Raw genomic sequence first — 241,150 nt, 5'->3', positions numbered from 1 at the left:
AATATTTGATGCGTCTATTTATGTTTCCGTATGTTAATGTACGCGGCGACAACAAAAATAAAAAAGCGTAGCAAAGCAAACCTCAATCAAAACAAAGGTTGCGCCGCACAGCTGATTTTCATTGCTCCGCAAATGCGTCTGCGTTTTTTTTTCTATTTTCGTGGTGTTCATTATTTTTCCTTCTGTGGTGGTGGCGCGAAATCGTCAAGAAATTCACCTAAAAACCACAATCAAAACAAAACACAGCAGTAGCAGCACCTGACCCGCCGCCACACGCTGTGCAAAATCCAAACACTTTTTATTGGGTTGACAGCAATCAGCTAATGTTTTTGCTGTTTTTTTTATTTGCTGCTTCTTATTTGTTACGCTTTTGTTTACTTGCTCGCGCTTTTGACCGATTGGCGCCAATTTCGGTGTCTGAAAAGTGGGGGATAATTTACCGGCACATCAAAAGATGTGTGTTGTATGTACAAGCGCATGTATAGCGCTGTGACAGGCGGGTAAAAACTTGTTTAAAAATGTTACCTTAGGTGGCGCGAATTTCGCTTTGTTGCACATTGTGGGCAGTTGTTCGTTATCACTTTGTTATTTTTCGTCTCTTTTAGCATTTCCAATCTTATTTCGCTTGCCTCAATCTACATTGACGGCTTTTTTGAATACGAAATCCTGGTGTGCGTGTGAATTTCCTGTATTGGCATGCCGTGGACAGTTGGAAACGGAAATGCATGCAATGCGCTTTTGATAGGCGTTGAATTTGAAATTGTTGGTACAGGCAAACTATATGGGCATGTAAGTATGTATGTACATATGTATGTATAAATGCATTTATATATGCATGCATGTTCATACATATGTACGCACCTATTTACATACCAAAGAGATTAAATTTGACTCGGCTTTAGGAAAGTTCAAGCTCCAGTTCATAGCAAAATGTCAAGGAAAAATCAAATAAGCGAAAAAAATTATTCAACAATACTTTGCATACATGCATGTATGTATGTACTTACATATATATTTTATTCTTTGAATACTTTTTTCCTTAATAGGATTTATTAAGTTTGAAAAGAAGTTTGTAACACCCAGAAGGGAATCCGGAGACCCTAGAAAATATATTGTACGTATTTAAAAGACCAGCATGACAAGCTACGTTGTCCGTATGTCCGTCTGTCTGTATATAAGCGAACTAGCCCCTCCGTTGTTGAGATATCGATATCGAAAGTTTTCCCATACAACCCTGAGCGATCGGAATCAAATTCTTGTATGGAAAACTTTTATTTAGTACTTAACTTAAACTTTTATTTGTTAACGGTATTGTGGCGAAGTTCGATTTTGGTCAAGTATGGACAGTTTGTTCGATAACTTGTCTCTCTCGTAGAAGTCCTCGTCTTTATTGGTAAAAAAACTGGATTTCAGAACTTCTCTTCAGGTGAATTTTGCACCAGATATTAATCACTTGATCCGGACCTGGCATTAAACAAGTGATAACTATCTGGTGAAAAATTCATCCGAAGAGAAGTTTTTTTACCAATGAGGCGAATGCACAAGAACATCCCTACTTAGCTCCCGGAGCTTCTGGTTAGTCGCTAGCGATGTGTGTAGCGTGGCCCTGATGCAGTGGCGTAGCTACAACTTCGGGGCCAAGGATGTTCTGCCGCCCCCCTTTATTTACCTACCTACAAGTTTCATGAAGTGGTTCGAACAAAAGTGAATTTTTACAAAATATCTTCGATATTAAGTATATAAAATTTAGGAAGTTTGAGGAAATTGATAGTAAATTTACAAGACATCTTAGAAAATACCAATTTTCACCCTATATCTTGTACACTTTTGACACAATTTGCAAAAAAAAATTTCGTAAAAAAATTTGTTGAAGTATTTTTCGTCCACAAGCAAAATTTATTTTGATAATATATGCAAAACTAACGGAACTAAACTGTCCTAATCTCTAAATTTATCAGTTTTGATAGTAATATAAGCCATTTCCATACTTTGTTCATAGCGTACGCAGCTATCGAAAACTCAATTTATAGTTCCCAAGTATGTACATACATACATACATATATACACGTATACATATTTCTTAATGAAGAGACAAGAATATCGATTGCAATTATTGAATACATACATATAACAATACACAAATGTGTAGGTACATAGTTACATACATGTACATATGTACATCTTATTAACATCTTTGTCCTTAATTATACCATTTTATTTTATAACTCAATTCTTCACAGACGACAGACCGCAATTGAATCAATGACGTAAGCATCTACAATTTATAAGCGCAACATCTCTACACCCCAGTCAGGCCCATCACATGTGGTCCACTATTTTACTCAGCGCTAACTTTCTACAAATTTGTTTGAGTATGCGCACAACCCCAACTAATGCTAAAATCGATAACACGATGGATATGGGTATTCACTTGAGAATAGCGCACATTTGCTCAATATATACAGCCTTACATCAAATTGTATGCAATTAAACACAATGTCATGCTTAATGTCGTTTACCCAACACTTGAAAAGCAACGACAGCGCAGTTGGAAAATGTTAATGGGTACATACATACAAATGTATTGCTTTAGAAAGACATGCGTATAAATATGGTATATGTATACATATAAAAGTATATCTGTAGACGATGTGGCTTATATGTTTCTCATACAGTGGTTTTTGTACACGCTTAAAGTCGCCCGGGAGGTTCGTATGCACGATAGAAATGCAGAGCGTAACTACATATATAATCGAAACATATGCATATATGAGCGGGTATTTTACAATATTTATTTAAGTGCCAAACCATTTGGCAAGTCATATGATGACTAATACGCATTTCAAATGACTAACGACGGCGAAAACAAGCGGAAACAAGAATAATTGTTCATTAGTTTTCATAGAAATTCGTTTGCTTACCTCGATATGTATTTAAGCAAGCAAGCAATGCGATAGCGGTGTCGCTGAGACGAATGCGCACGAATTCAAACGAAACGAACCCAGCCCGAAGCGAGCGCATGAACATGAACTAATACCAACACATATGTATATACATACATATTTATATATGAAAAGTGTATAATAACTATATACCGCAAGTAAAAGCAATGTGAGTGAGAAAAATTGATATATAGCAAACATAGAAGTCGCTCACTATATAAATATGCACAAACATATAAACGTGAATACCTGAGAAGAGCGCATATTGTGTTTTCTATGCCACACAATACACACAGTAGACGATAAAAATCACCCGACAGGCAAGTAAAGTGAGTATGTAAGCCATACAATGTCTTATTTTGTAGTATCTACTAACCGATAGTTATCGCAAACAGGGTGTGTACGTGTAGACAAAGTTGAATTTCCATACCTATACATGTGTGCAACATATGCTTGCATGCAAAGCGCCTGAAGTCGGGAAACACGACACGATACAAGCGACGAGTGGGAATATGAATAGCATGAGAAACCCTACAACCAGTTTGCAAAGCATGAATGCATTATGATTGTGTTTGTGTGTTTTTATGATTGTATCTAAAGTAGTTTTGCACAGTGGTACAGTTTGAGGAATATTTCAAATTGGTAGGTAGCAGAAGTGATTGTGTGACTTTTGTTTATTAGACCGAGGATGAAGCCTTTGAAAATGAGAAAAAGTGAAAAACAAAAATAATATTAAGATGCAACTCATTGGAATTGGAAAATAGTTTAATAAAAATTAAAGAAAAAGTATTTTACGAGCGTTTTAAGGTGAAAAAAGGTTTAACTCGATTTCAAGTAAAATTTGAGGTGTTATCGCAAAAAGTTAAATGGCCAAGTTATAGATAATAAAAAAATATACATATTTGTCTTAACATTTTTTCACATAAGCTCAAAATAGATGCAAAAAAGTAAAAAAAAAATATATTTTTTTTTTTATTTCATAAAATTTGGATAAACTTACTAATTTGTGTCCGTCTTATTTAAAATATTTCTTTTATCTTATTTTTATCTTTTACATTTTTTTTTATAAAACGAAGCGTAAATGTCGCAAACACAATATAATTTTTTCACCTTACAAATATTGAAAATGCAAACATTTGCAATCGAAAATTCTGCTTGCTAAAAAGATAGGTAGGCGTTTTCTTCGTTTAAATTTCTACTTTCTAATAATATAATATAAAAAAGATTTCTCAGAACTAAAATTGATTAAAATTTTCTTAAAAATTCAAAAAACATCCTACTTATAGTTATTTGTCTTTTATCTACCTATTATTTCGCCGTTTTGTACCGAAATACAAGGCTAACGATCGTACGTGCACGAAAGTTGCAGTTAGTTTTATCAATTTGGCCTTTTAAACTCAACAGTAATTTCTGGTAGGGTTATTGGATAGTTAATCAGTAATTTACCGATAGTTGGTTGGTAGGGGACTTAAGCAAAGTGTTATCGATTGCTAAACCAGTTTGACACACATAATTATCACGATAAAAATACATAAATACATACTTGTATATTTATGCGCATACAAACACAAGTATAATTCCTCAGAGCTGCTTATAAATCCATCATTTCCATTTCGGCCAAAAACCAGATACCGGATAAGTGGTTCGGTACACAGAAAAAACCTCTCAACTTACACATACATATGTACATACAAGTATACATGCAGTGCAGTGAATGTAGGTAGTCAGCAGCAGATTACCGTTCAAGCATACAATTGAAATTGTGTGTCGGAATTAGATACAAAGTAATGAAGAAACGAAGGAACATAATGCGAATGTGAGCAAAGAGGACAAGTAACAACAAATATATATGTATGTATGTATAGGTGCTAATTGTACGGTATTAAACGCATGTTTGTATATTAGTGTGTTTTAAATTTTTGTTTTTAGATTTAATTTTAATTTGATTTTAGATTTTTTAAGTTATTTTTCTTATAAAATTTTTGAATTATTTCACCACTTTAAATACTTATAAAATATAATTTTTCTTCATACATATGCACGTACATAAATTCCATATTTCCGTATTTTTACATGCAATTTTTGGTTGAAGTTCGTTTTTAGGTCATCACTTGGCAACACTATTAAACGCCAAACAATTTGTCATCGATAAATTCGCGGTGCGCATGCTTCCTTTCAACAGCGAAGCGCCACCTAACGACAAGTCCCTACAGCAAGCGCTCAAATACATCAAAATAAAGGATTTAGTGGAGATTTTCGCAGCAGGTAACAGTTTCCTGCTGGTTCTACCGCCCCCAACCCAAAATATGTAAATGCTATGGAAAAGTGACAAACGAGCGTAGGAATTGCCAAAACAGTGAAATACAACTGTGTTTGCGTACGCCTGCCACTTTATTGATTTATAAACAGTCAACTTGTCAGCGAAAGTGGTTGCAGGAGTAGCAGCATTAACAACAGCAAAATCAACGTTAACTTATTCAACCGCCAATTTGTGATAAGTAATATTTAAAAGAGCATGTGTTAAATACGAAACTAAAGCAAACCCAATAAAACCGTAGTCTTCGGCGAAAAATTTGAAAAAGTATTAGGGAAACTTAGTTAGTAAATACAACAAAAACAAAACACGAAATAAGAGGAGTATTAAGGAAACGAAGTAAGCTAGTCATTGAAACCGCGCCAAGAAATTCAGATATAGCTTTACTTGTTAAGTGTAAGCAAGGTAAGTGTGAGTTTATAGCGCGTTAACATTAATGGATAAAAAAAAATTAACTGGTCTTTAGAAAAGTGTACTTATTAAAAAAATAGTAAAAGTGTACTACATATGAAAATTATTATAAATAGTGCGAAAACTTCGTGTGCTAGTGTACAAGATATGCACAGTTTGACAGCTGCTGAAGTATGAAATAACTATTGTTAGTGTATTTCTGGTATGTTTCTGGTATATTTATTATATTTTCTGTTTTATTTGTTGCAAATTGTGTTTGCATATTGTTGCAATTGCTGCATAATTCTTTGCTGTATGTAGAGTGGCAAATAATGCATTAAAAGTATTGAATGAATATTTAAATATTTTTTTTATATTGTAATACCGAAAATTGTAAATTGCAGAAAGGATTAAAAATTTAAAGCTAATTTTAAACAAAATTATTTTGTACGATGTCCGACTCACTAACTGAAATTAATTTAAAAGTCATTTTAATTTTTTATAATAACTTAGCAGTTGACAAATGCTTACAAACATCATTTTGAATAGGCAATTTTTGACAGTTCATTCAAAAATATCAAGAGTAGCACTTAAAATAGCTAGAATTGCAATAAATATACACTCATATTTTACTATATAACTACGCTTTACTAAACAATTTCATGCTGAATTTCTCGATTTGTATAAATTTTTAAATAAAATAAATATATACACCGGCACTTCCGTACATCTGCAATATTTCCAAGTCAATTGTGATAGAATGACTTTTCAGCATTCTATTGTGAATGGTGTTGGGAAATTTTTTAACACTGTTTTGTTAAAAAAAAAATACCCAACACACGAAGTTGATAGAAGCCGCCTGCTAGAAGCTGCCTCGTCATCTTCCTCCCGCTCTGCACATGCTCTCTCGTCGCATTAACATAGAAGAGAGCGTATTTTCGGCTGCTTTTTAGCATTCGCCGTATAGCAAAATAGCAGAGTACCGCGAAAAGCCGTGCAAACAACACATACGTCAAGCGTGAGTGGAATTTATTTGGTGGAAATTGTATAGTCAAATATATTTTGAAAAGTACCTATACAAAGGAATTTTGATTTGAACTGTTTTATTTTATACATTCGTTTATCTGAAGTATTGAAATTTTCACAAAGTTCGTTCAAATGTTTTAAGAAAACATAGTTTTCATTGAGAAATTCATCGAGTGTGTGAAAGAAGATAAGCAAAATTTTAGAGGAAAAAATCTAAACTAGAAGGAATAAGTGCCGAAAACTCAAGTAAAAAAGCTGAAAAATCAGATTTGTTTGCTGAAAACTAGCACAAGTAGCAGAAATTGTACAGGTAAGTTAAAGTTTAGCGCTGTAAATCTACAAAAAATGTGAAAATTGAATGAAATGTCTTCTGAAGAAAAAAAGAACTACTAAATTGCCGTAAATGTTTTTCGTTAAAATCTGACGAATGACGGTTGGTGCGGCAAACAGATACTTCTTATGTTGTTGCTGTGGAGTATTTGTTGTTTTTGGTATATCTTTGGCACAGGATGGGCTGAGCAGACGATGGTCGACCCTCAGGTGATATTGTTGTTGCAAGTGTAGCCTTTTCGATTAAAGGGGGTGGTGGTGACATTAAATCATGCACCCAACCAGCAGGCGGTACGCTAATGATTTTGCAAAATCGGATTTCATAATTAGCAACAGAATGAAAGTTCGAGAAGCTAAACAACGTGATTTTTTTTTTAGCGGCAACTTAACATGCTAATCACTACTTTTCTTTTTATTTAATAAGAAGGTTACCTTCACTTAGAAATATGCAGTCTCATGTGTAGATGCTACACGTTACATCTATTGAAGTAAAGTGTAAATCATGGGTAGGAATAGAAGAAGCTTTACGTCGTATGGCATACCAGTTTCATTTTGTGCTATACTCGTGTGCTTAGCGGAAGCAAAGCACCAAATTTACATACTGGTATAAAAACAACAAAAACTTATTTTTTTGTCTAAATCCAGTATTTTCTTGCAAGCTCAGAAACTTTGGCATGGCTTAAAATGGTCATCGGCTAAATATTCGTTGGTGTGTTTATATGGAATATGCTAAACCAGTGTAGATTGTTGGTTTGCCGACATTTTTCAATACTGACGTAATATTTGATTAAAATAGAGGCTTATTGACACAATTGGTAACATTTGAAAATACATATATGAAGTTCAAATACAAAGTTAGTATAGTGTTATTGGCCATTCCACATACTTATGCCTGATGGTTGCTGGTGTTGCTGTTATTGCAACTGTAGGTAACACTGATTTTGTTTGACTTCTTTAAATTATATGCAAAATATTTCAAAATAGTATAATGAATTCAAAATTTCTAATATAATTTGTTTTAATTTATTAAAAAACTTTTCACCACTATAGGAAGCATTTTCAAATTTAACAAGCGAAAAATTTGAAATATTAAAATGGCTAGTAACAACGCTAATGCTTTGGTATAAATCATATAAGTATTATGGTTTCCACAACAAAACAATTTGCAAACATCATTTATATTGCACACACAAAAGCATAATAGTAAAACGAAGTGTGTGCAATATCACCTGAGCTTCAAATTGCGCCGACTGCCGACAGCAATAAATATATGGATGTATGTATGTATGTATATGTGCCTACATACCAACAATTGCATGCAGGGCATGATTGTACAAACAAACATCACTCGTATGCTTATATGTACATATATTTGGCGCAAAAAGAAAATTGCTTTGGTAAAAATGTAGAAAAACAATTTTGAGAAATTTCGCACTATAATTAACTGACATTTCACAGCTGAATGCAAGTGAATGCTACAAGGTAATAGTGTGAGTTGTTTGCGAGGGAAAAAGTTTACGAAAAAATAAAACAATAGTAAAAAGCTGTCAGTAAAATGAGGGCGTTAAAAACTGTCTACAGCGTTGCGCTTTATATATTTTTGTTGTTGTTAGGCATCATAGTTTTTTAAACAATTTTTTTTTATTGATGCGTTAGTTTCATTTGAATATTTTTCAACACTGCCGTTTAAGCCAAAAATGCAATAAAAACTTTCAAACCCTTAAAAAATATTTTTTCTACAAAACACCTGGAGAACATTCCACCTGGTAAGCACGTGGAGAAAAAATATTTCACTGAACACGTTACACTGCAAGCATACGTCATTGTTAATTTTTTTTGTCTACACAGGTTAGTAATCCACACTCAACCTTTAAAAGAAATCATCTTTTTACATATTTACTTACATACAGAATTAAATTTCTTCATGCGATACCGCCCACACAGGTTATATTGAATTGGAAATGCCCGACGACACGTCATTTCAGCATTTTCTTTTTGTTTGTCAAATATTTGAAGTGTGCGTGTAATTTGTTTTTGATAATATTTCTATTTCATAATTTAAAGCACATAAAACTAATTTGTTGATAATAAAACTAGATGATGCTTTCACTGCTGGCGCTAACATTTTCATATGTATTTCAGTTGCTTTCAAAACTTTGCAATTCACTTTTTTATGAACCAATTTAAACATTTTGTTTCTTAATATCACTTTATATTCATTCAAATGCATTGCACACTTTTACTTTCCATTTGTTTACGTTTGTTCACATTTCTTTTTTTGTTACCGTCTTAACCTACACCAATGTCAGCTGTCATATCATCATGTGTCTGCCCGTTTTGATAAAGCACAATTTATAATTTCAACGACAAATTGCCATACAGCCGTCCAAACGTTTTGTTACATCGTGTCGTTATATGCATTTATTAAACAGTCTGGGTATTGAGCGCTGGTTGTCAGTCCGTGCAATGTGCGTGAATGTGTGATTGAGTATGCTTGACAGCACTGATTGTGTAGGTTTTGCAGTTTTATTGCCGTTGATCAACAACAGACACATACTTACATGTACGAACATGTATTTTTCGCCGGCAGTTCGCTTGACATTTCGTTTTGATCTTTGCCGTTGAATTGTGTTTTGCTGTTGGTGCATTGCTATGTGTTACCTAATTGCAGAGTTGTCGTTCATTCACTCGATAATTCAATTGCGGGCATTTAATAAGCAAATTGTAATATTTAATTTTAAAGAAAGGATTTCAAGTGTTTGTATTCTCTTACTGGCACTTGTCATGGTTATACTCTCAGTTTGTTATGATTAATTGGAACAATATGCGCACCGCGGCGTATACGTAATTTTTTGATTAATGAAATGTCAAATTTGAGCAATCGTGACTGCATAATTTTTTTATTTCTTAATTTGAGAAATTGACTATTATAATTTTTTGCAAATAAACATTTCTAATGCTTAGTATGATATGTTGTTAAAGTTTTAGGTCATTCGGAGAAAAACTAACGAAGTTACAACAGGTTGAATAACGGTGCCTCTAACTTAGGTTTGCGCGCCTTCCAGCTACCTGCGCTGAGCGGCGAGAACTTTGAATCGATTTTCCCAAATACATATGGCATTTTTAAAGTCGGTGACAAGCCTACAGAAAAAACTACTGCATCGATCTTTCTGAAATTTTGTACAAATACAACATATATATAACACTCGAATGACGTCGAGTTTTCCCATAATTTTAATTACTAACAATTTTACAATAACAAATACGTCGGTTTTTTCCTCTAAAATCGTCATTTTGGCTTGAAAATGGTACTAAAAATTGAAAAATTAAAAAAAAACTCGACGTCTATTGAAAGATAAACTAATAAACTAAAGAAAGCATTTTGATTTTTTGGTTTCAGATGATCCAGTGATGCTGTAGGCTGGTCACCGCACAAAAACTTCTTTTCGAGGTGCCTGCAGAGATCGACGATAAATCCGTTATTCCTCGCTATTTTTCGATAAAACTTTTTTTAAGTATCCTTCAAATGTTGTACTTTCATATAATAATAAGTAAAATAAACCTACAGCAATAATTTTTTCTAAAAAAATTCATGAAAAAAGGTCTTTTTTCGACGAAACAAACCTTACCCTCCCTTTAAAGGGTTTTCTATTGGTACAAGTTTTGTATGTATGTATATCAACTTGCTTGCAATTTTCACATTATTGCTGATTTCTTCGTATTGTTTGTACATTTAACGGTGATTTGTCGCGCTTCATGTCTGCTTGCAAGCGCCTATAATGCAATTAACCTGCCATTCATTTGCAATGACAACAACAAAAAGTCAATGTTGCAACAACCACAGCATGCAATGTTGTTGTGGCCTCACATTCTGTCTTTACCTTGCGACATTTCTTTACATTTCCTTATTTAACCCCGCCGCCACTTTCATTATCAATTGTGCTCACTAATTGCCCTCATCTAATCGAATTGCTGACTGCCTTTCTGCTCGTTAGTCGTTTACTTTACTTTTATTTTATTTTACCTACACTGTTTGCCCATGAATGGGGTCGCTGCTGGCCATATGCTGTCTATTGCTGACACGCGCATTTATGGTTAATTCATTATCATTTTGTGGCATTTCATGGTTCACATTTTGCCTTTGTTTTGTTTTTATACAATTTTTTGCACTATGGAATTATTGAAATGCCTCTGGCGAGTTAGATGGTCTATTGTATGTCCTTTGGCAGCAGCAAAATTTTCTAAAGTTCTCGTCGAAGTAAAAGAATGCGGAATTTCTATTTCATATTGATTGAATGCCTTCTTTGAAAGGAGTGCCAAGGGTTGATTTCAACCACAAATTCTCACTTATATATGCATGTTTGTATGCTTGAAAGCTTAAACATTAAAAAACCGCTTCAATAGCACATTTTAGTTGTTTTCCGTTTAGAGCCGCTTTTACTGACCTATTTACAGCAGTGAAGTCTGCAATATAGTCTGGTCACATGTATGTGTGTAGGTATGCGCATACATCCTTTCTGTCTGGTGTGTGTAGCACATGCTATTACACAGTTCATATCCGCTTGCGCTTGTGTTAATTCAATTGTTTTACGTGCCTACCATACTGTTTTCGCAGAATTTATCGCCTCAGTTTTCCTCTCTCTTTTTTGCCCGTTATATGGAGTGCATTACCGTTAAAGTAGTATTAATTCGTGGAATTGTCGTGATTTCAGCGAAATTTTATATATTGATTTTTAAGCTGCGCCTAATAGTATGCTTTGGTTAGAAGATTTAGATTTTTAAATTTGTGAAACTCATTTCTATTTTATATAAATTTTTTTTAAACGATATGAATATCAATACTGTTGAAGACAAATTTGTGTAAATTTGTATTTTTTCAACGCTAGTAAGTATGCTACGCTATTTTTGAAACTGCTAATCAATCAATTATTGAAAATCAAAAAACTGAAACGTTGTTAGATAGAGGGTTTTATATGTAGATTTTTTAATATATCGCTAAATTTTGTAAACAGAATTAATGGCAATTAATAAACCGCTAATTATAAATATATTTGAGCACCAACGCCTTGAAGTATGCAACGGCTTTTATTATTACTGTTTAAAAATATGTAAAAACGAGTGCCACAGCCTTGAAGTATGCAATGACTTTCTATTATTTATGAAGTGTATTTTTCGCCTTGAAATATACAACAAACTTTTGTTATTGACGTCACTCCTATCAATTTCGGCAGTAAATTCCAAATTTTTTGTTTACAAAACTTCACTAATATTTTAATACGCCTGCAGTAATATTGAATTTCCCAAGCGTAACTAAAATTAGCACAGCAGCACACTCAAGCGTAGGGTCTGAGAAATATAAAATCGTATATTGTGCTTCCTATTGTTTATCCTACGTACATGTGTAGTGGTTAGTCAATAATAACAAAAATAATAAGGTAATGGCTTCAGCGCCGCAAGGTATGCTTTATCGGAAGCGGCTTAGCACAAATTCGCGTGAGTCGCTGCCATTTCTATATGCCATTTTCTTTTGATTGTTCAAAAGTCCATGAGATGCAAATATACGAAAGTGAATGATATGGAAATTTGTATTTGTATGTTTGTAAATATACGCGCGACCGTCACTGTCTAGCTTTATATGCATACGCATAAATGGTATATGAGGCCACTAATGGCATGAGATTGTTCGTAAAAACTTCGATTGCGCAAATTGTAAAATTTTCTATAAAGATGTACATACGTATATTGTCTGCGTACAACTGCAGTTTGCAAGATTATATCACTGTTTGTTGGTATACTATATAGTATATTTTTTATACTGTGCAATTTATATTAAGTATCTTTATAACACTGTTAAATTCAGCTAATTTTCGAAACTAAATTAAATTTTCATTTCAGTTTATTTGCAGATTTATTGCTAATTTTTATTAGAAGAAACTTAAGAAAATCACAAACAAAATGTCAGATCGCAAAGCAGTTATTAAAAACGCCGACATGAGCGAAGAAATGCAGCAGGATGCTGTTGATTGTGCGACACAAGCCCTCGAAAAGTACAACATTGAAAAGGTAAGTTGCTATTTCTTATTTTAAAATAGTTTTTCAAATTTTATACACAAATGCCTTTAAAAGGTTTAGAAGCAGACTTCAAATCAATTATTTACATTTATTTTATTTTTATAGTAAATACATTTCAACTGCACAACAACTTGCGGTCATGCCGCACACTATTGCTTAGCGGCTAGTTTTATCGTGCCACGTACAGGCGCGCATTGCGGCGCAGTTAAACAAGCTAGTTTGCCAACATTTCTTTTTTGTCGTGCAGACTGATTGTTTTTCTAACTCTTATCTGTAAAGCAGATAAAAAGTTAACTGCTGCTCTGCTTTAACTTGTGCTTCTTATTGCTTACGAAAGCGTTAAGTGCGCAGGAAAGCACGAAATTTTTGTTGTCAAACGTCGCTAAGCTGGTTATAAAAGAAGTTAACAAAGTAAAAGTGTATAAATAAAGCGAAAACGAATGAAAAGTCAAGAAGTGTGCTTGAAGCGGCTCTAAAATCCGATCAAATGCAAGCAAAGATTTTCGAAAATTCTCGAAATAAATTCAACTTGATCCTGCTGTGCCTTTTTATCACCGCTTTTTAAGTTTTTCATGCTGCATTTGATTCGCGTGTAAGCCCTGGCGCTATATTCTTGTCAATTTTACTTTTTTTTTAAAGTGTTGTTGTTTTATACTTGGCGACCCTCTTTGCTTAACAGCAAGGATTACATGAATTTTTGCTTTGCATGCTTTTATATGTATGTACTATGTTGTTGTTGGTTGTGTGGTATTTGTGCTTTATATTTGAGGTGAATACACACATTACTTTTTTGCTCTTTTCTTTAAATAAGGTTAGTTCAACTTTAACCCGTGTCGAATGCACTTTTAACATTGGAAGTGTGCTTTTGTAAGAGCTGCTGTTGTATTGTACATGAAGATGTACATACATATGTATGTATGTAAAGTTTTTACATACATTTCTTTTATTTAATTTTAATGCTTTTAAAATATTAGAAATTTTGGTATAAAAAAATTCGTTAAAATATATTTATTTAAGTTTTTTACTTTTAGTTTTAATTTTTTAAATTTATCTTTAGAACTTTAAAATGAATAAATTTAAAAATAAACCAAAATAATTTGAAAAAGGAATAATATTTTGGTTTATTTTTTAACTTAATTATATATTTTTTAATTTAATTATATATTTTTTAATTTAATTATATATTTTTTAATTTAGTTGTTTCTTTAATTTTATTATTTTTTGAATTTAAATTTTTTTATTATTTTTAACTTTTTCTATTTTCTTTTATTTAAATTTAATTTTTTTTTTTAATATAAATTTTTTTGTCTTTTGGTTTTTTATTTTTTATGTGCATGTTTTTTTTTGTTTACTTTTATCTTTAGACGTTTTTATAATAAAATTTGTATACTTGTGTGTTTAAACTGATTGACGTCTTACTTGTTTGCTGTGCTCTTTGTCTAGTTTTCTTATCTCAATTCTTAGTGCTCAAAATCTCATTTAATGTTTACCTTGTTAACTTAAAATTTATGAAAATATCAACATTATTGAGTCTGTTTACACAACTGAGATAAATTTTATCGTTTTTGTTGTAAAATAAAATTAAAAATGATTTCTTTAAACTACATACATACATACATACATACATAAATACAGTAAAATAATATATAAAATTTAAAGAAAATCAGTAAAAAATTATTTATAAATTAATAACAATTTTATAAAAATTAAAAAAAGAATTAAAAAAATAGTTAATGAAAAAAAATAAAATTAATTTAAATAATATTAATAATATATCAAATTTATAAGCAAAAAAATAATTATTTACTTAATTAAAAAATAAAAACAATAATAGAAAGTAGTTAAAGTTAAAAAAAAATTCTGAAAACACCCATTTAAATATTAAAAATGGTTGAAACAAATTAGTTTTAAAAAACTAAAGCAAATGAACTGTAAACAGTTGGAAAAAAATTGAAGAAGAAAATATGAAAATAATTTAAAAAAATAAAAAAAAATACAAAAAATAAAAAAAAATAATAAAAAAAAAATAAAATACTAAAAAAAATAAAATAAAATAAAAAAAAAAATAAAATAAAAAAATTAAAAAAAAATAAAAAAAAAAATAAAATAAAAAAATTAAAAAAAAATAAAATAAAAAAATTAAAAAAAAAAATAAATAAAAAAAATTAAAAAAAAAAATAAATAAAAAAAATTAAATAAATATAAAATAAATTTTAATCTCATATGAATTTTCGAACCCACTGTAAACGTTTGTAATGTCTTCATTTGATGATTCGCACCGTTATTTAGTATCCTACAATATTTCGATTACCAATTTGCAATCAAAATTAAATTTTCAGCGCCTATTATTAAACTCAATCAGATCGTAACACACATACACACTTTAAACCCCGCCGGCAACGCTGGTGCTTAATCACACATAGGCGCATACATTCATACATATTGGCATGTGTACATATTTACTTTCTCCCGTTTCTGCTCTAGTAATGCTGCAAGGCCGTCAGTGATTGCGTGCCGCCTACCCCATTTAGGTTGCCAACGATTCGTACGCCTGCCTGCTGAAATCAAAAGAGAATCTCCACCCGTCCACCGCCTACATTTTGCTGATTTTTGTTTTTGTTGTTTTCCCTACTTACGTTCAACACATTTATCATTATCTATTTAACGCTTAACTCCCTAAAAGCGCATCATGTAAAATCCCCCAAAACACACACGCACACACACACACGAAAAAGCGCACACGCAGTAATGTAAAAAGCCACAGTAACAAAACACCAAGAAATTATATAAACATTGACACAGGCGACAACAAAAGCAGCCAGAATAACAACAACACTTTATTGTCCTTCACTACATCACTCTCTTCCTCTCACTTGCTCATTCTCACGATCTCTCTCTCTCTCTCTCTGTTGGCCAATATGTTTTTAAATTTACATTTTTAACCAGGGCTCGGTTACAATAAAAACAACAACAATATAGTAACAACATAACGGCATAAGTGCCAATGTTGTAATGTCAACAATTGTGGCCGACTACAGTGAAAGTGTGCGCACATCTCCCGTTACATTTACTTTGTGTGCGTGTGTGCCACCCATTGGGAATCCTGCTGCCACTCAAATCGTGCACAGCGGCAGGCGGTGGTGGCTGGTAGTGGGTTCCGAATAACACAAGGCAAGGCAAGAAGCGCCGCTCGGCTCCACATGGCATTAGAAACATGGCGCGCACGGGTATTAGACTAAATTGTTGCTGCCAACGGTTGCGTCGGCATTAATTTGCCACATGCTGTGTTCTGCTGTGCGGGGTGCCAGTGTGGGCGGTGCAAAGGGGCAGTGTGTACATATAGTACATACATACACATGTTTAGTATTATAGAACATTACTTACCGCTATTTGGTATATTTGAGTAGCTGTGCTTGTTGTTGCTTTTTTATTGTTGCATTACCAGTTACAGTTATTATTATTGCTTTTCGCCGCTGTGGGTGTTGCCGTTGAAATTTTTTCACCATTTACCCAATACTTGTACATGTGCGCTCATATGCGACGCATTTTGTCTTGTGTTTGCATACTTCTAGGCGCATTGTAGAAAATCGCTCTTCGCAGTGTGCTATGACGCTGTTTTTTCATTGTTTTGGCTGGAAAAAAAAAACGAAATACTGTAAATGTTTGTGCATCAATCATTTGTATTATTTTATTTTATGGCAATAGCATTTAATTTAAAATTTCATTGTTTGCATTTTAATGAATGGTTGAATAAAAATTTGGGACATAAAAATTTTATTAAAAATATTAATGAAAACAAAATTATTAGTATTTATTTTACAAATAAAATATTAATTATATCTAATATATTAAAAAAAAATAATAATAAATAAATTAAAATAATTAATAATATAATATTTATCAATTTAAAAAAATATTTGAAAAATAAAATAATTTTAGAAAAAGCAAAAGCAAATTTAATAATACTAATATTTATAATAAAAGTAAATGTGCCAAAAACAAAAACAAAAGGTTATCAAAATTTAAAAAGTTAAACTAAGCGTAAAATAATAAAAAAAATTAAATTATTCAATCAAATATAGCCAAATAATTTAAAGTATAAATAATTTAGCACATAAAATAACGAAAAATATGTTAAAATATCTTCAGAAAACTATATTATGTAAAAACAAAATCTTATTTATATTTTTATTTACTATATTATATTTATTTTTTCCATTATTGAGAAGTAAAGTTTACAAACTTTATCAAATTCTTTATTCTAGTCGTAAAAGAAACAGCGTACATGCGCTGAACGGGGTGTATTAACTTTGCATTCATTTATTTATTTTTTGCTACGAAAAATTACTTTATACTTTTTGTCGTTTTAAATTTTAATAATTTGTTTAATTATTATAATTATTTTCTATTATTATTATTTTTTTAATTATTTATTTTTTTTTTAATTATTTTTTTGTTTTTTTTTATTTTATTATATTTTTTTACTATAATTTTATTTAATTTTTTTATTATTACTTTTATTTATTTTTATTTTTTCTATATTTTATTAGAAAAAATTAAATTATTCTCTTCTGTCTTATTAGTTTTTAATTCATCGATTTTTCTATATTTTTATTTATATTTTTATTTAATATATTTTTTATTTAATTTATACTTTATAAATATGTACATAATTTATTTAATTTTTCAGTATTTTTAATTTTTTATATTTTTTTAATATATTTTTTTATATAATTTGTATTTCTAGTATAATCTCTTTTTGTTCAATTGTTTCATATCTTGCTTAATTGATCGTATTAAATTTTAATCATTTTTTAATTATTTTATTATTTTTATTTTTATTATTATTATTTTTTTATTATTATTGTATTTTATTGTATTTTATTTTATTTTATTATTTTGTTTTTTTTTATTATTTTTTTTTATTATTATTATTTTTATTAATTTTTTCTATATTTTATTAGAAAAAACTAAATTATTCTTTTCCGTCTTATTAGTTTTTAATTCATCGATTTTTCTATATTTTTTTTTATTATATTTTTTATTTAATTTATACTTTATAAATACATAATTTATTTAATTTTTCAGTATTTTTAATTTTTATTTTATTTTTTTAATATATATATTTTTTAAATTTGTACTTTCTAGTATAACCTCCTTTTGTTCAATTGTTTCATATTTTGCTTAATTGAAGTCGCACGTCTAACATTCTTGTCTTTTTTTACTTTTCTCTACTTTCCATGTGCGCGCTCCGTCTTCACTTCCGTTCCTACGCCACTGCTGCGAGTCCTTGGTCCGCTCATAACCACATTATTCATTGCTTTCTTTCTTCCATTTCATTGTGTTCGCACCGCAAGCCCACGAAGACTGTCGCCTTGCCTGCAGCTTTTCGGTTCATTCATTCAGCATGCATTTCAACCGTTATTGTGGCCATTATAGTTATGTCTTTGCTACCTCTGGCGATTTAATTTGGCTTAAAATTTATTTTTGCATTGGTTTTTTCATTTGCCACGTTTGTATTCTCCTCACACTCAGTTTTTTGTTTTATTCTTTGTCTGGACACCACGTTTTTTGCATTTTTAATATATTGGCGGCCAATAGTTGCTAGCTGAATTGTTGTTGTTACGTTTTGAGCCACAACGCCAATTCGTGCATTTTTGTTGTGCCGTTGGCCGTCCATATTTGGCTTCAAGCTGTTCTTGGTTTTAGTCATTTCGCTTTGAAACAAGTGGATTGCGCGCAGACAGACATAACTAGTGTAGCGTGCTTAAGAGATACTCACACATACACAAGTAAAAAATAAACGGTTTTGGCGAAGGCTATGACTATGACTTTGGCTTTGGCTTTGGCCTTAGTATTGGCTTCTGCATTTATATTTGGCCTTAGTCAAGGCTCATTCGGTCAACCAGTTATCTCCGTGCTTGCGTGTGCCGCTATTCACATATTTTTTTGTTTTATTTTTAGTCATCCTAAATTAGATATTTGTTGCTGTATGACAATATTTGGTTATTCACTTGAACTTTATTTGATTCACTTGCCATTTTTGGTGGCCTAAATGCTTTATTTTCGTTTCGCCCACTTATTTTTCCCATAATGATTTTCTTTCTAATTATTCTCACCAAGAATGTGCCGCTTTTTTGGCTATTTATCTTTCTTGGGTGTTTCTAAAGACTTTTCTTTCCCTGGCTTTTTTTTGCCATAGGCTGCTTCGTCCTCAAAGTTTGCTGTGCATTTTCTTACGGATTTCATTCAACATGTGTGTGAATATATTGCATACATATGTGTAGGTCCTTAGTCCAATCCTTCCGCATATGTTTCGTTTTGGCAATTTATTGTCCAAAAAATGTCTTTTTATAGTGTATCACTTTTCCCAGATTTGCATGTGTTTGTAAACCTTTTTTTTTATTGTGATTTATCTGCTATATGCCTCTATAGCTGTAGCTTTAGTTTGTGGATTCCTCTATTACTATTCTCCCACCTCTTTTAAGTTAAGTATACTTTGCTTTTTTGCGTGGCTTTACGAAATCACACAATTTTTTTCGCAGGAGAGCGTCCAAACCATATTTGCTGTACTCAAATATTTACTTTTTTGGGCCACTTTTCTGTAAATAACTACGAAAAAGTCCGCATAGAGTGGGAGGTTTGTATGTATGTCTGGTCTGACGTTCATTCAAAAAGCGGCACCTTTTGTAGGCTTATACGCAGCCCGTCTCACTTCCATCGGTGTTCATTTCTTTACATTGTTTTGCTGCATGCGTTTTTGTGTGTTTTTGGGGAAAATTTTCAAATTGTTGCTCTGACTTTTTCTGTCCCATATATAATCGTAGTAGTAGTAACAAAAACCAACTTGAGCCGACGGAAATCTGTATTGAATTGTTAAGCAAATACAGTAAATAGTTGATTGTAGCTCGATTTTTTTATTGCAGTTTACTTAGATTTGCTGGTATCCTAGAAGTGCGTGTGGAAGCACTATGGCAGGCAGGCAATTGCTTGTTGAGACGCAAAATTGATGCTTTGGCGTGTGAATATGTCCACAAATAAGTGTTAAACTTAATGGTGCGCTTTTAGGCGCCGGACAATAGATATATTGATGCTAATGTAGGCTTTATTTAAGAGCTTAAAAAGGCAAAGAGTGAAAAAATAGCAATAATTTGAATACAGGATATATTTGTCCCTATGTATATGAGATACACAGGAACCGTCGATATCGGATCACTATAGAATACTTGATCTAAGACCGGAAGTCGTGAGCTGTTTGAGCCATATGTATAAGAATCGTTTCTAGCCACTCCCAAGTGAATCTAGTTTTCGAGGGAAAAGTCCTGCGGAAGATTTATGGACCTTTGCGCATTAGCAACGGCGAATACCACAGTCGATGAAACGATGAGCTGTACGAGATACACGACGACATTGACAAAGTTCAGCGAATTAAGACACAGCGGCTACGCTGGCGAGGTCATGTCGTCCGAATGGCTGAAAACTTTCCATTTTTGAGAGTATTTGACGTAGTACCTGCCGGGGGAAGCAGAGAAAGACCTCCACTTTGTTGAAAAGATCTGGGGGCCTATTCTGTAACACGATTCCAAAAAAAAATTACTCGAATTTGGATTTTTTATATTCTGTAAGTCGATTTTCGGATTTTCAAGCCAATTTTCGGATAAAATATTCGATAGCTTTTGAGTTGTAGAAAGCAAAAACGAAAATTGTACGTATTTATTCTGGCACAGGGTGGTACAACTTTCGCATAATTATAAATTAGCCAATATAAAAGAGGATATGTAAAGAAATATTCATTCATTTGATGAAAATGGTTTCAAAAGTAATGAAAATATTTAATACGCCGTTTATACGCAAGATTTATCGAAAACGTTTCTATAAAATTCCCTACAAAAACTTGCAGTTTTATTAACTATACGTCCATCCGTTTGAAATTAGTTCTAAAATTATGTTTAAATTTGCCGTTTCATTGTTTGGAACGCGTTAAAAATTTATATGAAATTCACCTACACAGCTCTACTTCTTTCTATAACAATGCTGCGCCTTACATCAGACTACAATTTCCATCGCTACCAATTATTCACTCACCGCCGGAATGTATGCAAACAACTTTATATTAATAAATTTGCTTACACTACCTTTCACTTGCAAAACATACCACACTAATTACCGCCTCCCCACTTAAGCTTTCAATCTAATGTTCTAGTAGTTGCTCTTCACCTTCAATTTAATTATTTTACACTTCCTACTTGGCGGCGATGCTTGCCACCGAACGCCAGCACACAGGATGCAACAGTCAAATAAATTTATTCGCATCCGCTTTACACGCAGGAGTTGTTGTTGCTATTGTTTATTATATATAAATGTAAATATGTACATTGGCTGTGCGCGGCAGCAGCGGCAAAGGAGGCGTGATTAAAAATTAGATTTTCACTGTTGCCTTTATTAAAGCGGAATATAGTAGTGTGCATGTGTGTGCGTTAAAAGCATGTTTAGAAGGCATGTTTTGGCACTGGGAATGCAACGCCACGCGCAAAGTTTATACACCGCAATTGTTAGTTGTTGGTTTTGTTTTTGTTTCGCATGCAATGCATGCAGCGCGGTTCAATGTATAAATTTAGAACCTGTCCTTATGCTGGCATATATGCAATTTTCTCCATGGCGCTACGTCTTCCTGTCTCTCAGCACGAAAATGCACCGTTACATATACATATGTACATGCGTCTAACACATAACGGTATGTTGGTAAACTTACACCATCAAGCGCCGCGTTGAACTGCACTATTTTTAGGCTGTCAGCTGTGGTTTCAGTTGAGTGCCGCGGCAATGCTCTTGCCTACTTCACGGCGTTTATAATGTGTATATATGTATGTATGTATGTATATAATTGCATTGGTAAATAGCGCTGTGTGCGCACTGTTTTGCATACATTTGCATCGTTAACGGATATAAAAGCTTTATGCATTGCATGACACGTGGCATTGTTGAGGAAAGTGTTTTATTTTGCTGCACGCATTCGAGATTAGATGTGTACTTAGATGCGATGTGCATATGTATTATGTATTTAGTATATAATACAGCGGTATTACATACCGTATGTTTACAGCAATTTGTATGCATTAATTGTACAAAATGTTTTATGAAGTTGTCGTAAACTTGTGGATAATGTAATTTTGTTTTTGGGTGTAACCGGGTCTGCCTGACTTTGTCAATATTAAATGTGTTTTATTTATTTACTATTTTTTCTAAATTCTGCTTTTCATAATTTAGATAAGTGTTCATGAAATTTTGTTTTATTTTTTTATTTTATTTAAAATTTTTTAATTGTTTTTTTTTTATTTAATTTTTTTTTATATTATTTTAATTTTTTTATATTATTTTAATTTTTGTTTTATTTTTTTATTTTATTTAAAATTTTTTTAATTGTTTTTTTGTTTTTATTTTATTTTTTATTTTTATTTTAATTTTTGTTTTATTTTTTTTGAATTTTTATTTGTTGTATTATATTTTTTGTTCTTATTTTTATTTAGTATATTTTAATTTATTTGTTTCAGCTATTTATTTATGAATTAATATACATACATACATACATACATATGTATGTATTATGATTATTACTATTAATTATTATTTTATATTATTTATTTTCATTTTATATTTATTTATTATTATTTTTAATTATTATTATATTTATTGATTTACATGTTTTGCCTCATCATGTTTAGAATATTTTATATACACATATTTTTTTTTACTTTCTCTCTTGCTATATTTTCATTTAATATTAATTACCACATTTAAATTTTTTGTTCAAAATAAATTAAAAAATAAATTCACATAGCAATTTTAAAATATATTAGTAAACCGATTTGTGACAGTTAGTGTATGATTGACAACATTTTTTTGCAACGTATTTCAAGGCCACCCCTTCCTTCACGCATTTGCTGAATCATTGCATTTTTTTTATATCATTGCCATTCGAACTAGAAAAGCTAACAGCTCATGTAATTTGAGTCAAAAGGAAAGACTAAGACCGGTAAATACAAGTGTATGTACACTAAAACAGTGTTTGTGTAGCACGCGATCCTGCTTTTTATGCACGAACGAACTCGCATGCCGCCACCCAACTTAGCAGACTACCGCCGGGTCGCTGAGTACGTGCCAACGGCCTGCCCGCGCGCATTTCCGGTTTTATTTGTCGAGCCTCTATAGGTACGTGAGCCTACATAGTAACACAGTAAACATGGTGCTCATCTATTCGATACGTGTATGCACCCAGCATTGAATACATGTGTGTGTATGGTTGTTACAAAAATCGCACTGTGAAATCTGCTAACTTTTTTCAAAACAATTTACTCGCTTTTTTGGCTTATGCATAAACACGCGTGACACTCGTTGATAGTTACAAAGCCACTGTTGTCGGTTGTTATTTTCCTTACGAAAACCATGTGAGTTTTCTTACTGTTGTCAGGTTGCTGGTATTTGCTGTTTTTAACTTCGTTGTTTTGCACAGCGCTACAATGTTTAATCAATATCGAAGAAAGCGACGGGGGTTGCATATGGTTGAATCGTAGAAACGGTATTTGCAAAGTATATAACACTTTTATGGCTGAAGCAATCAAGTCTCCTGCTTGTTTGTATTATACAATGAATATATCGAAACTTATTTCTTGAATAACTGATCCGCTACCATTGTAAATTTTTCCTGCAGCAAGTTTTTATTAAAAAAGGAAATTTCAGTTGACACAGTTTTTTTCTTTTAACCTGTAGGCAGTTTTGTTATTGATACATTCCCGCTTACGGATATCATACACTTTGTTATTGTTGTCATTCGACCTATTTTTTTCTTACCTCCCCCTTTCTTACAATGTCGCTTATTATTTGCTCGCACTAGTTAAAGTTAATATTTGTTTATGTAGTTTTAGTTTGCTTTTGCCACCCCTTAAGGCTTAGACTTGTCTGCTACAATGCATTGTTAATCGATAATTGTTGTGTTTAATCACTTTATTTATTTATCTGCATTGCCAAACCTGCCAACTTGGCCTGAATTTATGTGCGTCATAAAAAGGTTGTATTATTACAATAGAACATGACATGAATTCTTATACAAAGTTCCGACAAAAATGCAGACATTGCCTTCATAAATGTTAATTTTTTGTATTTCGTCGAGTTTTTGTTTTATTATTTTAGCTTTTTATTTTTTCGTATCTATTGTTAATTTTTCTTATTTTTAATTTTATTTATATTTACCGCCGATATCGGACCCACTATACATGTATGTATGTATGTAGCTCCCAAAAACTGAACGAGCGGAATCAAGTGCTTATTGGGAATCTTTTTCATTTTACGAGATATCTACAAGAAATTTTGCATGCCTTATTGTGTCTAAGTCAATTATGCAATTTCTGAAAAAATTGTTAAGATCGGACCACTATAACATATAGCTCTCATACCAACTGACCGGTCAAAATCAAGATAAACATATTTTTATACTCATTTCTGCTGTAAAAAATGCACCCGGGAAGGGTATTATAGCTTCGGTGCAGTCGAAGTTAACGTTTTTTTCGTATTTATTTTGCCAACTACTTGGTTACACACATAGTTACTATTTGTTTAATAATATCTAGATCAGCGGCTGAAGTTACCGACTATTGTTTTACTTTGTATGCTTACATACACATGTACATACATTTAAGTAAATATTTTCGCTTTTAACTAACTCACTATTGGAATGGTTTCTAGAACATTTGGCACGCAATTTTCTCACTTCATGATTAATTGCAGTGATTACATATAAAAAATGGGGTAGACACTCACATTTATATGCAAATTAAATCACTATTGCACGATAAAACATACTCTATTATTGAAATTTATATGTGAAAGGCTTTTACGAAACGTATTTTCACCTGTATTTTGCAAAAACGTGATTGGTTTTAACAAATGTTTTATCATGCAAGAATAAACAAGAATGTTTTTAACTGTAAACATGTAAGCAAACGTCTACAAACGTCATAAGCAAACTTAAGGTGTTCATACACACTGCGTTTGAATTAGTATTTTTATGAAGTTGTGTATCTTAAAGTATTAGAAGGTTTGGAATCTAAAATGTGTACACAAAGTTATTTTTAATTGGTATGCATCACTTTAATTGCTCTACCATATATTTAGAAACGACGATTAATATACACATTATACATTACCAATTACCTACCAACCCTCCAAATCAAGTCAATAAATCTAATTTTAGCTCATACCACTATCGATTTCGAAATTTTTCGAAAATTTCCAATGAAAATAAACCAAGCGAAGTTACACTATTTGCTTACATCATTTTAAATTATAAACCCGTCTATAAATAATGTTTGTAGCGTAGCAAAAAAAGCTAAACGCCGCTTGTAGGCTTTGTAACGTGAGCGTAATCTATTTTTAAATGCATTAAATAATAAGTTTAAGCGCCTACCTACTACAAGCCATTGCTATTTGTGTCTCGCGTCACTCATGCTAAGCAATTACTATACAAGCCGGCCGTTGCATCATACACTTGTACGTACACTTATAATATGTTTACGGCACAAAACCGTACTGACAATGACCTCTGTGTATGTGCGTGTGTGTATGAGTAAACTTTTAGCATTGCAAATTCAGTGCCGCTTTTTTTATTTTATTTACGCTAGTATTCTAAGAAATTTCCAGTTCCTGAGCACATGTTTGCACTTTCCATATAATATTTTCCATTGCATTTTTTTCGATGGACACTTATTTTTATAGACTTGTTGTAGTATCGGTCATTTGTACGCCGCTAGGTCAGTGGGCTCGATTTTCTCCCCTCGATGTGCTTTTGTTTTAATGGTTGTTGCCCGCCACGAGCTGCATGCTTTTCTTGCGTTGTTTTTTTTTATTACTTTTTTCAATTTTACTTTTTCGCATGCACATTGAAATTGCGGGAAAAATGCAATTTTCTGCTTAAATGGCGTAGAAATGACGCTATAACTGTGATTTAAGTGCCGTGAAGGGCAATGCTTTGTTGTGTATGAACTGCCATACGGCGTTCAGACATCAGAACATTTTTATTGCTTGTGGTTTAGTATTAAAAATGAATAGCCGATATTAAAAATATGTGAAATAAAATGAAATGGAGTGGCAGTAAGAATTAATGAAAATTTCGTATTTTTTTTTATAATATTAAAGATTAAAAAATTTATTAAAATACATACATGTACATACATATTTTTGTTTTATAAATATACCACCCAACTAATGTTTCAAAAAAAAATTGTTTTCTCTCATTGCAGGACATCGCCGCCTACATCAAGAAAGAATTCGACAAAAAATACAATCCCACATGGCATTGTATTGTGGGCCGAAATTTCGGATCGTATGTGACACATGAGACACGTCACTTTATCTACTTTTACTTAGGCCAGGTGGCAATTTTATTATTTAAGAGCGGTTAAAAAAATTAACAACAACTACAACCACAAAACCAATCACAGCAACAACAAAATACCACAACAACACACATATACACATACTTGGAAAAGCAAAAACAAAACAGAAGAATTTGTAGTGTAAATCCTAAATTTCAAGAAAAAAGGCGTAAAGTAAAAATAACAATAACAACAACTGGAAAAATTTGCAGTCACAACATTTCAACGTAATAGTATGATGAATCGGCAACTGAGTAATGCGGCAGGCGGAAATGAATTTGAAGAGAAGCACAGTGCTGGCGAAATGATACTGTCAAGATACGATCCACATTGCTTTGCAGTGCATAACTGTAGTAATTAGCTGTGATTTCTTAATTTGGGTAGCGGAAACTATACGCCTGGCAAATATAAAATGTGCAACCAAATTTGTTGGTTGATAACCAGACAGTTGTGCATAAAGAGTTAGCCAGTATAAACGCTTTAGACTGCACCCAGAATAAGCTACATGTATGATACTTAAAATGCACACTCTTGTAATGTGGAACCTAATTCAAATCAGTTCAATTGGCAAAATGCGTAAATAAATGTGGAACTAAATTCAAAATAGCGCAATTTATAAAATAATATGCAAATCATAGATGTGGAAACTAATTTAAAACACTTCGATTGCGAAAAATTTGTAAATTATTGTTATGGAACTTAAGTGGAATGCATTCTCAGTGCCCAATTTCTCACAGAACTGCGTATATTTACGATTGCCGCGCACCATAAACGCCCACTCTATGCTAATCAACGCATTTAGAATATTTTTGAATTGCCCTAATGCCATATATGCACTCACTCCTCACCCCTGTCATTGCCGCATGCACCGCCGGCGACGATCTACTACAAAATTTTACACTGCAGAAATGTAATGTTTCATGGACTTGACAAAAGCAGCAACATCATTAACAGCAACAACAACAAATTCACTTTACTACTATTATGGGCACAATACACCAACAACACAACCCACACCCGAACAGACAATTGTGGTAAGGGAAAAACTTCGCAGATTCAGTAAAATGCAGAAAATAGTAGAAAATAGCAGAACTTGAAGAAACTAAAAATAAAAGCAAATCTCAAATGGAATCATGGAAAATTTAACATTTTATGCGTATTTGTATTAGTAATATCAGCAAGCAACAACAGCAAATTATATATATATATACACATATATATTTGTTAGTCTAAGTAACAAGAAAAATGAAAATCGATGAATAAAAAAATAAATATTTCAAATTGCGTACACAACAACAACAAGCATACATATACACACACACAAAAGCAAAACACTTAACTGATGATATACGGGAGTGCAAGTCAAAAGCAATGCTAAAAACGATGCAAAACATTCGAATTAGAGCAAATCTTAATGAAAATTGAAACATTGTATGCGACCAGCAAAGTTAGCGAATTATAAAAGACATAACTGAATATTTCCATCCACAATTAGCAATGGGGAAAATTGAAGCGAAACTTGAACAAGAAGGAGGAGGAGTGACAGCTTAAGGAGTAGTTGTTGTGGCGGTGTGTAAAGCAACAGTAAAAAAAAACACACACACAAATAGCAAACGAAAAGCAAACAAACTTGCAACACCTTTATGTGAACGCATATAATAGCAATAATAACAAATATATAAAACTAAAAGTTGAATGCAAACAAATGCAAATGAGAAGGAGTGTAGTGTTGCGCTGTTGGCAGCAGCCAGGAGCGGTATATATGTATGTATGCAGCAAAAACAAGAGTAGCAGCAGCAACAACAACAGCGCATATACCATACTAGGCTAATATATTCGAATTAATGATATTTTCTTCTGTGAAACTTCTATATTTTCTTTTGTGTTAAATAAATTGTAAACGTTTTTCTTTTTGATGAAATGAACAAAAAATCGTTTTATAAGAGAGAGAAAAAAAAATTATCTATTTTAACACACTTCTTACATTACATTAGTAATTTAGTAGACGCCATTTTACAATTTATTGAACAAGTGGATGTGTGAGGGTATTTTTTTGAAATTTTTCCTAAATTGGAAATTGATGAAAGATATGTGTTCAAATAATAAATATAAATTTTATTTAAAAAAAGTTAATTTCTTTGTGTTGCATTTATTTATTTATGAAGTAGCGGAAGTCGAGAAGTTATTGGCAAATTGAGTTTGTATTGCAATTTATTTTTTTGTGTATTATTTTTATTAAACAATTTTAAATTATTTTTTTGTGTATTATTTTTATTAAAAATTTTTTGATTATTTTTTTGAAGTTTTTTATTGGTCATTAAATAATTTTTTGCACCAACTCATAACAGCACTTAATTGTGATGACTAAGAAGCGAAAAATAAATTTGGAAGTTTTGTAATTATTTTATAATATGGTTTAATAATAGCAAAATTGCTGATATATAAATTTATTATCAGTGTACCAAAAAATTTTGCTAATTTTACAGACTCCAAAAACTAAAAAAAAACAATATAATTTAATTATAAATTTTAAAATAACTCGGTTCTCCGACAATAAAGCAGTTAATTCTTATTATCAATTCATTCAGTATTTTTTTTATTTCCGATGTTTTTATGATGTTTAATGTTTATTTCTAAAATTTTGTTTAAATTTGTTTTTTATTATTTTTACATTTTTTTTTTAATTCTATAAAATATGTTTTCATTTTGTTTTAACATTTTTATTTTGACTAATTTTGTTTTATTTGAAAAATTTATTTTTATTTTTAAAATTTAATTTTATTATTTTTTTATTTTTAAAATTTAATTTAATTTTTTTTTAATTTTAAAAATTTATTTAATTTTTTAATTTTAAAATTTATTTTTTATTTGTTTTTATTATTTTTTTATTTTTTTTTATTATTTTTTTATTGTTTTTATTATTTTTTTATTTTTTAATTTATTTTTATTGTATTTTTTATTTTATTTTTTTAATTTTTTAGCGTGTTTTTATTTATTTTATTTTTATTAAATATATTATTTGAAAAAATATAGCAAATTTCCACTAAGAGAAAAGTAAAACAATACACTCATGCAATATTAAATGAAAACAAAACAGAAACGCGTGTCATTTTTCTAACATTGTTGCTGTATGCTAAAATAAGAAAGTACATATACATATTTATTTTCATTAAAATGTATGCATATGTAATAAAATTGTATAATTGTGTACTGCTGAAGCACAAAATTTTCAAATTCGCTACGTCGTGTTGGTATTATGTTCCGTATGTATACAGGTACATATGTATGTAGTTGTGTTCTACAACTCTTTTCTGTTAAAAATATGTAACTTTTCCTTTACATTTCATGTATATTAATAAATTTTAACAATTACAACAAATGCTGTGCATATGTATGTATGTTAAGTGGTTAAAAAAAAAGAAATTTCTTCAAAAATTTGCTACAAGAAATGTTTTAATTGCATTGCTGCATAGCAACTCTAAAATTTTCTGCGAATTCAATTAAGAATTCAATATTTTCTTCAAATTATAATCCATGTATGTAAATGTATGGTTAGTAGTAAAATAAAATCTAACGCCCCCCATTAAATACTAGAACTTTTTGCACGTATGTACTTCCACACGATCCGCCTTTTCACATAAATATATTATTATTTTTTTTGATTGTATACTTCCCTATTTACCGTACTTAAATTGTAGTATAAAATTTATAAATTATTATAAATAAAATTAAATGATGAATTCACATACACATACAGACACATTTAGCTTTCTACCTAAGATTCTTTTCGCGTATTATTAATACAAGAGAAGAAGTAAAAAACAAAAAAACAAATATATTAAATAATGAAAAACTTCGTAGTATAATTAAATATACATTTTATGTAAATGTTTATAAATTATAAATGAGAAATAATAAAATGAAAATGCGATAAAACAAAATCTAGAAAAAAATAAAACTTTTCTTTGCTCTCTGCTCTCTTTTTGCACTGTGTAAAGTTTCTTTATAATAATTTCACTATTTGCTGCTCTGCTGTGATTTTTAAAAGACTAAAATATTCATTAACTTTTTATAAAACAAAAAATTTTAGTACTCTACGCCTCTACTTTTTATCAACGTATAACGTCTACTAAGGTCTCTCTGTCTCTTCTTAAGATTGCTTGCAAGCTTTTCTATTGAAACCGCCTACACTCTTCTATTTACGCTATTTACTCAAGTTCCTCTAATTTAATAGTTTTGTTCAAGCAAATAAGTTTCCCAATTTCATATTTTTATATATTTATGCATTCTATTTCTTTATAAAATGCTAATTTTCAAAACAAGATATTCACATTTTTACCTATTAGCATAATTTACCAGCATTCCTATATTTTTATTAACATTTTTGCGTATACAAAATAAAAGGAATCAATTTAAAAAAGATATTGCTAATTCATCCAACAAAAATAAAAAATAACAATACTTATGCATTAATTTGAGGGAAAACTTATTATAAAGTAATTTTATGCAAGTGTAAACAGCCCACTTAATAAAAATGTAATACATAGATGATAAATATAATGGAAATTTTATTCTTACTTACGGAATGTCAGTTGTGTCAACAAAATAGCTGCTGAGGTGATAGATTTTGTGGCGGTGCAACTATTTAAGAGCCGATTGCCAGCTGTAAAATCTCCATTCTTTGTCACACAACCACTTAATACCACTTTTTATTTAAATCATTGCAACTTCACTTAATATATGTTATATATTCATAAATTAATTTTCCCATTACATTATTGAAACGTCACTTCATTTATTACAAGCACATTGCAGCGATTATCGTAACTGCACCAAAAATACCGCTAGTACTTTCATACATAGTGAGAACCATTGCCCGAAATTATTCGGCATTTTCGCGTCGGTAGTGTCACCACGTAGCACTTTACACTGTTTTGAAGTTATTGATACGAAGCTAAACTTTTATTTCATTATTTAATATTTTTATCACTATTAATTTAACTACTATTCTTAAGTTTAAAAATTTAAACTACGCTTTACGATCAGCAAACGAAATATCAAAAAGGCGGAAATGCTACAGCAGCATATTGCCAACATACGCTAAAATTTAAAAAAAGCTTTTAAGGTTGCCATATTTGGTAACTACAATTTTTATGGTGATAGCTTTAACGATATATCATGTTTAATATAAACTCATACCGCATTTAATTAAGTTCTTTTCATTTAATTATTCTATTTTGACCGTCACCATATTAGCTATTTATTTTATAAATTATTTGTGTATTATGTATTTTTATGCTTCGGCTGTGTTTAGCAATCTTAGCACTTTGCATTTCGTGCGACCCTGCACTGGTCCAATCAGCTGTTTGCAAACGTCAATGGAAATAAACAAAAATATTTGTGGCAACGAATTACAAAATTTATATTTTTCCTTAATTTGTGTATATTTTTAAATAAAATTAGTGAAATTTTGGTGGTGGTTTTAGTAAAATGGGTTTTCCACGTATATTAAGTAAAAATAATAAGATATATACAAAATTGGGGGAGTTTTGCTTGTCGGGTGATGCGAGCTTCTGGATTGTTTGTCAAGTGTGCCAAGAGGAGCTACAAACACAAGATCAATTCTGGAAACATATACAAGATGAGCACAACTTCATGCATGGCTTGGGATTTAAACAGGTGAGTTGTATACAAATTAATGCACGTGTAAACATGCTTAGACTTAATTGTTTTGTGTAAAATTTATAACAGGAGCAAGCGCGAAATTATATGGAGCCTGAGGCGACCACAACACACATTATGCCTTTGCCATTATATCGTAAAGTGAATGAAGAAGAACTACGTGCCAGTAGTGCACTTGAGCATGGTGGCGATAATTCACAAGAAAAACAAGAGCCAAAGGACTATACAGAAATGCGCGCCATCGAACCGAATGCCGTAGAAATCGACATAAAAGTCGAACCGCCTAGTATAAGGCATGCATTAGCATTGGCACCACCGCCGCCCGTACCGCAGAACGTACACACCGTTGGTAACGTTGCTGCTGGTGCCGGAACTGGTGTCGCACATCAAAATGTTGAGGTAAGCACAGCTACGCCAGCCTTATATCAACTGCCACAGGTGACACCAGCAGCAAGTTCATATGGCACCACAATTATACACAGTGCACCGACCCTAACACACACAATGGGTATGTCAAACGCAGCGGCGGCTGCGGCCTTGATGTCCCAAGAAATGCCAAAAGAATCGAATAGCACTACGGCAAGCGCCAGTAGTGCGATGTCGTCAGAAGACGGTGAACGTTGGTATGTATGCGATTATGAAACCTGCGGCCTAAAGTTCAAATATCAGTCACGTTTAGAGTTGCACCGAGCTGTGCACAGTAAAGAGCGACGTTTTGCGTGTGAGCTTTGTGGCGCCTCGTTCAAACAATCGTGCAATCTGTCGACGCATCGTAAGAAAAAACATTTTCTAAAAGGTTCAAAGGGACTAGTGCCGCAGCGTTTTTAAAATGCTATGCAACAAAACAAATTATAAATTGATTTTTTGTTTTTAATTTGTACACTGTTTTTATTATTTCTATACTTTTTTGCGTCATTTGCAAATGTAGTTGCAATATTATTTTTTAGTACCAATAACAAAAACTAGTGTAGTTTATAAGGAAAAATAGCCTTTTAAAAATACAAAATATTTCACTTTTAAAAGAAAGAAAGAAGTGAAGTTGAGAAATATATTATATTTTTCCCAGAAATTCGTGCAAGTTCAAGTTTAGTCTTAAGAAAAAATGTTTTTTTTTCTCTTTAGTGTTAAGACATTTCTTTTGAAATACATATTTACAAATATATATATACTTTTTCTATACTGTATATGTAAATAACATTTTACATTATTATGTGCATATGCATGAAGTATTGTAAAATGTGAATGTTTGATTGTTAACAGATCAAACGCGATGGTACAATTAATATGTTTTTAAGATTTTAGTGGATAATAAATTCTTTTTGCCCCGATTAAGTACAAAAATAAAATTTCTTGTTTTTATTTCTAAATTATGGAATAGAGTCGGATACCGAGCACACTAATTATTATTTGGGCTAATTAAGTTTTGTTACAACCATTTTTTACATCACTCTTCAATAAAACTGTTTATTTAGCAATTTCTCTTTTCTAAAAATATATGTATGTATAGTTTTGTCTTATAAATAACTTTAATTATTATTGGAAAGAGCTTAAATTTCATTAATTGTCTTTACCCGGAATGTATGTAATTAATATTATTATATAGCGCAATAGTATTATATGCCGCCATTACACATTACTTTCTACGCTAAATATCGGCGAGCGAACTACTTTACATATGTGTTCATAAATTTTTAAATTTGTTTTAAGACATTATTAAAAAAATAATACCTTCAAGCTCATCTTGCAGTTTACACATAACCTTTAAGTTCGGAATGATTTATTGCGACGGATTTAGATTTTTCGCCAGGAATAATATTGTTAAACACTAAAATATATACGCAGCTTACTGTATATTTCAACATGAAATATTAAGTTTCACCCACCAAAAACTTCTTCAAATACTGAATCGACACTATTGCTATTTTCTTGATCGTTACGCGCCCGTTTATAATCGCCATTTTGCCCATTTGACGTTTCCTTTATGCAGAGAAAATCACTGTCATTATTTTCGACGTCCGTTTTATTTAACTGTTTTCGCTTCAAACGCTCATGTGCTTTATTGAAATATGTCATAGTACGATCTTTGAAGATATTAAGCGTTTGTTCAGGAAACTTTTCGCGAAACACTCCTGCAAACACAATGTTACAAAGAATTGTAAAAAATCAAATTTTTCTGTACCTTGAAAGACGTCTAGCATAGTCATATCCTTAATTGGATATTTAACAATTTTTTCAGCGTTTACTACACCCCGCCAACAGAACTGATTGGATACTTCGTCTGTCATAATGAAACGCCAAAGTACACGACAAAACACATCAGCATTCTCGGTAGCTATAGCAAGTGTTTCTTCGTGCTAAAAGTTTATATACAAAATTATGTAAATTATACTATATAGTATGTTTACATTACTACTTACAAGTGCGTCCCGCATCTCTTTGCTATGGTGTAGCTCATCATCTAAAATTAGCACTTCGTCGCGGCTGTTGAAAGGCTGATCTGGTATTATTTTCATATATCGCTTTAGCATACGATTACCAGGTTCTTTCTTCAATTCAGTCTCAATTAGTTGCACTGCTTGCGTTAGCTTATTGAGCTTGTATTTGAATTCATTGTTAGCGCGTTGCATTTGCTGAAATACATTTTTCAATAGTGTGCCGTTCCCTAGCAATTGCTTGGGTGTAAGCTTATCGACATCTATGTTGGTTTCAAGCTTACCATTTGTGTGTTGGGACTGAAGCTTCTTCTCCGACTGGTTGGTGTCCACTGAAATATAAAACTTGCTTAAGTTTAAAATTTACTATTAAAGTGCTGCCTCAACTTACTTTGCTGCATGTTCACTTTATGTTGTACACTACTTTCTGCAACGGGTTGCGTTTCGGTCGGCTTATCTTTGAAGTCTAAAAATGTATTTGTAATATCTGTTAGCTCCATAAGCGCGTTTGGATCATTTAGTGCCACATTTTCTAGGTACTCAGCTTCGACATACATTGGTGCGTCATTAGTTACCACTTGAGCCGCATTTGTTTTACATTTTTTTGCATGAGCCGTACCATCCGGACTAATTGGCGTAGTGCAAAGACTCTCACTATGCGCACCGTTTGTTGGTTGCGGATTTTCATGCATCATACAAAGTTGTGCTGGTGCATAGTCATGCATCTCTTGTATGTGCGTCCAGAAAACGTTTTCATTGTGATGTTCTTGCTGACAGAAGCAGCAAATGATACAGCACTGATTTGGTTCCGCCTCTGTAATACAATAATCGCCAAATTTTTGATAAATTTTATTATTTTGTCCAAGAATACGCGTGATGTTCATATTTTCCGGATAACTTAAGCCGGTGGTGAGGCTGTAGGCTGCAACTACTGTACGTACAGCGACAATTTTTCAACTTTCAAATTATTATTGAAATCGTTTTATTAATAGTAAAAGTTTAGTGTAAAATTGGCAAAAAGCCGCTATTGGCACAAAAAACTTGTGTGCGATAAACAAAAGTTGCATATAAATATGCACTGAATTGCATTCACAGGGTTGTATTTGTGATAAGAGCTCCCAAAATAACATGTTAACAGTTTTAAAGCTTTTGAAGTAAAATATTTGAGAGCTTATGTAAATTTTATAAACAAATTTTATTCAGTGGCTTAATTTAAATATTTGCTAACCCGGATTTAAAATTTCGGCATTTCATTTTACCGTTAATTTCAGTTCCTTTTTTCACTTGAATCATTAAAATTATTTAAAAATTATTACAAATACTTTAAATTCGAGTGCAAATTAATGTACATATGTGTTATTACTAAAATATATTTTTATAGTAAATAACTACGGATAAGCTAGTTTTCCCAACTCTATGAATTTTACTCCAAAATATTTTTTGCATAGTCTGATATATGCAAAACACCATAACGTTCAGAAGCCACGTGTAAATTTCTACCATTCACCAATTTTGAATTTATATGCGGATTGTGTAGCTCAGCGATCAGTGTGCTGCAAGCAGCGGCGGGGTCGCCTGAACCGCTTAGTGAGCCCTAAAGGAAATAATTTAATTAGAAACCAAATTTAATAACAAATGTGATCTCATACGCACCAACCAAAATTCATTGCCTGGCAAAGCGTTGCCATCCCACGCATACGACTCCACAATTAAAGCATTTTCGTATTCCGCTGGCTGCAATACAATTTTGAATAAATAATATACTACAATGACAATAATGTCCAATTTAGCAATATTTTACCAATTTCTCCGCGGGATTGCGATTATTTATCTCTATTTTAATGCCGCCCTTAGGATGTGTCTCCGCCGTCAGTACGGTGCCGTCGTAAAGCACACCACAAGCGTTTTCTTTGAAATGCGAAAAGTGCACTACGTCGATGTGCGTTAAGCGCGGCGCTAACGTCAACAGGCGTTCGCCAAAAGTTGCCAAAAATATCTTATATTGATGCTGTACTACACGCCAAACACCCAAGCCAAAGCCGACAACATGCAGATACACCTGCTTCTCAGCCAGCGCTCCGCGCACATTTGCCTCCAATAGCAGCGTGTCAAAAGAGATGGCGTAACGCCGCTTCATCAGCATATTGTCGAATATGAATTTGGTATTTGGCACTTTATAATAGCGTGGTGTGTCTAATGCGCACACCTGCTCAAAAAGTTGATCGCGCGCCTCATAGAAACTGGTCCAAAGCTGACGATAGCCAACAATACGTTTATCTGTTTGCTCCAACTCACTTGTATTTTGGCCATAACCGTGTGCTTTTGTATTTTGCATTGGTGTTATGACAATATCCTGCCACTCCATGACATCTGGCACCTCAAAGCGTCCACCAATCATGCCAACAACCACACCAGAGGGCTCAATTTTCGATTTATCCTCTTCAATGACGCCACAATTGAAACGATTGCCATCGTTGAGAAACTCTGTGTGCGAGCTTACGGAGAGGAAAGCGGAAAGCTGCGGTGTGAAAAAAAAAAATATTTAATCCTAATTTATGCATATATTTGAGCTGGCTTACGCACTTTTATCTCATCATAGCTGAGCACATGTTTTAGCCGCAGTTTACCACTCTCAGCGCTTGTGCCAACATCATGGAAGCCGCCGAAACCTTCTTGTCCATTTAAGAGCAAATAACTATCCGCTGCGCCCATAAAGACCACGCACCGCTTTTCCAGTAAACGTTGTACCAAAGCGGTGAGTGTCATGCCATTGTAGAAGGTGCGTTCGATGTCATTACCTAAAACGATAACGGTATAAATTTAGAAGTAGCAATAAATGTGTGTGCAGCTAAAGTAGTTGTTGTTGTTGTGACAATATAAAATATATAACCATGTGTACATGGCCAATTATAATAAGAACACGTTATGGCTACATTCCGTCCTGGTTGAAATCGAATATAAAATAGTGCCAGACGAGCATTCAAAGTTTAGTAGGCCAGGTATAACGGTCTGTATATACGCGAACGAGTCCCATACAGTATGAGATATTGATCTGTAGTTTTGTACACATCATTTTCTCTCCAAGAAGCTGCTCATTTGTTGGAACCGCTGTTATCGGGCCATAATAGCAAGCAAACGCAAGTTCTTGTAAGGAAAACTTGAAAATCTAAAGTGTTTTATAGCTTCAGTGCAGCCAAGGCTAACGTTTTTTCTTATTATTTCGATGATCTAAATCTTTTTGGATCGATAAGTTATATTATAAGGCTCGATCTCTCAAGTTCTTAAATAAAAATTCATTATGCTTTGCTACGGCAGTTAAAAAAACCATTTATTTAATTGCAAATAACTCAAAAATAGTTCCAATGTGAATAAATAATACTTTTTTACAAAATATTGCACAATAAGGTTTTACTAAAAACTGTCAGAAAATTATATAGCAACAATGAGTGCGTCGTTAAACTTTCCACCGACACACGCACTCATTCTAATATGTTTTTAATATAATCTGCTATATGTAAAACACCATATTTCTCAGAGGCAATATGTAAATTAGCGCCATTCACCAGCTCCGTATTGATATGCGGATTATGCAGCTCGGTTACGAGCGTGCTGCAAGCTGTTGAAGAATCGCCGGTAGACTTCAGCATTTTCTAAAAGAAAAATGAAATTAGCACATATGTACAAATAATAAAATACACACTATTCACCATCCAAAACTCATTGCCTGGCAAAGCATTGCCGTCCCAGGCGTATGAGACGATAAGCAGCATATTCTCCAGCTCAGGGGATTTCTATAAAAAAGATAGTGTAAATATACAAATATTCAAATATAATAGTAACCAACTGAAGCATTTCTAATAAAAAAGTAGTGAGGTTAGAAAGTAGTGCTATATGTCAAAGTGTGTTAGCAATCATCCATGCATGAGTAAAATTAAGGGTTAGAAGGAATTACTATTACTTACAGTCCAAATGCTCCCATGCATATGCCTACCACCTCAGTCCCAAACAAAAGTTAAACAAAAAAGTTGTATTACCATATTTATGCTCACCAGCTTATCTGCTGGATTGCGTTTTGATAAAAATGTACGTATACCGCCATCAGGATGTGTGGGCGACTTATAAATGCCACCGTGCTTCAGATCGCCCCATTCGCTCAGTTTGAACCAAGAGAAGTGCACCACACCGATATGCGACAATTTGGGCAACAACAGCTTCAAACGTTGCGCAAAGGTTTCCAAAAATACTTTCTCTTGTTGCTCGGCCGCGCGCCATACACCCAAACCAATGCCAACCACATGTATAAAAGCTTGCTTGCCCGCAGCTGCAGCGCGTGCCTCGCTCTCCAGCAGCAACGTATCAAAGGAGATCGTATAACGTTTCTTCATTAGCACATTATCGAATATGTCCTTTTGTGCACGCGCGTTGCCAAAACGTTTGCCATCAAGCGTCACCTGTTCATACAGATAATCACGCTCCTCATAGAATTGCTTCCATACGCGCCTGTAATCAGCCGGACGTGAATTTGTCTCCGCATCGATGGGTAAACCGTAACCATTTTCTTTGGTATTTTGTTTGCTGGTAATTATGATATCCTGGTATTCCATAACATCGCGTCGCACAAGTCGTGCGCCAATTAGACCAATTATGACACCGTCCGTTTCAATGCGCGATTTATTGCGTTCGATGACGCCACAATTCTGTCGATTGCCGTCATTGAGGAACTCCGTGTGTGAAGATACGGAAAGAAATGCGGAGAGCTGTTTGAGAGTGTGATAATTACGTTAGAAGTATGCTTAGTACGAAAATGCAGCACTTACCTTGATCTCATCGTAGCAGAGCACGTCTTCTAGCAGCAACGGTGGTTTCTCGCCATCCGTGCCAATATCCAAGAAGCCACTGCAGCCACGATGGCGTGATAATAAAAGATATTTATCGTTTTTACCAAAGAAGCTAACGCAGCGCTTCGCCAGCAGGCGTTGCACAAAATCGGTGAGTGTCAAATTTTGGTATAGCTCAAGTTCGCGTTTATTTCCTGCAATTTCAGGTATTTCTTATGTATTCACACAAATAATTATAGCACTTTAATTTAATAAACAATTTGGAATGCCAAATTCTGTAAAAAAAAAAATTATACGAATATACACAATTGTTGGTGTTTTCCTGTTTCTGCGCAACTGATTATTTTGCTTTCCTTGTTCTCTTGTGCATATGCATTATTCATATGTACATATACATATATATATTTTTTTTTCCTAAGAAAGATTATTATAAAGTTAATTTTTTTATTTTTAATCAAAGTTCTGTTATCAGTAAGCACCCAAACTGCAGCGTTTGATCGCTACATAATTGTACTTATATATTTTACATGCTATTGCGAAATGCTAAACAGGTTTTATGTGTAAGTATGTTGCAGAAAAGTACCGGCATATTTGTAAATGTATGCATTAAAAATAAATAAAAAACTTATCGATGTTTTTTTTTATCTAAAAGCACTTAAACTACGTTTAAACTGCAGCGTTTGATCATTTCGCTAATGTGTTTATATTTTTACATTGAATTGCGAAATGTTAAACGGCTGTAAAATCTGTCATTATTTACATACCATATTTGCATTTGTGTTCCAAGAATGCTAGATACAAGGCCAAAACTCGTTCATGTATTATTGGATAGGCAGAAGCGATTTGCTTTTCGATTTCCGGATAACGCTCTTTCGGTTGGCTTATTACACGACAGGTATTGGTGCCGAACTGTGGGTAAAATAATTTTAAATATTTATGGCTACTTTTATGTTGCAAATCCATAGGCACCTCTACGGGAAAGTTAGATGACTTCTTGATGAAGCTTTTAATGTCTATACGGCTCACATCCGGCTTTTCGACCTTCAAACACTTTTGTAATAATTTTGTACCAAACTCGGTTAATTTTATAACTGCACCCGGTTTTGGCCAAACCTCCTCAAATTCTGCACCGAAAGTTGACATATTCGCTTTAATTCCAAATGTTCTGCTGTTGTCGTGAAAATTTATATATGTATTGTATGTATATTATAAATTTATGTTGACTTGTTGTGTTGCTTAAATGACGTTGAATGCTTGGTTGTGTATTAAATTATTTAACAACAATATAACTTTATGCGTCAATGTGTGGCTTGTTTATGCTATAAATCTCTTACAACTTACTAAGCAAACGATAGGAAGCCAACTGAGCGGTGTCCACTCATGCATCGGCATTTATTACACGCCGTAGCAATGAACTTCAGAGAATTTATGATTTCACAATGACCCATACGTTTTCACTTTCATTTTTGTTTTTCTTTCACACTGCAGATTACATTTACTAATTTGTTTTGTTCTTTGCTACGCTTGCGGAGGGAAACGGAAAGTGGGTCAGAAACGCAGTTTCCACCTGTTTTATTGCAAATTGTAAACGCAAACTCGGAGTGACTGATGAAATCCAATTGGGGAAAAGCAACTAACAGCTGATCTGCTGCGTTGCCAACTATTGCTGCTCGCATTAGAATATTTTATAATTTCCGGCTACTAGCTAATTTAAACGGACAACATTTCTGTCAAATTAATAGTTACTAAAACAACAACAACACAATTATTAACGCTTTTGGTGAACTAGAAAAAACTATACATTTTATAAGACAACAACAAAGCTCTTGATACTTTTAGTGAATAAGAAAACTATATTTTTTATGTGACATTATGGAATTACAAAACTTACATTCTCACTTATATTTAAAATGTATTTTAACAAGTATTGTATTATTGTAAAACTTTCTTTGCATAATCTGCAATATGTAGAACGCCATAACGCGGAGATACAACATGCAAATTGTTGCCGTTTACCATATCTGTGTTTATGTGTGGATTATGCAGTTCAGAAATGAGCGTACTGCAAGCAGCAGCAGGATCCCCAGACGAAGCTAAGGCTCCCTAAAATAAATAATGTGCAGAAACAATGTAATTATAAATAAACTGCTTAAGTATTAAAGCATTTTAACTAACCAGCCAAAAATCGTTTCCTGGTAAAGCATTGCCCGCCCAAGCGTATGACTCCAACACCAACACATTTTTATACTCCGGTGGCTATTTCACAACAATATAGCAATATATGTACATACATACATATGTATAAACTCAATGAATATATGAATTTACAACTTACCAGCTTTTCTGAGGGTTTCCGATTGTTCATAAATATTTTAATACCACCTTCTGGGTGCGTTTCCGACAACATGAAACCGCCATCCTGCAGATTTGCCCAGGCGGATAAAACGAAATAGGAGAAGTGCACCACAGAAATGTGTGACAATTGCGGCAATAGTTGCTGAAAACGTTCGCCAAAAGTCTCTAAGAATATTTTCTCTTGCTGCGGCACCGCACGCCACGCACCCAAACCTATGCCCACCACATGTATATATATTTGTTTGTTAAGGTAAGCGCCGCGTGATTCTGCTTCTAATAATAGCGTATCGAAGGCGATGGCATAGCGCTTCTTCATCATTAAATTATCAAATATAAAATTAACATTGGGCCTTTTGAAAAAACGTTTCGAGTGCTGTGCGTTAACTTTCTCGTATACTAAATCTGCTTCTTCATAAAAATCTGTCCAAATTCGACGATAATCAACATTGCGTTTATTAGCCAGAGCTGCCTCCTGTGTTGTGAACCCATAGCCATTCTCCTTTGTATTCTGTGTGGCAGTTATCATTATATCCTGCCACTCCATGGCCTCTTTAACTTGAAAGCGTCCACCAATCATGCCGATTACTATGCCCTCGGTCTCAATTTTCGAATTGTCCACCTCAACTGCGCCCTCATTATAACGGTTGCCATCATTTATGAACTCGGTTTGTGAAGAGATTGAGAGGAAAGCGGAGAGCTGTCGAAAATGTAACGGCAATAATACATACATATTACTACTACAATTAGTTAGTGTTTTGTTCTACCTTAATTTCATCATAACTCAAGACATTTTTCAATTGCAGCGGTGCTTTTTCTTCGTCAGTGCCAACTTCACAAAAACCACCATCACCTTTTTCACCTGTGATAAGCAGGTATTTATCTATACAACCATAAAATGCAGCACAACGCTTAACCAAAAGTCTTTCTACAAGAGCAGTGAGCGTCATGTCCGCATAAATCGCGCGTTCTATTTCGTTACCTGCCAATAATAAAAAATTACATTTGTTTTTTAATTATAAATATTAAACTATTTACCATATTTGTTTTTATGCTCCAAAAATGCCAAATACAAGTAGAGTACTCTTTCATGTATCAAAGGATACGCAGATGCTATTTGCTCTCTGATTGCTGAATGACGTTGAGCCGGCTGACTCATTACACGACAAGTATCGGTGCCAAACTTTATTTAAAAGAAAATATAGCAAATATTAACATGAAAACTGTTATAAATAACACATATGTATGTACATACTTGCAAAGGAAAGTTGTTCGATTGTACCATGAAGCTTTCAATACTTATTTTACCTCCATCTGGTTTATTTACAATTGCGCACTTTTGCAGTAATTGCCTACCAAACGTTGTTATTTTTATCGCTGAATTGTTTGGTGGCCATATCACATTATAATCTTTACTCAGCACTGGCGCTGTGCTATCGTTGGTAGCCCTTATTTGAGAAAATAGTCTTTGAATAGTTGTCCACATTATATGACTTGTCATACAACTAGCGCATTCACACGTTGAGGTATGAATGTTAAAAGTTTACCCCTGGTATTGCTTTATATTAGTAACTAAAGCGAATGCATTATTAGTTAGCATGAAAAACCTGAAAGAGCTGTCAGCTTCTTTCAGTAAACCGCAATCGCACACACACCCATCAAACGCACATACATATGTGTCGTGTATGGCCCCTCTTAAATACACGTATTTGTAAATTATGTACATACTTATATAAGTGTGTGTAAGAACGCAAAGTACATGTATGTATGTATGTAAGTACGTTTGTTTACGGTCTGAAAACCTTAATAATATTAGTTTTTAAACATTACTTTAAAATAAAAATGATAGAATTAACAAAATCCTCTATTACCTTTCTCGCATTTAAGCCCATGTTTATGTAATATAACTGTATATTTAATATAACTGTGAATAACTGTAATTCTAATTGGCTTATCCACCAGTTGGAATGTAGAACAAAAGAAAATGAAATGAAAATAAAACAGCTGTATTGGCATGCGTTGCCAACTACTAGCCGGAAATAATTTTTTAGAACAACTTTGTACATTTTTTCCGGTTCCTCACAAAAACAAAATTTTTTAGTAATATTTCAATAACTAGAATCAATAAGTTAGCGCTTAATAAACAATAACTAATGGTTTTTAGTATATAATAGTATATTTATGCAATAAGTTCCCCAAACGCATCTCTGTGTGCCCAACTTATAAAGAAAAAGGAATAAGGAATACGATTACCGCCATATGCAAATCGAAACCGCCATTAGTAATTTTCAATTCTAGTTGGACGCGTCGGTTGTGAAAAGTGTTAAACATTTAATTTATGGTTCAAAGTGAAGTAAAGTGTTGCAAAAATGTAATTTCAGTGTATAAATATAAAGCGTATGCCGCTTATGTTATTTAATAATTTAAGGTAATGAAAAATAAAGTAATACATTTCTTATTAGTGTGTGCTTTAATCTAACCTAAAATTTGTTTGGCGTATTCAGATATGTGTAAGACACCGTAGCGTTCCGTGGCCACATGCAAATTTTCGCCATTCACCATTTTTCTATTAATATGAGGATTATGTAGTTCAGCAATTAGCGTGCTGCAAGCAGCAGCAGGATCACCGGAGCTCGTGAGAGCGCCCTGAAAATAACGAAAATTTTGCATAGCATATTCGTACATGTATGGGTACATTTTATGTATATATGTGTGTATGAGTGCAGCAGCATTCTACTCACCTTCCAAAATTCATTTCCTGGCAATGCATTGGCATCCCAGGCATACGATTCAACAATTAACAGTTTTTCATATTCTGACGGCTGGAAAGTAAAGTAAAGCATTTGTACATTGTTGCTATACATTTTCTATATTATTACTTACTAATTTCTGTGCTGGATAACGATCTTGCACCAATGTTTCTATACCGCCGTTAGGGTGATCTTTCGAGACAATCTTATCACCATCCGTTATAAAGTCTTTTGCAGCGGATGGTCGGAAATTTGAGAAGTGTACTACCGAAATATGTGTTAGACATAATAGAAGCGTTTGAATGCGTTCCTTAAACGTTTTCAAAAATATTTTGTCTTGATGTTGTACGGCACGCCAGGCGCCCAACCCAATACCAACCACATGTAGGTACACTTGTTTGTCAGTAGCTTTACCACGCGCATCAGCCTCTAGCAGTAGTGTATCAAATGTTATGGCATAACGTTTTTTCATCAACAGATTGTCAAAAATATAGCGTGTTTTTTCATCTTTAAAAAATCGTGGTGAATTTATAAATTCTACCTTATCATACAGCAAATCTTGTTCTTCATAAAAACGTATCCATAATTGTCGGTAGTCGACCTTTGGATTCTTTGTCTTCTTTGCTGGTTTCGCTTTGTGACCATAGCCACGTTCTTTCGTATTTTGCATTGGTGTTATCATTATATCCTGCCACTCCATTACATCTTCTGCCTCGAAACGGCCGCCGATTATACCTATTATAACACCTTCAATTTCTATTTTTGATTTGTCTTCTTCAATGATGCCACAATTGAAACGTCTACCATTATTTAAAAATTCGGTGTGTGAAGATACTGAAAGAAAAGCGGAAAGCTTGCGAAATAGATTGGCAAAATTTATTAATGTTATAGTCAAAATTCCACACGCTCACCTTTATCTCATCATAACTTAAAACGTCTTTTAATAACAATGGTGGTTTTTCATCAATGGCGCCCACATCGAAAAAATTTGCCAACGTTTTTCTACCCTTCAATAGCAGATAGTCATCGAGTGGACCTACGAAGGCCACACAACGTTTTTCAAGTAAACGTTGTACTAGGCCTGTAATAGTCATATCTGCATAAATTGCGTGTTCCAGTCCATTACCTAAAAATTGATAGTTAGAAAAAGTAGAAATTTCGTTTGGATAAAATTTGCATTGGTCGTTGGTTATGCGTAGGTGAAGTGTCATAATTTTTTTAAGTTAAATTTGCGTGTGTGTTAATTAATCAGTGTGAAAAAATATCAAAGTGTTTTTAATAAATGTGAAAATTTGCGAAAAAATGTCAAAGTGCTATTAATTAATGTGAAAATTTGCGAAAAAATGTGAAAATGCTATTAATTAATATGAAAATTTGTGAAAAATGGGTGCCTTCGAAATTATTTCAACTCGGAAATGTGAACAGTACTACCGGTATTACAGCAGGTAATATTTTTGGTATTGTATTTATAACTATGCTTATATACATATATACACATATATCTTATATTCTCCACATTTTATATATATTTTAGCTATAGCAATACAAAATTCAAAGTTTTGTATATTATTCATGTGTGCATACATACATATGCATACATACATATGTATATACATACATGTAATGGTATGTGAAACTTTGCTTTGAACCAACTCACCATATTTGCATTTATGCTCCAAGAATGCCAAATATAAACCAACAACACGTTCGTGTATTATCGGATAAGCAGAAGCAATTTGTTTTGCAATTTCATGATAACGTTCCTTTGGTTGACTCATTACTCGACATGTATCGCGGCCAAACTATATATTTTGTATCAAAAAATAAATAACTTAAACCATCTCTTTTTTATTAACGCAACTACTTGCCTTGATTGGAAATCGCAAAGATTGCTCTATGAAACCCTCTACATCAATATCACTTATATCAGGTTTTTGCACATATGCCGATTTTTGCAGTAATCGCTTGCTGGCTTCGGTGAGCATAATTTCTGAACCATACGGCGGCCAAATCTGTTCAAGTTCTTTATCATCAAATTTAGTTCTTTTAGATTTAAACCACTTTTTACAGCCACAGGCGAACATTTTTATATTTTTTTTTATAAAAAGTAAAAAACTCTAATAGTACATATGTATCTAAAAAAATTGCGTTGTAGCACATACCACCGAGTGTGTATGTTTTAAAAGTGAAAATTTCCGTTGAATATGATGTTTATTTTATATCTCCATATGTACATATGTATCTATGAGAGTTAGTAAGTATCTATGACTATGTAGTTCTTTCTAGCCCGCAGCAAATTGATTTGAATTCCTACGCCCAATTGAAAAATGTATACATATAATTTTTATATATTTTTAGTAGCGTATACACATAATGTAATTTTATTCCTGATGTAATTGTGCTTCCAGTGTTTATTCTTATTTCCAAATAAAAGCAAATTTTATTTGCAAGCCCAAATGTAAACAAATAATCAGCTGGACGAGCGCCCGCGTTGCCAACTAAAACTTGTTTTTTTCTTTCAATGAATACTTACATTTTTTTGTTATTTTAATTAACATTTTTATTAGTGATAATACAAAAATTCGTAGAAAAAAGTGTACAATTTTTTCTTCAAAACGACTTTATTTTTATTAGTATACATAATCAATATACATACATAATTCAATACATGACATGAGAACACCAGTTTTAAATTTTTGCTTCGCAGTAAGCATATATTTTTTAATAAAACACACTTTAATTGTATTTAACATTATTTATATTAATCAAACAGTATATATTTAAACGTATATATATACATATATTAGAAAAATACATTTTATTTTAATCACACACATAAAAGCAATACATCAACAATTGCATATTGTCATAAAATTTTCACTAATTAATAAATAACTTAGAGGAGCACTTTTTTGGCAAAGTCTGCAATATGTAAAACACCATAACGATCTGATGCTACATGCAAATTTTCACCATTCACCATTTTTGTGTTGATATGTGGATTGTGTAGTTCAGTGATGAGTGTGCTGCAGGCGGCTGCTGGATCGCCGGAAGTTATTAGAGAACCCTGTGTAAAAACATTTAAAAATTTATCGCCTTATAGGTAAAATATATATTCTTTCGATAAAGTAAACGTACATGCCAAAATTCGTTTCCAGGCAACGCATTTCCATCCCAAGCATAAGATTCCACCACAAGCATATTTTCAAATTCAGTTTCCTGAAATTGGTATACATACACATACATATATATAAATAATATAATGGCATAGTACAACAAACTTTAACAATTTACCAATTTTTGCGCTGGGTTCCTATTGCTAAGGAATATCTTTATGCCACCAGCTGGGTGCGACTCCGAAGCTAATACACCACCATTTTTAAGATTCGCCCATGCCGTCATGTTAAAATAAGAAAAATGTACCACACTAATATGTCCCAAACAGGGTAATAGTTCTTGCAAACGTTCGCCAAAGGTTTCAAGAAAAATTGTATCCTGATGCATGACCGCGCGCCAGGCGCCTAATCCAATGCCAACCACATGTAAATACACTTGTATGCCAGCAGTAGCGCCACGCGCATTAGCCTCCAACAAGAGTGTATCAAAAGATACAGTGTAGCGTTTTTTCATCATCAAATTATCGAAAATATACATAGTGTTTGGTATTTTGTAGAAACGTGTCCTATTTTTACCACTTATATTTTCATATAGCAAATCTTGCTGCTCGTAGAAACTTGTCCACAATTTGCGATAATTAACAGCAGGATTCGTGGTACTTATAGCTTCTTGAGCTGTATAACCGTAACCGTGTTTTTTGATATTTTGCTCTTTGCTCACCATTACGTCCTGCCAGTCCATAGCTTCGCGTGCTTGAAAGCGTGCACCAATAATGCCAACTATAACACCAACCCGTTCTATTTTGGATTTATCCACTTCGATTACGCCAGCGTTTCTGCGATTGCCATCGTTGAGGAATTCCGTGTATGACGAAACAGATAGGAAAGCTGAAAGCTAAAGGTGTATATAAAATAATTGATATATATTATTCTATATGCCTAACTTAGGACGTTTAAATAAAAGAAATATTTGTGCTACTTATTAAGGTTTATAGATCTTACTTTCATTTCATCATAGCTTAGCACATCTTTCAGGAGAAATGGCGCTTCCTCTTTCGACGTGCCTACATTATAAAAATTACCCAAACCTGTCTCACCGCTTATCAAAAAATAATGATCCAGCGGTCCCACAAAGGAGACACAACGCTTCTCCAGCAATCGCTGCACCAAAGCTGTTAGCGTCATGCCATTGTACAATTCGCGTTCTATATCTGTACCTATAAATATAATATGCTTCAGTACCGCTAACTCATATAAAAAAATTTAAATTTTGTTTGTAACAGACCGTATTTAGTTTTGTGCTCCAAAAAAGCTAAATACAAATGCAGCACACGCTCATGTATTACGGGATAGGCAGATGCAATTTGCTTAGTGATTTCCGCATAACGTTCCGCCGGCTGACTCATTACACGACACGTATCCGTACCGAACTATTTAATATACATATGTATATACTTCTGTTTAATAATATAATAATAGCATTCAAACATGTTGATGAGTAGTATATGAATATATACCTTTATTGGAAATTTTGTCGATGTTTCCATAAAACTTTCGATACTTATTTGCTTTGCATCGGGTTTGAGCACATCAGCACATTTCAGCAGCAATTCCTTACCGAAGTTGGCATATATCAATACAGAATCTCGTTTTGGCCATACTTGCTTCAATTCTGCTTCTGCATCTTCTTCAGTTGCACCAGCGTCAGTTTTAAATAAGTTTTTAAACGTACGAAGCATTATTTTTTAGCTTTTAATGCCGCTAAAACTAAATTACTGCGCTGTATACTGGAACACACTTGTGCAGCCACTAACTCTGTATATACGTATATATACTGAGCCACTAATTCCCTTCATGGTATTTCATCACAATTTATGTTTAAAAGCCATAACTTTGTATTTTTTTATCTGCTTAAATTGTGGGAAACTTGTTATTGTTTTGTTTTGTTGTTATTGTCGCCTGTTGCGTTCATCAGCTGTTGTCTGCGAATAGGCTCGCTCGTTTACCTGTATACGAGCAATTTTCTCACATAGGTGAAAAAATCCAATTTCACTTGTTATATATTATAAACTTTTTATTAATGTAATAAAAACTATCAAATAAAACTTTAGGAAGAAGTTTCAGCTGTAAATATTGCAATTTTTTTGTAATATCCGTTATTAAAATGTGCTATGAAAACAATGCGCAAGTGAAGGAACACGGCTTAGCACCGGTTTCCAATTGCAGTCGATGCAGCTGTTGCTCGGCGTTGCCAACTACTGCAGAAACTTAGGTAGAATTCAGTTCGATTTGAATATATTTATGAACACTGAAGTTGCATTTCCGATTGCCTTGCAATATTCATTTAAGAAAAATATTTAGTTTCAAAGAAATAGTGATTTTTCTAAGTTCGTAAGGATATTTAAAATCGTTGTTTATATGAATTCATCGAAGACAAGTCTAAATATCGACCAATATTAAATGGGAAGCCTATTTTTGCTGTCATATTAGACTCGCGATTATCAGAAGTCTAATTATGAGTGCATTTCTTGTCTAAACTCGTTTTAATCGATTTTTTTTTTTTCAATTTGAGAATGAAATACCTACTATCTGTATATGTTTACTAGTTGATTAGTTTTTGAGCTATCGAACTAAAATCCACACGTCCTTTTTTCCTCAAGAAGCTACTCATTTTTCCAAAGCGCCTTTATCGGTTAGCATATAGCCGTCATACAAATGGAGTAATGGAATCAAGGCCTTCTATGAAAACTTTTTTATTTCACAAGATATCTTCTTGAAATTTGTTATAGCTTATTATCCAGAGCAACGTTATAATCTCCCAACTAATTGTTCGGTTCGACTTACTATAGCATATGTCAGTCATACAAATTGCTCTTTCAATATCAAGGTCTTGCTTGATAACTTTTTTTCCAGTGTATTAAAGCTTCGGTGCAGCCGTAGTTAACGGTTTTTCTTGTTTAACCCTTTCAGCCCCGAAGTTGCTTAAAAGCAAGTTCTATCTATGTTTGACATCGTTTAAAAAGTCCTTTGGGGCTGAAAGGGTTAATAAGTGCTTATAATAAATAAAACTGCATTTTTTAAGTTAGTAATTCTTTTTGCTTTGGTACTCGTACTTTTCAGTTTATTTCATAATCATATTACTTTTAACTTTTTTTCTTACATTAGTATACATTTGCATTGCACTAAAATGTTTTGCCTCATAAATCATAATTAGTTTAAAATATATATATATTTTCTTTAGTTTTTACATTGATAGGGACGTTAATAAATGTTGGCAACGCGAAATCTCTTCAACATTTTCTCTTCACTTTTCATACACGTTTCGTTAGCTTTACTGTTCAAATTCTGCTTCGTTATTATTTTTTTAAATTTTTTTTACAAATAATCGTATATTTAGTGCACGCCTTAAAGGCGCAGAGCATAGTTTTTTACTCAGTAATTTTAAACTTACAAGTTTTTCTACTCAAACAACGGGAGTTTTTTTAACAAATGCGCACAGAAAAGTAGAAATAAAGTTGCGTACATTTTGAAATCACGATTTAGTCAATTTTTACACGTTAAAACTTTTCACGAATATGCATTATGATTTCATTATTACATATGCATATTTTAATACTCCTTTTGCTTTCAGTTAGTTGCTTTGGTTTCAGTTGCTATGCTACTTAAAAACTAACAGTTTGCGACTTTTTAACTTTTTTTTTTCTATAATTTTCTTTAAAATATTTAATACATATTTTTAAGTATTACTTTGTATTTGCTTGCTTTACACTTCTTCCTCTGCTCCTACTAATTTTCTTCATACACATTTGTTTATAATACTACTTTCCACATAAGTTCCCAGCATTTCTCCTTTCACTCCATGCACATAATTGTTAAACTTTAAGAAATAAATCCTTTTCAATTCATAATTGCATTTCGTCAGGGAGTTTTGGTTTTACAAACTAAAACTATTGTTTAACTAAAGTATGCATGTAGTAGCTTCTAGTCGGCTTCTATTTATTCATTTTCTTTAAGCTAACGAATTTACTGTTACTTAGTGTTATTTTTTTGTTATCTTATTATTTCACCTGAAAATCCATAGAATGCATATATGCTTCCATTTAAGTGAAATTAAATATAATAAAAATTACCATTCATAAGTTCATACGCAGCGCAAGTTTCGAGAGTTTAAAAATACGTAGTACTTAAGTTCACTAAACATTTACTACCATAATATAGAGTCTATATATTTATATAATAAATTCAGCTAGAGTTTTGAAAATTAACGTACTTAGTATAAGCATTTGCAAGTGTAACGGTAAAGGAATGTGGTAACTGTGTGGTTGCGCACGCGTTACCAACTACAGACAATTAGGCGTGTGGTAAAGAGGATGTGAGTGCTTGCAGTAAAAGCTGGTACACTGAGCAAAATTTAATAAACTAACGAAATGACGGTTTGATTATTAATATTTTTGTGTGGTGAATTTTACGCGAGAGCTTTATTTGCATGCTTAATGAAATAAAAAAAAAAACATATAATTTAATTTTAACAAATTTAAATTTTGTGAAATTTTACTTAAGTTTTTTCAGTATACATAATATTTTCTATTTAATAAAAATTAACAATAATTTTAATGCAATAATAATTTAATTTCAATTAATCAAAATTTAAAACTTAACAAAAAATATTTTTTAAGTAAAATTTTTTAAATAATTATTATATAATTAATTAATTATTTGCATGCTTAATAAAATAATTAAAAAAAACATACAATAAAATTTAAACAAATTTTAATTTTCTGAAAATTAAATTTTTTTAGTATACATAATATTTTCTAAATAAGTAATTTATTTAATAAAAATTAACAATAATTTTAATGCAATAATAATTTAATTCTAGTTAATTAAAATTTAAAACTTAATAAATAATATATTTTAAGTAAAAAAATTTAAATAATTATTATATAATTAATTAATTATTTGCATGCTTAATAAAATAATTAAAAAAAAACATATAATTTAATTTCAGTTAATAAAAATTTAAAACCTAAAAATAAAATTCTTAAGTAAAAATTTTTAAATAACTAAAGAACTATTATTTAGTAAAATTAATGATGATTTTATTTAAGCAATTTTTTTAAAATTATTGGAAAAATGATCTTTTCTAGGAAATTAATTTTGTATTTAAAATTTTAAAGTAATAATAATTTCAATGAATAATTTATTTAGTTTATAATAAATTTTGATATAAATTTGAATTTATATTTTTTTTCAAAAAATTTAATTTCAATAAAAAAAATAACAATTCTTAAATAATATAATTAATATTATTATTTTTATAAATTTAAATATATATAAATATTAACTTGTTCAATAAAATCTTTTATTTAATTAAATTTCGTTAAAAAAATTAAAATTAATCATAATTTTATTAAAGTCAAAAATTAAATCAAAATTAATCATAATTTTATTAAAGTTTATTAAGTCAAAATTTGTTAAAATTCAATTATTATTTTATTAAATTATTATTTTTTCTCAATTTAGTTCTTTCTTGACGCGCAAACAGCAACTTTCCCCTTTTCAATAAGTACTAATTTAATTTTTATAAATTATTATAATTAATTTATTTCAAATAAATTATGTTTTCAAAGTAAAATTTTTTTCAAATAACAAAAATTAAAAAAAAATATTTAATTAATAATAATTAATAATTATTTTATTAAATTATTATTTTTTTTCTCAATTTAGTTCTTTCTTGACACGAAAATAGCAACTTTCAACTTTTCAATAAGTACTAATTTAATTTTTGTAAATTATTATAATTAATTTATTTCAAATAAATTATGTTCTTAAAGTAAAACTTTTTTCAAATAACAAAAATTAAAAAAAAAAATAATTAATAATAATTAATTTTTAATTAATTTTAATTAATTTTAATTAAATAATAATTTATTAGTTTATTCTCAATAAATTTTGTTAATGAAAGAAAAAAAATTTCGATAATAAAAATTACAAAAAATAAATAAATTAAAAATAATTTTAGTTAAAAAATAATTTAATTATAATAGATTTTAAATGTATTTAATTTTTATTAATAAAAAATTTTTAAATAAATGAAAAAATTAATAAAAAAATAATTACTAAAAATTAATTAATAATAATGTAACAAAATTAAACTTCTTAAAATTTAATTATTATTATTACACGTTAATTATTATTATTAAATTTTAAGAGCTTTAATTTTGTTACATTATTAGTAATTAATTTTTAGTAATTATTTTTTTATTAATTTTTTAATTTAATTAAAATTTTTTTGTTAGTAAAAATTAAATATTTTTATAATTAACAATTTTATTGAAGTCAAAATTTGTTAAAACAAAATTTTTATTTCAAAAATACTTTTACTTTCTCGCAGTGTAGTTCTTCTAAAACGCAAAAATAACGATTATTCGCTGTTCTGTTGAAATGATTGAGATCAATTAGATCATTACGAATACAAATCTATAAAATTTTTAGTTTTCAGCACTTTTTTATGGAAAACTTGAGAATTTTTCGGTCCATCAGCAACATAACTTGAAAATTATGAATAACTAGTCGAAATTATTAGCTTTGGGAACGCAAGTGTGACAAGAAAAATTCTGTCATATTTTCACCGCGTTGACAAACAGCTGTTGCAACTTCACCTCAACTCACCTCTAATATGTTACTCACCGAAAAATTTTTTGCAGTTTTCGTTTACATTTTTGTTGCAAATTTTTCACTTTTTCCTTTTGTTTTGCATTTTGGCATACGGTATTTTTGTTTTGGTGTTACAGTTATATATTTTTATATACTAAAATCTCAAAATGTTTATATGTAGGTTATGTACGTACTAACGGTATACTAAGTAAATAGGTGGAGAGGCGGAAACTCAAGTTACTGGGTATAGTTTGTATGTAACTAGTACACTTAACGGTTATTTTTTACTCGGTAATAGTTGAGAATACTGTCTATATTTTTTTAAAATTTTTTTTTAGTTTGGTTTATACTTTTGTTTATTTTTTTGTATTTTTTTATTTTTTGTGGTTTTTCTGAATTTTTTTTTGGTACTTACAATATTTCTCTGTGTTTTTCATTGGTAAAGTTATTAATGTCTTTACAACTTGCTTTTTGCTTACGGTTTTACTATTGTTCAATATGTTTTTTAGAATTAAATTTTGTTTCAAGTTAGAAATCTGCTGTTCTCAGCCTGCAACAACTGTTGTAAACTGATTTTTTTATTTTATTGTTTATTGATTTTTACCGTTTTTGTTAATGAACTTTTGAACTGTATGCTGTGTCTTAATTTTTTTTCCTAATGTTGCCACATTATTTTAATTTTTATATATATAATATATGTATATATGTTTATATGTTTTATTTTTGTTTTTATTTTTATTTCATTTTTATTTTTATTTAATTTTTGTTTTTATTTTTAATTCATTTTTGTTTTCATTTTTATCACTAGCAAATAATTTGTTAATGGGAAACGTTGAATGTTACGTAATTATCTATTGTTTACACATTTTTTTGCTTTTTTTTTGAGGTTAAGTTAATTTTTTTAAGTTTTTATTGATTTTTTTAAGGTTATGTCGATTTGTTTTAAGTTTATGTTACCTTTTTTTAAGTTTTTTTTAATTTTTTAAGCTTATGTTTCCTTTTTTAAGGCTACTGTGACATTTTTGAAGGTTAGATTTTCAATGTTATGCTGATTTTTAGAGTTAATGTTTTCTTTTTAAGGTTATGTTGATTTGTTTGAAGTTTATGTTACCTTTATTAAGGTTGTCTTGATTTTTGTGTTGACTTTTTAAAGTTTTTTCTTAATTTTTTATCTTTATTTTTCTCTTTTAAGGTTATCTTGACTTGTTTTAAAGTTATGTTGATAGTTTTCGGTTTTATGTTTCATGTTTTATGTTTTATGTTTATTTTTTATTTTATTTTTTTTTTTCATTTTTTTTTTAATTTTTTTTTTTTATATTGACTTTTCTAAGGTTATATTGTTTTTTTTTAGTTTATATTACCTTTATAAGGCTGTATTGAATTTTATGTTGACTTGTTATAGTGATGTTGTTGTTCATACTATTTTTTTTTAATTTATGTTTATTTTTTTTTAACGTTATCTTGAATTTTTTAATGTTACATTGAATGTTTTTTAAGGTTATCCTGATTTTTTTCGGTTTATATTGACTTTTTTAGGTTATGTTACATGTTTTAAGGTTATCTTGACTGCTTTTTAAATTTTCTAGTTTGACTTAGACAAAAATTCGGTGTTAAACTCTAAACTCGTTTTATCAGAATTTTTTTTTGACATTACGAATTCATTCCATTTGCACTTATTTTCACTAGTTTACAAATAATTCCTATTTTTCTCTCAATTAACGCTAAAATTAGTTAATATATTTTATATATAATATGTATCTTCATTCTTTGCATAAATATATAGAAATTTCACGTTACTTTACTATAAATAATTTTTCTTCAATATTCGCTTTGAAAGGTTTTTCATAGAATTGCGTTCTAATCTTTAGATTTTTTGTTTTGTTTTGATTTTTAATTTATACTCTTTAGTTGCTATAAATAATTAAATAAATATTAAATACTTATTATTTCGATTGCATTTTAAACTTTCGCATAAGTGCTGCCAACTGTCGTTTCGTTTCCATGACAGGCCTACACTGTAAGCGTTTAATTGTTTTCCACCACTTCACCATGTCACGTGCACACCAATATTATAAAAGTGGCTGCTCTGCGGTTATAGTTGGGTCCTAGGCATAGAATTCAGATTTGCCTTGTATTTTGTAGGCCTCCTCCTCCATTTTGTACATATCGAGTAACTGTTGTTTTGGCGGGAAAAGTAAGAGAATATAAGGCGTGTCGTTAGTTTTTGACAGTTATGTGACAACAAATGCGTGACAGACAGTAAAATACAAAAAGTGACGTTCACTTGACTGCAATCACTTTATTCAGAATATTCTACAGCAGCTCTTTTACAAAAGTAGGCATACAGTTACTCAACTTAATCAATTACTTTGCTAATTACAAATAAAAAACGCGCAAAGAAATGTAACCGTTACTCGCTAAATACAAATATATTTTTTGCGATTTGGCTAGTGAACACAAAACTTACAAAACTACAAAACTGAAAATTTAACATTGATGCAAATAAATAATTTTAAGTGTAATACTCGTACTTAGTATAAAATGTGGTGAAGTGAGAGAAGTGTGAAATATCTATTTACATGCGCGCGAGTAACCGTTAAATCGTATTATGGTTACTCGTTTGAAAATGAAAACGCTATTTGCGCTACATAAACATACATACATATGTATGTACATATAAATAACAATAAAAATAAAGTTTTATTTAATGAAATTAATAATAATCATGATTAATTTTAATGAAATTAAATTAAATTAATAATAATTATAATTAATTTCAATTAAATTAAAATTAATTTTTTAATTATATTATTAATAATAGCAACACATTTTTTAAATTAGCCTTTTTAATATTTAATAAAGGTTACTTTCAATTTTTTTTTAACAAATATAACACTTTTTCTTACAAATTCTCAAAAAAGTACTTAAATTAAAAATTTTTCATATTATATAAAGCTATGTAGGTTTTAGTGTGGTGCTTTAGCTGAATAAATTTTAACAAAAGCATTCTTTAAAGAAAAAAATTGCAGAAAACTAAAATTTCTAAAAACTAAATCATTGATTGAAAACAAAAAATTTATAAAAAAAAATACTTAGCAAAATTAAAAATTTTTTTTTTAGAAAAATTGACTAAAAAAAATCTATAAAAAATTACTTAGCAATATTACTAAAAATTTTAATAGTAAATTAAAAAAAAATCAAATTTTAATAAATTAAAAAAATAAATAATTACGTTTTCCAAAAAAAAATATTTCTAAGAAGAAATCCAACCCAACCTAGAAGTTTTAATAAAAAATTAAATTTTTTTTTATAAAAATTGACTAAAAAAATCTATGAAAAATTACTTAGCAAAATTACTAAAAACCTTAAGAGTAGAATTTGAAAAAAATCAAATTTTAATTACGTTTTCCATAAAAAAAAAATATTTCTAAGAAATCCAACCCAACCTAGAAGTTTTAATAAAAAAAAAAATTTTACATATTTTTTCTCAGCAAAATGGCAAATATTTTATAGCAATCATTTACATTTTTATTACTAAAAAAAAATTCTCAAAAATTAAATATTTTATATTAGCAAAATTTAAAAAACTTTACAAAAAATGTTAATGAAAAAATATGTTAAGCAAATTTAAACATTTTTTAGCCAGCAAAGTACTATATGCTTTAGAAAGCAATCTTTTAAATTTTAGTAAAAAACATAATTTCTTAAAAATTAAAATTTTTTTTTTTTTATATTTTGTATTTTGTATTTTTTCTCAAAAATTAATTTTTTTTTATCTGAAAAATTTAAAAACTTTAGTAAAACTTAAAAAAAAAAATAGGTTAAAATAGGTTAAATTTTTTTTTTAATTTTTAGTAAAAAAATAAATTCTCAAAAAATAATTTTTTTTAACAGAAAAATTTAAAAACTTTAGTAAAAATTAAAAAAAATTGGTTAAAATTTTTTTGGTCGAGAAAATAAATACACATAAAAAAATCATTTAAATTTTTAGTAAAAAAATAAATTCTCAAAAATTATTTTTTTTATTATTAGTAAAATTTATCAACTAAATAATAAATATTTTAGAAAGCAAAATTGTTTTAAATTTTTTTTTTTATCGTATTAAATTTTTTGCAAAGTTTTTTATTTGTTTAAAAAAATTTGAAAAATTTTATTTAAAAAGTTTTAATTTAAGTTTTAAAAATATGTTAACATTTGTTTCACAAAATTATATTTTTTTGTGGGGTTTTAATTAAAATTTTCTAAATTTTCTAAGACTTGATTTGAAAAAGTTTGAAATATCATTGAATTTTGAAAATCAAGAATTTAAATAATTTATTTAATTTAGAAATTAAGAATTTACTACCTTTAATTAATTTTAAAATTAAAACAAATTTTAATAAAGCAAAGATTTAAAAAATATGCTAAATATTTTCCAGAAAAAAATATAATTTTTTTAGAAAAAAAAATTTGAAAAATATATAATTTTTTGCCAGTAACAAACTCAAACTTTTAAAAGCTTTATTTAAATTAGATCGAAAATAAAAAATTATTTTTAGTTAAAAAAATTTTAATTGAAAGCAAATAAAATTCAATTTAATAAATTTAAATTTTTAGCCAGTAAAATTGACTATTTTTAATAAAAAATTTAAAATTATTTAAAATCAAAATAAAAAAAAAATAGTTTTCTCTAAAAGAAATTAAAGAAAAAATAACAAAATGTTTTTTGCTGAGTAATTTTTCTTTTTGATGCAAGTGCTGAAAAACGAAATGAATTATTTAATAAAAATTAAAAAAAAAAAAAATGCATTCTCAGGTTTTGTGTTCCACCAATTTTTCTACTTTAAAGCAAGCAAAAACTTTAATATCTTATTTAATTTTTTTTATAAGAATACCTTCACAAAAATACTAATTTCGGTGCTATAAATATTTGCATAAGTGTAGATATGTATTTAAGTATAGATTAGAGTTAATTTTCGAGGACTAGCTTTTTTTTATTTTTTAAATTTAAATACGAACTTATATTAGCACTTCAAATAATAATTATACTATTTATTTATTTATTAAGTACTATTTCGGAAACTTTAATGAAGCAGAATTTAGTACTAAATTTATTTACCGAATTGTTTCTAAAATTTATAATAATATATAATTTAATAATAATAAATTAATAAAAATTGTTTAGATAAAATGTATCCTTAATTCATTTAAAAAAAGTTAGTACTAAAATATTTTAGTACTCATGTTTTAGTACTAAATTTTTAGTACTAAAATTAGTACTAAATTTTTTTTCATAGTTTTTTAGTTACTGATTTTTATTATTAAATTTAAACTCAAATTAGTACTAAATTTTTTAGTACTTATGTTTTAGTACTAAATTCTTAGTACTAAAATTTTTTTGTCCTAGTTTTTTAGTTACTGATTTTTTATTATTGATTAATTTTTAAATTTAAATTAAAAAAAAACACTATAAAATAATTGTTATAAAGCAACAAACTCTTTCAGGCTACAATACTTTTATATAGTATTTTAGCTTCAGCACCCCGTTGAAAGAAGTTATTAAATTATCTTACTATTACTACGCCATTTTCTTCACATACATACATATGTTTGCATATTTAAATATTTTTAGCACCAAAATTAGTTACTGAAAGTTGGGTTAGCATAGCTGTTGTAAATATGTTTATTTAGCCGTTTGTGATCACTGAATTCACACTAAAATTTTCTACTACTATTTGCTAAAAAGTAATGACACAAAACAAAAAAATGATGTTGTTGTTTTAAAAGTGTGTGTATATAAACTTAAAGACATATTTTTAAACAAAATATATTTTTTTTAAGTATTTACTACTATTACTACCACTACAACTACTACTATAATTACTTTGTTATGTAATATAGCACACTGTTTTGTGGCTTCTTCATTCAACAAGCACATAACTATTTGGTCGCTAAGTTTTCAATACTACATAGTTTATTTATTATTTATTTTTAACTGCACTAAAGTACAGTCTCAATACTGGTTATAGTGTCGGTTTGCCGGAGCGTTTCGTTTAGTACCTTTTGCACGTCAGTACTAAATTCCTCGACTTGTTTGCCGTGTGCCACTTTGAGTTTTTCCATAGCACGTCCCTGTTTAACACCGATTTGCTGGCGGAAAAGAATAAGTGAAAGTATTATTATTAAGATAAAGTTTTTTAGTTATAAAAAAATATATTTTTGCAACAAAAGTTTTAAAAAGGAGACTTTTTGTTGGAGCGCCTATTGCACAGATGACAGATTAAGCGGTTAGACCAGTTTAGGATTTTTCATAAATCGATTTTTTGATTTTAAAATACGTATTAGTGTTCTAAAAACTTTATTCAATGGGAGAACTGAAAGTAGAGATCCTCCTCACTAAGATAATTCTGAGTATAGGTAGCCGTTTTGTTTCGAAACTTCCGAAGATACCTACTTAGCTTAGTTCATTGACTTAATGAGTGTATTAAAAGTCGAATTTTCCTCGAGCGGCTTCTACCCACCCACATGTGGGCTGAAGAAATACCGCTTTACGATCCAAAGACCCAGTATGAAGTCAAATTTTGTGAGGAATTCCAAATGTTCAGACCATGTTTAAGTTCCTTAAGTTTAAAATCTAACGCGCTCCAAGCTCAAAGAACTTGTCAACCACACATTTGGTTTATTACTATAAGTAGTACAATAATATTAATATTGTGCCTCACCTTTTTCTCTTCCATAAAGCGTTTGATATTATTTTGTCGTTTCTCACGCAGTCGTCGATCCTTCTCATTCTTCGTCTTCAATGTTTTATCATTTTGCACCTCTTTGGCGGTATCAGCGGAGGTTTTGGCTTGTTTAGCATTCAAGTCTTTAATATCACTGCAAAAGATTAGACACCAGAAAAGGTTAGTTATTGAATTGAACCCCAAATATGCTTCGGCCTTACCGCGCGTGCCGTTCCTCCAACTGCTTCACCTGTTGCGCCTGTACGGTCAACATTAAAGCCTTCATTGCTTCTTGCGAGTCCTGCACATGCTGCCGCAACATGTCCCATTCCTCTTTCTTGTGTTTGGCAATCATCTCGGTCCACTGTTGCGTCTGCTCGGTAATTGCATTCTTGATTGTGGTGTCGTTGCGGATTTCATCTTTGCTGTGGAGATAAGAGGTACACATTTATTTTCATATAAGTTAACATTACAACCATTTCGAATCAGTGTCGAACCTTTTGCCCTTGATTAGCCGATCAATAGCCGCATTCTGATTCTTCTGCATGGTCATGCGTTCCTTGGTGTGTTTCTTCTTAAGCGTATCTAGCTCTTTGTTTTGCTTTTTGGCCACCTTTTGGAAGCCCTTCTCACCGCGCAGTGATTCTAACGTAACTGGCTCGAATACCAGTGGTGGCTCCTTCTTCTCCTCTTCTTTGGCTTTGCCGGCATCACGTGCCGCACCACCGCTCTGTTCTTCAATGCCCAGCGCCTTCATTTGTTCATTTTGTTTTGCTGCAGCGCCCGCAAATCCTTTCGGATCCGACAGCATGGCCATGAAATCTTCAAAGCCATCAGGTACATAAATCTTTAATTCGATGTTGACGAAAAGCATAGGCAACGACATTGGGAAGTTCGCTTCGGTACGTAGTGAGACGTGACGATAGCCGGCCTGTAAACCATCCAACGGTAATATACGCTGTCCAATCATTTTGCCGCTCTCTTCATAGACGCCGAAACGTAACACAGCCAAATCAGGCAGCACCACTTTACGAAAGACAAACGGATCCTCATTGTAAACGGGATTCAAACCGTTGTTAGGCACCAAACGTGTACGAAACTCTTTCTTTACTGTGTCGGAGGGTAGACCGAACATGTCGACTTCGACGTAGGTGCCGACTTTTTTATCTGACAAGAATTGACCGGCTATTATTTTCACGGAGCACTGCGCGGCAATGACACCGTCCACGGGCGCATCGGCAAACGGATCGAAATCCTTGTCTGAGCGGCGCATAAAATCCGGTTTGAGCAAGTAGCCACAGCCACCGTTATATTCAAATTTACCCTGATTCAATTGCATAGGCAGATCGGAGGTTTGGAAATTGAGCGAGACCATCTGACAGCCAGCGTTCCAGAACACTTGTGGCATATAGTTGGAAGAGTCGGCGCGTGTGCCTTTCGGGTAAATGCGCGACATTTGACGTTTGTTATAATTGACAAAGTCGATGGAGCTCTGTTTAAGATAGTTCATGCCAGCCGCTTCGGCGAACGACGACATGTTGTGAGCGATATTCTTCTCTGTAAAAAAAGAAAATATTCGCATAAAGTTTTAGTTATTTGAAAGTGGGTTGCCACAAGGAAATATTTACCAATAGCCTTATCGAAGCCTTGGAATTTAATGGGCTGCGCATAATTGACCATCGATGACAGCCAGGGGTGTACATTCGTCGTGGAGCCGCTGTAATTGACCGCTGCTGCTTCCGCCTCAGGCGCAGCACCATCTGCGCCGGGCTCGCCCGCTGGTGGTGCCGCGGCAGCCTCTGGTGGTGGCGCCGCTTCAGGTGGTTTGGCGCTCGCATCTTCCTCCGGATCATCATCGGTCTTCAGTTCACCCTTTAACCAGAGCTCCAATTCGACCTTTTCGACTTCCGGCTTCATGCGTTTATTCTTTATTAGTATTTTCCGTTTCAATTTATTAGGCGGTGGGAGCGGTAAACCAGGATCGAGCTGTATTAAAGTAGCAATTAGCGCAATGCATGCGAAGCGCTTTTATTTAATGACTTACCGGATGTTCGGGCAACGGTTCTTTTAGTAATAGTTCACCGAAGAAGTCATCACAGTATTTAGCTAATTTATATTGCTGCGCGCGATTGCAGTGATTCTCAAAGGATAATATAACAGGATAGTCGGAGGAGACAAATGCACAATCGGCGATGGCTTGAATGCAATCCTAGACGAAAAAATGAAGTGATGACGCTAAAAATAAGTCGTAAAAGTTGTGTTACTCACTTTAAATAGAATTTCAGTACAGTAGGCATGACCGTGAGTTACGATGGGCTCCTCGTCTTCACCTTTACCATTCCAACAGTCCAGCTCGACGCATCTACGTCAAAAAAATTAGAAACAAAGTTGGTGTAGCACACGCATATCAACTAAAATTGTTATGTTTAGCCGTCCTAATGACTTGAACTCACCTACAACCCGCCAGTAGCGTCTGCCGATACATTTCCACCGAACTCTTACCACCGATTTGACGACCCGACAGATAGGTGTTATGCGAGCTATTGATATAGTAATGCGCCAATGGATGATCCATTTCCATATACATTTCCAAGCGATCCAAGAATACGGGCGCATTCTCATCGGACATGAGATAGCGCTTAAAACCATCCATCGACAATTGACCTGTGTGTTTAGAAATATTAACATAACTGTAAACTTGGCAAATTCCGTGCAGTAGTGTGGTACACACCCGCCTTCTTCTTCTCCTCATCCAATTCATAATCGTTGATAATTTCCGTGCAACGCTTCTCATCATAGAGCGGATATAAAATTTCATTCATACGTGGATCACGTTGCTTATCATTCATGAACTGTACGAACTGTGCCATCGAAATGACTTCCGATTTACCCTTAGTGCTGTTGAGAGTGAGGGAGTAAGTGTAAAGACAAATAAGATGTAGAAAAACAAATATAAATGTTGTTTATGTATATATAAGTTAAAAAGTAAATAAATAAACACTAGGCGACGTTCGGTAAATCATGTGTGGGAAGGCGCTTAGTTGGTATATAAGTGAAGTTATTGCTCATATAAGAGGGTGATCCCATTATTGTGCCTAAAACTTTCACGGAAATCATTATTTTTTTAAATTCATTAATTTTCTGTATGGCTCGATATGGAAGACTCGTCTAATTTTATTTTTGCTTCAGTGTCTTTTTTTATGAGAATAACGGCCTGAGGGAGGTCGATACGGGGAAGATCCACTGCTATCCGATTACTTCTCTTATCATCAAGTTAGTTCCTATGTTTTCTAGCGGGCTTGGTCGACATTTAGATGTAACGATTCCTTCATTGTTTCTGGTAGGAACAGACATGCTTCTCAATTAACCGTTAACCACGAACTCTAGCTCTTGTTTGGTGTCAAATCGCTATTAAATGGTACCTTGTAAGGAAACCGCTGTGGAACAAAATATTAACTTTAGCTTCAACTCATCGTTTCTCGATAAACTCACATCGTTAAATTGTTTGCCAAAAATGTGCAAACGTTCACCTTTAGGGCCACCATTGTAATTTCAACTACACTGCATACAAATATGCACATAACCACTTAAATTCACACATATCTACTCATTCATGACCCCATTCTCAACTTACATGGAAGTGAACAGCTCTTCGATGTCATTGCGTGGGCACACCTTGTGGTACAGCGCATAAAACTTATCGAATGTGAACTCTTCCTTCGTCATGGTGGCACTCTTATCGTCCGGTAGTCCGACTTCCTTAAAGCATTGATACACTAGCTTTTCCGTTTTGCCGGACGCAAAAGTTTTCGCTACCACTTTAATGGGTATCTTGCCACCTTTTTCCACCGAAAAACTTAAGCGCATCCAACTGTGTGGGATTGAAGAGATATAAAGTTAAAGCGTGTATCGAAATATATATGAAAAAGTATACAATTTATTTAGTAAAAGAACTTTACATATGTGTATGTGTAATATTTGACAGTTACAGCATGCAATGATTTGACATTTCTGACACATTTCTGAGAGTAAATTTTTGAAATAAGTACGTACCTTTGAGTCCGTCTGAACCACTTACCTTTGTTGTTTGAAGGTTAAGAATTTAAGATGTTCCGCAGAGAAATTTATTTAGTTGAGTAATTGAATATTTGCAGTTTCGACGCAAAAATAAAGTAGCGGGTGTCACTATAGAAATATAGAAAGAAAGCTCTGCATAATTAGAGATTCTCTAAACCAAAATCAGAGCTTTCTGGGGGCTTTCGAAAGTGAAAGTATGACTGTTAGATTTTCGAAGAACCCTTTCCTTACTAGGAATGACTTCGAATGGCGTATCCATTACAATTTTTTTCTCTAAGTTCAAATTTGAAATTGTTTGTACTCAACAAATTTGTCTGTGGGTCTAAATATAAAGTATCCTTCGACAGCTCGGACGACGACTAAGGCATTTTTTTTTTTTTTTAAGGCCGGTAAGGAGGGTTTAAAATGCCTTCGCACCATATAGAGATCGCCATCCTATCCTACGTGAGTGGCGTACCCACTAAAACACTGCCCCCTTCTATCATGGCATTTTTTCCCCTACCCCGGGACCGCTTTCGCATTACTTCAGGGCAAGGTTTCCAAGATGGACCCATTACAGGTCAATTTCTACTCTCCCTGCGTCCAGGGATGCCTACGATTTTGTAGCCAGCATCAAGCTATTTGGCTCGTCTTCTATTGGGAGTCCGCGTCCATGTCTCTTTTTTTAGTGCGTAGAACATGTTCCACGTACGAGGCAATTATTTTCCAGTTTTCGCTGCTAGATATCATTTTTTCTAAGAGATTTTCCGCACTTAGTTCTCCGAGTTTGTTTTGTACAGTCCTTCGTGCTTCTTTCCACCGGTGGCACTTGAAAATGGTATGGTTTGCATCGTCTAGTGGTTCGTCTCCATAAATACATGCTGGGCTTTCTGCTTTTCCCATGTTGTATAGGTATTTTCGGAAATACCCGTGACCGGACAGCATCTGTGTTATGTAGTAATTTACCTCGCCGTGTTTTCTACTGTGCCACTTCTCTATTTCTTTAATCAGTTTGGCGGTCCATCTTCCTTTGCTCTCCCTTGTCCACCGATCTTGCCAGAGTTCAACAGTTTGCTTCCTCGCCTGTTGTCTTGTGGTCATGTGTATATCTATTCCGTCTTTCTTCCATAGCCAGAGTTGTCTTCTCTTCTTTGCGAGCAGGTCTATTGGGATGACTAAGGCATAGTAACATCTAATGAACTCATTGTGTGGATTCATTTCTGACATGATTCTCTTTTTAACGCTAGCAAGATTTATAAATGAGTTTTTGATCACTTCTTTGAAGCAACTTGCTGATTCTGCTTCGCTGTTGAGCAATTTTTAGATTATTTTGTACGATTTTTGAGCCAATTTCCAATGTCTTGCCGTTCATGAATTGATTACACAAGGCTCTAGATATCTTCGTCGAATTGATATGTATGTGTTTTGAACTGTTAATAGTCTACTTATATTCTCTTTATAAATGTAGGAACCTAAAATCTGTTCTCTTGCCAGTTTTTTTATAAGGTCTCTCATATGAGGCTTTATAAAAAATATCAAAAGCATGTTTACTCATTAGCAAATACTTTCTTTGCTTCCTCTGAACTAAAACCCAACCACTCTGGCCCCCTATCGCATGCTTTCCCTCTAGTAATTGCAAATAATTAGTTTATAATTTATTAACTGCTCAAACAAATTGCGGGCAACACACACGAATACATATGTACGAACAGAGATGGCAGTGGTTGGGTTGTATTGGTCAATTTCCTGTAGCATAACAAAAAGTGACTACAAAGCATGGCAAAGGACAATGCAAAGTGTAGGAGCTCATAGCTATACGACCATTTTACAATTCTGTGAGCATTAGTTTTCTGTTTTTGTTTTGCTGTATATTTATGTGTATGTCCTTCATTTCCTGTTACACAGTTACCATTTTCCATATGAATAAGCAAACATAAACACATACATAGATATGTAGGTGACCCACAGTGGCAGCATTTATTTACTCATAGTCGGCTAAAGTGGTCGGACAAATAGCAAACGGAAATTAGGTTAAATGAGTGCAATTTGAATTAGTCAAAGTAACGGTGCATAGCAAATGGCGAAAGTAGTGAATTTTCAGCATGAATATAACTCTGCAAATTTTTTTCGTTTTGTTTATTATTGAACTTGTTGCTTTTGTTGTTGTGAGGGTAAATAATTTTGTTTTTAAAGAAGTGAAAGTGAAAAATGAAATGAATTATTTTGAGTTCTCGAAATATTATCGCGACTATTTTGTAGAGAGGAGTGTGGAAAGTTGTACTCAAAAAACGGTCCACTCTTATTGCTTGCACTTCTAATGCTGTTAATCGTTTTTTCAGCTGTCGGTATCTCTGAAAACCAATTCTGCTATTCTGCTGAGATTGTTGCTGAATGAGATGCCAATAAAAACTACAAACTCCATGTAAAGCATGACCTAGGCTTAGGTTTTCTCATCACTGGTACAATTTTGACTGAGAATATAGTCGATTTTTCAAGTGGATCATTCTGTACTTATCGATTTTTGTCTTTTGAGTATTTTTCCAATGATTCTTCTTCAAAAAAAAAAATGAGAACAAATCGACTTTGCAAGGCAATTTACTTTTAGAAGCTGGTAGTACTGATTCTTAAATAGCTTTCTGAAATTTTTAATATACTTTCCTTATTTTTGTCCACAGCTCCAGAGTATTTTGGTATTTTATTCTGTAAATGGTATGCCTTAGTGAAGCAGGGGAATGAGAGGCCCGAGAAGGGATACACTGAAATTCTTCACTGCTTTGATTGTATTCCTTCTTATCTAGATCACAGCTCCGCAGAACATTTATCTGACGGTTACTTTCGAGATCCCACATCTGATTGGGATATGTAAACGAGACGAATGGGTGCAAGCTAAAGGAGAGGGTATATAATGCAGTCTTCTGTAGGGATCGCTCCATCGACTCCAGTTTCAAATTACCAGACCACTGTTACGTCGGTACTGGCTCTATCAGGTAGCAGTAGATGCACTGCTGCGGAGTGGAGCTTCCTTCTGAGAGGTTTAAATACACTCCGACAACCGAAGGATGTACAAGCTTTGAATTTTATAGCTTCAAACTTCTTGCATATTAGACTTATAACATTGTCTCGCCACAGGGGAATTGCAGGAAACTGCAAAGTCAATGACTTGGCTATAGAGGACACCTTTTCCTCAATTCCATCCGATTCGAGTCGCTTCTTTGATGTTTGCTTGCCTTCTGGCATTGAACATTTGGACCTCCAGTGACCTGAGCATGTGCTGGTCAATAACCAGAACTGGTCCAGAGTGAACCGTAAGAGGTCATCCGAATTACTGGCTCTTAGCAAAGTCAGTCTCTCCACAATTATAGGTGTTCTGACTGAATACTGTACAATAGGCCGTCTTAAAAAAAATTGTGGTAAACACAAAACGATTTGTCGATCCATGAGGACCTGGTGATCAACTCGAATTTCAGTGAGATTCATCAATTTTGGATCAACCACCATGCCTATCTCTTTTCTGATTTTAAAACTTAATTACTCAAATACTTAGAGCGAGTACTCAATTGAATGTAATAGAGTCTTGGAGATCGATTTCCTGATAGTTGAAGTTTAAAACAGTTTTGGACCGAGTGGCAACCGTTCGAAGTAATATCCAAAGACCCCCGAATTCGGATCAAATATTTCTAATGGATTCGCGAGTATCTTCTCAATGTCAAGATCTTGCGTTCATGAACAGCGGTTGACACAAAAAAGAGGGACTGATTTTTTTTGGCGTAGTCCATTTTCATTGTATGAAGCTTCTGCCGAGACACGATTTTTGTGGCCTGGTGTTGTCCTTGTCCTCATCATCTCCTGTATTTTTCACTGGAGCATAGGTCCTCAACAAAGCGTTTCCATCTGGTTGTGTGTTTCCCTAACATCTTTATTTCGTTCAACTTCTTGGCATTCATAGTCTTCTTTTGTAAGAATCCCCTCCACGTGGCCTTAGAACAGCTGTTTCCTTTTGACGTTGTTGAATTAAGAGATCGGCCGTAGGTCAGCTACTCATAGTAGATGATTCTCTGCCAATGTCACCAAATACATTGGAAAGCTTTCAATCACATCTTGGACACCACTTGCGCTCTTTATATAAAACATAAAGCAACACATACAACTCGAAATAGAGTAAAACTCAGTAATGAAATTCAGAGACTTATATTTCATACTCCTAATATAATTAGCAAAGATTCGCCAAAGTCTATGAAAATCTACCCTCGTCCATACTATTCCAAATTGATATTAAAACTTCGCTGGAAGGCTATCTCACTCCTTTGACAATCAATTAACTCGACCCACTCACCATAACCTCTAACTTTTGACAGCTGCCGCGCATAAACAGCTGATAAACAGGTTCAAAACAATTCAACACATGTTTTTGCCCCACACCACACACTCAACTGCTATACGCTAGCACTCACACCCACTGACCAACTTCACGCCTACACAACACCCTCATTATGTGAGCACTTGCCGCCGTACGCAGTGCGCGCGTTTTATGTGTTCTACTGCAATCATAAATTTTCACCGAAATCCGGCATTACCACTAAAAGACATTTATTTGTTGTATGCGTAACTCTTTTGCAGACAGCGAGCAAGCACTCGAAGCTTGCTTACTGCCAGCGCGTACAATATGGCCTGAAGGACAATAATGCCACTCAGCGTCTCATAAGGCAACAAAATGCCAATAACAAGGAACTACTCAAGGGCTCAAGCGCCGATGCTGCTGGTAATGCGGTGAGTGGGTAAATGCTATCTGTAGGCGGGACGCAGAGATGCGTGCGGAGGGGGTAGAGTAAAATGTGCGTAGCGCAAGCAAAGCAAAGCAAAATGATAAGATAAATAAAATGAAGACAAATACTAAGAGAAATTAAAAAATGAAATCCTTGCCGCGTTTGTTGCCTTAGCATCGCAGCATCGCGGCCGCGGTAGCGCTGCCTCATTTGCGTGGCGACGGCAAAATATTTATTTATGCAAAAATATCGTGTTGTTTGCATAGTCACGGGCACTGTTTGCTTTTCCCCGTTCGGTGGCTATTTGCATGTTGTTCTTCCAGCGTTTCCACTAAACAATTATGCTGCATACATTTGCATTGGACGTCTGGTGGCAACAAACAAGCGCCCAGGCAGCTGCTACACGCAAGGTTATAAATGTGTATTTGCTGGTGCTTTCTTCTCTATATTTCACCTGCCGCCGGCTTTTTGCGCAACTACTGGCGTAAGCGCATCTTCTCCTGCCTGTTTTCTGTTGTTGTCTGCTACCATCTACAGCCTATAAAACCTGTTGGCACAAGCGGTTGTGAAACTAAAGTAGATCTAGCGACTTTCTGTTAGGCTTCTTCTACCGCTCGACAATGTGTGTCAGTGGTCCTTGTTGCTGGCTTTACTTTAGGGATTTGCGAAATAGCAAAAATGTTCGCTTCTATTGCTGCCTATTTATCGTAGAAGTGTTTGATGTGCTTTGTCGTCTTCAATTGTTTATTGTCATTGATATTTTAAGTGTCGCTTGAAGCATGGCAATGGATTTTAATACTGGATTAGGGCTATGCGCATTTATACGCAGATATTATGGCGAATACGCGTATCTCGTTCGTAAAAAGTGTTTGTAGTATGTATTTAAAGGGAGCGCAGTGTGCATATTTTACGTCTAGTCAATGATTTTTATGGTATGGCAACGCCGTTTGCGTTTGTAAGTTACTAGCTTTAGTACTTAGTTCTGCTTTCTCAAGACTTGATGAGAAAAAGAAGCGAATAGGTCTGGTAGTGAACGAGTGCAAGACGAAATATCACCTGTCAACAAACAAACAGTCGTCGCACTCGCAACTTGTCTTCTACGTCACTGTTGGCAGTCTTCGCAAATTCGAAGTCGTAGATCTGGCTATGCTTGGAATATCCAAGGAACTGCTATGTAGTCCAGACTTAGGTGCTCTTGAGTTTCCGAAACAATGTCGCAAAACCGGCAATTTGCCAACAGGTTACGTTTGTGTGTTTGTTGACACTGTATTGACCACTGTGAAATGCTACAAGTAGCCTGATTTGCGGACCAACCGTAATGGATGGTTTTCGCTATACCATTGGGGAAGTCGCTGTAAAGCTGGTAAGCTCGTGAGATCGCCCAGATCGCCCAAAATCTCTCTTACCGAATTTATTGAGAATTATCAATAACAGCCAGCGTCCGAATCAAAATAACGGTACGGTGATATTAGGTTGTCAAAAAAGTCTTGCGGTATTTTCGCTAGTTGGCGCTGAAAGCGCGTAGTTCTAGTTTTATTCGTCGCATGGGGTTATGCTATACCTTTTCGGAAAGCTCATTTCACGCGCTAACACGTGTTTGATTGATTGTCGTTTCTTTTAAGTCGTTCGTGAGTTATAGCGTCGCAAACATGGAGCAAAATAAAGAGAAAATACGGCATATTTTACAGTACTACTACGATAAAGGCAAAACTGCATCTCAAGCCGCCAATAAAATTTGTGCAGTTTATGGACCCGATACAGTTTCCATTTCCACCGCACAACGATGGTTTCAACGTTTTCGTTCTGGTGTAGAGGTGGCCGAAGATGCGCCACGCTCCGGAAGGCCTGTCGTCGAAAATTGCGATAGTAGCAACCGTAGCATCGGTCTGGGCATGAATCATCAAAAATTCATTTCAATTTCAATAAAAAAATATTTCAAAAAAAATACCGCAAGGTTTTTTTGACAACCTAATATATTAAGTATAATATGTAGCTATGTATGTATGTACTTACCTCATTTAATATATCTTATTGAAGTAATTAACCAAATATTATTCACTAAAATTAATTTTTTTAATTTTTGTACTTACTGCTTCATTAAATTTGTTCTCGGGCACACATTGGTTGCCTTATTATTATGTGTTATATAGCGTAAGCCCTCTTGCCAGCGCTGTTTATTTACATTTTAATTTTTTTTATATATTTTTAACGTTTAATATTTATATTGTGCAAATAAGATGTGCAGACATGCAAAGTAAAGAATTTTTTTAAAATAAATTAATATAAATGAAAGACTAAAATAAGCAGATAGAAATAGTTAAACAAGTAGAAACGTATTTTAAAATTTAAAGACAATCACAAGACATAACTGAGATGATTTAAGATGACCGGAAAAAATACCTTGTAGATAGAAATATTTATGAACTATTTGCTTAAAGGTGATCAGATATTTTCTTTTTATTTTTTTGAAGTCACTAAGTTATATATTACAGTTTGAGAATAGTTTTAATAGAATTATTTTTTAAAGGTAACCATAAAAAATATATCAAAAACAAATACAGTGCAGAAACTATTATTTTAGGAAAGTCAAATAAAATGTGAGAGGAAAAAGTTAAATATTTTTTTTTACAAAATACAGAGATTTAGCAGAGTTAGAGAAGAGTCTTGGTGGAACTATTTAAAAAAAAGGATGATCAGCAAAAAAGTAAATCCAAAAGAAAAATCTATCAGTTAGAAATATTCATCAAAATTTTAATTAAGATGACCAGAAAAAAATGTTGGCAAAAGAAAAATCTTGCAAGTGGCATTATTCAACAAAATTTTTAATAAAAGTGACCAGAAAAATATATTACAAGTGGCATTATTCAACGAAATTTTAATGTAAAGTGACCAGAAAAAATTATATACATTTATATAGCGAGCCACTTGTTTAAAGACCGACGCCGGTCTCGCAGCCACACCTGGTGAGCAGACAATTAGCAATTAGACTTCTACGAACCCTTAAACCGAACATGTCGGAATGGTTTTACTGAAACTTCCTCAGCACACGTCGACGGAAGCAGAGGAAGTGAAAAACCTTCACTCCGTTGAAGAGATCAGGTGGAGCAAGACCTGGTTATATTTGGTATCTCGCATTAGCGCCAAATAACGAAAAGAAGAATAGACTGACGCTGTTGTTAATGCGGCTCTACGCCAGTAAAGAAAAAACTTTATATTTTTCAAACAGAATACATTTTTTTTACAGAAAAGCTTTAGTGAAAATGATTTTTTTAATGGTGGTGGGCAGAAAAAAATATGTTTAAACACTAAACAAGGTCGTATAATTATTAATAAAAAATATATAATTACTAATAAAAAATTAATAATTTTAATCATTTAATTAATTTAATTTAAGTGATCACAAAAGAAATTCACAAATGCAGAGTTTAAGCAGGTTTAGAGAAGAGTCTTGGTGTAACTATTTTAAATAATGGTGACCAGAAAAAACACTTTTTACAAAAGAGAGTGCAAAAGTAAAGTTAGAAAAGAGTGTTTGTAGAACATAAATCGATTATCAACAGTTCTTAACCGTAGTAAAGTGCAGATTAAAGTATTTATAAGAGACCACAAATAGTTAACACACTAAAACGGACAAATATACACAAAAGCATTTAAAAAATGGTAGTTAGTACAAAAAAAATCATGCAAACAAGTTTTTTTTTAGAAAATTTCAAACAGATTTTTGTTTTCAATATTTCCAAAGATAATTTTCCATGCTTTACATTGAAATACATTTTTTCAAAATTAATATTTATTTATTGAAGTTTTTTTATTCAAAGTTTTTTTTTTATTTTTTTTTTAAGGTAATTGCATGCTTTACTTTGAAATAAGTTTTTGTAAAATTTATATTTTTTTTATTTTTTTTTATTAAAAGTTTTTTCTTTTTATTTATATTTTTTTTTTTTTAATTTTGTTTTATATTATTTTTTATTTTTTTTTTATTTTTTTTTATATATTTTTTTTAATTTTTTAATTTTTTTTTTAAGTTTTTAAATTTTTTTTTTAAATAATTTTTTATCAAATTTTGACTTACTGTTTTTTTAAACACATCATCGGACATATATTATTCGCTTTTACATTATGTGTGATTTTTCGTATGCCATCTAACCAGATCTAAAATGGAAGATAAATGAGATGAGGAGAACGATTTTTTGATTTTAATTGTTTTTTGTAATATTCAGATTTATTTTTCGTCCCTCAATCATATTTCGATAAGGAAACACTATAAAAATATTTGATTTTATAAAAAAAAATATGTTTAATAAAAACAAAAAATAATGATAAATAATAGTAATAACAATGATAATAATAATAATAATAATAATAATGATAATAATAATAATAAAAGTATAATAAAAAACTAAAAAGGTAGATTGTATTAAAACAAAAAAAGAATAAAAATATTATTTTTATACTAATAATTGTTAAATAAAAACTTAAACATATTATTAAATTATTAAAAAATAAAATAATTAATTAATAAAAAAATAATATTATTAACAACAATTAAATAAAAACAAAAAATACTAATTTGTTTTAATAAAAAAGTATTTTTTTTTTTAAGTTTCAAAAAACAAAAAAATTAAAAATTCAATTAATAATTTAATAATTACTAAAAAGATTTTAAGTTAATTTTTTCTTTAATCAGATACTAAGTAAAAAATTATCAAAAGCTTGTATTAAAAATAAAATAATTAATAAAAAATATAAAATACTATAAAAATAGTTTTTTGTTAAGTTTTTATAAAACAAAATTTTAAAAATCCAATTAATAATTTAATAATTTTTAAAAAGATTTTAAGTTAATTTTTTCTATAATCAGATACTAAGAAAAAAGTGATCAAAAACAATGAAAGTTGTAAAAGAAAATTAAGTTATGACTTTTATTAAATAAATATTTAAATATTTTGGTAAAAAATTATTAAAAAAAAAATTTAACAACTGATAAATAATTTTTTCTTTAATTAGATACTAAGTAAAAAATTATCAAAAACTTGTATTAAAAGTAAAATAATTAACAAAAAAATAAAAAATACTAAAAGAAGATTTTTTGTTAAATTTTCAAAAAAAAAATTTAAAAATTTAATAATTTTTAAAAAGATTTTAAGTTAATTTTTTCTATAATCAGATACTAAGAAAAAAGTGATCAAAAACAATGAAAGTTGTAAAAGAAAATTAAGTTATGACTTTATTAAATAAATATTTAAATATTTTAGTGAAAATTTAACAACTGATAATACAATAAAAAATTATGATTTTTTTATAAAATTATGAAATTTTTTTTTATAAAATTATGTTTAAAAAAAGTTTCTGTGATTTTAATTAATTCTATATATGTATTTTTCCCACTATTAAAATTTTCTTTATTTTATTTTTCATCTTTTCTATTGCATTTGGCGTATTCTTCTTCCAAATCATACACAATTTTCCTTTTCATGTTGTGTTCTTGTTGTTTTTTTCTTACTGCAGCAAACATTCAATTATTTTGCTTGCTTTTCACCAGCAACTGTTGCATTTAATGTGATTTTTTGACAAGCTACAATTTTAATTAAAAATTCTGAAAGGTCATTGTTGTCAAAAAAATAATAGTAAGCAACATGTTTTGTATGTATGTATATAACGGTAATAAAACACTGTTGATATGTATGTGTGTGCATGACAGGGTTTTCGGTTGCACTATATCATGTCTGCTAAAGCCTTTTTGCTTCCACTTCTTCTTCTCGTACTCACAGACAATACACACTGGCATTGTTTGCGAGCCACACAAAAGCCATGAACGCTCAGCATATGCTATGTATATGGTCTTAGCAGCTGGGTATGCATTTCTGTGGTTGTGTGTCATACACACATATACACACGTGCACACGTGTGCCAGGAATTGCATTTATTGCCGCAATTTTCATTAGCAACGCTGATCCTATGGTCAGAAATTGACAAAAATTTTGATTGGAATGTAAGTCATTGGTTAACTGTATACGCATTGTGCTTGTGTATGCGTCTGTGTGTGTGAGTAAATAAGGAGTGATGGTGCCAGGTTGTGAGTGATCACAGGTATGCAAATGCGCGTGTATGCATGTGAATACTGGCAGCTATTGTAATCATCATTAAGCTTGCTGGTGGCACTCACGCAGAGTTGTATTTTTGCTAAAATACTGTGTTTTTTATGCTAAATTTTCTATTAAATCAATTTCAGGTTTATGAAAAATTTAAAAAAAAAAATTAAAAAAAAATTAAAAAAAAAAAAAAATTATAAATTTTTTTAAAAATAAAAAATTATGAATTAATTATAAATTTTTTTAAAAATTATAATTTTTTTTTTTTAATTTTTAAAACAAAAAATAAGTTCATTTTTGAAGCGCTTTCAGTGTGAGCTTTTGACAAATTAAAACTTTTGGTAATAAGACGGAAGTATTAAACTATAATTGATTTTTCAATGTCCAAAATTTATTTCAAATCAGTAAAGCTCTGTAGTTACAGAAAAAGTTCAATCAGGGTTGCATTTTTGCAAGCACAGAGTTGTATTTTTAACATTTTTTATTCTTATTCTTGATAATTTTTCAAAATTTGAGAACACCAAATGTAAAATTTCAGAAATGCTGTTACTGAAACGGTAAACTTAAAGAAATTGAATTTTTTTTTTTATTTTTTATTGTATTTTTGCAAATTTTTTTCTAAAAACTCTATTCAAAACTACTGCAATAAGTCTTTAAAATGGTTTTCTTGCATCAAAATGAAACTAATTTTTTTCAGTTATTACGCAGAGTTGCATTTTATATCAGAAAATTTCAGTTCGAGTATAAATTGTGTACCACGAACTTCGCAGCTTTCCATTATTTTTTTCATATTTCATTTTTTTCATGTTCAAATAAAAATTATTTATATCACAATTTCAAAGTTGCATTTCCACCGGCAACTTTTACTTTACGAAATATAATATCGCACATGAACCGAACACCTTTTTACCGTTACAAACTTTGCTTTTACTTTTCGCTCTCTCCCCTTTCCCACTCTCCTCCTTTTCCCGACATCCATTCGCTTTCTGCAAAAGTGTGATAACTTTTTGAACATTTCTCGGTATAAATATACTATACATCTAAAATCCCGTTAGCAAACATTAAAGTTTTAGCCAAACGTCAAAGTGTACCCAGTTGCCTATTTTCATAGCACTTGAGCGGTGTTAGGGGAGAGAGAAAGAGCATGGCTGACGGCACATAGTTTGAGAATTTAACTGGTGCATTTGGCTTAAATAATCTTTTCAACTGCACAATATTGCCAGAAAGCTTCAAGTGTTAGATATATGTACATACATACATATGTACGTATTAAAATATTTAAGAAACGGCTAAAGTTGAAAAGTTTAGTTTAACAGTTAGGTAAAGTTACTTACTTAGCTTGCCGAAATTATGTTAGAAAAATTTTCCAAGTTAATATGGGTGATTTTGTAGAAGGAGACGGTGCGAGATTCTAATAAATTATTTAAGCTACACTGAAGCTTTCAAGTGGATCATTTAGAATCAATAAAAGTGCTTTTTCCAATCGTCGGCAACAAAAAGTTATGACGATTATTTCCCGTTTTTGGTTTTCTATATCTTCATTTAGGCTTCAGTTAAAACGAAAAATAAGTTGCGAAGAGCATGAAATTAACAGTAAAATAGACTTAAAATGTTGCGAAAATTTTGTTTCCTTTAAGCTTTTAGCATTTTTATTGAATGAAATGAGATTTTAATCGAAAGCTGCGGCGTACATAGCTTGGTATCATAAAAATTATTATTTTAAATTTCATCTCCTATTTATGTAAAAAACGTCTCGAAAGCTTTTATGAAAGCTTTTGGTTAGAAAATTCTTTATTATTCAAATTTAATAAGAATTTTTTTTGTTATGTATTAATAAACTGAAGCTTTCATTAATTTTAGTCACACCTTTTACTATTTCTTTTGTGAGCTTTCATAGGAAAGCTGAAATTTTTAACATATGAAGTTTGAGTTATTGCAAAATTTATTTATTTGTTTGAAATATCCACAACTTATTCCTTATCGTGTGTATTTCAAAGATTACTATGGAGAGCTTTTGCAATTTTAAAGTGCAGCTTTCCTAATAAAGTCCGAAAGTTTTGCACAGTTATTAAGAAAATTGCATATATTTTAGATATTTTGAATAATTTTACTAAATTTCGAAGGTATGTCTATCCAAAGCCCTCCTTTTGCTTAAGTGTAGTTTTCTTGGAAAAAATGATTTTTGACCGAAAGTCTCTTTAGTATTTCTTGTAGATTAAGCTTCTGTAAGTTAGGGCAATGCGACTTAGTCAACTTCAAAGCTTTTACCGTAGTTTAAACAGATGCTCTCACTAGTATTTTTTGCAGATAAGGCTTCTTTAAGTTAGGACTATGCGACCTAGTAAACTTCAAAGCTTTCAGCATATTTTAAAACTTATTACGGAAAACTTTTGACTGAAGCTACTAAGGAAACTTGAATATATTTTATTTTAGTTATTTTACATTTTTACTAAATTATATATGGTAAAGCTTTCGCTTTCCTTAAACTTATACTAAGGGCAATTAAATCTTTTGTGTATACATTCTTGAATAAGCTTTCGTCAGAATGCTAAGCAATATTTTTGGAGTAAAACTTTTACTGTTTTTAAGTAGAGCTTTCATAAAAGCTCGTTTCAAAGCTTTTAAGGGTATTTGTATTAATTTTAACTTCTACGATTTTTGTAATAAAGCTTTTACTTTTTTTTAGTAGAGCTTTTATAAGCAGCTTTTTGCCTCGAAGCTTTTTTCTGTAAAGCTGTGTTGGTGCTCGTAAAAGCTTCCGTGAAAGCTACTTTTCAGCACTCTATTTTGTTGAAAAATTAAATAATTTCAGTTTACTGTTTTTACAACTCACCTTTGCCGTTGCTGCATCCGGACAAATAACATGATGATATGTTATATTTATATAATCTGTATTCGAACATATTGTCAGTGAACGTTTATCCAAGGCCACCATATCGGTGCCATTCTTTTTTGTCACTTTATCGAGAATTTTCGGATCCTGTGTGGAAGATAGAAAGTAATTATACAAGTATGAGTTTAATGGATATAATATAGATAAATATTTTTTTTTAGAAAAAAATGGAAAACTGCTTTTTCGAATGAGAATATATACTTTCGAAAAACTTTTCAAAATTTAAAGAAAATAGAAAGTAATTATGAGAATAAGTATGAGATTTATGGATATTATGTGGATACATATTTTTCTTAGAAAAAATTTGAAAACCGAATTCGAAAATATATTTGTGAAAAGCATATAGAAAATTTAAAATTTAATTTTTTTTGTTTGGAAAATATAATATTGAAAAATTTGTTTTTGAATTTTTAAAAACATGTTTTTAAATTTTTAAAAACTTGTTTTTCAATTAATTTATTTATATATTTGTATTTTTAAGAAATTGAAATTTTTTTTTAATTTCGAAAATAAATTTTTGTGCTAAATTTTTTGAAAATTAAATAATTAAAATTTTTTTTTTTGAAAACAATAGTTTTTCAATATATTTTATGAAAACAATTTTTTTTCCAACATACACTTTTAAAAACTTGTTTTTCAATTAATTAATTTATATATTTGTATTTTTAAGAAATTAATGAAATATTGAAATATTATTTTTGGTTTCGAAAATAAATTTTTGTGCTAAATTTTTTGAAAATTAAAAAGCTAAATAATTAAAAAAAAAAATTTTTTTTTGAAAACAATAGTTTTTCAATATATGTATTTTATGAAAGTAATTTTTTCCAATATACATTTTTACGATAGCCTTTTTATATCAGGTATAAAAATGTGAAAAATTTTAAGCATTCATTTATATATGTATTCTCAGATCACACCTCTGTGGCACATCATGAGTAAATTATGTGCTTACAAACCACCTTTCCTCCCACTCTCACACAAGTTTGTCGCAACTTCTTTGTTTTTTCTTCCTGGTTTGTGCTCACAAATATTTGTTTTATGGTCTGAATACATATTTTACTTTTGCGTCCAAGTTTTGGAAAGCGCCCAGCAGTAGGGGGGAAATCAAATGTGTTCATATTTCCACTTGTTCTACTTAAATTTGTTAGAATGAATATGATATAAACACACGCTCACTCGATATATCCATCATTACTTTAGACACAGCAACGTTCCAACTACAAGCATAGATGTACGAGTATAGCTGCTCACTACTTTCAAATGCATCACTACATTCCTACTCTCGTTAACTGTATATCTTTACTCGCATATATGTACATTTGGAGCATGCGAAAGTGGCGTGGCAACGAGTCAATGAGTTGATGAAAGTTTCTCACTCAATTCTGAGTTGTTGAAAGTAATCGAAAATATTGGCGTAATATAAGTGCTGCCGGTGTGCTGGTGGAAACTAAAAGCCATTGAATGATGAATTTTGTCAAAATGGTTTTAAATTAAGGAGAAATATCTCAGATGCAAGTTTTGGAATTTGGCTTAAGGATAGAGCGGAAAGTAAATGGTATTTCGATAGCAAATTGTAGCTCTAAACGAAAAAAAAAATTAGTTAACTAACTATTCAGACTGAGGTCTTTTGAACATTATTCCGGACGATATTTAGTTAGCGGAAATGATTTTGGTCATAATTACTTTTTTTTAAGAAATGGGCATTCTTATGTTTTCTAGAAATTTGTGGAATATGACATCTAAGCTTCCATATTATTGACGTTCTTACTCTCGAGTTTCTTCACACTCTTCTTCTCCAGCGCATACTCACTTTAATTTACTTAAATTACCTTTCTTGCTTTACTGACAGCTTGGCAGGTATCTCAACTTAGGCCGTCTGTCAGCCGCAAAAAGTAGCATATACTTGCAGCGGTCTAAGAGGCGCCAAAAATAGCCGTCGTGTGCTGCCATTTGAAACCGGTATAGCAATACACCACTCAAAGTTCGGAAATTAAATTTTAAAATTGCAATTTCCTTTTCAACATTGACACAATTCTTGAGCAACACACCTACAATCGCAAGCCTATGTGGTATTCAGTGACGGACATTACCGTTAACAACGGTAGCAAATGACAAGTTTAAGCGTGTTGTATGGAGGCAATATTAACTAATGCATTTATTTGCGGAAAGGTGGGGGTACAAAGTGTGTTAGTTGAGTACGAGGAATGTTGTGGGGGAGATAGTGTAATTGTAGCGAGAACAGGCGTTACCGATTTCGTGCAAAAATGCAAAAGTACGAGTGTGGTTAGATAAGTTCGTGAAGACATTGTTTCCATCATCCCATTACGATAGAAATCGTTGTTCTCCAAAAAACTGCTCATTTGTCGGTAATATCGAAAGCGGGAAACTATAGCTGCTTTACAAACTGTTCGATCAAACTCAAGTGCTTGTATGGAAAACTTTTTTATTTGAGTAGGTATCTTCACAAATTTTGGCATAGAATATTACCATAGAATTAAAACTATATTTATGAACAAATTGTTCTTTTATTTGAAAAGATAACTTTGCGAATTTTGGCATATAGAATTATACAAATCTACGCTATAATATGCCAGCAAATTGTTCAGATCGGCTGACTATAACATGTGGCTGCCATACAAACTCACCCTCCAAACTCAAGTGCTTGTATGGAAAACTTTTTTATTTGACAAGTTATTGTAACGAATTTTGGCATGGAGTATAAACTAAATTAGCGCTACAATCTCCAAAGAAATTGTTCAGATCGAGCAACTATAGCATATAGTTGTCATACAAACTCACCCTCCAAATTCAAGTACTTGTATGGAAAACTTTTTTATTTGAAAAGATAAACTCGCGAATTTTGGCACATAGAATTATACAAGTTTACGCTATAATAGGCCAACAAATTGTTCAGATCGGCTGACTATAACATGTGGCTGCCATACAAACTGTTCAATCAAACTCAAGTGCTTGTATGGAAAACTTTTTTATTTGACAAGATACTGTAACGAATTTTGGCATGGATTATAACCTGAATTAGCGCTACAATCTCCGAACAAATTGTTCAGATCGAGCAACTATAGCATATAGTTGCCATACAAACTCAGCCTCAAAACTCAAGTGCTTGTATGGAAAACTTTTTTAATTGAAAAGATAACTTCATGAATTTCGGTATATATAATTAGATAAAACATCGCTATAATATTCCAACAAATTGTTCAGATCGGTTGACTATAACATGTGGCTGTCATACAAACTGTTCAATCAAACTCAAGTGCTTGTATGGAAAACTTGTTTATTTGACAAGCTATTGTAACGAATTTTGGCACGGATTATAACCTGAATTAGCGCTACAATCTCCGAACAAATTGTTCAGATCGAGCAACTATAGCATATAGTTGCCATACAAAGCGTATGATTAAAATCAGTATAAATATCTTTTTCATGCTTTATGTTATTAGAAATGCAGCTGTGAGAGTTATTATAGCATAGTGGACTGCTGACTTAACCGACCACCCTCGTATATTACCGCACAAATTAATTTTTGACAGTTTTCCACATAAAACTGCATGAGCACGCTGCTTTAGCAACGCAATGCTGACCCAGTGGACCAAACATTTTGACTGCCGTTATACAACAGCATAATTGAGTTGTCAGCGTTAATGGAAATTGCTAATTGTAAAATTTATGAGAAACGCACACACACACACACACATACGAACTACTGCATACTTGATATTTCCACAAAAATAGCATTTATCGAGTATTCTGCAAGCTTTTTACTGCTTGCACACAAAGTTCACAAGTAATTACGCATAAAGTACCGTTAGTTTGAAAATTGTAATTGAAAATTTTTACTGCATTTTGGCAAAATTTAATTAATTGGCTAAAAGTGACTTAGTGTATACACTTGGCTACGATTTTCTATAGAAATCATTGCGTTCATTACAGTTTGGCAAGCAATGGCTTTCTGCGCACACTTTTCCAAATAAATTCGATATAAAATTTCGCACAGCTCATTACACACACACATACACATACATAACACTTTCCGTTACGCTCCTACTCACTGGCTGGCTTATCGCAATTGCTTTGGCGAAGGTCAAAGTTGACATTGACATGTTTGATAGTTTTAATTGGTTGTGTATGAAAGGTCAATTGGGAATATGCAACTATTTAATTTGTTGAATGACTGCAATGCTCCGTACGTTGGCTGCTCGGACAGGTGGACGCATGCAGCTCGTAATTAATTGGAAAACAAAAATTCAATTGAGAGAAATGACAAAAAAAATGGAAAAGCGTATAACAAAAGAGTGAATTGGGAATTAATTTGTTGGAGTGGGGCTGGTAGAGAGGAAGAGAGACAGAGTGTGAATACCGAAAATTGTAACAAAGAAATAAGTACGGAAGGACAAATTTTGAGCACAATTGACAATTAGCTGCTTTGCGAGATAGTATTAATTTCAGATCTGTGGAATATTTAGTAGTATTTCAAATAAAAAAACTTAAAGAAAAAAAATTTCGTTTGTATATGCGCGATTTAGTGCTTTAGTTTTTGAGTTATCGCGCTGAAACTTTACACACGTGTTTTTCTCACCAACTAATTACACATTTGAGAGGAATCGCCGATATTGGTTTAATGTAGCGTGTAGCGCCCATATAAATTGGAAAATTCTTTTATTTGACAAGATATCTACACGAAAAGAGGTAGAGACTATTATCAGAGCCGACTTAGTAATTTTCGAAGAAATTGTTCGGATTGAACCACTATAGCATATAGCTGCCATACAAACTGAACCTTCAAATTCAAGTTTTTGTATGGAAAATATTTTTATTTGACAAGGTATCTTCACGAAATTCGGCATAGATTATTGCCCAAAGTAACGCTATAATCTGCGAATGTATTGTTCAGTTTGGACAACTATAGCATATAGCTGCCATATAAACTGTTCGCTAAAATTCAAGTTCTTATAGGGAAAACTTTTTTATTTGACAAGGTATCTTCACGAAATTCGGTTTAGATTATTGTCTCAAGTAGCGCTACAATCTGCGAATGTATTGTTCAGTTTGGACAACTATAGCATATAGCTGCCATATAAACTGTTCGCTAAATTTAAAGTTCTTATAGGAAAACTTTTTTATTTGCAAAGGTTTCTCCACGAAATTCACCACACTTTATTGTTCCAAAAAACTCTACAATCTCCAAACATATTGTTCAGATCGAACCACTATAGCATATAGCTGCCATACAAACTGAACCTTCAAATTCAAGTTCTTGTAGAGAAAACTTTTTTATTTGACAAGATATCTGCACGAAAATCAGTACAGACTATTATCAGAGCCAACTCAACAGTTTTCGAAGAAATTGTTCAGTTTGAACAACTATAGCATATAGCTGCCATATAATCTGTTCGCTTAAATACAAGTTCTTATAAGGAAAACTTTTTTATTTGGCAAGGTATCTTCACGAAATTCACCACACTTTATTGTTCAAAAAAACTCTACAATTTCCAAACATATTGTTCAGATCGAATCACTATAGCATATAGCTGCCATACAAACTGAACGATCAAAAAATAAAGTGCCTTTCATATACTTTACTATAAAAATGCACTTATGTAGCTTATGCAGGGTATTATAGCTTTGCTGCGTTCTAAGTTAACATTTCTTCTAGTTTTTTTTTGGGTATTTTAGACAGATAGCTTTAATCAATGGATTAAATATTTTGCTCATTAAGTGAAAACTATAATCGTTTAAATCGTAACATGCAATTCAAAGCTCCATATTGCTTCACTAGTTCTCCAAAAAAGTTAATCCTTCATTCCCCATATGCAATATACCGTTATATGTATGCGTATATTAATGATTGTAATACCTTTTCAAGCATTTTTTAACACAACATTCATTGCCAGCAATCAAAGTGAGCTGCAACACTTCTGACACAAGCAATTTAATTAATTGAAGTAGCTAAGCGTGCTTTTCCAGGAAAATTTTAGTCAAGAAATGTGCAAAGCATTCGCCAACGCGCCCCTTTTTTGCTTGACTAAAACTTTTGTTACAACAAATTCGCAATTTACAGCTCATCAGTAGCAGCAGCTGACGCCAAACGCAACAAAAAGTGGCTGAGCAAAAAAGCGATAATGAATGAAAGTCAGCGTAATTGTGTGACGATTTGTGCATACACGTATGCACGCAGAAGTGCCGAAGTTTTGCCACATACAAATAAAAATGTGTACAAGTTTATTACGCGCTCTAGGAGGTGACTACTTACAAAAGCACTTAGATGCATATATGCACCAATACACACATAAGTATACACAAATACATGTATGCACACACACATATATGTATTTGTGATACATATATGTATCCACAAATACATACATATGCACAACACCAAACATGCAGCGAACATTTAGTGCGAACATTTGTCGCCATATGTCACTCATACGCCACCTCCGCCCGCCAGCATCGGCGCTAGGTTACGTATACGCCCGGTAGCGCTACGTGCTTCAGCACTGTCAACTGATTGCTTACAAACAAATTGCACGCTAATATCGACTACTTTTTGTTGTTGTTGTTGCCGTTGATTTATTATTATATGGTGCCTGTTGTTCTTGTTGTAGTCCATTGTTTGTTTGTTGTTAGCAAACATTTTAATTTAAAGCTTTCTTTTTGTGGCGCAGCTTCGCGCTTACTTTGCGCGCTTTCGTGTGTGCCGTTACTTTCGCCGGTAGTTCACTGTTTCGCTGCTTTATTTCCACTTCTTTCACAACCTTTTTACTGCCACTTTATTATAGTTTTTCTCAGCTTGTTTTCTAATTTTTTTTCTGTTTTTTGTGCTTTAGTGCTGGGTAAAACTTGTTTATTCGCTGTCACATAGCTTGGCTTTTGCCGAATGTGACAGTTTGAGATGCACGTAAATTGAAAACAAAATGGCGTATGCGTTTGCATTAATTGTCACACGTGACAAGAGCAGTGCGCGCTGTGACAGCCATGTGACAGATGGCTAAAAGGTAGCTAATGAAAAAGTGAAAACAAATGCAAATGTAAGCGGAAATTTGTAGGAAAAATAAAAATACATTTTGTTGGTAATATGGCAAAAAAATTGTTGGGGGGAAGAGGTGTATCGTCAACAATATTTTATTGTTTTTTTTAAGTTATAGTTGGGCTGAGGTTTGTAGTTCTAAAACTGGAGGCCATTTTGTAGAACTTTGTCAACGAAAATTTCAGAATATGTGTTTTCAAGATTCTAAAATATTTTTATATTTAAGATTTTCAAAATGTTAAAATTTCAACTTATGCTATTTTATGTTGTCATTTTTCACTGAAAGCAGTACTTATTGCTTTAATACCAAAACATATGGTAATTTTTCATGATTTTGGCAAAGAAATCATAACGAAAAATTGAAAAATTTTTTTTTTCAGATTTTCAAAATATCAAAATTTAAACTTATGTAATTTTATGTTGCCTTTTTTGAGTGAAAAAGGTGGGTATTGCTCTAATTTTAGGACAAAGGGGCTTTTTCACGATTTTGGCAAACAAACAATAACGAAAAATTTGAAAATATATTTTTGAAGATTTTTAAAATGTCGAAAATACAACTTATGCGCTTTTATGTTGCTATTTTTGAATGAAAGTGTTGCTTATTGCTGAAATTTCAACACAAACGGGTCAACTTTCACGATTTTGTCAAACAAATAGTAACGAAAAATTATAAAATATTTTTTTTAAGGTTTACAAAATTTATAACTTTCAACTTATGTATTTTAATGTTACTATTTTTGTATGAAAGTGGTGTTTGTTGATGTAGTTCCAAGACTAAAGGTTTTGACAACGATTTTGACAAACAAATAGCAACAAAAAATTTGAAAATATTTTTTTTTTTTAATTTTCGAAACATGAAAATTTCGATTTATGCGGTTTTATGTTGCATTTCTGAGTAAAGCGGTGCTTATTGATGTAATTCCAAAACTGACGGGGTCATTTGACACGATTTTGGCAACAAATAAAACGAAAAACTGGAAAATATATTTTTTAGGACTTCCAAAATTTGAAACTTTGAGCTTATGCGCTTTTATATTGCTATTTTTGAATGAAAGTGGTGCTTGTGGATAGAATTCCAGAAACGACGGAACATTTTGCACGAGTTCGGCAAGAAATAATAACGAAAATGTGGAAAATTTCTTTTTTAAGATTATCAAAATTTAAGACTTTCAACTTATGTATTTTAATATCGTTTTTGTTAAGCGGAAGAGGTGCTTATTATTGTAAGGTCAAGTTTTTAAGCCTTTTTGCACGATTTTGGCAAGAAATAATAAATAAAAGTTTAAAGTATTTTTTTTTTTATATTTTCAGAATTTAATATTTTCAACTTAAGTGTTTTTTGGTTTGCTATTTTCGAGAAAATTCGTGCTAAAGGCCGTAATAACGTAGCCTGCAAGTCAATTTTCTTGATACAAAAGTAAAAAATCTTAAATAATTTGTTTTAATATTTTTTATAAAGTTGACATGTTGAATTTATAGTTTTCAAGGGAAGCTTAGCGTTAAAGTCACTCAAACTTAAAAATTTAATATAAAAGAGTAAGAAATAACGGATTTAAGATTTGTGTCGAATTTCGTGAAGGCATCATGTCAAACAAAAAAGGTTTCTATACAAGCACCTCATTTTGAACGGTCAGTTTGTATGGCAGCTGTAGGCTATATTAGTCCGATTCGATACCTTGTAGAGAAAACAACATGAGCCAAATTTCACAACGATGTATAGACAATTTGAGTCGATAGTCTTTGATGAAATATGTATATATTTTATTGGGCTTCCGACGTTTTCTGCTCGGGTCCGTATTTGTAGTTACCTTCTCTCTTCTTTTTATTACCCGCTTTACTACCCTCTTCAACCTCACCAAATTTTCAATGCTTTGTAGCTCAATGCTGTAATGTGTGCCAGCTAGCGGCATTTTTTCTCAAAACCCGCTGGTTTTCAACTGGCGTCAAAGCGAATTGCTGCGTACTTCAGGTTTCCCTCAATTTGGCGGCAAATGCCTCATTTAAGTTGCGTCTAGGCGTGCGCATGTAATTGGAAAGGCACATATACGCACTCACTTACACACGCCAGCTTTCGCTGAAGGACTTTACATGCAGTGCAGCATTTTTGCGCTTCGAAATGTTGGCTTTCATTTCACTTGCTTTTCATTTACTCTTCTTTTTTTTAGGAAATTTTTATTTTTTGTTTCTTTGCCACTCTTTTATTTTATTTTTTGCCTTTATCTGCGTTTTGTATGCACACACAAAGTCTGTTTGGCTCACGCTGCTCTTGTTGTTGCTGTTGTATTTTACCCCCTAATGATTAATGCACGAAAATTTTCACGCTCATTACGTTTGCATGGAATGCGCGCACACTCGCACAAAATAAATAACCGTACCGACCAACTGCTGTGTTTTCTTTAGTGCACACTTTGCCAGTTGCTTGGCTGGAGATCCATAGTTTCAATACGCGCGTCTCATTTGCATTGGTGGCATTGAGAGAGGCAGATAGCTGGCAGAAACTTACCTTTACTGCATAATTTCACACGCTCAACAGCTGACTGAGGCACTGTAAGTTAGGCAATCAATTAGTTTGTCAGTCAGTTTGACATTCAGTTTGTCAGTCACTTTGACATTCAGTTTGACAGTCAGTTTGACATTCAGTTTGATAGTCACTTTGACAGTCAGTTTGACAGTCACTTTGACATTCAGTTTGTCAATCACTTTGACATTCAGTTTGTCAGTCACTTTGACATTCTGTTTGTCAGTCAGTTTGACAATCAGTTTGACAGTCACTTTGACATTCTGTTTGTCAGTCAGTTTGACAGTCATTTTGACATTCAGTTTGTCAATCACTTTGACATTTAACTTGTCAGTCATTTTATCAGTCAGCTTGTCAGTTGGCCACACGAGCCATCAGTCATGTAGCTAGCAAATTAGTCAGCCAACTAGTCAGTTGATTAACTACTCAAACTTTTGTGGAACTCAACCCTCTCACTCTCACTCATACTCTCGACCTCCCAACCTCACTTTCACACCTTGCTTAAGCCACCGCACTGTCAGTTATCATATAAATCAATTTGTCTTGCTGTCAATTTGCCAATCAACAGTTCGTCAGTTGGCCATCACATCACAGCCACACGCACACACATAAATATGTATGTACATACATATGTAAAGGTATGTATGAGTATGTATGTGTACATACATATATACTATACATATATTATTTTCCAACTCTTTATTTTTGCTTTAGTTGCCAAGCCAGCTCATTGTCCCTCGCTATCCTTTCACCCTCCCTTTTGTTACTTTTCATCGTTATCCTTTTGCTCAGGCTTTTGCAAGTCAAATGATATGCAATGCAATTTTAATGCATTATTTGCTCGCCTCTTGTGCGTAGCTTTCTTTGGCCCTTTTGAGTTGCGCTGCAACAGAATTGTATTAAAATGTTAACTAGGCCATGGCGGTGGCAGTTATAACTTTCACCTGCTCTTTATTTGTTGAAAAGGGTTTTTTTTTACACAGATACAAAGATATACTCGTATTTCTAGGTATGCAGTTAGGCAAGAAATTTATTATATTATATCATAGAATAAATTTAAGAAATAAAAAAATATTCAAAAAAAGAATTGGTTAAAAATGTAATAGTATGTATGTAAAGTGAAGTTAAGTTAAGTTAAATTATGCGAAGCTAAGTTAAGTTAAGTTGTGTTAAGTTATATGAAGTTAAATTATGTTAAGTTATGTCAAGCTAAGTTAAGTTAAGTTAAGTTAAGTTAAGTTAAGTTAAGTTAAGCTAAGTTAAGTTAAGTTAAGTTAAGTTAAGTTAAGCTAAGTTAAGTTAAGTTAAGCTGTGTTAACTTAAGTTAAGTTAAGTTAGGTTAAGTTAAGTTAAGTTGAGTAAAGCTAAATTAAGTTGAGTAAAGTAAAGTTAAGTTAAGTTAAGGAAGTGAAGTTAAACTAAGTTAAGTTACGTTAAGTTAAGTTACGTTAAGTTAAGTTACGTTACGTTACGTTAAGTTAAGTTAAGCTAAGTTAAGTTAAGTTAAGTTAAGTTAAGTTAAGTTAAGTTAATTTATGTTAAGTTAAGTTAAGTTAAGCCAAGTTAAGTTAAGTTAAGTTAAGTAAAGTTTAGATAAGTTAAGTTAAGTTAAATTAAGTGAAGTGAAGTTAAGTTAAATTAAGTGAAGCGAAACTAAGTTAAGTTATGTTAAGTTAATGTCAAGTCGTGGGCCTTGAATATTTTTGGATTTGTATATTGAGAAATATTTATCTCATTTGGGCTTTTACCCATCACTTTCTCGAGGTAAAGCGATGATTTCGACGCGAATGTTTGCCATGAACGCGTGATGGTTTAAATAACTACACAAAAAGTAGTCAAAAGTAGACAACTTTGGAGATCAAAGGGCCTAGTCAAATAGTCAAAGGGCCAACATTCTCAGATTTTGACTTCCCTCGACATTTTGAAATTTTCTGCCTTTACTTAACCAAGTTTCGGAAAGAAAGTTCACTTTTCGTGCAATATTTACATACCGACATTAAATTTGGCACACACTTCGTAATTCATATTTTGCATTAAATGCTTTATTTTTGAATTGTTAGCTTAATTTTTTCCACAAATTTTATTATCCATTAAATAATATTAAAAATTTAGCTCTTAATGAGCATCAAGGACACTGAGTGGCGATTTAAGGGCACTTTAAAAGTGTCATTAGTGGCTGAAATATTTTCAAGCCTTAGGAATATCATTTAAATACTCGTATTTCTCATTTCAATCTACCACCGTGGGTAAAAAATAGTGAGACTTTTTAATTGATGAACAACGCGTCAATAAAATAAAGGAATTGTTGCTTAAAATCGATGATTCGCAGCCAGAGATCTTACTGGCATCCTTAAAATATCGGAAGAATCAATGAAAATCATTTTGAAAGATCATTTGGGCCTAAGAAAAGTGCAGTGAAAGTTAAAAGCACGATTGGTTCGAAAATCACTCAAATTTTCCTTTCCTATTTTTTTTCTGTTTTACTGCTTTTTTATTAATTCACTTGTTCTGTGGCCTACCTTTTCAGTATTTTTGTTTTACATTTTTGAATTAAATATATTTTTATTTATTTTTGTTGATTTTTGCTTTTCATTAATCCATTTGACGCGCAAATTAAATTTCACTTCATTAACTACATTATTAACAATCAATCACTCATTATCAAGCTGGCCGATTTTTGCGCTAAATATGTTCAATTGCCAAACGTTAACACATCATTCATCTTATTTGTTTACATTTGCGGTTTTACGCATATTTGAATTTAATTCACTAATTGATGCAATAAATAGACTTGCAATTAAATAAACAGTGTTTGGTGCGTTTCTATGGAATTCACGCGGAAATTTGTTTATTTGGAATATGAGCACTGTTATCTAAAGTTTTCAAATTTCTATAAAAGCAATCATTGTTGGGATAGCTACAGAAAATTATTATTATTTTTTTAAATTAATAGCATCAAGCGTTAAATATTTTTTTTCCAGTGGTAAGCCAATTAATATACTAATAATTTTATGTTGTGAGGTCAGGTTGTAAGTAAGTGAGCATCATTTGGCGATTTATATAATTTTTCGATTCATCTGGACTTTGTGGCGGCAATAAGACACATCATGGCAAAAATGATGTGGAACATTGTGAAAATTTAACCCAAGGTAGATTTAGCGCCATCTATCTGCGGCTGTTTTCTCTACAAGTTTTCCTCGATCTCGTTTAGAATGACTTTTGATTTATTTCAATTACCAGGGTCTCTACTTTATGACTTAGTACATCTTTCGGTTTAAGTATAGTTTCTAGAATTCTTCTCTTCTTAGGATTTAATACAATTAAACGGCTTTTATATTAACCAGGCTTCTGTATTTATTAGACCAAATTCAGTATTTTGCTCCGAAAGTTATTTTTCATTTAATTTAATTTTAATTAATTTTAAATTTTAATTTTGCCTTTAATTTTAATTTTAGTTTTATTTTTAATAATTTCAATTTTAATTTAATTTTAATTTTTGTTTTAATTTTAATATTAATTGTAATTTTCTTTTATTTCAATTTCAATTTTAATTTTAATTTTAATTTTATCTTTAATTTTAATTTAATTTTAATTTTAATTCTAATTTTAATTTTAACTTTAGTTTTAATTTTAACTTTAATTTTAATTTTATCTTTAATTTTAATTTAATTTTAATTGCAATTTTATTTTATTTTTAATTTTAGTTTTAATTTTAATTTAATTTTAATTTTAATTTTACTTTTAATTTTAATTTAATGTTAATTTTAATTACACCATTCATTTTAATTGTAATTTTATTTTAATTTTAATTTTGATTTTAATTTTTCCTTTAATTTTAAATTTAGTTTTAATATTAATTTTAATTTTATTTTATTTCAATTTCAATTTTAATTTTAATTTTAATTTTAATTTTAATTTTAATTTTAATTTTAATTTTAGTTTTAATTTTAATTTACTTTTAATTTTAATTTTTGTTTTAATTTTAACATTAATTGTAAATTTATTTTATTTTAATTTCAATTAATTTTAATTATACTTTAAATTTTAATTTCTATTTTAAAATTATTTTAAATTTGAGTTTTTGTGCTAATTTTCTACTCTCAAAATTTCTAGTGAGTTATTGTTGTATAATTGGAATTTAACAGCCCAATCTTGTTTTCTATGTAATTTATTGTTGTTGCTTTTCTCCTTCTTCTTTGCTTGTTCCTTCTACCTTAAACCCTTAAATCTCACTACCATTTTGCAGCAACTCCCGTTTTGACACTTCAACACCTTACGGTTGTTATAACGCAGGCAACAAAACCACAATTACAACAATAGCAACAGAATGCTCGTATAACCATCACAAAAATGAATTATGATTGTGGTTGCCTGACACTGGCAAAATCAACGAAAGTGCCCACAAACACACATACATGTACGCGAACAAGCGCACATAGCAGCTGACATGCATAGCTTTAATCCTATGAAATGCCACTCGTTGACCTTACTGTGTGCCACAGTGCGTATACGTTATCCACGCGCGTATACACAACAACACACGAAATTCGCACAAAGCGGGTAACGTATACGCAGTGTAGGCCACTGCCAGAGAGGGGGTGGGGAGTGGTGTGAAAACAGGAATGTAAGTGAGAATTTGTGCTGTATTCATGCAACGAAAGCGGGAAATGTGTGTCGGCAGTGCCACACACTTCTGGCGACGAGGATAGACCAAAATGTAGTGGAGAAATTAGCGGCGTGTGAAGTGCAAAGAAGACGGATTCGTTAAGGTGAAAGGTGTGCTTGTGCGCTCAAGCTTCTGCGGTTGCTGTGGCTTTTGCGGTTGCAGCTCGTCAATTGTGGCATTGTTCGTATAATAGTTGGTTATAGTTGTTAGGTTGAGTGTTTGTGTGTGGGTGTGTGAATGTGTGTGTGGTTGTTTTGCTGGAACGACAGGTATTATAGGCGCAGTGGAAAGCGCAAAACGTGCGGCTTTTGATTTTGGTAATTCAATTTAGACAAATTTAATATTTTTTATTAATGTTATTATATTATAAAGTATTGAGCTTCAAATTATTTAGTACTCAGCTTCAAATTGAAGGATCCAAAATGCAAGCGAGTTCGGTAATTTTGTTAGTTTCGGAGTTTAAAAATTTTTATACACATTTTTTAAACATTTTTTTATCTAAGAAATGAATTTTTGATGCCATTTTAAATATATTATACATATATATTTCCCCCTTTAATTTTTTTATATTTTTTAAATATTTTTTTATCTAAGAAATTAATTTTTTATGCTATTTTAAATTTTTTTTGTTATTTTATTTAATTTTTTTTTATATTTTATATAAAAAACTTATTTAATTTTATATATTTTTTTCTTTCTTTTATTTGTTTTATGTATAAACATCGATATCACTTACCTTCGGCACGCCTCCCGCTCTTATATCACTAACTTGGCACAATTCGATGACGTCACCTTCCTGAACAGGTATGTGGAATTTGTATGAAAGAAATTTTAAGAAAAAAAATATATATAGATTTTAAAAATTTATATAAACCTATAAAATTTTTAATTTAAATATTTTTAAATATTAGCATAAAAAATAAATAAATAAATATTAAAAAAAAAATTCTAAAAAACGTGATCTTAAAAAAATAAAAATATTAAATATTTAAATTATCTTTTTTAAATTCCATTTTTTAAATTTCATTTAAATTTTTTTATAATTTTTCTAAAAATTATTACTTGAAAAAAAAACAAAAGAAATACATTTTATCTATACACGTAAAAAAATTTAAATTTTTTTAAATTAATTTTTTTTAATTTTTTTAAATTAAATTTTTTGTAATTTTTTTAAGTTAAATTTTTTTAATTTTTTTAGATTAAATTTTTTTAAGTTTAAATTTTTTTAAATTAATTTTTTTTAAATTAAATTTTTTTAAATTAAATTTTTTTAAATTTAAATTTTTTTAAATTTTATTTAGTTTTTTTCAGATTTCTAAAAATTATTACTTAAAAAAATTATAAATACATTTTTTTTTCGTAAAAGTAAAAATATTGTTTTGTTTACATAAGTGCATAAACATTTATAAAATGGAATAATTTGCTTTATTTATATTTATATTTTTTATTTTTAGTAAAAAGTTTTCAAAATTTTCCATTTTTCTAAATTATTGCTTTTCTTTGAAAAAAACATGTTTTTATTTAAATTTTAAATTAATTTTTTATTAAAAAGATTTTTAGGATTTTGCAATGAAAATATTTAAAATTTTAATATTGTATATTTTTATTTTTTAAATTTTTAAGTTTTAATATAATTTAAAATTTTAAATTGTAAGAATTTTATTCCTAATACCCTTAATTTTAAATTTTTTTTTAAATTAGCACAAATAAATTTCTATTGTCCACTCACCCTGCCATCGCTTTTCCAATACAAAAAGAATCCGTATTCGTCCACTTTGAACATTGCGTCCTTCTCAAAGTCATTCTCCTTTGTTTCCTTCTCATTCTCAAACCAGCGATCGAACACGCAACCGGTGGTCAGCTCCTCCGGCACCGGTATGATCCAATCGAATTCGTACTTTTTCGTCATTTTGTATGGCCGACGACTTTCAGCTCAACTAACAGTAATTAATAAGCGTGTAATATATATTTTTTTAATATTTATTTACAACTACAATTTGCCTTTATGTGTTTGTTTTTCAGAAGCCAAAAGTCTTTTTGGCTTAAACTTTGCAACAGGAATCAAGTTCCTGCTTGACTTTTGCGACTAGATTATCATTTTCGTCTTTGTGACTCTTCTTTTGAGAAACTTTGAAGATTTGCAGGCAAAGAATCACATTTTCGGTGCATCTGTTTATATATTTGAGTTTGCGAAATTCGATTTGCTGAGAGTGTTGTAGTTAGCGTCAAGTTTTTAACGGTAGTTTATGTATATATTTATATGGAATGATTGAGATCTTTGGTTGAAATCTGCAAATAGAAAACACGGAGCAATAATTAGTACTTATATTATAAAGGAGAGTGTGAAATAGAGATAGAGCTATAATTCTAGTATAGTACAGTTGCATAATATATATGTAGGTATAAGTATCTTCTTCTTCTTCTTCTTAATTGTCGTAGACACCGCTTACGCGGTATAAGTATACGATTATTAATTTTGTGTTCAAATACTTGTAGCAAAAGTTTAATAAACCTGCAGAGAATTGCAAGAGACATTCTCAACGCTCAAAGAAACGCTTTGCGATTTTCCCACTTCAAGTCTTTATTAAATAAAAATCCCCATCCATTGAAGCTCTTCTTATTTGTTGAGTAGACTGGTCTCTACACAAGTTCACACACACAACGTGGAATTCCATGCAGTAGCTTTAATAAACCAATTAATTCGATTATGCTGTCGATGGCGACTGTCAGTCAGTTATCAAATTTTTTTGTTACGTTTTCTATGTTGTTTCGCAGCGCTGTGTCTTTGCTTTGTTTACTTTATCTGCCGTTTCGCTGTTGCTATTCACTTGTTTTTTGTTTTTAGCCTACTTTTAGGTGTCTAGGCTTTTGATTGGCTTTATCTCCCGTAGATTGATAGCTTAGGCACTTCTACTTGAGTGCTTATGAAAGAAGTGTGGCTGTAGGCGCCTAAAAGTATGCACTACAATGCCTCATGCTCATCTGTATGAATCATCTCTTTTCCGATCGCGTGTGCGGGTCATTAACTTTTAAGCGCGCCGTCACATTGTTAAAAGAAAATAAATTATTTTCGTTGGTGCGAGCAGGTGGATTTGTTGCAGCACATACTGTTTCGATTATTCTGGTTGATTTATGGTTTTTGGTGTTGTAGTGAGAGAGACTTTTGCTTCCAAAAATAATGATAAATTGGCGTTTAATAACTGCGAGAGAGTATTAAATACCATTTATTTAGTAGTAATGCCTTAAATATTTGAAATTCGCTACGCCTAAAGGTATGCTACGCTTATTTAAGTAACAATAAATTGACAATTTCCATACGAAATTAATATTTTGTACTGAGTATACTTCAATTTTATTTACATTTAAAAATTTTTTCTATTTGACGACCGCATGCACTTAAAAGTATGTTATTTTATCGAGTTAAATTTGTAGTGCCTTCATTTTTTAAATATTTTTTTCAATATGTTGAATTTTACTCAAAACGTCAAAATACTTTTTCTAGTCTAAGTCAAGCATCTGTGCAAGCCTGTAAGAGTCGCAAGAGTAGCTACATGAATCCTAAAGTTATGGAATGAAGTTGATAATTTTAAAGTTTTATCTTTTTCCCAAGATTTTTGTTTTTTTGATACGTAGAATATTACTCAAACCGTAAAAGTACTATTTTGAGTCAATGTTAAGCATGTGTATAAGCTTCTAAAAGTCGCAAAGGTAGCTACTTGAATCCTAAAGGTATGCTATACAATTTATAATGTTAAGAATACACTAACGAAATTAATAATTTTTTTCAAGATGTTTAAAATTTTTTAAAAGTTCACAATTTTTGTATTTGACGACAGTGTGCGCTCACAAGTATGCTATGCTTTTTCATAGAGACAAACTTGTTGCTTCCCCGATTTATAAAAAGTTTAATTTCTTCAAATATAATATTTTATAAATACACTTTCCGTACAAAGCTAGGTATTCATACCAGCCCTATAAAGGGAGATAGTAGCTGCTTGAATCCTAAAGGTATGCTATAAATAAATTAAAAAATCTGTAATGTCGAACATTTTAAAATGAAAGTAATATTTTTACTCAGCATACTTCAATTCTTTTTGAAATTCCCATTTTTTTGGTTTCTTTGTTTGACTGTGTGATACCAAAAGTATGCTACTTTATCGAGTTAATCTTGTTGTTCTTTCGATACTCTAAAATTCACAATTTTTTTTTTTAACAAATAATATTAAAATAGAAAAACACACTTGCGTTTTGGTTTTTGTCGGCAGTATGCGCTCTAAAGTATGCTATGTTACAGAGATAAACTTGTTCTTCCTCCAATTCTCTGAAAATCTTATTTTCTTTTGTAAACCAAATAATACTAAAATCACAAAAACACTTTTGTGCATCGATGTCAAGTTTGCGTACTAGCAAGTTAAAGTATCTAACACTAGATAGCAGCTTCTCAAATCCCAAATGTATGCAAAACCAACAAAGGATCTGGTGCCAGCACTTAAGTACCCATGCAATCAACTGCTGTAAAGTAAAGCAGAATAAAAGGAGTGCGTGAAAGTTGAAAATATTTCGTTGTAAAATTCTTCTGAACATGCCACTCGAAAGCGCCTGGAAGCTAACTAAATTTTTTCTCTACTCGACACAAATGTAATTCCCTCTGCATAATTTTGGCAATTGTATGAATATTGGCATTATGTATACTTACATACAGACATATGTACATATGTATGTATGCTTCAATAACATTTATTTCACCAATTTCGAGTGGTATGCATTGGTCAGTGAAAGCAGCTCGGCGGAATTGAAGCACTCGAGTGTAAACGACAAACACATTTTGCCCACTTGTGTCACTTGTCATCAATAATGCTTGTTGTTTTTATGACAACAGCTATTTTTTTGTTGCTTTTGTTACATATTAACTGTATATGTTCTGCGAAAATACTATACATGGTATGTACATACAGGTATAGAAAAACATTTGTTATTCTGTTTTTCTTGCTTTTTATTTCTCTCTTTGCTCGCCTTTCCTGCGTAGTTTTCTTAATCCCGTTTATTTTCCGGCTGTCTACTTCTATTTTTCTGCTGTTGATTTTATTTAGCTATTTTATTTATGTTTGCTTTACTGGTGCAAAAGCATGCTGGGTGTCTCGTGTAGTCTACTTTTAGTTGCTTGCGATATAAGCATGGGAACAAAGGAGTAAAACAAGACGTGGCGTGCAATTAAAGTGTGTAGTTACAAAACAAAAAGTTTGGAAAAAAGTGATTTTTTTAGATTAAAATTGCATATTTTCAGGCGTGAGAAGTACTATTGGGGTTGCAGTTTATATCTGATTACATATAAATATTTAAAATAATAAGATTTTATACTTCTTTTACGATTTTTAACATAAACAAATTTTAGTACAAAATTTTGGAAATATTTAGTATCGATTTTTGGTACTATTTCAGCCTTTTATATTGAAATTCTAGAAACACCAAATGTACATAATTCGAATATCTAAGTGTTTATTTTCATACAATTTTTTATATTAAAAAAAAGTTTTGTACTAAATTTTAGTACTCTTTACTACATATTTTTTTGTACCATTTTAGGGTGTTTAAGTCTTGTAAATTTTTAAATTTATTAAAAAAACTTAGTACTAAATTTTAGTACCATTTAGTACATACTTTTTAGTACTATTTTAGGTTGTGTGAGACTTGCAGCTTTTTTTTGAAAGTACTCAAGTACAGTAATTTGAGCTACGGAATGGCCCAAAAAGTATACATTTAAGAAAGCATTATTATTATCTTAACTTCAAAAGTTTTTGTACTAAATTCTTCGATAGTTTTTATTTTATATGTATAAATACTAAAAAAATAGGATTAAAATAAATTTTTTTAAAATATAAATAATTACTTTATTATCATTTTTGACATAAAAAATGGAGTACTAAATTTTAGTACATAGTTTTTAACTAATATGCACTACACCTGTAGCTCTTGATCGAAAATTTTCTGTCCAATTCGGTACACCTGTGGGTTCCAAACATTACTACAAAAACTTCAGTACTATCTTTTCTTCAAAACTTTTAGTACTAACTTTTTTAAAATTTTTTAACACGTTATTTTTAGCACGAAATATAAATATTATCACTTTATCATGGATTTTAGCTTAAAAAAATGTTCGTACTCAATTTTTGTGCATTTTAGTACATGATTTTTGTAATTACAGCTCTAATTTGTAACCCCTGAAGGTGCCAAATATTTTACGTTTAACTACAAAACTTTTAGTACTAACTCTTTTAAACATTTTAATACATTAAACAGTTAAAATTTAGTACTAAATATAAATATTATTGTTTTATATGATTCCCAGCCAAATGATATTTAGTACTAAATTTTTGTACTTATTTATTACTGAATATAAATATTATTGATTTATATGAATCTAAGCCAAATTATATTTAGTACAAAATTTTAGTAAATATTTATTACTTCTAAGGTTTATGTAATTTTGGTTTACTAAGGAAACAGATTAACTTGGAACCCTTATGGTACCAAATATTTTACGTTTAGGAATCCATTATCTTAATCTAACTTCAAATCTTTTAGTACACATTTTTCTACAAAATTCTAAAACCTTAAAATGTAAAGCTGGAGTATTATATATAAATATGATTGATATATGTAAAAAAAACATTTGTTTTCGCCATAAAAAAAAATTTAGTTCTAATCTTTAGTACCTTTTTAAAAATTTGTAACACTGTAAAAAGTAAAACTGTGTTACTAAATATAAATAGAAATGCTTTATTAATAAAAAATAAAATATTTTTCGGAGTAAAAAATATTTAGTACTAAATTTTAGTACACTTTTGCATATTATTTTTTAGTATTTCTGTGTTACTAAATATAAATAGAAATGCTTTATTAATAAAAAATAAAATATTTTTCGGAGTAAAAAATATTTAGTACTAAATTTTAGTACACTTTTGCATATTATTTTTTAGTATTGCTTTGGGCGAAGTTTTATGCTGATAATACCAAGATTAGTTTCACACCTTATGGTGTCATTTCATGAAATTACCTTTCTTGTCTTAATTTTAAAATTTTTAGTACATATTTTTTCAAAACAAATTAAAAAGTTAAAATTTTGTATGGATTTTCAACATAAATCTTATTTAGTACTAACTTTTAGAACACTTTAGTACTTTTAGTACTGTTTTATATGGAAGTTCTATATTGAGAAAACTGAAATTAATTTAGATACCTGATGATCCCGTGCGAGATTTTAGTATAAAAAGTGTTTTAGGAGTATTAAAAAAATATTTTATTTGAAAACTAATATTTTATTTATAATATAATTTTTCCGCAAAATTAATTCCCAAAATATGTTCTAAATTTAATTCATTATATTTAATTAAATTTAAATTGTTATATTTAATTAAACTTCAATTCCAAAAGAACTAAAATTGAAATCAAACTCTATACTTCATATCTTCATACATATTTCAGCACCCCTCCCATATCTTCCGCTTAACAAATAGAGTCGTTTCGCTTCTCTGACTCATGCCGACCTTCCGAATTTGAATTGCTTTATGACCCGCATAAAATTTCATTCAATCATCTTCAGTCATCTCATGCTCTTATCACTTCGCTTTGTATGCGTCACAGCGAGTGAATGCGTGTGTGGGTATTATCATAATTTTTGTAAATCATATGGTCGAGGTCAACGGCAAATAAACACATACTTATACATGTACATACATATGTATATGTATATCTTGTATAGAATGGAGGTGATATCTATTTCATGCATTTGATAAAATAATTCAAATACAATGAGAGTTGAAAGTGATCCACAAATGCAATAAGAAGAAGAAAAAAATATACATATACATATGTATATGATGATGTATGATTTTCAATGGTTTAATCTACACGCGTCTAATCAACGAACAATGCATGACCAGCGTCTGACAGTTAGTCATTCATGGACGATTCAATCAAATATACTTGTATAACTGTTATGGAAAGGTTCTAACATAATCGTTTGTATTCAAAGAAATTTATATATGTATATGTATAATATAAGTCCATTTTATACATTAGTGTAGTTAGGGCCTGAGAGGGCATATTTTATGGTTTTTAACTCAACAAAAATAGTTTAATACTAGAATTTATTATTTCAAATGTAGTCCTAAAATACTAATAATAAAAATTTAGTACTAAAAAATTCTTACTAATAGTAATTTCGTAAATTATTATTATTATCATTTTTATCAATTTTTTTAATTTAAATTTTAGTGTAAAAATAAATATGTTTTAATATTTTTTCTGCACTCAACATTTTCAATTTTCATATTTTTTTGGAACAAATTTCAGCGCCTGGTACTAAATTATTTGAGCACAAGAATTTAAAAGCAAATTTGCTTTAAATTTATGTTAAAGTTTATCACTGTTTTAAAAGTATGGAATTTAGTACTAATTTTCACCATTATAAATCATTTTTGTTTAAATAAAGTTTGCAGCACCTAGTACTAAATTATTTGTACTAAAAAATTGTCAAACAAAATTTTAGTACTGTGTTATAGGAACTAAAATATTGTTAAAAAAAATTTAGTACTTTTTTTTATTGATATATGTATAATTTGAAGAATTTAGTACTAATTTTCACCATTATAAATAATTTTTGTTTAAATATAGTTTGCAGCGCCTAGTACTAAATTATTTGGACTAAAAAATTGTCAAATAAAAGTTTAGTACTGTGTTATAGGAACTAAAATATTGTTAAAAAAATTTGGTACCGTTTTATTGATATTTAGTACTAAATTTTATATAAATTTATCTAGTACTAATTTTTTTGTTACCATTTAGTACTGTTTTAGTGCATACTTTGTATATTGTATATACATTTATTTAGTACTATTTACTTTGTTGCCCTTTAGTACTGTTTTAGTACATATTTTGCTTATATGCACTATTGCCGGTGTCTAGTACTAAATTAGTTGTACTAAAAATTTTATGCGATAATTTTAGTACATACTTTGTTTATCTTTACTATAATTTTCGACCTAATTTTATATTTTTCCACAATTTAATGTATTTAAGTACTAAATTTTATATACATTTATTTAGTACTAATTATTTTGTTACCATTTAGTACTGTTTTAGTACATACTTTGCCTTTACCGCTTTGTTTTTCGCGCTTAATTTTATTTTTTTCACTCTATTTAAGTACTAAATTTTATATACAATTATTAAGTACTAATATTTAGTAATAATTTTTACTTTGGCACTTATTGCTTTCTCGAAGTATTATTTTATAACTGGAAAACCAAAAAAATATTTTGTATTACATTACTTTGCGTAACTAAGCGTATTCATCATAATTTTACTCTTTTTAGTACTAAATTCTGTATCAATTTATTTAGTACTAAATTTCACTTATATGATGTTTGCTTTATATAGCCCCGTAATTAGAAAATAAAATAATTTTAGTACTACCTCTTTTTAATACTTTTCGGATTGAAAGTTTTAGTACTAAATTTGATAATGCTATAACATGTCTGTATTATTGGACCTAACGTCAGTAGTTTTCCATATTAGCCTAATTTCTTAAAAAAATCGATTTTTTCTATGAAATTAAATATACTTTGCTTGGTATTGAAAATATTTAGTACTAAATTTGGCATTTGTAACTTTTTATACTTATTGTTTACTACTAATATTTTAGCACAATTTTTTTAAATAAAGTTACTTTGTTTTTTATTGAAAATAGTACTAAAATAGGCATTCTAAAATTTAAGGACTAAATTTTAAGTACTAATATTTTAGCATGAAAAAAGTCTATTTAATTACAGATCCTTTGCTTGGTATAGAAAATATTAAGTACTAAATTTGACATTTTTAACTTTTAGTACTTATTTTTTAGTACTAATTTTTAATACAAAATTATTCCTTTAAGTAAATTTTTACTCTGAAAGTAAAGGCTTTTAGTACTTTCATAATATTTATAAAAAATTTGAGCATACTTTTTTCAGTTCTTTTAATTTAAACTCTTTTCAATGATTTTTTTGCTGTTTTTTTAATTCTCTCGAGGCCAGCAAACCACTACTGGCAATACATTGCCTCCACATTCGATACATGCAATATATGTACATATATGTTCAAAATTGCTTCAAATCCGTTTACACCATTTTCTATTGCCTACATTTTAGCGTTTATGCAAATAAATTACTATTTAGCGCTTTGATCGTTACCAAATATATTCTAAAAAAAATAGTTTTCGCAATTTTCGGGTCGAAATTTGTCGACGCTATGTTGTTTTTCCAGCTCCTTGGGGGCTTATCCATGCCCTAAGCCAGTATGAGGTACGCCGCCACTTGTTAGCCGATTAACACATTCACGCGTTTTCGCATGGCCTCCAACCCACGCATTGTTGTGGTTTTTTATGTTGACGCTATATAAACGTTAAAAGTTGTTGGGGCAGCGTGTGGGCGTGTCGGGGTGTAGGCGACAGTGAAGCAAAGAATGGTAGGCGTTACCGCATATGTGCCTCTTTCAGTTGGCTGTTTGGTTGCTGTTTACATAAGTTGTTGCGTATGTTGGGGCATTATAATACCACAGTATACACTACAACGAATACACGTTAGACACCTGTTGTGGCTTAAACACGCTCGAGTGTATATTTTTACTGTTATTGTTGGCTCAATTCTGTTTTTGTTCAACGCATGGTGTGCCATACACTTAAAATGCCATCAGCGCAATTTTCCACTGCTGGATTAATCAATTAAATACGCATTCGTTTCAGCCGTCGTCGCACTGTTCGGCCGGCCTATGTTGGCCATATTCGGGCCGTTGTTTGTTGTGCGGCCTTAAATGCGCGCGTATGAGTTAAGCTCACGTGAGGCAGACTTTTGTTCGTTGGCATTGTTTGCGTAATATCATTGTTGCATTGTACAAAAGCTTATAAGTTGCATATTATTAGGCTTTACGTATTACAAGCGCTGACAAAACAGTGCACAAATAATATATGACACTTTTATTTTTATGCGAATCCTGAATATTTTAATCTGCTTTGTTTGGGTTTACAACTGGCTCATGGTTGAATGGCTTTCGGTGGCTTTGGGGGAAAACTGAAGTATACTTTTAAGCGCGCAGTTTTGAAATTTTGCATGAAGGCATAAAATATTAAAGCCTTCATTAAACTTTCACTGGAATTTAAAAGTAATAAATGCCTTTGAATAGAGTATGAAAAATATCAATAATTTCACAAAAATCAAAGCATAGTTTTAGTTGTGTATGGAAAAAATATATATTTAACTATAGTAAGTAAAATAATTAGCTGTGAGCTTAAGTATTAGTGAGAAAAAAGCTAAGAAAAACATTTTTTTAATTGTGACTATGTATTTTAAGAATTTTTGACCAAGCAATTGTATACTTTTAGGCGGTTTTTAAACTGTGTAGTAGCTTTAAAATATTAATATTAATATTAACATACGTCTACTAAAAGTAAAGAAAAATAGTAAATTAATGTTTATGGTTATTTAAGTAATATACTTTTTGTGAAATTTGAACTGTGTGAAGCCTACTTTTAGGAGTAAATGTGTAATAGGAAATATAATAAGGATCATTGTGATCAATAATTTATATTTAAGTGCCAATTTAATTTTTAAATAAACTTTTAACTGTAATTACAAGTTATTTTTTATGCATACTTTTAGGCGCATTTAAATTTTTAATTAACTTAGTAATACAAATATTAGCTCAACAAACGTATTTTTACTAAATAAAAGTAATAGTAAGTAATAATATTTTTAATACTAAACTGTTATAAGTATTTTCACTATGTGAAGCATACTTTTTGGCGCTAACACATTAGCTTTGGAAAATATTTTATGTTCCAAATTCTACAAAGTAGGAAAATACCAAATTAATAATGCATTATCTTGTAATTTAAAGTTATTTTTTTATGCATACTTTTAGGCGCATTTTAATTTTTCATTAATTTAGTAATAATAATATTAGCCCAACAAACGTATTTTGACTAAATAAAAGTAATAGTAAGTAATAATATTTTTAATAAGTAGATAAGTATTTTAACTATGTGAAGCATACTTTTAGGCGCTAACACATTTGCTTTGGAAAAAATATTATTGACCATGATGATCCAAATTCTATAAAGTAGAACAATACCAAATTAATAATCTATTAAACTGTTAAATTAAATTAAAAGTAATTTTTTGTACATACTTTTAGGCGCATTTAAATTTTTTTTACAAATTTCATGTTGATTGTTTACATATTTTATATTTAATATTTCGCGTACTTTTGACTTAAATATTAATATTTTCTCACTTCAAGTACTTAAAGCATACAATCAGGCGCTTTGCACATTACATATTTATACCGTTGTACGTAGTCTCCAGTTTGGTTGTTGTCAAAACTTTTTAATTTCCACTTTTCTTATACTCTACCGCTTGGCTGCCTCACGTTTGCCGCCTACAACAGCTCAACTAGTCGTTTGCATTTCACTTTAGTCCCGGCAAGTTTTAATGAACTGCATACTTTTAGGCTCGTTGCCTGTGCAAACACATTTTGTGCAACTTTTTTTTATTATAAATACTTTTTTTTGCAAACTTTGCATATTTTACAACAGCCGCTTACAATTTATTAACCAGTTCGTGTGTAGCGTTCTCAATTTACAGCCTGTTGCTTCGACTTGCTCGGCGTTTTTTTTTTAACTTTGCTGCGCTGCTCGTTTCACTTTTCACTTTTGTGGTGTGCGCGTACAAGATTGACATTCAGCTGAAGTTGCCGCGGCAAATTATATCCTCACAGGTTTGATTAGGTTTCGCATAAGTTTTATTAAACTTCTGCCGTTGGCATGCGTGTGTAGATGGGCAGGTGACGATTTCGTGGGAAAAACTATGAACTTACAAAAAGCTTTGCATATTGTTCAGCGCGCTTGCTGTTGGCATGCCAAATTTGTATGTCAGATGAGGCAGATGTCACTTTTGAAGTTTGTTTGATTTTACGATGACGATTTCTCGGAAATTTATAATCAAATCCATCGAAGCTGTATAGCAAGTGGGAAATATTGAGGGTAGTACATTTGATTAAAACTAGGTGATGGTAAGGGACTGGAAAATTTGTAGAATTTGTTAAACTCTGATGAGCTTGTTCGTTTTGACTATTAGAGTGACTCTTGATGACAACGAAACATTGAAATTTGGTAGCTAGTCGGAGGTATTTAATATTCCAAAGCTTCACAATATTTTTAACAGGGTTGCCACTTAATGCTAAAAATTATATAAAGTTTGAATACATTGAAGTATGTTTGTTAAAAATGGAATAGTTTTTGGCATATTTAGAGTCAAACACTAAACGGATGTGTTTTCAGTAGGGTTGCCATTTAAATAAAAATAAGCAATATTTAATTTTAAAGTTAATAGTTAGTAATTTTAGACTTAATTAAAACTAATTTTTGTTCGCAACGAAATTAATATATATTTTTCTAAATTTTTTTTTGTAGAGTTGCCAACTTATCAAGTAATAATTAAATTAATATTAACGAGTCGTAATGAGTAAGTAAAGCAAGTGGTAATCAAAAAATATAGATTTTGGTTAGTTCCATAAGTTTAAGTATAGAGTTGCCAATATTTCGGAATATATTTTTTTTTGTGTAGGGTTGCCAATTTTTGAAATTATAATAATTAAAATAATATTAACTATTCGTAATCGGTAAGTAAAGCCAGTGGAAATAAAATTATATACATACATATATAAGATTTTTCTTAGTTCCACAAGTTTACAAATAGAGTTGCCAATATTTCGGTATAGAATAACCTACTTTTTTACAATCAATGTTTATTCTTTTATAGCCATCTGACTTACATATGCAAAAATATATTATAAAAAGTCTGAAATGCATGGAAAGTAAATAAACATTTTTTGTCAAAAATATTTCCTACAAAGTTGCCATATAATTGTAATGAATTGCATGATTACCATTATATGAAAACGAATTCCATATATGCTAATTTATTAAGCATAAAGTAATGGTTATTATCACATAATTTTTTATTTAATTGTATATCATAATTTTTTAATTAGAGTTGCCACCTGTATTAAATTCAAAACAATTTTGTTTAAAATTATTTTAAATAAACAATAAAATCGAGCAGTATTTTTTGTCGAAAAGCAATCATTATACTGCAAAGGGTTGCCACCTGTGAAGGGTTGCCACCTGTTATTAATTTCAAATAATATTACATAACCTAATTGCTTTTCATTAAAATATGAAATTTTAATTATGCTAAAAAGTTAAGCACATCTGAAAATAAAGCAATTATAAATACTGAAAAGCGTTGCCACCTGTTCTTAATTTAAACTTTTAAGTAACATTATTCAATTTAATTTTTTTATTAAAATATGACGTTGTTAATATGATAAAACACAAGAAAATAAAGCAAGCATTATACTGAGAAGGGTTGCCACCTGTTTTTAATTTAAAACCATATATATAATCTAATTTCTTTTTACTAAAATGTGAATATTAAATATAGAAATTAAAATAATAATAAAATGTGGTGAATATGTACATACATACTTGATTGGTGTTGCCATCTAATGCTTTTTAATTATTATTTATATTAATTTTTTTAACCGAATTTCAATTAAGTGGACAATTAAAAAAAAACATCCACTATCATTAACTGTGCTTCTAAAAAATTAAAATTTTTGCCACAGTTGCCATCTTAAATTTAATAAATTTTTATTAACCAACTCTTACAAAAAGTTTAAATGAAATATTATATAAGTAATTGAAGAATTGATTAAACGAGGTTTGCCAAACAGTAATGTAAGATGAAGGGTGTTGCCAGCTGGTTTTTAAAATTATTATTAATATCATTATAATTATGAATTTAATATTAAATTTAAAGTATGAATGAGACATTAAATATGTAATTTAATTTAATTTGACGAGGGTTGCCAAAATATTATGCAGAGAGTGTTGCCAGCTATTTTTCAAAATATTTTTGATATTATTTTAATTAAATTTTTTTGATTTTACTCCAAAAAAAAATTAATATATAAATTTTCATTATTGGTTGTACATCTAAAATATTAGAATTTTTTCTAGAGCTGCCATATTAAATTTATACACTTTTTATTAACTAACACTTTGAATGAAATATTAAATATGTAATTGAATAATAGTTTTGAAAAGGGTTGCCAAATAAAAATTAAGGGCAGAGGGTGTTGCCATCTGGTTTTAAAAATTATTATTAATATTATTTTAAGTAAATTTATCTCTATCTGTATATTTAAAATATTTTAATTTTTACGGCGCTGTCACTTTCAAATTGTGAGTAGGGTTGCCATCTATTTTTTTTTATTATTCAAATTTACAGCAACAGTTTTTGCTTCATACTATTTTCATAAATTTTCCATAAATTTACAATTATTTTCTACAAATTTTTATTTCAGCCAGAACTAAACTAACGGCTTAATCAAAGCTCATAAATCCCGTTAACTTTTTAAAGCTCTTGCGCTTGACATATTGAAATTGGCGTGCTCAGTTGAAATGCTGACAGTGGCAGAAACGTCAAAGTTAAAAATAACAAAGGCAAACAACAGTTATGGTTCTAGTGTCCTCCTTATGCTACGCCTTTCGCACTCATATTTTACTTGCTTTCAACCATTCCGCTTCACGCTTTGAACCAATAATTTACACGCACGAATTATTTCATTATTCGTCGGCAATTCAACGCCTGAGAAATTCTCCGACAAAAATTTAAGCGCAGGCAGGCAGTCAGGCACCTAGCATACTTTAAGGCGACTAACGGCGCTCAAGTGCGTGTGACCCAGACGCGCACAAACAATTGTTACGCTTGGCGTATTCGGTCGTCAGTTTGTCTCGCCCGACACGCCGCACACACACACACATACACGAAAAAAGTGTCTTTAGCAATTTATTTCTAGAAGCATGAATGAAAATGGATTTGGAGTGCGGAAATTTGCCGCATTTTAGGCACAGTGCCAGTCACATGCAAGCCGCGGTGTAGCTCGGGTGCTGAACATAACGGTGGCAAGCGAAAACTGCCTGCTCATGCCGCACGCAATTTAAGAGCTTTTAAATTGTTTGCTCTTAACAGGTAGTTGCATAGTATCAGGCGCATATACATGTACGTCAAATGTGACAGCTGTTTATGCTTGCGCCTGTTGTCGCAACACGCAAATCGCATCCATTTAATGTCAAAATTTATGCGTGTACAACATGAGTGCGTAATTTATGGCCACGCGTGTGTGTAGGGTTTACACGAGAAGGTGCTAGAGTTTTAGGCGCTGCGGCGTGATTTTTGAAGAATTTTAAGTTGGGCTTAGGGTTCTTCTAAATATGTATATGTATGTGTGCTTTCCCTTCCAGTTAATAAAATCGTTGCTATCACTGCTGTCATGGAATGTGAAAAGTGAAATGTGAGACAGTGCATACTTTTGGGCTTTGATATTTGCAGGAGATTTTAAAATGTGGAAAGTAGACAAAAATATAAATTTTCGTTGCTGTACACAGCATACGTATGTAATGTATGTAAGGGTACAAAGCTACACACAAAAAATTGCATACTTTTAGGCGCAAATTTACTTTCTGGCACTTTTAACGACTTAATAACTTTCCATAAATGTCAAACTGCTGCGAAATTATGTGAACATGTATTTATTTACGAAAAGAGCAACTTTTAAAATTAGTTAAAAAAAATTACATTTAATTTAGCATATCTTTGTGCGCTTTCCCATAACAAAAACTGCAAAACTGACGGCACAGTTTTAAGAAAATTAAGTGGAACTATATTTGGAAAAAAAATTAGATGTGTATTACTATACTGGTAGTAAAAAAATTATGCATACTTTTGGGCGCAATATTATTTAAGTCGCCCCATCTATATTTCTAAAAGTTTTTAACATGTCAACACAACTTTTTTCGAAAAAATATTTATATATTATTTTCAAATCATTTGTAACTCCATAATTCGGAAGTATAAAAACTTTCCAAAAGAGCTTAGCATACTTTTCGGTGCTAAAAAATGTTGCATACAAATTTGAGTTTGCGGGATATAAGTACACGCAAATAAAATAAAGGCATTCATATGTACCTACGGATATAACACACTTGTGTTGCCTACATTTTGGCGCCAAAGCGTAAAAAGCAAATCTTGCTCAGGCTTAAGGTACTTCAAGCGTATTTACCCACTCTAAATTCCACAACGAAAAGCAAACTTTTCAATATTTTGTGCTGCATAACAAATTGAAATTACATCACATACTTTCGGGCACAATTCCGTAAGCAGCGCCACCCAAACCATTAAAATATATTAATTTATATACAATCAGGCTGTTGTGCCATTGACAGATGCTTTGTGCAGATAATGCGCACTTCACTGACACATTGTATGTATGTGGCATGTACGCCTAAAAATATGCCAACGACAAGCATAAATTACATACCCGCAGCTGCTTTAATCTTATACGAAAGTTAATATACACACATGAATAACGGAAAATCGAAGTCACAACAAATTAATGAATTTCTCTTGCTGTCATGCACACACATATCCGCCGTTGAACTGCAGCCGCCTACGCATATGCTACAAATGTGGCAGCACTCAGCAGGCGTTGCTTTCAAAGTAACTTTGTGCGGCTTTATGCTTTTGTTAGCAAACGACAAACGATTAGGATGACATTTTGAAACCATATTACAAAGTTGCCGCCTACACCGTTGCATATATAAGATATTCTCATATATATTTGTCATAGCATAATGTTGGCAAAAAAGTGCGCTTAACTTTCTAGCGCAACTGTGTCAGACGCTCGGCTGCTCAGCGCTATTTTTGTCATAACTGATTGAGATTTTTCTGTTTTTATTTTTCACTTTTTCTTTTGTAGCATAATTTCTTTTCCGCTTCATGTGGCTTAGCACTTTAAAATTTCCATATGGCTGCACTTAGGCGCTCTCGCCTAACTCCTGGCTTGCCATTACTCAGCGACTGCCTTACTGACGAAGCACTACCGGATTTCATTCATGGTCTCACTGATAGCTTGCCTCTAGTACTGCTGTACTCTGTACCCATCAACTTTTCAGCCGTCAACAGAATCCTAAAAGTATACTAAATATTCTATATATAATGGCATATGAGGAAAGCTCTGACGTTTGCGCTAACATGCATAACATCTCCATAAAGAAAAGTGCCAACGAGTGTGTGTCAGCCTTAAAGCATACTAAGTACTTTTGTATGTGCGCGTGTTAAGCGGCTAAAAGCATAGCGCTGTAGCTCTTTAAAGTATATGGCATCTGTAGGCGCTAAACTGATAAGAAATTGTATATATTTGCATGTAGTAGAGACTAGTGAATCTTTTGAAACTCATCTGCATAGAGAAATATGAATTATAACCTCATTAAGCTCATATTTTGTGTTTAAGCTTATATAGCATACCTTTAGGTGCTCACTAATTAACTCTAAAATAGCAGAAATGTGTTGATTGCGTCTTTATGACATCTTAGAATGGGTTCTTAAAAATAATAAAAAAAAGGAATTTTCAAAAAATGAGAAACTATATTACATAACTCCACGCTAATTGCATACTTTTAGGCATGTGTTGCAGCGATAAGAATATATTCCATGTTTCCCACACACTATTACAGAATGCTGCCTAATAGAGAATACTTTTCCAGCTGCAAACTTGTTCACCTTCTCGTTTACATATGTATTATACCACAATTGTTGTTGTGAAAGTTGTTTTTGTAAATTTCATATATCGATCTCAACAATATGCATAACAAAACCATTGAAAAAATACAAAAATATTGCAAAAGCATCGTCTTTGTTCGTATTTTTCGTGACAATAAAAGCATGCTTTCAGGCGTTTACACTCATAACTGTTGTAAAGTTTGCTTTGGTGCCGAAAAACCCAAACAATAGTAGTAAGTTCAAATAAAACAAGAAATTTTGCTTTCTTTGTTTACATTTTTGCTGCAATAGTTGCTCTAATAAAGCAAAGAATTCTCTATTCACACATTTCCTGAGGCGCATTAGTTGAATATTGTGTGACATACAATTCATGTTATTTAGTTGCTTGCATTTTTCCAATTTCCACACTTACTTTTCTTTTCATTCAGCACGCGCGGGAGTTGAAAAAAAGTATGCGCGCGCAAAAGTATGCAATGTGGTAGTGAAGGGAATAGATTCAGTGCTTTGGTGCTGCAGCGGCTGCACAATTTTATTGTAATTCAAGGTTAATACATATAATAATTGATACAGACGTGAAAATTTGTGTATTTAAGACATATGTAAAGCAGTTTGTAAATTTTATGGCACGCTTTTAGGCTGCATGAAATTTATAATTTTTTATAATAGTGAATATTTGGCCTCTCTGTCGTTTGTACTACTATTCTGCGGCCAAAATAAATAAAATTGAGTTGTTAGCGCCTAAAAGTATGCAATTCATCTGACTTCCTTTGATTTCCGCTTCGCAATTTTTATAATTTTTTGTAAGTTTTGCCGTTAGCGTTATCACAATGCTGTCAAATGTTCTACCGCTATTTTTTACATAAAATTTTATACTAACAGTTACATACTTTATTTTGATAAAATTCGTTGCATACTTTTAGCCGCAGAAAAATTATTAATTTTTTAATAAGAACTTATGATTTCTTTCCATTTTCGATCAAAATAAATAATAAAATATAACCATTCTTCATATTTTTATAAAATTCGTAGCATACTTTTACGCGCAGAAAAATATTAATCTCTTAATAAGTAATATTGACTTGTGATTTCTTTCTAAAGCCCATTTTTCAATCAAAATAAAAGAAATTAACTTGTTAGCGCCTAAAAGTATGCTACTCATCTTGCTTTTCATTGAATTTCTGCTTTGTATATTTGTTATGTTACAATTTCGCCGTTAGCATTTGCACGCACAATGGCATCAAATGCGAGTTACGCTACTTTTTGCACAGCTTTTTCGCGTTTTCCGGTCTAATTAAAATTTCACTTGAATTCGTTCGAAACAAAAGAACAAAAAAGTAAAAAAAAAAAATTGGAAAACATGCAAAAAACTTTTTAATTGCTTTTCTAGTTAGCCTTCCGTTTCACTTGCACTACTACACGCTCATCTACTCATAAATGCAACCGCGTTATGCGCGCTTAAATTCTCGCTGCTGTGGCATGTGTGTATGTATATATGTACACATGTACGTGTCTATATTCATATGATTTGGTTATGTTTATGCCTTCCCCTTGGGATTGCTCCTACAGCTATGACCTTGATAAGCGTACTTTCGTTGTGAATACTCGTACATGCACATAAGCCATATTAAATAAATTTGCTATGTGCTCCAGTGCACCAGTTTAGTTGGCATCGCATGGAATTTGAATATTTTTCTGGTGGCTTCCGCGGAAACTTAAATACAGCTGCTGCAGCTAATATTCATGTGTGCATTTTATGGGCTGCAAAAATGTGATTTACAAATTATGTTGGAAGGTTATTTTTTTTTGTGTGTAACTTAGTGCGGTCATATGTGTGTATTTTGTTGGAGAAAATAAAAGTTAAGCGAAAAGCTAGTAAAAGCAGGCAAACAAAAAATAACAAAATTCTGAATAATTTTTTTGTTGTATCATGTTCTTTTGAAAAAATTTTGGAAAATTTATAATAAGTATACATATATGTTACAATTTGCATATAAAAAAATTATAAAAAAATTGAAATTTAAAAAAAAAATAAAAAAAATTAATTAAATTAATTAAATTAATTAAAAACTAGTGATCCAAGCAGTGTTAGTTTTTTCAATAGCCTTTTTTGGATAGATCATCCGTGAGTCGTATCAGGCAGTTACATATTTTTGTTCAGTATTGTTTGGCATTTCATCATGAAAAGACCTACGCCTAAACAAGGTTTCTAAATCGTTCAATTTTATTTCGAAAATACACGCGAGTTTCGCTCAACTTACTCGTATGTTCAACATAATCGGTCTGCTGCCTGAACTATTTGCAACACCATCACTCATCTTGAGACCCAGCATTTTTTATTGGATAATATTCAAACGAACCACGAAGACCACGTCCAGCAGGCAGTGGAGAAAATATAGGAACCGTAGCTGAGAGTGTACACGAAGACCATAGACAGTCGATTCAGCGCCATTCGCAGCAACTCGGACTGGCGTATAAACGAATTAACGAATTGGCACATTTTACGTCGAGATTTATAATTGAAGGCATTCAAAATACAGTATGTGCAAGAATTAAAGTCGCTCGACCTTCCCAAACGACATCGCTTCGCTCTATGGTTAGGTTAGGTTTAGAAGTCGATCCTGACAGTTATCGTACTTGGACAGCTTAGGAATCTAGTTCGGTCTGGTACTTAAAATGTCTATGTTGTTGTAGATTATACGAGGTTTGACAATTAAGTAATGAGACTGATTCTATTGCCGCCCTTGTGGTAAACCTGTGACATTGAAATTCCCTTTCTCTTTTTCCGGTATCCCTTCCCTCTCCATTGATATATGTACCATCGCTCTAGTGCTCTTAGTCGTGCCCAGGTGTTTCGATGGCACAAAGAGGTTAAGGAGGGGCGTGAAAGCGTGGAAGACGAGGCGCGGAGTGGGAGACTAGACGAGGTGCAGACTCGATGATTATTGCCTTTTTTGATAGCGCGTTCTTCTCTACAAGGATCTTGCGTTCGCATAAGAGCTAGAGTGCACCCTCGGCCAAAATTAATCCCTCTGGCTTGCTTATCGGCTTTGCAGTTGCCACCGTTGCCGCTATGGTCAAGCACTGAAACGAGCCTATTGATGAAGCCGCCGATGATGATGTTTCTAGTGATGACAGACGCTATTTGACTAAATAGATTTGAGCACACAGTTAGCGAGCGCAGCTATTATTGCCGCTATGCTATTGGAGTGAATGTACAACTCCCAAAAAGATTCTGCTCTTCGTGGCATTAGATCTGCGTCTCTTTCCCAGCGTCTTCTCTTCATTCACATATCCCTTGTCTTATGTGGCAAAGAAAAAGTCACCATGAGTGGCCTCTGCGACACAGTGATTGAAGCTTTCAGGAAAGGAAGAGAGTATTTCGGCGTTTGCTATTACGGACCTCTTCAGATACCCTTCCTTGAGTCTTAGAGGAGGCTTTGCGGCAACACATCTACAATAATCAATCCATTCAGCTACAAAATTTCAATATTATTTCCCAACTTCGCAATTTAATAAAATATTTTTACTCTATAAATTTCTGCTCCCCCAAACACATACCAGCTGCTCAAGCTTTTTCGTCTGTTACATAATACTAAGTAATTAACAACGCAAAGCATTTATTTCAAAATTTTCATAAAGAATATGGAATTGTTGAAATTTGGCTATTTTCATCGACAACTAGCGACTACCTGCTGCCACTTTGCTTCGCACTTCTGTTGCTTTTCGTGCGCCAGCTGCTTGCCACTTGTGTTTGGCAGACGCCGTGGGGTATCCACAACAAGCGGCTATTAGCCGTAGCAGCTACTAACGCCCCTGCACTTATTAGCTTCGCGCTCTTCATATAAATATATTCATCTCCAAATTGTTTATAGTTTACTTGCTGTATTTATTAACGCATATATCCACTAAACATATGTATTTATGCGCGTGTTTGTTTTGAATGTAATATTTCAAGATTTTTGTACTTCATAAATTTTATAGCGCGACGAGAAGGAAATGAAAATTTTTGTGTGCGTACAATTTTTCACGTTCCACTTGTTTGCTGAATCGCTGAATCATCAGTCATCAATTTTTGTGCTGCTTTTACTTGTAGTCGGTGCATGCATGATTGTGTGTGTGTGTGTGTGTGTGTGTGTTTCGTTTTGATTAGTTTAATAGCGCAAATTAATATTTTACTTAAATAATTCTTCTCTGCTGGCATGAGTTGCTGAGTTTTTGTGTTTAAAAGTTTACTTAAGCACCATCTGTTAATCATATGGTTAATATGTTGCAGCCATATGTTTAAATACACTATTTTGTATATTTAATTATACATAGTGATCCGATCTCAACTATATGTTGCCTTGCGTAATAATGCTCGCCGAATTTCATCAAGATATTATGTCAAATGGCTGAGTTTTTCATACAGGGACTTGATTTCAGCCGTTCAGTTTGTATGGCGCCTATATGCTATAGTGGTTCGATATCGGCGATTACAACAAATGAGCAGCTCGTTGAAAGGAAAAACTGAGGGATTAGTTTGCATACAGACAGGCGTAAGGGCGAATATATAGCGTTACAAAACTAAGTACGTGTAAGAACTCTCAACTAACATGGCCTGTAATCGATAGCCTTGAAACTGCTTAATTAAAGTAATTAATGAGAAATGATTACTATTAGAAATTTAAACCTTGAACGACTTTCATGTCACTACTTTCAAGCTTTGACTTACGACCTGTCGCTTTGCCTTTAAAATTTCTAGTCACGCAGCCGGTTTTTTTAATAGAAAAATTATTTATTCAAAAGTAGCGCACTGTGAAAATAATGAATGATAACGATAAAGACAGAAAATGTAACAAAGCATGAGTATAAAAACAAAAACAACAACAGTATTAATAAAAGTAAAGCAAAGCCAAACGGCTGAATGACGGACTGACAGTGACTAGGATAGTTGGCCGCACGCAGGTCACATAATGTCAGTGTTGTTATATAAATAGCAATGTCCGCAATTTGCGGATTTACAGGCACACACATACATACATGCTTAAGCATGTGCAATTGCTACGTAGTTTTTCCTGCTCTTCAAATGATGAGTGGAAAATGGAGCACGTGCCAGAATTTTAGAAATTCTTCTGCAAGTACAAAAAAAAAATAAATAACAAATACGAGCGCATGCCGAGCAAAAGTATTGCATGCGCATATGTATGTGTGAGACATGCAAAGTATGCACATTGAATTAAGCAGTAGACCCACAAGCACTTTAATATAATATCTAGAGAACATGTAAAGCCAGAAATGTAAGGCAAAAACCTTACTTGTGGTGGAATTACAGCATTCGGACATGTGGCAGTCACCTTTCACTGTTAAGCACATCAGATAAACAAAGTAGAATGCGTGCTATGGTAATGCCACAGTAACCACAGCACTCACACACATGCATGTACCCACACACATTTATATGTATAGGTAAATGTGAAAAGCCGCAACCACAATCAGAGCAATGTGGCGTCGTCTGACGAGCACTATGACAAGCTGTTGTGGTAATGGAAATGCGAAAAATACCAAATATTAACTATGCACAGTGTGACAAATGTGAAAATATATTAAAACATGTTTTTTGAAGTGTGATTGACAGTTCCTGCGTGTGATTGATGTGCCCAAAAGTGGTAAAAACAAAGAAATTTTTATTAAAAATTCACACATCTATGTCATAAATTAATAAAAAGTACATGATAACAATGCTTGAACTTGCTTGTATGCTTGAACATGATTGTATGCTTGAATGGCAGTTTTCTATGTAATGTTTTAACAAAAAACTACCACATGCAATTCAATAGACTCAAAAACATAAAATTAATAATTTTAAAATATGATTGACAACGCTTATGTGTGATTGATGTGCCCCAAAATGGTAAAAACCGAGAAATTTTATTAAAAATTCGTACATCTAAGCCATACAAGAATAAAAAGAACATAATAATAATACGTGAACATGCTTGTATGCTTGAACGACAGTTTTCTACGTAATATTTTATCGAAAAACTACAACATACAATTCAATAGACTCGAAATTATAAAATTAACAATTTTAAAATATGATTGTAGGAATTTTGTTAAAAAATCAAATTTTTATAACACAAACAAAAATATTAGATACTTTTTAAAGATGCTTGAACATGCTCGTGTGCTTGAATAAGAGTTTTGTATCAAATATGTCATATATTTGCTCTATGAAGTTTACGAAGTGCAATATTAATAAAACAAAAGCAAATCATATGCTTGAAAATGATTGATGCATGCTTGAATGCAAACTGTTTTGAGCGTTATACAAGTACCTGTATTTAAATGGTTTTAATTCTAATGCATGCTTTATTTTTAATTTTTATATAACGTTGGCAGCACTTTAGCTGAAGCAACAATGATTGATGACACAATTTCATACACAACTGTTGCCAAGGCAATCCACGCAAACGCTTCTGTTATTTTCTGCATAAAATATAAATTTTTACGTGTGCTTGAATATAATTCATGCATGCTTGAATGCAAATTTCAACTAGTTTTGAACGTTTTACAAGCACTCGAAATTAATTCGAATGCAGATTTGCTCTTTTTAAATTTGAAATCACTTAAATAGCACTTTAGCTGTGGCAATTCCATACATGCAGATAATGATTGATGGCTAAATTTTATGCACAAATCGTGCAAAAAAACAATCTATACAATCGTTTAATTTCTTTTCTATGTGAAATATCAATATTCATTTATGCTTGAATATGCTTGATGCATGCTTGAATGCAAATTTTAACTAGTTTTGATTGCCTCATAAGTACTTTTAGCTGCCTGTTGTCATTGTAACTATGTATGCCGACAAAATTGCTTGTCTCGAGTTTCATAGTCCTTAATTTATGCCACATATTTTAAATATATGAATTTGCCCAAGCTTTTCCTTCTACCCAACAGTCTTTCATATCTAGCACATCATATTTGATAATTTGTTGTCATGAAAATTATTATTTTTTTTCTCATTTCTTTTGTTTATTTTATTTTCGACTGTGGTTGTGTCCGTCTCAATGACAAGCATATGTTGCCATGGTTGGGTCATTTAAATGATGGCCACGTGCCGCCTGGCATTTGTACGACCTGCTGTAAAATAAGTATATTTGTATACAAATACAAAAAATGTAGACAAGCCAACGCCCCCACAAAACCGAGCTGAGGCAAAAAATCACATCAACAAAATTGTTGACAATTGCAAATAGATTTTGCGTGCCAACTCGGACGCATTAACAAACAGAAAAGGGTAAGATTGAAAAATAAAGGCAACGCATAAAAATAAAAACAACGCACAAAAATAATAAGCAGAAAGTGAGACAAATAAAAATAAAATATGAACATGGAAAATCATTTCTCTAAAGGGCTTCATTTGCATGCAAACAAACTACAGGCGTTCAATCAAAGTGCACACATGTTACTTGATTTTATTTTCTTTCACACCTGTCAGAACAAATCAAACTTCATTGAGATTAACTGCATCATTGAGGTGTCCAAATTGCTTTTAATAAAATAAATAATAACACTCAGGGAGGGGAAGTCGAGTAATTTTCCACTGGAATGGGACTTTGAAGTAATTTTAACTGACAGCTGTCAAATTATAACTTATTGCGCACAAATTTTAAATTGGTTTCTTCATCAAGTAGAAGGATGCTTGATATTCTTCGATTTTATTTTGGCTTTGCTTGAATATTGACTGTCAAGCACAATTGTACCATTAAATCAGATGATTAGCTTGGTATTTCGTAAGTGTAGTCAATGATTTTTCAATGTCAAGCATAATTATGTTGTTCAATCAAATGATAAACTGGGTATTTAGTAATTGCAGTTGATTCAAATGCTGTTTTTAGTGGTTTATATTTATATGTATATATAGTGTAAAATGATTTTTGCTTTGCTTGATTGTTGTACGTCAAGCATATTAGTGTCGTTCAATCAGATGTTAAACTGTGTTTTTAGTAAGTGTAGCTAATACAAATTTTTTTAGTCATTTTCATTTTCTTCATTAATGTAATAAAGTTTGGCTTGCTTGATTGTTGAATGTCAAGCATATTTCTGTCGTTCAATCAATACGATAATAAGTGATAAGATGGATTTAGAAAGTGTATACCGTTTAAATTTAGTTCAATTCAATTCAATTCTTTATAGTGTAAAATGATTTTTGCTATGCTTGATGGTTGAATGTCAAGCATATTTGTGTCCTTCAGTCAAGTGATAAGCTGGATATTTAGTAAGTGTAGCCCGTTTGAATGTAGTTTCTAGTAGATTTGTATAAATTTATAATATAAAATGATTGACGAGCACCATTTCATTATATTTAGTACAAAAATTATGTTTTTGCTTGATTGTTGAAGGTCAAGCATATTTGTGTTTCACTCAACTGCGATAGACCGGGTTAGTTAATAAGTGTGATCCATATTTCATGTTTCCAGTCATTCAATTTCATTTGTCAATAATGTAAAATGATTGACAAGCATGAGCATATTTTTTGCTAATATTTATTTCGTAAATCAGTGCCATTACATTGCTCAGCGCTTTTAACAACTTTTCTATATATGGTTTCAAATATCAATAAAATAAGTATCAGTTACGAACCAGTTCAAAGTAAACTAGTGTAAATTGGGTGAGTTATGAGTATGAGTATATAAGTTAGCAACTAGTCCATAAAGTATTAAAAAATAATTGGTTTTACTGCATTTGACGCGGAAAGAAATTATAACATGTGCCTTGGGCGTGAAATGAAGCAGATAGTTGCTTATGAATACGGAATGAACTACTTAAGTTTGGAGTAGTTATGGACTAGTTGGAAAAAAATTAAAAATAAACTAGTTCTTTTTATACTTCAAAACGGAAGTTAAGGCATTATGCCTATAAATTGCAACTATTTACTTTTGGACTAGTTACTGACTAGTTTGGAAAATATTTATCGAGCACTAATAATTTTAGCATTTTAAAACTGAAGTTAGCGAATTCTGGCAGTAAATTCAAATTATTTACATATGGACTAGTTACGGACTAGTTAGAAAAGTATGCATCAGGAACTAGTTATTTTAGTATTTCAAAACTAAAGATAGCGAATTCTATAAATATATTCAAACTATTTACTTTTGGACTAGTTACCGACTAGTTTGGAAAATATTTATGAAGCACTAATAATTTTAGCATTTTAAAACTGAAGTTAGCGAATTCTGGCAGTAAATTCAAACTATTTACATATGGACTAGTTACGGACTGGTTTGAAATAAAATAAAATTTAATAAAAAAATGTTTCCGTGGAACAATAATGTATAACTATTTGTTCACAAGCCTGTTCGCTCATATTAGCTGACTTCCACATACATTTTCGCCATACGAAGCTGCTTTAATTTGTTTGGCACGTGCCACATGCCACATGATACACGTTGTAGTCGCACTGGTCGCCGAAATGCTGCAAATTGTATTTTTTATGTTTCTATTTCTACGTCTTCTTTTTTGGCATAAATCCCAGAAATTTTTTGCTCATAAACTGACAGTTGACTTACTACTACTTGGAAAGCATCGTTCGCCATTACCGTTATCCGCAATTTTCAATGCGACATACGCGTAGTTTTATGCGACCACCAGCAGATTATTGTTTTCGCACAAAGCCAGTCTAAACAATAACAACTGCAAGCGCGTATAAAAAATGTTGGAAAAACGAATAAAAAAAAATATATAAGGAAGACAAATATGCGAGCGAGAATGAAAATGAAATAGTGTGCCACTACTATGGGCAGCGGATTGTCGCGCCGTCTAGGGGTTTTATAGTGGTATTAGTTTTTTCATACCCGAACTAGGGTATGTTAAGTTTGTCATGAGGCCAGTAATAGCCAGAAGAAAATTTTAGAGAGCTGACTCGAGTTCACCTCACTCTCTCTGTCTATCCCTCAGTTTTTAAGCTATCATTCTGAAACTTTGCGCACGTCTGTTTCTCTTCAAGGAGCTGCTTACTTATCGAAATGACGGATATCGGACCTCTATACCATATCGCTGTTATACAAAGTGATCGTTCAAAATTAAGTCCTTGTATGGAAACATTTTTTATTTGACGAGATATCTTCACGATATTCGACATGGATTATTTTCGCAGGCAAGGCTTCAATCTCTGAGTATATTATTCAGATCGAACAATTATAGCGTATAGCTGTCATACAAACTGAACAATCAAAATTGAGTCCTTGTAGGGAAAACTTTTTTATTTGACCAGATATCTTCACGAAATTCGGCAGTGATAATTGACCAATGTAACTATGCAAGCTACAGAGAAATTATTCAGATCAGACAATTACAGCATATAGCTGCCATACAAACTGATCGATCAAAATTGAATCCTTGTATGAAAAACCTTTTTATTCCACAAGATATCTGCATGAAATTTGGTATGGAATATTGCACAGAGCAACGGTACTAGTTTTGAAAATATTATTCAGATCGGAGCACTATAGCATATAGCTGCCATACAAACTAATCGATAAAAATCATGTTTAACAACTTTTTATACCCTTTTATGCGATAAGAAATGCAGCTGTGAAGGGTGTTATAGTTTCGTTGTAGACGAGGCAGATTTGTTTGCATATTTTTTCAATTTTTTTTTAACTTTTTTTTATTTTTTTTTTATTTATTTTTTAATTTTTTTTATATTGTATTTCCGCAGAAAATGCATTTCACTGTCTGAAATTGAAGTTTTCGCTTCTATGATTTTGATGGATATTTTCTATTTATTTTAGACATTTCTTTTATGCCATTTTCATTTCGTCTGCACACATACAATACATAAATATTTATTTTATTTTTTTGTTGTGCATTTGAACTGCAACTGACCCCACTTTTGCGCGCGCCCTAAATACAAAAGTTTTTGGCTACGAAAATCACTTACTATTCGTGGCTCGTTGTTGAGCGCTGACGCTACACACACGTACCAGGCATGCTGTTCGTAAGTGCGTTGCGTGCGTTTGTGTTTGACATTCTTCAAATCGCAATTGCGAAAAGTAATAAAAGTTTTGATGTGTTCGCCATAAGCCACAGCATTTCACTGAACTTGAATAAATATTGATGTTTTATTGCATGTGTTGGGGTGTAGAGGTGGCGCGCTGGTGGTGTGCTGTGAGTTGGTGGTTTGTACCAGAGATAGAGATAGAGTCAACTTTGTTGCTGCTTGCTCGTTAATTTAATGTAGTTTTAAATGTTGTTTTGGCTATGATTGAATTGAGTACGAAGCGTATTTTGATTGAAAGGATTTTAAGTGCATGAATCGGAATGATATTAAATTTTGTTATTGTAAGACATTTTAGGATTGAGTGGTAAGCGTGCGTGATATTCATACAGGAAATATACATATGCTGGTTTTCTACAATTCTACGAAATTGAAAATATTTTCAGTTTTCTTAGAATTCAGTATCACAATAAAATACGCTCGTAACCTTTGTGTGTTGCTTCCAGGCACTTTTCTCATTCGCTGCTTATAGTAAAAAATCAGTCAAATTAAGCTGCCGAAGGAAGAGGCGTAGAATTTTCTTCTAACTTTCCTTTAGACTTCTAGGCATTTATGAAATTTTGCACCTCTAAACCTCGTTTAAAGGAATTCAGTTAGAAAAAGGCACTCTAATATAATTTACTTTTCCATCTATGTCGATTTCAGTTGGTCCATAAAGCTGATGAGTTTCATTTAACAGCTGTGGGCATAATCAACCAATGAAACTAATTTCTGTTGAAGCTTTTGTAGCTATTTGAGACAAAATTAAAGCTGCCCAGCAGCAGCAATGCCTGGAAGAGTTCGTCAGCTGAAAGTTGTGATATTATTAATAATAGTCTGTCTTTACCTTCCTCTCCGCTCATGTGTCACATATAAATATATATAAATGCACGTTTTTGTGCTAATCTGTCTATCTTGCTATCGTCTGTCTCGAAGTAATAATACAAGTTTTTTTCTTCTTTTTGTACGTTCAACACTTTGTGCGCCATGTGTGGCCGAAGGCGTCACTTCACACACTGGCACGCACACAATGACGCCTAACCTTCAAACCCAACTCTTGCAATATCTCACGCTTGTAACTTCCATATGTGGTCCTTTAACATATGTAAGTGTGTATATGTATATTTGGTGGTAACTTGAGCTTTGAAAAGGTGCTTGCTTTTCATGTCACCGTTTTTTTTATTACTTGTTTTGCGACTACATTTGGAACATGTAAAAATAGAAAGGTCAACTTGATAAATTTTCACTTTGTTTTTGTTTGATTTTTTTTTTGTTGTTTTTCTTTGACTTATTTTGCCCTTAAATTGCAACGCACTCACATCACGTACGGAATAATGATTTATTTGGAAAGCGCCAAAAGGTCCTTAAGTTCATGTAGATGCATCCTAAAACACACATATATACACAAGCGAAAAATATCTCTCGGTGGAGAAGCACGAGTGTAGAGTGTAAATATATGTGCGCGTGTATTTGGTTGCTCTTGCTACTTTCGACCTCTCAGTAACATTCTCCTCTCATCTATATACTATCCAACGCGCCGCCTGTCGATGAGTTATTTATTAAATTTATATGCGCATCAGTCTCCGCGAATCAGTTAGTCAGACGGCTGGTCGTCTCTCGCAATAAACAAAGGAAATTTCTCACGTTCTAAGCGCACATACATAAAGTCATGCCGAAGTATATATAAAATATGTTTGTATTTAATTTAATGAAAAGTATTCAATATCAAGTGTGAAAAGCTGCACCGAATAAATCTGACACCCAAAAGTATGCATTGGATTTAAGAAAATGAACAAATGCGCTGAAACTTTTGTTAGAATTTACTAAGTGTCGAGCGATTACTACGGATTTAATGAGCTTGGATCTTGGTATACCTCAATAAACTAGAAGACAAATATAAAAGAAATAGACTGAAAGAAAAGAGCTTTTCAAATTAGTCTGATATTAGTTTATGAGTGAGAAAAAGCAGCGAGAGAGAGATAGATCTTCAAACAAGAGATGAAGAGAGAGAGATTTAACGGTAGATCTTGAAGTAAGAGATGAAAAGAGAGAGGAAGAGCGAGAGAGTGATAGAACACGAAGTACGAGAAGAAGAGGGAGAGAGAGAGAGCACGATAGATCTCGAAGTACGAGAAGAAGAGAGAGAGAGATAAATCTCGAAGCAAAAGAGTAAGATAGTATAATATTTAATCTCAATCTCAACACAGTGACTAACATTAAAATGGCCAACTGACACTAAGTATGAGAAAGAAAAGAAGAGAGAGAGCTAAAAATAAAACATAAGCATCAATCATATGTTATAATGATCAATCAATTATTATCAAGACCACGAAAGACAAATTAGAAACATATTTATTAACTCTTCTTGGTAGTCTTTCATTTCACAACATTAATATCACGAAGAAGAACACAAAGAAAGTGGTCAATTGACAATGAGCATGAAAAGCGAGAAAAAACGGATAGATAAAGAGGGAGAGAGAGAAAGATATCAATCGAGAGAGAGAGAGAGAGAGACAGTAACGATCGCGTTGCTCACCTGTCAACATGAAATTGAATGATAAATATAATGTGAAGATATAATAATCTGACCATTTTCAACCCAAAAAGAATGTCATAGAGAGTGTTAATGAGACAGAAAGAGAAAATGAAAGGTCTAAGTACTTTTCTTAATAAGCCGGCATTCAATTGTCACACTAGAGAGAGATAGAGAGATACAGGGCGGAGAGAGAAAAAGAACAGTTGGAGATAGAAAGAGAGAAAAGGAGGGCGAGGGAGAAAGAGAGCAGAGGTAGAAAAAAAGAGAGAGACATTGAGGGAGAAAAAGAGCAGAGGGAGAAAGAGTGGTAATCATTTTTATGAGAGATAGAGAGAGAGGGCGAAATAGAAAGAAAAATGGAGAAAGAGAGAGAGAGAGAGAGCGATACTATTATTCTCAAACCGATAAAGATGAATTGTCACAGAAAGTGAAGAGATAAGTAGATAAAGATGAAGCTAGAAAAGTCGTTAATTATAGCTATTATAAATGATAACTTAACTGGTTTTCTTTGGAGAGTATCCAGTTGATGTGGGTGTTAGTGAGGTCGCTTTTGGTTATAGACAAAAAATAGTTTCGAAAATAAACGAACCTCTCGTGGCACTATTTAACGAGATAAAAGCAAGGCAATTGATCATACAGAAACTGTATTTAAAAATTTACTTTTACTTTTTAAATTCTTAGAAATATACTGTTAACAGTATCTAAAAACAAAAAACTAAAGCTCCTAACAGCGCCTAACAGCGCCTACCAAATTATTATCTCACTTTATTTGTTAAAATAGTTCGCTTTTTCTTTCTAAATTAACCTAAACATTTCAACTTCTAACCAAACTTTTCATTCTCCTCCCATTAAACCTCAAAATCATTTCATTAGTCAAATCCACAGCGCTTTCTCTTTCCACTCATTTCTTGAAATTGTAATTTATAATCAGTTTATTTACTTTCTACAGTTTCTACAGATTTCACTGACATTAAGCGCAGCAAATAAATTTAGTGCAACCAATACGAATGTTCGAAATGGCAAAAGTATGCGAGAAAAGAGAAAAAGAAAGTAATTTTGAGGAAATGTGGCGGGAGAGAAATATTAGAAAAGTAAAGAGATGAATGTTTGTGGCTGTTGATGACGACTGCCCTCGGCTGGTAATGGCCATGCCATTTGAAAATTTATGAAAGTTTTTGTTGCTATGCTAACAGTTGGCATTTTGTTAAAAGTTTTTCGGGCAGTCAAATGGGCGTCATCAATCAAATGAAAAAAATATATATTTTAAAAAATATTAGAGAATATAAAAATATTTTTTTTCGGTAAAGTTGAATATTTTTTGTGCAGTGGCATGCGGCATAAAAATTATAATATTATATAATAAATAATCATAAATTGTACATACCAAAAGCCAGTAATATATTTTCTTACCTGAAATTAACAAAGAAAAGAATATATTAATATTTTTTTTTTTTATAAAATTTTGTAATATTTATTTGCATTTTTATGAGAATTTCTTTTAAGCATATTTTATAGTAATTTCTTTGAATTGCAACATCAGCACGTAGCCGACAGTGAACGTCTGGCCTTGTGTGCACAAAATTATGCTTCAATGAATGAAAAAATATTGATGAAGCTGAAGCGCAAATGTATTAAAAACAGAAAGAAAGAAAGTATTAAAAAAAGGAGAGAAAGCAAGAAAAAGAAGCAAAAAATGTAAAGCGAAATGAAATGAAAAACCCTCCTCCACCATGTATGAATGGCACGAAAAATATGAAAGCTGCAGCTTAAGGTGTACGTAAGTGCAGTAAACGGCAAGAACAAAAATCACATTAGAAAGGTGTCTGCTTGCCTTAGCTGGCAGACAGCTCCTCCATCAATGCCAACAACCAATAAGCTACAAAGTGGCGCGTAATGACATTTGCTTAAGTGAAGCACAAAACACAATGGCGAAAGGCAAGTGAAAGCAAACAGAAATTAAAAAAAAACAACACAAAATATAAAATGAAAGACAAAAAGTGGAGAAGTAAAAAATAAAATTAAAAAAATACAAAAAAAAAAAAATCCTGCAAAAAAAAACCAATAAATTCAGCAGCAAAGAATGGAGTCAAACAAGCTGATTGCCTGCAGGCAAACTCCCTACGCTCACTAAAGCAACAACAATGGCGAGCGCAAACACACACGCATTTGTGTGTTTACACTCAGCCGCTGGTGAAGCAACGAAAGATGAAGTTAAAATGCTACAGCGGCACAAAATAGCATACAAAAATATTCACACTTGCAGAAATTCAGTTTATCCTTGAACAAAAAGCGAAAAAAATATATATATGTACAACAATAATAATAATATTCATCCATTATGCAGCATTTATTGTTCTTTTTATGTGTGCGTGTGTGCTGGTGAATACCAGGTAAATTGCAGGCTGCAGAGTACTTGCTGAGAAGCGTTGGTTACCCGTGTGCCTTGGCGTATGAGCAACTTTTGAAAGATGAAATAATATTTTTGGCATTTTTTTTCATTTTTTACTTGAGGGAATTTTAAGTGTTGCAGTGTTGCAAAAATATGATTTTTTGGCGTGAGAAATTTAATTATTACGCAGAAAAAATTTCAAAAATTTTTTTCATTTTTTACTTGAGAGAATTTTAAGTGTTGCAGTGTAAAAATATGATTTTTAGTCGTGAGAAATTTAATTATTACGCAGAAAAAATTTCAAAATTATTAAAAAAATATATTTTAATTTCGCACCTTTTCATAATATTTTCTAAAAAAAAATCTAATTATAAATATGATTTTCATTAAAAAAATGATACGATTTTCGTAATTTTTTCCAGAAACATTTTATATAAATCTGATCATCGTTAACAGATAGTAGCAGTAGCGGTTTTTTTTGGCTAAATGTATGCCATGGCGTATAATTGACCTATGAAAGATAAAATAAAATCATATAATTTTTTCCTACAAGGAATTTAAAATTTTTTAGTGTTGTAAAAAATTATTTTTAAAATTAAAAAAAATATATATAAAAAAAAACATTTACATATGTACATATATGTTCTGGGAAACAGCTGTTAAAAATAAACAACATCCAACAACCATCCGAATCAACTAAGAAGTGAAAATTGATTTTTTTGACACCTAAGCCCCCTTTCCGTAGATAAGGTCACATATTTATGTATTTTTGGAATCCATTAAAAAAAAAATTTTTTTTTGAGAATATATAAAATTTGCATAAAACCTATTTTAAAAAAATAATACATAAGATGATTTTGAAAAAATATTTTAAAGAAAAAAAATATTACAAACAAACTTTTTTTGAAGAAAAAATCTTAAAACTTAAAAAATTATTACAAAAAAAGAAAAAAATTACTTGCAGCGATGCATAAGTATAATAGTCGTAAGAATTAAAATATTTTAAATACACTTTTTTAAAACATTTTTGAATTTATAATGTTTTTTTGAAAATTCGAAAAAAATAGTGGACAAAATTTCAAAGTGCGCAAATGCAGACAAAAACATAAAAATTCTTTATACCTAAAGTATCTAAAAAATATTGAAAAAAAAAATCTTCTAAAAAATTTTTCTAAAAAAAAATTTCTAAAAAAAAACAAATTTTAGACCAAAAAAATACTTCCGTATTTTCACATTTTTCAAAATATTTTTGGAATTTTGAAAATTTGAGTAAAAATTATTCTAAAAAAATTTTACTTCCACATAATGACAAATTTGAGACATAAAAAAATATTTCCGTATTTTCATATTTTTCAAAAAATTCTTGGAATTTTGAAAATTCGAGAAAAATTTTTGGAACAAATTCAAATTTTGCAGTGGCAGACGTTTTTAATTAGGAAACGTTGTATAAAAACATAAAAATTCTTCATATCTAAAATATCTAAAAAAATTGTATTTTAAAAAATTTTATTTCTGGAAAAGACAATTTGTTATAAACAAATTAGACCTAAGCAAAATATTTTCATAGAAAAAAAATATAAATAAATTTCGTTTAAAATTTCATTAAATTTTTAGTTTTGCATAAAGCTAAATTTTAGACAAAATAAAAATAAATCCGTAGAAAAAAATTAAAATAATTTTTTGAAAAATATTTTTTGAAAATTTCTTGGAACCGTACCAGATTTGTAGCTTCAGTATACAATTGTTTTTTCGCGTTTATTTTTCCTTTAAAAAACTTTTCATTGTAAATTTCTTCACGTATATTTACATTTTTTGCAAGTATACCATCGTTACCATTGCAAAAAAAAATTTGACATCCTTTCTTCACTTCAAATATATTTTGTTTCCCTTGCCCTCACTTATAATAAAAAAGTTATTGCTTATGAAAATGTAAAAAAATATATATGTATATTTCCATTTCAATTGGCCTATTTTGAAGCTCGTTATTGTTATTTTTTAATTCCCCCGCTTTTTTACAGCTTGTCGGCTGCCTAGCAAAAATTTTAATTTAATTGGTTAATATATAAAGCCGTCCTGAATACGCAAACAAATTGGTTTAGCTGCCCTACGTTTCCACAGTTACTCGCCTAGTCTAGTTTCTTCCCCAGTTTCTTTCCCGATTTGTGTGCTCTCGTTCCTTCAGTTACTTCTCCAGCTTCATTTCGTTTGTTTATTTTTCTTTTCTATGCTTACTTGCTGCTGTTTATTTGTATCATTATTTGCTGCTTCCTTATGTTTATTGTAGTAATATAAAAATAACAGTATTTCTGCGGAAAACCCGGAATTACAAGTAGTACTTTAATGAGTTTACTTAAAATGTGCTTGTGTAAAGAAAGTACAGGGTGTTTGGAAGAATTAAACATGCTTTTCTTGTTACTAGGTAGATTTTTAGTCAGTTACGAATTTTATTTTGTATTTGATTACCTTACTTTTGTTTATTTTCAGTTGTCAGCTGTCACTTGTCAACTGTTATTTGTTAGCTGTCATTTGTCAACTGTCAATTGTCAGTTGTCACTTGTCAGCTGCCATTTTCCAGCTTTTATTTTTCAGCTGTCATATGTCAGCTGTTATTTGTCAGCTGTCATTTGCCAGCTGTTATTTGTCAGCTGTCACTTGTCAAATGACATTTTTTACTTTACTACCAATCACAATCATAAATTACAACGTTATTTTTAACAGTTATTTTTTAGTAAAATTCTTTTTTTCTGTTGTCAGCTGTCACTTGTCATGGAAACTATTCTTATCACACGTTTTACTACATAAAATTGCTTGCAAATCGTGACTAGACCGAAATTGGAGACTCTTTGTGATTTTAATCTTGGTTTTTCGGACTGGTACTTACCAGAAACTAATCCAAAAATGACAGTCATATTTACTTTCCAACAAAATCTGCTTCTTATTTTGTCATCTGTCACTTGTCATGTAAATTATTTCTTACTTCTAGTTAGCGCTCACTGGTTATTATACAAATGGTTATAAAATTGTAGTAAGTTCGAAGCCTGAGCCTAATATCGGTATTCTGCTTGAGACGATTGTCTCATGTCTCTAATGGTGACTATAGTATTTTAGTGACTGTTAGTCAGGAGTCTCATTTTGGTATTCTGGCAGATACAGTGTAGTATTATATTGAATAGTAGTATACTGTATCTGCCAGAATACCAAAATGAGACTCCTGACTAACAGAGTCATTAAATTAAGATTGTGACAATTAGAGACATGAGACAATCGTCTCAAGCAGAATACCGATGTAAGAGTATTCTTAAATATTCTCAAAGTATTCTGATGATATACGGATTGTGTTCCTCGGATCGCATGTGTGAGCTGAGTATGATCATTAGGTTTATTATTTTTGAACAGAGGTGCCGATAGAAGTCTCCGTTTTAGCTGTTTTGCAGTCTAAACTTCATTGAAATTGGACTGAGGTCTTGTGATTGTCGGACAAAAGGGTCGAAAGGAATCTGCGTTGCGTTCATTGAACTTTGGCTGAGGTCGCATATACATATGTTGGACAGAAGTGCTGAAAGGGAGAAATCTTGTTGTTGCTCTATTGCGGTCTGTACTTTTTTGAACTTGAAACAGTGAATATTGAACAAAAGCGATGATAAAAATCTAAGTTCTTGCTTTATATCAGCCCGAAACATTTACTCTTTACTGATTTTACAGGGTTTCCGTATACTTTTAACAGACAGTCACGATATTTACCTAAATTTAAATACACCTTTCTTCGCTATTTTATTTGAGCTTTGATTTTCTTAATTCCTAAACTGGTATTCACTCAAAGAAGTTAGATAACAATTTTCTGTACTGCATCCTTTTTTCATATAATCTAAAATTTTTTATTCTAACCTAACTTTTTCAACCTAACCTAACCTTATTCTTCTCTCCTTATAGAACCCAAATTGTGTTAGAACCTTTAGCTTTCAAAGTCCGCCCATATTACCTGGTATTGGGGGTTTAAAGTAACTGCTCAATTAAAAAAAATATATATTTTCATTTTCTAAACCTTTCGTCTCACCCTGTTTCACGCCTTGATTTATGCTTCAATAATTTTTCTGTCTGTTTTATGTTCCGTAGTTCTTTCACGAAATGTTGTTGAAATGTTCTTTTCGCATTGCGTCTTATTTGCCCAAAAAAGTATGCAACGAAATACAGCGTACAGCAGCAACGACGCCTCAAAGTAGATTTAAATAATTGTAAACATTTGTCAGCAAATAAATAAATATATGCGAAGGTCTCTAGCAATTGTCGGTGCGCTTATTTGCATATATGAAAATACTTCTGCAAATGGATGTGCATGTGTGTGGGTATATTTTTGTGGAAGTATTATATGAACCTTATAGTGTGGGGAGAATAAATATGTGGTATATGCAGCTTGTATGCTGTGGCAAGTAAATGAGCAACTCGAAGGATAACAGAAAAGCACTTTTGAAAAGAAACATGCATAAAGTATAATATGAAAAGTATATACAGAGAAAAATTGTAGTAAAAAATGAGAAAGAAAATTTAAAGAAATTAATACGAAAAACAAATAAAAAAAAAATTAAAAAAAAATTCTAAATAAAAAAATTTTAAAAAAATTTAAAAAAATCTAAATAAAAAATTTTTATAAATGTATATATGTAAAAAATCACATCGACTTCAATTTTAATGCGATAATTCTTTAGACAACCTCTAGGCATGCCTGCGGCCGGCGCTTTTTTAAGCACACAAGTGCTTTACTTCTGTATATCGCTATATTAAAAAAATTGTTAGCATACTTTTTGGCGTGCACATGCCGCACCACTTAAAAATTGTATGTCCCCCACCAAATTTACCAACGTTAAATTATTATCACTCACACTGCGCAATTTTCTCGCTCATTTGATCGGTTTCCGCGCTTACGCTGCGCCGCTCCCACATTTCCCGTGCGTTGCTGTCTGGCGCTCACTTTGAATTTGAGCGAATGTTAATTGCGGCAATTAGTTGTGTGGTAAAATGAAAAATTTGATGTGTCAGAAATTGAAAAATGCTCTTAAATGCGCATAAATGTTTAACAAGCGTGCGCGCGTAAAATTATAATGGCGGCTTACAATTACTTGAGCGTGGCCCGTTAGTGAGCGGAAATGAGAGATCGTCCGGCGAAAGTAAGAAAAAAAGGAAAATAAAGTAAACAAATGATTTTTGTGGGTAGAGCAATTATGTGGGATTATTTTAATGAAATTCCGCGGTAGTTAATGAAAAGTGTAGCCTATAATTGGGCGTTTATATTTATAATTGTAAATTTATGAATACTATGAAGTTCCTATGTTCCACCTAGGAACTACGGGAAAATATATATATATGAAGTTAACACACACACTTTTTCTGAATGCATTAAATTAACGTGATAGCGCCTAAAGGTAGGCTTAAATTTAAAAAAAATTTAACGGAAATGTTAATAAGGAGACTTAAATTAAAAATATTCATTATCAGAGCTGTTACTGTCTATCTTTAGAGAGAATATAAAAATAAGAACCATTAATTTTAAATTTATTTACATGACTTTTTGTAGAAAAAAATTATTGCATTCAATAGGGTTGCCAGCATATTTTTTTATTTTTGAAATTAAAATATTCCTTATATGAAATATAAGAATATATTTTCGACAAATCTAATACCATTTTTAATTAAAAATTATATAAAAAGTAAAAAAAAATTAGGGTTGCCATGTAGAAAATTTTTATTTTTCTAATTTTAAAAAGATTTAAAAAAGAATTTTTCATTTTTTTTTTTAATTTTCTTATAAAATATAAGCGCACATATTGCATAAATTTAACATGATTTTTAGTTAAAAATTATATAAAATAAGTTAAATTTTTTATGGGGTTGCCATGTAGACACTTTTAAATTTGAAAAATTTTCTGGAGAAAAAAATTCGTTTTTCAATAGGGTTGCCAACATATTTTTTATTTTTAAAATTAAATTATTTTTAATATAAAATCTATGAGTATGAAGAGGCAAACCTAGCATCATTTTTATAAAAATTGTACAAAAAAGTTAAATTTTTTATAGGGTTGCCATGTCAAATTTAAAATATTTTTTTGGAATCTTAAAATGTTAAGCTCAATATCTATAATAATTTTCTAAAAAAATGTACAAATCTAAATATATTTTTTCGTCAAATATTAAATGTTTAGAGTGGCTAAATTATAGATAGTGTTGCCACCATATTTTTTTACATTTTGTACTTTCGCATCAAGGGGGGAGCCTGCTTTAGAAGCTTTAAAAAATCGATTTTTTGGAGGATTTTTTTAGGAGGGAAAGAAATAATTGATTGACCCAAAATTTCTAGGGTTTACAGTTATATATTCAGGTATCATTCATACATTTTTGTATACGAAATCTTTGATATTCTGTCTTTGGTAAGCAATTACCTGATGCATCTCGCATGTGCATTTGTCGAAGGGCGGACTTAGTTATAGTTCGGCAAATATTTGGTTCAATAATATTGCACACATAGGGTGGCCGTTCAATTTTCTAAATATTTTTCTTTGTTTTTTCAGTATTCAAAATTTGTGTTTTTTTTACTAAAGTGCTATACACAATACCTACAATGTATGTATGAATGCACATCTAAGGATGTGTCAGCCCCCAACTAAAGGATTTTACAATTTCACTTTACCAACGCACAAACGGCGCAATCAATAACTTTATTTGACAGTGCAAAGGTGTAGCTTTAAATTTATGCACATACGTGCGTGTTAGTGTGTGTACATGTGTGAGAAATATGCATGGGTGAGCATTGCTGCTGCGTGTTGGCATGATGCCGACGGAATTTTAAGCGCTAAAGTGCTGAATTGTTTGAGTGTACAGTACAGTTATACATATCTATATATTTTTTCAGGTCTTTTGGTTTTTCTATATACACTTTCGTATTCAAAAGCTTGCTTATATAATTTTTTTTATTTTCTTTTATTTTACCTTGTTTCAATAGTTCATCAATTTCCATACACATAACAGGCATTCAGTCGCAGCTTTTGTGCGCACACAGTTTCATTTTGTATAAGCCAATAAATCACAGCGAAATCGCAGCAAATTTTTATTTGAAGCATAGTTTCAGGCGCCGCAAAAAATTTTCAATAAAATTGTATGTAAATAAATAAATTGTATAAAATAACGAAATAAATAAATAAATTGCAATGTTTACTTATATATTTGTTATTCAAATTGTTTTTGCGAATTATTTATTATTACAAATCGAAAAAAAAATTCTCATTGATAACTTTTTTCCATTCTCCAAATGGCTGAGCAATTTTTTGGCAACTTATTGCAGTCAGCAATGCAATTTTTAAATAAAAACAGCGCATCACAATCACTGTCTATGAGAATGTGACAGTTTTTTAATATAAAAATGAGATTTAAAATTTTATAGCATACCTTAAGGCGCTTAAAAATTTAACATTTTCAATTCAGTGGCCAAAAATTAAAGCTACATTTTTTTAGTACGACCTTCGCAGCTGCAAAGCTAGCCGAAAGCTCTTCATTGCACTTAATTCCATTAAGCGCCTAAAAGCATGCCTTAAAATATAACTCACTTTATTGTGAAAAGTTTAATTTTGTGTTGCATGCACCAAAATAAAAATTACTTCATAAAATTTCATTAAATCAGCGCGTCATATAAACACGCAAGCGTTATAAAGCCATTTTGTTTTTGGTGTAGCTTGTGCATTTGTCAAGTGGCGCCATTTAAAAGTCACTGACCGCTGAAAATATGCCGCGAGCGACGAAAATAAAACAGAATAAATAGGCTTTTAGCCTTAGTGCAGACGCAAAGTGTTTGGAAATAAAGTAAGCGATGGGTGTAGAGCGAAAGTGGTTGCCCAATTTTTTATTTCATTTACTTGAGAAGCAAAAATGAAAATTTTTGAAATTTAAAGTTTTAAAAACTAAAGTTTTTGAGTTAGAAACCTACATTATGCATAAAGAAGTTAATTGTGCTTCTTAAATTTTATCCATAGTAGCAGGTTCTACCAAATTCATGATAACTGTTGCATACTTTTGGTTGCCAAATGTAGATTTAATACACATTTCGCAATAAAATGCACGGGTTCAACTAATAAATGACAATTACATTCACAAATTCTGGTTCTAATTTTTTTTTAATAAATATAATTTTTTTTTTAATTTTGCATACTTTTTGGCGCTAAGTTTGATTTGTGTTGTTTTAAAAATATGTTTGAGAGAGTAAATATATGTTTTTGTATACAATTTTCTATTAAATAACAAAAGAAAGCGCTTTTCTTGTAAAATCCGAAATTGTGATGCATACTTTTAGGAAAAATTATAATTTTTTTACAATACTACTTTTAAACATAAAATAAAATATTTTTGGTTGAAATTTTTAAAAAATAACTAAATAAAGCTCTGTTCTTGCCAGAAAAATAATTGTGTTGCATACTTTTAGGCAAAATTTAATTTTTTGTTTTTTTTTTGTATAATGATACTTTTAAACTTTAATTTGCTTTCTCTTTTCATTACCATTAAGTTATAATACATGACATTTTGATACTTTGGAAATTATAATAAATTCATAGTATATTTATAGGTGCTATAAAGAGCAATACTATTCCGCTGCTTTTCGCCTATAACTATACTCAAAATATCGTTTTTATCACTTCTCATTTATCTTTTTTCTTATAAACAAAGCTTTTTGTATTTGAAGAAAACATTGCCTACCCTTAGGGTTTACTCCAAATTTTTAGATATGTATGTATATTTATGTAACCTATTATAAAAGTATTATATTTGTGTTAGCTTCAAACCTACAATCGCATCAACAATGCATTGCACTGAATAAAAATGAAAATACTCTTACAACGCCTAAAAGTGCGCTAAGCCATATCGCATTTGATTGACGGCATTTAGCAATCATTTTGTTGTTTGTGAGAGTGTTCAAAGCACGTAAAATCTGTTGCCATCAGCGTCAATTATACATTTTTTATTTACAAGCCACACAAACACATACAAAAATTCGCCCGAAAATATGCAACGCAAGTGCTATTAAAGCTTGATGGCTTAGGGAATAAAGTGCTGAATTTGTCACTGTGCGCTTTAGTGAGTTGTTAGCGATATTTGAAAGCAATATGTGGATTGAAAAGTTTTAGGAAAAAATATAGAATACTTGAAATTTAATTGTTATCTGATTTGATTGATTGCTGAGCGCATATTTTTCAAATTCAAGCTAAAATTATTTTTTTGTTTGAGAGGAAAAAATTCTTTGCTTTGCTTTGTTTTGTTGGCTTGGTTAAGCCTAGCATTTTTTCAATCACATTTTTTATGTTTTTTTAATTTAATTTTTTTGTCATAGGTGGCAGCCCTTTTTAAAATATATATTAATTTTCAAGACTGTTGAAAATTTCTCATCACTAATCACTCCTTTTTGAAAAAAAAAAGTTTATATATTATTTGTTATATCCAAAATAGGTGGCAACTCTTACAAAAATTTTCTAAAAAAAACAGAATTTTCGTCGCTAAAACTCCCATTCCTTATCACTATTTTTTGAAAAAAAAGTAAAAATTATATTTATTTGCAATTCCAATCTGGGTGGCAACACTAATAAAATTTTTCTTTAAATAGAAATTTTCGAAGCTATTGAAAAGTTCTCATCACCTATCAGTGCTTTTAGAAAAAATAAATTAATTTATATATTATTTGTAGCATCCAATTTGGGTGGCAACTCCAATAAAATTTTAAAATTTTTTTATTGAAAATTTCTCATCACTAATTACTAATTTTTGAAAAAAATATAAATTTACATATCTGTATAATATTTGCAACATCCAATTTGGGTGGCAACTCTAATAATTTTTTTTAATATGGATTTTCGAAGCTATTGAAAAGTTCTCGTCACTTATTACTAATTTTTGAAAAAAAAAATACATATATTTTATTTTTCACATCCAAATGGGTGGCAACTCCAATAAAATTTTTCTTAAAATATGAATTTTCGAAGCTATTGAAAAGTTATTTATCACTACTTTTTGAAAAAAAAAAAATTAATTTAGATACATATATATTATTTGCAATTCCAATTTGGGTGGCAACTCTAATAAAATATTTTTTAATATGAATTTTCGAGTTTATTGAAAAATTTTCATCACTAATTATTGTTTTTAGAAAAAATAAATAAATGTATATATTATTTGTAAAATCTAATTTGGTTGGCAACTCTAATAGCAATTGTCTGAAAATAAAAATTTGCGACGCTATTGAAAATTTCTCATGACTTATTACTACTTTTTTTTCATTGTCTTTCCTTCTCAGGCTTGAATTTCAGTTGAAGATTTTACCTGCATATCATTTTCATTTTTTTTACCGTTTTCTTTTCCATTTCCTTTTCGCCATTCGAGTTCCATTTTCATACTATTTGGCTTTTCGCGCTACCTGCTGCACAAACAACAGCAGTAATGCTGCCTTGCGTAAGTCGGTAGTAATTTGTTGGCAGCTCTCATCTAACACGCCTAAATGTATGCTAATAAATATCGCATAGTTCTACTATATGTATAACTGTAAGCATATATCCTTGCTGCAAGTTTGTGCTCGTTGATTTTCAACTTTTCAGGTCGCTTGCAAAACCTTTGTTTGCAACTTGCTTCGCAGCGCGCTTTAGTAAGTGATACATACTAAGTAGTGTACGTGTGTGTGTGTGCCTTCAGTATGTGTGCACGCATGGGTATAAAAAATGTTCTTGATATTTGCCTGTGCGCACCGTGTCGGCATCATTAAAGTACAGACATCAAGGTTCATGGTTTAGTATGCTTTTTGAAAGCATAAGCACGAAAGTGCGAGTGTGTGCGTGAAAGTGGAAATTTCTATACATATATTATTGCACATATGTACATACATATGTATATGTATGAGTGTGCATATGTGACATATATCTGCATATATCTTTGCAATCATGCATTTGCTAGGTATCTGTGTTAAGGTTACCTCGAAATGTATGCACTGCGTTGCGAAAGTGTGTGATAATAAGTATAATAGCAGCTGATGCTAGCTAAGTGAGAGGCGAAGGGGTAAAGAGTAGAATGCTGAGAGCATGACAAAGTTCTGCATGCAAAGTAATGAAGAAAATAAAAATTATTGAATTTTAAGGAATTGAAAAGAATTTGCATACAATTTGGGTATTTAAAAATTTATAAAAGAAGTTCAGGGTGGCAACCTTGGTCTATGCCGCCATGTAATAAATTGATTTTTTTATCTCTGCTGTATATTAACATATAATATTATATCACATAAAAATATTTTTTTGTGTTAATTCTTATCATTGCTAGAAAATCGGGGTGGCAACCTTGCTTTATAATACATAATATTTAAATTGTTTTATTCGTATGTGATCATGTATTGGAGTATAATGTGTAAAAAAAATATTTTTTGTGAGAAACCTGATCAGTGTTAGAACAACGGGGTGGCAACACTGGTCTTTAGAAAAATGTAATAAATTATTATTTTTTTTTTAATTCTACCTAATAATTAATATACTATACACACAGTATGGCTCTAAAAAATAGTTTGAGTGGCAACTCTTATTGTAGACAATAGGGTTGGCAACCTTGGTGTATAGGTAAATGGATAAATTGCGGTTTTTGAAATCTCATATTGCTAAAAATTGTTTATGGCATAATTTTAAAAATTTATTTTGTGTAATTTCTTTTTATTTTCTTTATAAAATGGCAACCCTGTAATATTTAATTTAAGTAAAATTAATTTTTTCTTTGTAATGTTAATCAAACGTTGTGCTATACTTTTTTAACTGTTTTCTGTAACCCACTTAAAGTTTTTTCATAGAGTATGGCAACACTGTCAAAATTTTTGAAATATTTGCTTCATTGAAGTAATATTTTCTCTGAAATACTAAAACAGTTTGTGCCATATATTTTAAAATTTTGGAAGACGTATGCAATTTACCTGCAAGACTTTTTAATATAGTGGCAACTCTGTCAAAAATTTTGCAAAATTCAATTTCAGTAAAATGATATTTAATGAAAATCAATAGGAATTTAATTTATTTTTAATTCTTTTTAATTTAACTAGAGGTCTCTTCTAATACAGTGGCAACTCTGCCAAAAGTTTTGCAAAATTCAATTTCAATGAAATCATATTTAATGAAAATTAATTGGAATTTAATTTATTTTTTATTCTTTTTAATTTCACTAGAGGTTTTTTCTAATACAGTGGCAACTCTGTCAAAAATTTTGTAAAATTTAATTTCAGTAAAATGATATTTAATGAAAATTAATTGAAAATTAATTTATTTTTTATTCTTTTTAATTTAACTAGAAGTTTCTTCTAATATAGTGGCAACTCTGTTAAAAATGTTGCAAAATTTGATTTCAATAAAATGATATTTAATGAAAATTAAATGGAATTTAATTTTTTTATTTTTTTTTAATTTAACTAGAAGTTTTTTTCTAATACGGTGGCAACTCTGTGAACAATTTTCAAATTCATTTAATAAAAAAAAATAATATTTAATGAAAATTAATTGGAATTTAATTTATTTTTAATCTTTTTAATTTAACTAGAAGTTTTTTCTGATACAGTGGCAACTCTGTCAAAAATTTTGCAAAATTTAATTTAAAAGTAAATTATATTTAATGAAAAATATGTCGCATTTATTTTTGTTATTATTAAAAATGCCAAACACTTATTTTTAATCACAACTCATTTGTAATTTTGATTTTTTTTTTAAATTTTGGCATATAATTTTATTAAGCGTGATAACCCTGTTAAAAAAATGTTCAAAACGAAATAATAGGAAGCCTAAACAATTCGACACGCATGTGGTATATATAAAGATTTTTTTCAAATATGATCATTCTGAAATATAAACTAAAATTCCAAAAACAACAAAACAAATTATTTAATATTAGGTGGCAACTCAAAAAATGAAATTTATTGATCGGTTTTCCCTAAAATGTACTTCATTAAGAATATATTTAAATTTAGTTATTTGCAATTTTACTTAGTATTTTCAAAAAAAATTTAAATTTTCAGCTAGTTGGCAACTCTTTTCTTGATTTTACCGAAATATTGCTGCAAGTTTTTATGTAAAGTCCTACTTAAAGCCACTGCAACTAAATTTTGTAGCTATTAGTTACAATGCGTGTAAATTTATAATTTTTTAGTTAGGTGGCAACACTATTTTGCTCTTTATTTCTTCTTAAAACGTGTTTATTAATGTTGAATGAATGAAAAAGAGCTTTTTTCTAAAAATTTTTGCATCATTAATTAGTCTGCGGTAATTCTCAAAAAGGTGAATGAATAATTTATAGCCTCGAGAACCGTTAAATACTGAGAAAGGGTGGTCTATTATGCGTGATTTATTTACTTTTGAGTTAAGGTTGCATGAATATGCAAATGTTTATTAGGAGGCAATGTTATTTGCATATTTACAATATTTTTTATATAAATATCTAATGCCATTTGTATGGGTTTATTTACTTATACTACGCCGAAATGTAGGCAACGCTTAATTGTTTCGTTTAGAATTTCAATGATATTCTGCCAAGTTAAGCAAAAATTTCCGCAGAATATTTTTACATTTTTTATAAACTAAATGTGCGCCCAATATAAACACAAATAATTATTTACTTTCTATTGATATTTGTGCATTAATTTATTAAAATTACGCTGAAAAGTAGGCAAAGTTATGTTTGTTGCTTGAAATGCAAACAGCACGTTGTTCTGTAGGCTTTGAATAAACTTTGAATATTATATATATAAAAGAAGCATATACGAAGAAATTGCATTATATCAAAAATTTCTGAGCTCCTAAATGTAGGCAATGTAATTTAAACTTTTATTGCGCAATCTTACCAAAAATGATTATTGCATATTCGTTTGCTGAATTAAGTCATTAAATTAAATATATTAAATTAAATTTTGCAATATGTTTACTATTTGAAACGCCTAAAAGTATGCAATAATATTAATATTAAATTTAACTGGTTTGGCTTGCGACACCATGTATTATTGACTAAATAAACGCTCATAATTTCGCAAATTTCCAAATTTATATTTAAGCGCCTAAATTTAGGCAATGAAAATTGAATTGTGCAAACATATTATGTAAATTTTTATATGTATTAGCAAAAAATTACTTTAGCATACTATAGCTAACGTCATAAAATTCAATTTTACTACATTTTTGTAGACAACTACTTGCAGCGCCTAAATATATGCAATAATGCTAACAATATTATAACTTACAGCTTTCAAATGTTACACTATGCATTACTAACAAACTAAAGCGCTTGCAAACACAATTTCACAAAATTGCAATTCCATTAAAACTTTAAGCGCCGAAAAGTATGCAACGCACGCCATACAGCTGTCTATTTAATTATGCATGCCATTTAAATCGTCTAAAATTGTTATGGCTACAATTTCCAAACTGTTTTGATTGAATTAAAATTCTTGTGCGCACAAAAGTATGCAACGAATTTGCAAATTTTCGTGTATAGCCATACTATCAGTGCGCAGTTTGGCAACAAATCACTTGCCAACTCAATTATGAACGCGTACGCGCTGCAAATTGAACTTCGCATGAAGTGTGCGTCCAAAAATAGCAGCGCCGATATAAATAAAACAATTGCACTGCTGTATGTCGACTAATACGTTATTAATAATAAATCGTTACAAATATTTGCGACGCCGTATACACATAACAGTGACTAGAAATTCATGCAAATGCTGGAGGGAGCGGATGTGCGGGTTGGTTGTTGAGTTTCGCGCAATAGTTAGTCGTGAAGCGTACACGAATGCCAAGCGAGTGTCAAAAATGCGTTTATTTCATAAAGTATTTGCGCGCACCCTATAATTGTCAATATATGAGTGTATGTGCATATATGTATGGTATTTGTATGTCAATCTGTGTGCTGGCAACTTGCACACGTGTTGCTGCAAGCGCCGACAGCTATTACAACAAACAGCTGCCGTGTCAGCAAGTTGCAAAAATTTCGAAATCTTATTGTTTTTGTTGCTATTTTTGTGTTTTTGGTATGTCAATGTCCTGCAACGTGCCGTCGCCGTCAGCGTGTGCAACCCTGCTGTAATAATATTATTGTATTCTCGTTGGACCTCTGCGGTGTGGGCGCGCCCACGCGCGCTCTGGCCCACTGGTTCCTATCGCTCGACATTCCATGTATTTTTAGTCAGTCACTTGTATATTTAACGCTTTCCTAATATTTTTGGTATTTTTGCCGTACTCTGTTTATTTGGAATGGATTTATTAATATTTTCATTTCGTGTTGTTGTTTTTGTTCCGACACGCGGGCATCTGCCACAAGCGCAATTATCTGTTTAATATATGAAAACAATGCGTGTGATGCTATGTGTGTGCATGTGAGAGGTTAGAAAGTTTATTAAGACAAGTCAACAATCAAAAATCTCCCAATGAAAGTAAAACACCCCTAAAAGAAAAAATGCTCTTAAAATGCAAAATTACTCCAAAAAACGTAAAATATGCAAAAAAAAACGTAAAAATCGTATATATAAATATACAGGACTCGAAACAAGAAAATCTTCAAAACTAGTCAAATATCTCCAAAAAAGCGTAAAATATCCTAAAAAAATAAAAAATCCTGGAAAAAAGTGAAAATTTTCGAACTTCGAATTTCGAACAATTCGAAGGACCCCAAAAAAGTAAATCTTCAAAACTAGTCAAATATCTCCAAAAAAGGGTAAAATATTCACAAAAAGTAGAAATCCTCGAAAAAAGTGAAAATCTTCGAAAAAACATAAAGGACTCCAAAAAAGTAAATCTTCACAACTAGTCAAATATCTCCAAAAAAGGGTAAAATATCCTAAAAAAGTAAAAATCCTCGAAAAAGTGAAATATCCCCATAAAAGTACATATCTTCCACAAAAAAGGTAAAATATCCCGAAAAAATTTCCTCGAAAAAGCGTTAAGTATCAATAGTAACAGATAATTCTTGGAAAAAGTAAAATATCTCTAAAAAGTAAAATGTCCCCCAAAGCTTTAAATTTCTCAAAAAAGTAAAATATATCCAAGCAACAAGCAAATTGTCGAAAAAGGAAAGATCTTCAGAAAAACACAAAGTAAGCTTTCAAAAAAGTAAAAGTACATTTTTCAATAAAAAAAAAGTATGACATACCCAAAAACATACAAATCGTCGAAAAAAGCAAAGATCTTCAAAAAACCATAAAGTAAATATTCTAAAGAAGTAAGATATCTCCAAAAAACTAAAATAACCCCAAAAAAGTACAAAAAAAGTGATTCTTCTAAACAAGAAAATTTAATCTTCAGAAAAGTAAAATATCTCCAAAAATCTTTTTCGAAAAAAAAATTATCCAAAAAACACACGAGTCGTCAAAGAACAGATCTTCGAAAAACCATCAAGTAAATCTTCGAAAGAAGTAATATATCTCGCAAAAAGTGAAATAACCCCTAAAAATTACAAATCTTCGAAGCAAGTAAAACATTAACCTTAAAATATCGCGAAAAAACATTGAAATCGTTGAAAAAACTAAAATTGTTCGAAATAAGTAATAATTCTACATTCTTTACATTAAAGTAAAATATTCCAAAAAGAGAAAAATATCTTCGAAAGAAATATTCAAAGAAAGTAACACTCTTCGAATATAGTAAAATATCGGAAAAGAAATAAATTTTTCGAAAAAATTGGAGAGATCTTCGAAAAAGTATAAATTAAATCTTCGAAAAAGTAAAATATCTCCAAAAAAGTAGATAACTTCGAAAAAGTTAAATATCTCTAAAAACAGTAAAATACCGTGCTAAAAATATATAAATCCTCGCAGAAATAAATAACTCGAAATAAGTAAAAATCCTTTAGTAAAGTCAAATTTCGAAAAAAGGAAAATATTTCCAAAAGAGTGCAAACCTTTCAAAAAAGGTAAAATATCACAAAAAAGTTGACAAAAAAATAAAAAAATCTTAGACACAGTAAAATACCCCGAAAAGACATACAAATCAAAGAAAAAATAAAAGTCTTCGAAAAACGTAATAATCCTACAGTATAGTAAAATATTTCAAAAAAAAGAAAAAACTTCGAAAAAAGAAAAATATCTCCGAAAGAGTACAAATCTTCCAAAAAATTAAAATATTCCAAAAAAGTAAAAATCTTCGAAAATAATAATAGCAATATCTCTAATGAAGTAAAAATTAATAAATATCCTCAGAAAATAATAATATGTGTATATTAAAAATCCTCAAAAAAAAGAAAAATATTATCACTTGCAAACCAAGGCGCTCATACCAGCGCACTAGAATAACGGTATATCATTGGTAATAAGCTTGCTGTGAGTTGCGAAAGCGTATGCCACGTGAAAGTGTGAGTTAATGAGTTGAATTGTGGGAGTTATTTATACTTTGTAACTTGAGTCGTTGAACTTATCAACGAAAGTTGCCAACTTTTCTTGACTTTTCTTTCTCTTGTATTCTTTGCGCAAGTGAGCATTTCTATTTTTATAATTAATTACTTTTTCATGTCAGCTGCGAGTAGGTTATCTCAAAACATAGACATATATGTAAGTGTAAAATTTCTTTAAAAAAATTTAATTTAATGTATTTATATTTTCTGGCAACTTGCTCCTCTTTCCGTGCTCAGTAGGCACCCGAAATAATTTTCCCTTTTTTTGCAATCTTATTTTGCCTTATGAGTTTCATTCTTTTACGATTTTGTTCCCTTTCTACCATTTTCAAAGCCTTCAGCACTGGCCTAATATTTTAACAAGGAAATAGAAATAATAAAATAATAATTTTTTCATAGAAATTATATTACTGAAAATACATTTTTTATATACATACATACTATATGCATTCTTAGTCCCTTTTGCTTGACCGTCTTCTAAAATCATGCATCAAAGTACCCTTTTTAGCAAAAGCTTTACAGCAAAATCGCAAATAATTAACAAGTTTCTGCCACCTACGCTTTAAAAGTTTGCTCACAGCTGCAAAAAAAATTTATTTTCTGATTAAGAAAGCCGTATTTTAGTCAACCTATCGATAAGATAAAAAGTTATTTAGAAGTTAAAACGAAAAGTTGTTTAGAAGGCATTAAGCTATGACTGTTAGTTTTGAAGTTCACTCTGCACCAGCTGTATAAATAATCTATTTTTAACTTAGTAGCAAACAGCAGCAGTTAAGAATTATGAAATGAAAGCACAAATTACAAGCTTATGATGCTCCGAAGTGATAAGCCCAACTTTCGCGCAAGGGAACTAAAAATACAACAAATAAAAATATTTTGAGCATACTTTAAGGCGCATTCACTAAAAGCATTGCTAATACTTTTTTACAGCATAAATTAGAGTAGTTAGCACACGACGCGCAGCATTTTTTTTAACTACTTAAAATATCATTTTTCATATCGCAAAAGTATTATTTTCCTGTTAATAAAAAATTTAAAGCATACTTTTAGTTGCTTAACGCTGTTTGCAGCATTTTTCTGCGCTATTTCAACCACTCCCGAAATAATCTTTCCTTTCCTCTAACTGTTGAAATACTTGTATACATAAGCAAATGCTATAGCATGCTTTAAGGCGCATACCATCAGTCGTTGTATTACCTCAAATATCTTTAAAACCCATTTAGCATTCAGCAGCTTTAACTGTTCACATATTATTTGAATACTTAATTCAAAAAACATAAAATGAGAATTCGCGACACATACTTTTAGGCGCTCATTGCTGTTTTTGTTAACTCACTTTGCAATTTTTATTGCCTTCTTAACAACTTCTGCTTCTACACACTTGCTACAACATTTGCAATGCTTTTGCTTACTTGCATTTACTAAGTGTGTCCTTTTTTAAATTTGTAGCATACATTTAGTCACTTAATACTTTTTATTTTGACTCACACGCATACTTGAAATGATTTTGAGCTTTAAGTTTTCAATATATACATGCATATATACCACTTTCCACAGCTACATCAGTATTTTTTTGCGTCCGAGTACACACAGCCGTGCGTCATCTATTTTTAGGCGTAAATTGCGCTTTTATGTGTCTGCATTACTTTAACAAATATTTGCTTTTTTATGCTCTTTACTTCTCAATTTGCACATATTTGCGCCTGACTTGGCGCTTTTTCGCAAGCATACGTTAAGTATGTGATATTTGCGCCTAAAAGTATGTAACGTTTTTTATGCTATTTATTTTTAATTTACTCGGCTTATCTTTTATTTTCACAAAAATAGGATAATGTGACTAACTTATTTGGCTGATTATTTTTTAAATAATAACAATGTCTACATTTAGGAGCATTTTTTTCAAATAAAGGTAGCATACATTTAGGAACATTTTAATAATCTGTCTACTGTCCTGTAATGGTCCACATGCAAATTCGGCATACATATCACAGGCGCTTCCCACAATTTCTACCCCAGCTGTGACGACTTTTTGGTGCTCGCTTTCTAAGTGTTAATAAGCATGCGTTGTTGTTGTCGTGGTTTGCATAATTACAAATTATTTAACCATACTAATTAAGCAACTCGTATTAGTTGGTCTTATTAGCACGTTACTTCCACTTGATTAACGCGTGCGGCCGCCTTCCAATCGAATGCCAACAGCGGTGGAGACCTTATCTAATGTTGTTGCCTATTTTTAGGTGTCATGCGCTTATATGTTAATTTGGTACCATATGTTAAGTAGTTTTTGTTGTACTTGTTGCTGTTGGCATTTTTTGTGACCCACATGTCGCACACAAAAACATTTCAGTTGCCAGGGGAGCACTTGTGCCTTTGCTTTATTAGACTGTGTTGTTTTTTGTTTTTGGAATGGGCGGCTATAGATATTATAGCATACATTTAGGTGCCGTGATTGAGTTCTGTCATTGGTGTTGACATCTATTGATTTTTTGCTTGAATGTAAGTGTAGACTTTCAAGCGACTTCATATTGGTGAAGGGTATGACTTTTGTGAGAAGAGTAGGGAAACCAATTTGTTTGTTTTTTAGGCTAGGGTCAGTTTTCTATGAAAGCTTTCACCATTCAAAGTACTATAACTAACAGTGTGCGAAAGCTTTCACCTCTTTATGCTAAGCTAATCAAAATCACTTAATAATTATTTTAATAAAGTGGCAATATATATTTTTTGTACCACTTTAGTGACTTGAAGCTTTCATTATTGCAAATTCAAGTTTTCAGTACGTCTCGTGGAAATCTTTCGAACAATTCGAACTGCTCCACAACTTGAAACTCCAGCACACAGAATTTAACCATTACACATACACAAACTCATTTGAACAGGCATTCCCCTGCCCTGAAGTAAAAAATTTAACAACAGTGTGTTGTTGAAATGTGGTGCAAATCCCATTAAAATCACAGCCACTCGGATAAACAAGCGAATTGCTTGCCACACCGACCCACTGACTGACTAACTGACGGGCGAAGTAAAAAATTATGCCAAATTGTAGTAAACACTGACTGAAGCTGAAATAGCAGCAGCGGAGCAACTGAGCAAAACAAATTTAATTGCGGAAGCTAAAAAGGGGGAATGTATATAATTAAATAAATACGAACAAAAAGAAGCAGCGTTGCAAGACAACTGAAAGACGTAATATACAAATGCCAGAAGCGTGGCGAAAATTAATGAATTCTCAAAGCTGTTTTAGACAAAGCTGAAGAGTAGCTACGAATTAAGTTTTACTGCACTGTAAGTCGAGTGGTTGTGTAAAATAAATGGAAAATAGCTTGGTTTTTTTTAGTTCAAGCAAAGTCGTAGGTTTTAAAGCACAAATGTAAGTGAAAAAAGTTTAAGTGTAAGCGATATTTAAATTTATTCAGAAAATATGCGAACATTTTAGCGTAAATAAAGTAATAATAGTTACGTTCCACATATGTTCCACACAAATTATGTGCTTTAAATGTTGTAACATGTAATGCTGGTATTAATTTGAGAAAGAAAAACGTTTACACTTAGAATTAAGTTCCACATAATGTCTATGCAATACAATTAGCTTTTTTCTAAATCTCCAATTTTTATATTACCACTCGTCATTTATTATGCTGCAAAAAATAAAAACATATTTTTTCACCTCAGCAATTATTCTATTAAGAAATCCATTCGTTTGCAGAAAATTGTTTAATTTTTTTTTTATAAATTTATAGGTTCTAAAGCAGAAATATAAGTAAAAAGTTTTGTATTTAAGTAAGATTTTCATTTATTCAGAGAATATGCGACCATTTCAGCTAATATTAAGCAATAATAGTTATGTTCCACATATGTTCCACAAAATTTATGTGCTCTAAATGTTGCCATATGTTATACTGGTACTAATTTGGGCAAGAAAAGCGTTTGCATTTAAAATCGACTTAAGTTCCACATCACATAAATGCATTTTTAAACTTTTACTCGCTTTCCAACAGTTATGTTTTACCATTTTATATGTTTTTGTTACTTTTCTGCAAAAAGAAAAACATTTTTGCGCAACTCATAACAATTTTTCTAAATTAAACAATCCTGCCGTCTGCGAAAACATTTCACAACAATAAATTTTTATTTATTCCGCGTATTTTCCGGAAGTCACACATCGTCCGTCCGCAGCATTGTTTACCGTGAACTTCACCAATGCTTGCCACCAATCGTAAACAATTTACGTGTGTAAATACAAGAATTAATTTCGTGTTCACATAAAATGCTTGCGTGTTGAGCGGAAAATAAATTTAAATCAACACGGTTCAGTGGATAGCTAATAGAGAATATGTGAATGTATACAAGTAACGAATTTCGTATGCACGTATGTATGTAAGTTCGGGTATATACATATGTATGCACAAATTTATTACCATCACCTCTTGAAATGTTAAAAAAATATTGAAAAAGATCAGAGAATATTCAGACAGATAATATTTTATAAACTTTTTATTAACACCCCATGAGTTAAGTACTCTTCAAAGCGCCAATAATTTGAATCAGAACCCAAGCAAAACAGTTTAAAAATTTTAAGAATTTAGTTTCTTAAATGACTTATTGCATTTCTTCAGTCATAAATTTGGAACATTATTAAGCAGAGTTCATGACACGCCTTTGAGCTGTAAAATAATTTACAACGCAGGAAATGTTTACAAAACTTGGGGAAATATTTTTCGCTCTACACTGTGGAAACCGTAATTTATAAATTTAATTGTATGATGGTATTTTTCCTTGAGATGGAGAGCGTATAAATTTGCTCTTTGAAGTGGTATCAGAACCTAAATTTATGCTGAAAAACTGCAAAGAAATCATCAAAAATTGTGCATTTATTTGAAACGAATGGCAGGAAATAAATTCAAGGGAATTTCGAAAAAAAGTTTCGTTCCACATGCAGCCCACATATGTTCCACATTACTTATAAATTGAATCAACATTTTAGTGGTATATACAGAGTTTAACGTTCAAAATTTCGTAATTTTCATTTTCAGAATTCATTATTTTCATTTACGATCCAAAAATGTTTTTATGATAGCATTTGTCCGTGTTATTATTATGGAATTTTGTTTAAAATCTATTTTTTCATTTTTAAACGAATGGCAGAACAAAATTAAAGTGAATTTGGAAAGAATTGATTTCGTTCCACATGCATCCCGCTTATGTTCCACACTAATTTTAAATTTAATTTACATTTTTGTGGTATGTACGGGTTTTAGCATATAAGAATTCATTATTTCCCTTATTTTAATTTACGTTCCACAAAAAATTTTTATGATAACATTTGTCGGTGCTATAATTATTTATTTTTTTTAAAGAAAATTAACATTTAGTTGTGTTTTACGTTTTTATGTGGCAAGTTAAACAACATTGCTGCAATATTTTCATTAAAAAAATATTCAGTAATATGTATGGATGTAGATACAATACACAAATTGAAACCAAACTTATTTTCGTTTTCAAAAATAACACTATCTTAATTTTATAATCACCGCTGCAAACGGAAAAGTATTAACTAAAACTATTTTCGTTAAAAAAAAAATAAATGTATATGTACATACATCAAACTTATCAACACCATTGCAATCGGAAAAGTACCAACTGAAAATTAAGTTGCAGAATTTATTGCAAGCCAAAGCTATAATAAATTATTTTTCAAACGAAAAGCAGAACCTTATTACAGCACAAATGTTAATCAATAAAATCAACACAAAGAATTCTTTTGATTAATATATAAACATCCTTTGCCAGCTTTATTGCATAATAAAACGCTTAATACTTGCTTACATTGAGAAATACCTGGGAAAAGATAAAGCAGATGTAAGTTTTCACGCTATTTATGTTTACAAGTCTGCTGGAAAAGCAAAATTAAAGCAAACAAAGCATTACAAAAAAATGTATGTATGCAGATAATACGTATGAGCGCACATTTTCAAATCGTTTTCACTACTAAAAGTTCTTTTTTAAACAAGTTCCACATTGTTGTTGTGTAAAATTATAACGTTTTGACACGTTAGTAATTAAGAAGTTTATATTTAAGCTAATATATTACGTTCCACATAGTATCCACATGGGTTCCACTTGCGCTCCACATTTAATTTACATAATTTGCATATTGCTGTTGACGAGAATAAATATTAATTTTATTTTTGTCAATATTAGAAAAGTTTTTGTCTAGATATGTTCCACATTGTTGTTGTGTAAAAGTATATAATTTTTTGATTAATAAGTACATGTTTAAGTTAAATATATTACGTTCCTCATACCATCCACATGGGTTCCACATGAATTCCACATTTCATTTACATAATTTTCACATTACTGTTGATTTTGGGCAATAATACACAATTGTTTTCGTATACCACACGCTACAGCTAGTGGAAAATCAAGTATTTGTGAGCTGTTATAGTATGTACATATATACTTATATAAATACATACATATAAGTAATTCAATATATACATGGTAAAATACATTGCTTTATATTTGGAATTATTATTATTGAAAATAGTTTCCGCCAAATAAATCGTTCCTCACTAAGGCGAATTCTTAGTAAGGAAATAAACAAAAGCAACATCTTTTGTATAGATTAAATAATTACATTTTTATTTATATACATATGTATATAAGTATGTATATACAAGTATCTGCTTATATATATATTTAGTTATGCATTCTTACAATAATGATAACAAACACCTTTGATTTTTTTCCTGTATACATATGTTCCAAATGTTCCCACGTGACTAAATATATACAATCTTTTGTATATGCTATAGCTTTACGTTAATATATACATACATACATACATACTTATAACATAAATTGTTATTTTCCTGTATGCGCTATCGCATTTTTAGACATGTAAGCATTCTTGTGTGTATATACATACATACATATGTGTATGCACACATTTACATATGTGTGTATCTATGTTTAATATACTTGTTTATTCTAATGCGTGTCTTTTGTAAATTTACTATTTGATTTCGGCAATTAACACCTATAAATCACTATAATTGCCATTTAAGTTAATAAAAGCGATTAAGGCGAGCCATAAGATAAACAATGAAAGCGGTTAATAAGCAGATAGCGTAGAAGAGGAAGGGACACTAGTTATACATGCAAATATATATGCACAATATTCATACATTTATATATGTGGATTGCTGTGTGCCTATTGTAATAATAAGCACATCGGATAATGGGTTGTACTTGCATTTAATCACTTTTTATTTATGGTCCACATGATTTCCACTTTAGTTTGTGGGGTTTGGTAGTTTTTTTAGTGAATGTAAATAGGCTTCAATCATATTTTATGACTTTTTAGTTAAGTTCCACATGCAATCCACATACGTTCCAAATAAAATAAACATAATCCTTGACTACTTACGCATAAAAATACAGCAATTAGGAGGTTGGAAAAGAAAAACAATAAGTACATGCACATGTATAGTACTATATTCACCCAAGGTTAGATTTCAATAGCCACTTGCAGGTAAGGATACCCTCTAGGCGTGGAAGGTTTGGTAAAAGACGGGTCCAAAATCGACTGCGGGTGGGTGCTGGTGTATATTCCGATGATCTCGAAACTCTATCTTTCCGACTACCAAACTCAGCCAGCGTAGTAGGTATAGAGAGGTATAGAATGCTCTATTGAATAACTGTGGGAGGATACAGAAAGCAACCATATACACCATAACGCTGCGGCGTTGTCCATACCAGAAATTAATTCCAGCGCAGTTAATCAATTTGCAGAAAGGCTTTAAGCTCACTAGCGAGTGAACTAGACCTGTCTTTAATTTGGGTTCCCGGCCACAGGAACATTTTCCGTAATAAAAAAGCAGGCTATTAGGCCAACAAGACGAGCACCTTTAGATAAATCCGAAGCGGAGTTAGTTATATAATTTAAAGTCAAAGTTTTCCCATCTATCTATACCGAAAGATAGACTTTTTGTCAAACTGGTATAAAAAGGATCACATTTGATGCCTGGTTGCATCCCGGAATTGAAATCTATGTGGTTTTTAACTAGCTTATTAAAATACTTTATTACTGGTATAAACTTAAATTCTTAATAGTGGTATAAAATTGAAAAGTGGTATAAACTGCAATTACTAAATTCAATATACATATATTTATAAAAAACTCAAATAAATTATACGTAAAAATTTTAAAACTGGTATAAAATTCTTAAAAATGGTAAAAAAATTAAAAGTGGTAGAAATTGTAATTAGTAAATTCAAATATTATTACAGCAAAAATAAGCAATTTGTGCGAGTGTAATATAATCAGATAGTATTTAGCAGCATTCTTTGCTCCATATTTAAAGTTTTTTAAGCACACGAGCCATGCATAAGTGGTATAAACTGAAAATATCGCATTTAATTAAACTTATGCAGCATACAAATATTTTTAGAAATTAATTTAAACTGGTATAAACTGGCATAACAAGTTTTTAAAACTGGTCGAATTTTGAAAGTGCACGAAAACGGATATAAACGGTCATAACAAATTTTTAAAACTGAACGAATTTTATTTCCGTAAAGCCTGTATAAACTGGCATAACAAGTTTTTAAAACTGGTCGAATTTTATTTCCGGAATAATGAACTAATATAAAAGTAAATATCTTCACATACCGTATAGTAGCTTTTGTAGCTCCAAAACTTGAATTTTGCACGCATACGAGAAATGCTCATGAAAAGTAAGTAAGCTGCCAAGTAAGCTCATAAGCTAGTTTACATATGCCTGCGCGCAATACGTTTGCACAGCGAAACTTTTATTTCTATACCCATAAATAGCCACACGCTTTAATCCCACGCATATGCCGCAATAGCTTGCCAACCAAATGAAAATAAATATTGTTGGTAGCAAGCAGTTGTTGCTGATATTGAAAATTAGTGCATTTCAACGCCCACATTTACTATTGTGCCATTTTGCGCCAAACCCTATATAAGCAGCGCAGCTCTGTCTCATGCTGTACTAATTTTCGCATTGAACTGTGGAAAAAATTGGAGCTCGCCGCGCTAAATGCAATGAGTTGCGAGTTTCATACATAAATGTGTAAGAGTGTGTGTCTGCTGCGCTATAAATTTTCATACAAAATTTCCGCCCTTCAATCTACCTTCATATGTATATACAAATGTATGCTGTGTACATGCGCGCCTGCCACCGTTTGCCTGCCGTCGACAATTCCTGACCCAAAGCCGCTTACAATCAACAGAATCACTTGTGCTCAAACACACATACACTGGCAAATGAATTCTTACTTAGACTTGACTACAATTGTATTTTTTATACTGCGCGCTTACTTTTCATTCCAATTTTAGTGTTTTTTTCGATTTGCCATTTTTTTTATTTCCTTTTTTCGATGGTTTTGTGCGCCTCCCACTCTCGTTTTGTCAATGCGTGCGTCAATAGTGGCGCAACATTTTTTGTTATTTACTCTTCTGTGCATGCATTGTCTGCTGGCGCTTTGCATTATTCGGTTTTATGCTTTCTCTTCGTTTTCTGCTGCTATTTGTGCATTTTATTTCGCATTTGGCCCCACACGGCGTATGATTAACATTTTATTTATGCACTCATGCCAAAGTCATGTTACGTATACGCCATGACGGCAGCTGCTTGACTGGAGCTGCGACCATATGTTGGCTGAATTTTCAAGGTTTTGTAGGGCTGATGGAAAAGTAACGTGCGAAATATAATAGCATTAAAGGCAGCAAATTTAATTAAATTGTTTAAAAGTTAATGAAAATTTATATCACTTTTAATTAGCGTCAACTTTTTGAGCAGCACAAAAATAAATAAATATCAAAATGTGATATTTCAGTGGAGAAACGAAAAAATATGGTATTTATTACAGTTTGTTGCTTCGTGCACAATTTTCCAACTATGTAGGAGGCTTTTAGCATTTAGTCGTAATATTTTAAGTGCTTGATTTCTTAATAGCATTAAGTACTTAAGTGCTTAAGATAGTTTTTAGTAGAATAATATATGCAAGTATACAGAAAATTCACTGTAATCATTTAATAAGATTAGTTATATATTTATTTCACTTTACATACTAAAAGAGGTTTATACCTCGTGGGTGGTATATAACACTTATACATAAAATATATCAAATCACATACGCTCCTATCAAAAAAATGTCCTTAAGCTCTATACTTACATACATCTAAAGTGAGTAAGTATATTCATACAGTATAGTATGTATATACATCCATACTTGTATATGCATGCTCAATATACAATTATTTTGGGTTTATAAACAAATTCACATTCGTTATGCTTACATAGTTATACATATTTACATATTTTATAAACCACTGTAAATTATTAATTAAAAATTTCTTAGATTATATTTTAAGCGCCAAAAGTAAATTTTCAAGCCATTCTAAGTCAGAGAGAAAAGAAAATATATTTTTAAGTTGTAATACATAATAAATTTTTGTTGTTTTATGGAAAATTCTGTTCTTTTTGAAAATCAAATTATTTTCGCATTTTTTAGAAAATATAGTAAATTTTTCTACGTTCCACATCCAATCCACATATGTTCCACTTAAGTTTCACAATGAAATATCACTTTCTACTTAGTTATATTTTAGCGATACATATAAAAAATATTTTTCTACATTGTGCATACAATCCACATATGTTCCATTTAAGTTCCACAATACAGTGTCATCTCTGATTTACTGCCATTAGAAATAATATAAACATAAAAATAATATTTTTTTATATTCCACATACAATCCACATATGTACATATGTGTATTCCACTTAAATTCCGGAATGAAATACCACCTTTCATTTACTACGATTTTATCTTTGCTCAAATATAACTAAAGTATTTAGTAGATACTGACAGTTTGGTGTTCTTTTCAGAAATAAAATTTTCCCACAAATATTAAAACAAAAACTGTTTGTAAATATTTTAACAATGAAAATTTATTATATATTTATTTTAACCATTTTGAAATTATTTTTTTATAACTTTTGAAATCGTTTTCTATGTTCCATATTCAATGCCTACATGATATGTTCCACATAAGTTCCACATCGATTTATACCAATAGATATACTATATGATAAGATAACTTATTTAAGGACTTAGACTTTTTAACCTGGTATCTGATATATCCCAATAACAGACGTTATCGCAGGTCTTTACTTTGCATATGCTCAGCACACTCTTCGTATTGTTTTTACAACTTTTTTTAAAGATTAATTTGAAAACGCGAACAACAGGGAAGCATTTATTCAAATGTTTTTTTCATTTTCTTTTGTTATAAAAAAATACATTCATTATAAGATAAATGTTTTGCAAACGACAAGCGTTCCACAAATAACTCGAATCTCTTTCAGCTATTAGGTTAAACTTTCGTGTGGAAATTTGTTTAAACCACCTCATAAATATTTAATTAAGCATTCCACATAGAATACACTTGGGTTCCACTTATATTCCACTTATGTTCCACACCAATTTTGTTTATTTTAACTAGTATTATATGAAAACATAGAATGTATTTAGGTTCCACTTATATTCCACTTATATTCCACTTATGTTCCACACAAATTTTATTATTTTGACTAGTATTATATGAAAGCTGCTGTTAGTTTTTGTGTTTAAATATTCGTCGCATAAGATCCACATAATTTTACTATTTTTAAGCACATTTGGAAGTGAAACATATTGTCATAGAACAAATAATGCCATTATAATGAGATATTACTGCTATTAAACCCCAAAAATGTTATGTTTACATATATATTTTTTCCATTTTATACAAATACATACTACATACATACTCTATCCCTTAACGCTTAGCAATTTATAATCGCTGTAAATTTTTTTTTACTTGGAATTTTCCCATTAATTAAACATATCTCTATTGCATATAATTTGGCGTACGCATTATTTTAATAAATATTTACATAATTTTAATAAATATTTATGGGTCTTTATGAAAACCAAAGCATAGCAGAGGTCTAGCCAAATGCTACCCGCTTGTTGCATGTTTTTTACATTAACACTGTTTATTTTGTTGAGCCATGCGCTGATAAACAAAAAGCTAACAAACACAACACCCCAACAAGTGACAGGGCAAACATGGCTATAGCCAGTACATACCACTTGCTTGTTAGCAAGGCCTATACATAACTACAAATGTACGAATGTATGTGTGCATAAGTGTGAACGTGCTAGGGTAAGTGGGACTCCCACGGAAATCGCTCCTCACAGTGTCAAGCAAACAAAGCAGTGTGCGTAAAGAGTGTGGGCAGCACATTGTGACACACGCACAGCAACACAAGTTACTCGTGTATGTTCCCGTAATTCGCACAGAAAACACGCATACGCCCATCGCGCCGTCAACTCGTAATCTCACTTGTTTCCCTATCTTCTATATCGGCACTTTTGGGACTTATTGTACTCTGCACGCCGCTACGTTGCCAAATTGACAAGCAAACAAGCAACACACAGCTGACCCAATAGACCCCGGTCCACGTTGTAGCCAACCAGTTAGCGTAAGCACATAAAAGCAAGAGCAACAATGTGTAGTTAAAATCAGCCTACTGTGTTGCTGTGTTAACGAATTTGACTGCGTTTGGGCGACTCAAGTGATTTGTTCATCAAAGCATTACTAACTTTCGGCTTGTAACCTTTTAATTTATTGTTCCCTGTTGTGAATCAAATGCGCACCACTGCCACATTGAATGTGTGTGAGTGTGTGTTTTTACACCAATACATGCATACTAAATAACTACTTATTAAATGAACGAGAAATTCTTCAGCTTAATTAAATTTATACCCTTTCTGCGCTGAATAACTGTTGAAAAGTGGCGCTTACTCAGAGGAGCTTACTTCTGTGTAGTAATCCAACCTCAGGCGGTGTTAAATGAAGGCTTACACAGTATTAAAGCAAGCAAATTTTTGTAGGAATTTGCGTAGAAAAATGTATTGTTTTAGTGTAGAAGGAATTAAAAATCAAAGCAAAATTTATAATATAGAAACTGATTGTTCTACAAAGGGCGGTTAAGCCAATCTTCAATATAAAGTACTTTGAGCAATTGTCGATTTATTGCTGTTTTCTGTTATATAAGGCAAATTCTAATATTTTTAGTGTTCTATATGGCAGCCTAAGAGTCAACAGACAATTTTTATTTGCGTTCCACATACGTTCCACTTACAATCCACATTTTATTCACCTTGTTCTTACTTTATTATTGTTATTCAAATTACTTGTCGTGCATTTTGATCTTCCATTGACAAGTTATCTGCCAACGAACAACAAATTTAAAGTCGTTAACATTAACTTTATTTATTTGGTGTCACTCTTACACTTGTCTTTCAATTTTTTTTTTGATTTATTTCAACTTTTTCTACGCTTGCTTCTTTCAAGTTTCATGTAGTAGTTAGTTTTACAACCATTTGGAAATGGTTGTCTGAACATTCCGCTTACAATCCACATAGGTTCCACATTTATAATGGACATACAGCGGACAATTTCTATAAAAAAATGTTATTAGCACTTTGAATATTTTTTCTGTACATTCCACATGCAATCCACATGGGATCCACAATATGTAAATCAATATATTTGCCCGAAACTGTAAGTTTTACGTTTCTCATATTTCTCAAAAAATTAAACACATTGGCATTACGATCCACAAATATTTAATGAAAATATCTGCAACAGCATTTCAGTATTTTTATTGCAAACAGCTTTAATATTTTTTTTTTACTTTCATTTGCAAAAGAATTTTGAACAACGTAATTTTATTGATAAAACTGTTGTTTGCCATACGAATTACGTCAATACATCTAGAGCGTACAGCATCACTACGTTCATCATTTTGCCACACGTCGTTGCATAAATGCTTATTCATTTATTATTGACCAAGCATTTGTATACAAAAAATTGTTGCTACGCTTACTGCTTGCCATTTTTTGCCACTTCAACGCACTTACTCGCAACGTCATTCATTCATCTATTCGCACATCTGTTATTAATTTGTTTGTTCATTTATTTCAGCCAGTATGGCGCGTTCTTAGTTTTATTTTTGTTCCTTTGTTTACCTTCTTGTTTTTTGCACTGCGAAGTGTTTGGCTAAGAAAAAATAGATGCATACATATCTTTATATTTGTATATTTGTTTATTTTAATCGTTAAGCTCTTAAGCCATTAAGTTTAAGATATTAAAATTTATTAAGATATACATATGTACATATTTGCATTTTATACTAATTATTTCACTTTTCTTCTCTTTTCATTTCATCCGTCATTATTTTTGCGCTAAAGTTCAAATGGTAAGTGCCGAAAGCTTTTCTTTTCACAATTAAATGAGATATTTACGCTTTTATTTTCGTTCGTAAGTGTTTTAGATATAAAAATTGGCGCATGGTCATATAAAAATACGAATTTATTCATTAAAAATACATTTATTAAAAATACATACATATGTATGTTCATATGTATGTGCTATGTTTCATTAGGGGATTCTAAACAATATATTTACTTTTACAGTATCATTTCTGCTTTTCGAAAGTAGCCGTATTAGTAATGAATTTTTGTTTGAATTATTATATGTATGGCAGAAATCAATAAAGTGCATTTTTCATACTTTTTTGCATTTGTGGGTTATAAAATTCCAAAATTTTCATACACGTTCCACATGAGTTTTCTTTTTTACCCTTAAATTTTCACGTGTGAGCTAAATTTTGAAAAATTGCACTAATTTAATTTACGTTCCACATACGGTCCACATGCGTTTTAATTTTTTTACCCTCAATTGAGGCATATGTTTACGTGAGAGCTATTTTTATGCAGAATATTGCAATTTTTCTTTCGATCCACATATAATCCACACAGTTCTTATTGAAAAACAGCATAGGACAGCGTAAACATATTTTATATACTTTTAGACAATTTTTTTAAGTACATTCCACTTGCGTTCCACATGAAAAATTTCTTCTCATTTAAAAATTTTTGTTAAATACACACTTTTGGATGTATAACATACAAAAAACACATACGCTCGTGCATAAATTTAAAAAACAATAGGAAATAGTTGATTTTTTCATAAATTTATCTTTATAATGATATAGTTTAAAAAGTATACTACATTTTAGTAGTAAATTCATTAAATATGTCTTATCTACTTTCCATCTATGCTAGTATTGTCAGATTTACTTTAACTGCACTTTGATTTTAAGTATCTTTTCCACACATTGACATATTTTTTTGGGATTGCCTACTATTTCTTCGTCTTCCTTATACAGACAATTTTTGTAGCTTCCCTTTCAACAATGCTTTCGATACAGTCTTATTGAACTGTGCACTCATTGCGTCTACGCGCTATGTCCATGCTGCTGCCCTGCAGCAGTCATAACACCCAAAAGCCCCAAAGAGATTATTTCGAGATGGCAGGGAATCGCAGTACCCACGCTGATGGCTACATGAAAGTAGATCGCTTGCTCTGCGGTTTTATAGCCACCACCAATAAGTAAAGATAGCTGGGGAAAAAATCACGCACATATACAAGAATAAATTTACATGTGTACCGTGAACGCAAGCAGCAAGCAAATGAAGTTGAAGTAATATATTTTTGTTGTAATCTATAATTTTTTTATTATTGTTTTCTGCTGCGGCAGAGAATCCTTAGTTCGTAGGCAGATAATGCAGAAGGCGCCGTAGAAATACTAAAAGAAAAATATAGAAGAAATCAAGGTATCTCCTTTGCTGCCCGCAGGGAATTCGTCGTTGCCGCGGAGCTGACCACCGAGGTTTTGTATGACAGAGTGAATGGCATTGCTCCGTGTTAAGCGGGTATGAGTGCATATTGTGCGTAAGCCTTAGAGCTTTTTGGGCTCATAAACAAGACAATCGAATCTAGACAAAGCCTATTATACTATCTTCGCTTGTCTCCCTTCCCTGCCAATCGCACTGCCACGTAGGTCAACACACGCGCGTGTGTCAGGCAATTTTCTTGCTTTTATTTGCTGCTTATCGAATGGCGTATTATTTTCCAAAAAGGTACGGGGAATAAATAAAATGTTCGATGAAGATTTCCCGCATTTTTGCTGCTTATTAGAAACTACACTGAAAAAAATTGAGGTTTCCATTAATATAAGAGATTTTTTAATTAAAGTAATATCATTTGATTTGTAAAAAATGTAAAACAGGTGGCAGCCCCTCACCTCATTACGAAAATTGAATGAGCTATTTTAAAGTTTTTAAGATTGATTTCTGTAGCCCAGTATTTCTTTATACTAAAATTTAGTGACTTTATATTTTAAAACAGATGGCAACTCTTTCAAAAAATATTACCAAAGGATTTTTTTATAAAATTTTCTTAAATCTCCTTATTTTTATTATTTCAATATATTTTTCAGTATAAAAAATAAAACAGACAAGTGGCAACACACTACTTAAGAAATATTAATGATCTTTTATTTATAGCCATGTATAATGCGTTACATTATTCATATAGATTTTTTTTGATTTTATATTTTCAAACAGATGGCAACACTTTTCAAATAACATAATATTTTTCTCAAGCCTCTTGTTTGCTTGTCTCTAGTGTTGTATTATACAATTAATTTTTCCAACATAAAAATTAAAAAAAGTACTGAAGGGTGGCAACACTATCACAAAATATATTTAGAACATTGCATATGTATGTATGAAATTACCATTACTTTATTTAATATATTTTTTTGTAGTTAAATTTTTTTGTGATAAAATATTTTCAAACAGATGGCAACCCTTCTGAAAAATATTATTCGACTATTTCTAATTTAATTTAATGTTTAATTTTGCTTTCGAATTGTTATATTTAATTGATTAAATAATTTAATTAAAAATAAATTTTAAACATGTGGCAACCCTTACAAAATAAATTAAAATATTTAATTTCGCGCTTCTAACATGTTTCAAACTTTGGTAAAAAAATTTATTGTATAAAAACTTAAAAAAAAAAAATGTTGACCAGGTGGCAACTCTTACCGAAAATAAATTCAAATCTAATTTTTTTCAAACCACAAATTTTAAAATTTTCTGTGAACTGTTTAATTTCACTCTCAAGTTTTTATATTTCAGTTATAAAATATTTTAACATCAAATTAAAAATTAATTTTCATAAAGTGGCAACGTTTACAAAAAAATCAAAATATTTAATTTTATGCTTCCCACATGTTTCTAATTTTGGTAAAAATAATAATTGTATAAAAACTTAAGAAATTTTTTTGACAGCTGGCAACCCTTACAAAAATTATTTCGCATTTGATTTTTTTCAAAACACTATTTTTTTTAGTTATATGTTATATTAAAGTGGTTCTTCAGCTTAAATTTTTTTAATTGATATTTGAAAAAAATTGGCAACTTTCTCATATTTCCTAAATTTTCTAACAACATTTCTCCAAGTGCATATTATCCTCTTACAGCAATGGACAGATCTCTCATAGGAAAAGGAAATCATCATATTTTTTCGCTCTTTGTACCCATAAAAATCTCCACCCACAGCACTGCAGACAATTTTTTCATGGCATATATAGCTTCAAGTTCATTGTACTGCAAAACGCCTAAAATGCTGCTATGTCTCCTAAGTTCATTTGCGGTTCAATATTACTGCTGCGTTTGTTTCATTTTTCGCCAGTGGCCCAAGGCAACAAAGAGCAAATTGAATAAACACACGCAGCAAGTTCACTTGAAAAAATGCTGGTGTGCGCCTGAAAATATACTATACGATAGCCATTGAAATCACTAAAGCAGTGGTTAGTGTGAAGTGTAGGAGAAAAAATTGTGGCAAACAGGCAGAAAATCTACTGACCGAATTATGCTAGTTTGTTTAATCCAAAAATAGCCCGAGAAAGTAAAGCAATAAGAGAAAAAATGTGCTGCCGAATTGATTTTGTCCTCAACTGCTTTTTATTGCAGCTTCGTTTTTTTTTGTCGTCAGCCTTATTTTTTTGCGGTTTTGTGGTGAAATTGCTGATGACTGGCGTCATTTGCCGACACACTGCTTCATTTGCAAATAAAAGACACTTATATTTTATGACATATTTTATGACGTAGTGAAGTGTGTGCGCGCGCAAAAGTATACTTTTAATGACAATTTTTTGTTTTCCTTTTGTTGTCGCATTTTTCGTTTTGTTTTTGGTTTATGATTGTCATACCAGTGGTAAACTTACCTTAATTAAATTATTGAATTCCGTGAAGCATGCGAGGCGCTGAAAGGACAAAATGAAAAAGTGCACAAGTTGGTTAGATTAGGTTTATGGATTTCATAAAAGAAACGCAAATTTAATAACGCTAATTTACAGTTTATGTGCAACTTAATTAAATTTTTGAAAGTGCTGCTTCGGTAGTGCAGCTGACATGTTGTTAAAATTTTTATTGCATACATTTAGGCGAGCGCAATTCTTGTTCTTCACTGAATTTATGTACACATAAATTACTTTTTTTTAATTTTTTAGTATACAAATTTATTTGCTCGAACATTTTTTCAAACAATATTGTTGCACGCAAGCTTTGCATACTTTTGTGCGCCATAATAATAAATGAAATAATTCTTATATATATTCAGGCAACCACAGGGAACTTAATTTATCACAAAATACTATTAAATTTGCACATTCAACATGCTTTTTCAAGTGCCACTTGGTAAAATTGTATTTTAAGCTTTTATTGCATACTCTTATGCGTCACAGTTAAAAGAAGAGCATTTTTTTCGAAATTTATACGAACATTATTTAGAATAATTATACACATCAACGAAAATTGTGCTTCGAAAATTCAATTTGTTCCTCGATTAAAAGTGATTTTGCAATAAAAATTGCGTTTTCCGCAATTCTATGCCTACTTTCCGGCTGAAACATTAAAATATTGTTTGTCAGCCAACTAATTTGCAAAACGACAGCAACTGCAATTGAAATATTTTGCTGACAGCAGCAAATTAAAGTGTAAATGGCAACAAATAAAAAGCCAAATATGAAAATATTGCATACCTATAGGCGCTTATATCATAAATTATTCAGCATTGCTATAAAAAAAACTGCAGCATTAATATATATTATTATATTTATGTGCTTTCCACAGAATTTCAATCTTTTTGCCAACAAATTTTATCATAAAATTATTTCGCCCGAAATTATTGCATATTTTCAGGCTGTATACTGTAATACAGCTTATCAAAAGCTGCATGCATTAATTAAGCATTTTTGCATGCATAATATGGTTAATATGTTCTTCATTGCATTAACATGGTATATTGTTAATAAATAATTACGGGCATTGCATATTTATGGGCTAAAGTGAAATTTGCTTGTAACTGCAAGCTTTGTTGTGAGTTTAATGCAATAAATTAAAGATTCACAGCATTGTGTCAAACGAATTACACAGAAATATTTAATGTTATTATAGTCGGGCTTATTATAACAATAAAGCATACTTTCAGGGTCTTCAGCTTTAAACCTTGTATGCGCAGGACCTTTGGTAGGCTGGAAATAAAATTATTTTACTTTTCCGTGCACACTACACTTGCATTTGTACAAGTTGTGTTCTTTTAAGCATGCAATTAAGGCTTGCAAGCATATTGTGTAGCATAGTTTTACGCGCTGTTATTTCATGTATATTTTCGTTAATTTTTCGATGAGAAAAGCAATTTTATGTAAGTTTATAGGCATTTTGTGAGAAATGAATTTTGTCTGCACATATTTTTAAGCATTTGATAGCATAGTATAGTATGGTAATAGGCGCATATTCTAAAAAACAATAAAATTAATCTTTTGACTTGCATTTGCTTTTTGTATAGCTTAAGATATTTCTTTTCTTGGCAGTTATTCTATTTAGATCAGTTTTTCGCAATATTGCATACTTTTGGGCTTGGAAGACAAAATTTGATTTCATATAAAATTCACAAGTAAGCATGAATGTAACTCAATTAAATGAATTACAACGCCTATATGTCAAATATTCATAAAATAACTTTGTTTTTATATTATGCGTTGCATACTTTTAGGCTCATATAAATATTTTTTCCAGTTTTATTGAGAATTAAGCTTCTTTATTCTACTTAAAGTGCTACTTTTCAAATTTCTGCCGAAGTTTCGACAAACTTTTAAAGTATTGCATACTTTTGTGCTTGGAAAAATTAGTATTTACATCAAACAAATCACAACGAATGGCAATGCGCTTATATATTTGTAGGCGGCTAACAATTACCTTGTTTAGATATTGAAAAGTTTAATTAAAATCTCCCAAAAGTATACACAACAACCACATGACCTTCTAGTAGCATTAGCAGCAATGAAATATATAGACTTTTCGCCCTTCCGAGAGCGACCGAAAACTTTGACCTGGTGACCTAAACGCTTTGTGCGTACTCAACCATACGAAAATGGCAAAGAAACTGAAAGTATGCCTAGCAGCGCCTAAAATTATGCGCAACAAGAAGTAGTCTAAAGAAAACAAATAAACAAAGGGCAGCTTTTGTAACTTTGTGCGCCTAAAATGCCCCATCAACACTTTGAACTTGTTAACCCTTTTACTTTCACTTGATGTGATTTTGCATCAAACGCGCTGCTGTCGCACGCAGGCAGCCGTAAAAAGCATGGACTGTGTCACTTTTTTGTGGGGCGTTAGTTGAGTTAACTTCGCAGACATGCCCCCCACCCACACACAACGCATGGGAGTTTATTAAAATTCTTAGAAAATCCGAATAAACGCCTCTTCGTCTCATTTACAGTTCAACGCAAGTGCTGTTACTGAGCTTGTAAGCTGCATGTTTTTCTTGTGGGTCTAAGGTTGTTGTGGTTTTGCTGTAGCCTACTTTTCGGCGCGAGTAAAAGGCTTTTCTGTGTGCCTTTTTAGCAAATATTCAGGACAGCAGTGGTTGTAAACTCAATGCGTTGGCATTTCAGTGCAGAGTTAGTATGAATTTGGTAACCAAAATAACTAGAAATAGAACTTTAGTAAACTTTTAAGCGCCTTAAATGTGGCTACAGCTCCTTGGGAAAAATCGGAAACTTTTGGCAGGAATCAATCAAATATTTAGTTAAAAAAGGAGAATTGAGGGCAAATGAAATCGAATTTCAATGGAAACATTTACTTTATATTAAAAGATTTTTCTCCGCCGCTAAAAGTGTGCTAAAAAAATAGATATGGATACATTTTTTTGCTGCTTTAAGCTCTAGAATCTACATAGAAAAAAATACTTTGTGAAAAATGTGATTTGGCTCCCGAAAGTATGCCACAAATATTATGAAAATGTTTTCCAATTATTTATGCAAGTAAAGTCTTTATTTATCCTAAGAAGTACACACTTTGCTCTCACTGTTGAACATTTCCAAAGGATTTTTACCTTCATGCCTATTTTCCCAAATTTCATTATTCTCAAACACTCTATATAAGTACTCCTGACTTCAGGGCATATGCTCTTGTGTAAAATACATTTTAAATCACATACAGTTAATTAAATTGCTTACACATCAACTAACACGGTCTTATCGCATTAGCATTAATCAATGCGGAAATGAGTGTGACTTATGCCTGAAAGTATGCCACATGCCACACGCTATATATCACTAAGCAATAGAGTGCGCAGAGCGGCAGCACGCTATGTACTTATAATCATACAAAAAATATATAAAAGCGTATATAAATATATATTAACATAAATATAAATATGTAGCAGTTATAGGCTACTTTTAGGTGCTTCAAAGAAACGAAGTTTTCAGCAGCACGCTAAACAGGTGGGTGGGTGAGTCTATGGAAGTGCTAATGAGAAACACAACAATTGCATAATATTTTTACACAATGGAAACAACAATGCTAACATTTTAAGGCACGCTAAAATGCATTCAGCCAAAATGTATACTTTAAATTACGGCGACAACTTAAATCTCTAAAAAAAGAACGCACGCAACGGCATAAATGAGCCTATAAATACATGAAAGAGGCTCACACGCGAGGTCTGTATATAAAGAATAGCTTTCGGAGCAAGCGTCGGCGCCATTTTGAGTATGCCCAAGAAATGTAACGCCTAAAAGTTATAACAACAGCAGCATAATGTGACCGAAAGACTCATTAAATAATAAACTCACGTTTTGCATGTTTAAAACCGGCGCCTAAAAGGTCTTTAAAAGGAAGCTGATGAAGGCAACAAGCTTCCGGCGGTAAAGAACGGTAAACCCTCTCATTCTAGCACACAAAAAATTAAAAGAAATAAAACACATTCATTTATTGTGCCTACTTCCAGGCGCATGCACACCTATTTCGTAGCAACTCAATGAACAATTATATATTTCTTCCATAACACCAACCGAGCATACTAAGTAAGCACTAACCAGCCATTTGCAGCAGAAGCACTCAACTTATACATGCTTGAAGGTCTGGCTTTCAGCTTTCCCCTTTAAGTCTTTAGACATTTCTAGCTATTTTCTTACCTGTCTCATAGCTTACTCACTCATCTTACTTTTTATTACACTATCGCATAAGCATAACATGCATTGTAGCCTTTCGCAGGCGTTGAATTCTCTAAGGTGTCGCCATTATGTTAATGTCCTGTCAAATGTGTTTAGCAACATAGCATACGTTTAGGCTCCAGAGTAATATATAGCGATTACTTACTATGGTAGCATTAATTTTTAAAAGGTAGTGTTTTTTGCTTATCCAGGAAAAAGGTTGCACTGTGGGTATCTAATAAAATAAATATAAGTATGAGCCTAAAATTATGCTAGAAATATTGAAATAGATTTTTTTAACTCGTATGGCTCAGCTAGAAATAATTTTTGCAATGTATTACTGAAAATATATCTTAAAAATTAGCAGTTTACGCACTCTTGTTGTACAAAATAAAATTACATATGCCTAAAATTATGCTGCAAATATGCAAAAACAGAATTTATATACTATTTGTTAAATTATTTTGACAGAAATCATTTCAAAGGCTATCTAAGATGGCCTTAGCTTAAAAGCTGTAGATCTGCGCCTAAAATATGCTAAAAATTTAATGGACAACTTTTTTAATATTTATATAGCACACAGTATACAAATTAAGAGATTTTATAAAATACTGAGTCACTTTTAATCCTAAAATCGTCTAATTAGGTTTCATAGCCCCTAAAAATATGCAACAATTTAAAAATTTTAGCTGCAACATAAAAATTTTACCTATACTACACAAGTTATTTAAATTATAAGAAAAAAGATTTACGATTAAGTTTAAAATCATCAAATTAAATTGCATAGCTCCTAAAGATATGCAATAATTTAAAATTTTAATCGGTGTTTTGAATAATGTTCGCACACCAAAGACAATCAATATATATTTTTGCAGATATTATTTTTAATACTAGTATTTCGGGCTCATTTCTTAATATTTAGATTTCTCAAAGCGCCGAAAAGTATGCATTACAATTTTTTATAAAAGCAGTGTTCTCTAAATAACTTTGATATTAAGTAGATTCGATCTAATTGATCATGAAAATTGTTTTCTGTATAAAATTTTAAACATTAATGTGAAAACGCATGATAACACTTCAAGCATTCAGCCTAAAATTATGCATTAGAAAGATTATATTATATAAATTGTTTATTTGAAATGGCTTCGTTGCACTTTTGAAAGTCTTTTTCTCCAAACTCCATTTCAAAGAGGTAGTTCAATTATAATAATAACGATATGTTGCATTTAAAAGAATTTCCTAAAAGTATGCAAGAGAAATTGTAATGTATGGGCTCCAGAGAAATGTCTATAAATTTATTATGAACTAACAGTTATATAATAATAGCGCAAATTTCATGAAAAAATTAACTCAAATGCATCCTACAATTATTAAAAAAAAATAAGCCGAAAAGTATGCAAAAAAAATTCAAAACTTTCTTGTGAAATAAAGTTTATTAAGAAGTGATATCTTGCATTAGGGGAGTTTTTTCCTAAAATAGGCTACAAAAATATTGTATTCTTGCTGTGCGCCTAAAAGCACCTTACAATCATAAACTCATATATAAACTAGCATGCTTTTAACTTCTAAACAATAAAACTCGCTCTGACGCTTTAATCCCCAACCGAATACCCTTGTTCACGACTTGCGCCAACATGTCATTAGTTGCCTTGTAGTAATTGTATTATAAATAAGAAAATAGCAAATTCAATAAACGTACTTTTCCACTACTTACTAATGCATGTTTATATGTATACTGAGCCACACAGGTGTATCAATTGCACATGTAGTGTCTTTCATGTGGTTATTGTAATATTAGATACATTATCGATTACTTAAGTGCCTACTTACAGGAGTCAAAGGCCCGACCATGGCTGCTGAGCGCAAAAATGTATGACATGTAGAGAATACGCTGAGTGTGAGCATATGTGTGCCGCAATGCATAGATGCACACATACAGTAACATAACTCTAGTAAAGGTAGAATCGTTGCCTACCATTAGGCGCAAATGCTGGGGGAAAATATATAAAGCGACAGAAAAATGGTGTAGAAAGCAATCGAGTGCTCATAATTTCGCACAATTAATCTAGCCGTAGGGGAACTGTATGCAGTGGGGTGGAAAGTGTTAGACGGTTGTGTGTGCAAAATGCCTTTAGACTGCTACACGCATACACAAACACACACATGCATGCATATTTCATGTCTTCAGCTTATTGGCAAAGGGCAATTTTCTACATGACCGCACTGTCAAGAGTCCATTGAACCCAGCAGCAGTCATACACGCACACACACGCTGAAAATTTATAACTGTAAATGCCTATAAAACAGGTAGTGTATTATATTTACATACATGCCACAAGCACCTTTTTTTTGCTGCTCGGCTATGCTCCATCACGCACTCGCCGCCGCCCCTTCCTTTGTAACCTTTTCGAAAGAAGTCTGCCTCCATTTTCCTCAACCCAACCGCACTTCTTTGTTGCCATTAACGTCTTTTATTTATGCTTTTCACACTCCGCCTTTTCTTTTGTTTATGCCACTTTTCTCACAATTTCGCCCCTAATATCCTGTTGTGCCGTACTTTTCATGCCTAATGAACTAATTTCTTCGCACTTAGCCACCCGTAGGCCGCCTTACTAATACTCACTGTTTGGGGTCACCGTTCGATTTGAAATGAAATCAGCAATTCTAACCCTTTTCACACTTTGTTTGTATGTTTGTTTTATGCAGAAAAACAATCGAGCAGCTGCTTTTTCCCAGCGAGTCTGAGAAATTAAAAAATTGCTGCAAGCGTAAAAAATTATTGGCTTAAACCGCAAACCGCGCTGGTTGTTGGTTTCATGAAGACAAATAATAGATAAGTATGTTAGTATACCATCAGGCGCTGATTTAATTAGAAGCATTTAACAATGTGGCATCAAGGTGTGTTTGAACGATTTTTGTGCATATTGAATAAGTCTGAAAAGCTTCTATGATAGTAAATTTTCAAGAAAGCAGTCTTGTTATAGAAAATTATAGAAAATATAAATCAATATATGTCTAAAATTATGCTAAACATGTTCAAAAACACAATTTATATAAAATTGTATCGCAACTCGTTTTGTTAGAATGCATTTTTAAGCGATGTTCTATATTTCAGCCTGAAACTATGCTAAAATAACTCGAAGTCTCTCAAACTCGAGAATAGAGAATGTTCAAAGACACAATTTATATACAATTTTATTCCAATTTATTTTGTTAGAATCAGGTTTTAAGGAATATTACGCAAGATATGTCGATGTAAGTTGCGAAGATGCTGTATATCTAAGCCTAAAACTATGCTAAAAATACGGAAAATAACATTTTTTATATATCTACCATAAACAATATGCAACAACAAATTCCAATTGTAAAATTCTTAAACATTTTTCTTAGTTTAAAATGTCTTATTATTTTATATCGCCTAAAAGTATGCAATTATTTGTAATTTCAAACGTTTTTTTTTAATTTGGCACATAAAATAAAATAAATATAAATTTTTGGAGATATTTTTTTGAGCTCAATTCTTAATGATACAAAATGTATTTAAAATTTTCTAAGTGCCAAAAAGTATGCATTGAAAAAACTTTATTTCAATTCTAAAGTATTGAAAACAGGAGAGAAGTGTTTCTAATACTATTCTCTTCTATTCGAGCTCATTTTTTGGGAATAGAAAATAAATTTAGATTTTTCAAAGCGCCAAAAAGTATGCCTTAAAAAAATTTATTTCAATTCTAAAGTATTGAAAAAAGAAAGAAGCATTTCTTACACACACATTTACAAATTTGAATAAAAATACAGTGTGCGACAAAACTAAAGCACGGAATCAACCTCCTCGGTATTTAAATTAATAAAATCGTAAAGTATGTTATAAATGATTTTATTTTTATTTTTATAACTAGTTCATTCATTCTTCTTTTTGAATTAGTAAAAATTAAACAAATGAACTTATTAAGAAAATATATAAAATTCCATATATGAAAAACTCCAAAAATCTGGTGCGACAAAACTAAAGCACGAAAGGGTTTTATGCTTGAAAAATTTATGTCTTTCAATATTTGGTTGCGTATCCCTTATTTTTCAATACAGGTGCACATCGGCGAGGCATGGACTCAATTAATTTATTTGATGTGTCGCAGGAAATGCTTTTCCATGCTACCTTTACTTGTATGTATAAAACGGCCTTATTTTTACAATTCTCACGTCTGATTTTTCGATCTACAATTTCCTATTGGTTCTCTATGGGATTGAGATCAGGTGATTGTGCGAGTCGCTTCAAAACCCCAATCCTGTTATCAAAAAAACCACTGTTTTACACAAATAGCAGTATGTTTCTGGTCGTTGTCATGTTGATAACTCCATTTTAAAACCATTTCTTCTGCAACATGCTGCAGCATAATATTCTGAAAAAATATTTTTATGCTTGCATTTGTCCATTGTACTGTTTACATAAAGAATTGGCCCAATTCCATTCTCTGGAAAACAACCCCACACTAGTACATTGTCTCCACCATGTTTCACCGCGCTTGTTTTATAGCGCTGATTTAGGCGTTGTCCCTTCGGTCTGCCTACCAGCTTCAGCCCATCTCAATCTTTGATATTAAACTTCAGTTCGCCAGAAAAAAGTACAGTTTACCATTTGGTAATCGTTCAATTTATGTGCATCCTCACAAATTCCAATCGCGCCAGTCTGTTCTTTAAATAAATAATACGGCTTTTTTGCACTAACTTGCTACAGGTAGCATGAAAACCCCCCATGGACAGCTCGACGTTGTATGGAGCTCTGTAATATATTTAACCGTAATTATCTTACAATAGATATTGCCGATATAAAAGGGTAATTTTTTATTGCCCGAATGACTCCCTTATCCTCTCGTTCGGTTGCTTTCCGTGGCCCTCTAGCTCTATGTGCTGTAACCAAAGAGCTTTTTTTGCGAAATCGGCTAAATGTTCGGGAAACAATAGACTGATTTATTCCAAACTCTTTTGCAATAGTTATAACTGATTCTCTTTTCTTAAAATCCTTAACAAATTTTTTTCTAAAATGAACAGAATAGTTATTTCGAGCCATTGATATATCTTTCACTTTAATATGCAACCAATCGTATCGAATAACGAACTGAAACTGAATATGCACTAATATTTTTCTATTTAGCTAATAACTACACATATACAATATTTTCTGATCATTACAAACCGTTAGACAAACAATTAATGTGCAATTAATATGAGTTATTGGGTATGTGCTTTAGTTTTGTCGCACCAGATTTTTGAAGTTCTTCAGATATTTAATTTTATGTAATATTTCAATAAGTTAATTTGTTTAATTTTTACTAATTTTAAAAGAAGAATACATGAACTAATAATACAAACCAATAAAACATCATGTAATGCCTATTTTATGATTTTATTCGGTTAAATACCGACAAGGTAGATTCCGTGCTTTAGTTTTGTCGCACACTGTATATTATTTTAGTATATAAAATACTAAAAAACAAGTAAGGGAGGGCTAAGTTTGGGTGCAACCGAATATTTTAAACTCTTACAACATGCAGGAATCAAAGCCAAGGAATTTATGGCGTAAAACATCAACCACAGGATCTTACTCCAAGCAAATGTATATACAGTTGAACTTCTCTAAATGCAATCACCATAATTATTCGAAAAATTTCGAATATTTTGAAGGCTTTTTGGGCCTAAGAAAAGTGAAAGCACGATTGGTTTCAGAATCACTAAATTTTTTCGACAGCATCGCGTTAACGTCTATGTAACAATGCTTTCCGACTAGCAGCACGTAATGAAATGGTTTATTGCTGGCGTTGAGTCTTGAATTTATGCTTACGACCCGGAAATAGGCGATCAATCACCCGAATATCGTGGCAAAGCTGAACTGAAGCTGAAAAAAGCGCGTTTAAGTAGGTCAAAAATCTAGGCTATGTTGCCAATTTGCTTCGATTATCGAGTTGTAGTGCACTGGAATTTCTTTCGGGCGGCCAAACTGTCAACAAGGAATAATATTGAGTGTTATGCATTGTCTGCATTGTGAAGCTATTCGTGGAAAGATGCCATTGTTATGGGTCGACAACTCTTGGTTTTTGCATCACCAAAATGTGCCGTCACTTACTGCATTGATACTTCGTGAGTTTTTCGCGAAATTTTCAACCAATATCGTGCCTCAACCACTGTACTCGCCTGATTTAGCTCCGTGTTACTTCTGGCTATTTACTAAACCGTTTTAAGTCAATTGAAGACTTTAAACGTGAAGTGCATTGAAGGCTATTCCGGAAATTAACTTTAATAATTGTTTCGAGAATTGGAAAGAAAAACGTTGGCATACGTGTTTTGGAGCCAAGGGAGAGTACTTTGAAGGGGATGACATCGATTTTGTAGAATAAATTTTATAGAATTTTAAAATTATGAATAAAGTCTTACTAGTTTTTGCTCATAGTAGTTGCGGTATAAAGTCACCTGTAAGTTGTATTAGGTATATGGGAGTTGAGGGAAGTATTAAAACTTCTAAAGCATTACTGATATTCAAAAATTAATTAATAAAGTTCTATCAAATTATTTTCCATAGAACACACCTAATTTTACACAAACGAAAGACTCACATGATACACTATTTCTAAATAAATATTGATATACTATGCACATGTATGTATGTATGTTTGTATGAAGGTGCATAGAAATTTTCCAGCTGCCTTAGCGCATCATTCTCTGGTGACGCATTGAAAGCGGAAGTGTTATTGCACTTGAATAGCTCCTACCGTCATTCAATTTGTCGACAAGTCACTTTGCTATTTTCTTCAATCAATTGCTTGTGCTTAACTCACTTTGAAATTCAAGCCGGGCATTGGCTGTTGCCCACTCGGGCCATTTGGCTGCCATTTATGTGGCGTTTAACCAATGTACACTGGAGAGCGGCAGCGTAAATAATGAAAAATGACCGGAGAAATAATATCAACACGAGCAAAATGCTTAGAATTACTCAATGAAAACAATAGTGAAAACAACAACAACAATAAATAAAACTACTAATGATAAGCCAGCTGTAGAACTCTATAGCTGCTTGTTTGCATACACCTTTAGCGCGGCTGTAGCGTCAGCAAGCTGAGAAGAAACAGTGAGTAAGCAAGTGCACAAAAAACACAATTGCTTTTGTTGTTGTTGTTGCTGTAGTCGTTCGTTCATTAGCTGCTGACAAATAATAAGTAATTCGATATTCATTTTTGTTACGCGCCATAATAGTCACACATATACTTATGTACATATATGCAAACATGCACACACACATTTAAAACATAAGCAAAATGCGTCGCTGGCGTCATATACGTTACCCGCTTTTACCTCCCAACTTGTCTCAATTGTCTAGCGTAGCTTTTATGACGCCTTCAATAGCACTTTATCTAAGGTAATGAGTTATATGCTTGTGTAAACACGCACACACACCACTACACACTAATTTGCTGTTAAATATATTGCTGTTTGCAACATCCATATATATTTGCATAATTAATATATATATACATACATATATATATTTATATATATGCCTATAAAAGTGCCTTAAATAGGTAGCTAAAATTAATTAATTATTGCAATGGAATTGCGACAACAGAGCAAAGTGCAAACGCCTTGAAATTTTATTATTTACTTGTGAACATGTACATGTAAGTAATCCAAAAATCACTAGTGCGCAAGTAGTTTACTGATTTTAACTGTACGGTTGACAAAAAAATTCACTGAAGCACACAAAAATAGCATGAGTTGTAACTAGTTGGGAATAGTCCAAAAACAACTAGTGTGGAACTAGTTCATTGAGTTGAGGTAAAAATGTCGGGAAGACAAAAATTCACGCGAATACCCAAAAAAAACTTAGTTTGTGACTAGTTCAAAAACAACTAGCCTGCAATTAGTTGTCTAATTTGGCTGAATTGAACTAGTTGTCTAATTTGGCTGAATTCTTGTAAAATGCTAAAAAAAACTTCACTTGAGTTGGGGTAGATAAGTTGGTAACTAGTTAGTGAAGTGCTCCAAAAACAACTAACCTTCAATTATGTGTCTAATTTGGCTGAATTCTTGTAAAATGCTAAAAAAAACTTCACTTGAGTTGGGGTAGATAAGTTTGTAACTAGTTAGTGAAGTGCTCCAAAAACAGCCTTCAATTAGTTCTCTAATTTGGCTGTATTCTTGTAAAAACGTGCAAAATGCTAAAAAAAAAAACTTCATTTAAGTTGGTGTTTGATAAGTTTGTAACTAGTTAGTGAATCTAATGTGAAACTAAAGCACTGAGAGCACTAAATTATTGTGAACACGTTTAAAAGACAAAAAAAGTATACTGCATTACTAAAAATATATTAGATTGTAGCTATTTAGGAAAATATTAAATATTTTATACTTCACGTAATCAACATAATTTCCAAAAAGTAAGCGAAAATAAACTCTGCCTAATTAGTTAGTGAACTAGTGCATATTTGTTGCCAAAAATTCACTGGAGTAATCCAAAAACCACTAGTATGTAACTAGTTCACTGATTTGATGAAAAAGAAATTGACTGAAGTGTTCAAAAAGGGTCGAACGTTAACTCTTTTCAGCAATATGCTCCTCATTGCGATTAGCATACGATCTACGGACTAAACCAGGCGTTTCAACTTCTCTTCCTTCACGCTGGACTTGCCTTCGAGACGGTTTCATATTCCGACCGCCGCATTGTACCTTGCCTTAAACCCTTCGTGCTTGGCTTTTTCCGTTGCCTTCTCTTGTTGCCAGTGTTGGAACCATCGATCACCTGCTCAGGAGTGTGGATAAGTTCTTCTCCTTTTTCTGCGTTTATACCGAACAGCGCCCTTCTTGAATTGTGAAAGCCGTGCACTGATCCCAGTCCGCTTCGTGCGGTTGTTGACTTCCTTATTCAGTTTTATGATTCGGGGTCTCTATCCCTAGCATTATAAAGCTGGAATGGTTGGCTCTATAACTCATATAGAGTTTATTTATTAAAAAATTAGAGATAGAGAAACTAAAGACGCCTGATCCGCTCTAAAAATTCTCAATTCAATAATAATACCGACTTTGACCTTGCGCAACACTTCATTACACCATTATTTTAGCATGAAAGCAGAACAACCGTCTTTATACCTTCATCAAAGTACCAGATACCCGCCTATGTACACACACGCAGTATAACTCTACATATGTATTGGGTTATAAGGACAAAGTGTAGTTTGAAAATGATTTTCCAACGAATTGCCATCTCAGTTTATGCGACAATAAAACTAATTTGCTAAATGGCGCACAGAAATGTGCGAATAGTAATTACACATACGTTCCAACACACATGGGTTCCACTGAAAAAGGACACTCCTTTGCAGTTAGTTTAGTGTGTATATTATCGAACTGCTATAACAATGTGCATGTGAGTTTGTGTCTCACCAACACAATTGCCTTTTGCAGATAATGTTAAGCGCCTAAACTTATTAACACGTCTCCCCAACGGTAACATCCCTTTTATAGACCCGCTCTGCTCTGCTCAGCTTAAGCCTTGCGATAAATCATGACGTTAATGGATTTAAATTTAACCATTTGAGAAATAGTTTTGTATGGCAAATTTGTGGTTGAAGGAAAAAAGGTGTCAGACACTTCACTAATGCTTGACTGAATTGAGTTAGATCTGAAAAGTTGCCTATAAATGTGTTTTTGTAGCGCATTAAGTTGTAAATATTAAACGGGCGTTGAGTTAATTACACGATGAAATTTCAATGGGGGTCAATGTAATAAATAACCCTAAATGTCAAGTAATTTATAGCACACTAAAAATGAGTACGATGGAGAGCTTTTTCCATACGATTAATAGAGAAAGCTTAAGCATAAATTTCAAAGTAATATATAATGAAATATTGTCTTAAAAGTTTGGCCTAAAATATCTTTATGAAATAAAATAATAATTAATTGAATACTATTAATATCACACGATGGATGAAAGCTCGAAAGCTCGCAAAAAAGTATAAATGAGAATATAAAATAAAAATAAAACCTCTCAACTTTTAATTGACTATTTTTATGTTAAAAATTTTTATAAGCTTAACTTTTATGTCTTAGAACTTTTTAATAATAAAATTTGAATTAAATTTAATTAAAGCTTTTCATTTCTTAAATGAGCTTTTATGTGCTCTCCTTATAATTTAATCACTTTTAAAAATTGAAACTATATAAATAGTTGTATTAACATTTTTGGTTGTATCCCGAGCCTTCAACCGTTAAAATTAACTACTATTTTCAAAAAAGACCTCAGAGCTTTTACAATTTTTTAATGAATCTGAGTGTTGTTCGAAATCGTCTAATAATCATTAAAGCTCTCGCAGTTTAAAGTTCATTATTTTAGTAAATAAAGCTTATGGCAACAAAATAATCCTTAGAGCTTTTAAACGTGTTTAATGATTCTTAGTACTGGTCGAAATCTTCTAATATTTATTAAAGTGCTCGTTGTTTAAAGCATTCATTATCATTCGTTCATAATTTTAGCAAATGACGCTTATGGCAACAAAAAAGTCCTAAGAGCTTTTACAATTTTTTAATGATTTTGAGTAATTTAAAGTTCTTACTGTTGAAGGCATTCATTATTTTAACTAACAATTAACAAAAATTTTAGAGCTTTCGAGCTTTTTAATTGTATTAACACTTTGTTACTTTTAATAATTCCAAAAATATTATAGCTGCTTTTATAAAGCTTTTGAGTAAAATATTCATAAATCCAAAATCTTCAGCTGACTTTAGCAAATGCGCATATATAGCAAAAGTTGTCTTAGAGCTTTCAGGCTTTTTGGATTTTCTAATTGTATGAAGGCTTTGTTACTTTCGGTAAGCTTTTGCTATTTTAATGACATTTTCAACTTAATTGACTTTTACACATGATGATATTTAAAAAAGCTTTCACTTTAAAACTTTCAGAAGTCAGTTTAAAGCTTTTATGAGTCTAAAGCTCTGTTCGAAATTTAACTTGCAGGTAGCTTTTCATTTAGATTTTGAGATTTTTGAGACACTAAACTTTCCCGTTTCGTACTCGTATAGTAGTATCTATAAAAGTTTCCACATTAAAGCTGTAATAATTGTAAATTTGTCTTTTACAATAAAGCACCAACTAAGTTTCTCATTTAAAATTTAAGTAAACGCTTTTAAGCTCAAAAGCTTCGAAAGCTTTCTGTTTTCAAGAGCTTTTCCAACACAGTAAGCTAAGGATTAATATTATCTTTTTAAGCCTTTACTTACAATTTTCCAAAATAAAGGTAAATGAAAGCTTTTATGAAAGCTCATTACTTATGTATATTTTTTTATGTGATTTTTGTGATAAATTTTTACTTTCCTTTTTCTCACATAAGCTTATCATTTCCACATATTCTTGCAAAAAATACGTAAATTATCATAAAATGCGCATCAATTTCACCAAATAACGGTAGCCAACAGCTTTTATTGACAGTATGGCTGGTGGCTGACAAAAACAAGCAAACTTTCCATATCACATGCCAGCTGTGCGTTTTACACCCCCAATGCTTTAGTTTTCCCTCACACGCTTTTCAATACTTTTTCATTTTTCAGTTTTTTTTTGGTTTTTCCCCGCCTGACTTTGACAGTTTGAGTGCCTTTGTCAAGTTTCGCCCGCAAGTCACACATTTATTGTCAATTTTTTGTTATTGTTGCCATGTTTGTTTTTGCTATTAGCAATACTTTTTTATTTCGCATAATTTTTTTTTGTCTGAGTCGCCGCAATAAATTTAAGTTTATGCCATTTAATCATTATTTGCAACAACGCCTTTTATGGCTAGTGGCAACAGTTGCCACAGCGCCTTCCCCGCCCAAACGTAGTAACTGTAACTAGTAATCACTGCCGTTCCGAAATCCATATTTTTCACTTTGTGGGGGAGGCAATAAATTTGCCTTGTGCCTTAAATAACCAATAGCTTGCTGGTGAAGGTTGAATAGTAAAAGTTTTTATCGAAATATTGTTGTTTTACTATTTGTTTTCATTTTGCCGCCTTGTGGTCCACGTTATCATGTGCTTTTGTATTCGTTTCCCCGTAGTATACGCCTATCGAATATATCACTATATGTAAAATGAATTATTGTGCGCGGCATTATGTCATGGGCATTGAGCTGATGAATATTCGGGACGTCGGTTCCTTGAAGCAAAAACTATTACAACGAGTAAAACGGAACAATAAATTTCAGTAACTACATTGTTTTTGGATTAAATTGATACCCTGTCGTATATTTACCACTTTTATTGGAGCTGTATTGATTATTTATGATTAAAATTTCTGTATTTGGGAGAAATTAATGCTATTTGAATAATTTTGCAGCGAATTTTGGAGTTTTAAGTGTAATAAATAATTATTTGCTTCATAATAATGGATTTAGTGTATATTCGAAACACATCTAGAAACAAACATTCTTCATATTTTTCCACTAAATTGTTAAAAATTATAAAATTTCACTGAAAATTATAAATTTTTAATAACTCTCGTTCCTTTACATGAGCTTTCGAGCTTTTGTGCTTCCAAAAAAAGCTTTCGATCTTTGATAAAAATCAAACATTTAAAATAAAAGTATATAAAAGAAGAACTGTTATCTATTTCACATGAGCTTTAAAGCTTTTGTGCTTCCAAAAAAGCTTTCGATCTTTGATAAAAATCACACTTTTAAAATAAAAGTATATAAAAGAAGAACTGTTATCTATTTTACATGAGCTTTAGAGCTTTTGTGCTTCCAAAAAGCTTTCGATCTTTGATAAAAATCAAACTTTTCAAATTAAATATATACAAGAAGAACTGTTATCTATTTTACATGAGCTTGAGAGCTTTTGTGCTTGCAAAAAAAGCTTTCGATCTATGATAAAAATCACACTTTTAAAATAAAAGTATATAATAGACAATCTTTTCCGTTGTGAAGTTTTCAAAATTCGTATATTTTCTTTTTTCTAATGGCAAAGCTTTTATTATTTTTAATGAGCTTTTAAACTATCATTGAAATAAAAGTGTGTAAAAGATAATTCAGTACCTTTCTGAAACTCATTACCACTTATCTTTTTACTGTTATAAATTTGTTTTTTATGATTTCCAGTGAGCTTTTAAACTTTTAAGTATTCCCAAGAGCTTTAGAACTTTCATAAGTAGCACGCATTTGTAATAGAAAAAAGCATGCGGAAAATCTCAACGAAAGCTCAATGAATCTGAAGCCAGTTTCAAAAAGCTCCAAAGCTCTTAGAAGTCCTATGTATTCTATAGCGCAACAGTACTGTCTATTAAGCTTATATTCATTTACTTATGTATATTTGTAAACAATTTTCTAAAGAATTCAAAATTGCCGCAAAGCAAAACAAAACAACCATTTTACCTTTCAAGTATTTACGAAAAAGTCAAGTGGCTGACAAAAGCGGAAAGTAAAATTGCGATAATTTAATGTGAAGTGCTAAGTAGCCCGAAAAACGATTATTGGGAAGCTTTTGAAAGCTAACGTACGCCTACATATGTATTTCAAAGTTGAAATTGAAGTGTGTTTTTACAATTATGGAATTCTGTTTAATTTTTATTCATGTTGGTATGCCAAAAAGCTTTTCGTTGGAATTCAATAAAAATTTATAATTATGCAAAAATTAAGCTTGTTAAGTAATAATAATAGCTTTTATAGGCAATCACCGATGGACGATATTAAATTCATTGGGTTTCCAGGGTGCCTAGCTGTATTTTGCTTAAGAAGCTTAAAGCACAGAGGGTAAAAAAATTCTTTTGTTAACCAACTCCATTTTTGTGGCATTAATCACATTGAAAAATATTTTTTTTATTTTTTTTATTAAAATTTTTTAATTTTTTTTATTAAAAGTATTTCTTTTTATTTGATTTTATTTTTCATTATTTATAATTTATTGTTTGTTTACTTTTTCCTTACTTTATTTTGCTATTAATATATTTTTACATTCATTATTTTTTTTTATTTTTTTTATTTTACTTTTTTTTAGTTTTTATGTTTCTAATTTTTATTCTTTCTTTTAATTTTTCATTAATTTGTATTTTTGTTTATTTATTTGTGTTTTAATTAAATATTTTAATATTTTATTAATTTTTTATTCTTAATTTTTTCTTTATTTTATATTTTTTTTTATATTTTTATATTTATTTTTTTATTATTTTTCAAATTTTTTTAATTTTTTTTTAAATTTCTATAATAACACCTTTTTTAGTTTTTCTATACTTTCTATATTATTTAATTCTCTATAAAAACAAAATTTGTTTTTTATTTTTTATTTCAAATTTAAAAAACTAATATTTTTTTAAAAAAAAACAAAATTTTTATTAAAAAACTTTATTTTTCAAAAATAATTTCAACAAAACTTTTATTAAAAGTTTTATTTCTTCCATCTTTCCTATTTTAATTAATTTTAGTTTTAATTTTATATATTTTTTAATTAAAAATTTTAATATTTTTTTTATTCGGGTATTATTTTATTGACATGTGTGGAAAATGTGGTTTCATCTTGAATTTTATTAAACAATTTTTATATTTTTTCTTTTAATTTTTTTTTCTCGCATTTCTAATATTATTTTGAACTATTTATATTATATTTTTTTATATTTTTATTTTTAAAATTTTATTATACCATCTTTAATTTATTTACAGTTTTTATCTTATTTTACTAATTTTTTATTTTTATTTATATTTTTTTTATTTTTATTATTTTTATTTAAATTACTCCTATTTCTTTATTAAAGTTATTTTTTATTTTAATTTTTTTTTTATTTTTTTTTATTTTTATGTTTTTTTTTTGTTGCAATATTCATGTAATGTGTCTAACGTACATTTCTTGGAATTCCTCAAATATTCCACTCAATTATTTTGCTTTATTTCTCTGTACTAAATATTTTGCACATTGACCGTTTGCTTTGCTATATGTTGGCATGGATGTAGCATTTCATTTAATGTCATTTCACTTGGCCATCTGTTGTCAGACTCATTTACGCGAACGTCCGTCTACGTGGCGTTTAACAACAAGAAGCACAAAGTCAACACAAAGCTTGTAAAACAAAATAAGATGAAAATCAAAAATATATAAAAAATAAAAATAAAACAAATAAATAAATTACAAAAAATAGAAAAAAAAAATATAAAAAAATACAAAAAATATAATAAAGTTATAATAAAGTTATAATAAAATTAAAAAAAAGATACGAAATAGAATAAAAACTTCAAATAAGTGTAAAATTCAACAAAAAAAATGTAATCCAAAAAACGCCGTTAATAAATAATCAACAAATGCAAAACAATTTGCTGCCAAACGTCACCATTCAACAAATGTCAGCGCAGCCATCAAAGCGGCAAAGTAGCGCTGACAGTTGCGCTCATATTGCCTGTGGCCGAAGACATTTCATAGGCACTCATTCACCAATTTACTGACTCACGCGAGTACCACACTCATGCGGCCACTTAAAGCAGCTTTGTACGTGTGTATGTGTGTGTCAGTATGTTTTGTTTCAACATTTCGTCAGTTAGCTTTAGGCGTTTTTCCTTTTTTTTAGCTGGTTTTAGTTGACAGTTTAGTTGTTTTAGACTTCTGCGCCACACGATCCTCTGACCATTGTTTTTATTAGTTTATTTGTCTTATTTGTTTTGTTATCATTTTCATAGACATTGTTTGCATAAAAGTAGCGTGTAAATAAACAATAAACTAAGTTTGTGTAAACATAGCATTGTTCAAATTGAAATTGAAGATTTTTTTTTCAACAGTTAAGCTCCACAACAACAGCTACTGACAGTTGCAGCTGTGTATTTTTAGGCGCCTTAGCAAAAGTTTAAAAGTTTTAAGCTACAGGAAAGATTATGTATACGGGTCAATTGAAAAAGACACGCTACACTTGTTAAAAAGACAACATTACTGTAATGTCGTGTCTAACATTCTTAACCTCAAAAAATTTCACTGAAAGTTCAAAACCACAAAACTGATCCACATAGTGTCAAGAATGTCACTAGCTCAATCATTTAGGTTTTGTTTCTTTACGGATTTTCAAAGAAGACGATACAGATTCTGAATATGCTGAAATGAAAGCTCAAAAGCTCTATGAAGCTTAAGTAGTGAGAAAACATTTTAGTGAAAGCTCAAATTCTCAGAAAAAGTTCAGTCATTTCTAATTAATTTGAAGACGATACCGATTCTGTATATGTAAGGCAAATCCGTTTATTGGCAACGAGGAAAGCTATTGTTATCCGATGTAGAAATCCGTAGATTCAATTTAAAATGAAATATTTCCAAAAAAAGGAGATGCTAGCGAAAGCTTTGAATAAAAAGCAGAAATGAAAGCTCAAAAGCTCTGTAAAAAAGCTCTATGAAACTTAAGTAATGAGAAAACATTTTAGTGAAAGCTCAAATTCTCAGAAAAAGTTCAATGATTTCTAATTAAGGCTCACAGAGAACATTATATTGTGAAAAGGCTGAGAAGCTTTCAAAAATAAATTTTAAAAGAAATACATATGTATATAAAAATAAATTACTCTGCAGACGCAAGCGAAAACTTCGAATGTAAAAGTAATTTAAAAGAAGCTGAAGTGAAAACTCAAAAGCTTTGTAAAACAATCCTTTGGAGCTTTAGTAGTCAGAAAGCATTTCTGAATTCTCATAAAAAGCTCAGCAGTTTCTAATAAACGCTCACAGAGAACATTATAGTGTGAAAAAGGTGAAAAGCTTTCGAAAAAAGTTTTCTAAATTGAGCCAGCACGCATGAAAGTTCACAAAAGTCTCTAAAATATCTTACAAAGTTTGGTAGTATGAAAAATTCATGTAAAAGCTCAAATGCTCTAATACTAATAAAAAGCACGAAGTTTACAATGTTCGATTTTGACTATAGATAGAAAAAATACTTGGTTTTCCAATTCACAAATTAGTGAACTCTACCATAACTACAGCTTAATGACTTTAAGTTTACTTTTTCCTTCTAAAAATTTTAAAATAATTAAAACTCCATATTTATGGATATTTATAAGCCTAGGCTTGCAGAACAACTTTATTATTTGAGTCAATATAGTGCTCAAACTTTTTGATATAATTTTTTGTCTTAGGAATTCTGCATTACTTATCTAACTTCATTGAATCCATCGTTAGTTTCAGTTCATTTGTGACAATATTTCATATAAGTATAATAGTATAACACTTTTTGTATTAGTATAGTCTTAGTAGTTAGTATTAGTCTTTGAAAATATTAAAAAGCGATTTCTTCATTTTTTTTACACAAATATTTTTTATAACTTTTTTATAACAGTTATTTTGTCAGTATGGAATTCTACATTACTTATCAAATTTTCTCCTAATACCTCATTAAATCCATCGTTAGTTTCAGTTCATTTGTGACAATATTTGATACAAGTATAACATTATAACACTTTTTATATTAGTATAATAGTCTTTGAAAATGTTAAAAAGCGATTTCTTCATTTTTTGACGCAAATATTTATTATAACGTTTTTTATAACAGTTATTTCGTCAGTATAACAGTTTATAAATTTATCGAAAAAATTTCTAATATAAAATTGGTTTCATATAAGGCTTTTACAATGTAAAATACTGTATAATAATGTCTGTATAACAGTTTTTATAACACTTTTGTGGTGCGATAAAAATGTTTAAACAGATATGTAGGTGAAAGCCAATAACATTAATATCTTTGAAAATCATATACTATAGCATATGAAAATTATCACACTACTTGCCATCAATATTTTAGTTCAGCTCTCAGAGTAAAATTGTATTCTCTGCAAAACTAGCAAATACCTGTTCCAAAAACCCCTAAAGCGTGCTCCTAACGAACTAAGAGTGTTAGCTTCTTATAAATTCATGCTTTCGTTTAACAATTTTTATAATTGACTTACTCACCTTCTTATCTACGCCAAAATGCGTCAGTTGCTGCTTCTTCTTGTCGTTTTCTATTTAATTTTGTTCACTTCACCACACCTGTTTCGAGGTTTGCTGCACGTTTTATTTTTATCATTAACCTTAGACTCCACTTTACACTACTTTATTACCACCTTGTGCTGTTAATTCTGCGTCTTCTTCATTATTTTTTATTGCAATTATATTAAATTGGTTGTTGTTGTTGTGGTTGTCATCATCAGCTGTCGGTTCAGCCGTAGGCGCTGCAAATTACCAACCAAACAACAACAATGAGAGACTGTGAGCCGGCGTTACCAACGCACACGTGCAAAGTACGCAGGCGACTTTAAGTAAACTTAATTTTGGCGTAAAATTTTTTAAATTATTTTTAATTATTATTAATTAATTCTAATTTTTATTAATTATTTTTAATTTTTATTAATTTTATTTAATTATAAATAATTAATTTTTAATTTTTAGTATTTTTTATAGTGCAAATTTCTAAATCTTGCAAAATATTTGTCAACTTCAGCTAATTTCCACGGTAAACACTTTCATGTGATTTCCAATATTTCCAGGCTTTCCACAACTTTTACTTTCAATTATATCATTCTTTGGTGGGATTTTTAATATTTTTGTTTGCTTATCAGCCACTTATTTATTACTCACTTATTCACTTGTCGCCGCTACTATTTTACACTTCAATTAGCTGCACTTTTATTAATTCAATTGCTTGCGTGTCTCCGTCTTGTTGCCGAAGTGTGATGTAAAGCTGCAAATATTATGGTAAACTGTATTAGCAATACAAATAGTAATTGGCATACAACTTTAAATACATATCAAAAGCGTAATGCGCGTATATAGTCAGCCACGCGGTTGCTGAATCTTGATAAAATTTCCGCGTTCGATGACGAAAAGCTGAATGTTTAGCGACCACAAGTATTTGGTCAAGACAGTGGTGGCGGTGTTTGGAGGGGGAAAAATTGTAACCAAAAAAACTATTAATGTATGCATTTTGTTGCAAATTAAATGGATTTGATAAAAATTCGCTACACTATAGCTGGTATAACAGTTTGTATAACAGTTATTAAATTTTAGTTAAATATGCTTTATGACATAAAATGCCATATATGCAAATTAAATGCATTTAAACAAAAGTCCTTACAATATAAATGGTATAACAGTTTGTATAACAGTTATGAAATTTTAGTTTAATATGCTTTATGACATAAAATGCCATTTATGCAAATGAAAAGCATTCTAACAACCATAAATGCAAGAAAAGTTGCATAATGCCTTGTATAACAATTATTAAATGTCCTTCTACGGCATTTATATTTTTATCCTTCCAATTTATCGTCATTGATCAAAATAAATACATGTGAACAAAACTGAACGCGATATAACTTGTATAACACTTTGTATAACAGTTAAGAAATGTTAATGTTTTGTAATGTTTAATTGTAATGTTATTGAAATCCAAAATCAAATAACGTTGTTTAAATTATTAGGTGCTGGCGTTTCACACACAAAACATATTTGTGTAATAGCTCATATAGTATGTATGTATGTACATACATATATGTATATGTATGTAGTTGTCTAACCAGCTGTATAACAGTTGATAAGAGTATTTTTTGCCTCACGAAATTTACTTTTTTGTTATAAAATGGCGACGAAATAATTGGTGGCGGTTTTAATGCAACAATTCTATTTTTTCCCGCCAATATAACAGTTTTACGTATAATTAATAAAAAGCTTATATAACACTGGACTTGTTATATGCCATTCTTAACACAGAAAACCACAGTATAAAAGTTTTTATAAAAGTATAACAGTTTATAACAATTTTTCTATTGCTCTAATTAGACTATTATGTTACTAAAGGTGCTTTAAATGAAACAAAAGAATCTTTGGATTATTAAGTAGCCTTTTAAAAACAGTTCTTATTACCATAAGTTCAAATTTCGTTGCCAATATAACAGTTTTGAAAATAAATTAATATTAATTTTTAGCGAAAAACAGGTTTTGTAGATTTTATATCTTAAAATACAATTGTATAACACTTTTCATAACAGTATAACAACTTTATAACAGTTAATTATTGCGTCTAGTAAATTTTCAACGTCAAATTAATTTGTCGTTTGGCTTTTAAGCAAAGTTAAAGTCCTTTGTGTAAATTTTCTTTCATTTCCCGACTATAAAATATATCTCCTCTGCCCGCACGCCACTGCACATAACAGTCATTTAGTAGACGTAATTGTTTGGTTTCTTGTTGTTGCTTTAAATTGCTTGTTTTATTACGCTGCGCTACTCTCGCTCATATCGCTATCGTCTTTGAAGTTGTTACACTTTTTTTCCCAATTTTATCACGAACATATTATACAAATATATGTATGTATGTATATATTATTATGTGAATATGTACATATACATACATAGTATATTATATAGTCATTTGTATATCGAAATTTGTTGTTGTTACTTTCGGCTGCTTGCAAAAAGCAAACGTTTTCGTATATGCATATACACACATACATACAATCTTTGTTTGTATGTAATATATATATATATGCCAAATAAATTAAAATTTCTTGTTTCACTACACCGCCTCTGTTTTTGTTGTTGTAATTTTTTACTATTGAAATTTTTGCTCCACTTAATCTCATTACACACAGACATTGTTTGCTGTCGTTTGGTGATTTTGCTTACTGTTGTTATTTTTGTTTGTTATATTATTGGTGTTGTTGTTTGTATTAATTTTGCTGTTGTTGCTATTACTTTAACTAGTTGTTGTTGTTATTATTCTTGCACAACTGCGTTATCTTGGCGTGTTTTCCCTAAGCAATGTAGAAACTCCAAGTATTTTTAGCAGCGAGAAAATATTTTCTTGTTTGATTATTTCGGAAGTAATGTAAATATTGTGGATTTTAATTATAAAGTTAGGGAAATTGTTTTCTTTGTTATCGTGTGAGCGCATATTTGGTAGAAAGAATTGTAAATCTGTTAAAAAAAAATCCAAATCCGCTTTGGTTGAATCAAACTTAATCAGATATTAATGTTTAAAATTTTCAATGGAATTATTTGTTTGCCTGGACAATCTTTCCAAACCGTTTAACTTTATTACGAAAATTCACGTTCTGTAAAGAATGTATTTCGTGAACTTCGTTCAACTTACGGTCAACATAAACGGCCTAGTGAGTTTACTATTCGCAACACCATCAACCATCTTGAGACCCAACATTCATTATTGGATAATATTCGACCGAATAGACCACGTTCAGCACGCAGTGAAGCAAATATAGAAGCCGTAGCTGGGAGTGTACACGAAGACCGTGGAGAGTCGATTCGTTGCCTTTCGCAGCAACTTGAATTGACTTATGGAACGACTGTACGCATTTTATGTCGAGATCTTAAATTGAAAGCGTACAAAATACAGCTAGAAGCAGCAAGAATTGAAGCCTCTCGACCTTTCCAAGCGACTTCGCCGCATCGTTCTATGAAAAGTTGAAAAGTTCCAAGAAGATCCAACGTTTTTGAGCCAAATTTTGTTCAACGATGAAGCCAACTTCTGTTTCAATGGGTATGTAAACAAGTAAAATTGCGCCATTTGGGACGAAGAGCAACCTGAAGAGATTCAAGAGTTGACATTTCCATCCACAAAAAATACAGTTTGGTGGTTTGTAGGCCGGTGGAATCCTGGGTTCAAATTTCTTCAAAAATTATGCCGGTAAGAACGTAACCGTCAACGGCAACCATCACGCCATGACAATCGACTATTTGATGCCTAAAATTGAAGCTCAAAATCTCGGCGACTTTTGGTTTCAACAAGACGGCGTCAACTCCCACACATCGCATCAATCAAGGGATTTATTAAGAAAAAAATTCGGTGAGCAGATAATTTCACGTTTTGGTTCGGTCGATTGGCCATCAAGATCGTGTGATATCATACCGTTACGCTTTTTCCTGTGGGGATATGTAAAGTCTAAAATCTATGCGAACAATCCCGCTTCGACTCAGGCCTTGGAGCAAAACATCGCGCGTGACATTCGTGACAGTTATCAGTCGAAATGCTCGAACGAGTCATCAAAAATTGGACTCAACGGATGGGCCAATTAAGACGAAGCCACGGCCAGCATTTGAAAGAGATAATCTTAAAAAAAAAACGCCAAAGAATGATCTTTTGAATGCTAATAAACATTTCCCATCAAATTTTATTTTTTCGGTGTTTTTTCTTTAAAAGAAATTAGGGAACCTCGAAATAGATCACTTTATAAATGGGTTCCTTTGATTTATTTTTCAGATTTTTTTTTTTATATAAATATTATTTAACACCAAATCGTGTTTCTTCTTCTTCTTTCGTAACCTAAATTACACTTATTAAAAAAAAAATACTTTTTCCCCCAAAAAAAATCCCCGAAATACAACCTTTCGAACGAAAGTACACAATTCAGACAGCAACAAGCACAACCGCAAGCCCAGCAAAGAGCATAATACTTAAAACACACATACACACACACACACACAAATCTTCGCATCTGCTTTGCATACACAAAAGCAAAATGAGTACTAAAAATTTATAAACACAAATAAATATTAAACAAATAAATAATTAAGTAAGAACAATTTATGCATGCAAGCTATTCGCTGGCAATTACTCAGCGCAAGCGCCTCTCGCCCGCCCCTCGTAATGATAATGCGCGCATTTCAGCACACACAGTGCATAATTTACACTCGCTTGCGCCCGCTCCGCTCCACCGCCGGCACCGGCATCGGCTGCGGCGCAAGGCCCACGCTCCCACCTGCAGCTTGCCGCTGCCTAAACAGACACGGCTCGCCTTGCCTTGCATTGCTTTGCCAGCTATCAATCAAATTGAGTTAGCGTTGCTCCAAATTAGTGTGTGCGCCTGGCCTCACCATGCGCGCTCTCGCACTCGCGCTCTTGCTTTTGCTTTAGCGGTATTTGTGCATTTCTTTGCTTTGTTTTCGCTTTTTTCAGCCCCTCCACTCTTCTTCTACACTCTCTATAACGCTCGCTCTATATTTCTATATTATTTCTTGCTCTACGCTCGGCTGATCGCGGCTCTCTGTATACATTTCAGCACAACAAAAATATTCAAATTGAAAAGTGTTCAGAGAAAAAAAAAATACTTGTAGACAGCGCGCAAATTGTTTATTGTCGGCTGAGCGGTGTAGAAAAAATGTGCGCCGATCACCACTTGCACGATCTTTGCCCAGAGCGCGGCCCGGTACATGTAAAAATGTACGTTCGGCGTTCAGTGATCGTTAAAGTAATGCAATAAGATGCAAAAATTTGGTTATTTATCATGTAGCGGCGGCAATCGATCAGTGCTGATCATACACTGCTCTGATCACTCCCGTTCATTTGTGGTTTCTGCGTAGAGATCGCTGAACTGTTATACATACATAACAATTTTTTATTTGTGGGTGGTTTAGTGATCTCCACAGGAAGGAGTGTTGAAATTTATGTAAATTAAGTTTAGGTAAAAAGTTGAAAGGCACGGGAAGGTGTTTGAATACAGATTTATGACAACAGTGTGAATTGAGTTGTATACAAAAGATCGTAGGTATTTATAGAACACTGCTCGCCCATAGAAATTAGATGGAACTAGAAAGTAAATAATGAAAGTGTCAATACTAATTATAGGCACAAATGTGTCGCTAAGCAAGTTGAAGCTTGAAAATGAAAATTAAATTTACAAACCGCTTTACGGCCTGGCAACTTAAATTTTTGTGGGAAAACTCATATAACTTACAATAATTAGAAAATTTTTAAGGCGGAAACAGTAATAGTTTTTATAAGATACTATAAATGTGTATTCCGGATGCTAAAATTTTTAAGCAATTTGTATAATAGTTTTATTGTATGTATAACAGTTTGTATAACAGTTTTTCATACCATTTTGATAACAATTCACGAATTAAATAATATTAAAAATATGTATCTAAGCAATTTGGGTCTTATTCTTGAAAATAAAACGTACAAATAACTTTTAAGCTTATCAAATTGTTTTTTAAGGAAACCTCATGTGATTTACAAAGAAAAGAAAAATCTAATAAATATAAGACACTATAAGTGTGCATTCTGAATGTGGAAAAAAATTTAAACAAGGTGTATAATAGTTTTTATAACAGCCGGTATAACCATTTACTATATTCCGAACCCACAGTCTTTTTGAAATCTGCATTACAGTTGACATATCAGTTTAATATGCGGTATTACAGATTTTCATTATTCTTCATAGCAAGTAATTTTAAAATCTGTATAACAGTTTGTATAACAGTTTAAAACTCAGTATAACAGTTTTTTTATTATTCTTCGTAACAATTTGCACATTTCCCTGTTTTTGTCAAATAATTATATATTTCCAATGCTATTATTAGCCGTATAACAGTTAACGTAACTATAAATACTTTACATAATTTGAAAGAAATGCACACGTGAATTTATATTTTTAACTTTAAGTACAAATCATAAAACCACCTTGCAGCTAGTTCGTAAAAAAACAATATTAGTAGTATAACACTTCAATATAAAGCTATTCGATTTTACAGTTTATATGACAAAATTAATATAATTATTCTTGTTAGTTTTGCAGAAAGTGACTTTTCTTTTTGCTTTTTTATACCAAATTTTTAGTTTTAAACTTATTATGAAAACTGTTATACACATTATTTATTGAAGAATATACTTTCTTAACTATTTTACGCTTAGTTTAAAAATTACATAATTTTTTCTGCCCAAAATGCAATTTCCTCGCGCGCACCATACATACATATACATACATATGTACATACATACACACTCAAAGCAATACGACCAAAGGAGCACAGTTACTCAGTCTGTTTGGCAATCAATCTGCCATTTTGTACGCCCGCTGGGCAGCTCAGCCATACTTGCAGCTTCTCAGCTCCACAGTTCTCGCTGTAACAGCCGCTGTGGATGTGGTCATTGTGTCCTTTGTTAGCCATCAATTTGTTGTTGTTTACTGTAGTCTTCAACGAAATTACTACCACACGCGCACTTCGACACATACACAAAGAAACAGCTGCATATTTCAATTTTCATACGATGTAAGACGAACTTTGGCTATCAATTGATTTGTGTGCATTTCCTGTGAATCCAGACAGTTAAAGGGCATGTTTGTACATGTTTGTGTGTGTGTAAGCCAAAATCTGATCTGATCTGATTGACTATGTGGGTTGCTTAGATCGTTGTGATGAATTGTAACGGCTTTTGCGAGGTCGGTACGAAGCAATGGAAGTTTCAGGGGAAGGAAGGAAGGAAATTTCTGTTTTTGGTTTTGAAAATGTTTAGGAAGGATTTGATTTAATCTTTGTGCTTAAATAAGTTTTTTCAATTTTTTTTTTTAACTTTCAAAAATTTTTTTTCGAAAAATTTTGAAAATTTTTCGAATTTTTTTTTTTGAAAAAAGTTTGAAATTTTTCCATATTCATTCATTTTTTCAATAAAATTTTTAAAATTTTCCTAAATTGTGTATAAAATATTCCCATGTTAAGAAAATAAATTTTTTCGAAAAAATTTCAGAGAAAGAACTCTTTTATTTTCGAAAAAAATTTTAAAATTTTCTTAAATTGCGTATAAGCAAATCCCATGTAATATTACAATCATGTGCAGGCGCATCCGAAATTTTATTGTGCTTATTACTTTCACTCAAAAATTCAAAAATAAATATTTGAAAAATTCTACTCACACATTTACATACATATGTATGTATGTAAGTAGACTCATATACAAATATAAATACATACACACATCCATATGTACATATGTATGTATATACAGCATCCTCATTCAACAATGCATCTGCCATGCAATAAAATTTTCGGCAACTTTTCTTTTCAGTCATGGAAATCAACATGCAGTCAGTTAAAGCAAATACAAAAACAAAAAAAAAAATAAAAAAAATCAGAAAAATTTATTGTAATGGATAAATAAATATTGGTATAGCATGTAGCAACACTGCATGGATCATTTGCCTAAAGCAATATACAATTCACACTTTACTTGCTGCATTAGGGGCGGCAGGAAGTTTGTAGATGTTAGAAAAATAGTGACACATGGCGATCAGCATGCATTTTCAATAGTGCAATCGAAAATTGGTGGGCAATTGCAATTCACAAACGATTGGCTTTTATGGCGGTGGCAGTAAAATTTTAGTGTTATATAAATAAATATGTTATATAAATAAGTATAGACTTGTAAACAGTTTCGGTGACTAAAATATGTATAATTGTGAACTAATAAAAAATATTGCTATATGTCTCCGTATATTTTATACTTAGAGCAATAAAAAATTGTTTTCATTTTATACATATGTACATGTATGTAAGTGTTATACAGTTCATTTTGTGCGAAGAAAAATAACTTTTACCTGAGAAATTAATATCAGAGCATAGATATTTCACTATGTTTTCATCGTAAATAGTGTTTACACAACTGTTATAAAGTGTTATACAAACTGTTATAAACAATTTAAAAGTAATAATATTAAGAAATTAAACTAAGTCCACTTATAAACTGAAAAATTGGTAAAAAAATATAGTTCGAAAGTGTTATACAAGCTGTTTTAGAGTGTTATAATCGCTTAAAAAAGAAAATAGTAAGCAAATACACTCATTTCACTTATAAAGTGAAAATTTTGGAAACAAATTTTGTTTTAAAGTGTTATACAAACTGTTATAAAATCTTATAAACAGCTGAAAAGTTATAATAATAAGTGTATTAACTCACTTCACTTATAAACTGAAAACTTGGAAACAAATATTGTTCTACAATTGGTATGAAGTGTTTCAAAAACTGTTATAACGCATTATAAAGAATCGAAAAATGATAATAGTAAGCGATTAAACTTTGTTGTTATCGAAACTGAATAGCTTGACACAAAAATACTGTTGCCAAGTGCTATACAAACAGTTATAAAATAAGTAAAAACTTGAAAAGGTGTTACAAAAACTGTTATACATAGTTTTACAAACTGTGATGTTATGTTATAAATGCCTGAAAATTGATATTCGTAGGCAAATACACTTAACTCGCTTAAAACCAGAAAATACTGTTCAAAAGTGTTATACAAACTGTGCTAACATTTAATAAACAACTAAAACATTTAAAATATCTTTTCTAAAGGCCTTCATTCACTACTTTGTTTCATTCATTACAGTATAAAATATTTTATGCTTTTAAATATTTTTTAATAAACTCATAACAGTTGTATAACAGTTTTATTTCTAACTATGTGTATTCTTATAACCTTTTGTAAAACTTTTCATTAAAATATTGCAAAATTTTAAATATTATATTATTGTATAACAGGTAGTATAACAGTTATGTATTTGAAATCACGAAAATACTTTTTTATTATTTAAAAAATTTATAGAAAATGAAGGACTCGTCAACAACTAAATAATTTACTAAAAAAACACACAACTAAATAATTTACTAAAAAAAATCATTTTGAGCTTTGTATAACAGTTTGGATAATAACACCACAATTTTTTGCTATGAAAACTAATACTTTTGTATAAATTGAAGGTACTCCGGTGAAGCTAAATATAATTTTGTTTTTAAAAATTCGTTTAAGACTTACATACATACATACATACTATATGTAGTATAACACTTAGCTGTATTAAATTTTTATTAAAGGTTTTCAATTTAATGCAGTAGTGGAATATTTATTGCAAATCTGCATATATTTTGCCAAGTTTGCTCATTTTCTAACTTTTAGTATGTTTTAAATCAGCTTTCCGCTCTCCACGCCTGCATGTATGCTTTCATTATATCAATATTCAATTCACTACACTCGTGTATACTATATATTCACCGAATATATAATATAAATTCACTGCAACAAATCCTAGTGAGTATAAAAGCAATCCGGCGCATTGAAACAATCCTTGAAACAACGCCTAAAAGTATGCAAGCACTAACAGCTGTTAACATGAAAATCGGGAAAAATAGCACACAAAGTGAAAGCAAAGAAAAACAATTTAAACGAGGCGTTGAATGCGCTGCAAAAATACTTTCGCTATTTCGCCATTACAAAGCGCTTGCAAGCACGCCTACAAGTATGCTTGACTTAGCAAGGATTTTGAGTGTACTTTTTTGCTTTTAAGCAGAAACTGCAGATGACGAGGTGTGAGTTTTAGAGTTTTGTCTATCTTTTTTAGCTTTGTGTGGTTTTGGAAATATTGAAAGCATTCAAGAAGGCTTCTAATTAAAGAAGCTTTGAGAAAAAAACGGGGGGAATTAATGATGGCGGTTTATGGGATTACAAAAGAAGTTTTCAATTTTGAGAAAGATGCTTCTATTTTGCTTGCAATTGTATTTCAGAGTGAATCCTTTTCTGACAATAGTAACTCTGTGTATCAAAAATAGGTTGAATTGGATCATTACTTCCCTGAGGCCCCATATACTTCATATAAAGATTGTCGAACTTCCAGGTGACTTTATACCACATATATTGCCAATACTTTAGTTATCTCAATGAAAATTAGAGAACATGTTTTTCTCATAACAGTATATAAAATAAATAAAATTGCGCGAAATCTTGAACTAGCCCCCATATAACTATCACCAGGATTTTCGAACATCCACTTGACTTCGTTCCATACGATCGCGGATTGTATGTAAAGTACGAAACCCAAGGAACATTTTTTTAATATATGCCATGATAATGATTAATAGATAAAATCTGGTCTATACTATCCCAACTGCAATATGTATACTACATCGTTTTTCTAACAAACCTTATGCCGAATATGTCGATCAGTGTATGAGTTATGTATATAGAGTATTGTATATATAAAATTGCTTAGATTCCGATGCTCTGGCGGACGTTTTACACCTTAAGCGGTTACATGGGTCTACGGATGTCAAAAAATAATTTTTTATGGTTTCATTAAATCATAAAACACCTCTAGAATACTGTCCTAAGTTGCTCCGCGTAATAGTTTTGAAGATACATCCTCGCGCACTTGTGCGCTCGAGGCTAGCTGGGCTAAGTGCGCCGTCTAAACGCATTTTTGTCGAAACTGTGTTTTTGAAATCGATAGGCAAGATTTCTCAAGAACTACTCAACCGAACTTCATGAAATTTTACACAGGTCTTTGAGATACAATTCTTAAAGACTTGGATGACAGATTTGTTTTATTTTCGATTACATCTATTTGAAAAGTAATGTCGCGAAATTTTCACTGAACTTTTGACGTCGCAATGGCCGAGTTTAAAATGTTTTTTTCGAAAAATTTCAGAATCTCTTTGTTAATAGTGTGTGTTTATAATAATAAAAATATATATATAATTTTTTATATGAAAAAATGTTAACAAAAGCTGTTTTTTGACCCAGAAACAACTAACCGTTTAATATACCTTTTTATTATTTTTTAGATTTTTTTCAATAATTATTTTACATTTTTTAAATTTTTATAACTTACTTACATAAAATTTTAAATTTTTTTTAATGTTTTTTCAAATTTTTTCATACTATTTTAACTTCTTAATAGTTTTTTTTTAATCTCCAGATATTAATATGTATGTATTTTGTTAAAACATTAATTTTAAAGTTTAATATTTTTTTATAACTTGTGCTTTTTTTCAATGTAACAGTTTTTATTTTATTTATTTTTTTTCAATTATTATTTATAATTTTTTAAATTTTTTTATAACCTATTTATATAGCATAAAATTATTTGATATTTTTTTAAATTTTTTTTAATATTATTTTTAGTTATTTTTTTTCAATTATTATTTATAATTTTTCTTTTTTTCATATATTATTTATTATTTTTTATATTTTTTATATAACATAAAACATATTTATATAACATAAAATTTTTTTGATACTTTTTTTAATTTTTTTATATTATTTTTACTTCTAAAATTTTTTTCTAATATTAACTTTGATATATTTTTTTTATTTCCTTCAAGTTTTTAGTTTTTAAAGTTTGGTTTATTATTACTAATATTTTTTGTTACTTTCTTTAATTTTTTAATTGCTTTAATTACTTTTTTTCAGTTATTTTTTTTTAATTTTTTATAACCTATTTATATACATTTTTAATTTTTTTGAAGACTTTATTAAAATTTTTTTTTAATATAATTTTAACTTTTAATGTTTACTTTTTATTATTAGTCTCTACCTTTAATCCTTATGTGTATTTTATTAAATATGTTTTAACTTTTTAATTTTTGTTTAATTTATGTTTAGTTTAATTATTTTAATTCAATTTTAATATTTCTTCAATTTTTTTATGAAGTTTCGTTCATTGTTACTAATACTTATTATAATTTATTTTTTTTTATTTATTTTTTAATTAAAAAAAATTATTTGTATTTTTTTTTTTAAGTTTTGTTCATTATTACTAACAATTTTTATTATTTAATTTTTTTGTTTTTGTTTTAAATTAATATTTTTTTTATTATTTTTTTTAATTAATATTTTTTAATATAAGTTATTAATTTCTTAATTTTTTTTTCAATTATTATAATTTTAATTTTATTTTATTACAATTTTAATTAATTTTTTTAAACTAATTTTTTTTTAATATAATATATATAGTATATATTACAATTTTTTTAAATAATTTTTTTTAATTAATTTTTTTTTTAATATAATTTATTACTTTCTTAATTTTTTTTCAACTATTAATTTTAATTTTTTTTATTAAAATTTTTTTAATTATTTTTTTTTTAATATAATTTATTACTTTCTTAATTTAGTTTTTCAATTATTATAATTTTAATTTTTTTTATTACAATTTTTTTAATTAATTTTTTTTAATTAATTTTTATTTTAATAATTTTTTTAATTATTTTTTTTTAATATAATTTATTACTTTCTTAATTTTTTTCAATTATTATAATTGTTTTAAAATAATTTTTTCCTTATTTTTTTCTTATCCTTATTTATATACACACATTTTTTAACTTTCCTTTCGTATTTTTTTAACGCTTAACTTTTAACAACTTTTTTATTTATTGTCGCATATTTGCGTTTGCCAGCTTTTAGGGTTTTGTGCATATTCCATATTTGTATACATTTCTTCAGCCAGCCCAATACACTCGACTGCGTGCTTGCAAGGAGCCAGCGCACGTGTATATATGCATGCTTATAGGAATTCGTGCGCGTGCATGTGTGTGTGTGTGACAGGACTACGAACGCTTACAACTACAGACATTTTCACCTTTGCCTTGCGAAAATTTTGCAAACATTTCGCCTTTCGTCACTGCACAGACTATATACGCAATGTATGAGTACTCGTATATGTAAATATCTACGCGTATGTGTGTGTATGTAAACGTGTATATGTGTATTTACAGTATGCACGATGTTTTTTCTGGCATTTTTTGTACTTTTTCACATAGTGCACTGCAATATTTACCCCATAAATGCCGCAACTGCTGAAGTAAATTGAGATTTCACACAAAACTTTGCATTTTCGTTGCACAAATTCGCACGTTTACCGTTTGAAAATGATTTTGCACAACTTGTTAGATAAACGATTTCAATTTTGCCACATTTAATGCATTTTATTTGCCACTTTTCCAACACTTTCTCGAATTAACAGCCTGTCTTGACTGTGTGTATCAGACAGAAACTAGAAATTTTGGTTTCCGATTTTTGCGCGCTGCTGCTGCTGCGCATACGGCCGCCGACGCTGAGAGACTGAACCTTCGTTCAGCGCGACACTCAGCACCAAGTCGCTGGCAATTAAAGCACAGCAACTCGCCGAAATAACGACAGAGGCACCAAGCAACGAACGAGCGCACGAGCGAGAATGTTTGCAGCGAGCACTTTGTTTTGGCCTGTAAAGGCGCTTGCGAAGGCGCCGAGCGACTATGCGTCTGTGAGCTGTGCGAAAACAGAACACAGCAAAGCGAAAAGCTCGCCACGCGCTTCACGCTCACTGCGACGAAAGCTCCGCGACGGCAGGCGGTGTGCTAAGGGCAGCAAGCGTTACAAAGGCGAATGCAATGATAAAAAAATACTAATAAAATTAAAAGAGCGCCGCTGAGAGAGCGAGTGCGAGCGCGGTGTGCTGGGGGTTGCATTTACCGTTGCTTTGTCGTTGCCACTGATGGCATTGCTACCTGCGTAATCATTATTTTATTTGTCTACTTTTGCGCCGCGTGAGCACGACGCAGTTGTTGCTGCTGGCGCTCCAGCTCCCCCTCCTCGGCCGCGTCGCGTTGGCTCCATTCGAGCAGCTGCCACCTAATTAGACACCTTCTTTGCTGTTGCTGTTGGTCGCGCCATTGAAATATTTTTGCAACTTGTGCAAATAGACAATTTGTGGGCTCACTCTTACAAGCATATGATTGTATGTGAGTCAGGCACACATACATACATATGTGAGAACTGTTATATGTAGATGTGTATGTATGTAATATGGAGAAATGGAGTATAAATAATGCTATTGCAATATGATAGAAACTGGTGTTTAAGAAACGTGACATTACGCGCCACTTAGTTATACCCTTTACATGCATGTTTTATGTATTTTTCTTAAAAAATATTTTTATAGGAAATTTTATAATTTTTTTTTTTTTGATATAATTTCTTTTGGATTTTTCTAAAAAAAAATTTTTTAGAAATAATTTTTTTTCTTTTGGAATTTCTGCTAATAATAAAGGCCTATCGAATTGTTTTGAACATCAGTTATTTTGACGGAAAAATTAGCGTCTTCTAACGATATTAAACCAAAAATAAATATTTTTAATCAAAACATCAAGAAAAAACGTTAATTTTGCCAAACCGTAGTACACATGCATTTCTAAGAAGGGTATACAAATATTTGTTTTTCTTAATTTTAATTTAGTTTGTATGGCAGCTATATGCTATAGTGGGCCGCTATGGACGATTCCGACAATTCAGTAGCGTCTTGGTAATCTGCTGAATACGGTGATTGATCGATTCGGTCAAAATCGTGGCTCGATGCGATGGTACATTATCATCGTGTAAAATCCATGAATTGTTGTTCCATAATTACAGCCGTTTTCAACAGAGTTCTCATGCAAACGCCTTAATACAGCCAAATAGAATTCCTTATTGATCGTATGTGCCTCCGAAACAATTTCATGATGCACTAAACCACGAATATCGAAAAAGCAGTGCGCATCACTTTATTTTTTGAGCGGCTTTGGTGTGGTTTTTTGGTTTCGAGTCGTTTTTTCCCTCCATTCCGATGATTGTTGACTTTTTTGTATGTCAAACTCATAAACCCATGTCTCATCCGCAGATATAATGTTTTCCATGTATGTGGGATTGGAATTCACACGACCAAGCTTGTTCAAAGAAACATGTTTACGGAACTATTTTTGAAAAATTCTGCTTTGTCATGACGAGTCGAGCAATAACGCTTTTCAAACCCAAAATAACCGCCAAAGTCTTTCGAACGGAATCGTCTGAGATGTCGAGCTCTCTTGCCATCTTTCTAACACTTGCCTTCACTTTTTCAATAATTTTATCAGTTGAAGAAGTCGAAGGTCGTCCAGAATGAGGTATGTCTTCAACGATCTCTCCACCATCTCTGAAGGCTTTGTATCACTCGTAGGTTGATGTTTTTGAAAAGCTGGATCACTGTAAGCCTTTTCCAACATTCACAATGCTTCCGTACACCAAATTTGGTTAAGAATACAAAATTTGAAAATTTTTGAAAAAAATATTTTACTTTAAAAATTTCCGTTTTTAAAACACATTCATAAAGAAACAACCCAGCAGGGACCTTAGGAGCCGGGTTGCTAAATAAAAAGTTTTCTTTACATTTCAAATTTTCAATTTTTAGTTCCAATTTTAGAAATAAAAATTTTAATTAAAATGTTTCAAATGTTGATTAAAAATTAAGTTTTTAGTGGAACTAAAGCCAGATCGAAAAAGAGAATTAGTCCCAAGTAAAAAAAAGGGATCTTAAATAACGTTTAAGTTTTTAATTTAAAAAAATTAAAATTCTAATTAATAAAATTAAAAGTTTAATTAAAAAAAATTAATAAATTAAATTAATTCAAAAATTAAATCAAATTTAAAATTAACAAAAAATCTAATGAAAATTTAAATTGAAAATGTAATAATTAAAAAATTAATTATATTAATTAAAAAATTAAATTTGTAATTTTTAGTTAATAAAATTAAAATTATATTAAATTAGTTGAAAAATTAAATTATATTTAAAATTAACAAAAAATCGAATGAAAATTAAAAATGTAATAATTAAAAAATTAATTATATTAATTAAAAAATTTAGTTTAATTTAATTACCATTATTAAGTTTTCAATTTTTAATTTTCATTCGACTTTTTTTAATTTTAAATATAATTTAATTTTTTAACTAATTTAATTAATTAATTTTTTTAATTAAACTTTTAATTTTATTAATTAAAAATTTTATTTTTTTAATTGAAAAATTAAACGGTAATTTTTAATCCAATTAATTTTTTTAATTTTTAATTTAATTTTTTGGATTACAATTTTTTGTAATTAAAATATTTTAAATTTTTTATTTAAAAAATTATATTAAACTTAAAAAATCTAGAAAAAAAAATTTCAAGTTTATAATTTTAATTAAATTAAATTAAAAGTTTAATTTGTTGCGCTAAAAATTTAAAACTTAATTTTTTAATTAACATTTAATTTAAATTAATATATTAGGTACTTATTAATATAAAAAATTCTAAAAAAGATAAAATCTATAAAAATTTAATAATTTAAAAATAAAATTACAAACTTAATTTGTTGTACCAAAAATTCAAAATTTATCTTTTTAATTAATATTGAATTGAAATTAAAAATTCTAATTTTTTTCTAATTATTTATAATTATAATTTAATTTTTTTGTTCGAAATTAAATTAATTTTTTTTTTTAATAAGAAAATTAAGACTTAATTTTTTAATTATTATTTAATTTAAATTAATATATTACTTATTAACATAAAAAACTCCAAAAAAGATAAAATCTATAAAAACTTCATAATTTAAATTTAAAAGTACAAACATAATTTGTTGTACCAAAAATTATAAATTTAATTTTTTAATTAATATTGAATTTAAATTAAAAATTTTAATTTTTTCTAATTATATGTAATTATAATTTAATTTTTTTTTGTTCGAAATTAAATTAAATTTTTTTTTAATAAGACATTAATGTTTTTAAATTTTTTTTAATTTAAATTTTGAATTTTTTTTTTTTAATTTTTTTATATTAAACTTGGTATAATTTTTTTTAATCCTGTTTTTGCGATTAAAAATTTGAAAATTATTTTTAATTAAGATTTGCGGTATTTCCAAAAAAAAATTAAAAGAAAAATTTTAATCCATTATTTGCTGAAGAATTAATATTCGCTAATTTTTTCAGTGTACTATAATTTATTTTCCCTCCCTGATTTTCACTATTTTTTGCTATCGCCTGAAATTTGACACCTACCTTTTACAAATTAACACAAAAATCAACTTCATACCCACACTACCTTTAATTTCCACTAACACAGTTGCCATAGTCGCGGGGCAGCCGATAAGATACCGTTATGCTGTTATTACTAACTTATTTAGTTGTTGCATTGCTTTTGTTTTTGTTGCGTCGCAAGTGCTTTTGGGTGCTTGTAAGGCTTTCTCAGTGTCGCGCCAAATTCACATTGACCTTACAACTGTATATGACAACAACAACAACAGCAATAATCACAACAAATACAAATAGAAACGCTGTTGCCGCTCTTCGCTGTTACTGTTGACTACCTGTGACCGCCTACTGCGCAGCAAAATTACCAAAGACAACAAGTACATATGACAACAACAACAACAACAGCAGCAATTTATTAGCGATTTTGCGGCCAATCCGCTGTCTATGAGGCTTCCACTAAATACTTTAGTGGAAACTTTTAGCTGTTTGCTATCAGCTTAGCTGTGGCGGCTTGTGTGGGCGGTTATGCACGGCGTATGAGTGATTTATGTTTGTATGGCTGTGTGTCGTGTGTGTGTGCATGCTTGTTGACAATGTGCAAGTATTTAGTTGCATTGGCGAATGCTTTTGTCATGGCTGCTTTGGCCACGTTTGAGGTCAGCTATTTTGCTTTTACTTTTACTTAATTTAATTTGTGAACTTAAGCCATTTTGGCAGCCCGAACACAATGTACCAACAAACAGCAGTGATACAACTTTTTGCGTGGTAAAATTGGTTGGGACAGGAAGGCAGCCGTACAAGGGCCGGTAGAGTGGTCTCAGTGTTGATACATCGCCTTCAGCCAAATATCTCAACCGCGGTCCGTGTATATGAGAGGAAGTTACTGTAGTCCAGAATCAAGTAAATGTCGTCTTCAGCCATATAACTTTACCAGTCATCCATCTCTTAAAAAGGTACTAACTGTTACATATAATCTGGTAATCTATAATAGGGGTTGTCACCTTCAGCTATAGCATTATCTCACCGACGATCCAACTCTTTCAAAGAAAGGAACTGTAGTCTATAACCACGGACGCGGAACCGTCCCTTACACCCAGATAATCTCACGGAAGGTCCATATATATGAAAGGTAGTAACTGTAGTCCCTAACTAAGTATATATCTATTGAATTCTCCAAAATCAAATGTCACTTTGGCCAAACGAATGCCCAGTTGAGGATTCCTCAATGTAGGTCTCGATATCTATCAACTTTTACGAGCCAAACTTGTTAGATCTCTACTGTTCTAAAAAGTTTAGGTCACTAGAGATTATGTTCAAGAAATTAATTTTGTGAGATGAGTTCCTAAAAATAGTTTCCAATCTTATAAACGAAACAATAGAGTTTCCGCCTCAATCCTGATCTCATTGGCCAAAAGACGATATGAGAAACTTGAAAAAAGTGGATCCGTAAGTCCGTTGGCTTCTAGAACCACGTATTGGTTTCTTAATATTGGGACCTCAGTGAAAAGCAGTCTACAGAAAAAGTAACGGTAGAAGCTGTCGTATTCACCTTCTCTAGATCGTTGATTTTACAGAAGTTTAACTGTTAGAGATTAGCCTCAAGTAGAGTTTCTGTCTTAGACGAGATCATCTGAGAGAATTATACTTACTGGATACTCTTCTAGGTTTTGGATTCACTACTATACTGGGACCTCATTTTCATAATACTATCGAAAAGTTGCCGTTAGAAGTCGCTTTATTCACATCTCTTGAGAACTTGCTGGATACACTAGAAACCTAACTGTTGAAGACGAGCTTTATGGAATACTCCTGACCTGAAAGGATAACATCTGTATAAAAAGAAGTTAAGATTTAGGAAGTCCTAATGTTCTTTTGAAATTTGAAGTTCCATTCCTATTAGTACCTCATATCTTCATTTCTAGGGAAGAATAACATACTCTCCCACTTGAAAAATTGCTGGATTAACTAGAAACCTTACTGTTGAAGACTAACTTTATGGAAGACCTTAGGTCATAGGATACCATCAGAAAAAAAAGAATTAAATAAAACTTAAATTCTCCTAGACTTTGTAGTCGCGATCTTACTAGAAAATCATCTTAACATTCCTATCCGAAAGAAGGCGTTAGATGGCTTTCATTCACGACTCTTGGAAGCTCATTCATTAAGCTAGAAATTCAACCATTTAAGCTGAGCTTTATAGAAGACACTCGGACTTAAAGGAGTAAGGTCTAAAGCTCTCAAACTTAATAGAACCCCATCAAGGGACAATAGCTATTTCCGCTTTCTTCCTTTAAGCTGCGACGATCTTACTAAAACCTTATTCTTCCTTATGTGATTTCTAAAGAAAGAGTTGTCCATTACAGATCTTATTATTTTATTTAAGAGAGCCTTTCTGTTTTAGGGAAGTAGCTTGCTTACTCTTCATTTATATTTCAGCTCCAGATCTCTCTAGATTCCTAACCGTCCATGAACCGTCTCATCTTCGGACTCTGCTCTAGACAAAAGATCAGACTTCTAATGAACTTTTCTTTCCACAAATCATAAATTTTTATAATCCTAAAATTTAAGAGTCGTTGAGCTTAAAAAACCTTTTTGTCCAAGGGTAAACGACAGAAGCTCTGGATGTTACAAAATCTAATTTTTAGCGGAATTATTTCAAAGGACTGATAGAGATACAAAACTTCGGATATGAAGTCGATGACTACTAACCTTAAAACTTCAAAGTTCGAATAGCTTTGGCTATTGCAAAGCTTTAACATAGAGTTTCCACATAGGTTTACTTTAAAATTCATGTGGAATTACATAAGTTTCTTCACACAACTTAGCCGCTTCCACTGATGAACACGTGCCTTTTATTTTTAATAGAAGCATACATTCAGGCGCAAAATATAATTTTTTTTCGGAATAACAGCACACGCTGTCACAGGTGTATGTTTACGTCAGATGCCAAGGAGACAATAAAAAAGAGAAAATTCACACGACGTGAAAGACGAGGAAAGTTGTGAACACCCTAAAAGTAGGCAGTGCCTAGCAGCTAACGATTAGAGACGCTTGCTTTAGTAAATAAGATTACTACATAAGCAAACAGCATTAAAAAAAAACTTAATTAAAAGCTTAAGCCTTAAGAAGCTTTAAGAAGCTTAAGAAGCTTACGGCTTACGTATGAAGAATTATATCACAGATAAGCAGTTAGATTTCATTATTGTATTAAGCTAAGCTGCTGAAGAAGATCTATTCAACCATGAAAGCTGTAGAAAGCTCTGAAAATGGCAAAATAACAGCTTGAAATAGTTTGAAGTCTCCATGGCAACTTATTAGAATGTATAGTTATTATTTGAGTTAAAACAAATTCTAAAAGCAGGCTTCAAAAGCTTTGTAGGAGATAAAAGTACCTTACCTAAATAAAGCTTTTTTAAAATAAAAATAAATTACTTCTTAAGACTATTCCTGAAAAAAAATCTGAAATATCTGAGCATATGTAAAGTATTCTTGAAAGCTCGATAGCTTTTGTCGATTATTCATTCGTAATTGAAGTTTTGGTCTGGAGTTTGGGTATGGAGGGTCTTAGAAATTCACTCAAAATTTGTAAAAAGTTTAAAAATTACAGAAAATTTGTAATCGAGCTTTTATGCACTACTTTTAGAGCTTTTATGAATGCTGGGAAGCTTTGTAAATGTAAGATAATAAAAGAAGTTTACTATTTATGAAAGCTTTAAAGCTTTTTAGATGAAAGTTAATGATTCGATTTACTAATTGTGACAGCTTTATGTATTTTTGAAAGCTCCGAGGCTTTTGTGATGAAAGATAATGATACCAATTTACTATTTGTGAAAGCTTTGAAGCATTTTAGATAAAAGATAATCAATCAGGTTTACTAATTGTGAAAGCTTTATGATATTTGAAAGCTCCGAGGCTTTTGACATGAAATATAGTGATAAACGTTTGAAATTTTTGTGCAGTTTTAAGGGTTTCTATAGAGCTTTGCAACGTTTTGGTGGATATATAATGCCGAAAGCTTTCCAAATTCACAAGACTATCAAATGGAGTTCCAGAAAATTTGTTAATTATCGATTGCCTAAACTATATAAGGCAGATAGCATGCTAATTAGCTTTCACTTTTAAAAATATGTATATTGAATTTCATTTTATTTTCTTTTTTTCAATAACTCTTACATTCAAAGATTTATATCCATTCATTCATTTCCCATTGAAACCCATACAAATTAAGTGCAAAATAACCATCACAATGTGACACGTGAAAGCTACCAGGCATAGCAAATTTTTATGAATGGTAAATTGTGAATTGAAGTGAGCGCCATAAGTACTCCTACCCGAGTTAACGAGAAACTTCCACTAACAACGCAGCGGCTCAATGGTTTTCAATGGCTTTCTTTATTGTTCCGCAAAGCTCTTAGGACATTTTTTTACGACAAATGTTATTATTGCCTTTGTTGCTGCTGCCACGGTGATATTATAACTTTTAAACAAATTTATTTGTATAGACCCTAACTTCTAACCTTTTCCCGCATGCAGCCTTGAAAGCTTTTACAGCCTTTATTTGTGCGCAAAAGCTCACTGCACGCATTCTGAAGTTTGTGAGTTCAATAACACTTTCGCTCTCTATTTACAACTCAACCCATGACACTCTCTTTTTACTCTCCCAAGCTCTGATTTATGCTACAGCTGTTGATAGACGCTCTCTCCTGCGCTCAGCAACCCATTCCACCGTTATTTAGTGCGCGTAAACTTAACGAATGATTATTTTGCCATTTTTTTTTCTTTAGCTGTTATTGTTGTTGCTTTTGTTGACGTTGTCACATTGGAGTATGGCGAAATATGTGGTGGTAGGTTAGTGTTTACACTTCCTGCCTAACGGTAATAGACACATTCATGTGCTCACTCACACATACACTCATATGTAGTCCTATCTGGAGACATATTTATATAAGTCGCACATAATTGTACTGTCTGCAAGGCTCTTTGATTACGCAGCTTATCAAGTGGCAAAGCACAATTTGAAGCGCCGAAGCGAATTTTTAATGCCGAGTAGAGAGGTCAGTGCTGCTGGCAAGTGTGGGGTGTGTTGATGCGTGTCAGACCGGCATAATGTGTTTAATTCGATATGAAAAAGGCTCAGTAGACTACAAAGAACCGTTATAACAAAATAATGTAGATCTTTAAGACTACTTTATTAGAAAATGACTCCGACTTCTGACTTTAGAAGAAGCTAAGAAGCTTGGACACCCGATTTTCTGGCTTTGATCAATCAGGGATACTTTCTTCACATCCATAGCTGTCAAGGACAAACTTGATAGAAAACTACGTCAATTTTCGAGCTTTGGAAGAAGCTTGGAGATCTGATTCATATTCATAGATTCACTCCTCCTTGAAGCAACTCTGAGCTGCCAAAACTTTTCTGAGCTTTTCTTGACACCTTTTAGTCGGTAACTGGCTCTTTCCTTCTATTGGCTTCCAGGTTTCCTACTTTTGGTCCTAACACATCTCTGTTATCTGTATTCAGATCTCTGGGATCGTTTTGTCTTTGAAAATTTTTCACTCCTGATTGAACCTCTAGAATTCTAACCACTTTCTGACTACATTTAGTTGGTGATTCTGTCTCCGCCTCTTTTTTCTTCGAAGACTTGCAAGATTGGTACTAGTATACCCTTGTCCTCGGGGTTGGGGATCTCTGGGCTCGCTTTCAATTTAAATATTATTGACTTTCGTCTAAGCTTTCACAATTCTAACCTCTTTTTGGGGCCTTTCTTGGCTCTGTCCTAAGGGCTCGGATTTCTGTGACCGACTTGACTTCAATTTCAACCTTCATCTGTGTAACTCAAATCAGCTATATGGGTATATATGTCCTATGAAAAATAGGAATGGTAATATTCTAATTCTTCATTAAGTTTTCTTCAGGCTGAGCTCCATGAAAACGATTCTGCCGATTGTTTAACGCTGGGAGATCTTCAAATCCTCTATTTCTGCTGTTGTTACAGTCTTAACCAAATATCCTTCGAAGTCCAGTTTGGGCGGGTCTTTCGGTGGTAAATTTCACTGTCTTCTCTGTCTTCAACCTGAAGAAATAATGCCATTCCGTCGAAAGTCGGGTAAACGCATATGAAGCGGACCTGGATTTTTATCCGGCCCAGGACTGAAAACTAGGCAGAATTCTGCCGTTGAAACAACAGAAACAGCTTAAAGCTTTTTGCCATTCCCACGGCGTGGATCTACGAATACGGTACAGATCCGAATTACTGTCAATTCGTCAACATAAAGCTTCATACGCTTAATAAGCAAGTCTTGCAAGCTTTAAGCCACCTCTGACAGTCTCATGGCTTCAATATGATGTTTTTCAAGACAGAAAAATCTGTTACGTTTTCCATTCACTGTCTTTTTGGGTTTTAATTTGAAAATGGGATCCAACTCAGACTCACTCTAAGGGGCTTCGATAATCTTAATAATTTTTTCAGAACCGAAGTGGGGAGCTTACAGTCTCGGGACTCCGACTTTATGGAAATTTAACAAAAAGAAAGATAACGCCAACTAGGTCTTCAATAATCTGAACACAGCGCCTGTAAGTATGCAACAATTTCTGTGGAACGACTTTACTTCCATACATTGAAGGATTTCCTGTGGAAAATTTCATTAACGCCTACACCCTTGCTCCTTTCCGCCACTTTACTCCTTCGCTACAAATCAACTCAGCCGCTAAAGCATCAAAACCGCCATTTCGGCTATCAATTTCATGTGCCCACATTTACAGTTACTCACACACGGGTACGATATATACCACCTGCTATCGCCAAGCACGGGGGCTGATGCATTTCCGTTGCTTTATTGACGCCACAGACAATGAATTCGCTGCTGCGCCGGCGAAATGCCAAAAAATGAAAGAACAAAAGCACAGGAAAAGGAAGAGGAAACATGGATAACAAGAATTTGCCGACCGCAACAGTAACTGCTAGGGCAATGCTTTGTGTGGGCGAAGAAATGCGAGCGTGGAGCGAGCAATCGCGGTGAAATGCAATGAGGCGCAGCATGGCAATGACAATGCAAAGTGAAACGCAGCGGTGTAGTGGTGAAGAGACTACAAGCGTGTATATATGAATACGTGTGTGTATGTGTTTGTGTGCTAATGAGGACATTTGTGCTTACAATTTCATTTATTGGCGCTTTTATGGGCATTGGGCAACGCGGAAATACACGCGCAGCTATGAAAGTGCTGTGTGCGCTGCACCGCAACCTTGAAATGCCACTATGGCCCATAGTACACCCGCATGCAAGCGCACAAGCATATAAAGAGCGCATTACAAACGCACACCATATTCAATGTAACGTCACATTAGCGTTTTATTTGCAATTAGCCATCAGCAGTTTACACCACATAAGCTGGCCGACTGCATTGACCATTACACATGCATTCAAATGGCTTCGTTAATGAACTGCAGGGCTTAAAAACGTTTTGATTCAGTCAGTTTGTTGGCTAATGTCCACTGTCCAGACCGGATGTATATTGATCAATGTAAGCACCTGGGTTATACTAATGTGAATATTTGCTGTCGCTATGGCTGCAGGTGTATGACATGTGGGCATGCATATATACATACATACACTTGTAGGTATATGAAGCAGCGCTCGGATGAGCATAAAAATATATTTTATTGCGCGTAATTGCAAAAAATTCATTAATTAAGTTCACAACAGCGGAAAATCACATTTCTAATGGATTAACTGGCGCTGAGCACAATGCTGTGTACGATTTTTCTGAGATTCTGATTTTACTTGTTTCAAACCAGATAACTGCGCCTCAGTAAAAATCTTCAGCGGCACCTTATCGTATATATTCTACCAACTGTACAAACATGCACACATATTATATACATATAAGCATGTTTCAGCGTTTATACCAATATTCACTATTCTTAACTCATTTTTAACGCCCAAAATTCACATATTTGTTTATAAAACAGTAATTCACCTGCAGCATACAAAAGTTCTAACACTTGCAAAGCACTTGCGACGTTATAGTAAATATTATAATAGAAAGTTCTAACTACACATATCCAAACACAAAAGCTATAAATATTCCTCCATACCGGCTTTAACCATATATAAATATTCAATATTCGTCTCACAAATTTCATATTTAACTACAGCACATATAAATTTAAACACCTGCAATTTATGACACACTTTATTATATTTAAAAACAACGGCATTTATTTAAGATGAACTTTCTACAAAGATTAAAACACTATTAACAAACATCTAAGCGCTGCGTATCCTCTTGCGTTCGCGGTAGATGCACTCCTTTTGTACTGCAAGTATAAGCAACTTCAAAATCACGAACTACATAAAATATAAACATTGACTTACTATATGGATCGAAACGCAGCAACTCCAGTTTATCTGCTAAACGATCACGGAACATATTGAACTGATGACCACTAACCACGCTCTCCATCAGCACCATGATGCGTCTGTTTGCAATACATAGAAAGTGTTAATTGATAGTGTGCAGCTAAAGCAATTGCAGCTATTACTTACTTGCTTTTCACTTTTTTGAATAATACCTCAGTTAGACGCATTTTGCACTATTTCTGTTATAAATTTACGTAAATTTTATAATAATAAGAAAAATTGTGCAATTGTAGCGAAAATGTTGTGCCCGATTGTCAAAAACAGCTGTGTGCTTTTCATGCGTACTGTACACAACATGCAAACAGCTGTTGGGGACAGAGTGCAAAGCCTCTACAAAAGTGTTTTAACGGCGTCAAAATATTGCGGCTGTTTTCCAATTGTCTTGAAACTAGAAATAAGCCGTTAATTTTATGGTCCAAAGAGTTGTTACTGGCGTTGGACGAAACAGTTTCGTTGCAACGACATTGAAGTAAACTTTAATTTTATGTAAATCGACAGTAAATTAATTAAATTAAAATAATAACATTACTATGCCCGTATCCACATGTTCAGGGGGCTCGTGCACAATTTCGAGACCAAAAAAATCCACAACAACTAAGTCTAAACCAAAATCGACAACCACAAGCGCCAAGAAGACTACCACTAAAAAGACTACGGCCAAGAAATCGACAACCAAACCTAAGACCACCACAACAAAGGCCAAATCAACAGCTAGTAAGACGAAGAAATCGACAACAACGACAAGGAAGTCAACAACTGGTGCAAAGTCGAAAACAGCAGCGCGGAAAAAGACAACGACACGCCGACGGGACGACAGTTATTGTGATTGTTCTTATTGTTGTGAAAGTTCAACAGATTCTAACAGTGATTATTCTGATTATTCTGACTCTACAGATAGCTGTAGTTCCGGTGGTTGTTACTAATATTGACGAGCGGAACATCGAGCTGCTGAGAAAACGACTTTTAATGATACTGGTTTAGATGGAAGATGGATGAGCCTGGGGCCTATATTTATGTTTTAGTAATCTTAGTTTTGTCATAAAAAATATCTATGTATTTGTATTGAAAATGTAACACTTGATGTGAATTTCATAAAAATAAAGTGCCCTTGGGTGCAAAAATGTACATTTGTCTCTTTCTAACAAAGTAAAACTGATTAAAATTTCAATATAAGACACCTCGTTCTGTAGGAGATCTTTGGCTTGGAACCCCTTATATATGTTTAGCTTGAAATAGTAAAATTTCAAAGTTTTTGTGACAGTTCCCTACGAAAAATTTATTCAAAATTAATTTTAGTCTTTCCAATGAAAATAGACTTTTTATCGAACTCATTTTAGTCTTATCAGATAAGACCAGATTATATAACTCCGATGAGTCCAATTGCATTTTTAAATGTCAAAGTAAAACCCGTTACCCAAAATACAACCATGTTGTCAGAGAAATTACAATTTCCGCGCGAAAAAAGCTAAAATTTGTCAAATAAAAACTAATCCGTTATGCGTGCAAAGGTTTAGTGCAATTAATTCTTTGCTTACATAACGAAAGGAAACCTAGAAGATTGTATTTGAAAATGCCTGTACCAAAGTTAGCCAAATCCAAAAAGCATGTAACAACCGCTAAGGAAATCAAGGAGGAGCAAGTCGATTCCTTAGTGCAAGAGCTGCTGGGCGGCAACAAAAAACTAACCAAGGCACAACAACACAAAAAACGTGAGTTGGAAGCTTATTTGGTGCAGAAGCTGCAGCAATACGATGAGGAGGACGAAGATACAGAAAGCACTGAATCATCAGGCACTGAAGATTCTGAATCTGATAGCGAAAGCAGTTGCGATTGCGGGGACTGCTCTGGATCTGACAGTGAGAATGATAGCGCAACAGATAGTTCGGACGAGTCGGAATCAGACAGCGACAGCGACACGGACTCTGACTCGGACTCTGAATCTGGTAGTTCTGATGATGATACAGGATCCAGCAGTGATGATAGTTGCAGCGATTCGGATAGCGAGTGTAATTGTAGCAAGCGCTCCGATCAGTTCACTGATGAATATACAATAAATAGTTATAGTGATGAATCTGATTATTCTTAACAAAAAGAACTAACTAAAAATATGTAAAAGTTATCATTTGCTTATTGAATTTTAATAATGAAATGTGTAAATTGTTTGTTTTGTATCTTTAATTGTAAATTTTTTGACATTTGTTAAAATATGTACTTATATAAATAAAAATAATTTTCAAAACCTCTGAACTAAAAATGTATATTCTAAAAATTTCTGTTTGAACCACATAAAGTGATATGCAACCCTGTATGTTTTGCTTTCTGATTAGCCGGTCTGCTTTCCATGCGTACTGTACACACACGTGCAACAATTTGCTAATGCATATTCTAATAGCGAACAAAATTGCACGCTGTTATTTTTAGTAAAACTATTTAATATTTGAAGTTTATTGCAAGTGAATAGTGTTTCTAAAATGTCGGAACCGATTTCTGCATTTGCGGCTTATCGTTCTACACTTTCAAAGAATGGTAATACGTCCAAGAAAGGTAAAAACAAGCAAGCCACTGGTGCCAGCAAAAAAACCGGTGCGAACAAAAAGAATGAGGCAAAAAATAAGTCCTTGCAAAAGAATAAATCGGAGAAAACAACAAAAAGTCAAAACACCGCAAACCCGAATATTGCGGCTAAAGAAAAAGTGGTAGCTCCAGCAAAGGCTAAGGAAGTTGTTAACAACAAAGCTGCACCAAAAGTTGAGCCTTCGAAAAACAAAGCAACCAATAAGAAAGCAAACGCCAAAACTGAGCCGCCTACAAAACAGAAACAAAAAGTGCAGCCTGCAGCCACCAACGGTAAAGTAGAGTCCAACGGCATTAATGAAAATGAAATTGACAACTTGGTGGAACAATTGCTAGGAGATTCACCGTCCAAACCAAAGAAGCTAACGAAAGCACAGCAAAAAAAGAAGCAAGATTTAGAGGACTATCTGGTAAAGCAGTTGGAGAGGGACGATGAAGCGGCGGGTGAGGAAGAATATGATTCTGAAACTGGTAGCGAGGAAGATTACAGCAGCGGTTCGGATGAATTCTCCGATGAGTACACCATAAACAGTTATAGCGACGAGGAAGAAGAGGAATGCGAAGAAGAGGAAACTGGTGTCAGCGCTGATGATTGCTCTAGTGAAAGTGATGTTGAGAAACAGCCTATTGCCACATCTACTAAAAACAACGTGCCACAAAAGCGTAAAGGTAGTGCGGCAGCCGCTCCAACTGCTACTGAACCAAAGAAATCGCGTCAAGCTGAAAAACTCGTGGATAAACGTAAATCAATGCCAACTGCTATAACAACAACAGCTGACAAAGCTTCGAAGGCAACAGAGAAGCGTAGGCATTCAGTAGCCGAAAGTGAAGCCTCCACAAGCGCCAAAGTTGCTGTAAAGACCGTAGATGCAAAAGCTATAAAAATGGAACCCCTATCTCCTCCAAACAACATCGTCAAAATGAATAGCATACAAGAGGGTGAGAAGGTATTCGGCTGGCTGCTTAGTCCACTAAACCTTAAAGAATTCTTCAGCAAGTATTGGGAAGCTGGCGCTTGCTTAGTCAAACGCAAGGGCTCTAATTACTACACGAAACTAATGTCGTTCGAGGCTATTGATCAAATGTTAATCAATAATCACGTGGAGTTTACAAAAAATATCGATATCACTTCTTATAAAAATGGTGAGTTACATACAAAAATATGTACTTGTAATTAATTGCAACCGTTTTTGCATTTCACTAAAGGTGTACGTGAGACGCTCAATCCCGTTGGACGCGCCATGCCGCCCGTCGTATGGGATCACTATGGGCAAGGCTGCAGTGTGCGCCTACTCAATCCGCACACCTTCTTACCTGAGCTTTTTAAGCTAAACACAACCTTGCAGGAGTACTTCCACTGTCTGGTGGGTGCCAATGCCTACCTCACGCCACCCAACAGTCAAGGTTTCGCACCGCATTACGACGATATAGAGGCTTTTGTGCTGCAAATTGAGGGTCGCAAACGCTGGCGTCTCTACAAGCCACGCACACAGGCAGAACAGCTGCCACGTTTCTCATCGAAAAATTTCACGCAACAAGAAATTGGTCAACCCATATTCGATGAGGTATTTGTTTGCATATAGATTTAATTTTTGGGGTGTGTTTTACTAAAATTATATACTTTTAGGTGCTTGAACCTGGCGATTTGCTTTACTTCCCACGCGGCACCATACATCAGGCCACCACCGAACCTGGCTACCACTCGCTGCACATCACTTTGAGCGTGTACCAGAAGCAATCGTACGCCGATCTCTTTGAACGCATGATACCTTTGGTGCTGCAGCGCGCCATCGAAAGCAATCTCGATATGCGTCGCGGTCTGCCGCTACACACCTTCCAGCATGCTGGTATTGCCTACAGCGACAATGACACCAAAGAGCGCGCCGATCTGCTGCGCAAAGTAACGAAGCTGATGGGTCAGTGTTTGCATAGCGCGCAGTTGGGCGAGATGATGGACGCCGCTGTGGATCAGCTGGCTAAGAAGTATCAGCATGAAGCGCTGCCACCGCATGTGTTGCCGGGCGAGCGCGCACGCACCATTTTCGGTTCGCGCAGCACCACCAATGAGCAAGGCGAATGCATGTGTGACTATGAAATCGATGAGCGCACCAATGTGCGTCTGCTGCGCGCCAACATCATGCGGCTGGTACAGGAGGAGGATAAAGTGCGCATCTACTACTATGTGGATAACTCCAAGGAGTATTGCGAGTATGAGCCGAATTTCATTGAAATCGAGCCGGAGGAGGCGGCCAGCGTGGAGGTGCTTATACGCTCATACCCGCAGTATGTGGGCGTGTCGCAGCTGCCGCTGGAAGATGATGAGCGCAAGGTGCAAATGGTGACGGCGCTGTGGGAGCGTGGTTTGCTTATGACTGAGAAGCCTTTCAAATGATACAGCATACCTATACATGCGTACTTAATTATAGTGTTTATCTTAAAAAGAGTAGTCAATGTGAATACACGGCTAGTTTTTTGTTTTTGTTTTACTTATTCGAAACGATTTTTATGAAAAATTGTTTTGTAATAGGCGCCTATGAAATTTTGTGTTTTCTTTCGAGTTTATAAACCTTGCTATTGTTGCTTTCAGCAAACCGTTAAGTGATATGTAGCTATTGCCAATTTGAATAAAAGTGAAAAAAATTAAAGATGTTTATTTTATTAAAAAAAATTTAACATTTTATAATTTGGATAACTTTCGATTTTAAACTTTTCAGTCTTACGTTTTTTTCAATATCACATTTGCATATAGAATTTATATTTTACATTTCATTTTATTTTTTTCTCAATAATTGATTTTATTGCAAATATTTGTAGCTCTATTTATATTTTTTTTATAAATTAATTTAATTTTTTTTCTATTGATTAATTTATTTTATTTTATTTTCTAATTTTTTTATTTTTAATTTATTTTTATTTTTAAATTTTTTTCATTTTTAATTTATTTTTTCTTTTTTTATTTTTTTTTTTTTTGTTAGATTATATTACTACTATTTTATTGTTTGATGTTCTCTGTTCCAAGTACGCGGATGCTAAAAATTGTTGTTCGTTAATTAAAAATCACTTTTGTCAGCGAAATATTATTCAACTTTTCATAAACAAATATAATAACAGCTGTGCATTAGATAATTTCAAAGAGTAATATGTGCGCCATCTGTTGGTCACGTTTATGATCATGTTGTGAATGTCAATATTGAATTGTCAATTTGTTGTTTTTAATTTCCGCCGCCATTTCGAACATTCGTTTCCTTCTACCGCGTTCGTGTAAGTGGCATTTGCAGCAGCTCGTTGAAAAATGAAATTAATTTAGGAACTAAAGCTGCAATTAAGGAGTTTTTAGTAGAATTCGGTTGAGCTTCGTCAATTTAATAGTTTTAAAATAAAAAAGTAATCGGGCGTTGTTATTTGTGTAGTAAAAGTGAAAGTGAAAATTAGTGAGTGCAAAAGCAGAGCGTTTAGCGTCGGCGCAAGCAGAGCTCTGCTAGTGGTTGTGCATAAAATGTTATGTTAATGTTAGTTATGTTATGTTAATGTTAATTGTGTTATGTTAATGTAAATAGAGCGTTAGCGGTAGGAAAAGAGTTTAGGGCAGGGAAGTGTCAATTTATTGCAGAAAATGCAAAACGAAGTGAAATAAAGTGCGGTAAGTGCTTATGAAATAATAAAAAAATTATTTTATGGTATATATATGCAGAAATGTGCCTTATAGTGGCAAGTTGTTACACTTTTATACTATGCTTGTACATATGTATGTATGAATATCAGTTGCGCAGTCACATTACTTGCTGTTACTAACATTCACATTAACATTACCATGGAGTTTTTACATTCAATGCTATATTATAGAGTTTCTTAGCAGAGTACTAGAGAACAGGTATGTATGCATTTCATTACTGATAAATAGAAATGCATTATCAGTTTGCACAGTCGCGTGCATAATAAATGAACCGTATTTTAATAATTTTCTAATTTTGGGTAAATAAAGATAGAGTAAAAAATAATTTTAAAATAATAAAAAAAGTTTAAAAATAAATTTCCGCATATTGGGTAAATAAAAAAAAAATTAAATAATATTTTAATTCCATAAATTAACGAATAGATATATAAATATGTATATATGTATATATAAATATTTTTTCAATATTTTTAGAATATTTTTTTTCGTTTTGTATATTTTCCACTCTTCAGCAATTTTTTTATATTTTTTGATTATTTGTTTATATTTTTTTGATGTAGTTTATTTACAGTTCCTATATTTTATATATTTTTCTGAATGTTTTTTCTTTTTTTTTTATTTTCTCAGAAAATTTTGTTTATATTGTTTTTGGAATTTTTTTTTAATATTTTATTTTTTTACATATTTTTCTTTATTCTTTTCTAATGTTTGATTTAACTTTTATTATTTATTATTTTTCAATTATCATCACTTTCTTTCGCAAAATTATTAATTTTAAATCCTGTAGTAGGAATTTGATAATTTAATAATTTAATTTTAGGTTTTTTTTTTAATAATATTTAGTTTTTGTTTGTTTGCGTAATATTTTTTAAATGCTTATTTTTTAGTAGCTCATAAATTTGAAAATAAAGTTTATACTGAATTACTTTATGCTTTTAATTAAAAATAAATTTGTCAATAAAATTAATTGAATTATTTTTTATTATATTTAATCTAAAATTTATTACATTTGAATTATTTCATTTATCTTATTTTTCACATTCATTCATCATAAAAATTATCTGTCCGCGACAAACTCCTAAACTACTGAACCGGTAATTTACAGTCGTGCAATTCCCATGCTTAGCATTATATGAGAAAGTATAGCCCTTCGTTATTTGTAAGATATTCGCAATATATGTATTTATGATAATTAACTGTAATATATTCATAATATCTAAGATAATTATCTGTAATATGAATTTATTAGCTCGATGAAGTACTATGCCATTAGGCAATCGTATCAAAAAGTTAGCACAAACAGTTACATAAAACGAGTAAGGAAGGGTCAAGTTCGGGTGTAATTGAGAATTTTATACGCTCGCAATTTGAAAAGGTTAAGGCCGGGGAAATGCTTACAAATGTTGGCAAATGAGGAACTTTGAAAATCTTTATATTATATATAAGGGAGTTAGGGGTAGTATAGACCCGATTTTATCATTTTTTTTTACTCAAAGGCACACTATTATCAGGAAAAAATCGTTATAAGTATAGTGGCCGTGGCTATCAACCGATTTAATTCATTTTCACACTATCTGAGGATGTGCCTCATATCCTTAGCGAATCTGATTTATACTGCCTTAGTGGTTTGTGATCTAAGTACCAAGAACTTGACTGCCTTTTCTTTGCTCACATACAGACGAGAACCATTTGAAAGGGGACAAGTCGCTGGAGAAGAGACACAGTGCGATTTTTCACAACTGAGGATGAATTTTCTGTAAGGAGTTCTCCGTAAATCTTAGCTTTAGGTTATCGGACTACTGTAGCGTTTTTCAGGCAGAAGTGACTGTTATTAATAAGGCGTTAGACGTACTGTTACGAAGCGTAGCCTGTTTCAGGGAAGTGGACATTCACTCCAACAGCAGAGCAGCAATATTAGCACTGAGCTAGCTAACTGTGCGTTCAAGGGTAGTCCAGGAGTGTCTGTCCTCACTAGAAATATAACCATCAGCTGGCAATTAAATCCGATGAGCTAGCCAAAGGGACTAATCTTTCCCCGCTCATATTGAAATGTAACCGAGTGGGATCCTCGTTGACCTCCTACATTCTAGCACTGAATCACTGGACTTGGCGTGCACTTAGCAGGCGCTGTTTGTTAATCTAATTCTGTGCGACTGCAAGATCCTTGTGGCTTAGAGTAGAACACAGGCGATTTTCGTAATTACTTGCCCTTAGTAATATTCTTTTTACGGCAATACTAGGTCTTCCCACTGGACATTGTTAAAAATATTGACGGACGCTAATTGTCAAAGTTTTATGCAGGTGGCAAGATCTTGGCACCTTCTCCTCTATTGTCCAACATTTGCAAAACTGAGCATAGAATATTTCGACAGTCTTACCTTCGGTGAATTAGGGACATAGCCGAAGCTGACTTTGGCCGTCTCAGCAAATTTGTGATAGGCTCAAAGCGGTTTGTCGTTTTTCAAGGGTCGTGTGGGTCCAAGTGAGATCACTGTTACGATCGACTTCTTAACCTTACCTAATATTATATATTATTTTATTATTATTTTTTTTTGTAATTTTATTTTATTTATTTATAATTTTCATTATATTTGTTTTCAACTTTTTTTTGTTTTTTTTTCTAAATATTTTTTTAATATTTGTATTAGGTCTTTTTTTTATTAATTTTGTTCTACTTATTAAATTTTTTTGGAAATATTTAAAAAAAATATTTTTTTATTTTATCTTATTAATTGCATAGTTTTTATATGTTGTTTTAATATATTTTTTTAGATTTATTTAAAAATGTATATTTTTTGCTTCGCTTTTTTTAAGTTTGTATTGTTTTTATACATTTTTTTCTGTATATTTGTTTTATTTTTTATACTGATTTTTTTTTTCTATTCTACATTTCCTCATATTTTTCGTTATATTTGTACAAAATATTTGAAAATTTTTTTAATTAATTTTTTTTTCTAGTTTTGTCTTTATTTTAATATGCGGATTTTTTATTTTTATTTTTTTTTTAATTGTTATTTATTTTTTTTTATTTTTTATTTATTTTTTTTTAATTTTTATTTATTTTTTTTTTAATTTTTTGTAGATTTTCTATATTTTTACTTTTTTTATTTTTTTCTGAATACTTTTTTTATGTTTTTTTCCGAATATTTTCAATATATTTTTTCTAAAATTTTTGTTAGATTTATAATAAATAATTTTAGTTAATTTTTTTTGTTTTTTAATTTTTTTCATATATTTATATATTTTTTTTATAGCGGTTTTTCCAGAATATTTTTAATTTTTTTTTCCGAATATTTTCTATAAATTTATTCTTAAATTTTTGTTATGTTTGTCATAAGTATTTTTTATTAATGTTATTTTATTATTTTTTATTATTTTTTTTTTAGTTTTTTCTGTTTTTTTTTTAATTTTTTATCACAACTCTAACTTCCTTCACGATTTTAGTTTTTTTCCAAAAAAAAAAATTTCCTTTTATATTCTCAATAAAATATTTGCTTTATAAATTTTATTCATTAATTATTTAAACTACAAAATATTCAGACTACGATTTTCAAAATTCAAATGTCACTGCCTCAATCATGTTGACGCTCAATATTTCTCGCGCGCCGGCACCATCAACAGATTAGCTATAGTCACATGAGGCGGCGAGGCGAGTATAAAATTCACACCGCGCGCCACATCCTCCGGCAATAAAATTTCATCTGGTTCTATCATCTCCTCCCATTTCTTCTTCTCATCCTCAGTAGGCGCGCCGCCAAAGTCAGTGCGCGTCAGGCCGGGACTAATGGTCTGCAAAACACAAGAAGGTGGAGTTGTCATTTACCATATATAAAAAAACCATGATTAAAAGAATTGAAAAGTAGAAACTGCTCACCGACAAACGCATCAGCTTGTGCGGAAAGAGTTCACGTCGCAAAACCTCGTCGAGCGTGCACAGCGCATGCTTCGCCACCGGATACAAGTTCAGCCCACATTCGGGTATATGCAGCGGCACCGTATGCCCCAACAGGCTATTCACCGTTATTATATGACACGCCTCACCCTGCGCCATGGTGGCCTGCATCAGTCTATACGCCTGCTTGGTGCAATTCACCGTGCCCATGACATTCACATCAATCACACGCTGCAGTATAGCCTCGTTGCCCTCCTCCAGCACTTTGGTCATCTCCACCATGCCCGCATTGTTGACGAGCACATGCAAGCGGTGGAAACGCTGTTCGACCCAGTGGAAGTTGCTCTTCACCGACGGCAACACCGTCATATCGCAGGAGCGCGGATAGAAGCGCTCGCGTATGCTGGCATCTAGCCCCTCCTTGAGTTCCTCCATTTGCTGTAGGCGGCGCGCCAAACCAATCACGATCATACCCGATTTGAGTAGATCCTGCACGATGGCCCAACCGATGCCTGAGCTCGCGCCTGTGACTACAGCGACCTTGTCCACCCAGCGTTCCATTATATTATTTTATTTTTTTGTTTTTTAGACGCGTGAAAATAATTCGTGCGAAAGTACCGTTGCACAACGCGCGCTTAACACTGCAATACTAAAGTAGCCGCTCGCGTTTGCGCCACTTTAAATCACTTTTTCAGCTGCCGTTGGTTTTGTTTACGCTGAGCTTTAAGCGCTGCTCGCCACACAGCGATTGTGTAAACAGCGCGCGCTGCGGCGGCGCCTTTCGTGAGTTTCGGACAGGTGGGTAGCGCTTGGGAATTAAGCGAAAAAAAAAACAAAAAAGACGAAAGCGTACATGAAAAGAAAACAAGTCGAAATGCATTCACTTGTAATGTTATTCATGCGCCATTATCGCATATTGTGCGCACAAGCCATAATTTACGCTAAACTGGAGCAGGTTTTGATTTTGGGTTCTTGAACTTGGCCGGAAGCGTATGCGGCAAGGCGTACGAAATGAAAAGTATTTCAAAGCGACTGTTAAGAAAGAGGAGGTTAAGAATGCGAGACTTTAGGCAAGAAGCAAATGAGTTTAAGATTTAAGACTTGAGAAAGGGGCATGCGTTGAGGAAAGGAAATTTCATATAAATTCACGAACGGTTGATGGATTACAAGACTTTATATATTTTTGTACCGATACACAAGTCTGTTGAAAATCCATACTAAATCACACCTCTTTATTTTTTCTAAACTATGGACGAATATGTATATTATCGATAGATTCGACCAGACATATTGTCTAGGATAGATTCGTCATACTATGTATACTATATAGACTGGACTATTGTATGTCATCATACTTTGTGCTTTTCATTGCGGGTGTTTGTTTACGTCGCGGGTCCCAAACCTCTAATGAGGGATGATTCACCTTCTCAATTTAGCTTGCCTTCTAACGGGTTTTTATTGGTTACTCAGGGGATACTGCTTTGAGCTATGTAAAATAATTATTTCCTCTCCCAATTGAATGGCGCTCAGAGAACTTTTTGCTGCTCAATGTCTTTTAAGTTGGAACATTGGGAGCTGTAGAATATATCCTGTTTCATCCGAGGTGAATTCTCAAGCGTAGGTGCCTTGTGATGGTCTCTACTTTATTACCAAGTTCATTTTTCCTAAAAGTATTGTAGATGCTTTCTATACTGTCCACCATCAACACTACTTCAAAGTAACTTTGTGGTATGCCCTGCAAGGGTTGTGTTCCAAAACCTGTTGGGTTCATTTCTTCATACAACTTTTGAAGGATCTAAATGGGCTTGGCCAACTTAGGGGAATTAGGGGTTTTCAGCAGCCCCGAGTGAGTCAACTTGTCTTCCGTTTCGTTTCCTTCTGTTCATATATAATAAGGAATCCAGTTGATATTAATCGTATTACCTACTGAGAATCTATTTATTGCCTCCCCGGAAAGCCTAAAACAGTGAAACTTAGTAACTATTGACGCTACGGATAGTCGTAATTGCCGCTTGGCTATCCGCAAGAAGGTTTATGGACTTGCTGGTTAGGGAATACTCTAATGAACTCATTTATTTTGAAACTACCTTCTGTGTATGTATTATTACGGAAGACGCCCGATACTGTTCCTATATAACCCTTTGATCAGTCGGTTTAATTTCTCATGGTTTCCTTTACTTGGTAGTATGAACCCTGTCCGTAATGACTCCGATTCTGACTCCAATGGCCTAAAATCCTGAGCCGACATTGCTATATACTCCATGAGGAGTAGTCATTCTTAAGTATGCCTGCGCTTGACGTGAATTTCAACAGCCTTTGTGACCCCACCATCGATACCTCCTCCTGTGTACCATACTGTGAGGACCTCAGATGCTTACAGCGTAGTCTCCATTGTTTTCCTGGAGCCTTGTTCTAGACATTTCCTGCAGTCTTCTCGATCTGTCAGTCCCAATCTGCGGGCGTGTGTCGCCACCAGATAGTGACCAGTTAGTATTCCGATCATGCTCCCACAGTCTCTTCTATCGAGTGCCAATAGGAATTTTGTATACTTCCGATCTACCGTTTTACACATGACTTTTGCAGTTTTACGCCCAGTTAGCTCGATCCATTGGTTTTGATTTTTTTACCATGCTTTTCTAACCAGATCGCCAAATAGACAATGCATGGGTTTCTCAATGTTGATCACGTTTTCGGGTGTTAGCTGTACACTATGCTTGGCAATTTCATCCACAATTTCATTGACCTCGATGCCTTTGTGACCTGAATCTCAGTAGAAGTGAAGTTGTGCGCTTCTTGCAATACTTTACACGCCTGCCCTGAATCCCCAGACACTTCTGCCCGGTATGCGATACGAGATTACTGTCTTGATTGCTGTTTAGCTGTCTACATAGATACCGGCTCTATAGATCGACTTTTTATTTCAGGGGTACTTATGTTTTCCACTGGAGACCGACTCTACAGTTCACTGGTACACTGCGACATCTAGCGTTTTTAGGGGAAATCGAGAACTAAGTTTTTAGCTTTCCATAACCTGAACTTAGAGGAGGTCTAGCATACAAAGTGAGCGTTCAAAATCAAGTTCTTCTAAGGAAACCTTTTATTTCAGAAGAGTAGCTTGGGTATAGCCGAACTTTACTTTTTTCTTGTCTTAAAATAGTATCAATTTGTTTCCTTTAAGGGTTTTTATCGGTGTTATGAAATTTTAGTTTTTATATTATTTAATTATTTTTTAGTACGGTAGCGTTGTTCTGTTTACAAAGTTGTTTTCACTTTCTGAAACAAAAATCACTTGTTTTTTCGCAAAACAAAAACAATAATTGAACAAAAATTATTTATCGGAGTTAACTCGCTCGCCTTCGTCCCCCTTTTTAGCCAACTCACATGCTTTCAGATGCTTTAATAAAGGCTCACATTCAGACGTCTGCGCTTTAATTATAAAAAACATATATCTTGCGCGTTTTATAAAATATTTTTTAAATATATAAACCGGCTGTAGTTAAAAAAAAATGTTATAATCTCTAAATAAACCGTTTATTGTTTTTTTTCTTTTTGTTGCAGTTGATAACGAGCCATTGAACTGACTGCAAGCTGCTTGAGTGCTCAATGCATGCCAGGTAAGTTCAAAAGCTACTTGTTATGTCAATATATACTTACATTTGTACATACTATACATAAAATGTATCGATATATGATTTTTATAAATATAAGAAAAAATCATTATTTTGCAAATTTTGATTTTATCTCGACATTTTTTCAATTAATAATATGCAATCGCTCACTAACTTAACCTTCGTGACTTAAATGCTCTCAGCTGCCTGTTCTTTACTAATGTTGATAAGCTGGCACAGAGTTGCAGAGAAATCAGCTTAACTTTTTTTTTAAATTATATGTTCTTCAATTTCTTTTGTTCTTCAATATTAAGCTTCATTTCATCGCTATATACTCTTGTATTCCGCAAATTCTGCTTTCGAGCTTTAAGTGATTTAGTATCTGGTTAAACTGACTTATAGTATGTAGATTATTTAATATGTTTATATCGCTGGACTTCACGACTTTAAAATAATTATTACCACGCAGTCTTTTTCTTCAAGATTCTGGCAACATTCCCTCGAAAAATTCAACTGAGCTTTTAAGACCTTAAAAGTAACCGAAAAGCCACGAAAAATTGGAAAAAACTTGCACATATAGTTCATAATTACTCCGTCTGTGACCAAGTTTTCTCACAATGTCAGCGATGCCAAATCTCACAATGTCAGCGATGCCAAATATTTATGCTTCTCAAATTTGGAAGAAGAACTTTATCTGGCACTTCCGGGGTTTCTCAGAGCATTCTCAGCAGCTAAACACAATTTCTATTTACCAACTCGTCATACCTTCCAAAATAATCCTTACTCCAAACTCTTATTCCTCTACACCATTTATTGCCTTGAAAAGTCTTTCGAACGGACTACTCCGTTCTATATAACTTTCAAACGATCTCATGCACTCAACGTTCACTGAGATCGTCTCTTCTAAGGTCGCAACCTTTTTCACTATGTACTTGATCTTAAATCTGTAAATACTGAAGAGGTAAGGAATTTCTAAGAAAATATTCATAACTCAGACCTCCTCGCTTATTAAAAGCTGAGTTTCTAGTGGTCCCTAGTTGCAGATTGTCGAATAATATGCTCAGAAAATATTCTCTCCACAATTCCCAATGATCATATTATTCGACAATCTGCAACTAGGGACCACTAGGAATTGAGACGAATAATTTTTATTTCCTAGAAACTATAATTCGAAGTTATTTTGATTTGAAGAGACCCGCCTACAAGTTCCCTCAGAACACTCGATTGCGTTTTTGAGTGAATTTCTGCCGAAGATTTGTCTTAAGCAAATCCTATAGATATAGATTCTCTTGACTTTATCAACTCCTTTAGAGGTTTTCCTGGAAGAGCTGAGCTATATTCTCTTCGCACTGTATAAAAATCATGGAATATTTTAGAACCGACTTAATTGACACTGACAGCATTTGGGGACGCAGAGGAATAATTTACTTGCTTATTTGAAGGGTAATCAAGTTTCGGACAATCATTCGTCTTACGGACTAAGTTTTACCGTCCTGATTTTAGTGTTTAGCTTTTTGAAGAAGGAATATATGTATTTCCGGGTGGGAATTTTTCTTCGCTATACATATATTTGGTCCTTAAACTGTAAGTGCTGGAATCGTATGATAGCTAGAGGATAATATTCATAACTCAGACCTCCTCCTCGAGTAAGGCAAAATAAATTATGCTTGAAATATCTGGCTTAATGAATTTGTAGTTATAGAAGAAGTTAAGAAGAGAGATCCTCATCTTTTGATGACTCCAAATACTTCAAGAACATAAAAAAGTAAGCGTCGTAGAAGTTTGTCTCTGTTCGGGGTACCAAATAAGATCGCAAATCTGAAACTATGAAGCATCTGAAATAAAAGTCTACTTTCCAAAGATAATCCTTGGAGCCTCGCTGAAAAACGCAACTTTTTTTCCATACTCAGTTCGATGGTTGGAGAAATATTTAAACTATGGCTATGGAGACAGATGATCCAAACCTTCCCAAGTGTTACGTCGTGTTTCCAAATCTAATCTTCGGAGCTTCGCAGTAATAGGAAACTTTTTCCATACTCAGTTCGATGGTTGGAAAAATATTTAAGCTATGGCTTCGGGGACAGATGATACAAACCTTTTAAATTATGTTACGTCGATTGAAAAGTCAGTATTTCTGTTTGAAACGGTTTGTACGACAAAAGTCTTACAGAGCTTATGTATGTTGCCGGTCCTTAAATTTAATTACTGCCTGTTGCATGATAGAGAGTACGAAGGAAAAAGATTTAAAGGTCCGTTTGCGTTAGAATAGCTCACTTGGTAATTGAAATTTAGAAAGGTTTTGTAGGAACGGATGACCGCGGTTCACTTGGTAGATGGAATATTGAAAGGTTTTGTAGAAGCGGATGGAAAGAAAGATTCCGATGGCACTAGAGAGGCGTTGAGATACAAATCGAGGAAAAAATTACACTAGAGACCTCAAGTGTCGTCGTCGAGCCACCCATTAGACACATCCTTCTCCCAACAGCGGCTAGTAGACCTAACTTTAACGGAGCTCAGTTTCAGTCAAGATAGCGAGACCTTTGGTACCAAAATTTCACCTAAATCCACACTTATTCCACAAATAAAATGCACACTTTTTCGTTTAAATATTTCTTTACAATTTATTCTTACTCAACACGCCTCCCTCTCGCCCCTTGCGGTTTACGAATGCCTCAATCGCACGTTGATATGTCGCGCCCAAACGCAAGCTCTTCAATTCACCACATTCTGCCTTTAACGCGTTCAACAATTGCGTACGCTCCGCTTCACTTAGCAGACGCTTTGTGGCGCGCAGCGACTCCAACGGCAAGCGTGCATACTGCTCCAACTGCGGCCAAAATTGCTGCTCTATATCCGTTGCCTGTATTATGCGCGCTACAAAATTATAACACAACGCCTCGTCCGCGCTCAAACGCGTACCAAACAGCAATAGCTCCGCGGCCTTAACGCGCCCCAACAATTGCGGCAACAAGTACGTAAGGCAACCCTCCGGACAGATGCCGTACTGCGTGAAAGGTGCCTGAAAGTAGGCGCGTTCCGTGCAGTAGACGACATCACAAAGCGCTGCGATTACAAAACCAATGCCAATGCATGCGCCATCGACGAGCGCCACCAACACTTTCGGACAGTAGATGAACGCTTTAATCAGCAAGCTCAGTACGTACTCGGAGCAGCGCAAGAAGGCTTGTGGATCGGCGTACTGGCGCAGTTGTGTAAGGTCATTGCCAGCTGAAAAATTGCCGGCAGCGCCCGTTAAAACGACAGTGGTAATCGTTTCACTGAACGTGGCATCGGCCAGCGCGCGTATCAATTCGTAGTAGCCGCGACGCGTGAGCGCGTTACGCACTGCACTGCGCTTGAACGTGATGACGCAAATAGGACCGCGCTGTTCTACGTCCAATTCGCCGTAATCGCCGGGCAGGCGCTTGGTGGGCGTGACTGCGGTTGTTGTGGTTGCGCTTGTTGCAGTGCGTTGCGCGTTGATTTCAATTCCAATTCCGTTCTTGGTTGCACTCATCCCGAAGGCTTAATCAAAACTAAATAGGCGAGCATCAACAAAGCGCTGCATAGCCGCGACGAAAGACACTTGAATAGACAATGGATTGCACACTTATATACACATATGTATACATATGTACATATATAAGTCTAATAGGTGCTTTGACTATGAGCGCTCCATAGTTCATCCCGCTTATCAGTGATAATAGTTTTTTCTTTTTGCAAATATATGTATGTATTTGATCAGCAAATACAATATATATATGTATGCAAATCTGGCTACTATAAAAGTTAATATTTGTATTTACATACACATACACACATACACATTGCGTCTGTTTACATTTTATTGAGATCTATTATTACTATTTCGGTTAAACCGGTCGTGGTGCATTCAATAACCTCTTGTGGGATGCATATCTGTATCTCTATACATATATTTATGTATGTATGTATTTATACATATGGATGTGTGTATATACATATGTATGTGTGCTTGCAACAGACTGGTTTTGTTGACAATTATGTTCGTTCTTTCCTTATATTGGCTTGTACTGGTATAAATGCCTATGTAAATTTCGGGATTTTGAAAAACATACACTTAATTATTAAACCTTTTATTGGAAATCATAATACCGAAAGAGTTTTTGAGTCCCGAAATTTCGGGATTTTGAAATTCAGTACTCTGAATTTTTAAGAAATTTTAGCGGAAATCTAAATTATGCACTGTTGACTTATTAAAACCGAAAGAATTTTTGAATCCCGAAATATCGGGATTTTGAAATTAAGTACTCTGAATTTTTAAGAAATTTTAGTGGAAATCATAACTATGCACTGTTGACTTTCTAAAACCGCAATAATTTTCGAATCCCGAATTTCGGGATTTTAAATTAAGTACTATGGATTTTTAAAAAATTTTAGTGGATATCTAAAATAAGCATTCCGTTGAGATTTTAACACCGTAATAATTTTGGAATCCCGAAATGTCGAGATTTTGAAATTAAGGACTCTGAATTTTTAAGAAATTTTAATTTAAATCGTAATCATTCGCACTGTCAAGCTTTTAATACCGCAATAATTTTCGAATCTCGAAATTTCGGGATTTTGAATTGACATAATCTGGATTTTTTAACTTTTTAGTGAAAATTATCGAATAAAATCGGGATTTTTAAATTATATACTTCAGATTATTAATGTTTTAGTGAAAATCATAATTATGGGCTTTGTTTTGTTTTTGACTTCGGAATTTTGAAAAGACACACACTGAAATTTTTGTCGTATTTTGATTGAAACTATTATTAAGTGCAGGATTTTTAAAGTTTCTAATGGAAATCATAAATACGCACTTCGTTTAATTTTCAATCCCGAAAAAAATTTTGAACCCTGAAATTTCGGGATTTTGAAGTGGCATATTTTGGAATTTTTAATTTTTTGAAAGAAATCGTATTTTAGCGCTCTGTCGTGTTTTTTAACTCGAATTAATTTTTGAATCCCGCAAAAGTTTGTGAATCCCGAAATTTCGGGATTTTGAAATTGCATACTCTGAATTTCAACTCTTTTTCGTGGATGTAATATTTTTTCAATAATTCTACTGAATACCATAATTTCGGGATAGTCATAATACCAAGTCGGCACTATTAAATTTAGTCGCTATCATTTCTATCTTATAACTAAAATCGCGAAATCTCAGCCATATTGTTATCAATTTGTTATGTAGGAAACCCAGAATCTCATTGAAACTCCCAGAATTTATGGAAATTAGCATTACTTATGATGTTGGGAATCGTTGTAGTCCGCTGCATCCATGCTAATCCAGAGTAATTTTTGAGATTTGTGTGGAAAAACCCCTCAATTATTTTGGTTTAGGCAGAGATTTCTCAGTTCGTAATTTGTCTAGGGTTTGGAATAAATTTGCTTCCTGCTCCAAATTCCTTTCCGATGAGTGCAGCGGAATAAAGATTTTACCTAGAATGTGGGAAAAGGCATCCTGTTGTTGTTGTAGCGGCTGAATTCTGCGAAGTTGACAGTCCTTGGCCGGATAAAATTTCCGGGTCCATTCCGGTTACGTAGACAAGACTGTCTTGGAAACGGAGAGGCATCCTGTTAGTCCGAAATGCAGTGTTCTGATATGTTTGTAGCTTCCTCGTCTGCGTTTCACTGCATCCAGGAGACTATATTGGTGCGGCGTAGTCCTTAAGGCCAGCCGGCTGCTTGGTGTATGCCAGCAACGTTTATGAGGGGTATTATAACTTCGGTGCAACATGTTTTCTTGTTCTAATTTATGCCGACATTGTAACGAAGGCTTTCCGTGCCCTTCGTAATTGTTTTTTCCCAAGCTCAAGCTCAAGGTGATTCTATTACAAAGTATAGGTCGTCTAATTATACTTATGAGCTCCATATACGCTTTTAAAAAATATATTAGACTTTATAACGGTAATATAAATATATTAAATCGTGCAAATTACCTTGCATAAAAATATATTGATAAAAACTTGGCACGATTTAGCGACACAAATTAATTGCCCACTCACTTTCTTATAGTTAATTAGTTACTTTATTCATAGTTTTTCCAATATATTACAAACAAGGTCATCTAGCGCCAATGAACTTGCAATAATTCATATTCAACATACTAATTAAGTCTAGTAATGGTGCTGACTTTTAGTTCTAACTATATGCATGATTATTGTGGCTAATTTGCCTGCGTATACAAATGCAAATACAATGCACACATATGTATAAAAAATATTCAATTTCAGTTTTATGTTAATTAAATTGCATATATATACATGGCAGGCGGTTGAAAGCCACACGACAGCTAGAAGCAATGCATTTGAAGAAACGTCAGCACTACTAGTGCTACTAGATATTTAAATATATTTGCATATAGTATATGCACTGAACCGGTAATCAATGCTGATCTAAATGCGAAAACTTTTTGCGTAACTTCTCACGCCGCTCCTTCTTGACGTTGCGCCACGGTTTCTCTGTGGCCGGCGCACTCACTAAGCTGCCGTCGTTGGCCACGCGCACGTGCGGAAAATTGCTGCGTCCCTTTACATAAGCTTTGCTGTTATTGGCGGCGAAGAATTGATCGTCAATTTCCGTCGAAGCAGACTTGTTGTTGATCTGTGTAGTGAAAGTATGTAAAATATATATTTTTTTATATTTTTGTGTTTAACTTACACGCATGGCGCGTTGTTGTTGACTTGGCAGTTTCTCTTCTTCGATTTCTTTGCGTGTACGCGGTGGGAAGACATGATATACCTCTTGCGGCACATTGGGTGGCGCCACGCAGTAAAGCAGTTTACCGTTAACATAGTCTTTGCAGATGTAACGCGCAGAACGCGATTGATCTGGTTGGCCGTTGGAGGTCATAAAGCCGCGATTGTCTGCAAAATAGAAGGCAATAGGTAAATAGTTCTGTTTGAGTCTTTCTTTATAGGCGTAGACAACGCTTACGCGGTTATAGCCGAAAATTTTAGTATTTAAGGTTAGTTAATGACAAAAGTGTACACTTACAGCCATAAGCGAGCAGCAGCTCCTCTGAGTGTGGCGGTCGTTCCTGATCTTCGCCCTCGATCGGCTTAGCTATGAGTATACCGTATTTTTCCTCGAGCACGTGTCGTGGGATACGCTCGCAAAGTAAATTCACAGGCGGCACATGATCGCGCATCTGAAATAATTATGAAAAAAAATTAATTAAAAAAAAATTAACAAGATCAACAAGTAAAGCGCGCACACACCTGATCTATTGGCAGTATGCCGTTCAATATCATATCAGCCTTGGTCAAAACGAAGCTTGGCATTACCAAACCGGGACAATCACATAGCAACAAATCGCTATCCAGGTAAAGCGTTTGAAAATGCTTTGTTTTACCCGGCGTGGCTGAAACCGACACCTTCTTCTCAATCATCAATGCATTTATGGTGCTACTCTTGCCCACATTCGGATAGCCCACCAAACCAATGGTCGTAACGCCCTCTGTGAAGGCTTTGCCGGTGTAGATTGTCTTAAACAAAGTAATGAGTTCTTCACGCGTTAACACTTTTGGGTTATTTTTGATCACTTCCTTAGCTGTTGCAGGTTTTGGATCGATTTTTTGCTCTATTCTACTTAGCAAATTCTCCACATTGTCTAATGATTTGTTGATTTCACTGGCGGCCATTTTAATTTCTTCCAGCGATATTTCCGATTGTGTAGATTCTGTGCGTGGTTTGTCAGCCGGCGTTTCGCTGTCGTTTTCGCCATCTGCATCGCTTGCTGTCTCACTATTGTCGCTATCTTTACCTGCATTTTCACTATCGTCTTCAGCATCACTTGTTTCCTCAACGATTTTCTTTAAATCCTCGGCGGCAAGTGTGGCCGAGAAGAATGCTGTGCGTATGCCTTCAGCATCAAAGTAACTCGCCCAGTGCTGGCGTTGTTGTTGTGTCAACATATCTGATTTATTTACCAATATCATATTCATCTTAGCCGGATTGACTTCCTTCACATAACGCTCTAAATCGACGTTACGAAAGAGTAGCGGATTACGTGCATCCACAATTTGTACAATAACATCGGATCGTTCAACAACACGCCACAATTGACGCCAGAATTCCAAATTCTTCTCGTATGGTGTTAGCAGTATTTCCTGATCTTCTTGTAGCAACGCCAACGAGCGACGCCACTCTAAAAAGCTTTGATTTTCAGCAAGTTGCAATTCTTCCGCTGTTGTGTCGGTCGTCCATTTCGGACGACGCGGTACTGTCAACATATTCTTGTGTTCATCGTGTTTCTGCTGCATTTGCTGTTGTTGTGATTTTGAGAGTAAGCCAACGCCGGATTTGGGATTGATGAATGTAATATTGAGTTTCTCAGCTTGAAATTCCGTGCCCGCCAGCTCAGCGGTGCGCAGGAAATCATGAAAGGACGACTCCTCAGTGACCGATGCCAAATTCAGACGACCCCAGTCGTAGCCGTCCTGAATTTCGGTGGTGTGCAGCTGTTATAAAGTAATAATATGAAGTTATAAGTTAATTGTATGGAATTTGTTAGCTCATTTGTTTACCATGGTGTCATTGTCCACTTTACGTCGAAATTGGTGGCCAAAGCGGTTTTTGATCAACGCGCGTCCGAGATCACCGGACTTTGTTTTGCTTTTCTTACTCATTATTCTATATTTATTAGTTTTAAGTTGTTATAACGACGTTTAATAAGAAAATTTATAAAAATTCAACACGTGCGCAAAATGCGCAGAAAAGTTGTTATGATGCTTGTTCTTCAATTGAACTGATTAGCAATTCACAGTTGTCGTTACGTCAAGAGTCAGCTGTTGTGCGATGTCGTTCACAATCAAATATTTTGAATCCCTGTGAGAAATTTTAAAAGCAAATTGAAGAAAAATTAAATTTAAAGAAATTATGAAAATTTTAGTAGCAAATTGACATTAATTTTAAGGTCAAAAATAATATTTGGATATATAGTGATTTTTAAGTATTAGTCCATGTTAAGGTTTTGTTCTGCAAAAATTTTATTCGAGAACTAATTCGCTTTCTATCGAAGAAAACGTCATGGAATCACGAAAGTCTCTTATATTTATCGGATATGTTAAGAAAGGCTAAGATCCAGCATTCTGAACAATTCCATGAGTCGGCTGAGGTGATGTGATCCCTGTCCACGTAGATAAAACGAGGCCTTGAGCCTACTTCTGCAAATTGCTGGGCAATCTAGAATCAGGTGTTCTAGAGTTTCATGTCCCATATCGCAAAACCGAGCGTGCTTCCTGAGCCTGCAGTCTTCTGTATAAAACTCGAAAAGGAGTCGAAATTTGTTTCGGCCGACATTAATCATTTCCTTAAACCTTGCAAGGTTGTACCCTCTCAGTCCAGCTTAGCTCACCAATGGTTTTCTATCATATATCTAACGATTCTAATCAAGATGGAAACTTATAGACTGATATCTCAAAAATTCTTACAACGAAGCTTACGCTAGATTCTATTTTCTGGGCGGTACGATGAAAGCAGGAGATTTTTTGGTTTGGTCGTTATAGCAAATACCGAATAAAGATTTCAAATATCAGGAAAAGTCCCTCAATGCTGAGTGTGCCCTAGCGGAGGTGAATGTGCTTTGAGTCAAAGGCGACTACGTATTACTTTTCTTTCTAATGAGTTGAGATTCCAACGTTTCGCACAACAAAGCCCTTTCTGTTTGGTCCTTCTTGGTATGTTTCCGATAGAAACTGCATATAAGATATGGAAAATTGTATGGAATGCCACATAATAACACCTTGCATTCCACATCCAGAGCCTTAACTACGGTCTTTTAAACAATTTTTTTCTAACAAATGGTTCCCAGCTGAGTCTCCCACGTCTTTTTGTTAGTTCATGTTCCAGAACCTTAACTACGGTCTTTTAAAAAGTTTTTGTCCAACAAATGGTTCCCAGCTGAGTCCCCCCGTCTTTCGATTAGTTCATGTCATCAGGCTGGATGACCAGTTGCTCAAGCTCTGTTATCCAGAGCTGTGACACAGTTTCCCATACTCCATCAGTACTTTTTGCTCACACGCATTCTTTCATCGTTCATAATTTATTTCCTCTTCTTGTCTCTCCCTGTCCCGTTCACTCCGCTTTCAACCCCTTTGTGGTCATAAGTTTAATATGAAATTAATGCCATTTAAAATTATAATTAATCGTCAACACACGACGTTGCGCATTTAATCAACGGCAGCAAGAGAAAAAGTAAAAACAGTGGAAAAATAACCGTAAAGTGAAGCAAAAAGCCTGCGAAAGTGGGAGTTGGTAAATAATGGGAAGACCGCCCGTCGATAGAACAAGACAAATTAAACTCACCCACACACGAGTAAAAACTTGAGGAATGGATATGTAAGTGTGGATATGTGGCGGAGAATTTTGGAGGGAAATCTAAGGTCGCCTTAGGTTTACACTGAACTACAAGGACAAGTTGCCAGTGTACACTTCATGAAGGGGAGTTTGCTGAGTTTGAGGAAACTCTGTAACTTGTCTCACTTCAAATAGAAAAAAGTATGTAGTTGAGAACTCAAACTACTGGTTTCTGAAAAATGTCTCATCCGAAAGAAGATTAAGAGACAAGAGTTCAGACAATAAGTTGATGAGATTTCCAAAACTGAGAAACTTGAACTGTTTTTGATAAATCTGTTGTGAAAGAAGACTATACCTATAACTGAGCTGTAAAGTAATTTGAGCTTTGTGATGCTTGGACCACATTGCGCCATCTAACCACTTCTCAGATAAACTTAATGATAACAAGCAATCGGCAAAAGACTAAAGATACAAGAAAAATTTTTATCCAAAATGCGAGTTTAAGGTGGACCTATCGTAAAAGCGGATATTAGAAACAGTCGGAAGATTTCAGATCTCGAAATCCGCACACCAACGAGGCCTAAGTCTAGTTCCGGACTTATATAGAGAGATCAAGTCGCTTTAGAGTATAAACTTAAACGGATTCCTCTTCGAAGCTCGTGGATATTATCACACATTGTTGCATGATTTGTGGTGTATATAATATTGGAGTCCTATTTGAATTTTATGTATACCCATTAGGTCTCAATTGTGTTTAAATCCGACAACAATTCCCTCTCTTTGAGCAATTATAGACATAGGAATTGATGGGATCAAACCTCGAATAGTGGAGATCACACCGTCCAGCTAATCCCCATACCACTCAGATCCCTAAAGCTAGTCATTCCGCAGCAATGACATACTCAAGCCCCTTCTTAATCTGAATGCCGCAGCACGTTGTATGATAATCAGGTCAAGAGGGGGTGCACCTAAAAATATTTAGAGCAGTGTTTGGCACCCCAAGGCTGTCGTGGCCACTTCCTACTATGCGGTTATATACATACATTCAAAAATTACCCGATTCGAACACCGAGCTATATGTATATATTATAATAGATGTATTATCCAATTATGTGATATCCTCAAACTGTGTGTCGTAAAGTCGGACTAAAACCATTTTCATAGATAATTGGAACATAAAGTCCAACGTACTCCGAATTCAAAGTCTAGGGGGTTACAGAAAGGTTCTGAGGTATGAATAGAGATGAGCGTAAAATGGAAGATCAAAGGGATCCTTGTTCTTACTTTTGACCTTTCATTATGTATTATGACGACAAATTGGAGAATGCGAGAGTAATCTCCATAGATTGGCAGTTAGTAAACCCAGCTCAAATTTTACAGCTCATCGTCTTAAAGAACCATTTTCACTATACATAAGACATGCAGTGTTAAAGAAGCTACGCTATTTGGCAAATATCCTCTGTGAAGCTACCAGCGACTCACATATAGCTTTTGGGAATATTTGAAAAGGCGGCACGATACCTCAAACGCTCCCCCTTAGCCTCATCTTTGTACGTGTTTATAGCAATATATGTGTTTTTGTTGCTCTGCTCTAAAATTTATAGTTTTCCAACAATGTCAAACTATGCGCATGGGCAAATAATCGCACATAGACATACACACACACACAACTTAGATAAGGACCTCCACAATAGCGGCCGAACATAAACTTTTGCATTGGCCTATAATAGTAGTTACAAAGCAACAAAAAGAAATACTAGGCATGCATATGTATATACAAAGATAAAATAATGGGCTAACAACAACAACAACAATATGCATATGCATCAGCTCGTATTAATAAAGTGTGGGGATAGGACAGCCTTGCGCGCTGACAGGACAATAGGCGCAAAAGCAAGCAACCCTTTCACATATTTGCATGTGTATGAGCTTGCCTAGTTGTATGTGTGTGTGGACATACATATATATAAATATATGAGTGTGTTTATGTATTACACGACTTTAATAGTTTGGTGTAACAACAAATTTTACAACAACAATGTTTGCATATTTGTAACTTTCAAACAAAACAATACCCTCTGCCTCAGGGCATAAATGGACCACCCATTGTGGTGTTTCTTTTTACCGTTAAACGGATGGAAATATCAAAATGAATATATGGTTATAATGATGGAAAGGAGTAAGACAAATAATGCGCTTTAACGAATTAGGTTTTTGCTTGACAGCGGCCGAAGCTTTTAATGAGCTTTTTTTGAGATTTTGAAGATCTCTGGTTTGGAAATTTAGATTTAGAATAGGAACCATGACAGTTTTTTATAATAACATTGAAAATGAAAAATTTTCAAAAGCTAGCTTCTGGGACGTTGGTGAAAAATGTTTTCTGTCTTTCGATAATCCCTCTCTCAAATTAGAATCAATCATTGAAGACCATAACACCAGGTCTTCCGTTCGTTGTCTTTTAGAGACAATAATGGGCTCTATATGAGGAATAAATACTCTATATGGTATGGTAAGAGCCCTTCTTGGCATATTCTGTTGCTACAGTCTATTATTATACAATCAAGTCCCAACTCTCTTTTAGTCGTAGCAAAGGTTCGGCACTGTTATTAAAACCCATGTAAGGCCACTCTCTTTTTCCGAAAGTGGTCTCTAGTCGGTTATAAAACTGATATGCCTTACTTTTTTAGTGTTTTCTTTATAATTTAATATTAGAAACTGCTCCAAATAAAATTATTTTCAAATTTGCGCCTAGAGATATGCTACAAATTAAGAGAAGTTTTGAGGTAATTACAGAAACCTACATATGTTTGCAAAATATTTAATAAAATACTAAGAACATGTTTATTAGCTACTAACAGTAAATTGCTACACATTTGTATTAATTAACATCCGCCTAAAGGTATGCTACAAAATTCTGGAAATTTTCAAAACAGCATATTATGTTCAGCAGTCAATAAATAACTAATAACGGTTCGTAGCGTGGCAATTTATAGTATTTTTTTAAAAATATGCCCAAAAGTATGCTATATAGATCTGGGATGACGCAAAGAAAACATAATATTGTGGTCCAAAATGCTTAAATTATTGACTTAATCGGTTTATTAACTAAAATACAACAGTTTTGGAAAATATATGTTTGTTATGATAATTTAAAAACACGCTGCGCCTACAAATAGGCTATAAAATTTGGAACTTCTCAACTAAAGTATTTAAAAAATAATAAATTATTGTCTTAATTGATTTATTAACTCAAATGCTAGACTTGTGGAAAAATTCTGCTGGTCGTGTTTGCAAAAAAATAAATTGCGCCTGCAGATAGGCTCTTAATTACGGAAAGCCTTTATAAAAACGCAAATTTAGTACTTGCATTCATAAAGGGTTCTCATATTAACGTACATATATGAAGGCTTGTAAAATTGGGGTACATACTTACATACAGGTTTGTCATTTTAAGTATTTTTATGACCCCTTCCATAGGTATGTATGTGCATATACAATATTTCTTCCGGTATTCTTATCTTATGGTTATTCCGCTCACCTACGGCATAACTTACACTTTATTGAAATTTCAACACCTTCACAGTGATCTCGAATTTCAATAAAAAGTAGATAAGTGCCAACAAAAAAACGAAGCATACATTTGGGCGCATATATTAGTATGTAGTGGTATTTTTGTACTAGATTATAGAGATTAGTGGATAGATGTTTGCTAATATGTGTTTTTTTTTTTTGAGTAATGAATTTTTCAGTACATTTCATTAACTATACAAATCTGCTCTATATAAAGGCTTTCGCTCGCTAACCTAACTTTACTCTTCACCTAACTTTTATACTCACTTTATATACCAGAAATATTGAACTTTTTATATTCCATTCTTTTAATTAGTACCTCAGCCGGTATAAGCTAAAAATACAGTTTTGAACTAAAAAATAATGAAACATTCATGTCTTGTTTAAAGCCGAAGTTTTACGAACGAAAACGAATGCTTTTTATCGCACTCTTTTTTGTTTCATCAGCTGGTCCAGGCTAAAAACCGCATTTCCGAACCAAAAAATAACGAAACATTCTTATCTATCTTAAAGCCGAAGTTTACCGAACGAAAACGAATGATTTTTTTCGCTATTTTTTTCGTACATCAGTTAGTCTATGCTAAAAACCACATTTTGGAACTCAAAAGTAATGAAACATTTATATCTAGCTTAAAGCCGAAGTTTTCCGAACGAAAACGAATGATTTTTTCGTATTTATTTTTCATACATCATTTAGTCTAGGCTAAAAAACCAACTTATCGAAAAAAAAATAACGAAACACTTATATCTACTTTAAAACCCAGGTTTTACGATCAAAAGCGAACAGGGTGTTCTTATTCGTTTTTGCTAAATCAGCAAGTGTTGATTAAAAACTACGTTTTTGACTCAAAAACATAGCAAAACATTTGGAACTGCCACTAAGCCGAACCTTACCGAACGAAAACGAACTGTTTTTTCGTATTCTTTATTGGTGCATCACCTAGTGTGGGTTGAAACCTACATTTTGAAACCAAAAATTAGCAAAACATTCGGTCATACCTTACAGCCGAAGTTTTACGAACGATAACGAACGGGTTTTTCACACTCTTTCTAGGAATATCCGATAGTGTGGGTTGAAACCTACATTTTTGAGTCAAAAAATAGCATATTATTTGGATCTACCATTAAGTTCAACTGATTTTTGAATAGAAAAATTCTCGAAACATTCGAATCTGGACTAAAGCTGAAGTTTTATGAAGGAAAATGTTCATATTTATATATAAACACCCGCTAATATGGATTCAAAACTACGTTTTTGAAGCAAACCGCAAGAGAAATTTCTCATCTAGCTTAAAACCGATGATATACGAACGTAAACGAAAGGGGTTTCGTTTTAATTTTCAGTACATCAGCTAGTGTGGGTTAAAAACTTAGTTTTTTTTTAACAAAAAATAACAAAACATTCAGATCTAGCTTAAAGCCGAAGTGTACCGAACGAAAACGAACGGTTTTTAGCATGTTTCTTGGTCACGTGATACCTATATTTTTGAAGTAGATATAAATAAAATAGAAACTATGAATTTTATTTCACCAATTGATCGGTTTACCATTACAACAACACTATCGGTGCTTATCATTCAAGTTAATTTAATTTTTTATATAAATTTGTTATAATCAGCGGACCTTTCACGTTACAACCAAGTTAAAAGTATACGTATTTCAAAATATTTGCAGTTCCATAAAGTTCGAACAAAATTAATAAGAGTTTTAAATCCATAGACTCCATAGATAAGTACATACATATATATATGTATATACATATTGTATGTATATTTATCTTTTTGCAAGTGTGAGCGTGTCTAAAATTTCACTTATTTAATTCAATGCATGAGCACGTGCTTTGAATTGAAAGCATCTTCCTCTACATTCGCTACGCTCGCGGCTAAAATACAGGGTCCCATCCGGTTGAGCGCCTAAAAGCACACACTGTGTTTTGCAAATCTACCACATCTACAAAAACTAGTGAAAACTATTGAAAATCATAACCAAAAGAGAGTGCGGAAGCCTTTCCATAGCATATATTAACGCTTTATGAAAGCAATGTTATCTACTTTTAGGCGCTCAACCATAATCGCGGCAAATAAGCGGGTTAAAATATGCCGCATGCAAACAAGTGA

The 241,150-nt window shown here is 32.0% G+C and overlaps 15 protein-coding genes across 22 annotated transcripts; 5 read left to right on the top strand and 10 right to left on the bottom strand.

Moving 5' to 3' along the window:
• Positions 1–5,348: 5,348 nt before the first annotated feature.
• Positions 5,349–28,634, top strand: LOC105232186 (dynein light chain 1, cytoplasmic). Of its 2 annotated transcripts, none has more exons than XM_049456666.1 (3): positions 5,349–5,661; positions 12,898–13,065; positions 26,367–28,634. In XM_049456666.1, exons 2-3 carry the CDS (start codon positions 12,958–12,960, stop codon positions 26,526–26,528), a joined length of 270 nt encoding a protein of 89 aa, XP_049312623.1. In that variant the 5' UTR covers positions 5,349–5,661; positions 12,898–12,957; the 3' UTR covers positions 26,529–28,634. The 2 variants fall into 2 exon arrangements, with proteins under 2 accessions (XP_049312623.1, XP_011212117.1); XM_011213815.3 differs by lacking the exon at positions 5,349–5,661 and adding an exon at positions 6,605–6,982.
• A 3,204-nt stretch (positions 28,635–31,838) lies between these two features.
• On the top strand, positions 31,839–33,529 carry LOC105232184 (AT-rich binding protein). Its single transcript, XM_019992407.3, has 2 exons — positions 31,839–32,180; positions 32,253–33,529. Exons 1-2 carry the CDS (start codon positions 31,992–31,994, stop codon positions 33,009–33,011), a joined length of 948 nt encoding a protein of 315 aa, XP_019847966.2. The 5' UTR covers positions 31,839–31,991; the 3' UTR covers positions 33,012–33,529.
• Positions 33,530–33,973: 444 nt separating this feature from the next.
• LOC105232185 (uncharacterized) lies at positions 33,974–35,738 on the bottom strand. The gene is made up of 4 exons (XM_011213814.4): positions 35,007–35,738; positions 34,601–34,947; positions 34,363–34,537; positions 33,974–34,312 (listed from the first exon to the last, which is right to left on the bottom strand). Exons 1-4 carry the CDS (start codon positions 35,497–35,499, stop codon positions 34,059–34,061), a joined length of 1,269 nt encoding a protein of 422 aa, XP_011212116.2. The 5' UTR covers positions 35,500–35,738; the 3' UTR covers positions 33,974–34,058.
• A 227-nt stretch (positions 35,739–35,965) lies between these two features.
• On the bottom strand, positions 35,966–41,095 carry LOC105232183 (uncharacterized). Of its 4 annotated transcripts, none has more exons than XM_011213809.4 (7): positions 40,795–41,095; positions 40,423–40,621; positions 40,218–40,362; positions 37,199–37,413; positions 36,417–37,133; positions 36,269–36,349; positions 35,966–36,209 (listed from the first exon to the last, which is right to left on the bottom strand). In XM_011213809.4, exons 1-7 carry the CDS (start codon positions 40,899–40,901, stop codon positions 36,039–36,041), a joined length of 1,635 nt encoding a protein of 544 aa, XP_011212111.2. In that variant the 5' UTR covers positions 40,902–41,095; the 3' UTR covers positions 35,966–36,038. The 4 variants fall into 4 exon arrangements, 3 of the variants coding, with proteins under 3 accessions (XP_011212111.2, XP_011212110.2, XP_011212112.2); XM_011213808.4 differs by lacking the exons at positions 35,966–36,209; positions 36,269–36,349; positions 36,417–37,133; positions 37,199–37,413 and adding exons at positions 37,918–38,265; positions 38,323–38,406; positions 38,650–39,372; positions 39,433–39,647 and having other exon boundaries at positions 40,795–41,083; XM_011213810.4 differs by lacking the exons at positions 35,966–36,209; positions 36,269–36,349; positions 36,417–37,133; positions 37,199–37,413 and adding exons at positions 37,918–38,265; positions 38,323–38,406; positions 38,665–39,372; positions 39,433–39,647 and having other exon boundaries at positions 40,795–41,082.
• Positions 41,096–41,283: 188 nt separating this feature from the next.
• On the bottom strand, positions 41,284–44,027 carry LOC105232181 (uncharacterized). 2 transcript variants are annotated; one of them, XM_049456662.1, is made up of 7 exons: positions 43,677–44,027; positions 43,061–43,377; positions 42,844–42,988; positions 42,573–42,787; positions 41,789–42,505; positions 41,629–41,709; positions 41,284–41,556 (listed from the first exon to the last, which is right to left on the bottom strand). In XM_049456662.1, exons 2-7 carry the CDS (start codon positions 43,304–43,306, stop codon positions 41,386–41,388), a joined length of 1,575 nt encoding a protein of 524 aa, XP_049312619.1. In that variant the 5' UTR covers positions 43,307–43,377; positions 43,677–44,027; the 3' UTR covers positions 41,284–41,385. The 2 variants fall into 2 exon arrangements, with proteins under 2 accessions (XP_049312619.1, XP_011212109.2); XM_011213807.4 differs by lacking the exon at positions 43,677–44,027 and having other exon boundaries at positions 43,061–43,673.
• A 153-nt stretch (positions 44,028–44,180) lies between these two features.
• Positions 44,181–46,678, bottom strand: LOC105232180 (uncharacterized). Of its 2 annotated transcripts, none has more exons than XM_011213806.4 (6): positions 46,424–46,678; positions 46,213–46,357; positions 45,467–45,681; positions 44,689–45,408; positions 44,547–44,627; positions 44,181–44,451 (listed from the first exon to the last, which is right to left on the bottom strand). In XM_011213806.4, the coding sequence occupies exons 1-6, from the start codon at positions 46,637–46,639 to the stop codon at positions 44,281–44,283; spliced, it is 1,548 nt and encodes a 515-aa protein (XP_011212108.3). In that variant the 5' UTR covers positions 46,640–46,678; the 3' UTR covers positions 44,181–44,280. The 2 variants fall into 2 exon arrangements, 1 of the variants encoding a protein (XP_011212108.3); XR_007422749.1 differs by having other exon boundaries at positions 44,314–44,451; positions 44,547–44,620.
• An 11-nt stretch (positions 46,679–46,689) lies between these two features.
• Positions 46,690–49,848, bottom strand: LOC105232179 (uncharacterized). Its single transcript, XM_011213805.4, has 6 exons — positions 49,189–49,848; positions 48,957–49,101; positions 48,674–48,888; positions 47,850–48,566; positions 47,694–47,774; positions 46,690–47,622 (listed from the first exon to the last, which is right to left on the bottom strand). Exons 1-6 carry the CDS (start codon positions 49,408–49,410, stop codon positions 47,452–47,454), a joined length of 1,551 nt encoding a protein of 516 aa, XP_011212107.2. The 5' UTR covers positions 49,411–49,848; the 3' UTR covers positions 46,690–47,451.
• Positions 49,849–54,655: 4,807 nt separating this feature from the next.
• On the bottom strand, positions 54,656–199,290 carry LOC105232178 (1-phosphatidylinositol 4,5-bisphosphate phosphodiesterase). Of its 2 annotated transcripts, none has more exons than XM_049456658.1 (18): positions 198,965–199,290; positions 185,540–186,308; positions 163,369–163,407; positions 94,798–95,357; positions 93,805–93,864; positions 78,777–78,923; positions 73,924–74,003; positions 64,667–64,903; positions 63,764–63,930; positions 63,486–63,696; positions 63,301–63,394; positions 63,077–63,241; positions 62,661–63,018; positions 61,530–62,589; positions 61,254–61,457; positions 61,030–61,186; positions 60,368–60,457; positions 54,656–56,502 (listed from the first exon to the last, which is right to left on the bottom strand). In XM_049456658.1, exons 4-18 carry the CDS (start codon positions 94,975–94,977, stop codon positions 56,434–56,436), a joined length of 3,279 nt encoding a protein of 1,092 aa, XP_049312615.1. In that variant the 5' UTR covers positions 94,978–95,357; positions 163,369–163,407; positions 185,540–186,308; positions 198,965–199,290; the 3' UTR covers positions 54,656–56,433. The 2 variants fall into 2 exon arrangements, with proteins under 2 accessions (XP_049312615.1, XP_049312614.1); XM_049456657.1 differs by lacking the exon at positions 73,924–74,003 and adding an exon at positions 71,942–72,021 and having other exon boundaries at positions 198,965–199,289.
• Positions 199,291–211,153: 11,863 nt separating this feature from the next.
• On the bottom strand, positions 211,154–211,679 carry LOC105232176 (39S ribosomal protein L33, mitochondrial). Its single transcript, XM_011213803.4, has 3 exons — positions 211,520–211,679; positions 211,349–211,452; positions 211,154–211,290 (listed from the first exon to the last, which is right to left on the bottom strand). The coding sequence occupies exons 1-3, from the start codon at positions 211,558–211,560 to the stop codon at positions 211,241–211,243; spliced, it is 195 nt and encodes a 64-aa protein (XP_011212105.1). The 5' UTR covers positions 211,561–211,679; the 3' UTR covers positions 211,154–211,240.
• A 62-nt stretch (positions 211,680–211,741) lies between these two features.
• On the top strand, positions 211,742–212,518 carry LOC105232175 (trigger factor). Its single transcript, XM_011213802.4, has 2 exons — positions 211,742–212,215; positions 212,288–212,518. The coding sequence occupies exons 1-2, from the start codon at positions 211,924–211,926 to the stop codon at positions 212,314–212,316; spliced, it is 321 nt and encodes a 106-aa protein (XP_011212104.1). The 5' UTR covers positions 211,742–211,923; the 3' UTR covers positions 212,317–212,518.
• A 445-nt stretch (positions 212,519–212,963) lies between these two features.
• On the top strand, positions 212,964–213,479 carry LOC105232243 (clumping factor A-like). Its single transcript, XM_011213874.2, has one exon. The coding sequence runs from the start codon at positions 212,964–212,966 to the stop codon at positions 213,477–213,479; it is 516 nt and encodes a 171-aa protein (XP_011212176.2).
• A 253-nt stretch (positions 213,480–213,732) lies between these two features.
• LOC105232174 (bifunctional lysine-specific demethylase and histidyl-hydroxylase NO66) lies at positions 213,733–216,612 on the top strand. Its single transcript, XM_011213801.4, has 3 exons — positions 213,733–215,110; positions 215,174–215,532; positions 215,595–216,612. Exons 1-3 carry the CDS (start codon positions 213,865–213,867, stop codon positions 216,357–216,359), a joined length of 2,370 nt encoding a protein of 789 aa, XP_011212103.2. The 5' UTR covers positions 213,733–213,864; the 3' UTR covers positions 216,360–216,612.
• Positions 216,613–221,111: 4,499 nt separating this feature from the next.
• Positions 221,112–222,178, bottom strand: LOC105232242 (farnesol dehydrogenase). Its single transcript, XM_029552799.2, has 2 exons — positions 221,515–222,178; positions 221,112–221,429 (listed from the first exon to the last, which is right to left on the bottom strand). The coding sequence occupies exons 1-2, from the start codon at positions 222,091–222,093 to the stop codon at positions 221,229–221,231; spliced, it is 780 nt and encodes a 259-aa protein (XP_029408659.1). The 5' UTR covers positions 222,094–222,178; the 3' UTR covers positions 221,112–221,228.
• A 5,556-nt stretch (positions 222,179–227,734) lies between these two features.
• LOC125778491 (enoyl-CoA delta isomerase 2-like) lies at positions 227,735–228,715 on the bottom strand. Its single transcript, XM_049456664.1, has one exon. It carries the CDS (start codon positions 228,655–228,657, stop codon positions 227,755–227,757), a length of 903 nt encoding a protein of 300 aa, XP_049312621.1. The 5' UTR covers positions 228,658–228,715; the 3' UTR covers positions 227,735–227,754.
• A 2,454-nt stretch (positions 228,716–231,169) lies between these two features.
• Positions 231,170–233,905, bottom strand: LOC105232173 (large subunit GTPase 1 homolog). The gene is made up of 5 exons (XM_011213799.4): positions 233,693–233,905; positions 232,385–233,626; positions 232,161–232,314; positions 231,825–232,030; positions 231,170–231,767 (listed from the first exon to the last, which is right to left on the bottom strand). The coding sequence occupies exons 1-5, from the start codon at positions 233,792–233,794 to the stop codon at positions 231,549–231,551; spliced, it is 1,923 nt and encodes a 640-aa protein (XP_011212101.3). The 5' UTR covers positions 233,795–233,905; the 3' UTR covers positions 231,170–231,548.
• Positions 233,906–241,150: the final 7,245 nt, after the last annotated feature.

Source organism: Bactrocera dorsalis, chromosome 4 (assembly GCF_023373825.1).
Source record: "Bactrocera dorsalis isolate Fly_Bdor chromosome 4, ASM2337382v1, whole genome shotgun sequence".
Taxonomy (NCBI): Eukaryota; Metazoa; Arthropoda; class Insecta; order Diptera; family Tephritidae; genus Bactrocera; species Bactrocera dorsalis.
The sequence above is the reverse complement of the archived record's forward strand: the minus strand, read 5'-3'. Positions and strand labels throughout refer to the sequence as shown.

Bases quoted from the DNA above. Each gene is read 5' to 3' on its own strand.
- LOC105232242 (XM_029552799.2), bottom strand. From the start codon at position 222,093: ATGGAACGCTGGGTGGACAAGGTCGCTGTAGTCACAGGCGCGAGCTCA. The intron at 221,430-221,514 runs GTGAGCAGTTTC...TGTGTTTTGCAG, and splicing joins ACAAGCTGATGCGTTTGTCG to ACCATTAGTCCCGGCCTGAC.
- LOC105232176 (XM_011213803.4), bottom strand. From the start codon at position 211,560: ATGCGTCTAACTGAGGTATTATTCAAAAAAGTGAAAAGCAA. The intron at 211,453-211,519 runs GTAAGTAATAGC...TATTGCAAACAG, and splicing joins TTCAAAAAAGTGAAAAGCAA to ACGCATCATGGTGCTGATGG. The intron at 211,291-211,348 runs GTAAGTCAATGT...TTATACTTGCAG, and splicing joins GCTGCGTTTCGATCCATATA to TACAAAAGGAGTGCATCTAC.
- LOC105232243 (XM_011213874.2), top strand. From the start codon at position 212,964: ATGCCTGTACCAAAGTTAGCCAAATCCAAAAAGCATGTAACAACCGCT.
- LOC105232173 (XM_011213799.4), bottom strand. From the start codon at position 233,794: ATGAGTAAGAAAAGCAAAACAAAGTCCGGTGATCTCGGACGCGCGTTG. The intron at 233,627-233,692 runs GTAAACAAATGA...ACTTTATAACAG, and splicing joins AAGTGGACAATGACACCATG to CTGCACACCACCGAAATTCA. The intron at 231,768-231,824 runs GTAAGTTAAACA...TTCACTACACAG, and splicing joins AACAACAACGCGCCATGCGT to ATCAACAACAAGTCTGCTTC.
- LOC105232185 (XM_011213814.4), bottom strand. From the start codon at position 35,499: ATGAACATCACGCGTATTCTTGGACAAAATAATAAAATTTATCAAAAA. The intron at 34,538-34,600 runs GTAAGTAGTAAT...ATAAACTTTTAG, and splicing joins AAGAGATGCGGGACGCACTT to CACGAAGAAACACTTGCTAT. The intron at 34,313-34,362 runs GTACAGAAAAAT...TTGTGTTTGCAG, and splicing joins TATGCTAGACGTCTTTCAAG to GAGTGTTTCGCGAAAAGTTT.
- LOC125778491 (XM_049456664.1), bottom strand. From the start codon at position 228,657: ATGAGTGCAACCAAGAACGGAATTGGAATTGAAATCAACGCGCAACGC.
- LOC105232180 (XM_011213806.4), bottom strand. From the start codon at position 46,639: ATGTTCGCCTGTGGCTGTAAAAAGTGGTTTAAATCTAAAAGAACTAAA. The intron at 45,409-45,466 runs GTGAGCGTGTGG...CTATTTCGCAAG, and splicing joins TAAGTTATGATGAGATAAAG to CTTTCCGCTTTTCTTTCAGT. The intron at 44,628-44,688 runs GTAAGTAATAAT...TTTACTTTCCAG, and splicing joins GTTATCCAGCACAGAAATTA to CCGTCAGAATATGAAAAACT.
- LOC105232186 (XM_049456666.1), top strand. From the start codon at position 12,958: ATGTCAGATCGCAAAGCAGTTATTAAAAACGCCGACATGAGCGAAGAA. The intron at 13,066-26,366 runs GTAAGTTGCTAT...CTCTCATTGCAG, and splicing joins AAAAGTACAACATTGAAAAG to GACATCGCCGCCTACATCAA.
- LOC105232181 (XM_049456662.1), bottom strand. From the start codon at position 43,306: ATGACAAGTCATATAATGTGGACAACTATTCAAAGACTATTTTCTCAA. The intron at 41,710-41,788 runs GTAAGTTGTAAA...GTTGTGAAATAG, and splicing joins GGAAACCCTCAGAAAAGCTG to CCACCGGAGTATAAAAATGT. The intron at 41,557-41,628 runs GTTAGTTAAAAT...TATTTATTTTAG, and splicing joins CAGGAAACGATTTTTGGCTG to GGAGCCTTAGCTTCGTCTGG.
- LOC105232179 (XM_011213805.4), bottom strand. From the start codon at position 49,410: ATGCTTCGTACGTTTAAAAACTTATTTAAAACTGACGCTGGTGCAACT. The intron at 49,102-49,188 runs GTATATATTCAT...TATATTAAATAG, and splicing joins CGACAAAATTTCCAATAAAG to TTCGGTACGGATACGTGTCG. The intron at 48,889-48,956 runs GTCTGTTACAAA...TTATATTTATAG, and splicing joins GGAGCACAAAACTAAATACG to GTACAGATATAGAACGCGAA.
- LOC105232175 (XM_011213802.4), top strand. From the start codon at position 211,924: ATGCCCGTATCCACATGTTCAGGGGGCTCGTGCACAATTTCGAGACCA. The intron at 212,216-212,287 runs GTGATTGTTCTT...CTGACTCTACAG, and splicing joins CCGACGGGACGACAGTTATT to ATAGCTGTAGTTCCGGTGGT.
- LOC105232174 (XM_011213801.4), top strand. From the start codon at position 213,865: ATGTCGGAACCGATTTCTGCATTTGCGGCTTATCGTTCTACACTTTCA. The intron at 215,111-215,173 runs GTGAGTTACATA...ATTTCACTAAAG, and splicing joins TATCACTTCTTATAAAAATG to GTGTACGTGAGACGCTCAAT. The intron at 215,533-215,594 runs GTATTTGTTTGC...ATATACTTTTAG, and splicing joins GTCAACCCATATTCGATGAG to GTGCTTGAACCTGGCGATTT.
- LOC105232184 (XM_019992407.3), top strand. From the start codon at position 31,992: ATGGGTTTTCCACGTATATTAAGTAAAAATAATAAGATATATACAAAA. The intron at 32,181-32,252 runs GTGAGTTGTATA...AATTTATAACAG, and splicing joins ATGGCTTGGGATTTAAACAG to GAGCAAGCGCGAAATTATAT.
- LOC105232183 (XM_011213808.4), bottom strand. From the start codon at position 40,901: ATGGGTCATTGTGAAATCATAAATTCTCTGAAGTTCATTGCTACGGCG. The intron at 38,407-38,649 runs GTAATACAACTT...TCTTTTTTATAG, and splicing joins AGCTGGTGAGCATAAATATG to AAATCCCCTGAGCTGGAGAA. The intron at 38,266-38,322 runs GTGAATAGTGTG...TTTTTCTTTTAG, and splicing joins CAGGCAATGAGTTTTGGATG to AAAATGCTGAAGTCTACCGG.
- LOC105232178 (XM_049456658.1), bottom strand. From the start codon at position 94,977: ATGACGAAAAAGTACGAATTCGATTGGATCATACCGGTGCCGGAGGAG. The intron at 63,395-63,485 runs GTGAGTTCAAGT...TTTTTGACGTAG, and splicing joins ACGCTACTGGCGGGTTGTAG to ATGCGTCGAGCTGGACTGTT. The intron at 62,590-62,660 runs GTAAATATTTCC...CTTTTTTTACAG, and splicing joins AGGCTTCGATAAGGCTATTG to AGAAGAATATCGCTCACAAC.